At 39.9% G+C, this 223,522-nt stretch overlaps 15 protein-coding genes and 1 long non-coding RNA gene across 22 annotated transcripts in view; 5 read left to right on the top strand and 11 right to left on the bottom strand.

Annotated features, from left to right (window-relative positions):
- Positions 1–14,085: 14,085 nt before the first annotated feature.
- cbx6b (chromobox homolog 6b) lies at positions 14,086–24,424 on the bottom strand. Its single transcript, XM_044330166.1, has 5 exons — positions 23,355–24,424; positions 17,739–18,021; positions 17,010–17,251; positions 15,535–15,714; positions 14,086–14,945 (listed from the first exon to the last, which is right to left on the bottom strand). The coding sequence occupies exons 1-5, from the start codon at positions 24,066–24,068 to the stop codon at positions 14,715–14,717; spliced, it is 1,650 nt and encodes a 549-aa protein (XP_044186101.1). The 5' UTR covers positions 24,069–24,424; the 3' UTR covers positions 14,086–14,714.
- Positions 24,425–36,495: 12,071 nt separating this feature from the next.
- On the top strand, positions 36,496–50,763 carry baiap2l2a (BAR/IMD domain containing adaptor protein 2 like 2a). The gene is made up of 14 exons (XM_044331818.1): positions 36,496–36,713; positions 37,198–37,273; positions 39,255–39,341; positions 40,692–40,753; positions 40,869–40,940; positions 41,306–41,386; positions 41,478–41,609; positions 43,041–43,139; positions 44,449–44,515; positions 45,079–45,292; positions 45,694–45,759; positions 47,260–47,446; positions 49,147–49,187; positions 49,653–50,763. Exons 1-14 carry the CDS (start codon positions 36,660–36,662, stop codon positions 49,729–49,731), a joined length of 1,317 nt encoding a protein of 438 aa, XP_044187753.1. The 5' UTR covers positions 36,496–36,659; the 3' UTR covers positions 49,732–50,763.
- A 764-nt stretch (positions 50,764–51,527) lies between these two features.
- pvalb6 (parvalbumin 6) lies at positions 51,528–92,436 on the bottom strand. Of its 3 annotated transcripts, none has more exons than XM_044330096.1 (5): positions 92,166–92,436; positions 55,003–55,071; positions 53,032–53,164; positions 52,805–52,914; positions 51,528–52,309 (listed from the first exon to the last, which is right to left on the bottom strand). In XM_044330096.1, exons 2-5 carry the CDS (start codon positions 55,061–55,063, stop codon positions 52,284–52,286), a joined length of 330 nt encoding a protein of 109 aa, XP_044186031.1. In that variant the 5' UTR covers positions 55,064–55,071; positions 92,166–92,436; the 3' UTR covers positions 51,528–52,283. The 3 variants fall into 3 exon arrangements, with proteins under 3 accessions (XP_044186031.1, XP_044186032.1, XP_044186030.1); XM_044330097.1 differs by having other exon boundaries at positions 55,003–55,068; XM_044330095.1 differs by lacking the exon at positions 92,166–92,436 and adding an exon at positions 60,858–61,027.
- An 11,219-nt stretch (positions 92,437–103,655) lies between these two features.
- csf2rb (colony stimulating factor 2 receptor subunit beta) lies at positions 103,656–113,370 on the top strand. The gene is made up of 15 exons (XM_044332530.1): positions 103,656–104,112; positions 107,091–107,285; positions 107,568–107,694; positions 107,803–107,978; positions 108,119–108,273; positions 108,550–108,694; positions 108,975–109,107; positions 109,293–109,447; positions 109,871–110,004; positions 110,418–110,595; positions 110,696–110,792; positions 110,987–111,053; positions 111,188–111,267; positions 111,527–111,689; positions 111,852–113,370. The coding sequence occupies exons 2-15, from the start codon at positions 107,099–107,101 to the stop codon at positions 112,269–112,271; spliced, it is 2,217 nt and encodes a 738-aa protein (XP_044188465.1). The 5' UTR covers positions 103,656–104,112; positions 107,091–107,098; the 3' UTR covers positions 112,272–113,370.
- A 4,744-nt stretch (positions 113,371–118,114) lies between these two features.
- pdgfbb (platelet-derived growth factor beta polypeptide b) lies at positions 118,115–130,109 on the bottom strand. Its single transcript, XM_044332054.1, has 8 exons — positions 129,182–130,109; positions 124,772–124,868; positions 123,270–123,326; positions 122,045–122,238; positions 121,723–121,920; positions 120,347–121,157; positions 120,032–120,182; positions 118,115–119,867 (listed from the first exon to the last, which is right to left on the bottom strand). Exons 1-7 carry the CDS (start codon positions 129,245–129,247, stop codon positions 120,049–120,051), a joined length of 1,557 nt encoding a protein of 518 aa, XP_044187989.1. The 5' UTR covers positions 129,248–130,109; the 3' UTR covers positions 118,115–119,867; positions 120,032–120,048.
- A 22,781-nt stretch (positions 130,110–152,890) lies between these two features.
- Positions 152,891–157,094, bottom strand: tmem150b (transmembrane protein 150B). The gene is made up of 7 exons (XM_044332024.1): positions 156,526–157,094; positions 156,291–156,370; positions 155,763–155,822; positions 155,593–155,660; positions 155,073–155,200; positions 154,713–154,890; positions 152,891–153,488 (listed from the first exon to the last, which is right to left on the bottom strand). Exons 2-7 carry the CDS (start codon positions 156,353–156,355, stop codon positions 153,286–153,288), a joined length of 702 nt encoding a protein of 233 aa, XP_044187959.1. The 5' UTR covers positions 156,356–156,370; positions 156,526–157,094; the 3' UTR covers positions 152,891–153,285.
- Positions 157,095–157,496: 402 nt separating this feature from the next.
- adsl (adenylosuccinate lyase) lies at positions 157,497–163,878 on the bottom strand. Of its 3 annotated transcripts, XM_044330345.1 has the most exons (13): positions 163,624–163,878; positions 160,727–160,930; positions 160,306–160,350; positions 159,915–159,994; positions 159,595–159,766; positions 159,427–159,473; positions 159,112–159,202; positions 158,886–158,955; positions 158,622–158,769; positions 158,333–158,513; positions 157,959–158,135; positions 157,624–157,735; positions 157,497–157,589 (listed from the first exon to the last, which is right to left on the bottom strand). In XM_044330345.1, exons 1-12 carry the CDS (start codon positions 163,765–163,767, stop codon positions 157,649–157,651), a joined length of 1,446 nt encoding a protein of 481 aa, XP_044186280.1. In that variant the 5' UTR covers positions 163,768–163,878; the 3' UTR covers positions 157,497–157,589; positions 157,624–157,648. The 3 variants fall into 3 exon arrangements, with proteins under 3 accessions (XP_044186280.1, XP_044186279.1, XP_044186281.1); XM_044330344.1 differs by having other exon boundaries at positions 157,497–157,735; XM_044330346.1 differs by lacking the exons at positions 157,497–157,589; positions 157,624–157,735 and having other exon boundaries at positions 158,029–158,135; positions 158,344–158,513.
- Positions 163,879–164,021: 143 nt separating this feature from the next.
- si:dkey-110g7.8 (GTPase IMAP family member 8) lies at positions 164,022–172,635 on the top strand. Its single transcript, XM_044330343.1, has 6 exons — positions 164,022–165,363; positions 166,227–166,782; positions 166,980–167,077; positions 167,203–167,334; positions 167,579–168,169; positions 168,407–172,635. Exons 1-6 carry the CDS (start codon positions 165,333–165,335, stop codon positions 168,478–168,480), a joined length of 1,482 nt encoding a protein of 493 aa, XP_044186278.1. The 5' UTR covers positions 164,022–165,332; the 3' UTR covers positions 168,481–172,635.
- atf4b (activating transcription factor 4b) lies at positions 172,436–175,405 on the bottom strand. Its single transcript, XM_044330347.1, has 3 exons — positions 175,209–175,405; positions 173,961–174,422; positions 172,436–173,846 (listed from the first exon to the last, which is right to left on the bottom strand). Exons 2-3 carry the CDS (start codon positions 174,316–174,318, stop codon positions 172,837–172,839), a joined length of 1,368 nt encoding a protein of 455 aa, XP_044186282.1. The 5' UTR covers positions 174,319–174,422; positions 175,209–175,405; the 3' UTR covers positions 172,436–172,836.
- A 179-nt stretch (positions 175,406–175,584) lies between these two features.
- LOC122967541 lies at positions 175,585–177,719 on the bottom strand. Its single transcript, XM_044332236.1, has 4 exons — positions 177,375–177,719; positions 177,182–177,221; positions 176,912–176,966; positions 175,585–176,560 (listed from the first exon to the last, which is right to left on the bottom strand). Exons 1-4 carry the CDS (start codon positions 177,471–177,473, stop codon positions 175,816–175,818), a joined length of 939 nt encoding a protein of 312 aa, XP_044188171.1. The 5' UTR covers positions 177,474–177,719; the 3' UTR covers positions 175,585–175,815.
- Positions 177,720–177,773: 54 nt separating this feature from the next.
- On the bottom strand, positions 177,774–179,960 carry LOC122966266. Its single transcript, XR_006398359.1, has 3 exons — positions 179,860–179,960; positions 179,407–179,508; positions 177,774–177,899 (listed from the first exon to the last, which is right to left on the bottom strand). It is a non-coding gene; the product is annotated as an uncharacterized LOC122966266 (long non-coding RNA).
- Positions 179,961–185,149: 5,189 nt separating this feature from the next.
- On the top strand, positions 185,150–192,283 carry napsa (napsin A aspartic peptidase). The gene is made up of 9 exons (XM_044330435.1): positions 185,150–185,373; positions 185,771–185,924; positions 186,503–186,626; positions 186,840–186,958; positions 187,132–187,331; positions 187,458–187,580; positions 187,876–188,020; positions 188,112–188,210; positions 191,503–192,283. The coding sequence occupies exons 1-9, from the start codon at positions 185,306–185,308 to the stop codon at positions 191,662–191,664; spliced, it is 1,194 nt and encodes a 397-aa protein (XP_044186370.1). The 5' UTR covers positions 185,150–185,305; the 3' UTR covers positions 191,665–192,283.
- A 2,358-nt stretch (positions 192,284–194,641) lies between these two features.
- mief1 (mitochondrial elongation factor 1) lies at positions 194,642–197,381 on the bottom strand. Its single transcript, XM_044330434.1, has 4 exons — positions 197,235–197,381; positions 196,934–197,114; positions 196,164–196,435; positions 194,642–196,052 (listed from the first exon to the last, which is right to left on the bottom strand). The coding sequence occupies exons 1-4, from the start codon at positions 197,379–197,381 to the stop codon at positions 195,219–195,221; spliced, it is 1,434 nt and encodes a 477-aa protein (XP_044186369.1). The 3' UTR covers positions 194,642–195,218.
- Positions 197,382–197,778: 397 nt separating this feature from the next.
- Positions 197,779–199,261, bottom strand: LOC122966323 (MIEF1 upstream open reading frame protein-like). 2 transcript variants are annotated; one of them, XM_044330436.1, is made up of 2 exons: positions 199,154–199,261; positions 197,779–198,028 (listed from the first exon to the last, which is right to left on the bottom strand). In XM_044330436.1, the coding sequence occupies exon 2, from the start codon at positions 197,989–197,991 to the stop codon at positions 197,779–197,781; it is 213 nt and encodes a 70-aa protein (XP_044186371.1). In that variant the 5' UTR covers positions 197,992–198,028; positions 199,154–199,261. The 2 variants fall into 2 exon arrangements, with proteins under 2 accessions (XP_044186371.1, XP_044186372.1); XM_044330437.1 differs by having other exon boundaries at positions 199,128–199,222.
- A 2,328-nt stretch (positions 199,262–201,589) lies between these two features.
- si:ch211-256m1.8 lies at positions 201,590–208,423 on the bottom strand. Its single transcript, XM_044330232.1, has 3 exons — positions 207,511–208,423; positions 206,977–207,378; positions 201,590–206,443 (listed from the first exon to the last, which is right to left on the bottom strand). The coding sequence occupies exons 1-3, from the start codon at positions 207,952–207,954 to the stop codon at positions 202,532–202,534; spliced, it is 4,758 nt and encodes a 1,585-aa protein (XP_044186167.1). The 5' UTR covers positions 207,955–208,423; the 3' UTR covers positions 201,590–202,531.
- Positions 208,424–221,544: 13,121 nt separating this feature from the next.
- Positions 221,545–223,522, top strand: part of LOC122966736 (thiosulfate sulfurtransferase-like) — a 5,345-nt gene continuing 3,367 nt past the window's right edge. Inside the window, exon 1 of one of the 2 annotated variants that reach the window (XM_044331054.1) lies at positions 221,545–222,238. In XM_044331054.1, coding sequence (XP_044186989.1) covers positions 221,650–222,238 — 589 coding nt within the window. In that variant the 5' untranslated portion in view covers positions 221,545–221,649. The remainder of the gene's footprint in view (positions 222,239–223,522) is intronic. The other variant, XM_044331053.1, reaches the window with a different exon arrangement.

Below are 223,522 nucleotides of genomic sequence, written 5' to 3'. Positions count from 1 at the left end.
TTGTCAGCAAAAAGCCAAAATTGCAAAGTGCGTGAGTGTATGCGTGTGTGTGTGTGTGTGTAGCACACACACCAGCAGTAAATTGATTTCCAGCAGATGGCATGAAAAGCCCTCAGAGGACACGAGCGTGTGCTCGCTTAGGAAATATTTGGAGGACAAAACACAGAGATGGATACATTTTTAAACAGGTCTATTCACACAAACACACACACACGCACCTAGAAATACAACATGGAGGGTCTCTGAGTGCAGAACACATTTATATTTCAGTTGAGGTAATAAAATAGACTCCACCGCTCCACATTGGCTGCTCGGTGTTATCCTGTACATAAACATGGTTTAATCACTCACATTCTGTTAACAGTAGGAAATACGTGTAAAATCTGACATGACCAACAGATCTGATTTGGTTTTCTGTCCCTAGTTTAAATTTTCTTTTATACTCCTCTTTATTAATTTTCATAATTTGCTTGTATTTATGAAATTGGACAGTTCAACTGTTATGTAGTCACTCTGCATTTCTCACCCTTCATCGTTTCACATTCTCACACTCCACTCATTTTCTCACTCCCCCTCTCATCTTCTGACACTCATTTGTCTTCACACAACAATTTTATTTTTTCTCATCTTTTTTCATTGTTTGCGCAGTATACAGAAACAAGGAAATAAATGCATCTAATGAAGAATAATGAAGGAAATCCATATTGTGAATGCAGACACTAAGATTGATGGATTTTCAAAATGTATCACCACAAAACAAAATACTTGACAGTTTCTTGCCTGGAGACACAAACACTTCAGTCCAAAATCCAAAGAAAAGGACATTGTGAAGGACACAAGTGCTCAAGCAAGTGAACATTTAAAAAAAATACAATGCACAGAGTGAATCATTCAGGATGTGTTTTATAAATAAATGAAGGCACAAAGTGGGTTGTCAGTAACAGGCACGACCAAGAGCCGGGCAAGGTGCCTTCACACACACACACACACACACACACACACACACACAATCTTGACAACTGAGCTCTGAATTGAGTCACAGGCTGCAGTAATTATCATGCATCTGCTCAACCCATCGCAGTGAGACTGGAAGGAGTGAGAGACAAAAGGTTCAGAGAGAGGGGATGTAATTAGACAGAGAGAGAGAGGGAGATTTGAAGGCAAAATGTCAGGGAGGGATTACATTAGTGTGGAAATACCTGATCAATCCTCCAGTATGGAACCAAGAAGTCCCCTGCTGGCTGCTTATGAAACATAAACACATTCTGAATAATGTGAGGAACAGTTGTAGGAAGTCACAAGGCGTGATCAATAGAGCTTTGATCTGTGTAACCCTTGAGATGGTTTTGAAGGTGTATCTTCAAAAGATACACTTTCTTCAAGAGGAGTCTCATGAGGCTGCCAGTATACAACATTTTGCTTGATTATCAGTAAGTAACTCTAAAAACAAAATTAAATACATAAATCCTCATCTCACATGCACTTTAGGATCTTGTAGTAAAACAAGTGAAACTGTGATTTAAGCATGTACGGTAGTGTTAAATGGACTTCATTTATATAGCACCGTTCTAGTCTTCCGACCATTCAAAGTGCTTTACATTATATGCCAACATTCACTGCACTCACAAATACTGATGGCAGAAGCTGCCATGCAAGGTGCCAACCTGCTCATCAGGAGGGGTTTCTAATCATTCCCACACACACTCACACACTGATGGCACAGCCTTCAGGAGCAATTTGGGGTTCAGTATCTTGTCCAAGGACACTTCAATATGCGGCATGTGGAAGAGCCAAAGATTGAACCGCCGTTCTTCCGATTAGTGGAAGACCCGCTCTACCTCCTGAGTCACAGTTAAACTGAAATCACATTTAACTATCTCTTTTTGCAATCAGAAATATCTTTATTTATGAAAAGATAAAAAATATCTTTTGGGAAATATCAGAAATATCTCCTCTTATTGGTCTGTAGGTTACATATTAAATAAACTTGTGCTATAGCAACATGTCATGGTAGACAAGACCATTTACATTAACATTAAAGTAAGGTTAGGGTTATTTTAAATATGAAATTATATATAATATCAAAGTTAAATGACATTAGCCATATAAACTATGTTAACTAACTGTTGTTAATTAGCTAATGTTAACATTACTGTTGGCTAAAAGCTTAACCAATCTTAATTTACCTGACCATGGTCCTCCGTCAGCCTGAGATACATCATGCGCGATGAATCATCTCCATTTTCTCTAATAACTGGTAAAGCAAAACAAAACAAAATAATAATAATGTTAAAATAAAATTTTAAATTCTGGCTGGTTTCTACTAGCTGCGTCTTGATTGTGAACTGCAGCTTTCAAGGTTGCCATGCTTTCTCAGTTGATACTAAATATTATTATTCACTTCTAGTTAATCAGAAATATTACACTGAATGTGAGACCTCTTCCAGGCACAGCGCAGAAAAATACAGGAGAGTCAAGACTACTGAATTATATTTTACCAGCAAATAGCATCAAACCAAACAGGAAACCAGCAGCCGCATTACACTAAGTATTAAGAACCTGTGTGATTTTCAGATTAAACCAATGAGAGATAAAGCAAACCAATGCTGGTTTCTTTATTACTAAATAAGCCGTTTGAAGTATAGTTTTGGTGTGAGTGTCTATTTTTAACATAAGTGGCCTCAGAGGAAACAAAACCAATCCCTTTAGCAGTATAACAGTCATGCTTTGGCAATGGAGTTACACAAGGCCACCTACCTGTATTTGAAAGAATATTGCATTAACAAAGCAGAGGAGAATGAGTGTGGGAGGGAGGAATATGAGATGCAAAGTGGGTGACGAAGACGGAGGAAGTGCAAAGCCTGTTCCTGTCCAGATGGAGACTCGGCAGGGATTTTGGACTGTGTGTGTGTGTGTGTGTGGATGAAGAGTAACGATTCTGGTACTCTGCCATGTGGAGGCTGAGTAGGTGGATTACCTACTCTGGTTCAACAGGGAAAGTGATGAGTAGGTGGATTTAAGGATTTTGATAGAAAGCAGTTACCATGATGGCAGCAAAATGTCAAAATGTTATGTTGAGTGTGAATGCCATTACTCATGTGTTAAAGTTATAATCCTCATGAAATCAGACCCCATTTAAGTACTATTTATGGTCAGCATTTCTTTTTTCTGTAATTATCTCTCCGTATTATAGTTTGAGAGAGTCTGCCAGTCCTGCACAGGATTCAAATACCTCCCAACATGAGATTCACAGGAAACAATGCAGCATCTCATCATTAGCCTCACTGTTTAGTGTTTAGACTCTCAACTCCATGTCAGAGCTGTATCAAGTTACCGCTAATGTTAACTGAACATTTCCTGCTGCTGCTAGTTCAGGAAACACGGGTAGGCGTGTATTGTGAAGCAGTCACAATAAGAATTCTGGGACCTGACGTATTAAACCGTATTGGCTGTTACAACCAGTAACCACAGTTGTCACCAAATCAACCAGTACTGAAATCTTAAGGATTGTAACTTTAACTGTCCCCTTAAGTTTCATCTTTCAGTATTATTTGATTGGCTTTTATGGTGTGTTTTTAGAAATTGTACAGCAATTTAAGCCCTTGCAGTATGAAGTAAAACCCCTAAAAAGAGTTTTGCAGTTGCAATCTCTCCAGCTAAAAAAGGAAATGAGAAGCAAAAAAACATGCTTCTTAATTTCCAGTGGGACAGTTCATTCAATATTTACTAGGGCTATAAATGAATAGTTCCCCCATAAAGTCAAATCCCAGCAGAGCAACACTTCATTTTGTGATCAACAGACACTTCCTGGAGCTGCTCATTTGTCAAGAAGAGAAAATGCTGCTTCTAGGCTGAATATGTGCTTGAGCCTTTAAAGCCCAAATGAGTAACATGTGGGAACAGCACAGCTTTGAATCAGAAAAAGTCCCATCTTCAGAGAAGAGTCAATACATCTGGTCTTTGAAGTCGCCATTGAACTCAAGACAGTCAGAAGAGCACATGCATAGCAAATTGTTCATCTTTTAGCATGAATTGGCTTTTACTGTATAAGTGTACTGTATACTGCGCTGTATAGTCTGAGATAAACCAGGTTAGGGCGGCTGAAAGAGAGTTCATTTAATACACTGCAAACTCTCTGTTTGTTGATCCTCCCATTCCATGGATTACATGGGATTACAATCTGTTTATTCCTCAATGCAACATTATGGATTAGATAGGGGCTGGTAATCCAACAGGGAATATCATCTTCTTGTGGATGATATGAGTTGAATGATGTTTGGCCTCGTGGTCATAGAGGTTTCTGCAGAGCTAGGTCACAGGTTTAATCCAGTATATCCACTCTTCCGTCCACCACGCATGTTGCTGCAGGCTGCCACTCCACTCTGGCTGGCTGTCACTCTGAAGACATTTTTATGTTTCCATAAGAAAAGCAAAGACACAAAGTCCTAAGCTTGATGCTTTTGTTTGAGGTGCTAAAACAAAAGAGAAGAGATCTGAACTGATGTGTAAGACTCACACATTGAATTTGTGTCTCCTCCTACGTCTCTTCCATTCGCTGCCTCTGAGAAATGTTGAGAGCACAGAGAAAGAAATTAACACTCGACAGCCTGCCAACAGCAGTTAGAAACTGGCTGTGACAGGCAGTTTTATTAAAGCTACAGTACCGTGGCAGGTGTGAGACACATGTAGCAAAAATGAAAAATAAGCCCTGGCCTGTTCCAATTTGTCTTTCAAACAGCAAGATACTGTACAGCCGTGACACTCGTAGGGTCTTTGGATCACAGCATCAGGCACCTCTTCAGCTTCCACAGACCCGCTGGTGGGTCCATCATTCAAACAAATGTTTATAGGCACATTTTTCACATTTTATTCAAATTTCTACACATTATTAAGTTTCCAAACATATCACATATTGTTATTATGTTGTTCATCTCATAATTTGAACTACTGGACACTAAAAAGTCCATTCTCAGTGTATGTGCACTGGAGGCTTCAAGTTTGTCTGTGTACATAGTTTGTTTAGGTTGCATACTGGATCACAATTGGCTCAAGGCCACTTGTGATGTCACAAAATCATGCTCGTAGGTACACGAGTTAAACTTGATTTTTGATTCGATTTAACTTTATTGTTAGAATATTTCTCTGAAATTTGTCTTGCATCCCAAGGCTGTTTGACATACATAACAAAACACATTTAACCAAGATTTATGAGAAGAGAAAGTAAGAGAAACTTTTCCTCTTAAGCAGATGGATATGAAAACAGCCTTCTAGTGTCAAACTCCACAAATACATCATTCTGCACAGTGAAGGTCAAACATCCAAGCAACAATATAAACACAATTCCTTGCAGATGGGGACTTTAATATTTCACACAGTGAAACACACAACATAACCTCAAAGTGACATTTTTGTGTACAGCATGGAAAATTTGTTTTTACTTACTTTGAAATGACTTACTGAATGTGAATGTTGAAGTGGCGCATCAATGTTGACGGGGTTAAAGTTATGTTCTAACTCACCAGTCAGTGTAAGCAGTTTCTCACACACAGCAGGCTACACACACACTAACAAGGTTAACAGGATTTTGACTTGGTTTAGATGTAAGTTGTGTGACACTGGCCAGCTGACTGTGAATGTCTGGCACGAGCAGGAGAGTCGTTGATGGGCTTAAGTTGTAAGTCTAATACTTGAAGAGAGGATTGCGTGAACAAACAGTGCTCAGTTTTGTCTTATCTATCAGAGTAGTTGAACAGATTTACTCACACTAATTAGGGATTACAGATATTGCTGTTTTGTTCTGCACCACTCACTGCTGAACAGTGTTTGTTAATTGCTGTATCTAGTGGTTTGGTATTTATTGCCTTTTCACATCAGTCACTTGATGACTTGTCAGATCACCACTATAGAGCGTAAGCACACAGGCTGAAGACAAAAATTAAGATTTAAAAAATCATGTCCTATGACTTGTGTCTTGAAGCAGAGAATCATAAATAAAGGAATTTGCTTTTAAATCCCTACTCATAGCTTTTTGTTTTACACTCTTGCATGCTTGCTCCCTTCAGTTTTTGCCCACAACATCCAAACATATCTATAGAAATGATAGATTCCTGATAGTGACCTTGAAAAAGTCAGTCAAGTCAAGTGTTGAGGGTGTCTTGGCTGGAGAAAAGTGGAAAAATAGGACATAAGGAATGCAGGGATATGAGTAAAGAGCAGGTGACATTTGACAAGGAGCGGAGGAGGATGTGGGGTATGAAGAAGACGTGCCTCTGAGAGGAGGAAGGAGAGGGGAAGTGAGAAGATGAGAGAAGTGTGAGAATAGAGGATGACAGAGGTGGGAAATGAATGCACAGTGAGAATTAAATGTGTCTATTTTTATATGCAAAATGGAGACATGGGAATTACACAGTAATGGCAAACAGGGAAAGACACAATAACATTAACACCTGTACAATTTAATACAATCTAGTAAATTAGACCTGCAATTTTTAGAAAGAAACGGTGCTAAGTCATTCTTTGCTAATATGGGAATTCAATTAGGACATTTTGGGAAGTATGTTTATTCTCTTTCTTGCCAATAGTTAGATGAGAAGATTTATACAACTCTTATGATAGTCCATTAAATATGCTAGGGTTTGACTAGAAGCTGGTTAGCTTAGCTTAGCATAAAGACCAGAAACAGAGGAAAACAGCTTGCCTGGTTCTGTCTGATCAAAATTAGTCAAAATTTATTTTTTGTGGTAGGTGGATTTTGTTACCTTCAGACCAACCAGTGACTACCACGGCTTGAGGCTGAAGCCAGTGCAGAAGTACCAATGCCAATGCCACCAACGGCTGCTACATTCAATTTTTTTCAATTCAATTTAGTTTTATTTATATAGCACCAAATCACAACAGAAGTTATCTCAGGGCACTTTTCACATAGAGCAGGTCTAGACCGTACTCTTTATTTTACGGAGACCCAACATTCCCCCATGAACAAGAAAAACTCCCCTTTAATGGGAAGAAACCTCAAGTAGAACCAAGCTCTAGGTGGGCGGCCATCTGCCTTGACTGGTTGGGTTGAGAGAGAAAGAAGAAGAAAGAGGGAGAGGGGAGAGAGAGACACAGAGAAGCACAATAACAACAACAATAATAACAATAACAACAATTATAATAATAGAAAAATAACTAATAATAATAATAATAGCAGGCGTGGGCATCAAGTAGGACCATGGGAGCACAGGGTCAGCATCCACGACCCAAGGGAAGGTTGAAATCCATAACCTGGCAGTCCATGACAATGATCCACAGGAACTAGTGAGATGAAAAAGCACAAAAACTCCAGGGAAGAAGCCAAGTTATTCACATGCATTAATGGTACATGATGCTGACTCCAATAGACTTCCATTCAAAAAGTGTCAACTTCTCTCTAGAAATACTAAGTCAATAAATTTTTTTTCAATGAGTCATTATGGTATCAATTGCTAAACTTGTGTGCTGGTGGTCATTTTGTAAATTATTGCTTTGTTAATAAGATCTTAAGTCTTAGAATAGGCTTTGATGTCTGCTGTTTGCTCGCCTGCTGCTCTCCCCAGCTCCCGGTACTTGCACTGAGTCAGACTATTGGCGCAATAGTTCATTTTGCCTATGAAATGTCAGAAGTTAGTGAAAAATTATGGTTTTAATTTTCCAAAGTTGAAGGTGACAGCTTCAAATGTTTTGTTTTATCCAACCAACAGTCCAAAAGACAGTTGACTATCATGCATGACCAAAAAAGCATCACATCCTCATATTTGAGATTAGTTGACACCAGCAAATGATTAATTGATTATCAAAAAAGTTCCTGAATAATTTTCTGTCAATCAACTAATTGACTAATTGATGGATAAATAATAGTCTATGTTTCAGATACAGCCAGGATAGCTGTTTTCCAGTCTTTGTGCTGTGCTAAGCTAACTGGCTGCTTGCTGTAGCCTCCCAGATAGATATGAAAGTGGTAGAAATCTTCTCATCTAACTTTTGGCAAAAAAGCAAAAAAGTGCATTTCCCAAATGTCAGCACATGGTAAGAAAACTAGACAGCAACCAGGAAACTGTAAATAAAATGTATCTGTCTTAGCAGGCCTAAATGAATTGCAAGCACAATAAATACACATAGAGCCCATAGGAGACATGGTTTAATATACTGTATACAGTGGTGGAAGAAATATTCAGGTCCTTTACTTAAAGGTATAATATGTAATTATTCCACATTAAAATGTCTAAAAACAACTAGACCTATGTTATATATTTTGTTGAGTTGTGTACTTACATTATCCCAAATGTTTCCAACAATTTTCAAACCCAGAGAAATCTGTAATTTAATCAAAGTAATGGTCCGTTTCATTTGGTCGTATGTAAACATGCACAAGATGCATGCGGCGGTGCTGTGTTTGTCCGCTACAATGGTGTCTACTAAAGAGTAACTTACACACATACAAGATAATACATCGGTGTTGTGGTTGTTCCACAGAAACTGTTATAAATTGACTTTTATTCAGTTTTAAGCCACATTTTCATGATAAATTTAGATCACTTTCAACTATATCTTTTAGTCGAAAGAAGGATTTTAGCCGCTGGGCGTCTGGATCTCAAGTTATCAGAGAAATAAACTGGGCAAACGTTAGCAGCAGCTCGGCTAACAGCCCCTCCAGGAAGTCCAGTGGTCACCAAACATCGTCGGAGAAACACTGATTTTTTAGGTGAAACAGCTTTAATTAGTTAATTTTTTACAAGTTTAATCTGCATGTACGTTTGTTTTTGGAGAGAAGGAGACCTCTGCGGATAATTCGGCTCCCGGGAGAAACCGGCCGAACGTCTGGATCTTACGTTATAAGAGGAATAAACCGAACAAGTGTTAGCAGCAGCTCGGCTAACAGCCCGTACTGGACGTCCGTTGGTCGCTGTACAACGTCGTAGCAGTAACATGTAGTTAAAGTAAAAAGTAAAGTAAAACTAGCAGTTTGGCCAATCTGACTGATAAATGTGAGGGGTTGTGAGATGATTAACAGGAGAGAAAAGAAGAAAAAACAAAGTTCTCAAATCTGTTTTCAATTTTTCTCTAATCTTTGGTTTTTAGTGAAATATTGGATCATTTGAACATTTATAGAAATGAAACCATGTGAGAAGTTTAAAGGGAAAAATCACTAGGCTATTTGGTGGAGCTGTTAACAACTCGTAGACTACACACTGCTTTTTGTAAGATGTCAAAAGCCAAAAAGCTTGGAAACCACTGGTTTCATCTTTAACAATGTGTTGTATTTTAAAAGCTTGTTATATTATCCGTTGTGTCAAATCTTCATCTGGAAAGTAACTAAAGCTGTCAAATAAATGTAGTGGAGTAGAACGTACAATATTTCCCTCTGAAATGTAGTGGAGCGGAAGCAGTACTAAGTACTAAGTGTACTTAGTTACTCTCCACCACTGACTGTATATATAGAATTTGTCTGTTTTATCTACTGTGTGCTTAAAGTGCGAAGCCCTGAACCCTTTGCCTCGAAAACATGAGCTACAGAAATAGAGCATGTTTTTACATAACTAGATCAGCAGCTGAATCAAAGCAGATGACTCACTGGGTCTCCCAAACTCTCAATTAACTCACAACTCACAACTACACCTGCTACACCCGAGGGAGAAGGCTCCAGGCTTTTCTCCTTGAACTCTGTTCTTTCAATTACTTGGAAGGAGAATGAGCAGAGGACTTGGAGAACAAAGAAAGATGCTTTTTTTCTTTCAATGAAAAAAGAAATATTTCTCTTGTGCAGTGTAGAGAGCACTGTTACTGTTGGAGGATTTGTCCTCACAGCAGGTTTTGTTCCTGCCATGGGCATAGATTTCGCTATGGATGATAGGAACTAGGGATGTGCGGAGAGCCCGGTATTTGTATTTGTATCTGTATTTGTTGAGGCAACAAGATTATTTGTATTTGTATTTGAATTAAAGTGGAAAGGGGCTTAAAAATCCTGTTTTTGTTTTTACTACACTTTTAATTTTAGAAAATTAAAGTGTAACAATAAGTGTTCATGAATAAACTACCTTATGAAGGAAGTCCCCACACTGGCTCTCGAACTGGAGTCTCTCGTCATAGATGACTATGACTACTGAGCTAAAACTTTACTCATTGCCTCATTGCAGACAGACCTCTACCTATTAATACACCCATAACACAGAGACAGCACACTGTGTAATGTGTAGGGAAGAACTTCAAAGGGGATTTTTGCTTTGCACTTTTCATTTATTGTCTATTTTTTACAACCTAACTTTGTGGAAAGGAGAAGGGGAACAACAGGTTATGGAGAGTCCCTTGGGATGACTTTGCATGTGTCAGTAGCTCAGCTTTATCTCTGAGGAGATAACTCCAGGAGTGATATAAATAAGGAAATGTGCGATGTAACCAACCTGTGCACTGGTATTTGACATGGATTTTTTTCTTCCCGAAAACAAATAATTTTATAAATATTTGTATGAAACAAATATTTGTAAAAACAAAACAAACAAAAAAAAACACTATTTGTGCTTTGCCGAATAACGTATTTGTATTCAGGCACATCCCTAATAGGAACGTGTCCCTACCAATATCAAGGTGTTGCTGAATTGTCCCTACCAATATTTTTGCCGATCTCTAAACAATCTAGTCATTTTAACTCCACGCAGTGGTAATGGTAAGATCTGGGCAAAGTTGCCAGGTTTGTGCATTTTATGCAAAAGACAACACTAAGATCATTTGATATTATATTTAATTTCAGGCATTAGGTGTTGTTAGCTAATTTGCTCAGACATGCTGTTTAATTAAACAACTTTATTACTGCTGGTGAAATTCCTCCCAAAAGCAAATTAAACATGTGGTCCCTTTTAAAGAAGAACCAAAGTGTCAGTGACAGTTGACCTTAGTTAATAAAAATGTTCTGTAATCAATCCAAATATTAATCTTTGAAATTAGTTGGAGAAATATTTACTATTTAATGCCATCTCTCCCCTTTTCCATGAGTGGATCAAGAGTTATTGAGTTATTATTGCATATGTGTCATTAAAACATGAACATTATTTATAAGCTAAATTAGCCACAGCTTGTCCAACTGATCTGTTTGTGAATGTGTGGCATCATTTTATTATGAAAATCCTGTCAGCAGCAGCCTGAGCAGCACACACACACTCTGATGTCATAGTTAAAGATCTAGCCATGAGTTCAGTAGTTGAATGAAAAATAATACAAATAGAAATTTTGAGATGATTTAGGTTTGAATATTGCTGTGGCTTTGTCAAGGAACAGTTGTGTCACCCAAATCCACAAACTGAAAGAAGGTCAGAATCTCAGCAGCGCATCACCTACAGGTTTTCTATATCCTTATTTTCTTGTAACATTTATTATGACAGTCTATGATATGTTAATTTTAAATGTTAATTTTAGTTTCAGGTTTATAGTTAAGTTGTCTATTAAATAAAATAAAATGTAAAAATCAGAGAAAAATTCATGATACAAGTCCGGTTTCAGGCAAGTCAGCAAATTCATATTCAGTAAAGGAAACATTTAGCAGAGTCAGGCTCTTTATGTGTGTAGGTGTGTGCGTATATGTGCCTATGAAAGAGAAAAGAGTGATAGAGAGCAAGTGCACACAATTATTTTGGCTGTCTGACAAAAAAATGTCCTTACCAAAGTTAAAACCAAACCTTTGCTGTTTGGTTACTGCTGAACTTCAATGACAAGCGTTTGTGTATGTGTGTGTGTGTATCCTTGGATAAAAGACCAGCTGGCACTCTTATAAACGTAATTCATTGCACTTTCTTCCTGATGCTAATACAGTATTAGCTCAGAGATACTATAAAAAGATTCACATTCTGTACATCGAAAAATTAGGAATTTAATTTTAAAGTTTTGACATTTGTCCACGGCACATGTGCAGAACAATACAACACCAAACAAGACATAGACATACAGTATTAATACACACAATAACAAGTAAATAGACAGATACCAATGCATACAGTGAAAAATAAAAACTGAATTGGCATGTAAGAAAAGACAAACATTCCAGATAGTTAAAAGGCTGCTTTCAGTTCCAATAATCGTAAACAGAATAATGCCACACCACTATCAAAAAGCCCAAAAAAGCTCTGACATGAGCTGAGCAGACACCAGGCATAATATTCATAATAACACTGCAGACAAAGAGGCATCATCAAAGACACTATTAGGCACAACAAGATTATTTTGACCTGATTTAGCATCAGTTTAGGCGGCACTGCACAGACGTTTTGAGTCCTGTATTTTCAAATGTTTTATAAAACCTCTTAAAATTCTCTTGAAACCTTTTGAAAATTCACCAGGGACAGAAACACTGATGCTTAATTAGCACAAAATATCTTGCAGTGTGCATTTTCCGTCAGGATAAGTTAGATGATTTGTTTACACGGGTACAAATACCCTGGCAGGCACTTTCCACTTTTATAAGCTGGGGAGAGCCAGTGTTTTGGAAATATTGAAATTAACAATCTGTCTTTAACATCATGTCTCATATAACAGAAAAGAATAATTGTCCAAAGGATTTTGGAGTACAAACATGATCAGAGATTGGTTTTCAGAAACATATTGGATGCAACAAGGCGTGTTACAAACATACAGTACAACTCATGCATGGAATGTAGGAAGGTTGAAAGAGTTGGAGGTTGCAGGTTGTTAGACCACGTTACTGAGTGGTTGAATGTATAAAATTGCAAAGATGAAACAGTTGATATCTAAAAAAAATTGTGAGTGCATTATGTAAATTTAAAATATATGAAGTTTGCTTTAAAAAACTTTAATTTAAAGAACATAATGTATGAATCTGTACTACAACATAAAGCCAAAAGTTTCCTTGATCAGACCACATACTTTGATCTTGATTTCCTAAATTCCCACAAAATTACATATAGGAGCAAAAGCTTATGAAGAAATGTGTAGAATGCATCCAAAAAAGAATAAGATTATGTCAGTGGTGGTGATTTCCTCAGTGAATAAGACTCTTCCTCTCATTTTAGATTTGTTCAGTGACTCTGTTAGGAAACTTAAGTGACCGTCAGGCCTTAATAGACAAAAAAATAAAATGAAATAAAATAAAAAATACACCTACAAGTCTAAGATGCAGGAGGCACTGTCCACTTTTGTGAAACTTGTGAGAAACACATTGCAGTGGCAAGACAGTATATGGATACTGTACATCATGCAGAGGTGAAAACAATGTAGCATCTCTTTATAAAAGCTCCTGAAAATTGAATAATTTCTTTTCCCCTCTCCTCCCTCTTTCCTTTGTCTTTCATCATCTATTCCTTGCTGCTATTAACTACTTAATATTCATCCTACCCCTTTCTCCAACATTTTCATCATCTCACCTTGACTCCCAAACTGCAAAGCTGTCACAGCCCCTAATTAACTCTACTGTGGCCTTGCTTTCAGCTGGCTTGACACAACTTCTGGCAGCCATATAGGAGGTCAACAGCTCTTAAGCTACAATAGCTGTGAACATCTTATTGAATTTCTTACAACTTGGCTGTTTCAGAATAAATAAACAATTTTCATTTATGCACAGATTTTAACTGTGAACTGACAATATCCCCAATAATACCTGATAAACATACTGTAGTTCTTGCAGTTAACCATCACCATGTTGTTGCTAACACATTTGCTCATTGGATAATAGCTAGTAGAGGGTTCAATTGTTGGCTAGTAGTATAATGTTAACATTTACATTAGATGTTTTTCTTAATTAGACTACTTGCTGGTTTTCTAACAAAGCGGAGAGGAGGATCTGGACCAATGACAACATAGTTTACTGTGGACTTAGTCTAGAGACAACTTTATCACACTATTTTATTACTCCTAAAGTGCATGTAACATACAAAATGTGAACTACAGTAAACCCATACTACAGCTATATTAATGAGGAATCTCATCTTGTATTGCACAGTTCTCCAGTGTATGGGTTTAAATTTTGTTATAATAAGTGAACAAATCTCCATCATCAATCAAAAACTTAAATTAAAAGCGAAAAAATAAACTAAAAAAGTGACCTCAAATGCAGAACTTTTGATCAGGATTTTTTCTTTTGTCACCACTTTTTGATGCTTAATGTTTCAGTTTTGCTGTTGAACTTCTCAGTTTCAGCTCAGAATTTTCCATTTTCAATGGTCTGGAAGTGCAACAAGTAGTACAACTTACCATTGACCCTCCTAAAGTAACTGGCTAATGGGCATGCAGCAATGTAACACCCACCCACATGAGAACTTTGTGTCAGAACTGAAACTGAAAAATTAAGCAGAAAAACTGAAAAAAGTGACCATAAAAGTTTCATTGTAAGTTTTGCTTGCGGGGTAACTTTTTTGCTTTCAATTTTTTTCAAATTAACTTGAATTTAATTTTTTTGCTTCATGCTTTGGAGATTTTGTTAAATTATTATGACACAAATTTAATACCAGTGGACCTCCATGATGGCATTGGCTGTGGTTGCTAGAAGTTTGTTGAAGTAACTGCAAAGCCTCTACTCATGTCATATAAATATACCATTCACTTTCATTTTTTTTTACATACTTGTTAGTCCATGCCACACAGAGTTGTTTAAAAAATCCAGTAATACTGGGCTGATGGAACTTCTTAAAAGGGCTACACCTTTCCCCGTCATCGTTGTGTCACTTCTCTTTTCCTCACTGATTTTTCTCTGTCGGTCACTGAGAGCTCCGGCTGTGTTTACTACAAGGCTCCCCAGGGTCCTTGGTGGCTCCACCGTAAACCTCGACTCCACCCTCAGTCCAGGGGGCCACACTGCCCTGGGTTACTCTGCCACAGCGAGCCAAGCTGGCCACCTGGCTAGAGGACAGCACGCGGTCCCAAAGACCCACCTGGGACAACTCTCCTACCAGGGCTTGGGATGAGTCAAAACCTCCACCCACGGAATCCTAGAGAAAAAACAAGACCTGTTAGATGGATAACAGAAAGATGATTGAAGAGGGATGATGAAACAAAAACAAAAACACATATAGACGCAGGGTCAGCTTGGGCTGTTTTGCTGCCTTGGGTAAGACTGTGGACTTGCTTTTGGGAAGATGAAGATGTGATGAAAGGAGACCAGTATAAACATAGGACTACAAATCAAAGGAGGGGTTCTTTTGGTTATGGACGTGGGTCTCAAAGGCTATTACTCTTGTTGCTTATGACCATCGTTTCCTGTGCCTGGATCTATGCAGACATACACCTCATTCACCCACTACCTCAACACTTTGACTAGCAGTGTTCTCCAAACTAAATTGAATTTGCAGATTTACTGTGTCTACACTCTCAGTCTTTAATGGTTTTATTTACAACTCATGGAGAAGCCAGTAAGTGAAAAGACCCAGAGTTGTAGCAGGGTAAACTATTATTTGCTTGCAACACTGTAGTCGGCAATAGCACACCAAATTTAATTTCTTTTGGAGTACCCTACCCACCTTATGCCTGCCTCTAAGCTGTCATTCATTCGGTCTTTTGCTCACTCTTTCATGAATTCACCTGCTCCTGCCCCAGTATGAGCACTCCTCCAGGTCTGATGTGATGTCCAGCTGCCAGTGCCTGGCCCTCGCCCCTCAGCTTTCCCCCCTGGTAAGCCTGCCAGGCTCCTCCTTTCTGGCTCCAGCTCACACAGATGTGCTGCCAGCTGCCCCTGGAGAGGTTCAGAGGCAACTGCGCCACCTACAGTAGGGAAGGGAAGGGGCAGTTCAGACAAAGAAGATGATTGTACTATGCTGTTTCTGAATGATACACATTTTAAGGTAAGACATGTCATCTGGCAACTGGATGTGATATACTGTATCTTTGCATGATAGTGGTGCAGCTGTAGCTACAAAGCAGTATTTTTTGTCATCCATTTAATCTTCTTTTTCTTCAGGGTACAAGTGTTGGCTATTATACAGTATTTTTTCAGTCCCAAAGTCATTCTGCTGCCTCCAAGGACACACAACTTTTCCTCCAGGCATCTATTACCATAATGACTTCACTGAATTATATCTAAAACCACTGCACTACACCATCCTCCAAGGCTGACAAGGTGGTACCTTCATTTGTCATTTAAACACATGCATGAGCCTATTTAGCTTGTCTACTTAATTGGCTATTTCATTTGATGTGTTCTATGTATTTGTATGCTAATACAGTACAGCTTTTCTTCCGTAATAGACATTATAAATTCTAATCAAGATTTTTTTTTTTAATTGAGTACAACTTTAAAAATTCAAACAGTCAGTGAGCCTTGTAGAAAGATATGCACACTGGTTGCCTTCAAGTCTCTCATTCTATATCTATCCCAGATTAAGGCTGCAGACTGTTAGATCCATTCTTTTTTAAAGCCACCAAAAGAAAAGTTTTGAACAGTCCCAAATTTTTGGGAACACATAAAGTCATTTTAACAAGTTCTTAATTTGAAGCTTCCTTTGACACCATTAAATCTAACAAATTCTGCATGTCTTGTGTATTATCACAGTAATACAGACACACTGACATAGATTGAAAAATGACATTTCTGTATTGAAATATATGTTCAAATGGATAGTGGGGCTCCATATTTAAAAAGCATGCCAAAGTTTGTTTCTTCAAGAACACAAACAACGCATACACACTGCTTTTATGTACATCTTTACTAGCAATAATTGACATGTTGAGCAGTATGTTGCCAATATGTTCAATATATTACACAATTATTGTTAATATTCATTTATTAATCGCAAATGTCAATATGTATGTATTCATCTTTACTAGAATTTAAAATAAAGTTCTGATGAACAATGTTGCACAATATGTGTTTCTAATGATGAACTCTCTATACGAGTTGAGTACAGTAATGAAACATTTTAGGAAATGAATCAATAAATAATATGAAATATGGCCCAGAGACCATGATATAAATCTCCTCGGGAAAATCAATTGCACACAAGCAGTTGACAGTTCAGTTGCAGGTATATAGTAGATGCTCAGCCTGACTGAACAAGTACCTTGTCATTGATGAGCAGCTCAGTGGGGGTATGCAGGCCTTGTAGCAGCACCAGTTCATTTGGTTGCTCAGGAACTGCATAAGACAGGGGTGTACCGATGCCTCCTTCTGCAGGCCGTAGCCACAAGCAGATGGTGAAGGCCCGCAGTTTTGGGATGGGGTGTTTCAAAACAGCATACATGTAGTTTGTCCGAGTCGGGAAGGACAGTCTGTAGCCCTCTGGGAAAGAATGCCCTGAGCTACCTGAGAAAACAGAAAGAGAGTATAAATAAGAGAACAAAAGGAGAAAGTGATAGATAATGCAAAGGGAAATCAATGTGATCTGGCAAGAAGATCAAATAGATTTCCTGCTTTTCTCATCTAGCTGCACTTTCCTCACATGACATAATCTGAACTGTTTTTTTTAAGCATCGGCATGCATTTTATAGTCTTTCTGATCTTTTTTGCTTTACATAAGTTAAACATAATTTATTCATCATAAAAAAATTCCATGGCTTGATTTGATTAACAGTAATACAAAAATGAAACATCTGCGGTCATTTTTAGCCATGTTATTGCTCGTGATTAGCGACTTGAGTCATCATGTAAGTCATTAATCACAGTCACTTATCATTTCTCTCATTATTTTGTAAACCTTTTTACAACATTTTAATATGCACATTAAATGTACACACACATACACACACATTCTCTATGACAACTTTCTTTTTTCCTCTCTCATAATACCTACCTCCCTCCAGTACTGAGATTCGGTGGTGTAGTTTATTGATGCCCTGGTCGATTTCCTGTCTGTGTTTCTCTGTTTCTAGCCTCAGGGCTTTTCTCTCTTTCTCAAGCAGCTCCACCTTCCGCTCAAGCTCCCCCTCCAAGTCTTCCATCCTCCAGGGCCTCTCGGCACCAGCTCTGTGCCCAGGATCGGCCAACTTTTCTGGGCCGCCAGATATCCCGCCTTCCTCTGGTGCTCCTGAGGTACTGCCATCCGTCTGGTTGTGAGGAAATGGGCCAATGTCTGACTGCAGAGGAGGAAGACAAAATTGGTTCAAAATGGGTTTTACTGTCTTTGGTAAAATACTGTAAGGTACTTGCTATGGTGTACAGTTAAGGCACTACACTATGGTATGAAAACACCATCAAACTAGCTATAGCAGTGGTTCTCATGATTATACTGTGGTTTCCTGCCTATATGAGAAGCAAAATTCTTCGACCTAGTAAATAATTGATTTCTCGGAAACATTACATTACGCCTGGGGATACATCTAGCAGCTGATTTAATAAGGTTTCAATATGCCTTAGTTAATGTAATGCTTTTTCCTTATACTTGGTGGCTATTCAATTAGTTGGTTTAGTCCAGAATGAAATGTCTCAACAGCTATTGGATGGATTGCTCTGAAAAACAGATATTCATGGTTCCCAGAGGATACATCTTAATGACAATGACTTTTCCTCTATCACCACAAGTAGGTTGATGTTTTTGGTTCAGAGTAAAATGTCTTGATAAATATGTGATGGTTATGAAATGTTGTACAGACTTTCATGTTCCTCACAGGATGAATCCTACTGACTTGGTGATCCCCTGATTTCTCCTTTAGCGCCACCTTGAAGTTGACAGTTATGGTTTTCAGGCAACTAATGGACAGATTTCTGTGAAATTTTCTACAGATAATCAAGATCACTGCAAGGTAAATTTGACTTTGGTGACCCCTTAACTTTTCTACTGTTATCATATCAGATGTCTATGTTAAAAATGGTCAAAGTTCCAAAACTTGATGTTAACATATGTAGAAATGCTCCCTGCAAGTCCAAAAGCCCAGGCTTCAACCTAATCTTAGTGCTTTGTTTGCTACGTTTTTTTTGTACCTTTGCTGACGAGCTGACGTTGGCTTGTCACGCATGCCCGTAAACGGCCGTCGGTCCTTGGCCTTTGTTGCTGAGGTTTTCCATGAGTTGTTTGCATTGTTCACTCTCATATTTTGGATCCGAGTTTGGCTCAAACATGTACATTTTAAGTCAAGAACGAAAAAAGTAGTGAAAGCCTACTACCATAGTTTGTTTCATGGTTTGTTCAAGTTGCCTCCGGGGCTGGCAGAAATCACACGAGGGTTAACTTCCAAGAGCTGGCCAGTGAGAACAGAGTGGGCTCATCAGGAGGGGGGCCTTAAAAAGACAAGCTAAAACAGCCTGTTTCAGACAGAGACTGAACATAGGGGCTGTGTAAAGGGTCAGTATGAGTTAAATAAGGAGATTTTTTAACTGTAAATCATGCAAAGGTATTCCAGCAGGGCCCTTTAAATGTGCATAATATGGCCCCTTTAACATCTGTATGTTAACATTGTCACTGTGAGCATGTTAGCAGGATATTTAGCTCAAAGCATCACTCTGCCTATGTAAGTACAACCTCACAGAGCCACTAGCATGGCTGTAGACTCTTGTTTCCTTCATATTGAAATTCGAAGCTTACCATAGCTGAGCTACTTGATTGAGCATTGGCATGCTTTTGCAACATTGCTTAGAATTGATATACTGGATGATATGTTAGCTAGGTTAAATACACTTTAAAGCACTTGTGACATATAATTCCACTGTATCCACAAGTTAAACAAGTTTTGGGTCTGCGCAAATCAAGCAGAGCCATCTCATATCTAAAGGGATATTTTCTTAATTAGGTATAACACAATAAATAATTGAAAGTCAGAGAGGCTGCCAAGAGTCTGAACTATTTTAGTGAGCAACAATTTGCTAGGCATCGTTGCATAATGGCTCACTGATATTAAAAAAAAACAACACCCAACCACAAGGGAAGGAATGTGGCTTGGACTCTGCAAGATACCTAAAAACCTACGTGGGCCAGTATATTCACCAAGCATATCTTTTCACAGCAACTGAAATACATAGAGACCACAAGGGAATTACTACAAAAAATACACACAGTGCACTCTGAGCAATACAGTGTGCACTGTGCTTACCTATGTTGTATAAGATGTTGGAAAGAAACTAAAGCTAGAGTATGGCAGAAGGGCATTACTTTCTACATTGATAACTACTATGAGAAAAAGTGACACTATGAAATGATAATGAATGATAACAAATGTAGATTTGGAGAGAAGTTCATGTGAGCCCAGCTAGTTTAAGTAAAAGAACACACACGTGTTCACATTTTTATATATTCTAAAAGAATATTGGCAGGTATTGATTTTTGTCCCAAAAGAGATACACAATGGATGGAAACACCAATGTAATCCTTACTCTGTCCTTTGTAACAATGTATGTTTTACTAATATACATATCACTCTATCCATACAAACACGGTTCTTAAGATACATTTTGTGCTAAAGTCAACAAGAAAATTCCCAAACATTCCTGATATTTTATTACTATATTTCAACTGTCAAGTATACTGTGTTGAATGTGTTATTTTCTGAAGCACAAATACATTTGCCGTAGTAGTTAATGTGTCCATTGAAAACTGAACTAAAAATGACAAGTATGCACCTTACTGTGATGCATTTGCTGAAAACATACATATTCTAATGGAGCAGCTAAAATCACAAACACTTCTATGGAGCTTGGCATGATAGGTGATCTATTCTCTAATATTTCAGTTCTGTTATTGAGCCTGCGGTTAGGCTCTGAGGCAGGTATTTACATGTGCAGATGTCAGGCATTTCTAGGGAGAAAACTAATAAAACTGCAATATCCTCAAATGCATAAATGCAAGACTGTGTACAAAATAAATCAAGAGTGGTGTATGTGTGGTACAAGCATTATTACTGTTCTTAAGTCAACAAATATAATGCTACATGTTAAAGGTTTTTCACATTTTTTGTAGCCATAACGCTTCATGCTTTAATTATGCTCTTATTAAAACTTAAGAAAATGTGTGTTTGCCTGTTCAGGTTCTTGATACAAACTATAATTGCCATATCTTACTTTATTTCAGGACAATTACTACACAGAATTACAGATGCATAAATGTCACATTTTCAGTCCATATGAGCACTGAAAATACAACTAAACCAACTGCATAAGAAAAAGAGAATCTTTCCTTTTATCAATCATAAAATTAAAATGATATAGAATATACACTCACTGAGCATTTTATTAGGAACACCTGTGCAATCTAATGCAATCCAATACAACAGCTTCTACTTTCACAAAGCTTGGCCTATACTTTTCAGTTCTTTTTGACATTTTCAGAAAGGCGATAATTCTACTTTATGTCTATAACTGATGTTGTGGTGCATGGTGGTGGTGTACTGGAGTGCATTATATTGAGAAGTGTTTCTCACACTTTTTAATATAATGCACTCCAGTACTCCAATACACCATATGCTTCGTAAAAGTAGAATTTATGGCAGAGCTGTTGTATTGGATTGCATTAGATCGCTCAGGTTTTCTTAATAAAGCTCTCGGTGAGTCTAAGTCATATAGTATAGACTAGAAGACATTGCTCCTCATTTTCACACATTTATTTCAAACACAGCTATCAATAAAATAAAGCACAGTGTGGTGTATCACTGCACTGGAGCTGGATGAGCCTGATATTACAGAGAGCTTACCACCATCGTAACTGCTCAAGCTACGAACAGAAACTGTGGTACCAAATGTACTGCTAGAAATGGAAAACCATTAACTACACATTCACACCATTTGTTTGCATCATGTCAGATCAGATACTACTTGTGAAACATCAGGCAACAGGCAGGAAATATAGTTGTATGTGATTTGGATACTAATAATTGATGTTGCCTGTGAATTTAAATTTTCTGTCTTGCAAGTGAAGAGAGGTGGTGACTGTAAGGGTTCTAGTTGTAGAAAAATATGTGAACATCTAGCGACTGGAGCGACTGGATGATCAGCAAAGCAATCTGAGCAGACCACATCCCAGAGGGAACCTTAGGAGCTAAGGAACTTAACACAGTTATTTGACCTGAGTAATATTCCCAGATGAGTGCTCTTCTTGTAACACATGATCTGATGTAAATACTATACTGTGCTACTGAAATAGACCAAGTATCTAATGTACATAGAAACGTGACTTGGATATTGAAGAAAGATAGAGCGGGTGAGAACAATTGTGTTATAGTGGTGATGGCTCATCACAGAAACTACATGTTATTATACTAAAATTGCACAAAATTACAGATCACCTTGAGACCTGTGAAATGCATCAGATCTTTTTCTGTCAGAGGAAAATGTGCACTGAGAAGTCCAAATTTCTTAATTCTTGAAAAGCCAAAAACACAGACATTACATTCAGCCCTTTTTTCATCTGATGGTAGAATTACGAAAAATAGACGACACAAAGTGCACATAATCCACAAAGAAAATGACCCATACCGGCATGTCCTACATAAACTACCCTTGAGTGAGGAGTAGCTACTATACGGAGGAGAAGCCTGTGCTTTCAACAAATATAGGAAACTCATAAATTATTTATGGAATCCCTCTAGCCAAAAATGAGGTTGTACATCACTGGATTGTGGTCAGATAAGAACATGTTTCATGTTACTCTGCTATATTCTCTCCTCCACCTCCACCTCCACCTCCTGCTGCTGCTGTTGCTGCTGCTTTTTCTCCTCCCCCTTTATCCTTATCCTCATCTCTCTTCACCCTCCTGTTTTTCCCCCTTTGCCTTTCTCTTCATCTCTGTCTTTATTTCTCATTTAAATTTCATTCAGTGTTCTTGGCATGATAGATTATACACCTACTGTATGTTGCCAAAACAATCAATTCATGTATTAGTAAAGACATTTACAAATGACCAACTATAATTACACACAATCACTAAATGCGGATGTCATCAGCAATTAACATTCAATATAATTTTAAATTAAATCACGTGATTCAATTAAATGATTATATTGTAAGTAAGTAATTTCTCTGCTGTGTTGCGTGTGTTTTAAAAAAAAACAACCTATTAATTAGTGATAAGCTTTACTTGGTGTTTACATAGAAAAAAAAAGGAATATCTGACTGCCAGTATCCACAAAGCCTTTTCGACAACTCACTTCTCATTCAAAATGAAGACCTTCACTTAAACCACTCCTACATGCCTAGATATCAGAAGGGACTACAGGGAAAACAGGGACACATTTAGACATTGATTTAATCTTTTTAAAGCAAGCTGTAGAGTTGGAGGTATACTGTAATATTCAAAGCAGTTATCAAACCAGTGAAACACCATTCCGGTTTAATCTAATTAAGAGATCCTTCTTTGCCTTTAAAATGCGTTCATGTGGGATCGAGGACTGCTCCTTGGGATTAATTACGCCTGTGTCGTGTTTTATAGTTTCATGCAGAGGATGATTTATGAGGAAGGGATGTTGTTTTTCCACACTTCACCTACCTCCAGTTTCTCTATACGGTCTTTGAGCTGAGTGATAGCCTGCTCCAGTTCATCCACAGCCCTAACGGTGAGCAAGTGGACACTGTCAGATGTCGACAACGGGCTGTCCCGCACCATGATCCGCTCCAGGTGCGTCTCCTCTGCCGCGCCTTTGCTCCCCCACAGCCCCGCAGCGCTCCCACGTCTATCTGCGATGCTGCTTTGGCCGTCCAGCCCCTTCTCGCACTCTGATAGTTTCCCCGTTAGCTCTCTGATGGTCCGCTGGTCTGTTAATATTTGGTCCTTCTGCTGCAGAACGGTCTGCCGGAGCTCCTCCGCGGTGGTGCGGAGAAAACCCCAATCTTCGCCCGCGTATAGCGACGGGTCGTCCGCTTGTTGCTGAAAGTTTTTCGGGTTGCATTCCCCGGCGGGGATCGGCGTGCAGATGAGTCGACTGACCTTTGGGTCATGTCCGGTGAGTCCGGTGACCCCGTCCAGCCCGCCGAGCCCGATGTTAAAGGTCGGCGCCTCCGATGCGGGCGTTTCAGAACCATGGAGAGCGCCCAAAGATCCGGGCCGGGCTACCGAGCCCCCGGCAGCGGGGGTCTGCACCGCGGCGTCCGGATACAGCGAGTGGTTGTCGGTTGCTGGTTGCTGTTGAGCCGCGGCAGCCTTGGAGGCTCCGGTATGGACGGCCGCGATGATGCAGATTACCGCTCCGATGAAGGCCACCATCCCGGCGGCCAAGATTATAACAATGAACTTCAGGGTGGCGGCGGGGGCGATCGATTATTAGAAAAATCTAATAATAACACTCTGGATCCGCAAGAAACTAAAAAGCTCCAAAACAGACAAAGTATAAAATTACTTGCATAGGATGGAGAAAAAAAAACGGTTTACTTTTCCTCACAAGGACAGGCGATTAGACATTGAGAGTTCCGCACCATAATTGAGTGATCATCGAGTCAACACCAAACATCAGAAGCAGGCAGTCTGTTTCACCTCCTCCTCCTCCTGTGCAGCGCGCATGTCCCTGGTATTCGGCAAAATCCAGCCTGTTAATAGCCTCCATAAGGCAGAGTGAGGGGAGAGAGACGAACATACTGTAGGAGAGAGAGAGAGAGAGACGAAGTTAGACAACACATATGACTTTTTGTCCTCTTCCAGTAGCCTAGAGCTAACTTTTCCAGCAATGTATGAAATTATGTTTTTGTTCTCTTATTGTGAGATAAGAATATTCCACACTGCCCTCAATAACACATCTGATTTTCTATATGTTGCAGTATGAGCTAAAAGCCATGTTCTATGCAGCCTCAGAGGATATGTTAACATTTTCTCACAAATACTGGGTTATTTGTATGAAAAAAGCTGCACAAACATGCCTCTTTGTGACTTTCCTTTTTTTTCTACAGCTTTTATTGAAGATGCAGTCCTGAACTAGAGCTTTCCTGCATTCATAGCCATCTGTATTACATCAGAAAATGATTTTTCCCCTCCCCTTGGATTAATATTTTCTAGCTCAGCAACACATTGCAGGAGTACTGCAATATGATGTGTGTGTGGCTATAAGTCAGCCTCAAAGCTCCCTATGGAACAGCTCTACAGCAGCACAGATGACAGAATGATGGCCTTGGTTGGGGTTTGTGTGTGTGTGTGTGTGTGTTATGCATGATACAGACCTAGTGCTATTAGTGAATGTCATTAAACCACGCTTGCCGGGCTAAGTAATAATACATGTAAATCTCAGTGCAATACACACACACACACACACACACGTGTGAAGGGAGTAGCTGTCGTGTGTTTAAAATTAGTGTGTGATGTGCATTCTCACACAAGTAACAAAGGGGATTTTAAGCTAATACTTCTCAAAGTCACAGCCACTGAAAGCTCTAATTTAAGATGAGTGAGGGTGGGGAAGGAGCATCCAACATGTCTGCAGCAAAAAGTAGCTCTCAGTCTTCACTGGAGCACACACTAGAATAGTAAAAGAGATTGCTAAGCACTCCTTTAGAGATGGGGACAAGAGTGGGGAAGAAAGTACAAAACAATGACTCCTCACAGAGTGATGGCTGAGCTACACACATTTGTATTCAACATAAAAACTAAATGTCACCGGTGGCATTTTCAGCTATGCATACCTTTTTCAGCAATAGTGTGAGTTCTTATTGTAGTTATTTGTCACTGTACTAGTCTTGACGTTTACTGTAGTTATGCTTATAGCTTTCAATGGTTGTTATTTCAGTATTTTAGGATGATGAAAGTGTAAACACGAGCCTGTACATGAATGCATCCAGGGTTTAAAGCATATAAAATTAATATTTTCTTTAGTAGCAGTGGCTTATTTTGGAATTAAATGATTGTTCAACACTGCAGCAAGGTTCATTTTCAGTCCACCAAGCTTTGGTAATATAAAGGGTTCAAGTGCATTGAAAAGGCCAGGCGGGGTGAAGCATTCTGGACTCTACTGCCCAGAATATACTGCTGATCTATTATGTCGATAAAAGCCTCTGTGAGAGACCCTGTGGCCAGCAAGTCTGAGCTCAATTCATCATTCAGGTCACCCTTGACCTTTGTGTTGTGGACTGCTGTGATGTTAGAGCTTTAAAGTTTCCTATGTTGGATTTTTTTTTTTTATTACGTTAGTGCTCATTTTGCATGGCATTTTATGCATAATCTATTCTGGGGATTTGGTCAGAGCACTCAGTTAGTTTTTTGAAAAGTCTAAAAGCATTGCTTCTACTACAAAAAAAGAGCCACTCTTTGTCTATTGACATCTATGACTTTACCTTTTTACAGGCACTGATGATGAGCTGTGAGAACAAAGAATTGGATGCATTATGTAAAGCTTTTCACTGTCATTGTTTTGTGTATTGTCGTATTTCTTCTTTCTTTTGTTTAATCATACGCCTTCTGATGTGTGTGGTGCTTGATTGTTCTGGCAGTTATTAAATAAACAGTTTAAATTGTTTTTTACCGAAGAGTGAAGCATTTACTGTAAGGGATAGGTTCACAATTTTTCAAGTCTATCTTATGGGCACCTGACAACAGTCAACACTGAAAGAGGTTTTCCTTGCTGTACTCATTCCTCCTGTTCAAAGATTTCAATGTAAGTGATTGGAGCCAAAATCCACAGTGTGTTCACATAGTCATTTTGTGCAAAATGCATATAAAAGTTTATCTGAAGCTTATATGAGGCTTCAGCAGTCTGAGTTAGTCATATCAAGTGGATATCTGCCACATTTACAGTCTTTTTAGCATCAAATTCTCTCTTTGTGTTTCTTCAGACAGTGTTTCCCTGTTGAGCTGCGGTGGAAGCATAGTAACAAAAAGAGGGACTTTGGAACTCAAAAGACTGTAACGTTGAAAGATATCTACTTGATTTGACTCATTAGGATGACTGAAGCTTCATATTAACTTCAGATAAACTTTTAAATACATTTTTGCACCCATCACTTACACTGAAAGTGCATCATGTAGGGATCTTCTAATGGTCAGTATGAACAGGACGAATGATTATGGCAAGAAAAACCTATTTCAATGTTCATTTGTGTGCCTGGCTATTGTGTAAAGACCGACTTGAAAAATTGCGAACCTGTCCTTTAAGGTCCCCTGTGGCAGGAGGATGAGTCGTACATCTGTTACTACTAATGGACTGTGATCAGATAATATTTAATATGTTATGCTCAATACTCAATCTGTTACATCAAATCTATATATTTCAGCTTTTGGTGTAATACAGAGAAGAGAAGAGAAGAGAAGAGAAGAGAAGAGAAGAGAAGAGAAGAGAAGAGAAGAGAAGAGAAGAGAAGAGAAGAGAAGAGAAGAGAAGAGAAGAGAAGAGATGAGATGAGATTAAATGAGTGTGTGTGTTATGAAGCTGTTTTAAAATTCCAGTCATGTCTCCAGTTGGTTTCTGGTGCCACCTAGTGTACAAGGCTCTCTCTCTCTCTCTCTCTCTCTCTCTCTCTCTCTCTCTCTCTCTCTCTCTCTCTCTCTCTCTCTCTCTCTCTCTCTCTCTGTCTCTCTCTCTCTCGCTCTCTCTCTTTCTCTCTCTCTCTCTCTCTCTCTCTCTCTGAGTGGATGGTAAGTGTGGAGTGAATGCAGGAGCGAGTGAGTGATTTTTCTATCGTTACATTTTTCTGTCTAAATTAAAATTAAATCTGAATTTGGATTTGTTTTGTAAATTTGTTAAATGTTATGTTGTGTTGTGCTAAATGGAGTTAGAGTTCTGTGCCTGGTGCAGGTGTGTTAGTAGCATGGCTGATGATTTGAGCAATCTGAGTAGGACAGTGGTTCTCAGGGACCTCCATGGGTCCTTGAGGGGTTTCCAGAGGGTCCCCAGAAAAATTTAATTAATTTCACTATTATTTCATTGACTAGAAGTTAGCCCAATGACAGAATGTATAAAAATGACTATTTGGTTCATGGATTTCACACTCTTCAATGTTAATGCCAATCTACAGTATAGACAGTTATGGAATAACTAAATCTTATCAGATGGGGATCCCTGAGACTAAATCTCATGAAATATGGGTCTGCAGCCTGATGTGTTTCAATTTGGGGGTCCTTGACACCAAGAGGGTTGAGAACCACTAGAGTAGAAGACACGGTATCAAGGTTAGCATCCTGTTTCCCTGCTCAGTGGAGGAGGTTAGTTTAACAGTGGAAGAAGTATTTGGCTACAGCAGTGTAAAATCTGCTGCAATGATGAATAGTGCTGTAGTTATCTTTCTGGATCGAGTTGAGAAAGTTAACAATTAATTGAATATGGTATTACTGTTAAGGATCACATTCCTGTTCTGCCATGTTTACAACCATCAACTAAAATCACACTGTCTAATGTCCCTCCATTCATTTCCGATAATTTTCTAAAAAAAAAAAAAAAAGAGCTGTCCAGACATGGTAAGATAGTCTCTCCCATCAAGAAAGTGTTCACAGGGTGTAAGTCGCCTTTGCTGAAACATGTTGTGTCTCATAGATGGCAATCGTAGACTAATGATGATGACCCAGGAGAGGGAACTACAGTAGTGGTCAGGGACAGGTCGGTAAAGCTGCTGGCAGCTATGCAGCTAAAACTAGTGCACAGACAGATGGAGGACGGAAGGAAGGGCAGGCAAGAAAGACCAAAGAAGCACCAAACACTGAGACAGAGGAAACAGATAACAGTGCGTGTGTGTGAGTGAAGAGCAGACAGAAGTGGACAGTGCTGTGGGTGAGAAACAAACAGCAGCAGGCAGTGCTGTGTGTGAGGGTAACACACAGGAGAAAAGTAACGATGATGTGTATGTTAAACAGGACATCGACAACACTGCAGCAGCTGATGGACAGATAAATGATGTGGACATGGTAGAGGAGAATGTGTTTCCGAAACCTCTACCTTGTAAATGTAAAACAAAGAGTAATACTTGGGCAATAACATAAACAAAAAAGGGTCAAAATACCAATGATAGCCAGACAGAGAAAATGGCAGTGGTGGGGAACTTGCAAATTTGAGGACTTGAGACTTACTTGACAAACACTGATAAAAGACTCGACTTGACTTTGACTGGGTATTCATGACTTGAGACCTGACTTAGACTTGAGACAGATGACTTTAAAGGACTTGACTTTTTTAAAATTAAATATTTGCATGTTATGTTTTGTTTTTGAAACATGATTTCTAGTGCAATGTGCGCAAACCTGGCCACGTACTAGGACGTGGCAAACCTGCAGAAGCCAACATACGAGATGGGGGCTAACCCCAAAATAATTAAATTTGGATTCAAGGATTATGTTGTCTATGATGGTAGTAAGAAGAGAATGGTGGTATATGAGGTCTGCAGCTCAAATATCAGTGACACGACCACCACAACATCCAATTTCTTCTGTCACTACAAAACCCACAAAGAAAGGTAGGTGAATGTGTCTTTTTAGATAACTTAACTTCCTATTGGACCAGAAGCCCATAGTCTGACAGCCCATTATCCAGAAAACAAAAGCCCACTGCTCTGAAGGCCTGATGTTCGGGTCATCGGACTATGGGCTTTTGGTCCAATGGGACATTTTTCGAACTATTTGGATTTTGGAATAATGGGCCTTCAGACCAATGGGCAGTCCCCACAGGTGTAATTTCATATGACTTGATTTGACCTGAGCAATGACTTGACTTGGCTTGACTTATAGCAGGGACTCAACTTGACTTGTTTGATTCTCACCACAGTAACTTGGGACTTGCTTAAGACTTGAAGGTTAAGACTTGAGACTTGCTTGTGACTTGCACATGTGTGACTTACTCCCACCTCTGGAAAACTGTACCACAGTCAGGAGTGAAAGTGAGGAGTATGAGTCTGATATCAGTGATGTGCTTCATATTAAAAAAAAAAAAAAGCTCAGGGCAGGCTCGGCCAAAACGACCAAATATTTTGTGCAACAAACAAAATATATGAAGGGCATGAAAATTAAGGATTATTTTTCTGATGAGGCTTTCTACACACCAGCCAGGTTAGATATAAGAAACAAAGATGACTCTGGTCTTACTGATCAGGTGTACAGGTTAAGAAAACTAGTGCTAAAAAGATTACTTAACCATGATGAAGGAAACCATCTTTTTTATTTGTTATTGTTTGCTCTAGTACTCCCTTTTTCCCCATGTAAAATTTCAAAGTTGGAACTTTAAATTTAAATGGGGCAAGAGATGTGAGAAAATATGCAATGCTATATGAATTAAAGCATCTTACTGTATTATTTTTGCAAGAGACACACAGTGACAAGGAAAATGAGGCATAATGGACTCAAGAAATGGGATGGAAATTCATTTTTAAGTCACAATACTACAAATAGAAGTGGAGTGGGGTTTTTTGTTTTCAAAATGTTTTGTTTCTTATTCTTATATTGTAGAACATGATGTAGAGAGTAGATTTATTGTAGTGGAAGCACAATTTGAAAAATTAATGTGGTTTTGTTGAACATTTATGTTCCTTCTAAAGGGGCTGAGAGGAAGGTTTTTCTGGATATCATACAAAGTTGACAGACTTTAAACCAGAAGATTTTTTATTTGTCTATGGTGATTTTAATTGCACAGAGAATAGCAGTTTAGACAGGAATCATAATGATCCCCATCCAGCTTCTCAAAGTGCACTACGACAGCTTGTGCACACACATGGCTTAGTAGATGTGTGGAGGAGCTTTCATGTGATTGAATGTCAATACATCGTCTCATTGTAGGGATAATGTCTCCTTTGCTAGACTTGATTGTTTTTATTGTTTCTAATATAATTTTAATATTTTTGAAATGTGTAATTTATTGCCTGTTGGCTTTACAAATCATTCACTGGTAATGTGCAATGTTTTCATAAGAAATGTGTTGCCTAGAAGTTCATATTGGCATTTTAATTCAGCTTTGCTCCATGAAAAAAACTTTACAAATGCTTTTGGCTATTTTTGGAAAATATTTAGGAGTAGACAAAATTAATTTTCATCTCTTAGACAGTTACTATAGTGGGACTATGGTAAAATGTAAATTAAATTGCTTTGTCAACAGCATACTCTCAATGTTACTTGAGACATCTCTGACTCTATGAACGATCTGGAGACTGAGATAGTGGACCTTGAGAAAATGATTGTGAACACAGGAAATCAAGGACATTTTGAAGTCCTTAATTCTAAAAAGAAAGCAGGTCCTTTGCAGACCTGCTAGGTGTGAAGGCTCAAGGAGCTTTAGTGAGGTCCCATTTCCAGAATGCTACTGAAATGGATGTGCCTTCTAGTGGCCTTCTAATGGACAGAACACATTTATTCACTCTCTTCTTTCAGACACAGGGCAGGAAATCACTGATCCCAGTCAGATCCGAAGGCGAGCTATGCAGTACACCGAAAATGAAGAACTTCTACAAACCTTTTGTGAAGGATTACCTAAGGTGTTAAGTGATTCAAATTTACTGCTTGAAAGACCTTTGGATCTACCAGAGCTCCACTCTGCCTTACAGAGCATGGATGGCAGGAAAACTCCTGGTATCGATGGTTTGACTTTGGAGTTTTATAAAGCCTTTTGGGACATTTTAGAAGTCTTAAATCAAAGCCTAGCTGAGGGTGCTTTACTGCTTTCCTGTCACAGAGCAGTGATTACCTTGCTACCAAAAAAGGGAATTTGAAAGACATCAGAAACCGGAGACCTGTGTCTCTTCTGTGTACAGATTATAAAATTCTATTAAAGGCCTTAGCGATACGGCTGAGAGAGGTGATGGAACAGATCATACATCGGGACCAGACATATTGTGTACCTGGCAGGTCAACTGTAGACAATGTCTACTTAATTTGCAATGTTTTGGGTCTCTCTGGATCATTCAGTTTGAATACTGGTTTTATTTATATAATAGATCAGGAGAAAGCATTTGATTGAGTTGAACACCATTTTCTCTGGAAGGTCATGGAGAGTTTCGGGTTCAGCAATATTCTGATTGCTAAGATTAAAGTGTTGTATCAGAACATTAAGAGTGTGCTAAAGTTAAATGTTGGTTTATGTGCTCCATTTAAAGTGCAACGGGGTATTGGAGAAGTTTGTGCTCTTTCTTGAATACTTTATGCAATCTCTTTAGAACCTATGTTACAAAAAATATAGAATCATATGAGGGGGTTAACCATACCTGGTTTCAAAAATAACTTGAAATAACTAAATTGTTTTATCTGCATATGCTGATGATGTGGCTGTGTTTGTAAATAATCAAAATTATATAACTATATTGGAGAGAACTGCTGACATGAGGCTGTGTCCACTACCACAATAAATTGGAGAAAGAGTGAGGCTTTAGCTGTTGGTAATTGGTGTAACAACTTACCTTTGTTACCTCAGAACCTGACCTGGAAAAGGGATGGCTTTAGATATTTAGGAATGTATCTTGGAAACAACATTTTCTTCAGAAAAATTGGGAAAATGTGGTAGAAAAAGTAGAGTGTAGATTATTTAAGTGGAGACGGCTGTTGCCTCAGATTTCTTACAAAGGCAGAGTCCTGATAATAAACAAAGCTTATAGCTTCTACCTTGTGGCATAGGTTGGCATATGTAGAGCCTCCTTCTGGCATGTTAGGGCAACTGCAGGCAAGTATAGTTCATTTCTGGGATTGTTTACATTCGATTCCTCAGAGTGTATTATTTTTGCTCGAAGAAGAGGGGGGGCAAGGCTTGGTTCACTTAGCCAGTAGGACAGTGACGCTACGATTACAGTTTATGCAGAGATACTTGACATGACCAAAAGATGTAGTTTGGATAGGAATGACTACTTTTATCTTTAGAGGAATTAATAATCTTAGTTCTTAGTTCAAATCTTAGAGTTGACAATCTTAGTCAGATAATAATCGTGGTCTTGATGCATCTTTGTTTCTAAAAGCCCAGTGACCTCAAGACTAAATGCACTACGTCTTTTTCATCATGGAATTTTTAAATCATGGACACTTTTCAAATATTTAAGGACAGCTCATACTAACTCTTTGTACTGGTTGCTGGAGGAGCCTCTTGTTCGCAGTGCAAGAATGGACATAAGTGACAGTGTGGCCCCTGGGCTAACTGCAGTGCTGTGTGGAACAAGAACAGTGTACCTTGGACACAGCAAAACCAGAGTTAAATGATGCTCAGGCTATATGTTCTTTATTGGGCCTGAGGTCACACCGCTGGAGACAGAGGTTGACTATTAAAGAACTGAGGATGCTTGGAGATTACAGCAGTGGAGTTACAACACCAAATCAATAGGATGCATTTCTAGAAATTAAACTGAGGCCTGTGCTGGGCGAGATGTGTAGTCCATTGATTACCATCAGGGACTCTGAAAGCCTAACACTGTACAGATTGAACAGAAAGTGATGGTGCAGAAACTGTAAAATAAATAATGAGAAATGTTTGGGTAACAAAGTGGATACTGTGTGGCAGCCTGGTCGCCAGAATAAAACGTTGACATTGTACATTTCTACAAACCACGTTGAATATGTATGTTTCGACACGTGTAATGCGTAGCATGTTAACATTTCAACAACACACATCATATCAACATTTCTAAGAAATGTATCATATCAACATTGCCAAAATATGTATCATCTCAACATTTCTAAAGTGACGTAGTTTACATGCGATCTATATGAGATGACTTTCTTATTAGGAGGAGGAGGGGTCGGTGGATGGTTAGGAGGTTTCTTGGCAGAAAGTTGAAAGTTGGAAATCAGAGATCACTTGAAAACCAATGCCCACTTCCCATTTCAACCAACAAAAGCGGGTGTTTTTAGCGAGACGTCAGGACATTTGCAGCCGTTTTTATTTTATTTTTTATTTTATTTGAACCCAAACCATGATCTTTCCCTAACCCTAACCAAGTGGTCTTTGTGCCTAAACCTAACCAGACCTTAACCACAGTGTTGTCACATCATAAAACATTATTCAATGGATAATGGCCAACATTGAAACGTAGATATTCAATGTATCCGAGGTTTGCAGGAACGTTCTATGCCAACGTTTTGTTCTTGTGATTGGATTGTGTGTGGAGGACACTGTGCACAAACAGGGCAACTGAACCTGTGTGGAGAGTTCTATACAAGCCTCCTTTAAAGAAAGGGAACAGCAGATCTTGGTGTTATAACAGTGAATGCTTTTATTTTGATTTAGTAGTGATAAACAAATGTCCTTTCTGTGGGTTAACTGAAACAGTTTTTCATGTTTTTTTAGTGTGTAACAGATTTTTAGGTTTATTTTAGCTATTCTAGAGATTTTGCTGAAAAAAATTCTGTTTTAAAATTCTGTTTCTAATTTCATTTTTGGAGCAGGATATAGTACAAATAATAAAACAAAATGGCAACTACTTATTTTTCTGGTGGGAGAAGCCAAACTCTCAGTCTCTCTGTTAACAGAAAAAACAAAGAAGAACATAAGCAAGGATGCAATATCAGTGTGGTGCTGTAATGTGAAGGCTAGAGTCTGGCTAGAATTCAGATTTTATAAAGCTATAGACAATTTTGAGACTTACTCAAGACCGGTGCCATGGAAATGTAATTTACAGTGCAATCGATATATTTAAAGGTGCAGTGTGTAGAATTTAGTGGCATCTAACAGAAGGGGCTTGGTAGAAATGGAATATAATATTCATAAGTATGTTTTATTGAGTGTATAATCACCTGAAAATAACAATCTTTGAAAGTGTTTTCGTTAGCTTAGAATGAGCCCTTTTTTTCTACATAGGGAGCAGGTCCCCTTCCTCAGAGCCTGCCATGTTACTACAGTAGCCCAGAATGGAGAAAACAAACAATGGCTCTCTCACTTGGAAGGGAGGATGAGGGGAGGGTTTTTCAGATGGCTGCAATCTGCAACCTCACCACTAGATGCCACTAAATTACCTACATTGAGGTCCTTTAATATCTGAAATTATTTTTTATAATTGTTCCTTATGAATTGTTTTTCTTGTGTATTGCTTTTTTTTGTAATTAATATAAATTAGATTGAAAAATCAAATCAATCTCTCCCTCTCCCTCTCTCTCTCTCTCTCTGTGTAATTTATTTAACTGTTAAACTGAACTTAGGAACCACAATTTACTTCTTTACTTCCTCTCTGGATTCTCTCACAGATATGTATAGGACAGAACACAATCATCACCCCTACCACACTATCCTATATGCGTTCACAAAAGGGATAGATCATCATGTATGTGGCACCTGCACCTCTCTGCAAGGAGTTCATGGGGAGTTCATTGACTCCGAAATGTCAGAGAAAATAACCACAGTCTGATCAAAATAAATTCATCAGGGCTATAGATCTATTGCAGTGCACAGAGGTGTGTATTTCAGCTCTGCAGCAGGGGGGTTGAGTATAGGGCCTAATGCCAAAAAATGGTGGTTGAAGTAAGTAAGCAAAGAATCATTAACTTTCTCTCCATTCATCTGAGGTTTTGACCAGATATGGCAGAGCACAGTTTCCTGTCTATCTGTGTAATATATTTTTAACTTTTCTCTTAACTTTGGGGTTGTTGAAGAACAAGTCTTCTCTCACTTCTCTCTCTCAGTTGATGTATAACAGTAATCGATATTTCCTATGGCTTAGCGTCCACTGTATATACTATGTGGAACACAAAATTACTGACAAGGGTCAAAACACATTCAATTAACATGTTATTTTAAATTTTTGTAATAAAAAATGTAGGGACATCACTGCTTCATTTTGCCTTGAATACTTTGTGCAAGTAGGATTTTGACATGTAAAGTGATTAAAGTGAAAGGATTATAGGTTTTTTTTAGCACATACAGAATGACCACTGAATCTTGTATCAACCATTAAAAAATGAGGAGTATCAGTGATAGTACTGCATTAAAGGGTTGGTATTAAGTAAATCATGGATGGATTTTTAAATCTGCTTCATTTAAAAGTGCACTTTATGAGGCTCTATAGCAATTCCAATGAATTGCTTGATAAATTAAGTGTTCAAACTCATATTTATGGCAGCTGTTCTTGCTAGCTCAAATATGGTATGGATCTTATTTGTGGATTGGGAATTTTCTCCATCTCTATGTGCTTAATCTTGCTTCTAAATTTTTATTGCCTTATCTATTTCATTTAACCTGACGCACCAGATGGTTGCCGAGATCTTGTGAATCCAGCTGCCTTGCAAGAATCTCACTGATTTTTTTTCACATTTTATTGTATTTTATTGTTGGTTTGTGACATTTGACTTGTAAAGTATCTTGACTGTTTGTTTTTATGAACTCTATGTGATATACCTTGACCTGCATTTCATGTATGTAAGGTATTATATAAATGAAGTTTATTATATTTAATATTTATTATATATTTTTTACGTACATAAGTAACATAACTATACTTTTTATGGACAACAAGTTGTTTAAAAATCAGTTGGACACTGATACTTAAGATTGTGATCCACCTGTGAGTCTTTTGAGTCAATATATTTCTGCATTCTTTGCACTTTCACTACAAAAGCTTTACCACGTATTAAAAGAAGTAAATGATTATTTTTACTATGTGAAAACATATCTGTTTTATATTGTTGAATAAAACATGCAATGTGGCAAACACACACACCCAGACACACTCATACACTCCCAGATGGTCAGGGTTTACAGCACATGTCGGTTTGTTTTATGGCTGGGCCCTGTTTAATTATTTACTCCAGTCTTTCTCAGGCCACAGTGGTGTCAATTACAACACTCTGAGCTGCCTCCTCTCTTCAACTCCACGTCCAGTCTGATACGTTCAACTCCACTCTCACTGCTCAGAAAGGCTGTGGTACATTTGCTAGATGATTTAAGAGCTGCAGACCCTCTCAAGGTTTCATTGACGTTGCACTATTGTGGATATAAACATGTCGGGGGTGAACAGTGATCAGCTGCATCGCGCGACCTTGGGGATTTACTCAGTGAGTAACAGATACTTTGTGTTGGCCAACAGCTCAGATTAGACAACAGATTTACCTGTGAGACAAACAGTAAGTTGTTGTGTGAGTAAGAGCATTTATAACAGTGGTCTGTCTCAGGTTGTGATTTGTTTTCATGTGACTCTTCAGGAAACTGGAACACTGTTCATGGAAAACATGGCATGAAGATCAGATTAACTTTTTTTTAATGTAATGTCTCTCAAGCAGACATGATGTGAATTGACAAAGTCAGTTTCAAATTCAAGGAGTATTTTCTCCATTTGGAACACCAGAGATCAAGAGTTTTAGGTTTTCTGTACACATGTTGAGAGGGAGAGTTTGTGCTCATAAATACAGATTGAATTAAAGATGGATCTTATTGATTCTCCTTTAGGTTGGTCTCAAAGTTTCTCTAAATTTCAAAATTCAACAGAGTCTGTGGTATAATATGTTTGTCTATGTGTATGTGTTTGTTTTTCTCAAACAGGGCTTGATGGATGACTTCAACCCAAGCCTACAGAAACTGGTTTCACTGGGAAACAGCTACGTCCAAGCTTTCCAGGGTAAGACAGAGAGAGAAAGGAAGAAAGAAAAACAATATGTTAATCAGAATTTCTCACTTTAAGATTATCTAAATGTTTTGTACCGTATGGGCGTTCCTGTCTATGAAAACCACACACCTTCCTTTATGCGTCCTTTAAGTGTCATAAATTAAACAAACTAATGGTAGTACACAGTATACAAGAGCTGTTAGGTATCGATTTCACTAGAACTCATTCCAAAGTCCTTCAAAATTATCTGGCCGTGGTTATGAGCCTGTAACCAAGGCCTTTGAGGGTTGTTTTGACAACATTGTCAACAGACAAACAAGGAGCCACAGCTGTATTTAATTTTCCTATATAGAGGAAGTGGTTTAAGATATTGAAAGTAGTTTTAATTGGCCACACTGGTTTGGATTGATTTTTATATCTATACTTCTATATTGGACTATGTTGGCTGTATGTCCCATAAGGTAGAAAATAGATTATTATCATTAAACTCTTAATTTGAAAGTGAATGTACAGTAATTGCATCTATATTTTATGTCTTCATTATCCACATTGTAATCATCTCTAATACCCGTGCAGTGTTTTAAATGTGAAAGGACTCTAAGATGCCGAAATGCAAATGGAATTCAGCTACAGATGCAGTTTTACATGGTGATACGACTTATATCACATTATACTTGTTTGTTTAATGTATGCAGTAGCACTAATGCTACATCATCAGCAATTACTTCATAGTAGAGCCACTGCACCAAATGCCCTGCAGACATAAAATACAGATCATGATGTCTCTCGTTGCCACCTGTACAGAGGCTATAAGTTCCCCCTTCTTTGTGTTCAGGGCAGAGCCATAACTTCTTGACATGTTGATCAGCTTTAGCCAAGAATGAAACTAGAGTCTGTTTAGATCCAACTGACACAGCTCTTATACTTAAAAGATTTTTAAAAAGGTATTGGATGATACTGAAGCATCAGTGTGTAAGCGGCATGTTACTGTTGTAGCTGCTGGAGGTGGAGCTAGTTTGAACTACTTTATATACAGTTAGCTAGTTTAGTCAAGTGGTTCCCAACCTAGGGGTTGGGCCCCTCCAAAGGGTCAACAGATAAATCTGAGGGGTCATGAGATGATTAATGAGAGAGGAAATAAGAAAAAACAAAGTAGTTTATGAGATATTTCAGTCTGGATCAAAGCTCTGAACCAACCGACAGACATTGTCATCCATATAGCCACGCCGCTGACTTTGCTATTAAAGCCTGATCTTTGTTTACATGTGTACAAGTATCCTGGTGATGATCAAGTTTTTGGAGTATCCGGGTTATGTGCTGCACATGTAGACACATTATCTTGGTTTCAGAAACCTGGATAAGCTACTGTACCTGGAGTACTCCAATAGAAACCAGGATACTGTCGCATGTAAACTTCTTATGCAGGTTTCTGAACATTCTCTGTTGGTAGAGAAATGAGTGGCTTAGATGTTGAGAAATCAAGACACAACTGGACACAGATTATCAAAAACCTGGATACTGTTAGAATCATGTAAACAGGAATATAAATACCAGGTTTCTCATGCTACTTTTAAACATCATATCCAGAATATGGTGAAAACCAGGATAAGACTGAAAAATAAAGTTTAATTTTAAAATAATCATTTGTAGTAGAAGCAGTTGCAAGTGGTCAAAATGCAAAGGTAGCAGTGATTTTATGCGATAGACTTGTTTTAATCTTAAGCATATTTCCAAATGACAGCACAGAGATAATTGTGTGTATGGAAATGGATAGCCTATAACCATTTGAATTATTGAATAATTTCCTCTTTTGTAATTAATAGATCTGTTTAGCTGCTTTTGTAACTCCATGCGAAATGGTGAAATGGAAATGATGTGCCAAATAAATTTGCATTTCAAATGACTACATTGTGTGTGTGTGTGTGTGTGTGTGTGTGTGTGTGTGTGTGTGTGTGTGTGTGTGTGTGTGTGTGCGTGTGTGTGTGTGTTTCAGCTCTTGCAGTAACAAGCGAGGCCTACTTCAGTGCACTTTCAAAGATTGGCGAGCAGGCTTTCCAAACCATGTCCTCACGCTCCATAGGTATGTGCATCTATGCATTCATGCACAACTGACTCATGCAATCTCATGATTATTGAGTGGTAATAAAAGGGGGAATTTCTATACCTACAAGCCAGGATGTGAGTGTTTTGTCTTTGATGTGTTTATGGCCATTTATTAAACTAATTAAACAGTGTTCTTCCGTGTCATGAGGACCAAAGTTTACCCTCTGGCAGCACTTTCACAACACAGCTTTCACAATTACTAACACTCTGTGCATGTGTAAAATGTATGTGTGTGTGTGTGTGTGTGCATGTGTGATTAGCATGCGCTTTGATGTGTGAGTGTGTAAGACAAACTGCAAAGTTATTGAATGCAGGTATTTCACAGTATCTATAACAATCATTGCTTATGAAGACTAATAGACTTTTTTACCTGCAGCTCATAATACATTTAATACATTTATAGAGCTTTTATATATGTTTGAGTTTGTTTTTCGTGAGATCTATCTGAGAGACAGAGCGGGTATCACATGCCAGCAGGGGCCATGAATAATAAACGATGACAGGCAGCGGGCCGTGCTCTGCTCACTTAACCCAGCCGATCTAAAATGGACTCATGTTGCTTTTAGCAGTTGGAGTTGATGATACTGTCCAAACTAGATCATTAGTCTACTCTCACTGTAGAGTGATGCAGTTCATATTTACTGAATATAATGTTATGTCATGCTAGAAAGTAATATTAAAACTGCTTTTTAAAAGAATTTGAGCTTTTATCAGGTGTTTAGGTCCCATCTCCAAAATTATTCCGTATCCGTGTCCATGCCACAAAAAATGTTTAGATTTTATTCATAATATTCTGACCTCATAGAAGTCAGAGTTTTTATGTGGCATAAACAGCAGCCACTGTGGCCACAAGAGACAAGCATGGGAAAATGCTTAAATGTAGTGTAACAGTGGCACAAAGTCAGCAAAACTGACTCAGTAATGTCAGTTACACAGCAGTATGTATCTAAAGTGAGTGTATTGAAGAGAACGATGGTGTATTTTATTCCTTATTAACGTAACTTTACATTTGTGAGACAAAGAAAGTGTTATTTCTACTTTCAAAAGTTACATAGTCTCGCTTTAATCTTTTTCACCTGGGAATCACAGTGGCTAAATGTAAGTGTGTGTGTGTGTGTGTCAGCTGGTGTGTGTGAGAGAGTGTGTACTGTATATGGCAGTGTGTTTAAGAGATAAAGCCACAGATTTTGCATTAGTGTGTAGAACAAGGGTTAATGAATAGATAAGAGGTGGACAAAGGAGAAAGATTACACAGTTGCATGATTTTATTTTATTGTTTTCTAATAATATACTGTATATAATGTAGCATGTAATACTTCTCTTCAAGGAGATATTCTGATTCAAATATGTGAGAGCCAAAGCAGACTCACCATGGAGATGAAGGGAGTAGTAAGTTACATCAACACTACACTAATCAGTCCATCACAACTTCTGAGTATGATAAAAACCCTTATGTGCTTCATTTTCTCGCATGTTTAATATGATTTTATGTGTGTCGTTCCAGTTCCGCTGGTTCAGCATGGAGGTTCTTCAGGAGATGGAAAATAACATTAGACTGGACATAGACTACATATCAGTGAGTGAGGGACAAACAAGGGCATAAGAAGGTCAAAAGGGGCTCTCACAGAATGACAAGCTGTTATCTCATAATTATATTCAGAAATTAAAAGTAAAATGAATAACTGCAGGGTATTCTGGGAATAGTAATTGACATAGGAGTAGTTTGTAGAGTGAGTTATCTGATAAATGAATCTAGCAATAAAGCAGTGGCAATTAATTCCACCACGATATTAGCATGAACATTTATCCTGATGAGATTGCCACTGTTAATGGAAAATGTCTTTAATTTCACTGGATTGGTATTGAACTGAGACTATACTGCAGTTTCTGGATGACTGAGATTATATAACAAAGACGTGCCCTGAATTCTCTGCTACACAGGGCAGTAGAAAGCACTATGAGATGGAAGTCCACAATCAGGCAGCAGCTCTGGATAGACAGCTAAGCAGAGGAATTAATCAGGTCTGTGTATTTCTCACTTTTTCTGTATAAGTCTCTCTCTATATATATTTACTGTATATATACATGTAATGTCAATTATGTGTATCCTCAGGATTGTAGTGAGTATGTGCGGTTCCTCAGGGAGAGCCATGGTGAGGCTATGAAAGAGGAGGAGAGGCGATATCGCTTCCTGGCTGAGAAACACTGTGGCCTGGTACAGTCCATCACCCACCTCATGAATAAGGTGTGCATCCTACTTTAAACAGCATTAGTGAATGTAATATTTCATGGTTTGTTTTGGCTTATTGACTACAGGTGCCAAGTGGGCCAGGTTTCTCATGCGACTCATTACAATGAATGTCAGGGAGACAATGACAGGAAGGCACTCAAAAGATAATTCACAATAATGTGTAATGATTACGTGAGATGTTATTGGCCCCTGCAGGGATGAGGCCCCTTTTATAATGAGGGTCAATCGCAGAGCAGTGGCTTTGGAGGTGATAGAAATTCAGTGACTTCAGCAGGACTGATGCCTTATTAACAGGTCGCCTGTTTGAACTTTGGACTCCCTGCTCACCATTTTATCACACCACCATACTGACCCAATTAAACATTTACTGTCTGGCAACTTAAGGTCAGTAAACTTCTAAGAAATATATTTATTACTGCGTCTTGACCCGCAACTTCATACTGTGGTATACACTTATAGAGAATTAGAAGTCTGCTTTTTTAATTTTCCATAATGAGACAGTCACAAAGCCCTTTGAGACTGTGCCAGTGGTTGAGGACTATAATAAACCTGACACACATGTGTCTGATGTGTGTTTAACCCTCTGCAGCTGAAGAACTATTCAGATATTTTACTTAAGTGAAAATACCAGTACTTCTATGAAAAATACTCCATTACAAGTAAAAGTCCTTCATTCAAAATCCTAAGTAAAAGTAGTAGTATTATTAGCAAAAGTACTTAGTACAAAAGTTGTACTTTTATACTATAAAAAGGAGGTGCAGAGAGTTCTGCTACATTATTTTATTTATTTTTCATGTTTCTCAATTATTTTTTCACTTATATTTTGGTAAAATATTAGAAATTTTGGCCTCAGACACTTGATTAAATGAAACCATCTAAAGGGGAAATAGTTTTTGGGTGTGAGCACTGTTAACACATGGATCATAAATAGTGGCAACATCATGTTTCACAGATGATTACCACTCATAAATAGCAGTTAAATTTGCATGCCTTCGGGGTTCTCACATGGTTCATGCAAAGGTCGCAAATATGGTGTTAACTTCAATTAGTGACATGTCAAAATTAGCGAGAGGGAAGTGATCTCATGTTGCTCATGTTGCAATGGGCCCCTAAAATGTAACAAGGTGCTCCAAGATGCAGCTTTTTTGTAAGTGGTCACAAGCCAAAAAATGTATTTATTTTTTATATAAACTTGAAAAGCAACTAACAATAGATGTCAGATAAGTGTGTACTGGAGTAAAACATATTTCCTTCTGAAATGTCATAGAGTAGAAGTATATAGTAGCAGAAAATGGAAATACTGATTGTATAAGTATAGTACTTGAATAAACATGCTTAGTTACTTTCCTGCACTTTCTGTGTGTGTACCTATATTTATTTCTGTTTCTATATTTGTGTGTGTGTGTGTGCCTGCGTGTGCGGCAGACAGGGGGTTCTCTCCAGCAGAGAGCGGATGCCTGGACACAGGATGTGGACGCCACCAGAAGACCTGAGGCCAGGCGGCCCACCACACTTGACAACACTGTGAGTTCATAGAAATCAGTCACTCACAAAGCAACTCCACTGAGTTTATAAAGTGAGTTATTGGAGCAGGGTCTGAGACGGATTGAGAGAAGCTCTATAAGATCTGTCTGATATTATAACTTTTAAAATTTTGTTCTAAAGTTACTGAATGAACTGAATTTATAAGACAAATATTAGATAAGAAGTCATATTTTGATGGAAGTGGGTGTTATCAGCACCAAGACATGGACGATATTCAGACTTAATCTTCTTTTAATTACTACATTACACACAGTCACACAGCATGTTGGAGGGAAACAAGTGAATTTTTGCAAAATATTTTTGTTACCAGGGTGCCCTCTGGTGGTTTGAGCCTGATTGAATTTGAAGCCATCAGTATGACTCACACCTCTGGCATGAGGCATAATTTTGTTACGGCAAAGCTTTCTGAGGAGGATTTCACCTGATGCTTAAATAGAAAGACACAGATTGTCTCGCATGAATAAAAGACTATGTAATAGTGATAAGATTATAAGTATTTTTCTGCACAGACACTTAAATAATTGAAGCTGTCATGCAAACTAAATCTGTAATGTCTTTGAGCATGAATTCAGACAACTTAACATCTCAAAATAATAGGATTATGGATAATTCACAAACTCAAAGTATATTGTTCTTTGAATGAAGGCTGCAATTACTATTCAAGTGAACAACAGAGACGCTCCTGAGATAAACCCTGTCAGTTTCAGTCTGTTCCTCATTGAAAGGTGACATGCCAATGAACCCTGCAGATCCTGCATCCTACTGTAATAACAATCAGAGGATTAACATGGATCCTGTGTTTGTTTTGGTTTGAGGTGGGATTTATTCCTGCCCAGAGAGAAGCCTGTGAGCCAGTTCAGGCAGATATTTTAGTTTCTACAATCACACACAACATGCTCTTCGTATTGCATCATGCATTATATCCAACACACCCTCCACATTATGACGGTTTATTTAAGATAACATGCACTCTCTCAGTCTACTTTAAACATTTTCTATCAATTCCCTCCTATATACTGTGTGATTTCAGTGATGCCACATTACATGATGAAGTCCTCAAATGCAGAAAGGTTGCAGTTGTCATTTGGAGCTGCTTATGTGTGAAATTCCAAACTGACAAAACTGGCTGACTGACCTTTTTTTAAATTCTGATATGAGTTAGCTGTTTTTTCCATTATGACTGTGGTGTTTCCTGGTGTTTATAAGATATATTAACATTACAACTGCAGTGATTAAGTTGTCTGGAACAGTGCATGTAATATAATGTTGTGTATTCTTGGTTGTACAGATGGGGATGAGGGAGGAGATCGGGAAGAGCAGAGAAGAGCAGCCCCTAGGTTTCATACCATCAAGACGTGAGTGCTTCATTTGAACAGAGCTTCAACCTCTTAGTTGTTGAAGTCCTCAAAAAACATTTTTCCATTTTACTTTGTTGCAACATTTTTCATTTTTTGTTTTGAATCACAGTGTTTCTGTAATATTCATTTTCGTCTGTAAGTCATTTGCAGCTCATAATGCCTCTTCCTGTATATCAGAGCTCATTTTGCCTTCACTCTACCAGCCGCTTTATCATTCTTTAAGCCGTTTATCTCTGTTTCTCCCTCTTTCGTCCATCTCTCTCACTCTCCCTCTGCATCGTTTTGCAAATTATGCACTTTCATACCTCCTCATTTGTACTTTCCTCTGCCCAAAGTCATTCTAATTATTAAGTTTGCTAATCTAGAGTAAAAATAGATACAGTGGGGGTGTATCAAAAACAGATATAAAGAATAAATAGAATATTGAATTGTACTTCTCCTTAAATTCCATGTTTCCCCTCTAAAAGATTCTTTGCCATTTAAGTAGGTTCACCAAAGCTGCTGCCTGTGTTGTAAACTGCCCTCTCTGCACCTATGTGTTTCATTTTTCATCTCTACAGCCCCATCTCCCTATGGAGGCATGTCTCGCTCTGGAGATTCAGCTGGAGGTGGTGGTGGTGTTGGTGGAGGAAGATCCATGAGGGCCCTGGTGGCCCACCAGCCTAGCGGCTCCAAACCCACCCTGCTGCCCTTCACCAGGGGAGAGATGATCACTGTGCCAGTCCAACAGCCCAAGAACGGCTGGCTGTTTGGACGTTCTGACAGCAGTTCACGGTGAGAGATGTGTCCCTGTGAGTGTGTGTATCTGCCACTCTCTATCTGTATCCACTGTACATGTCAGATACATTCAATAGTTCAACATATTAAGTTACTTTACAAACATTATTACATTCAGTTTCGTAGACACATGCCCCTTATTCTTGGGAAAAATCAGCTTTTACATTTATAGAAGCAACCATGTTTCGGGGAAAACAGAATATTTTTTAAAAATGAGCATTGTTACAGGCTAGAAGATGAAAAGATGAAACTGAAACATTAATGATAAGGATAAAAACTACTAACAGAACCTTTCTGTACACTTTGTGTACTACAAAGTGTTCTTTTATATATTTGTACTTTTACATTAACATTGAATCCACTATGTCACCTTTAATTTCTGTCCCTTTCATTTTCAGTCAGGGATGGTTCCCAGCTTCCTACGTGGAAGCAGTGGAGGATTTTCCAAAGTCAACTAGCTCCAGGTAAACGTCTATTAAAATGGACCCAATTATGACTGTTGAATAACATTTTGTCATGCTAAGGGCAGAAATGTATAGTCATATCATGCTAACTTTTACTATGCATAACATCATGACAAAAGACAAGAGTTACAATAGAATGCAAGTTAAGTCCTCCATATCTGTAGGTTAATATAAATATTAGCCTCAGTATACTGAGGTTATGTTAAATATTCATGATTATATACAGTAGCAAGAAGGTAGCAGTTGTTAACATCCCAAAGACACTGCCAGTCTTACATTTCTGAACTACAAACAGAACTACAGATGCTGCCAAAGCCACTCTTCCATCTAATTTTATAACAAGACATAGCAGCTCAGTGAGGCTGCACTTTGGCACAGCAAAGTTTTGAGTGAAATGCTAACATCAGCATGCTAAAATGCTGACAGTGTGAACATGCTTATGTGTAGCAGGTAATGTTTACCATGTTCACCTCCTTAGATTAGCATGTAGGCCATGATAACATTTGCCTATTAGCACTGAGCACAAAGTACAGCTGAGGCTGATGGGAATGCCATTAGTTTTGCAGGTATTTGGTCACAAACCAAACTGTACAACTTATAATTTTGATCTGATGATGGCGCTAGATGAAAACTCAGAGCATCACCACAGTACAATTTACCCTGAGGAAGGATTAAAAAAAAGTCGCTAAAAAAAACAAATGATCACTAAATTCAAAGACACCATCATTGCCATCTATCTAAAAATGATCTTTTCCTATTTTCTGTGTGACTTCATTTCTGGTTTTTGAAGTATTTTGAGCCTGTTGGCTCAGTCATTAGCATCACTACCTCACAGCAAGTCAGTCTGAATTTGACCATGGTCCTGGAGTTTGCATGTTTTCTCTCCATGTTTGTGTGTCTCCATCAGTCCAAAGAAATGCAGGTCAATCACAATGAAACCCTAATTGCTAAATGCCTATAGATGTGAGTGTGCCTCCAGCTACACTATGTATTAGTGAGTTCTGTGATAGATTGACAATCCATCCACTGCATGACGTTTGCCTTTCAAACCTGATACATAATACATTTTGCAGTTCCCCTAGGCTGTTCCTACTGTTTTATGGGTTTTAAAAGAGGGTCATCATGAAACTCAGGCCTGGAATAATAACATGAACTATTTAAGATATTTGGGTGACCCATTGCTGTGAGGTGGACCAGTAAGAGCCTCTAAACTAAAGTATTGTTCAGTCACTGGAGACACATGCCATGGCTAAATGCCTAAAATATGAATGTAAATGTAGATCAAATGCACTGAATATATGTATTTGATGTGAAATCTAATGTAGTTCAAACAGCAGAGCATGCTTCATCTCATATTTTTTTATGTTCAAATCTAATATTCTTTAAGTCTGAAGTACAATGGGCATCTCGTGAGGAAAGGAGCTCAAGTGTCCAGTGAGAAAAAACAGATTTCATGCTTCTTCAACAAAGAAAACAAGGTGAATTTTTGTGTATTTTCAGTACTTCCACTCTCCGAAGCAGCAGCAGCATGAGCAACCTGTTCAACCAAGCAGGAAACAGCAGCCAGAACGGAGCCCCGCCCCCTCCGCCTCCACCTCCGCCATATATGTCTTCAAATAAACACTCTGAGATGCAACCAGTCACTCCCACCCTTGACAGAAGGGCAGAGTCACATTCAGAAAACAAGGTATGGCAATCTGACACTGACTGATTATTGATCATGCGTAGCGGAAATCAATCAATTCTCTCTCCTTATTAAAAGAATGAAAATCTCTTCTACAATCTATGTTCAAGACATTTTGTGTTTGTAAAGTCTTTATAAGTTGTAATTAATGGCTTTATTAATGGTTAATAAATCGTTTACTAATGCTTTATTCATCAGTTAAAAACCCAATAATAGGAATAAAATTCTGAGGTAGCCAGGTTGTGAAAAATCCCATCGGTGTGCTGGTGTTTATGCTTTCTTTTTGATAATAATACAGTTGATATTACATTAATAAATTCTCATGAGTTTCTCACTTTCTAATAAGATATCAAGTCTGCAGTTATAGATGTTAATAAGTGATTAATAGTGGGCTCTAATCAATCAAGTTTGCAGTTGTACATGTTCATAAGTTGTTAATAAACAGATGTTTGTCTAGATTGTTCACAGCTGTTTTCCAGAAATAATTAGGCAAACAGTTAAATAGGATTTTCAAAGATAAACCAAAAAGATCTCTTTTTTTTGTTTTTTACTGATCTATAGAATGAGAAAATGATTTATTAGCCATGAATACAGCCAGTAGTTACAACTTCTAACTCATTTATAAAGAGTGCCTTATTAGAACAGTGAGTTTTATTTTGGAATTTTTGGTTACATTGTCTTGATAAACCAAAGCAGAGACAGCTGTTGAACACAGAGCAAATAGGGGAACTGAGTGAATGTGTATAACCATAGACTGAGTACTTTTGTATTTTCCTCAATGAGAACAGAGAGATGATATGGGACAGCTCCAGTGAGATACAATATACTATGTATATCTTTGATGGTATTTTGCGTGTCTGTCCAGCAGGGGCACTGTGGCACAGTGCTGTTCTCAATGACACCTCACCCCTCTTTCTGGTGGATGCAGGGAGGAAGCTCTAGCTGCTGATGGTGGAGGTTGTGTGTGTTGGTGTGTGTGTGTGTGTTTGTGTTTTTCTGTTCTTTCTGATCCTTTGAATGCTGATTTTTTAAGTTAAAGACCTATTTGAAGTTCGTTCCTCTTGACGAAATAGGTCTGGTGTTGTATGCAACCCTTACCGTGCTGCTGTGTGATAATGATTCCTTGGAAATGCTTTTCAGTCACATAATGGTTTGAAAAGCATTTCTGTTTCCATTTCATGCAGAGATATTTTAGCAGGAAGGAGTTTGATGAACGGCCCTCCTCAACTGTGGTATTTCGGTTTTATAAAATGATTGATATTGAAGCAAATCATCACATAATAAAAGGGCAATAAGTAAGATATTTCATAATGGAAAATGGTGCTTTTAGTGACACTGCAAAGCGTTTCAGCTTTGAATCTTGATCTCAAGCCAACAGTGCAAATGACAAAGCAGATTGTGATACTGATACATTTTACAAGATGTCTCTGCATGGTTTCTGCTGTAGTTTGTTCCTTCGTCCATCTCTGTTATAAAAATGTGATTTTGCAGTTTGTGTCAACTGGACACACTATGAAGTGTGTGTGGGGCTGCCTGGCACAGCACATCAGTGAGCAGCTTGTGGGAGGACTGACTGAAAGCACAAGGGTGAAGGGTCAAGGACTGGAGCCTGCTGAGACTCCATTAGCGCATATGTCTACGTTTTGTGGTTTGGATTGGCCCTCGCCTTGCTCACCTTTTACCTTTCTCATATATTTCCGCAGAGATCACAACCTCATGGATCACAACCAGAACTCTTCCCGAGGTAAGAATAATGTACCTGGAACGCATGCAGCTCTGCTTTGAAAGCACAGACGGTTTGTAAAATGTTCAAATGGAGGCCAATCATGTACTCCTCTGGAGAAACTAATGATATTTTTGAAGTATATCATGAACCTATTAAATCAAAGAACAACAGATGAGGGCAGTGATCTAAATGGCACAGAATCGCTTTCCTTCCATTAGAGTTTGAAGTGCAGTTTAGTACTGAAACCATTTTCAGTTATGGCCATTTGGGAACGATGGCTAGCGTTCTCACTTCAAGTGAACAGTTTGTTAGATGATGCTTGTTGGAATGCAGTGCCCATTTCTCTTCCTATAACCTCTACTGTTAGGCTCAAAGACGTTATTTTAGGCCAGAGCATTTTCTTATATAAATTTTCTCCACTTTGTCTCTGTCTTCTTCTGACATTAATTTCCCTCTCTCCTTTCCTCATTCTTTTTTTTGCAGGGGTACCAACCCATTTGCTACAGTTAAGCTGAAGCCCACGTTGACCAATGACAGATCTGGCCCGCGTTTACATCGCTGATTCATTTCTGACCTTGGAAACAGCAGTGCAGTATGTGTGGCCAAAAAGCTAAGCTAAGCAAGTCCACATTGAGTGGAGATTGTTTTGACGTTCTTCCGTTTGCCGTAATGTCCTCCTACACCAAGTAAGAAAAGGGGACATAAAGTTGAATAAATATTCTAGGATTCTTGGGTGTGCAAGCACTGTAGATATACATTTTGTAGATCTCAGTAAACCAACCAACCACCATCTATTCATGTTTTTTGTTGTCCATAATGTCCATGTTGATTTTTACATGATTGATTCTGGTTTTGTGATCAGTAAAATGCTAATAATGAATCACTGTGATACTAATGTGTGCAACATAAACCAATATGTGCATTGATCTCACCTTGTCTTATATGATCATTCCCTCTCTGAGATATATGATATATTGACATTGAAATCTTCTCTGACAAGAAATGACACTTGAATGACTTTATTTGGCAACAAATGATTACTGTCTATGAAATGTATATAATGTACAGCTGATGTTAGGAATTGGTGGCAAAATGTTGTCAGGTAAGATGTTAAAGCTCAGGGAAGGAGCCATGTACTGTATGTAGCTGCTTCAAACATCTTTTTTTACGTCTTTATTGCCATTGTATTGTGTCTCTGCCATTTTTCTCTACGTGGTCTACTAAATTAAGTCCATAACCAAATGTTAATTACATTACAAATGTACTTTGGAAAAATGGCTTGTAGAAATATGATGATGTAACCTCTGGCAGAGAGTGTAATATCTCGTAAAAATAGGATAAAATGTCAGCGGCAGAACTGCAATGAATAATGCAATGCATTCATGGTTAATGTAATATCATCTTAATAGCATCATATTATTCCTTTGTGTATCACTCAATAAGCAAGTGACATATTGAACTGATGGCATAATGATAATATTGCTCTATAATGTGAAATAGTAACTAACAAGAACAATAATGAGTTACTATTACATAATAAACAGTCATACTGTGTTTATTAAAGGGACCTTGTGCAACATTTTGTCACTTTTGTTCTCTGTGTTTGAGTATCACTTTGTCATGTTAAGAGGATGCCATTTCCACACGTGTCCTCTCTCTCTCTCTCTCTCTCTCTCTGTCTCTCCAGTTATGATTTGTTTTTCTTATGAATTGACATTGACCTTTACAGTCTGAACTGAACTTCTGCGCTTGTTGTTTAAGTGGTAGCTTCCAAGTTTGAGATCTGTGTTTATTTGCTCAGGCGGTATAATGGCCTACTAAAGAAAATCAGCAATCCCGCGTTGCCTGTTCTCCGCTGGGTCTTCCGCTGGGGATACTTAACCCAAATTGAACCTCAGTATGAATCCAATTCTGCTAATGGCTTTACAGCATGGTTCTGTTAAACTGGCACAGCACATCTGAATAAAGACTGTTTGGCAAGTGGAATAATACGGCTTCCTCCTCCCTTTTCATATTCATATGTAATATGGAACGCGAAGCAAACGCTGGATAATTGCACCGAGTTTGTTTTAATGCAGTTTCTTCTTCTTCTGTCACTGCTGAGATGAAACAGACAGTGCTAATGAATACTAACAAATGACACTGAGGGATCATTATGACCTCCATAAAGACAAAAAGCTTTTCAAGGAACACTTCTTTATACATTATTAGGTTGCTGTCAAGCTATTTTTCACCTGATAAGAGTAAAAGTGACAGCGAAACAGAGAAAGAGGGAAAGAAGGAGAAAAATCAGATAAGAGAGTCTCATCAAAGCAAGGAATTAAGAGAAGGGTCTTAGTGAGTCACAGTTGTCGAGGCTTTGTTTTCTTATCACTTTATTTTATTCTTTCACAGCTTGACTTCTTTCTTCTTTTGGTATGTTTTACAACAGCTCATTACCAGAGGAAAGAGGGATGAATAGATGGATGTAAGGATGGATGGGGTGGTGGTGTGAGAGGGGTGGATTGGAGGGAAAGGAATGCAAGAGGGGAACAGTGCCAGAAGGGGAATCGATAAAGAAGAGAAAAACAGAAACAGGTACAGAGGGGAAGTGAGGAAAACGAAAAGAAAGAGGGGTACGTCAGAAACGTAGAAGGAAATGAGGGTCTTTCTCTTATAATCTCAGTTTTCTTTACATATCTACTTTATGCTTTAAAATGTGAGGTTTATTCCTGCAGGCATGTTTTATATCTATACATAAACAGAGACAAGAACAGTTTGTATAAAAAGGATAAAATAAATAGGATGAGTGTAGCTGTGGGGGCATTTGATGGGGAGATGTGTGCGTGTGAAGGTATTGGAGCATTTAGGGCTGCAAACCACAGCGTACTTCAGTGCAGCATTGTGCTTAGTGAAGAGAGCAGTGGGGGAGAGGTTGAGGAAGAGGAGTGTGCGTGTGTGTGTGTGTGTGTGTGTGTGTGTGTGGCAGGAATCGGCTGCAGTCTGGTGGGCTGGGAGTTTGGGTGGGGTGGTGAGGTGTAGGTGCTGGGTAGGAAGTGGGGTCAGTGGGTGTCAGGATGTGGCGGGGGTTAGGAGGTGATCTTGGAGCGCTAGTCAGCCATGATAGGTGACTGTTCATTCTTTCACAAGGGCAGCGAACTCTGCAAGAGAGGGAGACAAAACAAAAGTTGTCAGGATGTTTGAGTTTTTCACATTTTACCAAAAGCTTCCATTACCATATCTCAGTAATGTAATGTAATATAAATTTCAAGTTATGCTTCTTTGGTATAGTAATACAAATGATCTACATAAAAATGAGTGTAATGTAAGATTGTCGTGACCATAATGGCACTGATGTTGTAATCTGATAACCATCATTAAATAATTAAAAGCCCAAAATAAAAATAAAAAAAAATAAAAAAAAACTGCAGTGAACTACTGTCTTTTCTTATGGATTATTCATTGAACAAAAGAAGTTAAACTGCACACATCATCACATGTAGACCAAATAATGACCAATAAATAAATGTTTGGTTAATTCCCACACTGACATTCTGCGAGTGTGTGTTTGCATGTGTGACTTTTGCCTGTGTGTATCTGTGTGTGTGTGTGACCTTGTGACACTCCCACTAATGGAATTTGATGTTGGTGTTTACCATCGATTCCAATCTTGCCATCTCCATCCTTGTCGGCTGCTTTTAAAAATGCTTTGGTTTCTTTGTCTGTCAGGTCCCTGCCATCTTTGGCAAAACCCTTCAGGACAAATCTAGACACGGACAGAAAAGCCAAATGGATCTGTGTCACAGAAATATAAAGTGTTGTTTGCAACAAGATCATTCGTTGCCTCTTTTGGGGTTTTTATTTGTGTGTGTGTTTGACTTACTTGAGCTCCTCCTCCTCTATGAAGCCGCTGTTGTCGGCGTCCAGCACCGTGAAGACCTTCTTCACATCATCAGAAGACTTGGCCTTCAGACCGATCATCTCAAAAAACTTCCTATGATCAAAAGAGTCAGCAACTGCGCACATACACACACACACACACACACAGGCATACAAACCCAAAGATGATTAGTAATTTGCATGCACCTCTAAACCAACGTACACATGGGTAAGTGTGCATACTCATAAGCACATAAACAGGAAGGGGATGAAACAAAAAGTTACTTTAAGTTACTGAAAGTTGCTTGTTCTGATCTGGGTGATGAAGCCCAAAGGCAAAAGAATTAATTGTAACAAGGCAGCGTGACAGTTATAGATTGCATGTTTGCCAGAGGACCTGTCAGTTCTGGGTCATGGAGCTCTGTCTTCCTCTTTTGTCTGTCAAGTAAACACTACAACTAACTACAGGTATGCACATGTGTAAAAGAAAGACATGACACTGACACATTTATACAGACATTTATATGACATATTACACAGGCATATAATGTCCAGATAGTAAGTATTTGAACAGTTACACCTCTTCTGTTCTTCAGGTTCTTGTGCTTCAGCACATTCATTTTCAGATAAAGTAATGGATACTACATTAAAGTGCAAAGTCTCAGCTTTGATTTGACTAGGTTTACGTAAATATTGAAAGAACTGTGTGGGAGATGTAGCCCTTTCAACACATAGTGTCCAAAGTTTAGGGGTTCAAACATAATTGGACATTTGGCTACTACATGTTTCTTGGGCAGCTGTGTGTCATTTAAACGTGTAGCTCAAAGGCTATGTTCACTCTACATGCTGAATCCAAAAATCCAATTTTTTTTCTTTGCCTCCAATTTACTCAGACCTTATTTTTTCACAGAGGTGTGAACTAATTAAATCAGATTTCTTCATATCAAATCCGGGCAACTTGCATATATGGACCGATTTGTAACCTATTTCTGGATATGCAACTGCTTTCAGAATGGTCAAGTCAATGGACAGATGAGGAAGTTTCACATTTGTTGGACATTTATGGAGAAGCTTCTATTCAAGCCAAACTGGAAGGAACTTATCCTAAATGAATGCTAGCACAGTCATGTCATCCATGTTTATGATCTGACTGTCGCACGAATTACGTTATTGTTGTTATTCTTGTCCGCATGTGGCTCACATTTCAGTTAAATCTGCACGAGTGGCATATCAGGACCTCAATGGTGTTAACACCGGACCAGAACTTATGTCACTTACAAACATAAATATGAACCGTTACCACAAAAAGATTGGATCTGATGAAAAATCAAGTTGAGCATTAAGGCCTGTAAGGTGAAGGTAGCCAGGGTTGATTGAGAGTTGGGAGATGCCATTCAGATTGAGGTGGAGTTGTCTGTCAGTATGAGGAGTAAAGAGGTGACCATTGAAGTGAAAAAGATAGAGAGAGAGAGATATCCAAGATTTTCCAAAACCAACAGTTGGGTACATTCTAAAAAAGTAAGTGTGCACAGGAAAACTAGAAAATGGCAAACAAGCTGGTAGACGGAGGAGTCTTGTGTCATTACTTTATTTTAAACTGAAAGTGCTGAGAACAAAACATGTGTAACTGTCCAAATACCTACTGTCTGTATTGCAAATCCATTAACATTTGTAGCAGCGTTAATTTTGCCGATAAAAGCTTTAAGCAAAACTATTCATTAGTATCAGATTTTGCATGACAAACTGTTTCAGCCAACGTCAACAGTTATATTCAACACCAGCTCAAGGCTAATCCAAGCTCTGCAACGTGAAGCTGAATCCTATCCCTCATCATCCACCCCCTAAATCCTAATGAAATCTGTGAGGTTATTTGGGCCAGAGCTGGAACGCATTTGCAGCCAAGTGTTGGTACACTCAGCTGCAATCAGCTCTTCACACCAGGCTACCCTGTGATTTATCCGTGGCAAGTTTTTACCTGCAAATGCATCCAGAGCTTTCTTGATGTCATCAGCGTTGAGGATGCTGGTCATTGACATCTTGGCTGCTGGAGAGGAGAGATGAATAAGGGAAAAGAGAAAAAGAGACAGGGACAGGGAAGAAGAAAAGGACAGAGAGGGGACAAGGTTAAAAACAAGGTCGTTAGAGAGCAGAGAGAGAAGTCCTAGACATTCTCGTATTACACTGGTGACACTCTAGAATTGGAGCAGGAAACCAGGACATGTGAGAGGGAGGTGATGAGTGACAGAATGAATTAGTGACAGTCAAGGAGGAGTGACAAAGGGAGAGAGGAGAAGGAGATGTGACGGAGGTGGAGAGAGGACATCGTAGAGGGATGATGTTGAGGGAAACACTTGTGGGGCTGGGGACCTGTTATCAGGCTGCTGTGGAGGTGGGAAAATGTATCAAAAATGTTCAAAACTGAGGGAAAAGATTAAGATATAAAGTAAATTCTAGCATGAAGGAAAGGAGGGGCAGGGCAACCAGTGAAGTGTTCATAACAATGTTTTCCATTTTATGAGTGTGATATCATTGAGCAGTTACAGATGAAAGCAGGGCAGATGGCCAGAAGCCAAGTCAGCAGGGGTTTAACAGACCATCTGAGTCTTCTGCTGTGTCTGAAATACCCGAAGAGGATTCAGTTTGTCAGCCCAGTCCAGACGGAAAATCTTCTTGTACCTCACACTATGAAAGGTGAGCCCAGCACTTAACAGCGCTTTGGCTTTTCACTTAGTGTGTGTGACTGAACCTGATCGCCGCTTATGAAGTTGTCACCTTCTCCCCGACTTTGACTGATGCCCTCCTCTCTTCTGTTGCTATAGCAAGTACACATATACAGCTTGTATAAACTTTGGGCTGAATGCACAGAGGATCTTCAAGCGAGCAGTGGAGGAAGACAAGGAGTCTAGAGAGCTCCAGCATTGAGGAGTGAGTGGGTGATGTGGATTAAAGGATGCTCATTGTGGTCTGACAAACCTTGATAGGGATTTGCTTGTGCCAGACATTATTTCAAGTAGTCTGTGTGACAGATGATTGACACTTCACTCGCACATCCACACAAACTTCCTCAACCAATTGAACACACACACACCTTGAGCTGTCAGTGGTCTTTGCTTCCAGTTTTCAAACCAGAAAAACATGGTTTGTTTTTATTCTTTCAATAACTTTTTATGCGCAACAATCTGACGTCAGCCCATTGACAAGGTAGAAAAAAACGCCACAAACATTCAAAGCAGGTTGAAGCCCTGGCTTTTGACTTGCAGGGAGCATTTCTACATATGTTAACCTCAAGTTTTGGAACTTTGACATGTTTAACATAAATATCTGAAATTATAACAGTATTCAAATAACCACAACCAAGAAAACCACAAAAAACATAATAAGTCCCCTTTAAACTGTGACTTTGATGCAAAGTGAAACATGAAATTAAATGTCTCGAAGAAAGGTGACAGTGCTGAGACTATATCACCATCATCCTTGTACCATCGTCATCACAGTGTTCCCTCTGTGCAGCAGATAATGCTGAGCTGGCTGATATCATCACTCTGTCCTTCTCAGAGTTGGAAATACAGTCTGAGTTGCCTGTACATTTCCACCCATTACAAATCACTCATGCTACAGAATTTTGCTGCATCATGCCTCAAGCAGTCTCACTATTCAAATATAATCCGCTTCATTATTCGTCAAACTGTGCTTTTATTTGGCTGCATTTAAGACTAATATCCACAATAACACTAATGTTATTCATTAAAACATTAGTGGGGAAATCATCATTAATTGAGCAGAGAGCGAACTGATAATAAGAATGATCATATTTGCAATGTTGATACCACACAATTAAAAGAAATTATGACACATTTTAGAAGATGGTATACTGTAGATGTCTAGATCTTTAAGTGTTAAGTGTTTAAGAAATAAACTACTAACAGATAAATGTAGTGTTAACCACAATCTGAAGTAGTTCATGGATGTCTTCCATTGGTGTCACACTCAGCTTCAATGATGTATGAGCTTCTGGAGAGGTACAGTGTTATCTACCTCAGAAACATACTGCTGCGTGCACAAATCAATACTGAACAGTGCTTAACTTGTGTGGCCACACATCCGATCTTTTATCATTATAAAAGCACAGCCTCCTTTTCTGACCTTTAGCACAAAGGTATCCAGGGAGGGGAAAAAAACAATTTACCGTGAAATAAGGAGGATAAGATTGATTTACTGAGATATCTTTGTCAGTGTGCTGCCAGTGGAACTGTATAAAGTCACCCACAATAGGGACCCATTGTGGTTGTGCGGATCTGTTCTCTGTCCCTGCAGATTTTTGGTCTCAGTCAATAAAAGATGTTGAGTTTACACAAACTCTGGATTCTTTAATATGCATTGATTGCTAATCTGTTATTTTATCTGTGGGTGTTTTTATTTTGCAGGCATGTCTTCTGTTATGCTACATAGTCAGTCAAAGACAAATTTTGTTATGCAAACACATGATATCTTCTCATAAAAACCCTTTATGGTTAAATACATAAATTTAAGTTACTCAGAGCAAAAGGCTTTACACTGGCAACAAGGTTTATAGTCAACTGAACATACAGTATATGCTTCATATGAAAGGAGAAGAATAAGTTCCTAATATGTGACATAAAAATGGAGTTTAAAACGTTTCTGCAGGACATCTCCATGGCCTTCCGACATGTGAGGGCTTTGAAGCAGAGCAATAATGTGATACAAGGGTTTCCTTCAGTGGGAAGTCCCATCACCCTGATGGTCACATTAGGTGTGGGAAACCTAACCATACTGCAGGGCTGCCAACTCCCACATCTACTGTAACAGCTGCATGACTGTGTGAATGCAAGTGTGTCTGTATGCACGCAAGTACAGTATTTATGTGTGTTATGGTGCCGAGCAGGCTAGCCTGAAGAGGTGGGAGGCTTAAAGAAGAATGTCCTTGCAATTCATGAAACTTGAGCCCCTTGTGCTCATTTGAGCGGTGTGTCTGCGTTTGTTGGGGAGTCTGTAAAAAGCAGAGAAAATGTGTGTATGTGAATACGTGTTAGCGATATAGAGAGACATACTGCAGAACAAAATATGCAACTTCAATATCATTGCATGCCAGTTGTGAACTGGAATTGAACTTTTGTCCTCTACAGAAATAGCCTCTGAAGGTATTGTTTGAGTTGTTTTTTTGTTTTTTTTTGCCTTCATGCCGCTGTGTCATTGTATTTTAAGACACTGAGCATTGTTTTGTAGAATCATTGTTTTTACATGATTCATCCACCCCTTGAGCTTTATGCTATTTCAAGTTTAACTGAGGTCACCAATATTCAGATTTCTTTTGTTATGACGTACTGAATATGAAAGCACATTCTTCTGTATGTGCCTTTGGCTATTTATATGAACCCCAGTGCTGTAGCCATAATACACACATAAGCTTCTTCACTGGCTGGCAGTGTTCGAACAAAGAAAAGTTTACAGATCTACTAGGACAGATCCAAATTTGAGTGGATAATATTAAAATGCTTTACAAATGACGGCCAATATATTTCTTGCCTTGCCAGTCACAGTAAGAAATTCTTCATATTTATTTGTCTTAAGCATTTTCTTGTCACATGACAAGCTGTACCATGCCCACTGTTGCACCATAAATCTGAGGAACATGAACAACTCTACCAAACCGTTTTCCCGAAACACAGTGGCCCCAGTGATTTTCTTCTCCCATAAAAGCTTTCTATCTGATTTACCACTGATCTGTACAGTTGATCTTCAAATAGGCTTGGTGGTTGAATGTGGTGAGAGCTATCTTTTCAGTGTGCATTACAATGTCTATTGATTTTACAGAGAAGCTGATAGGGAGAGGAAGTACAATGGTGTTTGTTCGAAAACAAAAACAAATGCACACACCCATGTACGCACACAAACCCACAGTAAGGAAAGAATGGATTTGATAAGTAGTGCAGAGGCCTGGGGATCATCTGGCTGTTATCACCGCTGTCCACTGTCTAATCCTCTGGCAGGTACAGGGCAGGATAGCTTAACCAGACAGTTACAGTTTGGCAACAATACCCTGCGTCTATGTGTGTGTGTCCAGCTGTACAGTATATAATTGTCTTTCTGATTGACTAAGTCAGTTTGTAAGTTAGAAATGGTGTATTTATATATGTGGGCACTTCTTGCTTATATGATCATTTTAGTCACTTTGCCGAATTCGATGCAGATAATCTTAAAATCTGTTTAACCGTTTTTGTATTTTGGTATGTGTAAAAACCAGACAAAGAGTCTCCAGCCTCGCTATACTGGCTCTGTGAGGCTGTAGCCGACTTAGGCTGCATTTAGACCGAAATCAGCCTTGTCTTTAAGCAATGCAAAGGACTGGGTTGGTGGAGGCATGCTTTTTAGGTACCGGTAAGACACATCTGATAAAGGTTTATCAGATGTCAAAACACAGCATAGTGGTTGATAATACTCACAGACGACCCTGTATTGTTTTTCTGAGTCCTACGCACCCCCGCTGCATCAACGGAAATTAGCTAAATGACTAATATGTTCACAATGACAATGTTAACATGATGATGAGCAGGTATAATGTTTCCCTGCTCACCATCTCAGTGTGTTAGCATGCTAATATTTGCTTATTAGCACTACAAAGAAAGTACAACTAAGGCTGATGGGAATGTTATTAGTTTTGCAAATGCAAATTGAATGATGATGCTAGATTAAAAATTTATTTAGGTTTCATCCTCCGGAGGCCATGACCGTCTGTATGAAATTTTGTAGTCATGTACATAGTGTCATAGCCTCATAATTGTTATTTCAGTCTGGACCAAATAGGAGGACTGATCAACATTGCCATCTCCATAGTCATGCTACTAGCATGGCTAAAATGTATTTGGGTATATGTGCATGTTCCCCTGGTGATACACTCACACTCACATAGGAACCATTAAGGTTCACAGTCTAATAAAGTACCACACTAATGAGATGACTTTGCAAAACAAACATGTGATGAAAGCAGTCTTAAGCACACAAACTCGATATACATTTGCATAAAATATTAACAAACACATTAAAGATGTAAATTCCATTTAATCATCCATTGAAAGCAACAGCGTGAAGAGTGTTAAAAAGGCACACACATTTAATTCTGACACACAAACAAAATATGTGTCTTCTGCATTAATTAACTGAGATGGCAGCGACTTAAGTATCTTTCCTTCAATTAACATTCATGGTACATAATGCACCTACTTTACATGCAACATTTTTTTACATATCTGTGATCACCCATAGAATTGTAAGTACACAGAAAAAATTCTGAAGAGGAACTTTATGCTTTTTACTACATCAGCATTTTGACAAAGTTACGTTGCCCTGCAGCACAGACGTCAGACTGTAGTCAATCTCATTAGATGTAATTAAAAGTTGACCTTGAAAGATATCACAAGTAAGCACTGCAACAAAGTTACGCCTGTGCCTCTTACTTTGGCAGCAAACCACTGCTATCAGAAAGTAATTACCTTGTTGATATACTGTCTCTGTATCTAAATCTAATCTCTATAGAGGTCTATAGAGGAGCCTGTAAAAGGAGATAAATTACATTTCATCGGACTTTTCTTTAGCTCAGATTCTATCACCTTTCCTATTAGTTTCATCTATCACTGCATTGATTACAGAGCAACATTAAGAACTGTAAAACCACTGTAATTTCAATATCAACCATCTGCTATCCATATTTGTGCCTTGTGACAGGTAACCCTCATCTTAAAACATGTTAATGCTAGTAAACTTAAACATTCATATTTGTTGCCCCATTTTACAACCCTATATAACCTCTCTTACCTGGTAACTGGCTGACAGGTGTTGATTGGGCAGGTAGGTGCAGGAGGGACGTCAAATAAAAGATCAGAGGCTCTGCTTCTGTTTTATATGTGTCCTCTCCAACTATTTTAGGATGAAAAATGGAAACCCAGTTCAGCATGGGGTCAGTGATGTTCGGCTGCTGGGCCCAGGCGTATCGCTTTCCTGACTGCACTCATGCTAATTAAACATTACTATTAATAATCGTCAATCTCCACCTCCTCATTCCAGACTTCTTTTCTTATGATCACCCTTTCTTGGCCCTCCCTTCCTCTAAAGCTCACTCCTTCCTCCCTGCAGCCATTTGATTTCTCCACCTAATTTTCTCACTCCTCCCACCCGAGGGACCTCGCTCTGTCCTCTAATCCCCCTCTGATCTGATCTCTCCCCTTCTCTTTTGCTCTGCCTCTCTCTGTCTCTGTTCTGTTAAACTTTTAATTTTCACTTTCAATTCTCATCTACCGTTTCCTCCTCCAAGGCATTCAGCATCATCAGTGATAAATTATGAGGCCCAGTGCTCCTATACCACTAGTGGTTTTTCTCTTTTGCTAATCTAAAACATCACAGAGAAGAGAGTAATAGAACAAAGCTTCTTTTGGCTAAATCTTCAATCAAACCCATGTTACATGCCCCGGCCTCCTTACTTTTACTACATCTGTCATGGTTTGGTTGAAATGACAACTGTTGCTGGTAGACTTTATCAGCTGTAGCTAGCTAGCTAATTAAGCAAATGTAAGCTCCATGGCTTCTTCATGTTTCCAGCTCATTTTAAAATGATAATCTTGTCAAAGGGGCCTGTTCTTGATGGCTAGATACACAATACCATGCTAAAAGACTGAGGCTGTATGCTGCATGTCTCTGGAATAAAATTAGCATCCTCAACAGTTGATAACTGTGTTTGGCTGCTTAGCTTACATACTTATTCATATTTTCAAACTCATCACTTTTAACATTACAAGAAAGAAGAACTAACTGAAGTGTTTGGCAAATGTACTTCTTGGGTAATGTTGGCTGGTTTTACTGGTATGTAAACTACCCCAAATCTAATAAAGAGTAGAACAGAGTAGGAAATGTTAGCCTAAACTCTGTAGCATTCAGGAAACCAGCTTTTACAAAGTGGAGAAATTCTACACAGTGGATGTGCAAGTCCTGAACAGGGCATTTTTTAACATTAACTGTAACCCCATAAGCTAATCTAACCTAGTTAGTTAATAATGTGCTCATTGACCTATGTTAGAGCAGACAAATAGTGTCTCCATTCACTTTCACTCTTGTGTTTTTGGCTTTTGAAAGCCTAAAAAAAGACATCAGCCCCATGTACACTGGAAAAATCCAAGGCTTGACAGGCTTCCTGTGCCTAGTTACAAAATAACAAAGCTATGATTGGACAATTGCTGTTCAGGGGAGGGGGTTAGCAAACAGTAAATTGATTCTCTCACAGGTTGCATCCATTTGAAGATTGAATTTAACAAAACATTCATGGGCATTGTGGTATTATGTGACAGCAATAGCCAGATGTGCATTGATCTTGAAAACCTGTATGGTCTACTACATCTACAAAGCCACACTGTGACTTTGTAGACAGAAAATGTGAGGGCCCCATTGCTTTTCATCGCTAACCCCAATAGTAAAACACTAAGACACTGGCAGTATATACATCCCTCTGAAACAGCACTCCCTGCCCAGGAATCCTCCCTAAGGCTCACTTGTAGATGTGAAGTGATTATATATCACAGCAAACATCAGCTGTTTCCACCAGTGGTATTACTGAGGACCCTCTCACAGTGACCTTTATGGGGCTTCGGTTGGGAGAGACTGATTCGAGACTCAAAGGCTACTGTCTGTACATGAAAACCATAAACAAGTTTTGTTGGGAGGGACAGGTTTATGTGTGTTAGAGTGTCTGTGTGCGTGATGTGAATGTTTGTGTGTGTTGGAGTGTGGGGAATGGTGCAGAGTGTGTGTGTGAGACATGAAAAAAGGGATCTGTGTTCTCTGCTGTGTGATGCTTTTGACGACAGGTGTCATTATCTTTGTTGCTGTCATGGTATTATATTGATGAGACAGCTATCAAATTTTTGATAGACTTTTTACTGATGTGAGATGTTTCATACCAGAAATTTTGAAAGTGGCGGAGATTTCTTACCTTTGACACTTAATCCTTTTGTAGAGACTGTCCTTACCTGCAAATACTTAATGACCTATGTTTACTGGCAAAAGCCATCTTATGGTCATGTGAATAATCATACAGTAGTGTGTTATACATTGATGAACAGTGTTGTCAGTAATGCATTACTGCGGATGTAATTACTTTTTTCAATAACATGGTGTGTAAGGGATTATGGAGTGCTATGTGCATCACTGAGCCTACGCTAATGCTAGCTGTTGGATGGTCAGTCAGTTCTTCCAAACGGTCTCCTGCCTGCTTGTTAAACCACAAATGTCTCATCTTCTATATCTACATGTGTTAGATACAAAAAAGCAGCATGTGGGTGTGAGGAGGATTTTGAATTGCTTAAAGGCAACTTTGATGGAGCTGACAGCTGAGTAACGAAAGTAAAGTAACGAGTAATATAACATAATATAATATAATATTACTTTTGCTGCTGAGTAATGTGTAAAGTAATGAAATTACCTTTACAATAAGTAATGTGTAAGCAGTAATTGATTACAGTTTTCAAATAATTTGCCCAACACTACTAGTGAACTATCTATTTGTCGTTTTGGTATGAGGACTAGTTGATCCGCCTAGCTCTTTGAAACTTGCCTTTGAGTCTCTTTCGTCTCTTTCTGTCCTCTAATCTGTATTCTCCTCTGCATAACTGCACAGGGACATCACTCCCAATCCAATTCTAACCTTCTTCTCAAAGCCCTAAATCTTTTTAACCAATGCATACCCTTTCACTCATCTCTCTCTAAACCGTGTTTATCTAATTTTGGTGCAATCACGTGACCACTGTTCCTCTCTCGATATCTTACTCTTTTGCTGGTACAAATGTATCACCTTCTCCATCCCCTCACAGCAGCCAAAGGCTGCAGAGGGTGGATTGCTTTGATCCCATGATCTACCAGGGTGCCTCTTGCAGTTCTCTTAGGGCTGACAAGGGGCTCAGCAGGGGAACAGGAGGAATGAAGGAATGAGAGAAGGAGGTGATGGAGTAGTGACAAGTTGGGGAGGGAGGGAGATAGAGGTGGATGATGAAAGGGGAGAGATTAAAAGAGGAGTTCCATCAGAGCAAAAGAGAAAAGCAAAAAGCGAGAGATGAGACCAGTGAAGTGGTAGAGGGATGGAAGTCAACAGGAGATCTTACCAGGGAATAGCAATGTTAGATGAGGCATGGATTGGAGTGTGGGGTGGGGATGAGAAAACAAAATTGTCAAAAATCAGGAAGAGATACTTCCAAAATTGAAAGGTTTTATCTCATCCAAAGCCTGCATGGCTATTGCTTGGAAAGGAAAACCATCTGGTTTGGCTTCTGAAGACTAAAGGGAAACCTCTCGTAGACTGTTTTTCCTCTGTTCCCTTATTAACGGCAACATGACATTCTTAATCAACGCAAACTCCTCATAGCTAAACACCATCAGAATTTCAGTCCCAGTTGTCCTTTCGGCTTCATTAAAAAGGCTTTTGGCTTGTGTGATTACTTATGGGACTCCCATTCATAATGACTTGTTTTGGATTGTTTCAAATGGATATGTGAGTCACATGGGAGCTGACTGGCATATTAATGCAGGAATTTACAACCTTCCACAGTGAAAACGTATGTGGATTTTCCACTGAGGCTTCCTTTGCAGTCAAGCAAACCATCTCCACATCTATTGTTAATCACACAAACAATCACTGTTTATTGTGAAATCCTCCTGAGGGTGTTTCACTTTAGTTTGTTAGTCAAATGATGATCAAAGGTTTGTGATGCAGAACAAACATGTTAGTTCAAATTTTATGACAGAACATTAATTATTATTTTGAATTTGGAGTTAAGCGAGTCTTGTGACTTGATCTTCCCTACTAATTTCCACCTGGTGTTTTCATTGACTTCTTTTGGCATAACATACAAACTTTGCATCTAACTTCCTTCGACACAGGTTTTGAGCACATCATGAGACATTTATATTACTTCCTGAGATTTAGAACAAAGAGAACTTATTCTTGGGTTCAACTAAGAGGATAAAAGGAACGAGTGATGGTGCTAAGAGAAGAGAGATACTGAGAGAGAGATGCCTTTGAACCTGAGTCCAGGTAAGCCAACATAATGCAGACACGATTTGAACCTGTTTAAGGGTAGCAGAGCAAGACAGAGAGAGAGAAACAGAAAGTATACTTCCAGCCAGCTGTTTCTCTTTACATTTTGATTTTGTGCACTAAAACAATATGGATATGGCAGAAATTAAAAAAAGAAAACACTTAAAGATCACAAGACTTTTTTCTCTTCAGCTGAGGTGTATCCAACTCCTGACTATGTTCTTTCCTACAGACTTTCCACCATTCTTATCTTGACATTGTCATCCTGTATTTCCTTCTTTACACCTTTGCAGATCTATATTGAGTCACTTGTATGGTTCTTTTACTGTCTGAGCTATCAAGTTTCACAAGGAAGGTGTCTTTCTTCACTACGTATGCTCTCCATGAGGGGCTCAAACCTTTGATTAACCCATTCTCAATTTACACCCCATCTCTTTGCCTTCTTGTCACATCTAAGTCCATATTGTTGTGATCTGTTGAATATCATATTTGTAGATAACACTCAACACATGATAAGTCACTGTCCCGCTATACAGACGATACTCAACTCTACATCTCCTTCCTGAATCCGACACAAAAGTTCAAGAATGCATATGGGTTTGCCTGACTGAAATATCCTATTCCTATATTGTCCTCCATGATCTCCTTCCTCTTCACCCCACAACATCTCTCTTTCACCACTGAAAAAACGACCTGTAACTATCCCATTCAGCAACATTCTTACATTGTCCTAACAACCAACAAACCACATAAAAAGAAAGAAGTATTATCAATTGGAAAAGATCGTACCACCATTGACTTGTGATTCCCATATCCTCTGGTGGGTGAGGCTGCTCTTTGAGGGCTTCATATTTGAGCTAAATGTCATTAAGCAGAGGACGATCCTTGCAGGCTGCAGATCCATCTTTTATGGTTATGTGATATCAGTTTCGCCATCCTTTAGAAAAAGGTTCTGTCACAGTTTCATGAAATGGAAATTACTCATTTTTTACTTTTTAATGCACTTATGAGAACTCCTTGTGTAAGATGAAAAAAAAAAAACTCTATCCACTTGATTGCCATTTAAAACACTGATATTAGCTTGCAAGGCCTCCACAGTACTCCCATACCTTGCCTTGTGCGTAACTACTATACACACATTACCAAGACACTTATTTGTTATCAGTTGATAGAAGGGTAACGATCACATTATCGTCTTCTATTACAGTGGCACCTATTGTTTACTGTAAATAGCACACCAGACTACTTATGCTGTTCTTTCTGGATAAGAATATCTGCTAAAATCCTAAACTGCATATGATGGGAACTGGGGTCTTTGATTTCAGTTTTCTTCTGAACTGTGCAGGTTGTATCCACAAAGCAAGGAGGCTTTGTCTTACTGTAACATCTGATCAAATTATGCATTTTGAACAGAGTTCTTCAATCAGCATCTTTTTGACAAGGTTTTGCATTTTACATAAAGTCAATCTGTTTGATATATTTAGTTTGGAGCAGTGTGCGAGTGCTGAGGATTGAGCAAAGTGACAGGCTTGATAGATGCTGACATGATAGAGGGAGAAAGACATGATTGCATGGAACAAATGCTGAAGTAGACACTAACTACAGTATAAGTGCATCTCACGGGAAGAATGCTCATAACATTTTATATTATTCTATCAAGAAAGCAACTCATTTTGATTATTAAAAGATTATTAAATGCATAGATAAATACTTTTTCTCTTTTCTCGATAGGTATTATGACACACACACACACACACACAATAGTGTCTGTGAAAGAGACAGAAAGAGAGAACAGAGCTGTTATACAGCATCATCTTCGTCCTCCACGTGCATTATATTACTCTGTCTCAGCAGTTTTTTCCCATCTGTCTGTCTCTCACACTGAAAAGGTGCAGCATTGAAAAAATGAGAAGACTTAGAATGGCAAGGGAAACGTTAAAGGCAGAGATGGATGGAAAAATAAAGAGGCAGAGAATCAGAATAGAAAAGAAATGGAGAAAATGTCATGTGCTGAGCAGGGGGAACGATAGATAGATAGATAGATAGATAGATAGATAGATAGATAGGGGATGAGGGGACATGATATCTGACAGCAAAAATGAGAAAGAGACAGGAGAGGAGAGGAATGATTCGCCTGTTAATAGGAAATCCAATCCAATCTCGTCTGCTGTCTGTTTTTGGGTGTGTGTGTTTGTCCATGTGTGTCCAGGATCCACCTTCTTAATCATGGTTCTTTCAGCATAAATATCAAGGCATCAAGACAACCCCCCCCCCCCCCACCTCTTGCACTGTATAATCAGATTCTGTAAAGATATAAGGCTTAACACATCAGGCTCATTTTGATGCAAAGGAACAGTCCTCGCTGCAGGGCCTGCAGATATTGGACAGAACTCTATCAGAAGAACAGAGATACCAAGAGACCTAGAAGACAGTAAGAATGATTGACCTGTCTGTATACACACAGAGGGATGATGCGTTGACAGAGAGAAGCTGGGATGATGAAGAGCAAAAAGAGGAGGCAAAAGGCTGTGCAGAGGAGGATTTGTTGGCTGTGATTTAGGAAGGAAGATGTATGAGTGTGGTGATGGAAGACTGTCAGGCATTCATCTATGTTTCAGTCTGTTGCTCTGGACAATCTGGAAAATTAGATCTCTCAGGTCAGTGTTGGAACTATCCAAGCCATGAGGTGTCAAGGCTGTTGTTTGTATCAGCCACAGTATCCTCATCATTTATAACTTTATAGGCTATCACATAAAAATAACTTTAACATACATCTTCATTATGCTATGCCACGAGCTGGACATGAGTTTATAAAGATTAAAATGTGGAAGACGTAAGCCTCCTGGAGCTCTTTAGAAAAGACCGGCTCTCTCTACGGCATGAGAGCTAACCATTAGCATACTGATAGGTTCTATCAGAAAGATCCACAAGTATCATAGGCTAGCAACAGCCTTGACACTGTACCTTCCACAGAGCCCATCATATTGCACCGCCATGTTTCTACAGTAGCCCAGAACGGACAAAACAAACACTGGCTCTAGAGAGGGCCTTTCATGTTTTTTGCAAGTTTTGCAGCCACCGTAGGTTCTCCTACATGCTTGGAATGGGAGGGGTATTCGGCTGGTTGCAATCTACAACCTCACTGATAAATGCCACTAAATCCTGCACACTGGTTCTTAAAGTTTATAGTCTTATTTTTATAGATTTTGCCACAGTTACACACAGTTTTACAATAAGCACTATGAGGGCAAATAGCAATTTTTAAAGTCCCCAATTGAACATACTATCTAAATCATGTCCTAATATAAATATTATCCAAAAACAAAAATATCTGCACACATCAAAACACAAGTGTAGAGAGACATACACATAAACAACCACATACACAAACTGGCACACACACTTGCAAGGAATGCAGAGGTGAGCTAAAGCGTGTGAAGTGCAGGGTCTAGATGAGCGATCTGGGGTGGTGGGGTGTGATTCACACAGTATCTGGTGCCGGCCTTGGCTGGCAGAATAGCGTGAACCCAGGCAACAGGTGTCTGGGAATAGTTGTGAGTGACTTGACCAACCGGTCAAGGCAGATGGCCACCCAACTTGAGCCCGGTTCTGTTTGAGGTTTCTTCCCCTTGAAGGGGAGATTTTCCTTGCCACTATCGCCAACTGTTTGCTCATGGGGGAATGTTGGGTCTCTGTAAATTAAAGAGTGCGGTCTAGACCTGCTCAATGTGAAAAGTTCCCTGAGATAACTTCTGTTGTGATTTGGCGCTATATAAATAAAACTGAATTGAAAAAATTGACTTCAGAAGCAATATGAGTCCAATCACCCAGATATGATGGAGAGACAGACTACGAGAGAGAGGACAGGAGACAAAAGGGAGAATGAAGTTTTGGTCAAGTTAAGTATCCAACCAAGTAAAAAATTGTTAGGATGAGGGTTGTGATATATATAATTGGAAAAAGGAATGCTGATCGAAGTTGAAGTGGGGAAGAGGGACCATTTTGTGAGACAGCAAGACAGTAGGTGAATTATATCTATTGGAATAGAAAAGAGATAGAGATAGAGGAAGTAAGATGATACAGAAAAAATAGTAGATAGTATAGACTATTCTACCACAGAGTGAATGGATGTTTAGATCCATGTCTAGAGTATGCGTGGTCACTGGTGTCCCTAGAGGAGGTGTACAGTTTCTACAAAACAGGATTTGAATGTAGTGACAACAAGCAGCAATTACCACGGCTTGAGGCTGAAGCCCATGTGGATTCAGTGCCACCGACGGCCACTAAATTCTGACTCTAAAATATCCCTGGCTCCAATTGACTCCCATTCAAAAAGCATCAATTTCTCTTTAGAAATACTAAGTCAATAATTTTTCTTCTAAATCAGGCCCTCCTAATAGGTGTGCTGGCGGTCATTTTGGAAATTATTGCTCCGTTAACAAGATCTGAGTTGGACTATTGTTGCAATATTTCAGAAAGTTTCATGTTATTTGATTACAATATCTGCCCCGTTAGCACAATTTACTTGCTCACGTACTGTATTTCATGCTGAGTTAATTTATAATGGACAAAGTTTTTTACATTTTTCTCATGAATGGAAACAGAGAATGCCTCCCAAATGTTAGATTTGAAGGTAGAAGTTGGAAGATTGGTAGAAGTTCAGGTGGTCTATAGTTGGCCATCTAGGACATTTATCAAACACTTTCACATGCTGGTGACACCACAGAGACATGCAGTGATCAGAATTATAGTTATGACTGAGAGAAATTTAAGCATATTACATTAAATGACTGTCCAGTGTAGTTATTCTATCTGTATTCAAATGCATGTCACGTACACTCTGTTAAACTGGCTGCAAACTCAATCTAAATCATGTGGAGTTAAAGTGACAGGTGGGCAGAAACAGCGCTGTAAACAAATCACAAAATGGGTATAAAATGTTTGAGTTATGGTTCATACAGCACATCAAACATTTTGTTACAGGGGGATAACATTGATCTGTATTGAAGTCAGACACACACACATGCTTACATGCACATTAATCAGATAGGCAATATGAGCAAATGCATCTTAATTGAAAATTATGTGTTACTGGAAAAATTCCTTTATCTCTACAAGTGAGAGTTTGCCTGATATGAGAGATTTACAGCATTTAAAGAAAAATGGAAGATGAAGGGAAATTAATGAGGAACATTGCTTTACACACACACACGCACAAATGCATCATCATCGCTTACACTTCAACATACAGATACATGTAACCCTCCTCCTACTCTCACAGTTGAACACCTACACAATTTGCTAACATAAGTATGCAGATATACACATATACAGTTGATCTACACATTAACTGCACACATGCATATTCAAAAAAAAATGAACAAAGAAGCAAATGACCTTGAAGTTCAGTGTGTACAGAGAAATGTGGGCAGTATATTGAATTCTAACAGATCACTAGTGTCAAGCAATGAAAAAGAGAAAATCTCTGAAGATTAGTCCACTATTAAATCCCTTCAAGCCTGAATTATATCAGTAGCACATGGCCACATCTGCACATTATGATAATAACCAACAAAGATGTCTGTCACAGACGGCCTGACATTCATGTGTTCCCTTTGTTAATCCAAGGGCAATTTGGTATTACCGCGCTACTAAATGCAGCATATTAGAAAAACATTGGAGGAATAGCAAGGCAGGCATTCATGAAGAAAACAGCACCTGTTCTGCACTCTCATCCTGCAGATGTCTGACTTTATCTGCTCTTTATGGACAGTATACGTTTAAGAGTCATTCCTAAGTGAATGGTCCATTAACACAGATTGTGCTAACTGGCTAGCAGTGTGCTGTGTGCTGAAAAGCCAGCTGCATTGCAGTTAAAATCGAATTTCAGTCAAGGCCTAACTCCCGTGAAGAATTCTTCTGCACACTCTGCCAGTTTGCAAGGTAGAAAGGAAGGACCTATTATCATTACATCATCAATCAATGAAACGTCTAACTGAAACCATTTGTGTATGGCATAAGGTTAGTGTGTGTATCTACAGTTTAATTGTGAGCTCATCTATCTATGTCCATAATGTGTGTGCACCTGTGAATGTATTTATCTTCAGTGTGTCTGTCATGGGCTACTATTGGGGACAAATTTCAGACTAAAGACCAGTTAATTGGGGAGGGCTTGTCCATTTGGAGACAAAAGTTGTGTCTCCAATTTGGAAAAAGCTGATTTTTGGTTCAGTGGTTGGGGTTAGGGTAAGTCTCCAGGAAATTAGTGTAAGTCTATGTAATGTCCCCAAAAGTGATATAAGTAAACGTGTGTGTGTTCATTAAGTACATGCACGTATATCTATGTATCCATGTGTTGCAAGGGGAGAGGAGGTTCACTCTGACACTAGAGAGACTCTATAATTAAGTCAAGTTAATGCACTGGAATCTCGTGTGCATCGATCTACTCCGTGCTAATGTCCCATGGCAGCATGAATGTTAGCCTTATTAAGTGCACACCTACAGCTGCAGTATGATCTGATTAGATAAAAGAGCACTTGCTCAACCTGCACTCTGAGCCATTGGTTCAAACAGCAGTGACTGCAAATATAATTTAATGAAGTAGGCAAATTATGGAAAACTTTTTTTTCCTGTGGAACCCAGAAAAGCAAAGTCCTCTTATCTAATTATAACCAGAAAACATCACACCTACCGTGGTTAATTCTATGCCCTGCAAAAATAGAAATCGGTTTCCTTTTAATTCCTGGATTAAAATGAGTTCACCAGTGCATTTTATGAAGGAGAGTGCAGAGTGTAGTTATAATTGAGCAGTTTGGGTGAGGTGCTGCCAAGCGTTTGAACAAACTCTGCATCATTCATAACTTTTTGGGGAAACAGATGTAATAAATAATTTGAAGAACAGCTTGTTCTTACTGTTCCCTCAGCAGAAATACATAAAAGACTTGATTAAAGAACACAAAAACAGACTCACCTGGGATTTTAGAATATTACTTGGCAAATATGTTAATGTAAAAAATTATGCTAAATTATGAGTGTAGATAGCCATACAAAGTGGTTTTACAGCTAATGCAAAGTTTAAAAAAAGTCCCTGTGGAACAAGTTGGTCAATGGGCACTTGAATTATTAATACTATGAGGTATGGTGTAATTTAAATATAGGTACTTTTGTAATTAAATTTTATGCAGGAGAAAAGAAAAGAAAAGAAAAGAAAAAGAAAGGAGGAACAAAATAGAGGGGAGGAAAGAAGAGAAAAGGAAAGAAGAGAAAAGAGAAGACTTGTTTTAGAAACTGTTCTGTCAGAGCTCCTCTGTGGAAACAATGAGCATCCAACAGCCCCAGGATTCAATTTCAGCTTCAGTTTCTTCTCTCACGCTTTCATGCATAGCTTGCTTTGGATCAAACAGCCTCCTCGAAATGTGACTTTATCTGCTGCTGGCACACCCTTTGGCCTGTTCATCTCTCTCTACACGCACAGACACACACACACACTCTTCACTCTCATCACAATAAGTCAATGATTGTACCTTTACATTAACCTTTCTGACCTGCTACAGAACAATACCACACATAAAGCCTGTACACACACAAATAACAGAAATTACCATCCAGCAACTGTTCCTGTTCTGAGCCTGCAGTGTTAATTAACTCTTCCATCAGCTGTGGGGAAGCATTACGTAATGTGCAATATATACTGTTGTTTATGAGTTTGTGTAGGCATTTATACATGCATGTATAGATGAACATGTGCCTTCGTATATGTGAGTGGGATTTGTTAGTGCTGTGGTTGAACAACGGAGTCATGCCTGCATGTGTGTGTACGCTGCGTCTTTCATGTGTAGGCTGAACAGTGAACCAGTATTGGAATCTGTTATTGTATAGCCTTAAGTGCAACGATAATGTAGGAGTTATTCCATAACATCACACTCCTGTTCTTCCCCTGACCGTCAAGCTTTGTATGTGTGTGTGTGTGTGTGTGTGTGTGTGTGTGTGTGTGTGTGTGTGTGCGCGCGTGTTAGAAAGAAAGAATGGAAGAAAGAACCTCACAGAGCTCACGAAGGGGAATAATGATCAATACTTTGACCTTTGTTGTTACCACCTGAAGGGTAGCTGCTGCACCCAGTGGAGTTACCAGTCTGCAAAACTTACACACTTCACTACCACGTGTCAGCATTTACAGTTTTCTATGTGTGTGCATGCGCGCGTGTGTGTGTGTGTGTGTGTGTGTAGCACACAGAGACCTGCAGGGTGTACAGTTCTTCCTACATACTGCACAGTACTCCAAAGATTTTTCACTTCTGTCATCTCGCAGAACAAACAGATGAGGTGAATATAGAGCTGATAAGGTGGAAGACAGAGCGAGAGAGAGGGGAATACAAAGGGAGTGAATGACAGGAAGAGGAGAGAGAGGAGCAGAAGGAGGTGTGTTTGAGAAAGAGTGATTTCCTCTGATCCACTCGTCCCCCATGGCTTCAGTTTATCATTCATTCAATAACGCTATGCCCGTCTTCCCTGGATGCTTGGCAACATTAATAGAAGCTGCCAGGAGTTAGGACACAGGTCACACATCAGATCACACACATTTTTCCCCTCTTTCCCCTCTGCTCTCAAATCACATCGCGCAAGCCCGCAGAGACAGACACACACACCCGCTCACAGTGGACTCAGTTGTAGTAGTGGTTGAACCGGGCCTGCCAATAAAACGTCCTGACCTGGAATCGGAGGTGACAGGTGAGGCAGGTGAGGAGAGGAGCAGGGAGGTGGGGGAAGGTGGAGCGGGGAGGGAGACAAGGAGACAGACAGGGGGAGTAATTAGGAGAGACATGTGATGCTGGAGAGAGGAGACGGGAGAGATGAGACAGAGGGAGGAGGGGTCGGGTGAGAGAGGAAATGATAACAGGCACGTGTTCACATGAGTGGTGCTGACTCTGCTGTGATGAGTTTGATGAGATCAATGAGGGGCCAAACTGTTTATGGCCCTCTTACATTATCTTTTACTCTTTTTTTAATCATGTAGCTGGACCTTTGTCTCAGAGAAACTATTAATTTTTTTGTCTTTTTTTTTCTTTCCCTCATTTTCCTATCACCTCTCCCCTCTGGTGGATTTTTCTCATTTTGCCCTCCCTCCTCTCCTCTTCATCTTCTTTTCTTCCATGGCATCCCATCTCCACTCCTCTCGCCCTCCCTTCTTCTCTCGTTACAAGGTAACATCTTGTGCCAGGCTGCAAGTTAGGTCTTTCTTTCTTTCTGGAAGGAACGCCTGTCTCTTTCTCTCACTGATCTGGGCGCTGCCAGCTGTCAATTTCATGATGGTTTTCTCATTTCTTTCAATTCATCATCATGCCATTTGCTATTCAGGTGAGATGAGATGAGATCAGTTGCCGTGCCTCGATGGGCAGGTGTCTCTTTGCATCTCAAGTAGCTACTGAATGTTTCATATAAAGCAGATGTAACTAAACATGCAAATGTACTGTATGCGTGTAAGACTGTGCAGTATGCATATATTTTAGGAAAAGTGGGAGAACTTTTGTTCCTTTTCACTGATTTGTCAGCTTTTTGTTCTGTGATTGAGGTGGCAAATGGGTAAATAGATCTTTGTACTCTTTGTACTCCTTGTACTTTGGTGATCTGTATTCAAAACACTCATGACTCATGAAAACACAGTCTGTCCTTCAAGGGTGAGATCAGTTTTACTCTAAAGTAATTTTAGCCACACTATAGCAGCACACCTCTAGGGTTGGTCGGTCCACCACTTTGGTCCAAACTGCAATTGCCGTGAAGTTTGGTACACATACAAATGTCCCCCTCAGAATGAATTGTCATAATTTTGGTGATCCTCTAACTTTTCATCTGGCGCCAACATCAGATCGATTTTTTATTTGTTCAGGTGTTCGGTTTGTGACCAAATACCTTCAGAAATAATGACATTCCCATCGTCCTCAACTGTGGACGATGTGTGGATGTGTTTAGTGCTCATTAGCAAATGTTAGCATGCTAACACGCTAGACTAAGATGGAAATTATGGTGCACATTATACCTGCTAAACATCAGCATGTTAGCATTGTGAGCATGTTAGCATGTTGATGTTAGCATTGTTAACCATTACCATTACTCAACCTTATATCAACCTTGTTTCGGTTCCCGTCAAGGCACCATGTGAAGATCTTACATTCACATTACAAGTTTCATTGTTTATGATACTTCTTATGCACTTGTCTACTTCCAGTTGTTTCTTACTAATTTATAAAAAGAAGGGAAAAAAGAAAAATCTAGTGCTCTTTCTTATTGCACTTATCAGCCACTTGAGAATTTGTAGTTCTTTTTGAGTCTAAAAGCATGTATGATTGTGTATCAAAGTCTGCAATATGACAAAAATGTAATGTAAAATGTAATTATGTGTATCCTTAAGACTTAACAAATGTTGAATGCATTTCCTTGTAGTTCCTAAGTTAAGTCCCATCAGCAGAGTCAAGTAATAACCTAAAGAACAACTTTCTACAAAGGCTCCTCATGGGCTCCATATTACAGATTTATTGCACACTGCGCCGGTCTGTCTCTGCCAGCTACATGATTTAAAAGGTGCTTTGAGTGAGGAGTGAGTGAGTTTGGGGGAGGGTGTGGGTGAAGGGAGGTGTGTCCTTGGATCCAACTTTTATCCATTTAATGTCAGAGTAATGACAGAGTGCATCCAAATAAGTGCTCTGATATCTTAGCCAAACTGGGAGGCAGAGTGAAAATGTTGAAGACTAAATAGCAACACAATTTGCTTCCTCTGTTTTTGCTTGCATGTTTTTCCTATTTCGATGACAGTTTGGCTCCATTCTCGGTTTTTACTTTTTTTCTGTTTTCTTTTTAATTCAATTTCCCTCATTTGGGTATGTGGCTCCTCTCCATCTGCTTGAAGCTGCAGAGACAATGTGTCCCTGCACCCCAAATTAACACTCTCATCTATCTCTGTGCCTCTCCATCCATCTACTGCCTCTCATTTGGCTGTCCTGTCCTATCTCTCTCTCTCTCTCTTTCTTCTTCCCATCTCCTTCCATTAATTTTACGCTTTCATATTCCCTCTTAGCAACACACATCTATGCGGTCTCATCTCATCATCCTCCTCTCCTGGCACATTTTGCATCCCCCATCCTCTCACCCCTAAATCCTTGATTCCCCCACTCCCTCCCTCTCTCCTTTTATCTCTCTCCATCCCTGTGTCCCTCCACCCCTCTGGCAGGATCATTTGGCCGCAGCAGACGGGCTCTTATACTCCAGGTGTGATGCATTGAATGATGACCACAGGAGGACCAGGATGTCTCACACACACACACACACATACACACACACACACAGCAAGCAGCCACTGGCCCCGATCAGCGCACCAACCTTTCTCTACCCGGCATCTCTCCTTTTTTTTCTCTTCTTCTTCCAGGAAAACTATCTGTCATGTTTTGCCAGTCAGCGTCTGCTGTGGCCGCTTTCTATAATACCTGCTTCAGACAATAGCGTTATCACTCTGTGGCTAATAAATGGGTTCGCAAAAACACACTCCGTTCATATATAGCTAGCACACACAAGGAGACAGACACACTAATATATAATGACATTTCACATAAATATACACACACAAACAAGCGTAGTCCAATCCTTTTGAGGCTCCATGTGACAAATGTGTATTTCATGCCATCGCCTCGTCGACTGGGTCCTCTGCCAAGCCATTACTCTGTCCTCTCCTCTTCTTTCTCTTTTTCTCATTCCAAATGGATTAATTCATCTAGCCGATTAAATAGACAGCAGCATCAATAGTTTTCAAGACTGCGCTATCATAATTTTGCCTGGAGGCTCAGTGAGGTGTAAAAATGGCTATTATAAATTGTTGGGGAAGACATAAGAATCACTGTATCTGAATAGGAGTCACTGAATGGAAGTAATCTTTCATGGTAGAAATCAATGCAACGTTTGTGACTGCTGAGGAGAATTTTCTGAATTAATTACTTTTCTTATTGGTATTTTTGCATTTGTGTGAGCCTTACTTGAGGGACAGATTAATGCAGTTTCATCATTTATCACAAAATGAAAATGGCTCCATTGTTAGTAATTTTAATCAGGCAAACTATATAAAAGATTTGGTATTGCAGAGGGACCCAGCAAAACAATGAGGACATAATACATGAAATAGCTCATTTATCCAGTTGCCACCTCAAACACATCAGCTGTCATTGCAAGGACTCATTTTATATTACTGAAAACTAGGCAAGATGGCTCTTTTTCCGTTGCACTTGATTTTTTTCTGGTGAAATGGACACTACTGTAATGAATCTATGTTTCAAATAAATAGAAACATTAAGAAATGACCTGCAGGGTTTCCCTTCAATTACAGTGAACAATGTGCAGCGCATCACTCAGGCCTCTTCTATTGCTCCATCAAGCAGAAAAGGAAATGAGTTTAGGATGTACTGTGTGGGTCAAGCTAAAGACAAGGTTGTGAAACTGTCTTCAAGGGAATATTACAGGGAACACTGTGACACCTCAGAAAACACTTGCTATCATCATGGGAGCCAGTGACACTATGAATAATCTGTGATGACGATCTACCTAAATAAATAAAACTTCAGTATCAAAACTATAACAAGGCTCACTGATTTTTAGCGAGTGACACAGGACAGATCATACTGTGTCTGGACAATTTGTTGCACTTTCTCACCTCCTGTATGTGTTTTAACGATGGAGGTCGATTTATTTCAACTGACATGTCCAAATACATCTTAAACCCTTTTGCTTGTTGGGGCAGCAGGGGAGGCCTGAGTGATGTGCTGCATGTTGGTGGAAGTCAGTCTCTGCAAATCCTGAGGGTAAATCTTTTAGATGGAGGTGTGTTATCCTGGACAGGTTGCTATAGTCAAACACCCACACCTAAAAGCAATTTAGAGCCCCTAATGCATGTTATTGGACTGTGGGAGGAAACCTGAACACCTGGAAAAAACTCAGACACAGGTAGAACATGACACAAAAAGACCACGCATTCAAACCCAAAGACATTTGTTTTCATGACACTGGGCAAAACCAGCAGGACATATACGCTGCTCTTGAAACAGACACACATGCTCTTTACACAATTACACAATTTGCTAAACTGCTGTGTGTGTAATCATCAACCTTGTCTTTTGTTTCCCTGCTGATAAGATATTAACCTGGTCCACTGAATTGCTAATAAGCTTAATAAAAAGCAGATGTGACCATCATGTTAATAGTATTTTTCCAGATTTTTAAATTAAAGATGAGGCAGAGAACAGGGGTGTGACGGCAGCAAAGGCTGCACTTCTGTAGTGTTACTCGTGCTTTGCTTCACTAACAGAATACTTAAATAATATACATGACCTTGACTTTGACTATGAAATGCTAGTTTCTAAGTGTTCACTGTGATTGGTGTCAAAATCCTGCAGGCTGCATGTCAGTCAAGAGTGATCTCCCCTCCTCTGTCTCTTTACTGCACTGCCTCATCTTTTTTGCTGTCTTCTACTCTTGTTTTATTCCTCAGCATTGCAAAACAGGTTCGGACACAAGTGCATAACTTGAAGCCTGACAAGATGGATTCTCGTGTGATCTCATGATGCAGGGATCTCACAAATCCAGCTGCCTCACAAGTTAACCTGAAGGCCAGGTTCCTAGCAAAACACACATTCACAAAAACCCACTATTACACTCATGTATGCATACACTCTTACAGAGCAGGTGCTGCAAATGGAGTGAAGCAGGCTATCAGGAAGGTGCATACAGGTACTCTCTCACACACACATAACACAAAAATATACTCATTCATAAGTGTACACACATATTTCTGAATATCATGACTGCTGGATAAGGCACTGACTGGAAGAGTCAAAGCACTGTCATATACTGTATTACAAAGTTCATTTCAAGCAGGAAGCAGATCTGTCTCACACACACTCACACACACATACGCACTGGAGCTGCTCTATCACACATATAATATTCTATTATCACACAAATGAAATGCTACACGCGTTTGAATTACTCTGACACTGATGGATTCATGTAATGGGAAAAACTAAAAAAGTGGAAAAGCATCAAAGTGGAACTTTGACCTTCACCTGACTGCGACTGCACTGAGAACAAGCTTTACAGAAGAATTTCTAAAGACTGTTACTTGTTACTTTAACTTGAAGGTGCGACATTAGAGAGGGGGTGACTAGTTTACTGTAGTGTCTTAAAAGAGTGTGCGTGTGTGTGTGAGTTTGTGTCTCCCCAGCTGAAAATACTGCAGTCTTCGTCATGCCTGGCTGGCTCACAGCAGTGTGATGTAAGGGCCTATTTTTTTCCTCTGCTGCTTTAAAGTGATGCAGTCCAGTTTGGCTGAGCTTTGTTTAGGGAAAACATTAAATCAGATGAGACAGATATCGATGGTGTCACAAAGAGACAGAGTGTGTGTGTGTGTGTGTGTGTGTGTGCGTGTGTGTGTGTAGTGACAGGGGGACTGGTGTGGCACTCAGGGTAATGCAACACAAAAATTGTTTGAGCCCTGAGTAAATGGGGTCACAGAGTGTCACGAGAGACGTGTATGCTTTCTTACTCATACAGACACACACCTCTTCAGGGTGGTGGTGTACATACACACACACACACAAAATATGCAGCGTTGGCATTCACAGTCACAAAAATCCAAAAACACCCCTAGCCTTTTGGCGCAGATCCTGCCCTCCCTCTCTTCCATTTTCCCCTGTTCCACTTTGTTTCCGCTAATGTTGTCACTCTGTCTCGCTCTCTGCCAGCCGCCCCACGCAGAGTGAAGCATTGACAGTGTTTACCCTTCCATCCAGCGGACAAAAAGGGATCCTATGGGGAGAGTTGCAGACAGGCCCGTTTCTATTGATTTTAATAAGGGTTGATGGACTCTGAGGTCTGACTCACTGCATACTGTCTGTGAGGGGCACAGGACCTTGCCTAGTTAAGCGTCCAACTGTAAAACAGCTTACTTCATCACTGATGAAGTAAGCTGTTACTTGTAAGCTGTTATTTGTACACTGTGAGTTCATCTCAGGTCTTGTTCTTGTCAGGAGGAAACAGCCCATTTTACTCAAGAATTTAGTATCTTGCTCAAAGGCTCTCTCGCAAATGCTTACTCATGCAGTCTTTCTACTCACCATGTCATGATGATGCCTCAGTGGCCTGTAAGACTAACTGAAGGAGGGGTGAGCTTTACACCCAGTACATACACCCACCTTCCCAGTACAATCGCAATTTATACTTTCAAAAGCTCCTTCAAGTTAAATTTGAGTGTTGAATTTGCTTAAAGTCACTGTCACACCAAATTTTAGATCAAGAGTTTGGCTTGTTATGGAGATCAGTGACAAGTCAAATTAGCAATCCTCTGTTGTGAACATGTTAATACAGTTCACTTGTAATACAGTTTGTAATGTGTGATATTAAATTCCTCATCTCTACTCTCAAGGCAGCTATTTGCTACAACAGTCCAAAGAGTTGAACATTTTAACGTTTTGTCCCTGTTTCAGTGAAAGGTAGGACTCAAAAGTATTGAAATAATCAAGTAATAACCAAGTAATGTCATTTTAAGCTTTATGACCTTGGTGACAAATAATACAATTTCTTGCTTATTCATTCTTTCCCATTCACTCCTCTAAGTAGTGCTGCCCATTAAGGTGCAACATTATTTCAACAGCTAACTCACAGCTTAGTTGTGGGTGTGGGTTGTGGTAAGTACCCAGGTGTAATTTTATATAATTGCTCATATTTATCAGCCTGTCTGATCTGTGACTAAGAGTCAACAGCCAATGCTAATGTCAGCATGCTAACAATGACAATGCTAACGTGCTGATGTTTAGCAGGTATACTGTTTACTATGATCATCATCTTAGTTTAGTGAGTTAGAATGCTAACATTTGCTAATTAGCAAGAAAGACAAAGTACGGGTGAGATTGATGGGAATATCATGAGTTTTGCAGGTATTTGGTCACAAACCAAAGTATTGGACGAATTAAAATTCTGGCTTGATGATGGCGCTAGATGAAAAGTTAAAGTTATTGCAATTCATCCTAAGTGAAACATAAATATCTGTACAAAATTCCATGAAAATCCTTCCAATAGTTGTTGAGACATTTCACTCAAAACCACAAATGTGAACCTCATGGTGATGGAAGAGGAAAAGTGAGGATCACTAAAGTCAATAGGATTCATCATATTGTGCCAGTCCATCTCATGGATGTTGAGATATTTTGCTGGATATGTGAAAACTTTGACCTGGTAGTGGTGCTAGAGGAAAATTTAGCGGATCACCAAAGTGATTAGGATTCATATGGGCTCCATGGATATCTGTATCTGTATCATGGCAATCCATGCAATAATTGTCAAGATATTTCACCAAAACCCAAAAATATCTAAGGTGAAAATCAAAATTAACCACCGCACACTGTAATGACTTTACTGTGACTTTATTAAGAGCGTACAACGCGTTTCGCCTGTAGCTTCTTCAGGTTTGCTCAGAATGTTCGGAAGAAGCTACAGGCGAAACGCTTTGTACGCTCTTAATAAAGTCACAGTAAAGTCATTACAGTGTGCGGTGGTTAATTTTGATTTTCACCTTATATGATCCTGCGACCGACCAGCACCTGTCTGAATATACTGGCTGTGCATGGGGAGTTCTGTCAAAGAATATCTAACTTATGGTGGCACCAAAGTCATTAAGATTCATAGAGAATAGTAAAACTTTACTGCAGCTATCTCCTAGAGATAGTTTGACTTTGTCACTGGGCACCACTTCTCGTTGCCCTTCATTCTAAATCAACAACCACAACTGATGTACTGATGAGAGCAGACTCAGGGAAACAGGCAGTACCTGATGTGTCTTATTATCTTACAGGGAAAAGTCAAAGCTCCATTGATCAATATTTGTGATCTGAACATTGAATCAGATGACTCCCTGTAATGTGAAAGGGTCACTCGCGCTGTCGATCCCACTGAGAATCAACACCACCATCTGCACCACAATGCAGCTTTCAGCCACTTTTGGCCCGTTGTCTTTGGTTCGCCTGTCAGCTCTTAACAACCACTGTCGAGGAGAAAGTACACAACGAACCGCATCTTTGAAAACTATCCACCTGCCCATCCTTCATGGAATATAATTCAAGTATCCTTTTTTATTAACATTTTACCTTTTGTCTTTTCTCCCTATCTCTTCCTATTCATGCATCTTCCATTCATCTCCACATATTCTCTGTCTTGCGGTGCGTCTCTATTTCTACGTCTCATTGTCCTCTCGTCTTTTTGTCTGTAGAGCTTCTTTACCACTCTATTGTTGCCTCCCTTTTCTTTTTGGCGGGACGCATTCACTCTCGTCTCCCATTCTCCTCTGGCCTACAGCATTATAGGCTACCCAAATAAAGAAAGGAAAACACGATTTGTATTCTGCACCACGTCTGTGATGTGAGAGGAGAGGGGGAACGAGGAGCGGGGAGAGAAAAGAGGCAGCAAGGAGAGGAGGGGTTATTAAAGTCACAGTTTGAGGAGTGGTTAAATTCATTGGACATAAATGCGGGTGTCTGAGGGCATTCGCCTACATTGTTAGCAGATTTGTTTCTTCTTAAGGAGATTGAATCAGCAATCGTTTGAATGAAAATAACAAGCACAGCAAACACCAAAATACAGTCATGTGAGAGAACGTAGTACACTACAAAACAGTGTTATATCATTGTAAAGATTCATATTTCACTCTCAGGCAGAGTTCTCACTTGTGCTGCTTAGATCTCAGAGAATATTATTCTTCTTTCTACTTTTGTGCATCACTACATGAGTAATTTGTATATTGACACATGACTTGCCTGCAGTGCACTTGAGTTTGCTGGTGGTTGTTTAAGATCGTCTAAATATAGACTCTTGTATGCTCACAGTTGGATAATGATGTGTTTAGCGGAGTAGGAGAATAAGTGGGATGGCTGTCCACACATAACAACTCAAGTGTTCATTAATACACTTTTTTTCTTTTTCTTTTCTTTTTTTTTTTTTTTAGATTTACAGTGCTGGTGGCATGATGTATGCGCATGTGAATCTGTATTCGCATGAATGAGCGATTCTCACCCATGCAAGAGTGCAAGTAGATGCCAATTTGTGCCAGTATGTGTGTGTTGCCCTATCCCTAACCCCAGCAGTGATGCCTGGTCAGCAGCAGCAGCTGACACCCTCTTGTCACTGACAGCAGCTCCTGCAGTGCTGAGCGAGAGAAAGAAAGAGAGAGATGGGGTGGGGTGGAGGGTTTGGGGAGGCTTGCAGCATTGACCTTGCAGCAGAAAACTATAACAGTTACAGCGGTAGTAGCACACTCTTGACTGCTCATACACAAAGACACACACTCTCCCTCTTAGCGTCTCATGTTCACTCTGACCCTCGGTGCACACTCTGGTGCTCAGGACATGCCTCGGGCCTATATGCCGGGGCCAGCCTTCTTATAAAGCAGGAGAAAGAGAGCAGGAAGGAAAATGGGCGGGAGGGAGAGGGTTGAGGACGGAATATGTACATTCACATAAAGGAAACAAATGTGCAGTCATACATGAAGTCACAAAAGACAGAGACAGTGTAACTGAGTTATAGCTGCGGGAGAGCAGTGAATAGAGACACACACACACAGAGTCCGAACACACTTCTAAGTAGGTATATACATGTATAAAGACACATGTGAACTCCAAAAATGATTCACTTCCATCAACATACAGCTTCCTGCACATGTAAGGTAGTGTGTATTACAGTACATAATGCTCCATTTATGCAGGCACAGAAAAATGCACATACATGCGTCCTCAAACCCCCTTGACAAATGTCAGATGCAAGAGTCTTTGTTCCATACCAGTGCAATATGAATGTGAAAATAGCCTCATCAAAGCATCATCTGTTTCCATCCTAATGCCTCTTACTGATGATAACCTCAGCCTGGCGTCGCCAGATTGAATATGACACTGAAGTGGGTCTCATGACAGAGCGCAATATGGGATAAACATTGTCACTGAGGATTGCTTCTGAGACTGCTTTTGTTTATCCTGCTGGCTCTGATCACTGATATGAATTCTGAATGAAAACATCACAGTATTTAAAGCTTGGAAATTTGTTTTGTTGCATTTTGGCGCATTACCCCTCCAAAATAAAACCTGCAGAGAAATATTATAAAAGTTAGATACATTTTCAAACCATTTTCTTTTATAAAGTTCAGGTTTAGAATATGAATCTTTTCGCCCCACTTTTGACTGTGTTTGGAAAAGCTATAAACCCTTTTCTGTTTAAACTTTTAGATGTCATTGGATGGCACATACCCCAGCCTTTAGTGCTCCATATTTATCTGTGAAATGGAGGTACCACAGACCTTTTGACAGGTCCGTTATCACTAATGCATGTTGAGAATCAACACTTTATTTTGATTTCAGGCAGGTATCAAAATATATTAAATATATCATGCAAAATTCCAATGATTCATGAAGGAACATTTGATTTAATGTTAAAGATATAAAAAAGTTATGTCAAACATATTTGTGTTTGTATGAAACTTACCGTGACATGCAGTTTTTTCTGTTATTTGGTCTTGGACTGTCCTTTTCCGTGTTGCCTTTCTCTGTTTATGACATGGTGTATCTGTAAATCTATTGCTCAATTTATAACTTGTTCAACCTGCTGGCCTCAATTTGTGATGCTTTTGCATCCATTCACATCTTTCCATAAACTTTGAATCATGCCACCTTTAAATCTCTTGAGCGCAGTCTGAAGGCACCTTTAGACCAGTCCACCTGTCAGCAATTGTGTGCACAAGAGAGAGAACAAGAAGGACAGAGAGAGAGAGAGAGAGAGAGAGAGAGAGAGAGACGGGACAGGGGAAGTTTTGATGTTAAATCTTCAGGTTCAGGTAATGTGTGGGCCCAGCAGGCTCTGGCTTTAATGAATCAGACTAGCGTTGAAATTTCAGTTGGGAATGGTTGAGTAAAGAACAGAGTAGGCTAGTAAAGCAGGCGATAATAGAGATGGAGGTAGAGGAGAGAGAGGATGGATGATGGGATAAGGATTACAGATTAAATGAAATGTAGAGTCAGGGAATTAGAAATGAAGGTCAGTTGAAAGGGGAGTACAGTAAGAGGAGGAAGCGATAAATGGAAGGAAAACTTCCCTGCAGCTATCCTGGCCTTTTTTCCTCAGAGGCGGGATGTGGCCTGGGATCTGACATTCAAGGGGGATTGATGGATATTGTTCACAACGAATGCTGCTTTGCAAGGCCTCAGCCTCGGCTCATCAAGCCTAATCTCTGCTATTGAAATGAGCTGTCGGTCACTTCATGAGTTGATAGGCTAATGCAATTCCATCTGACCATTAACAGTGCGTTGCTCCACATTATCTTGAGCTGTTTCAAGATAACTGTGCTTTTCAGTGCTAGAGCACTGCTCTTTTCTGTTGCACCGGGAGCCAAGAACTTTTCACTTTATTACTTTGAAAACATTAGATGTCGGACATTCGAGAGCAGGTAACAGGTAAAGAACTAAAATTGATGCTCCACTCCTTTTTGGATTTGAACTTCATTTAATTTTAAGAACCCAAAAGATATTTTGACCTTCTTTAAAGGATTGTTGACCTTTAAGACTATTAAACTCATCTTATGCTGTTGCTCCTGTTCAAATCAAGTAGCAAATTAGCAGTATATGTAATGATAAAGTACTGATAAGTTTGGTAATATTCATATAGCCCTTTACTGTTGTAGCCCCTAGACAAAGTATGCAGTTTATATAAATGATGGGTTGGTTGTTTTGAATGAGGATCATATTTTATGTGAGTTGTGTGTCTGTATTAGCTCTGTCTTTTGTTGTCTTTAACTTTGATGGAGCATTAATATTAAAAATCAACTGATAACTACTTTAAAGTTCAATGAAAGCACCAATGAAAGAGCAGATATTGTATAATTCCGCAGTGCAGAGGGACAGAAACCAAACATGGGACAGAACTGCTTTTGTTGACCGAGTGAACATTTAACCTTAGGGCATTGCTTTAAAAAGGTGCAAATCTATATATAAGACTTTGTTCCCAAAAGGTGGAGGCTTTAAGTGGCTTTGACAAAATAGGTCACATCATCATCCTATTTAATTTTTCTTTCTAAAAAAAAAAAAGACCAAGCTCTAAAATAAGAAATGTCTCAATCCATTTTCACTCGCTCTCTCTCCCTCCTGACCATGGGTTCGTTAATGATCTCATTTAAGAGGTCATGGGTTCTCTAATTGGAAGCGGGCTGACACCTTTTCTGCTGCACTGACCTCTGTGTCAGTCTAAAGTTAGTATCGACTTTTGGACCTTGGTAAAAATACTCACACTTGTGTCGCCGCTGTCCTCAGAAACACATTTAATTCTTCAAATAGCTCAAACAACCTTTGGACCTAAGTCCTCCCTCAAGGAGGAAAAGTGATTTGCTTGAAGAGCACTTGAAAAAATGGTAAGTTATTCTTTGGCCTTGCCTCACATATGCAGCATGAGAGAGAAGGACAGAAAGAAATTGAGATAAGCTGCAGTGATAAAGCACAGAGGAAGCATAAATGAGCTATAACACAGGACATCTTTAAACCAAAGACAATTTAAAGTAATGCAATCAAATGGCAGCATAACACCTGAGACCTTTCCACTCATTGTGATCGTGGGCAGCACCTTTACATGAACTCACAAAGTCCAGCTGAGCACTGTCCGGCAGAACACTATGCACCGCTACAAGCTCATCACTTATGCAAATATTAACCAAACCACAACAGCTGATGTTCCAATAGATGCTGTTCACTTCACGCTCATAATTCCTTCTTAGCAGGTGGCTCATTTCCAGCGCCAATGCCATTCACACACATGCAAACATCTGCACACAATGTTCCAGACACGTGTGATAATAAGCCCCAAAATGAGAGCGTCAGGCACGTTTTTTTCTGATCATCCTGCATATCAGTGAGCTCATCAAGCTCTCTCCAGATGCCATCTGCCTTGCACAACATCTGTCCTTGACCTTGGCAATTGAAGACTCACCAGTGATGGCTCCAGAGAGCATGTCTGCCAATCACAGCCTTCTGTCTGGGCCCATCATGATATCAGGGGCAATTTCAATATATTTATGTTTTGGCAATGTGATTGTGTGGTTGGTGGGAGGGTTGGAGAGGTGGAAAGTGCATGTCATTTTTGACCTGCACTGCACCAGTTTGTGTGTCTGTATGTTGAATAATGTAAATCTTATCTGATAGCCAGCAAAACCCTCAGTTTCCCTTCCTTGCTCAAACCTGTCACCTCAGCGAAAACATGTGATGTCTTTTTCTTCATTCTCTTTTATCAGAATCTGTGTTTTAATTAATGGCTTTTAACAAGGGCCCTGAACACTGGGTTAATTGTGCTTTTCATGACAAAATCAGCGCAAATGCAAATTCTCTCAGAGCGACCTCCATTCCGTAGCTGAGAACAGTGTTTTAATTATCCAGACAACCTCTTAAGTGGTGGTGAAACCTCGGTGGTGAGGTGACCATATGCTCAGCACTCACATCTTATCATGCAGTTATATATCAGCTCACAGGTGGTGGAGGACATGAAGAAATGGGAGAAGAAGATGAACTCTGATAAGAGATTTAAACAATAGTGAAAAAGAGGAAAGAAGAATAGGAAGGAATGGAAGGAGAGCAATGGGTGGGGGGGGGGGAGTATTTTAAAAATGAAGGTCAAGAGGAATGATCAAGAGAAATGCTTTTTTTTTTGCTTTCTTTCTTTTCCATTCATTTTCCTATTTCCCAGGGTGCATCTTTTTACATTGATGTTTGCCCACATAAGCACCGTGCTACTCCCTCGCTACTCACAATTAACCGACCCCTTCCTGACACTCTCTCACCTACTATCACAAGCCCACACAAACAATTGCCCCTCTTTCCCAGTAAAATGACATTTCCCTATCCAGCCCACCCATCGGCATGTTTCCATCCTACTCACTCACATTCACAGTCATGTCTCCACAGAACATTGAACAGCAGAGGAGAGAAAATAAAACAACCAGAGGGCAACTGGCAATGTAGGACAAAGGATAGGCTCCCCAGCAATACACACAAACATACTGTATATACACACACGCATCGATGCCCACACACAATCATCACCTCAACCACTAATGAAGCTTTTTTCATCGTGTTTCACTTTTGTTCTGCAGGTCTGCACAGTGCAGCCAGGGTAGTGACATATAATTAATACATTTGTATATGTGAAGTGTTTAGAAATATTTCATTACAAGTAAAAGTTATGCATTCAAACACCCTACAAAGGTTTACAAGATAAATCTGAAGGGTATTGAGATGATTATTCCTTTTTTCTAAAATATTGGGTAGTTTTACCTTTTCGGGCCTCAAACAGTGTTTAAGTAAAGCCATAGCCAGAAGTTTAGAGGGGAAATCAATATTTGGTGGAGCTGCTTACAACTCATTGACATCTAAAATTTAACAAAGGGCCCCTTTTTTTTAAAAGGGTCACAAGCCAAAAAGGTTGAAAACACCTGCATTTTATAAGCTTATCATAGTTTTATAACTATATCTATGAAATTAATGCAATTGCCATCTGAAATTAGTGGATTAGAAGTGTAACGTATCATACAATGGAAATACTTGGGGAAAGTACCAATACCTCAAAATTATACTTACGTACTGTAAGTACAGTACTTGAGTAAATCTATTTAGCTACTTCTGTCTGTATGCGTCCCTGCTTTGTGCATTTTGTTGCATTAGTCTTGTCACAAAAAGTGTCAGGAATTCAATCTGTAGCACAATTAAAACTCAACTTACATCTGATATTTTAAGCAATTTCACAGTTTTAGACTAATTTTAAATTTGTAGTAAAATCAGGGCAGATACTGTATTTGCATGCACTGGTAATGATGATCACTAATTGTAAGGTCTAAGTCACACTTTTTGCACATTCTTTAAAAGCACACCTTGTCTGGATCATTCACCTCATAGGAAGCTAAATCAGGAGCCATACTGTAGGTGGCGATATACACAAGCGAACAGTTGATAACCCTTACATGTAATGTCAGGGGAGAACAGATTACAGGAGCCTCTCAGATGAAACAACAATACAGCAGCGGAAATCCAGGATTTTCCTCTTCTTACAACATAAAATGCAATGTAATTCCCCATCCCCATTTCTCAATTTGTTGTGACAATGTTCATGTGGAGATGTGTGTTTTTTCACATGAACTGTGACAGGGACTAATATGGAAACACACTAAGGGATACACATTTTCTTTTATTTTGACTGACAGGCCACAAGAGCCACCCCAAACCAGTATTTAGCAGGACTTAGAGCTCCCTGCAGTCAATCAGAGCGCTTAATTTGATCACCTTGCTCACATATTGTTAATATACTGTACACACACAGGAACACACACTCTCACTGAACCCCCAGTCTGGCTGTTATGGTACTTTTCCCAGTTCACCTGTCCCAATACCACTGACACAAGTCCTAAATTTCTCCTTTAATGCTTCTCCACACTTCCCTAACTGACACACCTACTGTATCTCTTTCTTTTTTCCTCTCTCTGTCTCTGTCACACACACACTTGTCCACACTTCCACTTTTCTGTCCCTCTATTTGCCTTCCTTGCCTCGTCTCATACACTGACATCCATAACCATTCTCTCACAAACACACACACCTTCCGTAGCCACATTGTGTGGTCTCCTCCCCGAGGAGCGTTATATCACACCTGGGTATCACTGAATTCCCATGAAATCAGGAGAAAGTATGCTTCCATGCATCACACCTGACTTTTATATCTAATGGGGAAGTGGTGATAAAGCTTATGAGGAGGTATGATGTGTGGGTTTAAAAATGAAGAGGGATAGCACAAGGGCTGGAGGGAAGAATGGTGTGTGGATAGTTATGGTCAAGGCTGTGTGTATTGTATAGTATTCTGCTTTTCATTTAACTGAAAAGAGGATCAAGTTGTTTTTTTTAAATAATAATGACTAATTATGTGCTTCCCTCTGAGGTCAAACTGATTTAATCTTTGCCTGTTCTATGAAATGTGGTGGGAAATTTGGTAGTTTAATTGTCTCGTTTACACAACTTACATGTGGTGTACCTCAGGGGTTGATCCTGGGCCCTATTCTTCTCTCTATTTATGTGCTTTAATTTTTATGCAGATGATGCACGATTATATCTTTCTGTCCACCCTACTGATTCTTTTAGTTTGATTAGCCCTAAAGGACTGCTTTGAGGGTATTAAATGTTGTATTTCTTGTAATTTTCTCCAGCTATTTGCCCCACACAGCCTGACAGTCTCAATTAATGGAAAACCTGGCTTGATGTCAACCAACACCAAATTATCGGTCAGAAATATGGGTGTAACTTTTAATTCAAACCTTAACTTTGACAACCAAGAGAGGCTCTAAATCTATATTCAGCACTCAGTAAAAAAAAAAACAGCACTAAATCGTCTTCAGATGGTCAAAAATGCAGCTGTATGGCTCTTAACTGGAGCTATGTGAAGAGAACACATAACTTCAATTTTAGAAACCTATCATTGACTTCCCATTGCTTCCAGAAAATTCACATCTATAAAATCCTATCAATCACTTATACGGCATTGAACAGATTAGCTCCAAGCTATATCTCTGACCTACAAAGCCCACTAATAAGGGCGCACATCGAGGTCGACAGAAGAAGCTCCTCTTGCAGCTCCTGATATGTACATTTGCAACCAAAGGTGACATTTGCTGCCATGACGTATAAACTGTGGAATTATTTCTAAATTTCCTATCAAATCTCATTCTAATCTTTCTCTTTCTGTCTCTCTCTTTGCTTTGCCACCTGAGCAGGTATCTAAAGTTTCTCTCCTCTTCACCACCTCCCTGCCCTTCAGGTCCAACGCACCAACAGCCATCTTCCCCTTTGCCCCCCTCCCCAAACAAATGTCACTATCTAATTGGCCAGCCCTAGCGAGGCAGGAGAGCATCGCTGTTTGGACAGCTGTTAATCTTGGAGGGTTGGCAGTGGTTGCGAGATTGTGACAGTGGCGGTGGCAGGGAGAGGGATGACAGTCTGGTACAGCATTGAATGACGCAATCAGGGAGAAAGAGTTTAGGGGGAAAAAATGAGTTTAAGGCTGGTGCAAAATCACCACTCATGCTCCAGTCTGTCCCCTCATCTGTCTGTCATTTGTGACGTTGAAAAAAATGGGGAAAAAAAAGTGCCAATATACATCATTCATTGTCTCTACATTTTTGTATAGTGTGGGCTGTGTAATATAGATAGTGTGTATGTACAAGTGCACACCCTGCAGTTTCATTCAAGCTTCTGCTCCAAAGCCTCAGCATCACCCGCACAGGAATGTAATGGGTTTTCTCCCCCTCCTCCCTCTCCCTCTCTTGCTCCATCTCACACACACATACACACACTCAATGAAGCACAGGCAGACACACAGCGCTCAGGGAACCAATCACCATCGCCTGTTTTCAGGTCCTGTTTGTGAATGGGATTTTTTACGGGAGAGGAGGAGGCAGGCACCGCTGCGTTTGTAGGCATGCAGCCGCTACACCGGGGAAACATCAGCATCCCATTCTCTCTTCTTCTCATTTTTTTTCCCTCCTTCACCTGAAATATTTCTCTCGCTCTCTGTTGGCTGCTCTCTAGTTCATTTTTGATGTTTGTTTTTTTCTTATGGCCTCATTTCCATTTTTGCCTCTCTTTCCCTCATATTTTACTCTCTCAGATTCTTTTTTTTAATGCAGCAGTCAATTATGATGCATCAAAAATAGCCTTTCTTTTTCACTTTTCACTTATCACCATCATCTTCATCATCATGGTATACAATACAGCTGTTTGCCTCTTTTTCACTGTCCGGTCATGTCACTTTCCCAAATACTGCAGAACAGCTTGATTCACCTATACATTTTTTTTGGTCTGTCATTCCTTCTCTTTCTCTTCTTCACACCAGTCATCCCATCTGCCTCCTAAAGAAGCAGCCTATGCAAGTAAGGTTAACCAACACACACACACAGAGACACTTACCTCCACTGATAGAGTCTTCGTCCCGTGTGCTTCTGAAACCTCAGTGGTTGAAGGAAGAGCAGCGAGCCTGTGAGCTTCTGGCAGCCAAAGTGGAGGGCAGACAGAGAAGGAAGAGAGAGAAAGAGATAAAAGATGAGAGAAGCAAAGACAGTGAGAGGCAGCAGAGAGAGTGAGAGGTATGAAGAGAGAGAAAGAGAAAGTGGACAAGAACGGACGGCTGCGCGATCCAAGAGGAGGAGGAGGAGGGTGCTCAGGCTGGCTGGAGGTGAGATGAAGGAGAGAAAGAGAGAGGGAGGGAGAGATAAAGGCAGAGGGAGGGAGAGAGAGAGGGTGCGCTGGATTGGGATAGGAGGGGATTGTGTGATGTTTGAGAGGAGGAGGAGGGATTGCAGGGAATAGAGGGAGAGGAAAGTTGGAGAGAGGAGGGAGGAGGGAAGAGGATGGATGCGGAGACAGCGAAGAAAGAGGAGAAAAGGGTAAGACCGAAGTGATGAAAGAGTGAAGGGCGGATGGAGAGAAGTGGTGAAGGTGGAGGAGAGGTGGAGAGAGAGATGGAGTGCAAGTAAGAACATGAAAGAAAACATAGAAGCAGGTACGATCATGCTGTAATCTTTGAAGAAAATAACCATGAGACTTCAGAACACAGCTCCTACTTTACTCCATTACAAGTGTAACCTTTTACAGCTCCCAAAAAATAGAAGTACAATTCATGTCAAGCCGTCACACATGGCCGGTCCCTGGAGACAATCAATTTCTGAGTGGAAAAAAATGACCTTCCATCCATTAAATCACACAGTAATCCAATCCTGTGTTGGTGTGTTGCAGTACGGATCCTGCAATTAACTTTGGAGCAATAACTTACCAGAGCTGGGATGAGAAGAGCTGGGAGAGAAAAAGAAGGGAGGGAGACAAGAGAAGAGGAGGAAAGGGGAGAGCTGACTGAGTTTTATGACAAAAATGGAATCAGGGGAACACGGTGTTACTCTACGAGTGATAATGACAGAAGGAATTTGACATTGGACATGCGGAGAGTAGAGGAAGAGGAGCAGATCAGCCTCTGGCTAAATGCAGTCAGGGGATGAAAAGGGTGGTGAAGAGAGATGCGAAGAAAGAGAAGAAAGAGAAAAGAAGGCTGAATGGAGGATGATGATATTGTGGAAATCCACTGATCTGTCATGCTGCCTTTCAGAAAGTTTCGGAAGGATGTGAATGGTAATGTATGGTGCAGTGTCACTGAATACATGTGACCTAAAAAGAAAAACCTGCGCAGCGTTGTGTGTCCCGCTGTCCGCCTTTGATCGTTTTACAATTGCAATTGAATGAATCTCTTACTGAATGCACTGAAAATGTACAGCCGTGAAATACCTCCTGGACATGGTTCTGAATAAAGGTACCGATCTCAAATTACGGGTCAAGTCTCATTTGTCGCGGTAGCATCCCGAGGCCCAGTGATAATGCAGATGTGATGCATTTGAAAGTCTCTCTTTGTATTCAGTGTCAGAGGGCCGGGTCAGCTGCAGCATTTATTTTGTCAAGGTGAGGATTTGTTTGCTCAAGGACACTCTGGCAGGGTGGATGCTTGCCAAGGCAATAGCTTAATCCTGGGACTTCTTGTCTCCCTATCCAAAAAAAAAGCCTTACTCAGCTGTTTAAACACATTACAGACAGTCAATTTTCTAAAACGCTGCAATACAGCATTTCAAAAAAAAAATCTAAAATGCCCTAGGGCTCACCTGTAATGTGTTGTTTTCCACACATTAATGTGCTGCACCATGGGATTCACTCCTGTGAGACTCTCAGGCAAATCACCACTCAGAATGTGCGAGTGTTGTAAATCTGTTGGCATCACCATAGTCGGCAGAAGAATTGGGAAGTCCCAAATGAAGCTGAGGGATCTGTAAACTGCCAGGACAAGAGATAAATCCTTTAAGCATCCTGACAGACAGTTCACATCTTTTATTTCCTCAGTTTGAGACTCTGAGCTCTGGGAGGCGCTAGATGATGCCTTATATTAATATTTTTAAGAAGTCTTTTATTCCAAGTGCAATCAGAATTAAACTCCAAAGACTGAGTCTAAAATCTTGCTCCACAGATTTATGTTATCATGTTTTATGCCATAGGTTGTTTTTTTTTACTTGTTTTTTACATTTTAACCTTGTGAAGAAGCTGGATTTGCAAGATCACGAGTATCCATCTTGTCAGGCTTCAAGTTATGCGCTTGTGTCTGAACCACCGCTGGTTCAGACCAATCAGGGTCACAAATCCAGCTGCCTTGCAAGGTATGATAGATAGACAGATGGTTCCATGGATGACTTCGCTGAATGTTCTGTGTAACCAACCATCTGGCATTTCAGGTTAGTACTGTAGTATACTTTATAATTAAGTGGGGGGTTCTGTCTCAGCTGTTTCTTATTGTCACATTTCTATCTTCTATATATTATTCATTTTATATATTACATGTTCTGGTGCTACTTCTATTGTTTTGGTGAGAGTTAAGGACAATTTTGTGCTCTGGTGGACAATAAGGTTGCACTCTATTCTGTTCTGTGTGTGCATGGAGTTGTACTGCAAGCAAAACCCTCTTATTTTTGTGTTTGTAACAAAAAAAAGACAGACAGCAACAGAGAGACAGCAAGACATACTGGCACAGTTCCAGCTTTTAGGGATTTCGCCATCCAAGCTGTGTTTCTGTTGACTCCAGAGCTGCTGCTTCGACTTTCCAGACCAGACTTTGACTGCTAGACATGCACAGTAAAAGAAGAAAAGAAGAAGAAAAGAAAGAATAGAAGAAAAGAATAAAAGAGGAAGTGTTTGCACTGCACATCCTGTGTAAAACCAAAGACATTATTTAAAACATCATTGTTTTGATCTTTGACTTTTCTGAACACCATATGGAGGTGAAATTGAGAGAAGTAATTGAAGTGTACTGTGCTATCGTTGCTACCAGACTATTACATGCATTGTTAAGTGAATGCATTTGACTGCACATGTCATTTCAACGAATGCATCCTCCACAGCTGACACCAGCATAAAATTTGATGTGATTTCTAGTCTTGCTTTTGATTTTATTGTTCTCAAGTGATATGCGGAAACAGGCCATAATGGAAAGCAACTGTGCTGTGACGGTAATAACATAGTCATAGTTTGTGTGTGTGTGTGTGTGTGTGTGTGTGTGTGTGTGTGCGTGCGCGCGCGCCCTGTGACAGAAAGAGAAGACACAAAATGAATGAGATAGGATAAAGAGAGAAAGACATCTCTCCTCCAGCTGTTTATCAGCCCAGAGCACTCTGCTCAGATTAGAGCACAACTACTTTATAATTACTATAGTGTATTCCTATTGGACACGTATGCCTTTCTTAATAAAGAGTCCAGTAATTGACTCTCTCCCTTTCTGCTGCTTCTTTAGTGCCCCACCCCTCCCTCAAACACACACACACATACACACTATTGATCTCCTTAATTTGCATTACATTACATTCTCATTAGCCTCGAAGAGTATTTCATTTTTCAACAGCAGGGTGATAGCTGCTCAGTGGTGAGAGCAGCAATATCAGTCAACAACAACAGATTTGTACAGTCATTCGAATCATGTTGTGCATAAATGCTATTAGTACTAATTTGGCAGTTTGGAAAATATTTTTTAAATCTTTGTTAGAATTTTATCGTTCTTATATTGATGATTTTTCATCATCAATACATTTTTTTTTCCTATCGAGAAACTTGGCTAAGCTGCTTTGTTTTCCCTGTGAAAAATTCCCCCCAAAACAATCAAAGATGCAGGATAAATGCTTTCGATCAGCCATCCTGTCTGTAGAAGTCAAACTGATTTCTTCCAATTACATTGCTTGTTTCTGCATGAGAGCTGTGTGTATGGAGGTATTGTTGAAAGCAGAATTTCACTCTAAAACCACATTTCACACATTATGCTATAGATTTTTTTACATGCAAATTAGTCTTACTCAACCGTTGCATAGGTGTCCGCAATCACCAATAGGATTAATATGTTTCAAAGTCACACTCCCATGCACTGTTAAAGCTGCACAAGGCAGAAAAATGAACCAAAACAACTTCTTACCAGGCACCCCCATTTCTGTGCATGAGCCCAAAAATAATGTACACAAAATAAAAAGGTTACCTCTTGTTTACAGTCATAGTTGAGTATAAGTGATCCTGTGAATAGTGCAACCAAAGCTAAAGTATCCCAAGGGTGAGACGACGTCATTTAATAAGGTCCTGTTTTGTTGTTTTTGTTTTTTATTATTTCCTACATTTACCAGCAAGGCAAAATCAGATGCAAAGTGCTACAGCTGTGAGTGGTGAAGAGGAAATAGAAATTTCCTGATGGCCCCCAACTCAAGGTCATGTAAAGCATGCAAACTTGTATTACTGGAATAATCAGGTTACCACATACAGTACACCTTAAAACTGATATTGTTACTTAAACTGGATTCAAGTTAAGCCGTGTATGTAACCTATGTATTATTTCTGGCTATTTAAATTTGAATCTTTCAAAAAATGTATTGTTTTTTTTCACATAAATCAACAATAAACCCATACTCCATAAGACCTTAATAGTTTTGTTTCTTTCTAGTGTGGATTTACATGGTCAGGATTCTGTATGGATTCTCTTTGTGGAGTGTACATTTAATGTATCATCTCTGTGTTAAATCAATTTAATTTGCAATTTGGGGCATTTGGAGATGATGGTCTCCAGGACAGGTGTTTTTTTAGTGTTCACTAAAACAAAAAGATACGGTCATTCAAACCCCCAGAGGTGATACAACAGTTGCATTATTGCATATCATTCAGTCAGGTGTACCAGTGTTGGCTAGTAATGCATCACTTAGTAACACTTTACAGTAATGTTTTACTTTTCCCAGTAAAGAGAAGTATAAGGGATTATTTGAAATTCAGTAATTACATTACAGTTATTAGTCCAAGTAATGCTCCATTACTTCAAAAATTTGGGGGTTGGCTTGTCTTACCTGGAGTTTGATGGACAGTCGATAACAGTTTTGTGTACATTCAATGGAGAAACTGGTGAACATTAGCTTGGTCCAGAGGAAGGAGTTGTGGAGACGCAGCTGGCTTCTACCAAAGAGGAGGCTAACCATGACTCCCTGCGATGAGGAACACACCCCCCAGTAACTTTACAGTTGTCTTGTCTTATGCACGTCATGTTTTCTTAGCTGTAATGCTTAAGTTAGCTACTTGTTAGCCCACAATGAGGGCTCACTTCACTTTTTTGTTAAGAGTTGGAAGGTGAATGAACTATGTAGCTTCAGGACAGAACTTGTGAAGCCATGCTGTGTGCAGTCATGGAAGCTAAGTAAACTGTTGATGGTCAGTAACTGTAGGCTAGATGCTTTTGAACCATAATGTCTCCTTTTCTATTTCTACACTTGTTAAATGCAGAATATGTGACGAATGGGTGTGTAGACTTTGGAAATGTGTAAAGGCACCTTTGACGTACCATTACTTTTGCTGTTGAATAATTAGCAAAGCAATGTAATTCATTTTTCAATGAATTATATGTAATGAGTAACTTGCCCAACACTGCTCAGCAATGCTGAATGTTTTTTCTGTCCTGTGTTCCAAATAAGTCCAGACAGTAGGAATTAGAGACTTTGTTCTTTTTTCCCCCAAGATCAAGAAAAACAACAAAGATTTAAATTAACATATACCTTCTGTTTTCTTCAAAAATGCAACAAGTTTATCAATGTTTTCCTGTTTTAATTATCCAACATCAGTGTGCAGCAGAGGTATTAAGTACACCAAACAACAGTTGTACTTTGTGGCAACTAGGTGCAACAATTGAGAGGGATTGGCATTTCTTAGCGGAAAATTCAAAGTGACATTATAAAAGTTTGTTTTATTTAGTACATTTTCTGTTGTTGTGTACATTATTGTGTAATCATTGTATGATTATGGTTCAATTTCAAGACTGCACAAAAGTGAATTAGAAGTATGAGAGTGACCTATGGGCCCAGTATCTTAAAGTGTAATGAACCATGTGCCACATTTTCATATCTGTAGTTGCTCTCATGTGCTACTTTGAAGCTACAGTCCAACCTTGCCACTACACTCCTTCATGTAGTTTGTTAGCTTATGCTCTATAACCTCATGAATTAATTTAGCTTCCCTTTTTGAAAGACTGTTCTCTGATAAAATCCTGTTCCATCGTTTGACTATATCGACCATATCTTGACGTACGCAAACCTCAAATATCTGATATTTGGAGATCAGTAAGTTGATTGGCGAGTTCCCCATCATTTCTGAGAACGAGAGGAGGGTTTTTTTCCTAAGGCCTCTAGAGAAAGAAACTATTCTGGTCTTCCCTATTTGTCTGGACCAGAGCCAAACCCACTGTGAAGTGCTAATGCTGACAGCTCTGTAGCAACAGTTGCCTGTGGTTGAATATTAGCTTGGGTTTGTATTGCAATGAAAAGGAGTGTCAACCAAACAAGAAACAAGGGACCTTTCGTTGTTTTGAGCCCCTTGTGCATGTGACATCTAAGAATATGTTTTACATCTATTTTAAAGCAATAAATGGTTTCTTTATGACCGTTTCTTGCAGATCGCAACTCCAGGTCATCACAGTATAAACTGTCAACAGCCAAAGCAATGACCTTTCATCTTAAAATTAAAATATAAAGTACTGCAAGTGTGAAATGCGTGAGTGGGTTCTCATCAGTGTGGTAGCAGTTGAAATGAGGAATTGGTCATGCTATCTTCACTCATCATCAACTTTGCTCAGACTGAGGCGTTAAGGACATTTGTTGGCAGGAAGGCAGAGGGCTTGAGAGAGAGAATGAGAGGGTCAGCTGAGCATTTTGAATACTAAGTGGTGCAAATAATGAAGCTGACTTGTTATGTGCAACAATAAACAGCTCACAAGCAGATAACATCAGTGTGGTTTGTGTTCTGTTTTCTTGATCTTTAAACTGTACGCAGAAGCACGTCACAAGTACAGTATTGGAAAGGTGATAATTTATGAACATTTGATGTTGTGCATGCATGTTTCTGGCTTTTTTTACATGGCCTTAAAATGTCCTTTGCATTTTTCATCTTGCTCTCTTTGTCAGGTTGATTTAGCTGTTTTTTTTCTTCCTCATGACTCAAAGCCATCCAACCAAGACTGCTATCAGACTGTGATGTGACTCATGATCCAAGACAAGTAAACTACTGGACGTGTCAGATAACATGCACTGGCATGAAGTCTTTAAAGTCATGTTGAAATGACGAGTGTAACTGTAGCATGCATGTAATGCAGCATGCTGCTACTTAAAGGCAGTGTGGGGATTTTAAAGGCCACACGTCCTCAGGAATAACCTCAAAGAGTATACAGTACTAATTTTGTAAAAGGCGCTTAATGGTTCAGTGAAAACAGATCTGAAAAGCTTGTCTGAGTCAGAATCAAATTTCTGTTTTTTAGGAACTAGTATTTATAGGAAAGTGAAAAGGAACATAAGTACTGATGCATTTAAGTAATAGTCTGAATGTGTAACCACCATGAGTGTGGGCTGGTGGATGAAATGTTCAGAAACAATAAAGGGTGTCAAATAGCTTTAGTGGTGTCTCTCACTAAGAGACTAAGTCACACCAGCACCACTGCCAGTATCAGAACAGGAGAGTAGATACAGTACCCATCTGGTTTTCAGCAACATCGTCAAAATCATAGTTGTGGAAAGGAAAGGTGGGCACTGTTATACAGTATACAGTTGTGGTTTAAGTATGACTTAAACCACAACCGTATATTGTATAACAGTGCCCACCTTTCCAGTTGCCTCTGTTAGCTCCACTAAATTTATGCGAATGTATGCTGTATCTTTACGTTTCTGTTTACGATACTAGTTGTACTTTTTGTGAATAATATTGAACAAGGATAACATGACTACAATTCACTCATCAGGATAGGAAAATGGTCAACTCACCACTTTGTAAACTCTCCTCCTGCTGACTCTGCAAACTGCCAACTTAAGGTTTTCAAATGTAAACATCAGAGTTAACATTAAGGAAAAGGTGGAGGGGACAAACAACTACAATCCCGACAACAAAGACAAGCAAGACCATCTCTGCTTCCATCTCAACATCGGAGGAAACACTGAGGTAAATGTGGAGAGAATAAACACCGGCTGCAATCCTGGTCCCATGCAGGCATCTTGCCAGGCATGCCAGGCATCTTGCTAGCCAATGTACAGGTGTTGGATAAAAGACTGGACAACCTCCATGCTAGCATTAGTTCCCAATGGAATATCAGGAACTGTAATGTCCTATTTTTCACCTAAACTTGGCTAAATCCTGGAATACCAGACAGCGCCATTCAGCGCCGATCTGACAGAACAGAGGACTCTGGCAAGAAAAAAGGAGGAGGCGTATGCTTTATGCTATCCTGTTCATGCTCACCTGATCTGGAGTTACTGGAGATACTGGACTTCCTACCAAGGGAATTTAAATCTGTCATTATCACAGCGGTCTACATCCCACCACAGACGAGTACAGAGGCTGCCCTGTGGGATCTTTGCAAAGACTTGAATTGCTCACAGACCGGTAATCCTGATGGTGCACTCATTGTTGCTGTCAATCAGGCTAACCTTAAGAAGGTTATGCCTGACTTCCATCAACATATTGACTGCACCACAAGGGGAATAAACACTCTGAATCACTGCCGCACACCATTCAAAAACAGCTACAGAGCAGGGTCTCAATCTCGTGGCCCGCGGGTCAATTGCGGCCCGCGGGCTGATATTTTGTGGCCCCCCACCTTGATATGAAAGTTTAACGTTAGTTAGAGTTAGAGTTAGAGTTTTATATGAATGGCACTTTACTGTGTTGCGTGTGGAAGGTCCCTTTATTGCACAAGCTGAAGCTGAACGAACCTGCCAATCACAGGGGTATATGGCTGTTTCATAACAACTATGCTATTTATACAGGAAGAATGTGCGCTGAGAATGTGCGCACCCCACGATAGATTGTGTCGTTATTTTTGCTACACAGCTTTCAGTAGAATTCAAAGGTGAATTATTAAACCTTATTAAAGCATCATTCTGTTTATTTCAGCATCATCTCTCTGTTAACGATCACTTCATTTTGTTTTGAAGCACTTTGTAAAGTCCGTTTCAACACGAGCTCTATCAATAAACCATTTATCATTCTTCTGATGTTTAATAATGATGACTGACAATTGGTGGTACAGTGGTGACGATTTGCAGAAAAAATGTAATGATTAGGGGTAAAGTCATTTCAAATATCCACAGCAGCCGTGCGTAAAGATCAGCTGTTGGAGAGCCTTTGCGTAATTCTCAATGCGGTCTGATGAGCGGAACAGACACAACTGTTGACGTACAAACGGAGGTTCAAAGACCTTTACATCCATTTTTGGCTCACTGTGACAGTAAATGAGGCTCGTGCATTTGATTCCACAGTGTGTGACATTAAAAAAAACAGAACCAAGTGTATCTGCGTCTTTCTAAGTCTGGCACATAATAATGTTTGTGCATATTTCTGTCACATAATGCCACGTTGTGAGGTGAATTAAAAGTTAATATATACGTTTTCATAAACACACACTTATGTTTATCCGACAGAGATCATAAATACAGAGTGTAACAAAACACCGTGCAGCTGATGCTGCTGTGCCACACGTCATATTTGATTTGACAACGCCGCTAGCTTCGCAGCGCCTGCTGCATCCATGGAGTTATTATAGAAAATAAAAGCCAATAAATAACGCCTCCATGGCTGCATCCCATGGTTTGCAGCCATGGAGGTGCAAACCATGGGATAATGGTGTCCTACTGTCCCGGCTTCATATTCTCCACGTTTGCTCTGCAATGATGTGACATTCACGGACAAATTATTTGAAAAAATATTTTGGGTGAATGGAATATACTGAATCATTTGCGGAAAGAGATTTATTCCTCAAAACATTTTACTCCATAGTAATTGCCTTGCACAATAAACATTATAAAGATATTTTTTATGATGCCATTTGTTTCACTCGTTTCTATGACGACGTTTACAACAACAAAAGCATGCGCCTGCTAAGGTTTTTTTGTGGAATACGTAATGCGGCCCAGCCTCACCCAGACTCTGCCTCCAGCGGCCCCCAGGTAATTTGAGTTTGAGACCCCTGGCTACCCGTGTTCGGGAAGAGTGACCGTGTGGCCATCTTGCTGTCGTTAAGGTATGTAAGCAAACTACAACACATGCCCCCAGTGATGCAAGATGGCAATAAATGGTCTGTGGTGGATTTACTGTAATTTGTGAAACAACAGAAGGTATTGTACCCAAAACTACAGTTAAATCATTCCACAACCAGAAACCATGGATTGCCAGAACCATCTGGCATGCCATAAACACACACACTGCAGCCTACAGTTTAGGGCTGGAGTCTGGAAAAATGGACGATTATAAAGTAGCAGCCTACAATGTAAGAAGAGCAGTGAAATAAGCAAAAAGGGACAACGGGAAGAAAGTGGAACTACAATTCCAGGAGGGCAATCCCAGAAGCATGTGGTCTAAGAACTATGATAGATTACAAGCCCCCTCCCTCCCCCCAGGCCATCATGCCCACATGCTTCAAACAGTCCACCATCATTTCAAACAAGACCAGCCGGCCTGAATGACTAGCGCCCAGCATCACTTACCTTTGGAGTGATGAAGTGCTTTGAACGGCTGGTCAAAGATTACATCTGCTTCTCACTACCCAGCATGCTAGACTCACTACAGTTTGCCTATCGTCCCAACCAATCAACAGAAGACAGGAGACACTGAGAAGGGAACTATGTGAGATTACTGTTCATTGAGCACAGTTCAGCATTTAACACCATAGTTCCCTCCATCTCCCATATATATGATCTTTTGAACTTTTGGACTTTTGTCTCCATCACCTTCAGATCACTGACATATTATCTTATATATATATATATATATATATGTTTATAAAATATATATTTTATCTGATATAGTAAATTCTTTGACTACCCTCTCTAGTTTAAAATGAGTTATCTAGTCTAATCTAATCTAATCTAATCACTTGCGTTTTACTCTCAAAATTGTTCACTTCACTGCCACAGAGTTGTGAAACTGTTCCCCCTCAAAAAAGTGGGTGCAGCACGTGCCTCTGCACTAAACCATAACACTCTGAAGTTTTGTTCATTACACCCACCTTTGATTGGCAGCAGTGCAGTCAGGCCAGCTCTGTGAGGCACTTAAAGTCACTTGTCGGAAAATGTAATTAGCAATAGACAAGACAGTTTAAGGGAAAGTATATATATTGTGCAACAATATAAATTAAAACAAACGTATGTACTATCCTGAAAGTGCTATCAGAATGAGCACTAAATAAAGGTTTCAGTTGCAAGTGGCTTAGCAACAGGAAAGGAAAAGTGTAACTGCGCTGTTATCTCAAAGCATGTGGTAGATTAACCACTGATACTTGTATCTAGTTGGCATATCTTGAGGAGACAATGTCATGAAACCAAAATATGTATCCTCAGTGAGACCAGAATACAACATTTAAATAGGAAACACAAAAAGTAATGTGAAAAACTCTTCTGGGGTTACATTTCAGGCTAATCATATATGTGTATTTTTGCATTTTGTAGGCTTTTAGATGATTCCTCATTAGCTGTATTTCCACAATAATATGAGTTTTTAAATTAACTTTGGCAACCAGTAATAACGGCTGCATGATAAGAGCAAGTAATGCTAAGGGATGGTGGCATTTTGGAAGCTGTAAATTAAAACAGCTGAGCATGCATTCAAGAGAAACTGACATAAATTGTCACCATGGACAGAAAGGGGAAATTAAACTCGTCACGGAGGAAACTCCCACAGTTCTCGACAGTGTTCATGAGGAGCTGGTTGACAAGAAGGAAGCAATGGTGACAGACAGGCACACTGACAAAGGAAAATGTGTAAAAATCTTCATGTACCATGTAAGGTAGGTGATCTAGGAGATGTACCTCAAGTGATTTGTGGATGGTTGAGTAAGTGTGGGCTTGTGTGTGCTCTGCTGTGTGTACTTTAACTGTGTTTAATTTGAACTTTTCATTTCCCAGCTTCATAATGACTTTATGCTGTAAAAATAAAGTGATATTCATGTCAGTTCAGCGCTAATTTCCCTTGATGATATCAAGATACAATCATTTTATCTGAAAGTAGTACGTCAAAGGCAACTGGACTTGCTGTTTGGTCTTCATTAGAGTGTGTAAGGCCTTTTGAATCAGTTGTGAAATGTGTTGAGTGACACAAATTCGTTCGTGTTGATCCTGTGACTGATATATGAGCTGGATTACTGTGAATTCTCAGCAACAGACAAGAAGTGTGTAAGTTAGGGAAGTTGACTTGGACAATGCACTGAAAGAAATGTAAAAATGGATGATATAATCCAAACATCACCAAGAAAAAACACACAGCTATATAAGTAAATAGTAATGGATTTGTTCAGTGGCTGTTCAAAAAGTGCCTGTTCGGAGCGGACTGATTGCTTGACCTCTGGTATTGCTGCTTCAGCGCACAAAAAACTTAATGCTGTTGATGTGAGGTGTGAATGAATACGAACAACAGGAAAGAAACTAACATTCTATTATACACAGATTTTAAGTACTGTAATAGTGAATCTTTTCTCATTTCAAGTATAGCTAGGGCTGCATTTAAAAATAAAATACATAACAGTGAGCTGGGTGAAAAAATGTGTATCCTGAAATCAAGTGGATCGATCGCATTGGGCTCTTAGATCATTTATGTTCTGTGGTTTCAGTTCAGATCTTTTGAGTGGGTATGTTTGCTCAAAAGATGTGCACTTATATGAGACATATGAACTGCCTGTGGGAAGTAGCCTAAGAGTCTGTCCATTCTTGATTAAAAGCCATGTTTTCGCTGTCTACTCTTCTCTTTTTAGAGCACATCATGTGAGTAAACTTCTCCGACTTGCTCTACAGCTCTGATCACCAGCTGTGCTCATGCTTATGGTTATTATTATGGTGTACAAAAAAAGAGAAGCATAAATATATTTTTTGGTGAAAATGACTTATGCAGGGATTAGTCATTTCCAATTAGGCCCTATGCAATTTCCAAATCATCAAATTTTATCCCGAATAAGAATATCCACTCATACTAATCCACATTCATTTCCACATTCAGAGAAATGCTCCACCCCAGCGAGGACGGTCACCATTTCAACACCCCGTTCTTTTCCTTACTCTTGCACAGCATAGTCCTTTTATAAATATTAAATGTCTCACATTTCCAAATTGCACCAAATTCGACACTGCACGTCCTTGGGTCCTAAGCAGATCAACCCCTAAGTGTGAAGTCGATTGGATGAACGGTTGTGGAGAAACACGAAGGACATACAGAGGGACAGAGAGAGATACACAGAGTCCTTCCTTTATAGTTAGATTTGCAGGTTGTCTGTGTATGTGCATAGTTTGGGTTAATCTCCATTGTGTCTAATTTTACCCGGCTGACAGTTTCATGTCAGCATCACCATTAAAACTGCCGCTTTGTTCTTTGTGTGACCTGCTGCACTACAGGCAAGAAAAGGTTGAAAAGTTTATTTGGTGTGAAAGTCATTGTTGGATTTGCACATCCTCCTGATGGGGGGATTCCCCAACCTTCTACTGTAAACAGCATCAAGAAACACAGAGGGGGGAGGTCTGTTACACCTGATTGAACCTTAAAATCCCCCCTTTGGTTTATCTTTTTTTAACGGCGCTGAAATTATTACAGCTACCTTTTTATTTTGTTTTCTTTTGTTTTCTTTTCTCCCCTTTCTTTATTCCTCAGTCAATTTGAATATGTTCTAAAAACTGTGAAAAGGGTTAAACACTAAGGTTTACACAAGTTATGCGACAAAAATATTTTAAATTTTATTATTTGTATTTATTTGTCTAAGATCCACATCGTTATATTTGCAATATAAATCAAATATATTAATGTATTATTGTAGGAGGATTATTTTTATGAGGAAGCTGAAATGATTACAATAAATCAGTAATTAAACATGTTACTGACAAATATGTTTCCAACATTTCTTAGGCTTTGCACTGTAGTTATCATTAATTACCCTTCAGAATTGTAGAACTTGTTTAATACATTTTAAAAAGTATTATAGTAAACAAAACTAATAATGATAGTTTGTGAATTTTAGGGTGAATTTTAAGGATTAAAGTCATTGTGTTTAATGTGTGGGCCACTTATGGAGGCTTTTGGGTGCAAACAATCACATTTTAAAGAAAATGAAATACATACAAAAACAACCTAAAAATAAACTAGTCATGTATAACTTCCTGAAAATTGAATTTGCATTATAGTTCAGTAGATAAATGGATTTCTAAATGCTTTGTGGCCCATGAAATTGAGCAAAAGTGAAAGAACTTTCATAGTATGTTTTCATATATGTTACACCGTATCAGCACTCTTTCAGATTTAACCTTTTGTAACTTAGTCTAGTTAGTTTGAGGATCACTCTGTCCCCTGATACACAAATATTTTTGCAACAAAAAATTTCAAAATGCCTTTTTCTTCTTAGATATTCAGCCATTTTAAAGATGTAAACATTTTTTGCAGGTAGTCTGCTTATTAACAGACAAGCGTCAGACTGGAGATTCGAACTGAGTGGTAAAACCATTCATCTGTGTCAACAGTGTTTGCTATTTTACCTTAATGTGTACAATCCCCAGTGGCAGCATGTGTTTTCTTTTTTTATCAGGGTCTATCACATGTGACAGAGAGAGATAAGAGGCAGGCGGATGTGTGGTGACATCCCACAACAAGCATATACTCAAAGCGGAAGTGAGCACTGGCAGTGTGGTCATGACTCATTTCTTCATTATTTCTAGTAAATGAGCTAATCCTCTCTCTCATTCTGTCTCTCTCTCTTCTCTATATACACCCTACTCTTCCTGTCATCTACAGACTTCTTGATGATGTGGATACACAGAGTTAAGAGTTTCCTGAGATCAATTCAGAAAAAGGGGCTCCAATTGCCCTATCTGTCCACAGGAATGATGGCTCTCTTCTGGGTCATGCTTTGGTCAACGCTCCCTCATCTTGCTCTTCTCTCTGATCTGGATCGTTGTACCTTCCCTGAGATAAACAGCCCACAGACCGGTAAGTCTGTGCAGTATTCACCTGACAAATTATACACCAGGTTTTAGAATCTAATTGAATCCTCTACTTTCATTTGTAATATTTTGTTGGCTCAGTTATACAATTTCTAAATAAAAAATGCGGAAAACAACATCAACATGAATGAATGTGGCCATTATGACATTGCATTATTATAAGAGATAGTTAAAGTATAGATTCAGCACAAAATAATAACCATTAAATGCAGTTTAGCACGTAAACTGACCAGTTACCTGAAACCAAAATGTCTCCCTCCCTACCCAGTGTCTTCAGTGCTGGATTCCTTACAGTGCCATAACGACTACATGTCGTACGTCCAGTGCGAGTGGAAGGAAGCACCACACATAAACACGCCACTGCAGCTCTTCTTCGAGACAGAATTGAAAAAAAGGTAAGAACAGTTTAGAAGAGCAAGGTGAAGAGGAGGTTTAGCACAGAGGATTAGTCAATCTGGATCCAAGGTTTTCTGTCCCACCGCTTTGCATCCATGTCCTTGCAGCGGGCCGTGTGAGCCTTACGGTGATGCAGTCCAGGATGCAGATGACCACAGAATTGTCAAGTGCAGATTTGATGCTGAAGTGTATGCTGTCGCCAGCAACCACACCGTCTTCTTCAACAAGACGCTGGCCCCCTGCTCGTCTGCCCCACACGAGCCTCTGCATCTCTCACAGCACTGTGAGTTAACATGACATCTGTCAATAATAACAGTCACATTTGCTGTGATAATTATAGAAATAAATCATGTAATTGAGTACGAATGTATACATTTTGTATGGTAATAATATTAGTTGGATTTTTGTGTTTGTGTTGTACAGTGAGAGCGCGCCCACCAGTGGATCTGTCCATGCACGATTCAGGTGATGGAGGCTGGCGGCTCATATGGTTCAGCCCCTACCCTTCCTCCTCCTCCTTGAGCAAAAACCTCAAATACCAGCTCAGCTACAGGCCAGACAGACATGACTCCTGGACTGTAAGCATCAAACATGCAAAATCTGCTACCCAGCTTTTAGCCAAATGACAATGAAAAATATTGTTTTTGAAATCATGGAGTCAGTTTTGAAAGGTTTTGAGAATCCCAAAGTTTTGCAGGCCTGTTAAGCACTTGTAGCTGGCTGCTAATCCAGTTTGATGTTAAATGAGTGTCTTTAATTCTACATCTATCACCACACACTGAATGCAGATACAATAACTGTACTGTACCAAATATCTCTTTGTAAACCAGGACTCAACCTCTCTCTCTCTGCAGATTAAGGATGTCACAAGTACCAATATGACACTGGAGAAGCAATCATTGCTTCCAGGTTGCAGGTATGAAGCCAGGGTGAGGGCCCAGGCCAGCGTGGGTCAGTGGAGTGACTGGAGTTCCGTGGTGACCTGGCAGACTGAAGAAGGTGAATCAAAAAATGCAACCCACCCACAAAATTGTGAAGCATTTCCAGTATGTGTGGGGGACTGAGCTTTAACTTTGACATTTCTGACTGAGTAAACCATTTGGCTTGCATATTTAATGTCCTGTACTGAAATCCTTCTCTTCTGATAGAGAACCTGCTCCTTATCTTCTCCCCTCACATTTCTAATCTTCTCCCTCCGTCCATTTTCATGGGAGCCCAGAAAATGTCTGGAGCTTTGCTGCTGTTGTTATTAACTCTCTCTCTCTCTCTCTCTCTCTAGCTGTATATGCTGTTTCCAATTTGCATTGTGTGCTGGATGGAGAGAAGGAGGTGATGTGTAGCTGGGAGGTGAGCGAAGAGCTGACTCACTTCATTACCTACCAGCTGGCCTGTCGACACAATCATTCTGCACCGTAAGTCTAGCTGCATATGTGTGTGTGTGTGCGTGTGCGCGCTGGAGGTCATGTTTACATGTACAGTATGTGTGGTGCAAAGCTGTTCTTGACAACACCACCTGGGTGAGGTTTAACAATCTACATCAATTTGTTCAGTCATTTGACCATTCCTCTCCTCTCCTTCTTGTAATCCTTGCCTCCAGGTCTAAGGGATGCTGTGTGAACCAAACAGTAACTCGTGACCTCAGTGGGTCGGTGCTGAGGTACAGCTGCTCACTGAATGTCACAGACCCTGCACATCTGCTGCTGGAGCTTATACCGACACGCAATGCCAAGACTTTTAATACCAGGCAACACAGTGAGTGGACACGAGAGAGAGGACACAACATTAGACAGAGAATGACTGTGGAGAGGTGGAGGGGCGGTGGGGGGGGGGGGGGGGGGGGGGGGGGGGGGGGGGGGGGGGGGTAAGAGATAATGTGTCCCACCAAAAAAAGCACACAATAAAACTGCAGGAGCTATAAAAAGGAGCTGCGCTGAATAGAAGTACTGGGATGTGATTGAGGGCCCCCACCTAGTGTTTGAATGGCACAACTGCACCCTATCCATGTTTGCTTATTAACAGTCCATAAGATAAGATAAGAGAAATTATGGTGATATATCTGCTCAATATATATGGAGTAATATAAAACTTTTTAAAACTTTTTAAAAACTACACAAAAAAGATTAATAAACTTTCTCAGCATGACTAATCTCCTCAATCTAATCTCTTTGTGCACAGTTCATCCCAACCCACCACTGGAGGTAAAGGTGAAGGAGGATGACTGGAACTGGATCGTGGAATGGAAGGAACCGAGCAAATCTGATTATCTCAGTCTGTATTATCAGGTGTGCTATAACATGACACAGCATCAGGTGAGAAACTTTAATACAAATGTTGTTTTTCTGTCCAATTGTGAAATCTTTACAATAACCCTGAAACTTATTTAGTAATTAGTAAAGTAACTTAAAAGTCATATTCGTTTAAAATAGTTTGTGATGTGTATCGTATTTCATTTGTAGCTGTTTAACATACAGGAACTCTATAACATGTTCATATCTTAATGGGCTGTTTCCTTGATGTATTTATGAGCTCATCATTCAAAAGTTTCATCGTAAAAAAGGGACATTAAGCTCTGCAGTCCATCTAAGTTTTGCTGTATACTTTATAAGTCATAAGAGTTGATTCTAACGTTACATTTATACTTGGTGCATCTATGCCTCAAAAAGCAGAAAAATAGACACAAAGTGGCAAAAAATAATGATTTTTATTTGAATTCCTCCATCAGGATTCTTGCATCCCGCTGAACATTACAGATAGATCCCTGACCATCCCTAAGGCGTATCTGGCCTCGTCCCAGCAATACCAGGTCAAGGTCAGGTCTCTGGTCCACCCAGGAAGTGGTTCAACATACGAGGGAACCCCCTCTACCTGGACCGACCCAGTGGACTGGACCACGCATGCAGGTACTGCATAGTAGCAGCATGCACACAAATACAGGCATTGCTTACTCAGTCATCATAAATGTTATCATCATCATTCCTTCTGTCTTGCGTCCCATGACAGCCAGCCAGTCCGTCACCAACTTAATCTATTTCGTCATCGGTGTGTTTGTGATCACAGTCTTCTGCACACTCTACTACACCATTCCAGCTTGTCAAAGGTGCATTATTCACACTCACTTTATTCATTTTTATACACTTGACTACTTCCTTTATGGTTGTCAAGCCAGTAAGTAAAAAACTGGTTAAATGTAAAGATAAATTGTTCATTTGCTTCATTTTCATGTTTTCAAGTGTGTATTTTTCACTTTTACTGTAAATGTAACTCTCTACATGGTGTATTTTGAACAAACAGGAGAGTAGTTGTGTGGGTGGAGTCAGTTCCTTCTCCAGGCAAAAGCAAAATCCTTTCTGAGATCAAGGTGAGACTGGATAATTCTTCTGTTTGTCTGACTGAATTATTTCTTTCTATTTCTGCTGTAAATTATTCAACATATTAGTGTTTTTCTGATTGTAGTTTGTTATGTATAAACCATTACATGTTTTTGTGATCCAGTCTGCCACCAGCCGGAGCCTCATGCAGAGTGAGAACACTTACATCTGCAAAGTGCTGAACTTGGACAGCTTATCTACATGGTAATACGTTGCACACTTGACATTTCCTGACAGATAACAATTCTTCTATCATAGAAGAAAACACATGAGTGATGCTCTACAGCTGCTGCACATCCGACAGAGAATGTGTGGAATACAGCAATAATAATTCAAGATAGACTCATTTGTGGCCAATCACCTGGCATATCTCCTGTGACATGGATATAAAATGACAAGGGTTGATGCATGAATCAATAAATTACTGACACAAACACTTTCTGCTCTCTCTCTCTCCTTGCAGCTCCTCAGACACTTCGCTGTGGCCAATCAAGGACACTGACAAAAAGCATTTGGAGCAGTACAGGGACTGCTGGAACTGTGATAACCTGCTCTCCCCTGCTGAGAAGGTTAATGGATCTGACACATCTTCCATGAGCTTCAGCGGGCCATATATCTTCTGTCAGGTCAGTTATAGTCATTTGTCAGGTATCCAGGTGCAGAGTATTTCTCAGGCACTCAGCATAAATCAAAAGACAAGGAAAGACATTAATCTCTACATTTAAATGAATAAGAACAAAAACCATTAAATGTCATACTGAGTAACATTGTATCTATCTGACATGCAGACACCAGAGTCAAAGTGCAACTCAGTGGAGGACAAGTGTGAAGAGAAATGGGAGAAAAAGGAAGAAATCTCATCACATGACACTGCATCTGCTTCCCCTGAGAATTTTACTCTTTATGGCGAAGGTTATGTGTGTCTGCCCAACCGCAGCGCCTCCAGGTCCACACAGGATCTGGTATCTCACAGCGATGCCAACACAAGCACACACAGGCATGACAACGCTGAGCAGGACCAACAGTGTCCAGATAACACACCAAAGTTGGATAAGGTGGACATCCAGCCGGGCCTCAATGAGCCCACCAGCTGCCACCAGCCTCCAGCCTACACCTCAGGACCTTTCACCCTCTGGCCTCAAGGGGGTACAGTACAGGCCTCAGGGTACTGCCTGCTCCCCACAGACCTCAAGAAAGCAGCACAGTAACCTGCAATATGCAAGGGAAGAGCATATCAAAGAGGACCCATGGAGCTTTTTCTTTTTTTTCACAACCATTCTACTTTATCTCAAACTATTTATGCTTTCTTGTTACATACATATATACATATATTAATCAATGGGTTGTTACACGCTAGAGATGACTTTTTCAGAATCCCTTTATCGTGTCTGACCTAACACCAGGTCAGACGTCTGACCAATGGAGGGCAATAGTGAGCTGAGCCTGTGAATACCACTGTCTCTGGTGCCACTGTAGATGGGCTGGTGGAGATGGAGATAGATTTCAGTGCAGCACACAAAACAGTTCTTTCTGTCTGAACTTCCTTATGCATACTGGGTCAGGATGAAATAACAGGATCACCTTACAGTCTAATATAATCCAACACAACAGCCCAGCAAAAAATATTTTTCATAAATGTTTCATTTTTTTTTGTTGAAACTGTGTCAGAGACATTAATTCAAAACTTTCCAGAAAATGAGGATCATGTACAGAATTTCTACATTTCCCTACTATGTAAGTTGTTTCACATTTACTGCACCCAACCACACACTCTCAAGAACTGTTTTGAAATCTTGTATTTTTTTTATCACTTCCTTAGAATTTCCCTTCTCTGTCTTGCACAGCCGAGGCAAAAATTACGTTAACTGCATTTCATGGGAAAAGCTTGTATGTTTGCTGACTGCCATGTTCACTGCAGTCATGTAGCTATGCGTGTTTGCACAACGGTGTGTGAATTTGGACCTTGTTGCCAATGTTGTAGCCTAAGTGTTGCTGAATGTATATATACAGTATGTTATCTACTTTGTGATGTGCTGTTATTGCTGTGTTCAGTGGCACCAGTAATGTAACTGCATACAAGTTCTTAGCCAACAACTGAGGCCTGCAGAGACACTTGAAATGGAATAAGAAAGTACTAGAAATATGTTAAGGATAATTTTATATGAAACATGCCGCCTTCTTCAGGTGTATTTTAGGCCTATTTTTATGTCAGTAAAAGATCATTAATTAGTAAGCTTGGTTCTCAATGTTTGCTGCACTTTTGTATTGTGATAGTGATTTAATAGTAAAATATATCCTATGTTTTAAGACCTTTGTTTCGTTTGGATTTTTTACAGTCCATAACTTACTAAATTCAGTGTTACAGTTTTGCTATGTGTCTGTCTATCAAAATACTTTTTAAAAAAAACGAAACTACTTGTTAATTTACATTACATTTTATATTGAAATCAATATAACAAATGAATGTACAATTTGATACATTATAAGTATGTTAAAAATTGCAAGAATTCAATATGAGTCAAAGCTGAGATGGCAGCTACTGAAATTTGTTGAGCTTGCTCCATTTAACAGGAGTTTAGCTGGGTTAGTTTCTCCATCATTATTGAATTTAGTTAGTTTAGTTTTTTAGTTTTAGCTAGGGCTAGCCGTGGCTACCCTGCCAGCTAGATGGCCTACTTCTCTTGGTTTAGCTCTGTAGTTGTCTTCAGGGATTAACGTTCTCAGGCACCATTCCTGATTTCAGGCATAGAGCAGTTTTAAATTCATATACTTCATTCAATACGTTGTACACATTTCCTCCTGGACAACTTTTCAGGCTCACAAATATTTTCTTGCTTTAATCTCTGTGTCTTTCTATCTCAGACAATGCAGCAAAGTGACAGCAGTTAACTACAGATCCAATTACTGTGATGTGGCTTGGTTTTTATCTATATTTTGTTCTTACTGCATATTTAAAAAGAAATTTCTGTTGCATAATATTTCTTCATGAAACAGACCTTAATCCAATTTTGGCCAAATGCGTGGTTACTGAATTTTGCGTTTGCAGGGCAAAACTGTCACTTCTGTCTTTGGACATGACAACATATTAGCACATTGGCACATTAACTCTGTCTTTCTGTCTCTTTCTCTAATACACAAAAATCTACACAAATACTGGGAGGTACAGGAGAAAGATCTATAACAAACTCACAACTTACAAAATGGTGCTTGAGTCTCACTTCCTTATCTTCTGCTAAATCAGTTTTTGTCCACATGGATAGATTCTTTGTGTCTGACCGACATTTTTTGTTCTTAACCTCACACATTCTTGTTAACCTGGTGTTTTCAGATTGGATATTTATATAGTCATTTTGCAGCTGAATTCCAGATCAGAAGGTGGATATCACTGTGTCTGCAGCACAATGTATAACCAGAGTAGCTCTCACTTTCTCTAACCTACTCACACACACACACATACAGAAATTCACATTGTTATCTAATTTATTGCTCTGTTTATCTGAACATCTGTTTAGCCTGACTGGATTATGCAGAGTATTCAGGGTCTCTTAGTTTCTGGAAGCACATGTGAGTGTGCATATGCATACGTACAGCTTGCATGTATGAGATTGCACCACAATATATTTTTAACATATTTATTATCATGAACATATTGTGCTTTAGCAATGCATATGTCTTTCTTGTCTCTGCAAACAGAACACAATGCTGGAATTCCAGGCATGCTGATATCGACTTCCTGTGTTTTCAGCCCATCGCTAGGTACAACTTCCTGTCTGATGAGGTTTGAGGAGCAGTTTGACACACACCAACTGAGTCATGATGCCCGCTAAGACACTAACGGGCTCATTTACTTGGCCTTGACCATGGTGGTGGAGGGGAAGGGGAAGGTGATTTGAGGTGTTTTCCCAGCATTCCAGGCTTTTTCAGATGCTCAGACCCCCAAAAAACAGTGACATTCCTCAGTCTCACAGTCACCGTTAGAGGACTATTGTTCCCCCCGACTGACTGACTGACTGATACCTATACTCATCAGCAGGGTGAATAAAGGGGATAGGTAAAGGACAAAGGTGGGTGTTGATGGAAAGACCAGCGTTAGTGTGCATGTGCTGGATGAGGGGTGGTCATCCGTGTACAGCATGTCCCTGTCCTTTGTCGTACATAAAAACAGGAAAATAAAAGTGCTGGAAGGTGTAGGGAGTGCGTGGCGCCACACGGATGCTTGTGTAACCTCCTGTTCAAAGGCCTCCTGTTTCCTTACGAATATACATCAGGGAATCCAGGCCACACTGAAACCCAGACGATCATAGCAAAGACATGTCTTCTCCGGAGTAGATAGAGAGATAGAAGCGTTATGTCAGGGCAAAACAATATCACACTGTTGTTGTGTGGTTTTTTGTCTTTGTCTTTTTTGTTTCTGTTGGTGCATTTTTTTTATCACTGACCCAGTTGTGTAGTGGAGGGTATACACAGGTATACAGAACATACCCACCTCTTTTTCTGACAATTTATAGTATATCCATCTACCAGCCAAAGAGCCATTGAAATATAAAGGAGAGTATATCCGCTTTCTCCTTCGTGATCTACCCATCTACCTAATAGTATACCCACCTCATCAACTGTAACTAAAGCCCTGCACTGACCGTAAGATGAAAGACTAAATGAAAGTGATTATGATACAAAGTTGGGAAGACACAGGTGAAAACAACCTTACTGCATGATGCCTCTATGTGCCAACACATGTTAACACATCATTTTTTAATTTGGTGGTTTATCCTCTAAAAGCTTGAAATGCGCCGTGAAAACCATGAAATTTTTATTAATAAATGCAACAATGAATGCATCAAAACTCTTTCTTGCCTCGGCTGTGGTGTCTTTAATTCCTACTTGTCGACCAAAGCCTGTTTTTAATACCACAGATGAATGAAAACCATCCCACGATCCACTAGATGAGATAGGAGGAAAGAATACAACTTGAACAGGCTTTTAGTTAAGTAACACTGAAGCTGCCCCTGTTCTGCATGGATGCACATTCCCAGAGGTCCACCACATGTTTAAGTGCCTTTACATACACACAAACACACACACACACACACATACACACACTAAAATGTGTTTCCATCACTTAGGAGGACACTTCATTGTCTTACATTCTTTCCCAGGAGACTTAACCATTACCTACTACATGCCTCACCCATATATTATTATATATAATATAACATATAATAATATATCAATCACATGAACCATTTTAGTATTTTTACTTTGATATTTTAAGTACATTCTGCTGATAATACTTCAGTACTTCTACTTTTTGAATACAGGACATTAATACTACTTTTACTTTGCAAAAAGCTGCATTAATGCTGGACAGGTCACATGTAGAGACAGACAAACACTATCACAATCACTGTTATAGGCAACTTGATCACCCAAGTTCACCTAACCTGCATTTTTTTGAAGCAGATATGGGCTAAACATGCAAGCTCAACAGAGAAAGGCTTCTATCAGCAAGGTCGGGTTCAGCCCCTGGATCCTCTTGTTATGAGGTGACAGTGCTGACCAATTGTGTCACCTTTACAAGCACCACATTACTGAGTACTTAGTGAGTTTTCTCTGGGCCATAGCTAGAATTAACTCTCAGTTCTTAGGGTTTTAAAATGTCTTATTAAAACCATTGAATATGCAAGTAGCCTATGTCGCAGAGTGGATTCAGTGATTGCATTGCAGGTCGTCATGTTGGGTCATTATATTTTTCCAATGGTCATTCACTGGTTAGGTAATAGTGTTGTTGAGACCCAACAAACCATATCGCCCTTTAAGGTCAATCAGTCAGCTATGAACCATCCTGTGTCTTTAGTCACAGTCTCCGGTCCTTCAGAGACACTCCCACACTGTCATGGTGATTGACCCCTGTGTGCGTTTGAATGAGCGTGAGCATGCCTGTGTGTGTTTGTCACAGTCAACAAGCATCCACGCACCTCTCTTCCCCGCTCTTGTTTGATGTCCACTGGGGGTGGGGAGCTGCTCAGACACCCACGGAAAGCAGGCATCCCACCTCGATGATGAATTTGGAGACAGTGTGCTGTTTAGAAGTAGAACGTCTGTGTGAGATTGACAGTGGGGCAATGGGAAGTATTGCATGAGTACACATTGAGTCTAAGAGGTCACATTCTGGAGAATTAAGGATGAGATGTGGATGCTAGAGAGCTGTATGAAAGGTGTTTTTTGGGTAAAGACACATTCATTTGAGATCAAACCGAGTGATTTATGCAAAATATGTTGAATAAAGACCAAGAACAAGGCTCTTAAAGCCAAAAATATACAAGTATGAGAAATATGAAGTCTCTATATGGATTACATCTGAGGACATAAGCAAATAATTTGTCTCAAGGCCATTTCTCATATGATTCCGTTAGGACAGATGACTTCCTGACTCGATAATAAGCACACATAGCTGTGCAGCTGGCTGCTGAGTTGGGTTTTTTTTGCAGCCAAGAGTCAAGTGGGTAAATGTGAAAAATAAGCCACAAAGAGAGTGTGTGCCAGAGTTCACTGACTGTACATTTTGTCAGATTGGAACAAAACTCACGGTGCATCACTGAAACTCACTACAAGGCACTGCTGCACTTGTGTGAATTAAAAGAGTCAATATGATGTCTCTGGAGAACTGAAGATGTACTGTATAGACACAACATGCCAAACAGGCTCAGTAAATAAATCCACCTGTGCTCATAAGTCCTTGTAACTTCTAATGTGTCAGGTTAAAAAGCCCTACCTGCTCTCTGATTATAAGATTAGCTTAAACCGCTAACCTCTCAATGGTCAAGAACACTTCAGCCTTCAAATCTCATGCGGACTGTCAGGTGAATTGGGCACACTATTAGCCAAGGTTTGTTTTTAAAATCAGTTTTGCTTGTTCATTGTTGGTCATGTGATAGTTTCTTTAAATTGCAAATGCATCTTATATAGCAAAATTTAGGCCTTTTGGAATAAAAGATCATGAGCATACTGTAGAAGGGAAATTGGTAAAAAGGAATAAAAACACAAAACAAAGCAGATTTAAGCACATTAGCTTCTTATACCCATATGAAAATAGCATTAGGTGGCAAAGTTATCACAAACATTCCTTATTTTTGTCATAACTCAAAATAAAACAGACAGAATCAGTAACAGTTGTAAGTTGGCACGAAAAACGTACATGTCTTTCAATAACTTAAGGTGTTTTTGGCTGGTTATACGTTATTGGACACAGAATAGCATCACCACTGTGGTTCTACTTGTTGTCACTAATGGAAATGAAGGACACAAAACAATATCTACATTTGCAAAGTTTGACATTTTGCTGTCCCTTTAAGTGATCTGTTCCCTCTTTCATTTCCTGTGAGTGAAATGTCAGAATCATGATGTAGATAAATTAAAGAAATACAGTGGGGGCGCTTAAAGAGAAATATGTTGCAGTAAAGTGTTTCTTTCTCTTCCTCACAGAGTTTGAAAGGAATGTGATTATTTCTACCAAAAAGTAATCAGTGGAAGAGAGACATCTCTCTATCAAAGAGAGAAAGAGACATAGAGGAACAGATATACTTCTACATGAGTACTGAGATGCATGACAGAAGTGTAGGTGTGGCCACAAGCCCATACACACACTACACAATGTACAAAACAAACACATATGCACACACTTTTGGTCATAGACGTTAAACACTGCATGATACTGGGAGGTCACAGAAGGTTTGATCTTCTGTCTTTCTTTCTTTAACTCCCCAGACTGAATCATTGTTACATTGTGTTTGATGCATGTGTAAATAAAGTTAATCCACAGTAATGGTAGAGATAAATAAATAGGAAACATACTGTAGCACACAGTAATGTCACAGGTGTAACACTATCGCCTATCACTATTCATAAAGCTCCTTACTCTTTTTTTCTGCACACGTGTGATTTGATTGTGAAACAGAAAACCTCACTGAAGCAAGATTTTATGTTTTCGTTCACTAATCACGTGTCTGCTTAATTCCAGTGTTTGCAATGAGTTGAATAGAATTAAATATGATTAAAGAAAGACCATCACTGTTTTAATTAGCTAATAAATGATATCAGGACTTGGTACTGTACGGTAAATTTACACAGATTTGTCTTCCCAACAGAGACAACACTGAACCCTCAAGATGTGGGTTCTATCACACATGGAAATACTGCTCATTTTGGTCAACATTTGTTGCAGTCTACTGGTGATTGTCTCTACGATTATCCAATTACAATACAACAAATTCTTCAACGACACAAAGGAGTTATGTCCTTTTTTTTCCACCAAATGCACTTGGTAGTTGTGATGAGTCTTATCACAAAATCAAGTCTTTCAGCAACAACTCTCTAATTTAAACCCCGTATAGACTTCGTTCTGTTGACGTATAAGTGCAATTTCTCTCTGTTGATATCAAAACAAGGTTCCAAGGAGAGTTTTGAAATTGCACTATTTTCCGCAGTTCTACAGCCATGCAGTTTCAGTCCCCCACAGGTTCTGTGCTTGCACACAGTTTGTCAGTCTTTGGGTGCCACTCGTTACTTCATACCAGCAACTGTCGTTGTAGAGGTCCACCTTTTATTTATATTCCACTTTCTTCTCACCCTCCTCTTATTCCATCCAGGTGTAGTTACAGGTTCATCAGACAGGCATTAGTAGTGTTACTGAGGAGATCTCACAGGACGAGCAGGTTACTGACAAGTGAATAAATACTTATATGAAGGGAGTCACTCTGCCGCACCTCTGGATTATCCACAAAATACTCCAAGTTCACTTTGTGTCCCTGGAAATAAAGGAAAACACACTTTAAACCACATACTGGCACAGTTTTCCTTAATGAAAAAGAAACACTGAAATAAATATAAAATTAATATTCAGTAAATACAAAATTGATTTGTTCATAAATGTATTAATTCATCCATTTTTCTAGACATTCTTTAAACCCACCTGGGATTGTTTTAGTTCTACATTAGCATTGCTCTCATAGCTGCCTTGCTGATTCGCTTGCGATTCTTCCTCATCCTTTTCTTTGGACGGGCTGGGGGCCTGGGGCCTGCTGGAGCTGATGGCTGCTGTGTAGTAGTCGTGGATGTTGTCTCTGTAAGAACAGGATTTACATATTAATAGGGAATTAACAAAAATCTATTACTTTTACGCTTGCGGCTCTGCAATATTGTGAACATCAACAGGCAATTAATTTCACTTAACCACATCATTTTCTTAATTCCATTGTGTTTTTAAGTATTATGTAACGTCTATTACCTGGTTTCTGTGTTGTTGTTGTTTGCAGATGATGATGGTGTTTATTGTGCAGGTGGTGTTGACTATCTGTCTCCTTTTCTTTCTGCCGCTCCTCCTCTTCTCGCTTCATTTGTTGCTGTCTCAGTATCTCCTTCTCTTGGTCCAACCTCTTGTGGAGGAGAAGCAGCTCTGTTCTCTCCTCCTCCAGTTTTTCCTTCTCAATCTGTAATATCCTCTCCTCCTCTGGAGTCTCGTTCCCTCTCCGTCTCACCTGCTCTCGAGGATCTGGATTTGGTTCTTTGGTAGGCCTGAACCTGCTTCCAACCTGCTCGGCGGTTGCCTCAGTGGGACTGAACTTGGCTTGAGGATTGTGAGTTGCAGGCTTTGAAAATTTGGATTTGTCATCACGCCATGATGGGCTGTGTGTTTGTGTTTCCCTGTTTCCCTCATTAATCTTCCCCTCAGTACTGTTGAGCAGTAACCCATCCCCAACTTCTGCCAACTTTTGGTCAACGCCAGCATTGTCTGCTGCGGACAGAGTCTTGTTTCCTTCTGAGATCCTACCATTCTTTCTCTCAACATGTTCCTGATTCTCTGTTTGGTCTTTACTCCCAAGGAGCCCTGTGGAGTTATGTGCCCAGTGTGGACCGTAGAGAATAGCCTCTTCAGACCGAGATGTGTCGTCCCCAGCTAGACTGTACCCTTCCCCATGCTGAGTGAAAGTGTCTCCTCTGGGGCTCCAGTGCTGCTCCAGGAGATCCTCCAAATGGGCTCTCTGGTTCTGTTTCAGGTCATCCCACTGATGGAGCTCATCCTTGGAGTGCACCTTGACCTTGAGGGTAAAATTCAACAAAATTCAGTTCAGCTGAAAACAAGGAGTTGATGATCAATAGATGGGCAGTCTACATACAGTTTACTAGGCATTTGTATGACATTCACACAAAATTATAAATTAAATTTGAATTCTAGAGTCAGTTTAGTCAGTTAAAATGAACCCCTGCATTATTTGTGCCTTAAACAAAAATAAAAGCTTTTGAACCACACTGTACAAACTCATCTCTTTGGGCAGGCGCTTCTCAGAAAAAAATATCTACAGAGAGAAAACTGATTATGAGTTTTTATCGTAAATTAGTAAAAGTTTATAAAGTTTGGGGCAAACCTGGTAGTGGAGTTAAGTGCTGTTGCTCTCACACCCTCTTAACCTCATAGCCTCATGCTGAGCCATGAACAAAATTCTTAGAGATTATATAAACTTAATATTGCCATAAAGTGTGTGAATTTCAATGTTTGATACATCAAACAGGGGTAGGTTTTGGCATACACACCCATCATTTAGTGTGGTTAAAGCATCCACAACAGCACACAGCATGCACAATAGTGTAGCATGTGTATTGTACCTGTCCATGTCCGTGTCCTTGGCTGAGTGTCTGGTTTCGATGCTGGTCTTTATTGTGGCTGTGCTGTCTGCGAGATGATTTTCTCTTGAGCACTGGGGGCCGTGGAACTGGCTGACATCGACACTCCACATGATCAACCACTGACACCACTGTTTTAGTGTACGTGGGTCTTTTGTTCATGTACTCGATCTTCATGACCTGGAAAGGTTGAGAAGAAGAGGGTAGTCACAGGAAATAATTCACACTTTATAACCAAATTGTCTTCTTGGGAAGTTGTAGATGTGTGTGTTTAGTGTGTATATCTCTGTGTGCAGTTGCTTACCTGCAGGTATCTGGTGTGCGTGACAACAGGGACACATTGCAGGCTCTTTGTGTTGCAGCAGCCAGAGCAGCGCTGCACCTCAACGCAGGGTGGCCATGGCAGGAAGTTAGCGTTGCTGCGGTCCAACATCGCCCTGGTGACCTCAGCCACCTCTGTACGAACTTTACATAGAGCCTGCTGGGCTGGCTGGGCATCTGAAGGATGAGATATGAGTGAATATGTAAGTATGAATGGTAATACTGGGATTAGTATTAGTATTCGTACTCACAACTTACTGCATTTTAAAAATGACCATTAAGACCACTAGCTGGTTTTAGAAAATCCATCTTGTTTTTTTGTGTTTCAGCCAATAAGTAAAAAACAACAAAATGCACATGGGACTCCTCATGATTACAGAAATCTTGCTTGAGTGCATGTGTATTTGTGTGATACAAGCTGCTTGCTATTTTATACAGTAGTGGCTGTTATATATGCTGCTCACCTACAACTCTCCTGCATTAGTACTGCAGCATCCACTATAGCCTGTTATTAGCTGTAGCAGAGCGGAAGCGAGCAGATGGATTATGAAACTCATGCATTTCAAATGAGTTGATATGCAACAACTTCTTCTAATCACACTTTATAGGTTATTGCATTGCACTGCTCTGAAACATGAGTGAAATCCAGTCCGCTTTACTTCACAAACGTTTAAGACTCTTCAGTTTCTCTGGGATTACGGAAGCATATAAAATATTCAGCATAGTTTACATCTGGATTGATGTAGGGCCATTAGTATCTCCTCATGCTAGAGGGAGTCCTGCAAAGTCACCCAGACTGTTGTAGATGGATATCAGGTGATTCAGACATCTGCTTTATCATGATAGCACAGAAAAGGTTAATGGGAAGGATTTTTCTGTGCCAATAAAGCCATACTTGTCACATTAATCAGCTCACAGGAAGGCTGACTAATGGGAATGGAGCACTTCTACATTCATGAGGAAAATCAGGAATCCTCCATTCCAGCACTACAACCTTCTATTCAGCTTTTTGTGTGGGAGAGAAGTGTATATTCATCATGACATCACCGATGCCATGACAGAGATTTTTTTTCACGATATGAGAGCCACATAACAGCAGTGATGTCTCTCTATGTTATGATTAAATTCTTGTCTTGAGCGCAACAAGAAAACAGTCCTTCAAAAGACACTCTAGAGGAATAAAAAGGAAGGGGGGGGGGGTTTCTCACCAAGACTCCTTGGTAGTCTGTGACCTCCGTTGGCTGCTGAATTTCCCTCCTCCTCATCTGAGACAAAACAATAAACAAATACAACATTTGACTTATGTAAACATGGCAACTGTTTTGTGAATGTTTTGTTTTCGGCATGTGACATACAGTATATTTTATTCTAAGGCCTTCTAAGCGCCCTCTGCATGTACACAGATAAAAAAAATGAGTTCAGGTCCTTGCATGTGGGTGTGTAAATGTGAGCGTGCACAAGAAGATAGAAAGAGAGAGGGAGAGACAAAGAGGGTGTGGGGGTAGTAAATGTCACATGTGAGCATGCAGGCAGAGAGAGAAAAAAGGAGAGCTAGTTTAAATAAGTGCACTCTTATAATTCAAACTTAATTGCATGTATGTTTTGCATGCATGTGTTCCTCAGATCGGCTGCTTTTTTCTGCGTTTGTTTGCTTGACTTGCTTTTATTGCTCGAAATGTTTACTGGTCACAATTAGGGTAGAAAAGTAAAGACTTACTGTTGTTATGTTAGATTTCAGTTCATCTTTGCTTTGCTCACACACATAGTACAACATGCACAGCAGACAGCATGCACAATTCTTGATTACAATTCTCTGCCAGTTATAAAGTTATAAAGCTTGATTTATTGGGCTGTTGTTGAGTGAAAACAGCACATGTCTAAACCTACATTTTAAAGAACTAAGAAAATGTCTTGTCTTATGTGAAAACAGCAATATGTATGGGGCTGCAAACAACAGTCATTTTGATTAATGATTAATCCATCAATTATGTTCTCAAATTAGTCATTTGGGCTATGAAATGGTTAAAAATTTTGATCACTGTTTCCAACAGACAATCTAAAATGACTTGTTTTGCCCCGACCAACAGTCCACAACCCAAAGATATTGAGTTTACTAAAGAAACTAAAAAATATTCACATTTCAGATGTTGGAACCAGAGAATTTCAGCATTTTTTTTCTTAAAAAATTACTCAAAACGATTAATTGATTATCAAAATAATTGGAGATTAATTTTCTGTCTATCGACTGATTGTTGCAGCTCAAAATATGTAATCTTTCAACTGAGTTAAAACATGAAAATTGCCTCAGTTGAAGTTCACTGTAATGCACAATATACATCAAAACCAAAAAACTGTGTTTTCATGAAATTGTTGTTTACATATTTGATGCTTTCTGCCTTCATATTTGAAAATAACCACATTCTAAACAATCAGGAAATATTTCTAAAAAAAATTCATTAGTGAAGTTTTGATCTTAGAATATACAGAAAATGTGGATCCCATACAGACTGTAATCAGCCTTCCAAACTACATGATTGGTTTTAGGCATAAAATTACAAGTCATTTAGTGTTGATTTAGTTGGTTACATTTAGTGATAAAACTGAATATTGTTATAATCATGTTAAGATTAAAGATAGTTTGGGTTGAATGTTCAGATTAGTTAGTGTTGCGTATGTATGAACGGTAATATTTGAATGCTCTGTTCTTTACCTACGGAGTCAGAGAGCAGCAGCAGCTGAAGGTCCTCTATGGAGGAGATGGGGCTGTTTCTAACCAGCTCCACCAGGGCTGCAGGCAGAGGGTCCTCCTGAAACACACACATATACACACACAGAAGTATATATGAATGAACGTATGAGATTTAATAAATAAGGGCAGATATATCAGTGTGGAACGTCTTGGAACATGGATGATTATGGTAAAAAACACCCTGTGATAACTTCATATATGCAACAGTAATTTAGGCTCTTTTATATGTTGTTAATAGTTTTTGGACAACAAAAACTATTTTCTAGTATGCAGGCGTAAACACGATAGATTGTGGCTCCATAGGCGATACTTGAATTCATTTTTGTTTCTTTTGGTCATATCCTTTAACAACATGCATTTGACCTAATATTATCATACCACCACAGCAAAAGCAAAGCAACAGCACTACACTGTGATCCTATGGACTGACTGTGGGTTTAACCCCCCTGGTCATTAATGGGCAAGAGAGTTGGGAGGGGGTGAGTATTAACCAAAGCAGACACACAATGGTCACTAAGAGCAGGGTGAATGACTATTGGCGTTGTGTCTTCTCATCTGCTAACATTTAGGGGTCAAAGGAGCCAGGAAGGAGTCAGGAAGTGGGGGAAGGAGTGATATAGAGAGGAGGAGAGAAGGCATCTGAAAAAAGAGGGATAATAGATAGAATAAAAGACGGGTTAAAATGGACAAGGATCAGACATGGGTCGAGACACTTCCTCACATTGGTTTAAATGGTGTGGATGTGCTTCATTTGCTTTTGTGTCTCATATGCAACCAGTGAAAATGATCTCGAAAGAGCTAATGTGGTCTAGCTAGTGCAACAGTAAACAAAATCGAGTAATAAACATACATCAGCATTATATGAACGCACCATAAATAGAAACTAGAAGCTAATGTGGTCTGGCTAGTGCAACAGTAAGCAAAATCGAGTAATAAACATACATCAGCATTATATGAACGCATCATAAATAGAAACTGCTACACGTCTTTCAAATAACTTTTTAATGAAATGTTGCACATTTAACTTTAAAAAAATACAGATTCATTTTATAGTGTCCACTAAGTCCAGTTAGGTAAAAAAAAAAAAAAAAAAAAACTTTTAAAGATTTCATTCAGGTTATGGAGAACATAATAAATCCCTGTGGGAAGCATGTTTCAGCCAAAGGAAGCAGCCATCCATGCATGAGCATGTATTCTCACCCTGCCCATACTGTATGCCATTGATTGTCCCCTATTGTTGGCTGGCTTTTCAGAGAGTCAAATAATACAGCAGGGAAATGCCTGCTGTATTACACTTACATCTCTGTTGCAGAGCTGCAGATGCCCCTGAGGAGTCATCATGATTATTTCCTCTCTTTGCCAACGGAGCAAACCTGCCCACTTGGCTAATTGTGTCTGATGTTAATTATAGGATGTGTGCCTTTGTTCACAGTGGTGCCTGCTGTCATGACGATTTGTGTCTAAGCAGGAAATATTAAATAAACACTTTTGGTCTGATAAACAAAACGGATGTGAGCAGATTCAGACTGTGCAGACTGAATATGTAAACACTTATTGATAACGTGCAACTATGAGGGTTAAGGATTCATATATGTTCAATATATCAATGTACTAAAATAAAAGAGTGGAATTTCATTGAGAAAAAAGTGTGTCCTGTACTCAAGAACTATACTCAAAGGATCATAAATGGGAGGGATATTGTTAAGTCTTATGTCCAATGTCATTCTTCCCTTGAAGAAGTGAAGCACTCCCTTGGATTTATAAAGAGATGGTAAATTGCCCGTAAAATGGTAAATGGCAAAAGGTTAAGTCAGTGAGTCTAATGCTAATATTCCCCTCAGTGGGAGTCTGAGTAAACTGTATCTCAACATCCAGCTGAGCTGCATCTGGAGCAGTTAGCCTGTTTCAAATAATGGGCTTCTGCTGATGAAGCAGGGACAGCTGTTACATTAGACATTATCATGCTACAGCAATACATACAGTTGGGATTTTTTCAGTACCACGTCTTACAAACTGCATTGTAAAACTGAACTGCCCCCACAAGTGCAGTGACGTACACTGACTTCCATCCTCTCACATCATGAGAACGTACAGCGTCTGTTATACTTTTTCACATGACCCAAAAACCCAAATTTTGGCATATTCCAGTGCTTAGCCCAATTTACGTATCACCTGAAGCAAGCTCCCATCCCCTGAGGGTCTGTTGGACATATTGAGGAATGCCAGGTACAGGCTGCAGTGGGCAGGGGAGGAGAGGGAACATCTAATCGTACATAATTAGGGGGTCAGGTTTGCTGCCGGCACAGAAGCAGCAGCCACAGCACACGTGTGAAGTTTCACGTTTAGTCACTGAAACTATGCCTACACGTGCACAATACTGGAATGCGTGAATAAATGTGACTTTAATTAATTCCTTTTTCAAAATTTACGTCTAAGTTGGAAAGGCGCCTGATGCGATAAAGGATAATGATGAGTTTGTGTTAGCTAAAAGTAAATGTCTGAGACCTCTTTGGTGGTCTCTAGTTGAATGTATATTTTCATTATAAGTGGCACTTTGTATATTAGCAGACTGGCTGTGAGTTAAAACCTTTTATGATAATGTTCTTTTTTATACAAAGCATGACTGAACCTCGTATACAGGCTCCATGATTTCACAGCTGCTATACTATAACTTTAAAATTAGACATGGGGAAATTCCTGGTTGTATACCTCAAAGCCTCTGTAACTTTCTCCCTCTAAAACACTTGGCCTGTCAAATTTGAGTTTTCTTTTACATGTGGTGCCTACAGAAGCCATAAAATGAAAAGAGGGGTTTATGACAGGAATTTAAAGTCATCCATCATAGCTGTGTTTCACTCAAAATCTACCTTCATGTGAAGTAGCCATGCTGACGGTACGTATACTGCAGTGTATAGGTTCAGTGAATGAAAGGTGGAATGAAACTATTCTGATGTTTGACGATTCAGAAGCAGAAGTATTAAGCTAATAGTTCACCTCCTGTGTTTATTTTTCCCTCTTCTTTTTTTAAATTATTTTTACCTAAATTGACAGTTAATAGTTTCAATCCTGAGAGCAAACCATGGCACCCTTTCTCACTGGATGAAAAAACAAAGGCAAACCCACAGTTGGGGCCTCTTTTTTTGACTTGTTTAAATGTCCACTTCCCATGACTGACTTGTGTGTGTTGACACTAGTGACTCATTATGGAGATGAATGACCAGGGTCAGAAATACATATAAAGTCTGAATGAAGGCAGAAATACTGATAAAATCTGATTCGATGTGCATCTGAACCTACTTCTATAGAATTCATATCTACAGCGATCAGCAAGAGGCAAAGATTTTTTTTTTTTCTAAAATGAACATAATGTCAGTTATTGTCAAGCCTCACTTGACCTAGATAGGACCCTCAGTTAAGTTTTGTCTTCCTGTTTGACCTCAGCAGACAGTCAGACTCTGTCCATCTGTCCTGCATCCATAATTCATCAGTAGCCTACTGCTCATTCATTTTTACAATATTTAAAATACATTTTATTCAGACATACACTATGTATTTTAACCTAAAATAAAGCAGAGCAGTAGAGCATGCATGTCTACAGGGCAGTATCTCTATTTTCAGCTGAAAATGTAAAGGGCTTCTGCCTACTTGTCTTCATTCAAGGTCAGTACTGCAAAAATAATGTGTTTTTCAGACATTAACACACACTGCCAGTGTGGTCTCTCCTGGTCATCTACTGTAACAAACATGGCCTCTACGGCACGATGTTACTGTATGATGTTGCTTGCTGAGTGATTTATAGTCGCGCTCAACATCTGGAACAGCATCCATGAATGCACCACTAAACCACGTGGAGCATCCAGCTGCAAAAGGAGCCTATCATGCAGGCAAGCCTCTGTTTCCTGGCTCATCACCCACAGAGGACGACCTCTGTATGTGTCTGCCCCTGGGCATCCATTCATAACGCCAGTTAATGGGAGGAATAACAGTTATTTTCTGCGAGGATCCCACCCCTCTCAGAAGCAATAAGAGGAAAAATGGCTTTTATGATGAGACTAGAATGAAGCAGGTGCACTAATTCCAAAGTTATAAATCATCACCTGGATTATAAAGATTAATGTTTTAAGTAATTATTATGAAATGGCTGCAGCAATAATTTAAATATGACTTCATATTAAGTTTATATTGGCATTATGGGTATTTTTTCATCCTGTCAGAGCTCGTGTCAGTTTCTCAATGAAACTAAACTGAGGTTAAAACTTTTGCTATGATTATATATAGCTTAATAATAATTTACCCTTTACTTTGGGCTACTGTATAGTAAAAGTGAAGCACCTCTAAAAGTTTGTCCAACTGTGATTGATGCTAACTCACCTCGGCTACGCCAAACCGCAGACACGCCGCCAGCAACGCGAGCAGCAGCTGTACCCACGAGCTCATCTTGCTGCCCAGCCTCGAGCCTCTTCGACGGACCGGGCATTTATGGAAGCGCGAGAGTCCCTCTCTCCTCAGCACTGCGCGCGTGGGGACAGCGGCTCGCCCTGAGGAACTGCGCGCGCGTAGACGGCCTGTCCACACTGTTGTCTCTCCAGGAGAGATATCCGAAGAAGAAGAAGATCGTGGTCGTTCAGCGGTGGCAACCAACTTTTAAGTCCCCCTTGTTTAAAAAAAAAGAAAAAGAAAAAAGCTCCAACGTGCTGGATAACAAAAAACTTCCAAGTTTTAACTCAGCTGCTTTTTCTTCAGTCGTCTCTATTGAGCGCACAAATTGCGTTTTAAAGCTCAAATTGAGTGCGGTGGGTGTTTGAGGAGCGCTAAACTTAATAAACACTTAACGATATTAAAGGTCCAAACACCACAACAAAAAACTATCCAACTGGAGTCAGACTGTGAAAAAGTGATAAGAAGTAAAGTTATAATTATCCAAAGCAGACATTAAATTTTAAAAAAATCCATTTCTTCTTCTCTCTCTCCAGTAGTCCTCCTCAAGAGTCTCTTTTTCTTTAACCGTGATGCGTCTCAAAGTCCAGCTCACTGGCTGAACATCTGACATAAAGTCGTAGGTCAGGACGGTAGTTTGCGGTCCTCTTCTTCCAAGGAGTCTTATCAATAAGAAAAGCGCTGTGTGGCTCGGTGCGCCTCAGCCCTGGACCGGCCTGATTACGCAGCGGTGGTGGTGGTGGCGGTGGTGAGGGGAAGAGCAGATTTCCAAGAGTCTGCTGCGGGTCTGCTCAACAGTATCTCTCTCCCGCCCCCTGCCTGAAGAATGGGTGATAATCTGCGTACAAAGACCCGACATAGTCCACAAACGACCGCCTCACAGCAGCCAGTCTGAGCAATATTTCCTCTGTCGAGAACCATTTATGCAGATATTCCTGAGGCTGTGCCAAGTCTTGTGGGTTTTTCTGTTGATCTGAATTTTGTTTTTGCTGCATGATCTGGTTTGCAACACGCAGCAAAGTCATCAGTATTATTAACTTTGTTTTTGTTTTTTAAAAAATCAACCTGGTGTTAGTTATGAGTGCACACAGGTACACACCCATTTTACACTTTCATTTTAAAGTTTTGAACAGGTGTCCACAGTAATCAACAGTTGCCAACTCCCAGTAAATGTCTCAAAAAGAATAACATTTATGAGCAGTGACTTTTCAACCTTTACATACTGTTCATATTCTGACCCTTCACAGTATGGAGCAGGTCATTTTTGACCTGGCTTAAGTGTCCCTTTATAATTACTCCCTATACCAAATTTTGAACCACAAATGTATTTTGCATCCATAAATATCTTATCAGTCATTAATAAATAGGTCATTAATCCTTCATTAATGTTTAAGAGAACAGATGGAGCGTTTTCTCTAGGTTTGACACTATTCATTTAGAGAAAATACATTTACAATTACACTATATTATGATTTCATGTTATCTAAAACAAGAGAACATCAGTCATATTTATTCTATTAATTTACTGAAAGTGAGGGATATAGCAGCATTTGAATGGTAGGTTTCATTATAACCATTAAAACCATCAATCAACACTGATCCAGAACACCCTCTATGTGCAAAAATGTACACCAGTTGCAGAAGAATACATTTTGAAATATTTCCATTTTTGTATATTCTGGGCCTCTTTAGGAAAAGTTATAAAATTTCAGGCTTGAAGAATGTCATTTAGGGTGTTTTTATCTTTTTAAATGTCAAAATGGGTCAACGTGACTCGAACAGTACGTGAGGGTTAAGACCGAAGTCAGGCTATGTTCTCACATTCACTTTCATTCAAGGAGTTTATGTTAAACAAAATATGCTTTAAGCAATGTCAACACTTATGAATAACCCATAACCCTAAATTCATCCTATTGCATAACAGGCCTTTATGCACCTACTATTGCTGGAGAGGTCACAGGGATAGTTGCCATGCCAACTGACTCCTCTTATTACCTCAGCATCACTGCTAGCTAGGCTATCAGGAAAGAAAAGATGTTTCTAAATATCACAGGAGTTATTTTCAGAGTCCTGACCTTTGACGGTCACTCATGTTTAGGGAACATTTTTGAACAATGGCCGACGGTGACTCTGCAATGTCGAAACTCAGCCGACCCAGGCCCAAAAATAGTATATCAGCCAGCCAACCTTGTGGACTTTATATTACTTAGAATAATACGTGACAGGCGCAAAAGAGAGAGAAAGTTTAAACCATGGAGAATACATCTTAAAGATGAAGTTCATAAAATAACAAAACTCCTCTCAGTTCTTCCATAGTTTCTGAATGAAGACATTTTATAATAGATGCTTGCAGTTTCTTAACCACTGTATGTAGTAAAGTCTTTTCTTCCAGTTCAGTCACGGCTCACTGAATAATAGGATGCCATTGTTTTTCTAACAAGAGCCAATGGAGGAAACAGCATGAGCTATGGAGCTATATTTACACTGCATTTCATATTCACACGTTTGGCCAAGGCCACTGGCAGCACGGGGTAACAATTGTGACTTAAGATACCAGTGCAATGCAACACAAATTGCATGTCAAACCTTTTTGTGTATAAATGTTTAAAAAAAAAAGTTACATATGATGCCATTTCTTTAACAACTTTAAAGTAATTTAAGCACGCCTCATCTTTGATATTCTTACTTGTAAATATTTTTAAATTATACTGCATATGGTTTTTTCAAAGGGAATGAATAAGTCTGTAGATATGACTGGGACAAGTAAAATGTCTTGAATGGTGCATGATTCAAGAAAAGACAACAAGTAAATAAATGTGAGTATGTTTTTTCCTCTTTCCTACTCTGAAAGTGTTGCCAATTTTATACAAGTCAAAACATATTTTATTTTATGCTCAGGTTGTGGCTCCCAAAACATGTGTGAGTGTGTGGTGTGTTTAGTTTCCAAGGAGAAAGGGGAAAAGGAGGAGGAGAAGGAAGAGGAGGATGAGGAGGGGGGGAGCAGGTTCTTGACTAGAGGTAGGGATTTTCCCACCAGGACCTGCATTCATATCAAACTATAGCAGACTTTCTCACTCTTTCACACACACACACACACACACACACACACACTCAGTCACACCTGTGACTGTAACATCTTACCACAATCCCACAGAAAGAAGGCCATCCATCATTATATACACAGGTGACAACTTAATAAGAAGAATACTGTCTGTGCACCCATAGCTAAAGTTCAATAGTGTGTGTGTGTGTGTGTGTGTGTGTGTGTGCATGTGTGTGTGTGTGTGTGTGTGTGTGTGTGTGTGTGTGTGTGTGTGTGTGTGTGTGTGTGTGTGTGTGTGTGTGTGTGTGTGCAAAAACACACATTTCATCCTGGTATATGTATGCTAGGGGTGTGCCCGAATACAATTATGTTATTTGGCAAAGCACAAATAGTGGGGGGGGTTTTTAACAAATATTTGTTTAGTACAAATATTTTAAAAAGCATTTGTTTTCGGAAAGAAAAAAAAAACATGTTAAATACCAGCGCACAGGTTGGTTACATCACTATCTCAGTCTCTCTCCTCTGCTCCGCTGTTACATCTATCAGCAAGTCTCAACAAGGGGAGTCACATCCACCTGCTACATGACGCACATTTCCTAATTTGGACATCAGTCCTGGAGTTGAGGGTGTTCCCCAGAGATAAAGCTGAACTACTGACACACACAAAGTGCTCCCAAGGGACTCTCCGTAACCTGTTGTTCCCCTTCTCCTTTCCACAAAGTTAGGTTGTAAAAATTAGGTAATAAATGAAAAGTGCAAAGTAATAATCGCCTTCGAAGTTCTTCACTACACATTACATGGTGTTCTGTCTCTGTGTTATTGGTGTGTAAAAAGGTAAAGGTCTGTCTGCAATGAGGCGATGAGTAAAGTTTTAGGTCAGTAGTCAGCGCAGTCGTCTGTGAGCTGGAAGACTCCAGCTCGAGACCTGGTGTGGGGACCTCCTTCGTAAGGTAGTTTATTCATGAACACTTATTGTAACACTTTAATTTTCTAAAATTAAAAGCATAATGCAAACAAAAACAGGATTTTTAAGCCTCTCGCCACTTTTATTCAAATACAAATATAAACAAACAATTTTGCTGCCTCAACAAATACAGATACAAATAGAGATACTGGGCTCTCTGCACATCACTAATGTATACACACAGACACACACAACAACAACAACAACAACAACAACAACAGTAACTGTATAATGATTTTTAAGAAAATTACATTTTCATACAGTACATGATTGCAAAATGCACTCTTGCATGTGCGCACACACACACAAATGTTCACACAGAGACAAACAGACTCAATGAAAGCGCACACGAAAGGCTTGTTGTGTGTAACAAATCACACCCCTTCACATATTGGCTCATTCACACACACACACACACACACACACACACACACACACACACACACTGTCCCAAGCTGACAACCATTTCTACCATGAGCGGAGGACAGAGGGCCTTCTATGCTTAACAACTGAGTGAGAAATGACAGCACTCGCTCAAATATTTAAGAGCTTTTCAGAAGATCCGGAGAAGGTCGCGGCACCCTGAACTAATCTTCAATTGAACAATGATGGCATTTGATTTCATGCGTTTTTCCGTCGTCGGCTGAAAAGCTTCAGTGGTTAATTTGACGCAGTCATCGCATAGTTGAGTCCCCCCCACGGACAGCTTTTCTAGATGAAAAACATGAATCTACTGTATTTGTGTTGCACAAAGGACTCTGGGTTTGTGTATGTGCACGTGTGTGCTGGAGCCTGCATGTGTCTGTTTGTGTGTATAGGTGCACTTTTTTGCCGCTGTCACATGCATGGAAGCTTAATGGGAGTCAAGAGGGGAGACAATTGACCCTCGATTAGTCGTGGGGATAGACTCTCTCCAGCGCGTGTCTCTGAGATAATAGAGGATCATGTAGACCAAATGGACTAATGGGAAGTCATTAGTTGGCCCCTCGAGCCTCGAGTATGACCACTCACCCCGGCTCTCAGGTTTCCCAATCCCCGAAGGAGGAATGTGGCTGTATCAGATCAAAAGACAAAACAGGGGTGAATTAAGGTGCAGAGACCGGTAGTTGATTTATTCATATTCAGAAAACACACAGAAATAACTATGCAACATGCACTCCTTCTGGCCTTATTCATCCAATTAGCTCTCTTTGTATAGTTACATCCAATCATAAAATCCTAATAATGCAGCTTAGATGTGAGACTCTTGTAATTGATTCTAAATTAACATGATTATACAATAATATGCTCTTTCGTTATTGTGCCTCTAACCCAAGAGGAATGAGCTCAGTGTGGCTGCGACCTGTTTGACAGAGTCATGGCAGCACAAAGTCTTCATGTCTCAGCAAGGATCTGTCAACAGCAGCTAACGAATGAGTCTGAATGAGAGAGCGAGAGACTGACAGTGAAGAATTGTTGGAATGCGCTCTATTGAAACATGGACAGAGAGAGAGAGGAAGATATAGAAAAGGAAAGACAGAGAGACACATTGAATTACGCAAAGCGACAGAATAGATTGAAACCAAGAGAAAAAGCTGATGAAAGAATAGGGGTAGAAAGATATTGCACTACATGTCTGAGAGAAGAGAAAGAGCTCACCTACATTATGTTGAGGAGAAAACACAATCAGTCGGTTTCTCTCCCTTCAAACACTCAGAGTGCTTCTGGACCGGTGCCAACAGCAGACCCTCTGATGTTTCTAGCCCTGCTGTTGCAAGTGAGGCTAATTTACAGGCGTATCACTCTCACAGCTGATATGGACTCTTTTATTTCACATCCTCTCCTCTAATGCCAGTCTGTACTCTTTGTGCACTAGTTTGAGTTTATCGTCAGACATGTGACCCCACATAACTGTACCATTGTGTTCTAAGTGGTACAGTAAACATAGTTTGTGTCAAGTGCAAAGGGAACATCTAAACTTCTGCAACTCATTCCGCTATATACACGCATATGGAAAGTATCTTATCACATATATCACAGTCCTGTATTAGACCACTAAGCTTGTCAGTGCAGGGTCAGTGCCTCTTATAACAAAACTGATACAGTATCAATGTGACAATTTAGCCAAAGATTTAGCATTAGTCAGGAGATGTTTTCTGGTTTTACAGTTCAAAGAAAATAGCCAAGTCTTACCAGTTATGTAATATAAGGGAAAAGATATTGTGGTTATTGTGGAAAAGGAACCTGAATCCTGCATTGCACATTCATGAAAGCCCACACTATTATTTTTATTGTTGGCACATCACCTGTGCAAAGAATGCTTTATGTCAGGATTTTTTTTAAACAATTGGTATTATATTTCTTCCCCCCAGTGGCAAACATTGGTCTTAAATTTTACAGGCCATGCTAGCAGCTTTGTGAGACTGTATATAGCACAGTGGTGCCTTGAGCTAAATCCTAATGTCAGCCTGCTACTGTAACATGCTCACACTGACAATGCTAACAATGGCAGGCAAATTCAGTGTCATCTTTTAAATCTCTTCTTAAGACTCACTTTTATCGTATGGCTTTTTCTTAACTGATGGTAATTGTTGTACTATTTAATTTATTGTATTTTCTCTATATCTTTGTTTTGGATCTTATTTACTTGCATTATCTGGCTTTATTGTAAAGCACTTTGTAACTTTGTTTTTGAAAGGTACTATATAAATAAAGTTATTATTATTATGTTCACCTTCTGAGTTCAGCATGTTAGCCTGCTAACATTTGATAATTAGCATTAAACTCAAAGTACAGTTTGATGGGAATGTGACTCATTTTGCAAGTATTTGGAGTAAGTAATTTTAATTTTGACCTGATGATGACACTAGATGAAAAGTTAGGGGAACCACCAAAGTCTGAGAGATTCATCCTCATGGGACCATCCATGTCTGTACAAAATTTCATGGCAATCCACCAAACAGATAGCGTAGACTGACATTGCCATGCCTAGCCATGCCGCTAGCATGGCTAAAAATGGATGTAGAAAAGATAGATTGTCATCAATCAAAAGAGACAACTTGCGATTGTTATCTTGTATCTTGTCTTCTATATCTGCTTCAAATGTATTTCTTCACAAACTGGCCCAAAAAACAATTCACTATGTGTGAATAGTTGTTTCCAAATTTGCAGGCTATTATGTCTGTGGGATGAGCATGCTGCTGACAATGACATTTTGAAGACACTAACAGATCCAGTGAGGATGGACCACACCACGCTGCAGAGTATAAACACCTCCGTGAGGAATGCCTGGTTTTGTTCAGCTCTAAGAGGCTGTACACAGTAGCATTCCTCCGCCATCCTCCCCTCCCTATCCTGGTTCACAGGGACTTCCCTGCTCTCTACTGTACTGAAACTATTCTAATGAATACTATGTAGGCCTTGTATACTGTAAACTGCTGTATAATTAGTATCGCTGTGCAAAGGGCACTAATGAATTATCTCTCTTTTTTATAAGCTGGACTCACTCTCTCATTTATTCTCACTCTGACAACTTCTACTCTCATAAAAAATCAAGTATTATAGTAATGAATACTGGAGTAGGATTTACAATATCATTCAAGTGTACACAAGTCTGAGCATTTGTTCTCAAACATGTTAGCTAGCTACTAGCTAGCTCGTGTGACTATATTTACATACTTAAGATATTTATCAATGCGTTAAAATCTTAAGTTACTTAAATTTTGACTTAATTTTTCTCATAGGCAATATAACATGATTCACAGTTCATGACTACTTCTACAACTTGGATCGGCATCAAAGTCTCTCAGTTAAATCATCAGTCCCAACGATTAACAACTGCGTTTGAAAATATGTGGTTCTTTGATAAAAAGTCAAAGGTACAAGTTGCTGTACATAAAAATTTGGGGGAAGAAGTATTATTATAGTAATGAATACATCAAGGATACATTTTGGCAAAAAAAAACATCCAATCACTGAGCCTAAAATTCTGTCATGTGCACCAGTAACGAGGGGCAGAAGCCAAAGATTAAACCATTGATTTTTTTTAATGGATTTTACAATCTACAGCATAAATCAGTACACTTATCATTTCTGGGTCACTGTTGCGTGAGTTTGGACATTGTAGCACAGTGTTTTATTAACTAAGAAGCATTTTGATTTCACTACCACTCTGACTGACTCCATCCCCATAGCTACAGCAACCAAGGCTCATGGGTAATGCAGTTTTTTGAGTTTTTTTATACCTTTCTTTTTTCAGGGAAATTTCACTGAGAGGATGCCTCTTTGGCCGGAACACCCTGATCATATTCACACAGTTACATACATTCACACCGAAAAGCTGCTCCACAGTCTAATCTGCCAGCCACTGAGCAGCTCCACTGCAGTTGGGGTTAAGGGCCTTGCCCAAAGGTAAAGGCTAACAAGCAAACATGGATGTAAACAATGTATTATTTTAAATATAATAAAAATCAGCTTCACAAATATTTCATGAGGAGGGAAATGCATTCAACACATTTGTTTGGCCTCAAGGACAGACATAATGCATTTTGATTGAGTTCCATCCCATAGGTACAGACACCTGGTACACAAGAAAATAAAGATATCTAGTCAAAAAAGAGAACTGAAATGTATTGTATGTTATTTAATTTTACTTAATCATCATAGTGTATCTGTATTTAGTGATTTGTATCTAATCTGAGTTTAGTTCATTATTTATTATACGGTATTTAATTGAATTTTGCATCAAAATGGAAAAAACATGGTGTATTCTACGCTACACAGCTGGGTCAACACGTCAGTCTCACAGAGCAACGACAGTTTAAAGAGAGAAGATGAGAGAGTCAAGCATGTGAGACAGACAAGAGGGCTCCCGAGATTCTTCACATAACAGAAATAGAAAGGGAAGTTGAATCAGAGAGGGAGGAGGGGGAACAGGATTACAGGTGTATTTGTAACGGTCAATCTAAAAATGAATACATGAACTCTGTCTCTCTCTCCGTTTTAACTGCAAAGTGGCTGAGCCTCCTCCCAGTCATTCCTGTTTACAAGGTTGCTTCCTGATGACTTTGTGCTGAGTGTGTCATGGTCCGTCATCTGGTATTCCTCTCAGAAATCAGGATGTATGTATGCTGAATGTGTGCGACTTTATTTATTGTTCCTGTCCTTATAAATCAGTCCACACAATCTTTTAATGTACATTTCAGGTACATTTCCATTTACTTCCCTCTGATTTAGGATCCTATCAAGCAGTCATCTAGTGATGAGTCCACTTTTCTAAACGCAGCTGTCAGCTATCCTGTCTGTACATTACACATGTTGACATCCTGGTACAGAGGACATGACATTGTTCTCTGACTTTCTGAGATGACAAATCTGAAATAGTTGACTTAGTGGTCATAACCTGGCCCATGGGGCCGTGACAAAAATGGGAAATTGGCACGCAAATGCCAGCACAATTAAAGTTTTTATTTTGATAAAGGATATAGACTAATCTAAGGAAATTAACTAGTGAGATGTGTTAGTCACTTGCATTAGTAATGTGAAAGTGCGTGTGCGCGAAAACCTGAATGTGACGTGTTGTGAAGTGTGGAAATAAAGCTACGAAGCCAAACAAAACCCAAAAGAGGTTTGTACCTATATACGCAAATGAAGACTAAAGCAATGTTGTATTGAATAAACAATAAGTCCAGGGATCAACAGAGCAAAAGTACTAAGTAAAAAAAAAAAAAAAACACATGCAACAATATATCTGCTATGACATTAGTTATTCAAGATCATACAGTCAATTTGACACCCATCTTGACACTTATAGTCACACAATAAGTCAGTATTAATTCAGCAGGAGGGTCAGGGAGTAATGCTCTTTTTCAGTAACTATCACCTGCAAGCACCTTAGTGTGCCATTATGACTCTGTGTTAGGTCCATTAAGTGGAGAATGAAGACCCTAAAAATCCACTGAAAAAGACATATATGCCAGGTCAGGGGGAAATTAATGTGACACACCCTGGTTTGACACCTTTGTAATTTGGTAGCGTTTGTCTTTGTTGCTTTGCCATGCAGCTGCTCACCGAACTTTGAAAATCCTTAGAGTGCCATAAATTACACAGATGTCAAGTCCTCCACACAGATTCTTGGAAGGCTTTTATACGGAGAGAGTGTGCACACCTGTATTCACAGCCACACATACTGTATAATGTACTGCACAAACATGCATGTGTACTCATACAGTACACACCCATATACTGTACATGCACAGACACACACACACATACAGACACTCAACCGTCAGTGCATCTGTTCCACACACACACACACAAACACACACACACAGACTCTACACTTTGTCCTTCTGTACAGTATCTCACACATGCTTAGTAGGAAGTTTTAATACGTCGGTTGAGCCGAAGACCCTGTAATCAAAGTGAACAATCAGACAGGTTCAGACAGCACCGACGTTGTGCAGAGGGAACACGGAGCGAATACCAAACTGCATCCGAAAATGCCTTAAATATCTCTGCCGTACCTGCTTATTACATTATGGAGGTAATTACTTATCAGATGGATTTGCGGACGGCAGGGGAGAGAAGAGAAAGAAAAGAGCAAACAAAGTTGGCACTTTCTATCGAGGTGGTGATGGTAGAAAAACGGGTACTCGAGGCAAGCAAAGAGACAGAGAGAAAAGAAGACATCTTCTCACATTACACGTTTATATATGAAAATGTTACTTAGACCACAATTGTAAAGCTAAAGCTGTCATTTTTTCACAGGACCAGGACAGTAGTGAGATTTTGATGATGAGATTTCAGTCAGAACTAACTGGTGCAATGAAAAACAAAGGGAAAATAGGCTGTTGTAAGTATCCAATATATGGGGACAGGTTCAGTGATCAGGGCACAGGTAGGTACGGAGGGAAGGGGGAGGAGGAAGCTTGTTGAATAAAAGGACATAATGGTTTAACAGGGGAGGGGAGGAAATGAGAGGAGTGGTGCTAAATGAGAGGGTGAGAGCCAGGCGTTAGTTGTTAAAGAGGTAGGGAGAGTGGAAACGGGGAAATCCAGGCTTTACCTCCCAGAAGACAGGGGCGGGGGCGAAGAGGGGGGGTTGCGAGAGGGAGGTATAGGCAAGAAGAACTGCCACTGACTCTCGACTGCTGATGAGGGTCGTTGAGTACAAAACGGCTTGGCGTCTGCTGTAGCAGTGATTTCCATCCCCTCCTACTCCAGATACAATGAAAATTGTGTCTGAAAACAATGCCATCTGCAGAGACAGAGTGGGAAGAAACTTTGGAGTGGCCCAGTTCAGCTGCATGGCAGCCAGGGAACTGTGTCAAGGATGTGATGTCTGGACAACTACAACAGACCAGACTTTATGTGTGCAAGGCCTTGTTTCTTGGTAAGGGCCACTCTGTGCCTGACTGTGTTTTCTTTGTAACAAAGTAAATAACAATCAATAAATCCGCGTTCCTTTTTTTTTTTCATCTTGAGCCACACAGTGACACTGGATGTCACCCTGTGTTTTCAAATCATTTTGGGGAGGGGGCATTTTATACCTTTACTAGATAGTAGATAGTAGAGAGCTGACAGGAAACAAGAGAGGAAGGCTGTCAGGGATGTTGCAGTTCATGGTTGGCATCTTAACCCCTGGGCTTTCAGGCCATAAAGGCATCAGTATGCCTCAACCGAAGTGCTTGTCAGACAGTAAAACAGCATCTGAAATGCTCTTCCCTCACACCTTTACGACATCAGACAATTCTGCATCTGACAATTTCTGTAATTGTTTGATGCAGGGTTTGAACTTCTTTCTCAAGCTCTCTTTTTCCATTCTTCACACAACTTCTGTCACTTTTTGTGAGTGAATGCCTTCAAGGAAAGACTGTCTGAAAAGTGTATGCCCCCACCCTAAATGTCTGACCCCTCACTATGACCGCCAGCTTTTAACCTAAACTTTGTGTTTTATCAATTTAGAACAGTTATTAATACTTTTGCCTTCAGACGTGGTCAACACAATAAGTCGTATTGTGTTCCTTTCGAGTATACCCCCCACGTTAAGACCCAAAGCTGAGGTCTTCCACTCTTTGAAAATAGTGGCCTTGGACACTCTTCTGATGCTAAGCTAAGCTAACCAGCTGCTGGCTGTAGCCTTATATTTAACATACAAATTTGAGATCTATTGCTTAACTTAGTTAGCTTAGCATCAAGACGTGAAACTAGCTTGGAAATTAGTCATTCTCAACACTCCTAAGATGGGTTTTGAAACCACTTTGGTCACCAATGAACAGACTTACGGTAAGGCAGCTCAATCACAATGATGCTACACTGACGTATAACCGGAAATCTCTCTTACCCGGCCTTCTTCCTGGACTCCACATGGCTTCAACAGCAGCTGCTCTACCTCTCTCTCTCTCTCTCTTTCTCTGTTTAATTCCCCTCCTCATCCTGCCTCTCCTCTCGCTCTTCTTCCTCTTCCCTCCTCTGGGTTTGTTTGTTCTCCCTCAGCTCCCAGGTGTTTTCCTGCATGGCTTCATGGCCGCTTAAGCTCCTCTTCCGTTCTGACTCAGGTACAGAACCGATGGCTTCCACTGGCCACAATACACACCACACTTATCAATATACACACCTACGGTTACACTGTGCACATATGATAATCAAATCAATACACAGACATACAGTAAATCATACTCCCACACGCAACAAAGAGATACACACATACCAACACATGATACATTCACACACACACATAGTACGTCACACACTCATGCACACACACGCCGCCTTATTCCAGCTCCCTCACTCTTTCTCCCTCATCCAACAATAACACAACAAACCTTGCTTCCTGTGCGTGGGGGAACAATAGTAGGATAGCTTTGATGGCCAGAGGTAGTTTGTTGTAGATAGTCCCTTATCAGCTCCAACATCACCAGATCAGCTATAGATCCTGGCAGTATGGAACAGCTTTATCCTTGGCCAGTGTCAGGATGTCAGGCTGTATGGACATGCAATTAAACTGCATTAACAGACAGCACGGAAATACAGCTTGTTTTTGCAAGTGATCCCTTATCAGCATTGGGTGATTTTACGAGTGTTTGAGTATTGTTATGAATATCTTAGTTGGTTATAGTGATTTTACAGAAAGTTAACAACCCATTCTGTACTAAACACTGACTGTACAGTCATAGAATCATTAGACGGTGCTACTGTTTAGTTTTATTCTATACTTTAAACTTTTATCATGTTTTTTTTTCTTGTCGTTTACAGTTATCTTTATTATCTGTTTGTAGCAGCACATAGCTGCAAACAGCATCAGATTTCTTGTGTGAGGTACCAGAATCTCTTTTACTTTGTTCATTTTAAACATTATCAATTGCCAGTGTTGACCTACAGTTTACATTAACAATTCTTCCAGGAAACAACCAACCTGGCTTTGTATTGATGCTACCAATTATGTACTGGTGAACTAAACTACTTTACGTCCCCCTATTTAGCATTCATAAGCTGTATATAAATAGGTAATAAATGGTTTATAACACCCTATAATATAGTTTTAAGCAGATATAAGTGTTTATTCATATATTTGTCTACAACTACTGTATAACTCCTGCTGTGTGGAGGCTGCTGTATTAACAGGTAATAAATGACAGTAAATTAAAACAGTTCCAATTATATAAAATATGCCTTCATAAGAAACGTTATTAATGATGGCAAATACTGTACATTAATACATACCTAGAAAATATCTTTATGTCTGCTAATAACTGCATTATAGTGTGTTATATATTATCTATTAAATATGTTCTGCTTATAAATCATTAAAGCTGCAATAATCACTATTTTTGACCAACAGAGAATTAGTACCCACTCTCCTCAACTCTATGAACTTTACTTTGCACAACTTTACTATGCAGCCACAGCAGGCAGCTGTTTTCAGGGGTTCTGATAAATTCACTGTACACTACGTGCAAACAGCTAACAGACAGTGAGCACCTAGCTGGTGAACATAGTTGAGCATTTAGCAGATAAAGAGCCAAATATTATTTCTCCAGAGTTGATAGAGAATAAATATGGGGCAAAAATTTGCTGCATGGCCAGAAACATGACTCCAAATGAATAGTGTTTGCTGGATTGGTAATTAGTGAATAGTTCTCAAAAAACCCAGTTATGCTGCTTTCAAGGATTTGTTCTCCTTTTTGAATTTGTAAACCACGTATTGTTTTACAACTTAAACAATACGTGGTTCATCATGTCAACAGGCTTGGTTTAGGTCATTTTGTAACCTCCTCAACTCTGGACTCAACTGCGGTTTCATCATTACAAACACATGTTGCAACAAGCAAATGCAACACAATCTTAAACAGTATCTCAGAGTTTCCAAAACTGTAAAGCTTGTCAGGATGAATTTTGGGCAAATGTGTATAAAATGAAGCACAAGACACTAGAATCTAGAATATTTCCAGTTCATGTAAAGATGCATAGAGCATGGTATCTTGAGTTTAAATATTTTATACAGTAAGCACTTTACAGCTGTAATAACATTTGGACTTCACAGTCACATGCAGAAATAATAAAAATACACCAACATTTGTGCACACAGCAGCACATAAAGCACACAAACTCAGTGACCAATCACTCACACACACACACACACACACACACACACACACACACATACACACACAGTCCTTCTCTTATTTCTCTCCTCTGTTGTCTCACTCTCTCCATGTGTATCAATACTGCCATTGATTCAATAAGCCACAGGCGTTACCAGGGTCAGAGCTGTGTTGGGATATCAGTTGCCCCTGGCAACATCTCCATTGGTCCGCCCCCACATCCTACACGCAGCCCCTGTCCCTTTTGTCCATGCACTGCACTGTGTACCCAATGATGCACCCTGTGTTTTTGTGTGTCTGTCTGTGCATCACTATGGAGCTCTGGCTCACAGCAGCTGTGTACGGCTGTTTAATGTGTGTCTCTGTACGACTGCGTGTGTGTCCTGCGTGGGAGAAAGGAGGCGATGAGTCATAGCACACATACCACCAGGACACAACAGCACCCCCTGTTGCTGGGGCAGGGGAAGCCCCGGCGGTGTGGGTGTATTGTCTGGAAGAACAGAGCTGACCGTGACATCATAGGACGTTTCTCTCCTACACCAGTCAGTCGAGAAGGTCGGGGAGGAGGGGAGAGGGCAACAGGTGGAGGCAGTGGTTCTTTTCTTTTGGACAATTTTCCTTTTCTTTCTCTCTTTGTGTAAGCAAGCATGGACAACTACTGGCAAGGACTCACCGTTCACTCATTCCTGAGTTGTGATAATACTTTGATAACTGCAGCTATCATCAGCTATTAACTTTTTTGAATGAACTTCACTGTTAAAAGTCTCCTTTTTCCCTGTGGGATTTAGCAAGAGCATTGATTGAGCTGTGATGCCAAAGGAAGAAAACTCCTACTGTTGGATTTTCCAACACAACTACTGTGTGTGTGTGTGTGTGTGAGAGAGAGAGAGAGAGAGAGAGAGAGAGAGAGAGAGAGAGAGAGCGCTTGTATGCTCTTATGTTGCTATGACACAATGTTGACATATGTGTGAGATCATATTCATTGTTCGATGAAATAATGTCTTACCAGCCATCTGCTCTCCTCTATAATGTAGTTGCATCAGGCACTGATGATATCATCTTTGATAATGCATTATCACAGTAATAAAGCAGCAACTACCAAGCTTGTGACTGGAACCAATGTAGAAGTACCTTAAAGTGCAATGCCACTGATGGCCACCAGATGCTGGCTCCAAATTGGCTCAAATTGACTCAAAAGCTTCACACTTCCCTCTGAGTCGATAATATGTTTAACAAGTCATTATGGTCTCAATCATTAAATTTGTGTGCTGTTGGTCATTTAGGAAATTATTGTTCCGTTAATAAGATTTGAAGAATTATAGTAGCTTTGATGTCTGCTGTGTGGGCGTTGATTGACAGTTTGCTCCCCTGCTGCTCTTTCCAGTCCTGGGATACACTGTGTCAGACTATTGTCACAATATTTTGGTAAATTTAATATTACTTGAATGTGATAGCCGCACAATTTAGCTAAAGTGGCTAATGTTAGCTAGCATTCGCTTCAGTCTGAGGTGGCATGAAAGGCAACACCCCACACTCCTTATTTGGAAGTTCCTGGCTCCAACTCCAACTCAGGGCTTCAAACCAGCACCAATGCAAACCAATGAGTGAAGTCACAGCTCACTATGTCTGTCTTTATATACAGTCTATAAGCGGAACACGGAAAATTAAATAAAATGAAGGCCATTAAAAAAATAAATTTAAAGAGGCCCAATCAATACCGCTGCATTTTATATGCATGCATCTGTTTTTTGCATTAATGATGTCATCACATGGTGTCATTGTGTGTGTTCTTGTCCAGGAAACTTTTAGTTTATTAAGCAAGAGATGTCCTGTCGACAGGTAAACCTTTGATCCAAAAGCGTGAGGTGGGGAGAAGGGTCCAGTGAGTGTGAAACAGCCAGTATTACTGTTCAAGCGTCTGTACCTTTGTAGTACGCCGACCTGGTTCACTTAAACACACACTAACACACATTTACACAAGGACAGGACACACGCACACACATCAGCTCATACGCTCACTCTCATACATGCACATGTGCACACACGCAGCAGGGAGAGGAAACTGCAACACAATGATAAGGTCTGGGAACACAATGGGCTCAGCAGTGCACAGACAGAAGCCAGGACCAGTTTAGCTCTGAAAGGTCAACAAGCCTCTCCAGGCTTTCATTCAGTTCCCCCAGTTATTATTGTTCAACATTATAATGATTACTCTGATGGCCTTTATTTTGCAAATGTGGGAGCCATCCGGAAATACCAATGAAATATGAAAATGCGGGCCAGACCGGAGAGGAGAGGGGAAAAAAGGTTACTTATTTTGGAGGGTGAACTTCTTTGACGTCAAGTTTCCCATGGCCAGGCCCAGCCTTGGATCGGACATGCAGGTTCATCAGAGATTTCTGGTGAGGTGCCAAAGTAATGGACATCTGCTTATGTCCACACAACAAATGAACAATTCTTATCATGATAATAGTGAATGTACTATTAGACAAAATATTCTGAGAGAGCTGCACACTATCTGGTTTGTGTTCAATTTAAAACAATATGTTGAACAAGCGGACAAATAGTGCACATTCAACCTACAGCAAAAAAAACCCCAAAAAACCCAGAATAGTTATTTACTGAAATGATGAAGTTAGACAGCAGGAGAGATCATACACACGATTTTTCTCAAGGAGTATGTAGAGCAGTGTTTTTCATCCATTATAAAGATAAAATAATGATATATCAATCAATAAATATTACTAATTTCTGCCTTGTTGTCACATTCCCCATTACCTTGCAACCTAAAAACTGTACAATCATTCCTCCCTATCAACTGTATAGTTCTCATTATAACTCAAAAATGCATCCTGGGGGTAAATACAGATTATAGATAAAGTTACAGGGAGACAAACGCATGCTTCCTGCATGCTTTATAACAATGCAATTTGATGGTCATCCTCTCTAAACCTTAACCTTCAAAGTGCCAGTTTGCCATTAGGTATTGTGTGGCTTTGATTATGATTGTTTTTGTTGTCTAATGTCACATAGAATAAGCCCATGATGAGCCTTCATACTGCAACTCTACTGATGCATCAAGACATCAATTCAGCCCACGAGTGGCGCCAACCCCAGGAGCATGTCTGAGCGAATGTCTGACAGATCCTCAAAGCGGTGAAGGAGCAGAGCAGGTCACAGCCCACCCCAAAATGTCACGGCCCTTACATAATCTGTGCATGTATTTTCTGTGGTGACACACCAGCTGAACCCTCTACCCGCTCTGATGTCTTCCACCGACACAAAAAGGTCATGCATTAGAGAGGAGAGAATGGTCCTGGCAAGCGAGTCTTGCATCATGCAAAAGGTTAGCATCGGGGTGCCAACCTCGCATGAGTGCAAATTTTGGACAATTGGAGACTTAGTTTTCTTTCCCCGTTTCTCTGACCTTGATGCTGATGTATTGTATATGTCATAGTTTGTCTGTAGGTGACCTATGAAGCTGTGCAGTCGAATCTTAGTCTGGCTTTGTTAGACTGGTTTGGTGAGTGGGCAACTGGACATTTGGAGCATAAGCCTGTGACCTCAGAGGGTGACACAGCTTGTGTCAGTGACAGTGACTAATCTGTCAATTAAGTCATTTTATATCGCATCTGTCATCATTAATGGTAACACCAAACACAAATCATGGATTTGATAAATTAGAAATTAGAAACATGACATGCCATGAAAGGACTGTTTTATTTTAATTCATGTTCCATGCCAACAAACTTGACCTCTGCCCAATTACTCTTTTTTCCCCTGGAAAATGTTTACTAAAGTTCCAAAGCAATACAAACCTCTGGGGACAGACAAAACTTAAGAAATTGCTGCCAACATCTAAAAACAGCATGATTAAAAACAGAGAGCCATGGTAATGGCAGCCAATTTCTATTTAGACAGTAGTTTCTCACCATCCCAAAAACTTCCAAAGCCCAAATATAGTTCCTCAGCAGAGGGTTACATGAGAATCTGTAATTGAGGAGTTGTGCTTTTGTTGCTATGAGAGTGATACTTTCTACTGTATGATCTGTTTTCCACATGTTCGCAAGCAGTAATCTCACCAAAGAGACAGACAATTGGAGCCTCGTAAGTGCTAATGACTATTTGCTGATGTTATACGCAAACACTCACCTGTGGTTATGAGAGACAGAGATTCTTTCTAGTTTCTCATTTGCGTTCTCACGACAGAATCTTTCTTTTCTCTAAATATGTGCCAGAGAAAATGCATTAGTACATTTACACATGAGTGTTATGATCATGTACTAAACAAAGAGAAGACGAAAAAACAGAAATACTGTTGTTAATGGAATGTAGAGGATCATACTGTATACTGGCTCTGCATGTTTTAGCTCATTAGCTATAAATGACATACACTTAACATCACGATTCAAAAACACACTATACGTTTCTGAATACATATTAGATGAAAAACAAGCCTTTCTGTTGCAGAATCATGCTGCATTTTATATCTGTAACACTACTAAGAATTTACAGCAGCAAGTCAAATTGCATTTGTCCATATTTACTAAAAGGCCTCACCAAGGTTTTGTGTAAAATGCAAGAAAAGCAGCACTGCTAAAAAAAAAATTACATGTTCAGTATATGAGTAATAGTATGGTCAACCATCCCATGGGATCCTTTTGTATAGTGACATATTGGACACGTGTGGATTTTTCTTAATGTGCCCGTTCTAGATAATATTTCTATAGACACTACTAAACAAAGTCAAGAAAGCTTTCACCAGCTTGTAACATTACTGAACCTTTATGGAAGCAGATTTTCACTGTTGTCCATTAAAAGAAAGGTTGAAGAATGGATTATCCCAATACCTACAGTTTGAGTTGTATGACCTTATTCACTTTTTTGCTGAAAGCTAGATGTGAAGTCACCACTCTCATGTCTGTATGGTAAATTTGAAGCTACCACCAATAGCCAATTAGCTTAGCTTAGCACAAAGACTGGAAACAGGGAATGAAACAAAGAAGCTAGGCTAACTGTATCAACCTGTTTCCAGTTTTTGTTCTAGGCTAAGCTAACGCTGGTTGTAGCTTCATATTTATGGTACAGACATGACGTGAGAAGATTTATGCAACGCTACTTTGATGTGTATTGTTGGGCAACACTATATAGACATCATTGTGAACATGATAGCTCTCCAGCTTTAAACAAGTTTTACATGTCTCATATTAGCTTCTAGTGCTATGTGCTTTGAATGAAGTACCAATTCTGTGCTCTGTGTTTATCTGAAGCAAACACCAAATTACCAGTCAAAAGTTTGGACTAACCTTCCCATTCCCTTGAAAGTGAAAGTGTGTTCAAACTTTTGACTGGTACAGTATATGTACCTGGAAATATTGAAGGACTAAAGAGTGTATATGAGTGTTTGAATAAGTGTCCAGTGGCTCTACATTGGTGCACACGCATGGAAGTAGGAGGGGAGTCACGCTTCATTGTCCATGTGCTTTTCGCTCGCTCGTTAAAAGCTAATTCTCCCCACCACCACCATCTCCAGTCCCCACCACCACCACCACCACCACCCCTCCTTCTTCCCCTGGCTCTCTGTCTTGTGCGATCAACAATAGTCTATTCTGTGCTGTCCCATGCGAGTGGAGACACACCCAAAGCCAAGGCCACGGTGCGAGGGGAGATTGTTGGGTGGTGGCCAACTGAGAGGGACACTGGCTCAATTCTCGTCTGGGAGCGTGGATCTTGCCTCAACAAGAGGCCAGAGGTGGTCTTTATCTGTTTGGCTGTAAATTCTAGTGGTCAGCCAGTGTGTGTGTGTGCATGTTTCCTTGAGCTGCATGAACTTGTATCTTGGCACAGCTTTTTTTCTCTCTCTGTTTAAATGTAATCTGTGTTTCTCACCTCCTGTCAGATCATATCATTTGGTTGTTGGAGCCCCCAAAAAGTCCCCACCTCCTCACGTATCACACACACATACACACTAAAGCTCGGCCACAATACAGGCCCAGATCTCTGCCAGGCCGCAGGCTGAAGGTCAGTCTATCGACCCGTTATTCTCTATCATGACAATCTGTTCCTAAGTGCCACAGCTGGAGCCCCCCACACACACACACACACACACTCTGCTGCCTCCCTCTGATAAGGCCAGACTCTCTTCATTGTCTGATAACATAAATATGACACACCAACACACCATCTGAGGGTCCCTGTCTGCACCAGCCAGCCTAATTATATAATTATCCCTTGTCTGATTGTGCCTGTGCAGCTGAGACGAGGGAGGGCCTTTGTGTGGCCGGTGGAATGCAGTGCGCTTGGCATTTTTCAGCGAAAGGGCAGCTTTCTGGAAGCCGCTGCCAAAGGAGAGGAGAGGAGGGTGAGAGGGTGAGATCACGGCTGCTGGTGCCCACTCTTCTTTTTTCCCTCTTTTCTGGCTCTATCACTCTGTCCATCTTTCTGGGACTCTTTTAATCTGTCAGCCTGTCTCTATAGGTCTCTCTATCTGTCTCTCTATCTAGCACTCTCACTTCTGGACAATCCCATCTCTCTTCTGTGTGTGTCATTCTCCATCTCCCCAGCACTCCCATTTAAATCCCCGTTGTCCCCTCTAAGCCTTCAAATTTGGCATATTCAGCTGTCTTGCAGATAAAGTGGCCTTTTGAGGTGGAATGCACAGGATTTGGCTCTCCAACGATAAGAGCCGACAGGTTGCGCTGTTACAGAGAAGCCGAGCGGTTGAGGGCTACCGCTCCGATGCCTGATAGTGGACTTGGAGGCGATTGCTCTGCCGCATGATAGGAGAGCATTGCTATTGTTTCTGGTCAAGAGCATGGAGGGGATAAGAGAGACTTGAGCACGAGCAGGTGTTAGGAGAGATTACAGTATAGGCCTAGAAAGTATGCCTGCTATTACCGCCTTTTTGAATCAAAGTCAAAACCAACAAGGCAGGCGTCACATAAACCATGTTCTCCTACACTACAATAGTGGATTCAGATCTTTTTCTGACATTTACATCGAGGGCCTCACAGTCTTTTCATGGCGCTACTGGTGATTTTATGAGTTTCATTACTTTATCAGAAGCCTTTTATACTCACTAATGAAAACAGCAGGGTTAAGGGTATTTTGGCGCCAAAGCTCTCCCTCTGAATTCCTGTGTATGAGCTGCTGTATAATGCAAGAACTTGTTGTCAGTTCAACAGGCCTTGAGAATGATTTAAAATATTCACACCATCTGAGGTGAACTTATATCATTCAAGTGGTTCAAAAGTTTGCTTGTAACAGAGGACAAACTAAGTTCTGGTTTTGAAATATTCAAAACGTTGTCATCTTTTTTGCCAGCGCATGTCTATATTTTGGAGTAAAGTCAGTCAGCACAGCAAGTAAAAAAAGAGAGCAACATGAAGTTCATGTTGCCAGTCAGCTGCAGTAAACAAGTTTATCAGAGACCCAAGACAGCATTGTTTAACCACAAATGTAAGTAGAAAATCTGCATGCTGTCTGCAGCAGAACATTGCTAACTGCTTGAGAAATTCCCATAGAATTCCAAGCTGTCCGTCTGATCCATGCGCCCGCTCGTCAAAGCCCCCCCTCTAGTGATCACACAGCATGGAGTATGTGAAAGAATGCTGCCAGGACATAGCAGGACACTGGGGGCCCAGTATTCCCATCTCGAGCTTCCCTACATGACCCAAGTGATTTTTAAATGACATCAATAAAAGATACAAACAAAAGTGAAAATTTGATCACAGTGCTACTGAAGGCAGTGCCAATAGACCCCAAGACAATATGTTCAAATAAACAGGGAACTTGGATGTGAGTTTTGAGTGAGGAGCCAAGAGTGGGACCTCTCCCACTATCGGCATGGCTGTGAGAGCTCCATTGTTTTGCCCGTCTCAAATAGCCCTGACAAATTGCGCTGAATGTAGAACCTCTGTCTAAACTACAGGCATCTTCCAAAAGACATGCTGGCACGGCACCAGCTCTGCGTTTTCCCATCAGTAAATTTATCATCAGCCAGCATCACTCCACAGCGTTGTTGCTGGCCAGTGCTGTTTCTGAGAATTCGAAGGGCATCTCCAATGTCCAGACAAAATAATCTATAGTGTTGTAGAGAGAAAAGTTTTAAGATTAAAACCTCAGTTTAGCTAGAATAACATAAATAAGTCTTCCAGAGCTTTCATAGGGGATTTCTGCAAATGCTTCAAAAGAAATTCATCTGTATTACATAGATTCATGTATGCGGGTAACAGTTCTCATTATGTCATGAGGAAACTTTTTTGTCTCATGCTCACAAACCCTTTCTTTCATACCTCCATCCTCCTTTTCTGTTCCCCTTCCTCTATTGTGTTATCCAGCTGACAGGTGGAGAGTGAGGGAGAAAAAGACCAGACTTTTCCTGGTATTCACCATCTATGCGCTAATAATGAGTTCATTTCACATTCTAAAGATAAAGACTGTTACAGTATAAAAAAGTAAGAGTATAAAAAAATGGTGAGAGAGGAATAAGGAGGTTATAATTGGAAAAATATCAATAAACAATAAAGTATGAATGATTTAACAAGTAATTGAAGCATGAATAAATTGTTCATATTTAAAGGTTAATTTTTGAAAGAATTCAAAACACTGTGCAGAGTGAATGATAGTTAAATGGTGCCACCATGTGTTAGTAAGTATGTACTGCTGTATGGGTCCAAGTTTATAACTGTCCAATTACATGTGCCATCTACTATGTTTTAAGGATGAAACGATAAATCGAGTTATTTTTCAAGCAAAAATATCAAAACAATCAAATTCCCATATGTCCATTGTGAGGATTTGTTTTTTTCAAAAACAAAATATATTTAATTTATTTCTCGAGTGCTGGTCAGACAAAATAAGAAACTTTTTGGCATTACCTTACCTTGCACCATTATCTTTTTGAATTATGTTATTGTGTGTTGTGTTGTATTGTGATGTATTTTTTACTTTTACTGAGATTTTATGGGGCAAATAATGAATCAATTCATCATGAAAATAATAGTCAATAGATTCATCAGTAATTGTTTATTTGTTTAAATGCAGTTAATTTTAAAGAAATGAAAGCTAATGTGTTCTTTACTATTCTACTACTCTAAATTTTATAAACAGACAGAGACAAAATATGAGATAATAATGTTCAAAAACGTTCAAATACAGCATTTGCTAAAAGATTCAAATATACAGCTTTCAAATAAATCTGTCATTGCATATTTCAAAAGGGTAAATACAAAAACATGTTAAATAGCAATATGGGAAATTCCCCGCTGAGTGTGTCAAATGGACTAAAGCGGCAAAATCTTCTATACAGTACAGACATGTATGTTATGAATCTAGTGCACAGACATTATACCTACAATAAGAAAATATGGCAACTGCAGGGAGTCTACATGAAGGTTGATTTTGAACCATGTGCACTTTGTACATGCGTGTATTCAGATGGGTGTGTTCAGGCTACCATGCGACCGTTCATTTCTCTTGAGGATGGGCCGCGTTCATTTTTCAGAGCCTGTTTCTGTACAGTGAGGTGATGACAGTCAATGTGTCTGAACTCAGCTGCAAACAGGCCAAACAGGCAGAAGAACACCATGACCAAAGCCCATTCACACACTGCAGCCCCAGAGGTATAGCCTGTATTGTGGAGAATGGACACTGGAGGAGGGGAGAGCAGTCAAGGATAAAAAGTAGATAGATAGATAAAATAAAGGAAACTAAAAGTCATGAAAACTACTTCATTTTTTTCGGGGTCTATGAGTTCTCAAAATTAATTCTATTGCACTCAAAAATACAGTGTGTTAACACAATACCTGTCCAATATATCCGTGTACAAATCTCAAAACACAACAATGGAAAGTTGATTAAGATCCAGTGAGAATATCTGTCGAATGAGGATTATATTGAATTTATTGTGGCAACAACATTTTGCACCCAAACAATGTAAACAATAATTTAGTGCAGGGGTACTTTACAGTCACCAGGGATTAGCCAAGATTGTGGAGAAGCTCAAATACAAAATAGAAATTATAATTTGATTTAAAAATATATCCATTTATTGAATTAGCTGTAACACGCACCACGTGTTCAGACTACATGAAGACTAGTCTACAGTTAGCTAAAAGTAGTGTATAATGGTTCACTAAAAGTCATGGGCAAATGGTTAAAAGAGATAGCTCAAAGAAGTGGATAGACAGTTAAAATTGTTAGTTAAAAGAAATGATAAATTGTTGAAATAGTTAGCTAAAAGTAATGAATAAATTGTTGACATAGCTGGCTAAAAGTAATGATAAATTGTTTAAATAGTTAGCTAAACAAATTGTTGACATAGCTAAAGGTAACAGAAAAATAGTTAGCTAAAAGTAATGGATAAATTGTTGAAATAGTTAGCTAAAGTTAACAGATAATTTGTTGATATAGTTAGCTACACGTAATGGATTGTTGAAATAGTTAGCTAAAATTAATTGATAAATAGTTGACATAAAAATAATGGATACATTTTTGCGATACTTAGCTAAAGGTAATGGATAACTTGTTGACATAATATGGATAAATTATTGACAAAGTTAGGGATAAATTGTTGAAATAGTTAGCTAAAGGTAATCGATACATTTTGACAAAGTTATCTGAAATTATGGATAAATTGCATAGATAAAAGTAATAATTAAGTGACCTTCTACCACTCCAAATGGTAGTAGCACAAATGCAAAACTTGACCAAAATGAACTAAACAAATATATGTATATGTATATATGTATATACATATACATATATGTATTGTAACAGTGCCCATCTTTAATTTTGTTAAATAACATCCAATCCATTCTTGGATTTTAGATTTTCTTATTATCATTTTTTAATGTGTTCAGATAGGAAGGATACTAATGATGACCAGGACGGTACAGAGGGTGCAGCAGGTTGCCCTGACAGCCCCCACCCAACATTGGTCCTGACATGGCTTCGCCCGATAGGTTAGAAACAGCTGTACCCAGAAGTATCCCAGGCCAACGAAGAACGCCAGGAATGCTCCCAAAAGGTGAACTCCCATTAACACTGATTGCTAAGGAGTGTAAGCAGAGAGACAGGAGATTGTGAGTGATGGATTATAAAAAAGGAAAAAAAAACCTACCCAGAGTGGAACTCATGGGGGATAGGAGAATGCAACAAATGGAGCAAGGGAGACAGGGGAGTTGAAGAACGTGGTCAAAATATAGCTGGAGCATAGGAACACAGAGCCTTTACCTGGAAGTTGCCAATGATAGAAATGCCTACAGAGGAGATGAATCCTAAAACAATGCTGGCGATGTTGACCTTTCCGTGGTTACCATAGTCTCTAACCTGCTGAAAACGGATTACCACAATCCACAGGGCTGAGAGAGACAGACAGGGAGAGAGAAGAGGGATGATGAGATAGCCTAAAAGTTACTAGAAAACAATTATGATTAAAGTCAAATTTAAAGGACGATCTTAAGTTTTAAACATGTCTTTTCAGATGCAAAAATGTTTATCTAGGATCAGAGAACAGAGGAGGAACAGTGATCTGGATCAATCTGCAAATACCAACATCCAATTTATAAAACAAACTGACATTTTGACTTAAATTTGAGGACTTCTACATATACAAATTCACTAAAAGCAATTCCTCAATCTGTCAATAGTATAATATGAGAGAAAATAAACCGTACATCATTAAGAACTGAATGAAAAACAGGCACATGCAAGTCCAAGCCACCATAAATGGAGTAAACATATATTTTATTACCTAACACAGAGCAGATATTGCAGACCTGGGAGAAGAGACAGCTCTGCGGGCTGTAAGTGCCACAGTGACTAAAGGGAGAACGTAACAACAGAAATATTATAATTCATTTTAGTTTAGTTTAATTTCTTTAATTTTCATCATGTCTCAGGAAAGAAAGCAATCATACCAACCTGATAAAAGGCATTCCCTCTGTTATGTTGACTGATCCATTTGTTACAGCTATAGCAAACCTAATGGGAAGAAAACAACTGTATTGTGACAGGGGGAGATACAATGTTCAGTAGTGAGTCTGCTGATAAATTATATTTTTTGAACATTTGTACAGAAACATTTAAGATTTTGGGTGATTAATTATCAGAGTTTTCGAAGAAGGAAACGAGACACCTGTTGTCTCTGCTTTAAAACAACCACGTGGTCAGGTATTAGTCATAAATCAGGTTTGTTATATAATTAAGAAAGCAGTATTTCTATAAAACTGTATTTTTAATAAACAGCCTTAAATGGCACAGACCCCCATAAACTAGCTTAAATGCTGTTTGTTGTGGACACATTTGCAATGTTCAGTTTAACTACGACCACTGCTAAACAGAGACCACTTCCTCTGTGGTTCGGTTTTAAGAACTGAAATCAGATTTGTAAAACAGGAAGTCTATTAAAAAAAGCAAGAGTGTTAATAAAGGAGGAGGACAAATACTCACACAGTCCAAATGCCCACAGTGCCAAAGACAGCCAGGAAGACGGGAAGCAATGCCCACAGTGCCATGTTTAAGTATAGGTGCTGCTCAGTTCATTTGGAAGCAAACACACACAGGTGAAACATTTATGATTGAATAAATGAATCTCAGTTTTGAAGATATTCAAAGTCTTCAGGAGAAAATACATACAAAAGTTAAAGTGACAGTGTAAAAATACAATATTAAAAGACTAACTTACGGAGGTTCAATAACACAAAAGTTCAGATGAACAGTGTGTGTGAGAGAGAAGAGGACCTGCTCTGTGGTAAGGAACAGTTTGCAAGTGGAGAAATACTTATCTGTTACACCTTCAAACTAACTCAGTTCATCTACACCATTACCGTAATAACGCTAGCTTAGTCATGACATTGCACGGGTGGAGTGATAAGTCACATGATCACAACAGTTATGTATGTGGTGTCAATGTATGTGTATGTGGTAGATGGTAGGAGTGTAGAATAATGATGAGTAATGATATTTGAAAAGTTTAGATTCTAAACAGCCTGTCAAAAAACAGCTAATTTCTTCATTCTCTGCACTGAGAACTACAAAATGCGCAGCTAGACTGAAGGTTACGGTAAGCTGACAGTTTCTATTCAAAGGGCTGGACTGAACTTTGAGCCTGTGTTTTTTTTTTTTTTTGATTTACAACCTCATGTATATGTTCCTCTCAATTCTAACAGTGGGTTTCCTGTCCTCTACAGTTTACATTTTCCTTTCCCTTGACTGAAAAGAAACACCTGAGCTTAAACACTCTAAACAGGAGAATTTCAAAGCGGTTTCAACTTAAATGAGTGAAATGTTTGGAGTTTCGATGACCACATTCACGCCTTGATGCCTGCAAATGACTGTAGGATTTATTAATATTAAGTCATAAAAAGGTGGATCATAAATTTACATAAGCATATAATCAGCATTTTATTATGACTAAGCATGTTGTAAAAGCCCTGGATACACATGACCTTTGGTTCCTGTCACTAGATGTTCATGTTCATAAAGATGATGAGGAACATGACTAAGATCATATTACAGGTTATTAGATTTATATGTTATATTTCATTTTAAAAAGTAACACTCTTAATGATTTTGAGTATGAACACAAAACAGTTATATATTTTTCATCCTTATTCAAATGCAGCATGCAGAAATGAAAGATACCGTAAAGAGAAATTCATTCAACCATTGTTCTTTATTGAGGTACAACGTAGCATTCACCATGGACACACATCATGATGAAGTCTCTTTCTCTTGGTTTGTGTGTACGTGTGTGTGTGTGTGTGTGTGTGTGTGTGTGTGTGTGTGTGTGTGTGTGTGTCTGTGTTTCAGAGCTCAAGCTCAATCTTGATATCCATCTTAGCCTTGTAGGGCTCCAGCAGGGGGCGTACTTCCTCGGACAGGAACCTGGCCACCTAAAGTAGAAGAAAAAATACTTTACACACCATCAATTTTTGTCTATAGAGTCTAAAATTGGATCCTAAATGACATTTTGGATGGACTTTTGGGCACTTTGCTGCAGCTTTCATGTCCAGAAAAGCTAAAATACAAGGTGCTATGTATACAGTTACTCAAAAATAGACACACGTAATAGCAGAGGAGCCCTCAGATTAAAGCTGAGGACTGTTCATGTTGTACCTGTTGAGGAGCACGACCAATAAAGGTCTTGGGGTCAAGTAGGGCGTCCAGCTGCCCCAAGATGGGGGCGAAGTAGGGGTCAGCCTGGACTCTGGCCAGCAGGTCGTTATCACCACCCTCCTGTTTGACCACAGCTGCTGCTTCCTGGGACAGGACACGGATCTTCTCATGGCAGTCCTGAAGGAGAGAAGCAGTAGGAAGATGGAGACCCGTGTTGAAAGTTAATTTTCTGTCAAATATATCATCTCTTCTAGGACAAAGAGATTATTGCTTTAAGTTCAGATCTTGATTTAATATGTCAGGGTTTATTTTGCAAGGCTGACTTGCTCACTGAGCAGTATCTCTCATATATCAGTAGTGTTGGCTCCCTGTACCTGTCTGTTACCTCCGGCCTTCACCATGGCCATGATGATGTTCTCTGTCGCCATGAAGGGCAGCTCATGACGGATGTGTCTCTCAATGACTTTGGGGTACACCACCAGTCCTTCTGTGACATTCTGCAGCGTGCTGAGGATGATGTCCGCAGTCAGGAAAGACTCGGGCAGGGAGATCCTCCTACACATGAGAGAGAGAAGGTGAAATTAGTTAAGTATGCAGAGAAGCAACAGGTGCTGACTAAAAATAGCACTGCATCAGAATATTTCATATATTCTGATGTCTGACCTGTTGGCGCTGTCATCCAGTGTCCTTTCCAGCCACTGGACTGAGGCCGTCTGCAGCGGGTCAGCCATCAGTGCCACCAGATGTCGGGCCAGGCTACAGCAGCGCTCGGCACGCATGGGGTTCCTCTTGTAGGGCATGGCACTAGAACCTGGAGGAGGAAAAGAACTTCATGCTGACATATGCTCTGTACCGGTACCTGCATCACAGGATAATGTGTGTTTGAGTTTTGTGAAACTGTACAAGGCAAATAATGAGTGAACATACCAATCTGTTCTTTCTCAAAAGGCTCCTCGATCTCCTTCAGGTTGGCGAGCAGACGGATGTCAGTACAGATCTGCAGCAGACAGAAAGATCAAAAATGAGCTTCAACAAGTTAATGCATATATTTAATGCTAATGTAAAGTCCACTTAACAGTCACTGTGTAAATGACACAACTTACACCACTAGATGGCAACGTTTCTCTATGTGTCTGCAGATTCTGCAGCTTACCTTATGAACAGTAGCTCCCAAACTGGCCAAGCTGGACAGACTGTCTATGTCCACTTTACGACTGTAAGTCTGTCCAGTCACCAGGTAGGCTCTGGGTAGCAGAGGAACAATATCATGAGGGTTAATGACAAAGCAAGTCTCCACCACCCTGATTTTGGTGGTGACATTTAATTGTTTACACAATAACAATTTCATCTCCATTCCTGCTTCTCTTGTGTTATTAATGATCACATTTTTTTCTTTTTCACTTAAGACATATATGACTCTACTGAATATTGGAGGCAGTAGGAGCCATCCTCTTAAGTTCACACTTACTTTTTGAAGCCAGCCATATCAGTCACCATCCTGTCAAGCTCTTCTACCTGGTGGAGGAAAGATAATTGATGATAATTCATTATTCATTACGACTGACACAATTTAATGTACCAGAATACAAAATGTCCTAAGTAACAAATGATTTATTTAAATCAAGTCGATTCATACCTTGTCATGGTCGCCCTGAAAGAGCTGCAAGAAGCTGGCTTGGGTGCCAGTGGTCCCCTTAACACCCCGGAAACGCAGGTCGTCGCGGGCTCGCTGAAGGTTCCGCATGTCCATGGACAAGTCCTGCAGCCACAGACATGCTCGCTTTCCTACAGTGGTCAACTGGGCAGGCCTTAGCAGGAAAGAGACAAAATGAATGATATGAGGAAGAGAGGAAACATATTAAACACTGTACAGTTTCTGTACACAGTAAAGACATATGAAAACACTGGATGACTGGATGCATCTGATTAGAGAGAAGCAGCTGTATTCAGACTCACTGGTAGTGTGTGAAGCCAAGCGTTGGGAGGTCAGCGTATTTCTCTGCAAAGTTTGCCAGTCTGTCAATGACTCTCGCCAGCTGTGGAAATAAGAACAAAGGGTTTTGTCTCTGAATAATTACATAATACACTTCCATTACTCATACAACCTTCACATCTAGACTGACTATTTTTGGTGCTTTGTGACTCTGCAAAACGCTACAAAAAAAAAAAACCCATCAAATATAAGCTGAGGTGATTATTTCTACATTGTTGACTTCTTACTAAACAGCTGAGGCCTACAACAACAACAACAACAAAAAAAACAGCTACTATGCCCCTATTACCACCGATTTTACGCATGCACAACTGGATGGGTGTGCATGTTTCCTGGCAAACAGCTGAGCCTCACCTTAGGCAACAGAATGTCAAATCCATCACGCAGCATAATTAGGTCCTGAGGAGGATGCACAAAACAACTTTAGGAACACGGAAACTTTTAAAGAGAAGCACTTTGCAGCAGAGAGCTGTGAAACAATATATTATAGCTCATTTAACACCAACACATGGTGCTCTGTGAGATAAACGGTAATGTCATCTAAAATTAAGGCTGATAATGTCTTCTCATCTTATTTTTTTTTTTTAAAAAAGTGCATAATCACAAAGGAGTATTATATATTATAGTAGGAAATAGTGTTTAAAGGCCAATCAGTTGTGTCATGAGACAAGACAAGTATGGAGGACAATATTGGATAATTGATCCTGTATTGTATATATAAAGTGATCCAATCAAAACAATCTATAGCGAAACATATGAAATGAATCATCATTACAGTATTGTCTCCCACGTAGCAGGAGGTGGCTCCGAGGTGGATGATTGGAGCAGCAGCGGGGCAGCAGTGTGCGAAGGTGTGGACGTGAGCCATGACATCATGCCTGAGCTTACGTTCTTCTTCAGCTGCCATGGCAAAGTCGATGTCTTCTGCGTGGCTCTCCATCTCCAGAACCTGAGCGTCCGTGATGGGCAGACCTAAAGCCTGAGAAGGAGGACGATAAGGTGAGAAAGAGGAAGAGTGTCCACAGGTACATTTATGAAGTTACAATTTTATTTATTGGCATTTTTATTGTTGCAACTACTTATCGGTGGCTTTTCTGTAAATGGTGCAGTAGCCCAGAACAGACAAACAAAACACTCACTCTAGAGAGGGCCTTTTGTGTTTTTTGTGAGTTTCACGCCCACTGTAGGTTCTCCTCCACATTAGAAAGGAAAGGTTGAGGGCGAGGGATGCAATCTGCAATCTCACCAATAGATGCCACTAAATCTTACACACTGGTCCTTCAAGAGGCAGGTATTCTGGTCAAAGGTAACGTTATTTTAACACAATGCATTTGATTAGGACTGTTACCTTCATTGACTTTCTCAAAAAGATAAAAAACAATCACATATCAGTCTTTAAGATGCTTGAACAAAAGGCAAACTGTCTACTGATTGACTTTTCTGTCTTTTCCACAGTCATGACAGACATGTGCTCTCCTCGTGAGAAGATTCTCAATATCCTGATTAGATTGGACTTTTTTCTATTAAGTTAGAGCAACCATGAGGAGAATACAGAATGGCTTATTTGAGAAATTGGGCCCCTGAAAGTACCTCTCTCCCTATGTTGAAACACTGTTCACAACTAAACAAAGTCAAACCCTGTCATGTCAAAGGTCAGGCTGCAGGCAGGCCCACATCAAGCAAATAATGGCTCAAACAGATACATTTCACTGTAAAAAATAGGTTTACAGAGAATAAGCTGGGGAGTACACTGTAGTATAGTTATTGTACCAGCATTTGGAGGAAGAAAAAATGCAGCCTCTCGGGGGGCTGTCTCCTGTTACCGTGACATTCTCTGTATGCTATTTTCACACACAAACCACACAGTGGCAGCGACAGACCAAGCTAACTCTGCACAGGCAAACTGTAGCAGAGCTAAGCCCCTGAAGAACACCTCAAAGTAAAAGAAGAGAAAATTGGACTCTGACCAGTTCTGATTAGTGTGTGGTCATGTGAGATGATACATGTGAGAGAGGGTCTGTCACCAGTTTACCTCCTGACTTCTTTAATATTACAAATGCAGAAGTCACTCTGAGAATTAGCGTTTGGGCTGTTGTAGCACTTGTGACGTCTACAGAGTAACAGGGCAGTAAAACACATTAAAATATTTCTACAGTCGGCAACAGTGAAGGAGAAAAATTTCAGATTGTTGAGACTGCTGCATTAATTGATTAAATTATAGCCTGACGATATAGGATATTACTAATTTTGATATTTGAGAGTTTTAAAAATCTGATAATGATATACTGGTTGGTATAAATTTTCTTCACACAACCCATATATATACTGTTGCCTTAATTTTGATTTATTTTTTTAACATTTATGACCAAGAAATGCACTGGCCAGGACATTTTACAGTTGAATAATATAATAATAAACATGTCTCTACTCTGTGGTGGACAAACTATAGAAAGGAAACACTGTTTCAAAACACATCTTTGCCATTTCAGTACATCAGTTTCTTGTCATTTAATAGCTGACATATACGCTCTTATCGATATATCTGCAATGAGCTAATATCAACCCATTTATCACCCTGGCCGATTTATCTGTCAGGCTCTAGTTCAAATCATCAGCAAATGCAAACTTTTTGTTTAGCTAAACATACCTTGTATCTTTTTGATAAACACTATGAGACTACAAAGTCGTGCTGTGCAGCCAGATATTGTTCAAACCCAATTTACCCACACCAATTCATATTACATTCTAGTGATGATCCCAAAATTTAGATACCAAACATGTCAGACTGTATGTGGAGAAAACATGTTTAAAATTTGATAGAGTCTTGGGTTGTAAACCTCATACAGCTTCAATAATGAGCTGGAACTAGCTGACACAAGCTCAACACCCATATATATATATATATATATATATATGTATATGTATATGTATATGTGTGTGTGTGTGTGTTTAAGTCTGATATTGTTAGATAGTGTGGAATAAAATGTTTTTATCAACCATGAAGCAATTTAAGGGAAAACAAAAGTGGGAGCAGAAAAAGGTTGAGTTTACTGCACTGATGCTGTTGAATTTTGACCAACATTTTCTATCTTTGGTTATCTTAGTATAGACAAAACACACAGTATTTAGTAAAGAGCAGCACTGATGGAAAGGGCAATATAACCTTTGTGCTCTTATCATAAGTCTTATTATTGATTTCTTTTTTTTTGGGGGGGGGGCGACAAATTCTATTTGTTATACTGGAAAATTAAATAACATTTTAATTGCTGAACGTCTTATTCATTAATGCATATTTACATAAAAAGCCTAATTTCATTGTGTGTTAGTAAGATACATACAAACATACATACAAGCTGTTAAAATAAAATACATTTTTTAAATGTAAGTGCAGCCTAAAACTGCTTAGTGTTTTTATCTATACTCTATCATATGTAGCTTTTCTGCTTGTTGTATGTTACAATAAGTATACATAGCTGTGCATAGCTCTCACAGAGCTGTATGGCCCTCCTTAAAACTATATTTAGAGCAGGGAACTTGATATGTCTCTCTGAAGGTCGAAACTTTACTTCATAAGACGTATAAAGCTTGGCAAAAGTGTGCATATAAACACACACTTTAAATAGCCAGGGCACATGCTGTGGTTGCTATGGTCTAGCTAACAATGTGTCAAACCTTCTCAGCCTTAGCCAGGTATATCCACAGCTTCCTCCAGGTTGTGAATTTCTTCCTGTCACTGAAGTTGTAGGCCATTTCCTTGCTGGCATATCTCGACACCAGCGGGGAACGGTACTTCATGAACTCGTCTGCTCCTGCCATGGTTGTCAGACGTGGTGGTGTCCGCTAAAACAGAGAGGTACTACCCTGCACCTTCACCCACACACACACAAACACACACTAGCTGCCGAAGTAGCCGGCCACTTCAGATTTGCATCACATGGACAAGGCGGCGCGGTTTTTACGACACTCGAAGACGGCGTACGGCGTGAGGTCTAAATATGACCATGGGTAACGGTATACGGCAGCGTGGTGGAAGCATGTCACTTAATTGTTTGCCAATATCTTGTTCAAATACAGATACGACGGTAAACTGCTGAAACAAAATTTTGTCCTGCGCAGTAATACGCCTAGTATCCTCCACAGTGCCAAAATCATACAAAAAGAAGCGTGAAAACGGTGCTCCAATACATCAAATTATGTCAACAAACGTTACAAAATTGTCTTTTTTTAAAATGTACACAGCAAATGTACATTTTTAATCCTCTTTCATACGTCAGTTCCTTGGGTCCGTGAACGTATCTCGCCTTGTAACACACATAATTAACCTCTAAGGGAGTAAAGGATGAGTTAAGGCATGTGGGGTGATTTTTTTTTCTGCTCCACATGACATAATCGTTATGCATCCCGCAGATATTATTCACACTAAGGTGACAGTGCTTTGAATTCCGATACCATTTGAATTTGCTATTTATGGGAGCTTTTATTTATTATTTAAGCTGTGGCTGCATGTCTCATATCAATATTTAAATATGTTCATGCAGTATGCATCCCTTCCCTGACTCACAATATTTATGTGTCTGCAGGCATCAAATAAATAGTTGTGTTTGTGCATGATGCAGCAGCTGGGGAATACATCTAGAGAACAGAGTGCTCTCTCTCTCTCTCTCTCTCTCTCTCTCTCTCTCTCTCTCTCTCTCTCTCTCTCTCTCTCTCTCTCTCTCACTCCCACATTCTCTCTCTCTCTCTATCTCTCTGTCTATCTATCTTTCTATCTGTCCTCCTGACTGCAGTCTGCATACAGTGCCACACTGCTGCTGCTGCTGCTGCTGCTGCTGTGTGATATGAGCGTGGGAGGAACAGTTTCCTCTCCTCTTCAGAAAATGAACACACATCTTCCCGTAACTGCTGCTGCAGGGGTGGATTTGGCTTCCTGTCTCCTGCATTGCACAATCTTTCAGCTCTGCTCGGACAGATAAGTAAGACAAAAGAAGGAGCGCTGGAAGACGAGGAGAAAGGGTGGGAGAAGAGACAAGAGGAAAGGACGGTAAAGAGCCACAGTGGGGTGTGGGGGTGTGGGGGATAATAGATTGCAAAAAAAAAGAGGGGGAGAGGTTGAATGGCAGAGGAGGAGTGAGGAGAGGAAGGGAGGCAGGGGTGGACACGGGGAACAGAAGATAGAGTGAGTTACACTGCAGTAGAATGAGGGTTAGAGTGAAAGAGAGAGCCAAGAAGCATTTGAGCTGCCAGCCTTTTGCACGCCACTCAGGATCTGTCGCCGCGCACTCCTCTTTCTGAAGAGGCAAGAAGACGAATCCACCGTGGAGGCTAGAAGGAGAAGGAGGAGGGGGGCTGAGGAGGAGGAAGCCAGAGGTTCTACACACAAGATGGCTGCTGTGTCCTCTGCCTCTGACACTGGTAAGTGAGTTTTCCTCCTTTGCCGCACACCTCCAGTTCAGTCATCATCATTGGTTCAGTCGCAACATCCGGGGAGTCGGGGGGTGAGGGTGTGGGGGGGGGGGGGACTCTCAACACCATTTCATGCTTGGACCAAACATCCACAATTCTGGAAAACTGTTGCTGGAGTCAACTTCCTGTGTTTAGCAGCTCACATGGAAAGTGTCAGCAGCGGTGAGTAACAGGGGTAAATCAATAAACTTCCCTCTCCTCTCCATCGTCTCCCCTCTTGTCATCCTTGCAGAGCAGGAATTTTTCCTCTCGCCATCCGCTGAATATTCATACTCATCTGTGCTGCCATTTTATCAAAACATCTATCCTCTCCGTGTAACTTTTACTCAAAGTAAATCATATTCTGTCCACATGCCATTCTCTCTGGAAGGAGTCCAAGGTTCCTCCTCTCTGACCCATTTTTTTCCAAAGGCCAAGGACAGAGGGAAACAAAAAGGAGGCATGCTGAGAAGGGGGGTTAAGGGGAGAGAAGAGGATAAGGGCAGGAATGAAAGAGGAGGCAATAAAGGAGAAAGTACCAAGAAGCAAGAAGGGCACAGAGGGGGAAAGTAAGGAGTGAGGACAGAAATTAGGGTGAGTGCATGAGTAGGAGCAGGAGAGGGATGTGTTGCAGTGGAAAGAATACATTAGTTTCCCTATATCCAAAAAGCACTTTGGGGACAAGCCAGGAGACAATACTTAAGAGACAGAACAGGGATAAAGGTTAAGAATAATCTCCTCTGAGAGCCAACTGCTGTAATAATAAACACACTCATCCATGTGGAAGAAGAGCCAAAAGGAACCTCCAGTCTGACCTTTCTGTATTACAACAGGAGACCCCAGGGGCCGACACCCCCCTGAGCGCAGACTACTGATCCTGGGGGGGCCACAGTCTGGCAAGACCTGCACCGCCAACACCATCCTGGGGGACGAGGTCTTCGACGCAGGGACGGAGACCACTCACAGCAACGTGGGCCAGACGGAGATCTACGGCCGACGGGTTACCGTGGTTGACACCCCGCCATGGACCATCCCCAGCGACCCGGAGGACGACACCGAAGCTGACAACAACGACAATGCTGGTGCTGAGTCGGACAGCCCACCACGGGCCCCGCCTAGCCTGGACAGCGAGGGGCCGTGCATGGGGGCCATTCTCTGTCCTCCTGGACCCCATGCAATCCTGCTGGTGGTGTCTGTCACGCAGCCTTTCACTGACACACAGAGGAGGGCCGCAGAGGAGCAGTTAGGGGCCCTGGGTGGAGGGACCTGGAGGTACTCGATGGTGCTCTTTACTGGGGTGGACAAACTTCCAAAAGGTGTCTTCATCGAGGAGCACATAGCGAACACTGGAGAGGCCCTGCAGTGGCTGGTGGAGAGGTGTGGAAGCAGGTACAATGTCCTCTCTTTCCCTTTTTTTTTGATTTTACAAAAGCCTGCCTCTAAACACAATCAAATCCCTTCACTCTTGTCCTTGTTAGTCTTACTACAGTGGTTCAGTAGATGGCTTAAGAGGGTGACTCCTGTATGATCTTCTAAACCATCAAATCTTATCTGCATCAATTAAAATGATGTTTTTCTACCTGCAGGTACCATCCTTTTGATAACACTCGGAAAGAAACAGAGGACAACACACAGGTACCCGAGCTGATGGAGAAGGTAGAGGAAATGATCACTGACAACCAAGGTTTGGCTGGATTTCATAGTTACAGTAAATGATACTGTATGACATTGTTAATGAATGTACCAATTGTGTTATAAAAGCTGATTGGAAACAGTTTAATGGATAATTAATTGTTGCTGTTTATGTAGGCTGGTACTTTGAGGTGAATGAGCTGATTTTGCTGGAGGAAGAGCAGGCCAGGAGAGCTTTGGAGGAAGAGAGGATGAGGATGGAGGAGCACGCAAGGCAGAGGGAGCAGATGATCGGAGGACCTCCCAGAGGTATGTTGTGTGTGTCTGTGTGGGTGTGTAGTTGAGTGAGTCATACAGTAAGGGAGAGAGATGAAAACAATTCTCCAGAATTGATGTTCTAAGAAATAGCCTATTCATTACTGGTGAATCAATATTACCTTTACCCTTTTTCTTTCTTTTTATTTCTAATGGTTTCTCTTATGGCCATCTTTCTCCATCTTTCTTTGTCTGTCTTTCTCTCCCTGTTTATCTCTCCGGATTCCTGTGTGTGCAGAGTTGAGGCTGCTATTGTTGGGCTGGAAGGGTGTTGGAAAGAGCTCAGTGGGGAACTCCATCCTTGGCCGTCGGTACTTTGAGTCGGGCCAGGAGACGGAGCTGTGCCTTAGGAGGCAGGCACTTGTGTCTGGTCGCCGGGTCACTATAGTCGACACCCCGGGGTGGGACTGGTTCTCAGTGAGGCGAACCCCCAAGCGCATCCGCCAGGAGTCACAGCGTGGCGCTGCCCTCCTGAGACCTGGACCCCACACCCTGCTGTTGGTCCTCCCAGTCGTCTCATCCCTCACTGCCAGGAAGAGGCGAACACTTCTGGCTCACATAGAGACTCTGTTTGGTGACAGCGCGTGCCTCCACACTATGATACTGTTCAGCTGTGGCGACTGGCTGGGCCGCACCCCCATAGAGGAGCACATTCTCAGAGGGGGGCGCGAGCTGCAAAGACTGCTTGAGTACTGTGGGAACTATTATCACGTCCTGGACAGTAAGACTCCTGGAAAGGACAGGAGTGTCTCTGTCCTGCTGGATAAGATCGAGGAGATGATCAGGGAAAACGGTGACAAGGCCTTCCTCCCCATACAGACCGAGTGGTGTAAGTAACACTTAATTATTTCCAAATATATTTTGCAAAGATAATTAGTGGTCAGTGGTTTTGTCTTGTGTTGCAGTTGAAACACACATATATGAACACATAACAACACACACACAAAATCAGGCTCCCTTGTTTTTGATGCATTTCACTGTCTGCTGTTTGTGTGTCTTATCATCAACATTCCATATATTAAATTTGTTTAAATCAGGTCTAATATAATTGTGTTGCATTTGACAGTGAGCGAGGAGAGCTCTTACTCTTCAGACAACACCGAGCCTGAGGATGACTGTAGGGGATGCCAGCTACAGTGACACGATCGTAGCAAAAGGAAAGTGGTCCGGCCCTTGTTCTGAGTCTTCAATAGGCCCAAACATCACCTCATGTAACTTAAACCTCATCTAGATTTCCCTCTCAGACTCTGAGGAGTTCTGAGGAGAAAACTGAGATAAAACAAAAGGTTTGGAACAGGAGTCTTGTAATGATTAGCTCTTTGTTGGAAAAGTACCTGAACTCACTGATCACTGAGCAAAGCTCTCCCTGGACTTAAAGTGAATGAATAACCACGTCTGAGACTAAATGTTCTCCTCAAACCAGAGAGGAGAAATATTCTGCTTCTGCTTCAAGGGACCAGAGCTCGATCCCTGTTCATGAGCATGTTCACAGAAGTCAACTGCTGCTAAAGAGACCCTGTTTCAACACTGCAGAGTAAAGAATTACTCGTCATTATAACTCTTTGTTCAGACTGCACTGACCACCTTTGTATCACAAGTTGAGAGTTAGTGGTTTGTCATTTTGCTTTCAGCTAACATCAAAACCAAGAAGAAATATGTTTGAGAAGAGAATATTATCATGAGCAGTCAGATTTGGCGGTAGCACTCACATCTGCTGTAAGTTTATCACTCTCTTTGTTAATGCAAGACTAAGAGGAATGTCTCCATGTAATTCTTGTGCCATACATACATTTTGACTAGATTTTACAAAATAGTCATCCCCTTCTGCATCACGTGCCATTTGAGTTTCATTTGAATCAAAGGATTCAAAGGAAAGGGTTTGAGTGAACGCAACCCTTTGAACACCAAACCAAAACATGAGCAGTGTGGCAAAAGATGATAATATGTACTGAAATGTGTGCACATCAATGTACAAAAAATGTTTTTAAAAAGTGAGGATAGCCTTGAGTTGTTTGTGTACCTTCAGACATGAAACATGCTCTCTGATCTCTCACGAATGATATTAAAGTGAGTTTTCTTCATTAACATTTGATTAGCTTCTGCTCCATGAGTCAAGGTTGAATTGATCCCTCCAGGGCATATTCTGCAACATTTACAGGAACGCTGATTAATGCTGACTACAACATGTAAGATGGGAGTCGCATATTAATTGAAATTGGAGTTACTCTGAGTATTTGCTTAAGTTTGCTGGAACTAAAAGAGAATCAGTCTTTGCACTTTGGTTGTTCTTTTGGTCGTCTTGTGCTAAAATAACCAGTTTAGCCCATGAAATCAGTTGAATCAGTAAATATAGTCATTATTAGCCCATTTCTGCTTTAGCATTTGTGCTAAAAACAGTTTGGAAAAGGCTATATTGAAACTATGTGCAGTCTTAAGGTCCCTGTGGAGAAGCTTGGGCTGGCTCCGCTTCACTGTTTGTGGTCATGCATCCAGTGCATTTATCGACAAGGTAGATTCAGCTACGTGCCTCAGCATCAAAGCGTGAGAGTGGGAGTACAGCCCTGCAGCAGGGCAGTATCCTATAGACTACATCAAGCTTTCGCATGCTACAGAAACAACATAACCTCATGAATCATTGGAGCTCACATAGGGCTTTTACTACCTGTTAACTTTTTCTACATCATTGAGACATCTGCTCCTGGCATCAATAGTGATGTTGTGAAAAAAAATTATATATATATATACATATATATATATATATATATATGTATGTATGTATGTACTCAGCTCTCAGAGGCATGTTAAGACAACGCATGCAGATAAATGAGTGCCTAAAGAGTTGATGGCAACCTCACTTCTTACTCCTCTGAATCTTGCTTGAGCAAGTCCATGTGAATTTCTGATATGACATCACATCCCGCCTTTACAGCTGCAAAAAAATTAAAGTGGATAAAAAGAAACTCTGAAAGATACTAAACCGGTAATATGTGACCAATACCACTGCCATGCTGTACATTTTTTATACAAATGATGTAGCCTATAAAAGAAACCCTGACACTGCTTCCTCTATGCTTTACTGACTCTGTGCTTCATCTAGTGATGTAGGCTACCGCAGCACTTAGTGTGATAAGCATGACTTTACAATTTGATATGAGGATGTTTCCAACATTCATTTGAATCCTAGAGTCCCACTTCCACATGTGAATATATTGTATAAGCAGTGTATATTTACAGTGTGAGATACATTACATTGTAGCTTTTAACAGAGTATTTTGCACTGTGTAACTTCTACCACTTTACTGTAGCCAAAGTGATGTTACTTCCTTTGTGGTCCTTCCTAAATGGTGATTGCATCATCAGTACTTTGTTCGTTCTCAGACAACAATAAAAGATGTGTATATATTGTTGTGTATTTCTGGCTTTCATATTATTATTATGTCATATTAATACAAACTTATTCAGACAAGTAAACTGCTCTGTGGAGGAAGTAGTAATTGTGTAGTATCGTCACTAGGTGGCACTGTAACAAGCAGATTTGTTAGCCACCATACCCCCAGAATACTGACTGTGTGGATAATTACACTAAGAAAAAACATCTTTTAATCAATGTGAAATTATACATCTTTATCTCCAATATGACTGTGTTTGTTAGTATTACCTTCTCCACTGAAGAAAGGGTTTAAAGTGTTTATTGAAAATGCATAAAAGAAGTCCATGGCTGTCATGGGGGTTCACACAAAAAAGTTTCATTATATTGTTTCATCTTTTTAACAAATTACTTTGAGGTGTATCTTACCAAAATCTGTTGTTAGTACATACAGTAAGTGCACTGTATACTGTTAAAGCGTCTGTACTTGTACTTTTGAAATCCAGTTGTGGTCATGATCTTTGATTCTTTAAAACAGAAGAAAGTACAGTTTGCTTTTTGTAGGTTTCTATTCTATTGCTTAATCTGGTCAAGTAACAATTTATACTGTCTGTCACTATGTCTAGAATTATGTGAAAAAAATGCAGGGTTAATCTACATAAACTCAGTTTGCCCTCATCTTTCAACCCAATATAAACCAGTGATTTATTTTGAGTTTACTACACTCTTATTGTGCATGGTTAGTATTGTTGTTAAAGTTTAATGAATGTTCTAAATCTAACATCTTATGTTACTCTTTTAAAATGAAGGCATTTACATAAGGAGGATCAATGCCAAGTTTTTTTGTCTGGAGGAAATGTTTCTCCTATTGTAAATAGTTCTACACCATTTTGAGTTTGGCGTACCTCCAAATATAGACCATCTTTAAACTATCTGGAAGAAAGCCTGGACCAATTACAGCGTGCTCACCTAGGACCAGTTGTAGGCTGAATGCACACATTTTTCTTGGTAATATTACTCAAGCTGTGCCTAGGTCAGCACCAGTCAGCACTTTTCCCCCCCTCTCGCAAGCTTTTCCATCCTCCCTCAGACTGTGACAAATACAAATGTGTTCTTTTAAGTACACAGACACTTCAGAAAGTGTCTTCAGTGGACAGCAGAGAAACAATACACCAATATAAGGCAGTTTCGTATCCCAAACTTTGTATTTAGAAAAGGCATCTGTAACTTCACATGACTGTCAGTTAATCTAATACCCGTGTGTCTGCAGCACGCTGCCAGTCAGGCGGGCTCCATTATCCTTATCTAGTTTGTTTGAAAAGAGGCTCCACTCAAACAGACGCCCACAAGCTTATTGTAACGAATAATCAGACAGGGAACAAAGACTCTTTGTTAGAGAAAAGGTTACATTGCAAACAGGCTGTAAAGTCTATTGTACATGTTATACACAATTCATCTGCACTGCAGTATCTCTTTTGTTTTGATTCAAACCTGTGGTGTGGTCTTCCACACTAACCACACTTGCTATGCTGTAGGGTAAATTTTCCATATGAACAGGCATTCATGACCTCACATGCCAATTCATGCTATATATACCCTCAGTGATGTGTATTTATCAGTATGCAACAGTTATATTGAATCTTCTGAAGTACTAAGAGAAAAATTAAAGCACTACCCTCCCAATCTACATCATTAACTCCCAGAGGAAATCACACCACATGCCTGAAATTAGTTTTTAAGACTCTTTATTAAGAGATTAATAATACAGATGGTCTGGTTATACTATACTATGCACATTTTAAAACTTTAAAAAAGGACATCTCACTATCACATTACTGTGGACCAGAGATATGAGAAGTTTATATACATCATAAAGAACACAGGTTTATATACTGAATGGAAAATACTTGTTTCAATAAAAACTACTCTGAATGTGACAAAAAAGGTATTCTATATTTAATACCAGTGTTAGATATTTAAAAAGGAGATATGCTGACAAACATCGGTTTTACTGGATTGTGCATCCATGACAAGCTGTGTAGACAGAACACATACTATACTGATGAGCCCCCTTTTGCAATCATCCACTTCTTGTTACACACATTATCTGTCATTGTTAGGTCCAACCACTAGGGGTCAGCACTGAGACCTTTTTTGATCCTGGCCATGCGGACCTCTGCCATCAGCTCTTTGAGGTATTCAATCTCCCTGGCCATGGATTCAGCCTTCTCAGTCAGCTCCATGTTCTTCCTCTCCAGCACTTCATGCTCTGCCAGAAGCGATTCCTGCTCAGCTCTCTTCTTCTGACGGTAGCGAGTGGCAGCCGTCTTATTCTGCTCCATCTTCTTTAGTTTCTTGTTCTTTACCGCCTTCAAAGATGTCCTTTCCTCTCCACTTGCACCCGGGAGTGACTTTACTTTGACATTGGTGGCACTGGAGGAGGCTGGGCTGGCTTTATGTTTGGGTTCAGGGTATGGTCTGCTTCTGGAGGACCTTGGTTGAGGGGAGGCTGGAGGAGAGGAATGAATGACCTCTGAAGTGGTGGTTACAGTGGTGGTGGTGGTGATCCCAACTTCATCTTTGGGAGTCAGAACCAGGACGATGCGGGTTGGTGAAAGGGAGAGTACGAGTCTCGGGACTTGAGGGACCACAGAAGCTACAACTGGCTTCACCTCACTCTCTGAGACATCCACTTCACTGCCCAGGTCCAAGGTGTAGACTGGAGAGGAGGGAGAGTCAATCAAGGGGGAAGATGGGTCAGGGGAGGCAGGCTCAGATTTGATTTCCAACTCTTCTTGTGGCTCTGGGACACACAGAGAAGGGGAGGGGACCTCCTGCCTGTCGATGAGGACTTCAGGCTCAACTGCTGGAATGATAGGAGGATCTGAACAGACTGAGGGAAGAGTGGTGGGAGGAATACTTGGAGGAGAAGCAGTGGGAAGACTTGGGAGAGCAGGAGTTGAGAGAGCAGGTATTGGCAGGGAGTCAAGCTCCATGGGGCAATCCAGGGAGGCCAGGAGGTCTTCTGGAGAGCTGGGGGACTCTTCAGCAGGACTGCACGAGCCAATCAGAGAGTCCAGGTCAAATTCGCTCAGATCCACCCTTTCAGCCATCCAGTCCAGGTCACCGAACGCATCCTCTGTGGGGACAAATGAGGCACGATATTAATGAGCTATCGGCTTTTTCACTGTTACACTGGCACTGTGCTTAAAAGGCTACTTTCTGTTAATGAATATTAATTAACAGTCATTACCTTTGCCATAATCTGAGACTGTCTCGGTACATCTCAGCTGACCAGGGTGGCCCAACCAGGGGAGGGAGAGCAGGTCAGACTCAGTCCCGGCTTTGTCCCCATGGAGGAGGATGGCCGGCGGTGAGGGAGGAGGTGAGTAGAAGGGAGGAGGAGAGGAGGAAGACAGCGATGAGGAGGTGAGGGGTGACACAGGTGATGTGGCCCCCTCCATTGAGGTTCCTCCTCCTTCGTGTTGTTCTTCTTGGTCAGGGTGAAATAACAGGGAGCCCACGGCGTCAGCCATGGGAGAGGAAGGCTCCCAGAGAAGGGCCTCCATGTCTTCCAGGCCAAACTGTGAGTTTGTCATCATCATGGTCATAGTGGCTGTTGTTGGTCACAAATGGAGTGTGTGACGATGCTAGGAAAGCGTCGAACTCTTTTATGCTGTCGAATGCAGCAGTGCTGAGGGTTTCCACGTAGGACCTGAGGACAGGGGGAAAAGAAAACATTTGTGTTAAAAATTTGATCATCAATACTAAGAAAAATCTATTGTAGTAGATAAAACCCTAAAAAAGTTGATAAAGATGAAAAAGGCTGGAAGATGTAGACTTCAAACTGTCAACACTAGTGATGTCACCGCACAAAACAGTAGTGTGGGTATGAAAATAATGATTCTGATGTCACACGGTAAAACCGCTCACATTTTAGCGCAACACTGCCCCCATCACTGCAATGCACCTGCAACACATCATGTGTTTCAACCCAGCTACGAGTCTTGTGACTCTGACGTCAGTGTGTTTGCCAATGGGGTCATACGGTCCACCGCCCTCCCTCACTAAAACACAGCCACATTTTTGTTCTCCATCCGCCCACAGTAAGCCGCCATTTTGACACAAAAGAGGAAACGAGCCATTTTCTTCACTGCCACGTTGGCACTTGATCGCGTTAGCAACTGAGTTTGATACAAATGTAGCAAATCTGTTCTCGACGATTAGACTGATACAATGTAGCGAGGACATTAGAGCCAATAAGAAAGCGTAACATTTCACTTTAGTGTCTGATGTTGCGTCATCTAGATGGTTAATCCTTTTTATACAAACTACCGCTAAAAAGCTTAATTGTATTAAATTATAACTATTCCACTCTGTGTTTTTAAAATGAACTGTAAACGGTAAAACTAAATAACTGGAATTTATTTAAGGTCTGGTTTAACTACCGCTATAGGCCGGGCAGCTGTCATTGACCATATGTTACAAAAATAATACTTACGACATGTTGCTGAAGTAGAAGTGACTCAGTGCACTGGTTGGATGCACTGTTTTGTTGGCTGCTGCTAGGTCGCTGCACGCGTCTACACTGCCATTTCGGCAAAAAGTGCGATCTCCGACAATGCTGTTCCTTCGTTTCCTTGGGATGGAAAATGGCGTGTGGTGTGGCGCGGTGCTATTATAGAGCCAAAGATAGAACAGGAGGTATCCTTCCGCAGTGGTCATAATATCACTCCGCCTAGGTTTGCGACTATGCCACTTTCCACGCATGTTTACTGTCATCCTAAAAAGTAATCACTGATACTAGACTTTACAAAGTGACGCAGTATTGTTTTTATTATTAATACAAGATTATTTGACTTATGAGAATAATTTCCATTAGTTCTCTTTATTACAATAATGACTGAACTACCCTTAAATACTGGCTTTAGTCAATCAGACATAGACAACAGAATAGGTTTTACAGTTATAGAATTTCTTTTAAATCAGAACACATGTTAAATAAAGCTTTTAATTCTGATGCATCTCTCTCTCACACACACACACACACACACACACACACACACACACACATAGGATACACACACACAAACACAGAGTTGTCTCTCTCAAGAAAACATTTCCCACATACAATTCAGGTGATCTAGTTCATCCTGCAGATTTTGAGCCAGCAGGCGAACTCTACCTGAAAACTTGCTCTTATTGGACTGCCTCAGCTTTTGATCATCCTTTACTTTAAAATACAGATCCATTTCCTTAGCAAATGCCTGAAGCAGTCTCTGAGATGACATCCCAGCTGTGTGTGCAACAGAAGTCCTCCCACCATTGTTCATGCTACTCCTAAACACAGACTGTGACAGATGTGCTATCTTCAGTGCGTCAGGCTGGGCTCCTGCCCTCTGTAACCTGGCAAGGTCATGCCTTCGCAGCTCATTCATCCCAGAGAGGATAAAATCCAGACAGCGTTCCATGTCAACAATATTTGCCATGTAGTCATTGACTAGTTTCTCAACTGTTGTCCTATTCGCAGTGTTGTTGTTGGCCTTGGCAGCGTGGGCGCCCATGCCCCCAGCGGACGCCACCATACCTGCACCAACAGCTGTGGCAATCAGTGAGGCACCCATGGTCACAGGAGCTAAGGCAATACCCACCACTGCAGTCACCCCTCCCACAGCACCTGTGGTGCCTCCAGCAATACCCATGGTTTTGCTCTTCTTCTGCACCTTGTCCAGGTTGTCTGAGATGGAAGTAAACTCTGAGATCTTGACCCGCAGGATTTCATTGCGTTTCATCATGAGGAGGTTGTAGAGATGCAGGGCCTGTTTCACATTCATGGCTCTCTGATTAAATGACCTGCATAGGAAAGTAACAGAAAAGGCTTAATAAAAGTCTGTTTCTTGATCTAGCGCTAAATCTAGCTTTTGTTCAACTTCATATTAATTCTGAAATAGTTTAACCCATTAACTTCTATTGTCACATTTAAGCTGTTACACAGAAGTTCATGTTGTAATTATGTATTTAGAAGTGTTCACCAGAAAATCACGCATCTAGTTCCACATCTAACCTGCATATTCTTAGGTATATTTGCTATGAAAAGGTATGAATTACACTTTAAAAAGAAATAGAGATATAATAACACAAAACTAATGGAGCCAAAATGACGTTGCCAGTTCCCAAGTAGGAATTCACATGACAGTTTGTTACCTGATTTCCTCCTCTATACTGAGACCAAACAATGATGGAGCCATGTAATCAGATTCTGTTGAAATGTCAGCACAGAGACAGATTAGATATTGTACACTTTGATCTTCTTTGTTATTGAGGACACTGACATGTTTTTTTCACATTTCTTTTAAAATGAATTAATACACAAAATTGGCAGTCAGTATAATAAGAATGAAAAAGGAAAAGTTTGATGCTTCTTTCCTTGTTTAGTTTTCAATATCTATCTAGCAGAAGACATTTAATACTTACTTGACACTTTTTTCAACCATCTCAACATCCCATTCATCTCCTGAGAAAAAGAGAGGAGAGTAGATTTTATTTATGACGGTTTTGATATCACTCTCTGACTTCTAGCTGGTTGGTACTAAATCAAATGGTGCTCAATGGTGTTTGTTGGTAAAGGAGCAGGGCAAGTGAACCATTTAGTTCAGGTAAGGTTTACCTCTGTGTCCTCTGTGGTCTGTTGACGTGAAGAGGAACAGCGTCTTTGGTATTCTTCAGAGCGAAGTGTTGACCTCCCTCGTTTCTGGTACTGTTTCATAGAAATAGATCATGATAGATATCAGAAATCAAATAATGCACCCTATTGCCTAAATCTACAGAAATATAATCTACTCAGTTTTTAAACTCCTTATCTCTAAAATCTAAACCACATATGCCTGGAAGTATTCTAATAATTAAATAATTATACCAACTAGTCAACATGTGAAGTTTATTCAGTATATTCTGAATATGTGTGTGTGTGTGTGTGTGTGTGTGTGTGTGTGTGTGTGTGTGTGTGTGTGTGTGTGTGTGTGTGTGTGTGCGTGTGTGCTTTTGTATCTGTCTCTCTCACCGTCTTATCATCATCCTCTGGCAGAATGTCCAGGTAGGAAGGATACTCTATCTCACTGTACACTGACTCCGATGGTGTCCTGATAATGACAGGTGGGGGTGGTGGGTTGAATGAGGGTGGTGGTGGTCTGGTCTGTTATAGACAAACAAGATGAATTTGTTGCTTCACTTTATTGCTCAATACATTTGCTTTTCTCTACAAGATACTAATATTGACACCAATGGTTTCTGATGAATGAGCAGTAAATTAATGGTTTGTTGGATGTTTCTTCCTGACAATAAACCAAAAAACAGTCATTTTCATTTAATCTAGATGTTATTCTCTGGTATGATCATTTACATTGTCTGTAAATTTTCAGTGCAACTCCCGTCAAAAATGTTTTTCTTCTTGTTCCTACAGTTAGATGTTTGAGCTTCACAACAGAATGATGTGTGTGCAAAGTTTGACACTAGAAGGCTGTTTTTACATTCATCTGCTAAAGGCAGAAAGTTCCTCTGTGCTCTCCTTAAATCTGATTTTAAGGCCTATGAGAATGATTTGTGACATCACAACTACTTTGAAGCTGGTTGTGGTCCAGTATGAAACTTATACAATTGTGATGTGGGAATTTGAAGCCTCCAGTGAACAAACACTGACAATTAAGGAGGCAGCTTGTGTCTAGCAGTTGAACTTTAAAAATGAGCAATTTTATGTATTAATTGATACACAACACATCATTTTAAGATTTTTTTTAACAAGTTAATTTAACTTTTTGTGGAAAAACCATGTCAGACAAATTAAAAAAAAAACATTTAAAAACATGGAGGTGATCTTTAATACTGTGTGTCTAGAAAAACAATCATATCATCATTTTTCAAAAGGTCATGAATTATAAGTCATACAATGTCATGCAAATGCAATAGAGATAAGTAAACTGCTGTGCAGAATAAGGTGCTATGTGCTAAAAGGCTGAACTTTTCACAGTATTGGTGCATAGGAGACTTGGGCATTCTAGGAACACGGCGGACCTGTTTATCAAGTTGATAATCAGAGCAAATCATTCTTTCTAATGACTTGCCTGAAAACCTTCAGATGAGAATATAGGGGCCACATATGATTCTTTTCAAACAAATTGTGAATTGCCAGTGATAGTTTGACAGCTACAACATCACACATACTCATGTGAGGCATGTCATGTTAGACTCAATTTCCTCAATTTCTCTGCTTCACACACACACACACACACACACACACACGTACTAGTCTGCCCTCTAATAGGTTGATCGAAGCTGGTGCCATTTCTCATGTGATGTTGTGACATTTCACCAGTAAATAAACTGAACATGAATGTGTTGTGGCTGCTTGCAGTTTCTTCAGATCCTCCAGACTGTTCAGGTTATTAAAGCTCCTCTAGCCTCACTTGATAGTGGAGAAATTTGGGGTAGGGGTGATTGGTCAAAGTCTGTTTATGGCTCCAAAAACTCATGGGCGGGCCCTGCCAAAATCTGCGCTCCCTGTTGACTTAACTGTATTAAATGCATGAAAAAAGAGTGAAGTCTTACATATATGATTTTCCATGACGGCATGACAAACACACATGATACAGACGTTTTGTTGCTATTTTGGTACCTGTCCAAGCACGATTCATCATCTGTCATACCTGTGTAGGCGATGTTTCACAAGCTGAGGCAGAGGAAGGGAGGGTGGACTGCCTGAGTTGAGAAAGGTGAGGCGGTACTGCAGGTCTGTCAGTGTCTGCGGACTGAAAATCATAGACATTCACTTTGTGACACTATGGTTGAGTAATGCAATTGAGCATATCAAAACAATGAGTGTATATGTTATAGTCTATTTCCTATAACAGGTTGCTGAGCATTCATGCTGTTGATTGATGAGTTGGACCGATAATAGAAATAACAACCAAAGGTTTGACTAAAACTCTAATGTAATTTAGAGGTAATTTACCATTGCACCATAAGTCCCCTATTGTATAAGGTTTCTGATTCAACTCAGAAATGACTGTCATTCACATTCAGATGTGTCTCATAGGAGTCTGACATGTGTTGGAGAAATCTTAAGAGGAAGTGAAAAAATGAAACACATCAGCCCTTACCTTGGATTTTACCAGGATTGCAGAAGTTTTTCTATCACCATAGATGGAGGGAGGAGGGGGGCGTTCAGGCCGAGGGCGAGTGGGAGGAGGAGGAGGAGGAAGTTGTATTTTCTCAGTAACCGCTGAAGGCTAGAGAAATTAAGGAGGAAGTAAGTATCATTAATGTTGATAATCAACACATTAAGTTGGAAAAAGTTAAAAAATATTCTATGTAAATTTTGTACGTCATTGGCCATTATTTCATAAAACATATTTCTATTGTTAAAAAACATTATGATGCAAGCAAAGGTTTTAAAGGAATAGTTTGAGATTTGGTGAAATATGCTTATTTGCTTTCTTGCATGGTTAGATGAGAAGATCAATTCTGCTTTCATATGTTAAATATGAAGCTTCAGCCAGGCTGGTTAGTTTAGCTTACAGCTCACCTGACTTACTCCAAAGATAACAAAATCCCACACCTCTAAAGCTCTGATCAACATGTTATACATTGTTTGTTTAACTTCCTGTATCTGCTGGTTGCCTGGCAACCCCACAGTGATGACAAGACTTCAAGACATAAAATTGTATCAATCTTCTCATCCAGCTCTTGGCAAGAAAGCGAATAGCTATATTTCCCAAAATGTCAAACTATGCCTTTAAGAGGTGTAATATTCATAATAATAACACACATAGCAATCATTAAAAGAATAAAATTAAGCTCATTATTTTGATTAAAATATCGTATACCATCAGAGTTGGCTCAGTATTTGAAGTTGTATAATATGAACTACTTCTGTTGACTGCTGCTGTGGGTTTACTGGAGGTCACACATTTGTTGATTGGTGGCTTAGGAGGAGGACGAACAGGACGAGGCCTCTTACTGTCTGCAGGGTGTTCATTATTTTGGGAACTCTGATCATAAATGGACATGGAAATTGCTTATTAATACATGCTATCATGAGTTAACCAGGTTTCAAAATCTTGTCAAACAACTGTTCAACTCACCGCTGCATTGCTAGATTCATCTACAGAGTCAGCAGTCTTGTTGTTGTTGTTACTCTGGACATTTGGTTTTAACGTAGACCTGGGACGAGGTACAGGCTTAACTTTAACCTCTGACTGGCTTCCATCTGTGAGAGCAAGCTGGGGAAAAAAACAGAGGTTGAATGAACATTGTTAATAATGCATGTGACCTGCAACTATTGTATAAGAAGCATATGTAAACAGCTCAATAACAGCAATAAAGGGTTTAAAGGGAGCCCGTCAACTCTATGCCAAAAAGCACTGAAAGAGGAAAAACATCAGGTAAATTACAGGTAAGTCTCAGGATTCCCGTTGGCCCCTCTGAATGTCTTTAGTTCCTCTAAAGATGGTAAAACATGATGGCATGCAAATACCAAAGTCTATTATTAGTTTTTACCGCCACATCCGGGTCTTCATAGATGGACTGTGGGATGTCACAGGAGCTGATAGCAGACGTCATCATGTGCTTTGTCCTCGGGGGTTTGGGCAGCTGTGGTGTTAAATAATGACAGAAATGAATTCTCTACTATTAGAACTATCAGTCTAACAGGTATTGCTACAATTGCACTGCAGCCTGTTACCACTATTCCCATAATCATAATAACTTTGTGCTGTCCTTTACATTGTATATGGTTACATAAAGACATGTTACCAGAAACGTTTTTGTTATCTGTGATCTACCTGCAACCTTTCAGGTTTTTTTCTTGTCTGACTGACAGTTTGGTTCCTGTATCTCCAAACAGGAATGCAGGGGTGTAGTGGAGAAGTGTGTGTTATCATTCATGAAAATCTGCTGTATGTCTGCCTCATCCACAACTCAAAAATCAGACAGACAAACAGATTTTGAGACAGGGGCCTCAAGATTAGAAATTAAAGCAGAACCCACCTTAAAGCCTGAATCATATCAGTTGATATAGTGTTTTAATGGTGCATGTTACCACTCTTGTGAAGCTGTACCTTTCTGGCTCTGTTAGTAATCTAGACTGGCTTACCTTACTTTTAGTGGTAAACACATGTGCAAATTTGTGTATGGACAAGTTTAGCACCATGTGTCAATAAATAACAACAAGGCCTTTTTCAGTGAAGACATTTTGACATGTCACAGCAGGAAAAGCACAGATGTAAATAATCAAATTAATTCAATTAGCTGCTTTCTGGTATTGTGCATGCTGGCTCGCTGTCACACTGTTATGGCTGACTGGGACACTCAAATAGAAATAGAGTAATCCATGTGCTTTACCAGTTTGCATTACAGTTTACCTCAGATAATGCAAAAGTGCAGTTCTCATTAGTTTAAACTATTCTGTAAAGCCAGGGCAATGCAAAACTAAAGCATAAAATAATAAAAAAAAATATGCACTACCGGCTAAGTTTATAACCAGTAAATCATGACTTTGAAGGGAATAGATGAATGCATGTCAACAGTGACTTACTGCAAGACAGTAAATCAAATTTTTTTTCATCTGCTGTTGGAAGACAAGTTAAACTGGTGTTGCAACACGCAATTAAATTATCAAATCCAAAAAAGAAATATAATTGAAATGTATTGAGAAAATTGAATGAGAAACCAGTTGAGGAGAGATCAGCATTGTTTGCAAAAATCTTCCTCATGCACGTGCATGAACTGGTAAAACCCCGCGCAATAATAATTCAGAACTCCTCAGCATAATTCATTAGACACAAATTGTGTTTATAACATATGTTTATAGTCAATTATAGGCTAAAATATTTTATCAGAACAATATTTGAACAGTTGTTGGAGTATGATAGCAAGACATTTTAAGCTTTTCAAGCAAACTCATTATCACTGGACTCTCCCATTAAACTGTATGTCTGCTTAGAGTCTTCTGAGGTGTTCTGATTGTACCCACTTGCTGCTATTTAAGCTTACTTAGCTTACTGGATGATTTATTGTGTAATCTAATAACATAGAGTTTCAGTTGTAATATGAAATGTGTTCAGGTCATCTTTTCAGTGAATTGGTGGTACATGTAAATCACATGTGAGGTTCCACACTAGCATGTGCCTGAATCTCTGAATGAGACTGGTGGAAGAACGTACAAGAAGGTGACAAAACCAGAATCATCCAACCTTTGGCCCAGCTCTCTTCTAAAACATATATTTGAGTATTCATATACAATGGAAAGAGTTGGCTCTTACCGTCATGGTCCAGTTTAGTCCACTCTATGTAACTGTAATGTTTTATCTTCGATTATGGATCCAATAAAAGAAATAGCTCAAGATTTCTCCCATGCATGTACTCCTGGCCTGTACTCCTGTCGGGCCAGGATGCCATAGATGCCTGCTCCTCCCTCTCTGTGCTTGTTCTCTCTGTCCCTTTCTCTGTCATCAAGTCTAAACAGACCTAAAGGTGTGTGATTTCCTCACAACGTCACAACAACGAAAAAATGTGTGGGTGGACTTTCTTTTTTTGCCATATACACATAAACAGAGGAGTGGAAAGAACGCCAATATATGTCAACATGGTCATTCAGACAAATACACACACACAAAGGCGTTTTTGTCACTGAAGAGGACATTGCATCCACTTGCATTAATTAACTGGAGACTTACCCTAACTTTAACCATAACCTCTACATGCCAAACATCCACCCTGACCGTAAACTCAAACTAAACTTAACCTATAAACTTGACCATAAATCAAGTCTCATCTCTAAAGTTTAATGGTTTTCATTGTGGGGACCAGCTTTTCTTGTTGTCAACAGCCTGAAGTCTGATTGATGATGATGGATGACGTTTTGTGAATGTGAACTTTTTGTACGTAAGTCAGAGTGTTGGTTTTCCTATGTGTTTTTTTTTTCTTTTCTGAAACTTGTCCGACAGGCCAGGTGAGTGTCTGTTTTGTAATCTTATCTGCCCTCATGCTTTGTCATGATCAGAAGAAGCAGTTTGTTGGATAGTGTTTTGATTTAAAGCTCTTATATTGTCACTTATACTTGCATGTTATTACTGAGGCCTTGAGAAAGTAATTCCACCAGCTCATAAGCTATAATGTCTTAATTCAAAGGTGATTTTATGATTTTTTTTTGTTTGATGCCTTCATTTCAGTAGTGGATGGTGACAGGGAATGTGGAGAGACGGAGGAGGTATGACATGTAGCAATGGTCCCACATCAGGCTCAAGCACCCTTGAGGAACTTTGTAAAGTCTGAGAAAATAACCCTTGTGATGTCATCAGGCTTATCTCAGTTTGGGATTGGAGATAACTTTTTTTAACAGAAAGTCTTTGTCAGTGAGCTGCATTATGGGAAGTGTAGGGTCCAGTACTTTTACAGCTTGACTACGATGGGACTTAAAATAAAGACATCTTGGCCTCTATTGCATCGATATTGAACTTTTTTTTTTTTTTTTTTTAAATGATCTGTTTCTTTCAAGGCCCAATAACATGCAATTTTAATATCAAAGGAAAGGTTCACAATTTTTCATGTCTGTCTTAAAACAACAGTCAGGTGCCGAAATAAACACTGGCATGTTTTTCTTGCTGTAATCCTGTTCATACTGGCCTTTATCATGCACTTTCAATGCAAGTGATAGCAGACAAAATCCACAGCCCTCCCTCTTGTTCAAAAATGTATTTAAAAGTTTATTTGAAGCTAATATATGGCTTCAGTCTTCCAAATTAGTGAAATTAAGTCAATATCTGTTAGCCAAGTTCACTCTTTTTGTTATGATCCTTCTACTGCATTTGAACAGGAAAACACTGTTGAGACATAAAGAGGGATTTTTATACTAAAAAGACTGTAACTGTGTAAGATATCTACTTTATTTGACAAACTCAGATGGCTAAAACCTCATATTATCTTCAGATCAACTTTTAAATGCATTTTTGCTTAAAATATGATCTGTGGATTTCGTCCTCCATCACTTGCATTGAAAGTGCATTATGAAGAGATCTTTTAATGGTCACTATGAAGAGCAGGAATAATTACAGCAAACGAAACCTGTGTCAATTTTCTAATGGGCAGCTGAATATCAAGACCAAGTGGAATGAAAAGTTGCATTTTCTTTCCTCTGGCTGCAAGAATTTCATATAGACATATAACATCTGGCATTCAACAAACTGTTTAAAGTATGTTTTCTATTATGAGAAACCTTTTCTCAGCTGGGTTTGCAAACATTTACACAGCGTGTCAGTATGCGATTTATCATTCATTTCACTCCCACATCACAACTCGTGACCCTTCAGAGATCTAGTGCACTGGTTTATAATGACGGATGATGGCCATTGGCTTCGACCAATGACAACACCTGACTGATTATTTTCCTCCAATCGGAGGCGCCCACAGCGGGGGGAAACCGAGTGAATACGGACATTGCCGAAGCACATTTAACCTCCTGCGTCAGTTGAAATAGTGGTTTGTGTTTGAGCGCCTGCTAGAATCGGAAACACTTTAAAAGTGTCGTTTTACTCTTCGAGGACAGAGATGACACGGCCGGAGATATTTTATATCCTCGGGGCGTTGCTGGTAACACAGAGCGTTGCCATCATAAGGTAAATACAGTTTGTCAGCTGCCAACTTAAGGCAAAACATAATATGACAATGTGTGCTTATATTACACTTTAGACAATATCACACTTCTGGGGAAAGAAAGGCATCATTGAGTGCAGATGAATGTATACGTGTGTGTTAAATCCTCATGCTGTTCTCTTGCACAGTTAATTAGCTTCAGGTGTGTCCAATTCATGTGCGAATTATTCACAGGTAATAATAACACCGGTGCGTTTTACATGTTTGCCGATAACTGTAAACTTTGTGCAGTTGCAAGATTTGCATTCGAGTCCGATAGCTCTGTTTCAGGAAGTAGCCGTTTTGCGCGTATGCATGGAACACGCGCGCATTGTTGTGACAGTGACATTTAATCTAATATGTTATTCCCCTAACTAACAGAGTTCCCCTTCATAAGACAAGAAGCCTACGCCGCCTAATGAGCGACAATGGGATGTCTCTGGAGCAACTTCGGGCTTTGGCAAAGACTGGTGATGCACCAGACAGCTCTCCCTCCCCCAACGTTCCTGTAGAGAGACTCACTAATTTCATGGATGTATGTATACCACACAGTCTATGACGTATACCCACTACTTCAATTAGTAGTTAAACTCAAAATGGCCATTGAGTCATCATCCAGTGAGGATGCCCATTTTGTTGCATCCTCATAGGAGGGAGTTCCAAATGCGTAAAATGTCAACACACTTCTCCACTAGTGCAGCATAATTCAAGAGTTTTGTAGTCAAACAATGTACTGTGAGTCAACGAAGTTCCAAAAGTTCAATATTTGAGCATTCCCAGTGAGAAAAGGGAGGGAATGACAAAGTAAATATTAGACATTGGCATAGGTTCAACATCATGGGTTTATTTTTATTTTACCTTCCTTATATTTTGTTTGTTATTTTAAATGACTTGTAAGAAGGTTGAGACAGAACCAGAAAGACTAGATTATTAGTTGTGATTTCACATAGAGGACATGCTGCACAGTGGTGTGTCTTAATGGGTAAATGAGACAGAGATGTGAATGTTGTTAATTACACGTCTGCTTTCCTGCTGTAGTTTCAAACATCTGTTGTGAAAATTGCCTGTATTTGTTGTTAAATGTTAAAATCTTTGTTCTGATTGTCTCCTCAGGCCCAGTACTATGGGGCGATCAGTATTGGCACCCCTCCACAGGAATTCACTGTGCTGTTTGACACCGGCTCCTCCAACCTCTGGGTCCCCTCCATTCACTGCTCTTTCATCGATTTGGCCTGCTGTGAGTTTGCTTTTTAGGAAACTGACTCCTTCAACATGTTATATACTGTGTGTGTGCGCAGTTTCATGGAACATCCTGCTGTTTTTCTCAAATGGTAGTGACTAAAATATCTCACTTTTCTTTTTTTTTTTTTTTGCATTTTTAACCACAGGGAGGTCAGCATTCCTACAGTCCATGACATCTGTATGTTTTCATTTTGTCATCTCTCATTAGGGCTTCATCATCGTTACAACTCAAAGAAGTCAAGCACGTATGTTCAGAATGGCACAAAGTTTGCCATCCGGTACGGCAGAGGCAGCTTGTCTGGCTTCATCAGCGGAGACACTGTCTCTGTGAGTTTGAGAAACGCTCACTCGCATTCCCTCCCTCACTCTGTCACATAGCCCGTTTTGTTCAACTGCATTCCACGATTTTGCTGGTCATGCCGTTCCTATCATTTCATTAGAAGACTTTTTTCCTATTTGTGTTGACTTCTCGCCCCACTTTCTTTGCCCTGTGCTCGCAGGTTGCAGGCCTGGCTGTACCTGGCCAGCAGTTTGGTGAAGCAGTGAAACAGCCTGGCATCACATTCGCAGTCGCACGGTTCGATGGGGTCTTGGGCATGGCATACCCCTCCATATCAGTAGCTGGTGTCACCCCAGTGTTTGACACAGCCATGGCTGCCAAGCTGCTGCCCCAGAACATCTTCTCTTTTTACATAAACAGGTTGGTTTCTGAGGTATTTATAATAAAAAAATTTCATTGTATTCAGCCAGCTGTTGGATCACTGCCCTCTGTACTGGCGTGTTTGTTGAGATACAGAATTATGCTTCTCCGTACCTTCATTCTTAGAGACCCGACAGCAGCGGTAGGAGGGGAGCTGATGCTGGGTGGGACAGATCCTCAGTACTACACCGGAGACCTGCACTATGTCAATGTTACACGCAAGGCCTACTGGCAGATTAAGATGAACGGGTGAGGAAAAACCCTGTGTGGCACATGAGAACTATGAATGTACATGTACACATTAAATTAGACGTTATTACCAAATTTATTAGGATTTCCCCTCAAAAGAACTTGGTAAATATGCAAATAAAGGGGGTTTTATTTTTTCCATTAAAATTTTCAGTTCTGCATTACAGTAACTTGATGACGTGTTTCTGAGCAGGTGCACCAATTGCCTGCCAAGCTGCCCTGTGATGAAAGTGAACTGAGGATTCCTGTGTCTCTTGTCTCACCCTGCTACTCCCTCTCTAACCTGCCCCCACAGAGTTGAAGTTGGCAACCAACTGACTCTCTGCAAAGCCGGTTGCCAGGCGATTGTTGACACGGGAACGTCCCTAATCGTAGGTCCCGTGGAGGAAGTCAGAGCACTGCAGAAAGCCATTGGAGCTCTGCCCCTGCTGATGGGAGAGGTAGATATATTTTGTAAACTGTGCAGTATCTTGACAAAGCTCATTTTAGTTTTGAGAGATCATTTCAGTATATTCTCCTCTCCCTCTGTAGTACTTGATTGACTGTAAGAAGATCCCATCTCTCCCTGTCATCTCCTTCAACATTGGAGGGAAGATGCTTAACCTGACTGGAGAGGATTATGTCATGAAGGTAGAGACACTTACGTCACATGGTTGACTTTCACTTTAGTTTTGTCACTGTCAACTTTTAACCAACATTTGAAAACCTTTCCTTCCATGATCATGAAATGTACATGTAAAAGTTTTCAAATTATTTGATGGGCTGATGATGATGTACAATATACACTGTTATATAACATCTAATTTGTGAGGCCAATTAATGGTTGCATATTGGACCTCATTTTACTGGCATGTTTCAAATATTCTGTCTCCCTGATGTATGTAGCTATAGGTGGACAAAACATTGCAGCAGACTGCATTAGAGTGCACAGGTGTATCTAATAAACTGAATTTTAACTGATATTCTACCTTAATACAACATTAACTTGTCCCTATGTACATAAAGAAGTTATCAGTCTCTGTATTAGTCATGTTTTAACATGATTACTATTTAAAGGGGACCTATTATCCTCATTACCAGCTCTATATTTTTATTCTGGGACTCCACTAGAGTAGCTTTGCATGATTCACAGTTTTAAAAAAAAATCCTTATTTATCTTATACTGGCCCTTTTATGCAGCCCCTCAGTTCAGCCTCTGTCCGAAACAGGCTGCTCTAGCTCCTGTCTCTTTAAGGCCCCCCTCCTAATGAGTCCACTCTGTTCTGATTGGTTAGCTTCTGGAAGCTGTATCACAGCCTACTTCTACTGGCTACGTAAGGCTATGTAAACAAACTATTGTAGCAGGATTTCATTTCTTTTTCTCCTTCTTTACTCGAAATGTCAACTTCTCAAATCCATCCATACTTGTTTGAGCCCAAATCCGATCCGGAATATGAGGGTGGACAGCACAAACATCTGTAGCAACAAAGATTACAGCAAGACGTCTCTGTTTGGTAAATCTTATGCTCATTACCTGCTTATTGTGTGATATAACAGTATAAGTTACGTGTGGGAAATGTGCTAAAATGCAGACTAAAGAGGAAAACGTCCTCAGTGAGGAAATAACAAAGGTAACGTAGCTAGTAAAATGTTAGCCTGTTGTTGCCAAATGACTGTATAGCATCTCCCTGCACCGTTCGTGCTGTGCCTGGAGCAAATAACCATATAAAGAAATCTGTTACGAGTTGACGTCAGCTCATCTCAAAAGTAGAAAACACTGTTGGAAACCGAGCATTCAGAGCAGTCTGAAGCCTGAGCTTTCTGCTCACAGGGATTACTTGTACGTACGTTTACCTCTTTATTTGAAACTTTGGCCACATTGAACATGAACATCCGACATTTTAACACACACATTTTAACAAAATGCATAAAAATAATGCACTTCAAAGTTATCTGAAGCTAATATGAGGTTTCAACAGTCTAAATTAGTCCAATTAAGTGGAAATCTTCAAAAGTCACTTATTTTAATGCAAAATTCCCTCTTCATTTCCACAGAATGTGTTTCTTTGCTGAGTCGCAGTGGAGGCAAAATAACAAAAAGATGATATACGCACGGCTGCTCATATTAGCTTTATTAAACTTTAACCCTGTGAACCCCAAACCATCAAATAATTGCCAGAAAATTCTAATTCTTTGAAAATGGAGAGTTTATTGGACCTTCTGACAAATTAAAAACACATAAGAAATTAACTAACTCTTTGCATAGATGAGCTTTGTTTTGTATCATATTTGATACATATTTAACAAACCCACCAACAGGGCCAAAAGGAAAAGAACTTTTCAGTTAGTTTGGTTCATTGTTTGTTTCACAACCTCTTTATTTTGCATTGTGGCAGGCAAGAAAACAGTTTCTGTTCTTGTTCGGGCAAAGATGGACTTCACATTTCCCACTGTAGACATTGGAGAAGTGCAGTGCTTGCATTTCTGTCAGGTTTCCCATGTAGGGAAATGATCAGTGTCGTCCTTTCTCACATCAGGGGTCACACTAGAGGTTGGCCTTTTGCGGGGAGGTGTTCCTACTGCTTCTGGAGAGGATAGTTGTCTGCCACACTTAATTTTTGCCCTTTCCTGCACTTGTGAGTGATTTGTCAACAGTAGCCTGAAACCTTTACAGGGCCATGGGTTTCTGCTTGGGCTTCAGTTTCTTCTTGTCTCTTCTGTAGAGGGTCCATGTATTGATTACTGGCACCAACTGTACATATACTGTCTTCAGGATCTGAAGTTGAACGTGTAAAGTTCGATAGCATATCAAGGAGTCCATTCCTCTTCATCATCATCATCTTCCCCTAACTGCTCCATTTCACTTGAATCACCGTCCATAATCATCTTCAGGACATCTTCAACATCGTGCTTCTTTGCCATCTCAAAATAGACACCAAAAACAAATTGTTGTGTATTTCTTCTCTGAATTGGTCAGTTTTTAGTGAATATCAATGAGTAAAGGACAATTATTAGCAAGTGAGCCATGGCAACATCCAACTAGTCATTGATCATCAAGATACAGCAGGTTGCATATATTAAAAAAATAAGATATCCCCCCCAATGGAGTCTAGACACTGGTGGTGGTGATGAATATTTGGATCTGGATGATGAGGAGAGGAGCGGCTTCTGGTGATCTCGGAACTGGCGCTAATGTGATGAAGCGGAGGTGAATGGGGTGGCAGAGGGTCGCAATGATTCGTACTGAAATGACAGCTGACAACAACAGAGAGAAGAACAGATTTAAAGTTGGGCAACTAAGGCGTGATTGGCTGATGTAAATTGTGGCAGAATCTTATTTGTTAACTAAAAGTAACGACCCTAATCAGCGGTAGGAGAAAGGGAGAGAAATAAGAATGAATGAGTGATAGTCTTCCTGCTTGAACTTATTCTAAGCTCCATTTTACTATAAAACAAGTTACAAAACATTAAGTAATTATATGTTGCACTTAGAACAATTAGAATATTTTTCTTACCTTTTTCAAAATTGGCAAAAATATTCATGGAAACCACATGTGTGTCACTAATTGACGATGTCTCAATTGTCGTTGAAACTGTATCATTTCATCATCATCAGAGAGTATTGAGTTAGTTAGTTTTTAGTTTTCCAACTGTAAAATGTCCAGCTTGGTAAGTATCTTGGTGACAAAGGTCACAAAAACAAATCTGTGGGACCTGTATCAAGAGTGTTTGTTAAACTATCGGCCAATATATTATGTTTGCTTGTTTGTTTTGTTTTTTTAACTCCCAAATATCCATCAGTATATGCCTCACAAATACAGTATCTGTCGGGGTATAGTACATATACCTAGAAAAAAAGTGTGAACCCGTCCTTTAAACATCCTTGCTAAACTGATAGTATTTTGCTTTTGCTGACAATGAGAATCTTTCTCATCTAATGCAGGAGTCTCAGATGGGTATGTCAATCTGTCTGTCGGGCTTCATGGCCATGGATATCCCGCCTCCTGCAGGCCCCCTGTGGATCCTGGGAGACGTATTCATCGGGAAGTACTACACTGTGTTCGACAGGAACGCCGATCGTGTGGGGTTTGCTCCTGCCAAGTAGTTACTGAACACTGTTTGTTGATATTGGTTGCACGTCTTGACTTTAAATATCAAACCCAGCAAAGCAAAATTTTGTCAAACTTGCATCATTTGATTTGCTGGAGTCAAACGCATCCTATGGTCGTTGTATGTTACTGCAAGGCCTAGCATGCCACCTAAATGTCTCATATCTGCTCACAATATACATGAGAAACTGGCTCACTGGAAAGTTTCTCAAGTATGAATTGTATATTTAATGGTCATTATCACACATTGAGAAAGTAGTGCAAATGTGTTCTGCCAATGAACAAAGGGACAGCTTCAGTTTGTTGCACTTCTGTGAAGCTGCTTATGATTTTTTGAGCTTTAAAATGACATTTTATATTCAATCAGAATTATGCATTTGAGCTATTTATGCTGTTTAATATAAGTAATTTTGTTACAAATACACCTCAAATTTTTGAATGTAACCTTTCTTTTCAAGCATCTGAACCACACTTCTAGTTTCCGATGTCTAATAATTTCATCATTAAAGCCTCATTTACACTTTACATGAAAATTCCAAGTATCTCAGGATATTTCTTTTTAATATTGCAATGTTAATTTTATTATCTCACAAAATAAAAGTTTCGACTGTCAAATGGTGGAAAGATTGAGTTTATTGAAGTGGAATCTGCCTCACAGTGAAATCAGTCATTTGAGATTTATTGGATCTTTGATCTCTATTTCAAGGAAGAAAAGACAACCATACAGAAAGTAATTTGTAACATTTAATGAAGTATACAAAGTGCTGCAGTGTTCAGCTCCAGAGCCAAACTTAAAAAAAAAAAAAAAAAAAAAAGCTTGGGGGCAAAATACACAGCATGCAACACAGCATATGGCTAGTATGAACTCCACAAGGTAGAGGTAGTGATCTACTTTGGGTTTTGTTTTACAATAACTTAACAAATGTGGCACAGTGACTCCCCTCACTTCACACAGTAGTCATTTGTAGCATAAAGTAGGTCTGCAAAGGAAGACTCTTAATATGCACACAAAGATCTATTAAGACCCACTGCGGATTCATTTTCTATCAGTACATCCAGAACAAAGCACTTAATGAAGCACAACAAGTGGTACATTACATGTTGAATTGAATCATTGCAAATAAATAATCTCTTTTTGGTTACAAATGTACAATAAATACAAAAATATTCACCTGTTTCTCAGTCATTATATGGATGATTATTTAACTGGATGCACAACAGAACTATAAACAACCCAAATCCCTCCATACTGTACACTAAACAAACAGTGGGCTGAGGACTGAGGGGACACTTGCTCCTTATCACTGCATTTCTCCATTCTAAGGCTAAAAGTGAGAACAAAAAGCAGCCATGTGATTATTTTGGTCATCATATTTTGAGTAGTAATTTAGAGAGAATATGTAATAAAATCCACTTGACAGTCTGGCAGCTATTGTATTGTTGTCAGTCCACCTATTGTCACTTGCAATGCAATGACAGTGAACTGACATGACTTCATAAATTGTGCAGCTAAATTCTGGGTTGTAAATGTATGAAGCTACACTGAATGCTAGGCTAATCTAACACCAGAAACTTTGACTATCAAAGCTGCTGTTATAACGGAACATCTATGACCCCCTTGATCAGATCACGATCTAAAAGAGAATAGCACCTGTAATCTATTAATATACAAGCAGACCTGACAGGCAGAAGCAGTCTGGTAGTAGTGTTCGTCACCACAGGTCTTGTGTTGGTACTGTAAAGGTTCATGTACAGCGCCAGAGCTGAGCACTAATATGACCTGTGTGACATGGTCTGTTACTGCACTAATCCACGTCTGGCTACCTACGCAAGACAGACCGGGCCAGATCTGCACATCTAAGTTAATCAGGGTTGAACATGGAGTCAACTCGTGCACAAGTGTGCGCACAGATATACACATAAGGTCCTACAGAGGTAACGGGCTGCGCACACTAAATGAAATCAGGCCAGAAGCTGATTGCCAAGTTAATACTGAGACTAATACACCAAATGACAAACTCACAAAACCTGCTTATGCAGGGCAGTACCAACCATGTTTACAGCAGTGTGCTGTTGGTAATTCTGATACTGCAGTGGGACAGTAGCTGAAGAACTATAATCCAGCCAAAAGTATTCCCTTGCTACAAAGATCTACCCACCCAGTACCAACAAGTGTATGCAACCCATATTGAAAACTGTTGAATTCATCTAGAGGAAAGAGGATCTGAATTACTTATGATACTTAAGACAACAAAGTTTACACTGCTGCACGCCAAGATTGCATATTACTGATTTGATGACAAGTAACAAGCAAAAACCAGCAGACAACAGACACTTGAAGTCAAACAGCTTCACTTTTGACCAACTTTCATTGCAAATCTACTGAGGGAAAAATGAACATTTTAACAGTGCAAAATAACCCGTGATGGAGGTTGTACAAGACAATAATAATTGGTTAATAAAGCGCATCAGACCTGTGCAACAAATGTTGGACTGGAGGAAAAACCTCTTTTTCTTAAGAGCAAACAAAGAGCAGCTCTGTGTCAGACAGATTACCATCCAGTCACAAGGAAATATTTTCTGTTCAGGCCAAAATAGTTGTATGACAAAATGATGATGGTGCTGTGATTTTGTTCAATGCATATTTCCACAAATGGGTAGGGTATTCTATTTGTGAATGTATATTCAATTTTATATCAGATTCGTGGCTGAATGGCATGGAATTAGAAATATCAGAGGCAGACATCAACAAGTGTATATTCACCTTGATTTGGTAGCTAACACATGCAAGCCGCAAACACTCCAAACACAGCCTAATGTTTGTTTTCACATATATCTGGAAACATGTAAAGCATTCATCTTGAACACAGCCACTGTATTAATGAAGTTTTTCTTACAAAACCTTGATAAATAAAAATTGAACTCTATCAAAGCTCATCTCTTAACTCAAGAATGTTGAGTCCTTCAGGCTGATCAATTTGTCAACAATTTATTAGCTTTTGGGTTGGCATACACACAGTCAACATTACATTCTATCTCTTGACACAGTGGTACGGACCCATCTCACCACAGAGTAAACACTGTAACCATGGTTACCTTAATCTGTCCCCCAACCAGTTTAAAAGAGGTCAGATATAATGCAGAGGTACATACTGCATCTCAATCTCCCCAATTGAATCCCTCCATCCTGATTCATTTGGTCCTGACAGCATTCCTGCTCTTAACTTCATTAATACAATGGCTTTAGTGAGAGCCATGAACTCAAATTGGCCTTCACTTTCATCTGAGATTAAAATTAGATATTTGGATGATTACATCTCACATCACATACAGCTTTCATGTCAAGAGTCAACTGCTACTGCACATGTTCTCACAGATGTTTGCGAGGACGCATTTAAGAATGAAGAGAGCATGTGTTTTAGGAGAGAGGATGATTCCATGCAGCTGTTTTGTTTTTGTTTTTTTTTAAGGAACATCGTTATGGCTCGAGGTCACCATTGACCACAAAAGCAGTGGTTGACTTTTCGTTGACAGTTCATATACGAGGTTGTCAGGGATCAGGTGCCACAGCAGTTCTCAGAAGCCCCTCAGGATCTGAGAGTGCACAGTAGAGCGTATATCCAAGCTCATCCACTTCCAGTTCAGTCAACTCACAGAATAAGTTAACTTTTGGGCTGAGGGCACAGGGCAGCCTCCCGGCCTCTAGGTGCCCCACTAGCGCTCGTAGCAGCTGAAGGAAGCGGTCGGCCAGCGCTTCCTGGGTCCAGTCACCTTCTTTTTCGCTCAGCAGCAAGATGGCGTTGGTGAGCTGGCTGGCGTTGAGCCGGTTAAGGGCAGGGTTGAGCTTGCACATGGCCTTCGCCACCTTCAGGCAAGCGCATCGACAGCCTCCGTCCTCCTGATCCAAGGCCCTGAGCCGCGCCGTCTCCGCCACACGGAAGCTCTGCCGCCAGAGGTTTTCATGGCGCTCTGCAGCGAGCCGATGCGGTTTGGCGATCAGCGAGGTTCCATCCTCCATCACAAGTAATGGTAGAAAGTCCACATACAGCTTCCGGTTCGTCTCGTACTGCACCTCCAGGGTCAGTGTTTCTGAGGGAACCACAGGACGGATGACGTAGTCGAGGACGCTCCCTATAGCTGGCCAGTTGATAGAGCCAGCCACAAGCTTATCAAAGACCTCGAGGACTGATTTAGGGGAGAGGTAACCTCCAACCATGCAACGGTCCCAGTAGCTGCTGTTCCGTGGGAAATATTCCAAATTCTCCCTGCGGACCAACCAGAAACCTGGGACATTCATGATGGTATCCTCCCCAGGGATGGACGACCACAGGTTCTTCTCCAAGATTAGAGGCACCATCAGCTGGGCGTGGTCTGCTGTCACCACCTATGAGAAGGAGGAAGGGGGAATAAAAAAAAAAAGTTTTAATCAAATCAATATGTTTGAAGAAACCTCCTATATCTTAAAATGTGGGACCAAATATGTGTAACCTCTTACCTGCAGGTCATCATACAGACTGCCACTCAGGTACATCTCCCTGAGCGGCATGTCAGGCAGTTTGGCATGAAGGAACACTCTGAGCTCAGCACAGATGTCCAGCGCTGCCCTCCTGGCCGTAGCCTGCTCTTCAGTAGGGATGTTCACGTTATTCTGATAGAAGTCCCACAGATGTTCTTGCAGGGACAGACGCATCCGGGCCCGCAGCAGGTCTGACTCAGTGGCTCCACTGCCTCCCACAGCAGCTCGACCCATAGCCCTCCGCAGACAGTCTGGGGAGCAAATGAAAGTTAAAAATGCGGCTCTATTATATGCTGTTGCATAGAAGTAAGTTTTGTGATTTTTTTTCTTCTCCAATGTTTAAGAGAATGACTTTTGAAGGGGAGGCAATGGGTAAAGTTGCAAAAGATCTAAGAGGGAAATCTAAAAACTGACTAAATTTAATCTACAAAGACTAATTCGAGGAGTGTTCTACAGTACCTGAGAGACCAGCAATTATTAAAAACAGCAGCAAAAACATATCAAACTAATTAAAAAAAATAAATAGCTGGGTGACTAACTACAGCGCTTTAGAGAGACAACACCCACTGTAAAGGAAGAGCAAGAATCCTCCAAATAGGCTGTCTGTCAACGGATAAAAAAAACTTAACAGCAGCAGACTGAAGTCTAAACCAAAAATGTAGCTGGTCAACATAACTTGAAAAGACACTTGAAACCATTATGTAGAAATAATTTAACGTAATATAACTTTTAGAATTGGTTTTCCTCACCTGGTTCAAAAGAATGTGAGGAGGTGGGCAGAGACTGCAGCGACCTGCTAACTGTGGACTTCATGTCATGGTTCAGTACCCGAGGTGACGAACCCATCCAGGTGGGCTCCTCCCAGCTCCTCTTTCCTGTCTGCTCCATCTTGGTGGGGCTAGTGGGAGCACTTATGGCACGGTCGTACATCTGCACAACAAAGTGTGCACATTGTATGTGTTGGAATGGATGCTTAAGTAAGAGCGTTTTTTTCCCCCTTAATCACACATGAGAGTGTGGGGTACGGGGATAAATACTGACAACACTTACTCTTTTGACAGCCAGTGTTGCAATCCCAAGCATGGCTGCTCCCCCCACCCCCAGCACAAGCTTGGCATTGGAAAGCATGAAGTCGATGGCTGTGCCAATCCCATTGTCATCTTTCTTCCCTTTACGGTCTCCATTCACCCCTGCCATCCTGCTGCTGAAAACAGAGGAAGTAAAGAAGGAGAGTAAGACACATGAGGACATTGGCAGGAAGAGGAACTTAACTCAGAGGCTGCAACATACAGTATGTTGGTAACCTCTTCTTCTCAAGTTTAGCAATGTTGCGCAAACAGCTGTGACATCACTTCAACCTCTCAATCAGCACTGATCTCACACCAGCAGATGGAAGATCAATGAACAGCCACATGAGCCATGATCTTTGCCCCATCCTACGAATCTAAATTGGCCACCATCCCCCATAAAGAGTGTCCCAGGTCTAAAAATGTTCACAACTGACATAAATATTGTCTTAATTGTAGACCCACCTGGGAGATACACCTCCAGATGACCTTTAACCCACCTCCAGATGACCTGTAACCCCTTCCCCCTACATAAGCCCACCCAATCGGCTGTTGAGGAAGAACTGGCCCCTCTTCAGTGCGTCCTCCTTATCTTCAGCTACCGTCAGGGCTTGGCAGCGGCGAAATTCGCGAGCCACAGCGCGACGGTAGTAATTACGGTCAGTGTACTGAAGATGACGCCCTGCACGGAGCAGCGCCCGGTACAGCTCCAGCACGGCACTGCGAGACCAGCCGCCCATTAGGGACCACACATGGAGAGGGGGGACACCCTGGCACCTGGGCAGAGGAAAGCAGAAGTTATGTGATGAAGGAACTAAAGTTTAAAGATATGGCAGTTGCATCACTTTTTGTGGAAATGAGCAACTCAGGGTGACACAATCGCAATATCCTAGAGCTCAGTGACACCCTAAGGCCAAAAAAGAATGATCACAGTGGTTCAATGGACATCAATAGATGTGGAAGTGATGGATGATCATGTGTACAACTGCAACAATTGGTCGATTAATCGAATAGATGATTTTTCGACTAATTGTTAAATATTGACAAATATTTTGAAAACTGATTTATCGTTAAAGTAATTTTACAGCAAAAAAAGTATTTGATGGTTTGAGGTTCTTAAATGTAAGAATTTGGTGTATTTCTGGGTCTTCCATTATAATGAATTCAATAATTTTGGACTGTTGGTCAGACAAATAAGACCTCTTATATACAGTTAGGCCTAATGCTTTGCACTTAGAAAGTAATGTTATGCAAGATACCGCCGGTTTTAGCTACCTGTTTTCACTCTTGGTTTATAATCATCCTGAAGTGAAATCTAATTGCAGTATTGATTATGGACGTAAACAGTAATTCCAGATCTCCTGTCAACATGTCTAACCTAGCTATCTTTGCTTAGTAGAAATTGTGCTAAACATTTAATTAACATATAAGAGCACATAATATGAAACCACAAAGTATTACACCTGCTGCTTTTCTGTTGTATCATGGCAGAAATGGTTAAATTAGCTTACAAAAACGCGTAGCTGCAGTTTCAGCTCGTAGAGACTCAAAGTTAGCTTACGTTAGCAACCCTGCAAATGTGACAACTTAGCCACCGTGACTCACTGTCTACCTGATTTACATCGACTGTTATGTGACCATTGCCACTACAGAATATAAAATATAGGCATAGTGAGCTACCGAGGTTCATGAGTCTTTAGAAAATGGCTGGCTCGACGGAAAGTCACACATCTCTTGACTAGCTTGTGTTAGCTTATCACGCTTACTAGCTGTTCGGCTCGGCAGGCGCTGACCTTACCTTTAGCCAACCTTATTGACAAGACACAGACAAAAAACATGCAGAGGACAATGTAGAAGCAGAAACACAAGTACACACAGCGTTGAAAACACGGGTCAACCTACGCTTCAGAAACTAGACCAAGGATTTTGTCTTCAGTCAGAGGAACAGCCCTCCTCAAGCCGGGGGTCAGACTCGATAGTCACAACCGGAATCAAATAGTTGACTACTCACATAACACTTCCGGGTTATGATGGGTTGTTTTGTATTTCATTTACAATGGCATTTTTATATTTTATATTTTTATACTAATTATTTATTTTCCAAATCTGAATGTCAGTCCGGAAATAAGATACATTTTATTGATCTCCAGAGGAGAAATTCGCATGTTGCAGCAGTGCAGGAAACAACAGATAAGAAAATGAGAGTAATGCAAACAAAATAAGAAGTCAAGTAAATGGAATTCAATCCATATACATTATATACATTATAAACAGTACACTACTTAGGCTATATATATGACCTGACTTATGAAAAAAAAAGTGCGGAAGTAATAGTTCTGGTAGATGTAGCTATAGATGTAGATCACAATTACAATTTACAATTTACAATTTCATTTAGCAGACGCTTTTATCAGAAGCGACGTACATCTGAGAGCTAATATAACACAAGCAGGGATCTAGTTAGGAGAGAACAACGCGAGTAAGTACCATAAAGCTAAGTTTGAGTCTGATAGGACGTAGATGCCAACAGACGGTGCACAGAGGCAATGCATAGAGTGCATAGAAGCAGATTTTTATTTTTAATTTTTATTTTTTTATTTATTTTGTATTTTTGTTTTCTCTCTACCTTCAGTTCATCAAGTGCAGAGGTGTTTGCGAGATGTAGATGTATCCTTCACAGATGTTTTATCCTTTTATCACAGTTCTTGTTGTATAGTCTGATGACAGTGGACACAAATGAGCGCCTGAAGTCTTGCTCTTTGGTGGAATTACTCTGTGACTGAATGAGCTGCTCATTTGCCACAGTTCACCATAGATTGAGTGAGAGGGGTTGTCAAGGATGTTACTGATCTTGTCCCTCATCCTCTTATGTTATAAGCCTCCTTTAATGTTATAGTGTGTATTTATCATTTACTTTTTATTGTTTTATTATCTTCTAGTTTTTGCTATGAATCAGGATAAAGTGATTAATTCTATACTGAGAGCAGAAATGTCAAAATTAGTCTGAAAAACCATGAGTGGGATTACAAACCTGAGTTAGGTTGTCTAAATGCAGTTTATGAGCTTGCATAGTCATAATAATTGTCTTATGAACCCCTCTAATCATCTTTTATGGTGTTTTATTGTAGATGTTTCAGATAGAGGTAGCTCCAGATAATAGAGTGGTATTTGTGATATTTGTGGTATTTGTGATTCACATGAAATGTCTAATATATCCTACTGGAAAACAGGATCATTACAACAGATTGCAAGCTGTAAGAGATACATTACTGAGCTTCTTTAACTGGATTCTTTTTTAACCACACAAATGCTGTCAGATGGTGTTACTGTAGATGTCATATCAGGTAGTGTCTGTTTTAAATAACTTAAAATAAATGCAGTACAAAGTAGTACTGTAGCATCGATGTGTCAATGATGTAAATGACTTACAGGATAAAGGGCGTGTGGTATAATTGTGCACATCGCAAATAGTAAATGAAATGCCACTATGCTGGGATTGTCTGATACAACTACTGAATACCCATCCTTTAATACACAGTATTAACGTCTATCTTGAAACAACTGTCAGGTATGAACACTGAAGCAGGTTTTGCTTGCTGTAATCATTCCTCCTGTCCATACCGGCCATTAAGAGAGAGGGAATTTTGTACTAAATAGACTTGAAAATGTGAACCTATCCTTTAATAGTAACCATAGCAAATCAATTTATTTGCAATGTTGGCCCTCATAGTATCAGTATCCATTTTGTATCAAATGGCCATGTGAAAATCACAGGCCAGACAGATTCAAAGAGATTCAAACCTTAAGTGCACATACTGTTGGACTTGCTGTTTTGTATTTTATTCATAAACACTGTATTAATAAACTTTGAATAGAAAATAGGTAACATCCCTCTTGCAGAAGTTGAATTTGAAGTGCAATTGAGGCCTTTGACAGATGTGTTTGGGTGGAGGGGACATCAAAGGTTCTTGCATTCTTATCTTCATGGATACATTTCACTTAATATATTTGGGGGTAGTTTTGAATCAAAACCCATTCTACAAGGTTCTGTCTGTGTTTGTCTGTGTGTACTTAGATTTGCATGTGTGCGCACTAATATGTGTGCGAGAGTGCGTGGGCTGTGTGTGTGTGTGTGTGTGTGTGTGTGTGTGTGTGTCACCACACATATATATGTGCACAAACAATAAACGTGAACACTTGTATACATGCACACTATTCTCGCACTCAACATTCTCAACTGCTATTCCTATTTACTGGGAAAAATTGGCACAGAACAATGTATTGGTATGCAAATTATGTATTTTATGAAAACTTCAAAATGGTCATCTTTTAAGTTACATCAAGAAATATTTATTATCTGAACATCATATCAACTGACTTTGTGTAATGTGAGCACATTGCTAGTACTTTGCAGATCAATGCAGAGTTTAGCCACTTTCAGATTATTACTTAGGTATGCTCATATGACAAACTGATGAGTTGTTGCAGTCTGTCTAGTAGACTAAGATTGAGACAGTCAGTTCTGTTGTCATTTTAAATAGTTGATATACCATGTAAAATTAGCTTGCTGTCTTACACATCTGGTGAACAGAGACAGCAATAGATTTCCTTACCAATCTCACACCGTGATATATATCATTATGTCAAATTAAAATGCTACATTTACACACAAATTTTAGCTTTGTGATATCTGTCCCTGTGCCCAGGGTCTGCCATGCTCAGAAGCACCTGGGAACAGGTCCCATTGGCCTTGTAAGTAATCTATCCAGCTCTGATCTCAGATCTATTTATTTGGTGTCTGATATCTGTGTAAAGATTAAATAAAAACATTATTACTTAATAAAAAAAAAGAAACCGTACATTATCCATACAGCCTTCACAAAAAGTATACACATACAAAGACAATGTGAGAAAAACAAAACATTATGTTATAGACCAATATAAAGAATTTGTTCATGGCGAAGAATTAGTACTAAAATATTTGTTCCTTTATGCTGTCATTACATAGTCTGAACAAGCTGTAACTCAGTCTTACACCAGCACATTGTTCGTTCAGAGGTGCAAGGGTAAGGTGGGGCTAAGAGCTATAGGAAGTTTCTTCTTAACAGGGACACAGCAAGGTAAATCATTGGTGAAGTGTATAAGAAACTCAAATCTCCCAAAGTCTGGATTATTGAGACATTTTATGGTTAAAATCCATAATGTGTATTCCTCTTAGGCCCGGTTATTACAAATAACATATCACATCTAAGGGCCTGAAAATCTGTGGAGTGCTTATGATCAGGGCATGTACTTCATTCCTTTCATCCTAGGAATGATGTGTATATCTCTGATGTCATCATGCTGAAGCAGCCAACACAAGTAGCGCTCCGTCCCCATGCCCCATCCACTGGTGAGGAGTGGTTTCACCTGGCGTATGTTAATGTACCACTTGTAGGGCTGCTCTGGCACTGTATGGTGTTTGAGGGCCTCCTGTACCATCTCAGGGGTGGAATGACGTTCACCAAGACCCACAGTCTCACCCAGCCCCAGCAGAAGGTCAGCAGCTTTGGCTTTGCAACGCCCAGTGCCCTCCACATATGCCTGGTAGAAGGGAACCCCTAAATGGTCCATCTCAGTCAGCCAAACAGCGCCACCATATTTCTCTATCAACACCCGCTCTCCTTTGCGTGTTAGCTTTCTGCCAAACTGGGGCTGGCCATCTTGTACCCACTCTAAGCAGTCAGCAGAGGGCATCATGGGAATGGCCTCGTCCAGAGGGACTCTTGGAAGTGGGGTTTTTCCATCCAGCTTACTAAGCATGGCTGTAACATGTGTCAGGGTCCCAGCAGTGTTGAGGATTATATCAGCGTGTTTCTTCAACATGGACTTTGTGAGGTGAGCCAGGTATCCCTCTGCTATGGAAATGGCATTGTCCATGTCACCCAACAGTTCACACTCCACATGGTAGAACTGGTTCAAATGTGTGGCATCAGGATCTTCCCCTCTAAAGCTGGGAGATATGTAGTAGGTCCCTGGAAGGTTCTCCTGGAAGCGAAGGAAATATTCAAGAACAAACTGCATTGAGTCAGCCAGGTAGATGTCCTGGCCCAGCAGGTTAACAGAAACTGGCTCAGAGTCAGATCCCAGGCCCATTGGTGAGGAGATGGTGTCTGTGGTGAGAGGGGTGAGAGCATAGGAGTACCGGCAGGAGCTGTGGAAATATTCCACTGTGCTGTGGAAAAGAGTGTTTTGAATCTGGAACAAGTTGCAGTACCATTGGCTCTTGATGGCAAGTGTGGAGTGGGACTGAGGGTCTTCCCATGAATGTGGAGGCCTGCACTGGGTGATTTTTGTGTGGATCTTTTTGAGGGCCTCAGGGTCAGCAGCTGGACCACTCAGCGACGACACATATCCAGGGTAGCTTTGGAAGCATTCTGGTTGTGGTTTGGCAGTCTTAACGCCATCTGGTGAAGGTAACAAAGGAATCAGCTTGGCATGAGCATAGTCGATCTCAAAGCCCTCAAAGATCAGGGCAACACCTCGAGCTCTCATTCCCTCATCCAGTAGTCGGGCAACTTTATAAGTGGCCAGGATCAGTGCTTTATAGTCACTCTCCCCCAGTTTGAAGATGTCACTGGGCAGTGGTTTGCGTGGCACCACAACAGTTAGTCCAGGACTGTTTGGGTACGGTGTTAGGAAGGCAACATGCTCATTGTCTTCCCACACTCTCCACTGTTGCTGATCTCCACGTACAATACGACTAAACAGGTTATCGTCGGAAGGGTCCCCAAAAAAGTCAAAGCAAGAAGGTGCATTTGATGTTGGCAGTCCATTTCTAATCTTGGCTTGAACCTGGGTCAGTGCTTCATCATCCCAGCGTGGGCCACTTTTTGAGGTGCAGTAGCCGGGGTCATAAGTGTGAAATTCCTCTTCATTGGCAAGATGGGGCTGCCACTTTGCCTCTAGACCATGAAGTGGGAGCAGTCTGATTTGTGCTGGCTGATCAGGGGTTGGATTGAAAACCAAGGCACATCGCTGCACTCCCAGTCGCTCACATAGCAAGCTTGACACAGCTTTTGCTCCTTGTAGCATAGTCACAAAGTCAGGTGCAGCCATCTGGAAGATGCTGCTTTTTCCGCTTAGAGTTTTTCGAGTCAAAATGGTTGACCCAGGGATCCAGGGGCTAGGATCCAGGTAGGCAACCAGCTCATCTGTTTCCCAGATCACATCAGAGAAACTCTTTAGGGGCCTTAGGACCTCTACTCTTGAAATGCCACTTCTCATTGAGGCCACAAACATCACACCAGCATTTGTTTCAATGATGGCATCACCTTTAGTGTCCACAGCAATGATTCCTGCACAGATCCCCTCCAGATTTTCAGTCATCACTTCTCTACATGCCTGCCTAAGGCTATAGCCTTTGTGATGGTATAGACCGGCTATTTTCTGTGCAACTGTGTGCCTCAGAAATATATCTCCATCTCCAGAGCAGGTAATAGCTACCATGTCATCAGCATATATTCCTGCCCCCACTACTGCTGTATCCCCAACTCTCCCTTTCAGCTTTCCCACTAACCCACCAGTGGATGATGCAGCAGCCAATCCATGCCAACGATCCAAGGCCACAGCTCCAACTGTCTGAGGGTGATTGTTTTTTGAGATATTTCCACCACTGAGCTTTGCATTTAACTCTCTGTGACGTATATCGGTGTAGAAATACTCAGGCCCGACAGGCTTCTCCTTGTCCTCCAACCCTTGCAGAAACTCCTCAGCCCCATCTCCCACAATGAGTGAATGTGAGCTTTTCTCCATGACACATCTGGCTGCTTTTATTGGGTTCTTCACACTTTGCACACAAGCAACAGATCCTGACCTCATTGCATTGCCATCTACAATGGTTGCTTCCATTTCATTTTTGCCATCTTTATTGAATACTGATCCTTTACCTGCATTGAACAGGAAGCAGTCTTCCAGAGCTTCCACTGACCTCTGAACTGCATCCAAACTCCTGCCACCTTGTTGAAGCACTTGAGATCCAAGGGTTAAGGCTGTCTGTAGAGCAAACTCAATAACCCAAATCACTTGGGTGTTCAGCATCATCTCCTCTCCCGCACCACCATGAATCACCAGAATATGGTCTGGGCTCATGCCTGTGGTAGATTCAGCAGTAGTTTTGTGGTTGTTTGGGCTCTCTGGACAGGGATATATCTCTCCATTCATTTTTCCAGTTTGATCTTGTTTAAGTAGACACTCCAGGGCTCCCATTTGGCATGCAATGGCATATCTGACTGCTAGAAGCATCACTAACTTCAAGTTTACCTTCAAGTTTTCTTTAAGCTTTTCCAGTGTCAGAGCAAAGCTCCCTTTGCCATTAAGCACAATGCGAACCTTGTCTCTCTTGCCAAGGTAGGTTACAGCCAGCTGATCTTGGGCATACACATTTCCTACTCCACACTCCACACCCTCCTTCAGATCTGTACCTGTGAGGTACACAGATGGACATCCAAAGGGGTCCAGAAACTTCTTCAATGGATTGTCAGACGGCAAAGATCGACGCAGGGCAGCTAGGTGGGGACCTACACCTTGACCACTTTTGGTGTTTCTGATGAGGCTTTTGTGTTCCAAAAATGCAACATGGAACAAGCGTAGGAGGTCAGTAGTGTATTGCATTCTGTTATCTGGGCTAATGCAGGATGCCAAGGCACCTACTAACTTACGAGACTGCATGGTGAGTGAGTATGTAGGATCACAACGGCCATGTTTGTAGTGGCGCATATGAGTAGGTGTGACAAGTATGTGATTGGCAGCAGATTCCCCAAGAGTCTGCATCAGGGAAAGCTGCAAAGAGAAGTTGATCCAAGCATCATAGAGGCCTCTCTGCCCTCTTAGAGTAGAAAAGACATCAGGATAGGAGGACACATCAAAAGTGAGAACTGGATTTGTTGCTTTCAAGTCAGGGCTCAGCTTGGGGGCATGCACCCCTTGCAAGGGTAATGTTAGGGGATTGGGGAAAACAGAATTAGCATTAGCAATGTTTACTTTGACAGACCCATTCACATTTTCTGTGTCAGTATGGACTAGGTTTAGGTCAGCAGTCTCAGATAGATGATACACATGCTCAGTCACAAGCCCTGCAACCATCCCGTCCACAGCACTGTGCTCAAACACCATCCCAGCTGTGCTGTCCTTGAACACCACCAGATTCACCACCTGTAAAAAAACAGGAAAACAAAGATTGGTATACCATTAGTCCACTGAAATTCAGTGAGCACTGAACACCTCTAGCACTGATGACAGGATGATGGGTTGAAACTTGTGAGTGGATTTTTTTCTGTTACTGTTCAAAGATTTTACACATATCAAAATCCAAATACTTCACTAGCTGGGCTTCTCAATGTCATCATTTAGGCTGGGTGCCCTAAGTGGAAAATGTGCTGACCCTTATTGTTTTTTGATGAGCCAATGTAAAATTGCAGTTCAAGATATGTTCGTTATAAATCTAATGAATTAAGCTATGCTCTGAAAGTGTAACTGAATTACTTTGTCATATAGAAAATTACAATGTTCATTTAAACCCTGTTATAAATCATGCCATAATGCGGTTTGCCTGATTTGACTGTGGAATTAGCTGCAATAGCAATGTGGAGCAGATGTTACATGAATGTTAAAATGCAAATTGAACCAATGTCCAATATCCTCCATCTAATCTGTTTTAAAATCCTTATCCATATACTATCCAATACCTTGTCATAGTATCTCAGACATGGACTGTCTCCTCCTCCTCCCAGCCTCACTGCATTGAGGATATCAGCCAGTTCAGAGGGTGCGTTGCAGTCTTCCAGACATAGTGCCAGCACAGCGCTCTCCATCAGCCCCAGTGATGTTGCTGCTGCCCCTTCTTGCCCCAGGATCTCTTCCCTGATGGCAGCCCAGGTTTTGCGCTCCAGAGCTGAGAGGCTGCAAATGGCAGAGGGATCATTCTGTTTTCCTGAACTAGGTTGGTCCACCACCTTAGCCAGATGGTTGTAGATGTCAATGAACGATCGAGCAGAAATTGGCCCACCAGTGCTGGGACGCCACAATATGTCAACAGGGAACACTCCTGCAGCACACGTGATGATGGCATGGAGGCTATCTGGGTAGACCTGGAAATGCCAAAGCCATAGATTAGAAATTGCTCACTAATTTAAGATTCAACTTGACACATTTTAATTTACTGCCTGAGAATTAAAAAAACCCAAGTTTTCACTCCAGTTGTGTTCTGCCAGTAATCTCACCTTTATTTCATCTCGACTCCTGCCAGGAATCCGACTGGCAGCGAATACCTCAGACTGCTGGGTGCGCTCCATTGGCACATCACCCTCCAATAACAAGGGCTCACTGTACAGCTTTGCTGCTGCCCAGAGCAGAGCAGCTGCCCTTGTCAGCTGGGTACATCTCTTTGCTTTGGATGGAAGTAGAACAACAGGGAGGGCTGTGGAAGTAGGCAGGGGATCAGTACAAGATAACAGACTTCTCTTGAACTGCTCCGTCACCCAATTCTCTTGGCCTGCAGCACTGGTTGCTACTTTCTGCTGGGCCTCCTGAAGGAGCTGCCTCTGCTGTTCCAGCGTACTTTTGAACTCGGGGTAAAGATCAGGACTTAAGGTGAGCTGTAGGACACGGCCCACTTCTTGCAAGGTAACATCTAACTCTGGAACAGGGTAGTTGAGAAGAGTCATCCTGTTAAAATTGCGGAGGCTTGAGAGAAGGAGAGAAAGAGAGAAAGAATCAATGATGATGCCAGGTACTTTGTTTACAGTACTTTGCACTGAAGGCACAACAGCATTAGAAGCATTTGAAGAACACAGCAAAATAAAACTATGATATGCATGTGAAGTTCAGTCCTAACAGTCATGAGTTTAGCTATACTAAAGATGCCAGTATGCTTGATCAGAACTGCTTGTCGGATGGTTGAATCGAAACCGACAATCAAACATTCAGACACTATACACACTATTTTTTTATTATTTACACAACTATTTCTGTAAACTTTCATGTGTACAACTGTGTAACACTATGAATGCTTTGCAGGAGAGACTGTCTGAAAATATGTGCCCTTATCCCCATATTTACAACCATCATGTCTCCTCTCCATAACAATCCACATTTCACCTCACCTTTGAGGCCATCCTATAAACACTTTGACAACATGTTGTATGAACTAGTTGTTTTCAAGCTTCACCCAACCCTCAGTGTAACCAGTATGATTTATTAGCCAAAGTCAAGAAGACGAACTCCAACACTAAATTGTTCTTGAATGTTTATATAACAATTACTGTACAGGGGTCAGGAGTAGGGAGGGAGTGATACAAATTTTAACTGTCTTCATTGACTTAAACTTTGTTTTAGCAAAGCTATAGCATGTGGTTCTAGGTATGAGACAATATCAGCTGGCCAGTCTGTCGGCCATTTGGTCCACTACCTTTGTGAAATATCTCTAGCCACAATGAGGTTGACATTTTTGTTTTTTTATGAAATGTCTCAACAACTATTGGCTGGATTGCCATGAAATTTGGTACAGACATTCCTGTTCTCCTCAAGATGAATTGTAACGACTTTGGTGATCCTCTGACTTTTCATCTAGCACCATCATCAGTTCAACTTTGGTATGTGCCCAATACTTTGGTTTATGACCAAATATTTTCAAAACTAATGACATTTCCACTCTGCATCCCCAGCCCTAGCTGTTTTGTGCTCAGTGCTAACTAGCAAATGTAAAAATGCTAACACACTAAGGTGGTGAATACACCTGCTAAACATCATCATGCTAACATTGTCATTGTGAGCATGCTAACACTGTGCCTACATACAGCCTCACAGAACTGCTAGCATGGCTGTGTGGACTCTTAGTCTTGTTCTACAAGTGTCAGTTTTTATTTACAAATTACACCTCAGGCCTTGGATAGACACACAAACACTGATACACAAACTGCTCACACTGACAAGCTGACAGAATGCAATACATAACATCACAAAACACGTGCCCCTTCTCATCTCCCCTTTCGTTTCCTTCACATGATGTCCAACCTTTCTCACATTAGTGGAGCCAGTAAGTCAATTATCTGATTTATGGTTAAAGGGCTGTTGAGTCTAACACAGGTCTCTTTGTATATCAACATGGTGAACATGAATGGAATGCATCCAGATTTTACTTCTGTGTGAGACAATACCCCCTGAGCTCAGCAGCAATTCAGAATCTAGTAATGACTGATAACTAAACCCATCTGCTCACATGTGAGAGCAGTTACTCCATTTCCACCCACCCACCCCACCCCCCACACTAAACTAATGCTTGGCATTTTTTATTTTGTTGCTGGTTGTCAAGGGAATGAGTTGCTCTCTGTATGACTGTTGCAAAATCAGATTTCTCCTGATTTGTCCCATCAGCTATCCACACAATGGTGGCCGTCTGTGTTCTATCTAAGGACACAGAGAGCAAGGATACTAGTCTTGTGATTCCAATAGCTTAATTACTGAATATAAGCAGTACTATTAGTACTAACTACTCTTTATCACATACAAATATCTTAAGTGTAAAACTACTGGACATTTGGCTTATATCGCCTAAGATTCAAATTGAACCTGTCAAACTAGTCAAAATGAACAAAGCATAAAAAATTCTGCATTTTCAATTATCTCTAATTCTCTTACTTTAAAGCATCAGTTCACCCAAATTAAAGCTTTTTTTTCTAATATAGCCCCACTGGTATGTAGACATGCAGGTAATTTAATTTTTAACTGCTAAGGGTTTAAGATTTTCAGCATTGACATTTCTGCTGTTGCCTTAATACAATCAGAGTGAATGGAATTTAGTTCAGCTCAAAGCTTAGAAAAATTTAAAAAATATATATACAACATTTATATACAACATTTCTTTCCAGAAACAATATCCCAGTTACTGGACATGACTGTTAATGTTTGAAGACTTTAAACTTGTCTCAAACTATTTCTAACTAAAGACAAAGTATTTGTCTTTAAACTATTCTCAATACAAGAAAAATCCTCTGAAAAAACGGCCAAAAAGCAAACACAGTGACAGAGGACTACTTCTTTTTTTACTTTAGTCTTTAATTTATATCCCAGTAAGGTACCCTATAAACATTTTTTTTACTTTTACATTACAAAAAACTCTTGAGTACAGATACACTTCACATGTGATTATATCATTATAAATGTTAATCCATCATCTCTTTTCTAAAATATTCATACATTTGTTTTATCGCAGAAAAAAGTGAACTCACCTCAATGTTGAAATTTCTCTAAGGTCTGGCCAGTTGGTAGGATGGAATGACTGTCAGAGTGAGGAAAACTTGGTTGGACCACAAAAACAAGGGTTTGTCTTTAATATAGTAGCAGTGACTCCAATTAAGCAATTCAGTTGCCTCTCCTCTGTCTCCCCCCTTTACACAGTCCGCCTCTCTCTCTCTGCCAATCTCTCTCTCTGTCTCTGTTTCCTCCGTTTTCTTTTTACATGTTCTTGTGTTTAATTTACATATCTGTTACACTGTCTAACTCCACTAAAGCACCATGAAGAAAGGACCAGGTATCCAAATGACAACAACAAAATTAAAGTTTGTGGACTAAAAAAAAGAACCAATCAAAATTTAGTTTGAAATAATAGCAAAAGATATAAACTCAACTAAAATGTTCTGACTGTTGACCGATGGAGCCAGAACAAATGGTACATAATATGACATTTTGATGAAAATGTGTCATTTGAACACTAAAATGTACTGAAAATTATTAAATGATTAACTGTGGAACTCAAGTTGCTGAAACGTATAATTATAGCTGGTTTTTGAGCCAATAGTGGTCCAGTATGCACCTTTAAACTTGAAGCCTTGGGTTTTTCAATGAGGGAGAAGGAGTAGATGTAATTTCAAAGATTTTAAAGAGGTAATTAAACTTTTTTTGTGGAAAAAACAAGTTAGACACAAATTATTACTCAAAGCAGAGTATTTTTATATAGCTTAAAACATGTCTGCAGGGGATCTTTAAGATATCTTTGGATACCAATGCAAGAAGTGCAGCACATTGTAGCTCCCATGTTTCTATCTATGTTTCTATCTATCTCAGGGAGGGGTGCAGGACTAAGAATGGGTTGATTTATGGGAAATCATGAGTTTCAGAGGTCACACTTTCCCTTCAAGTTTCAGTTTGAGTGTTGGGATGATGGGGCAGATAATAGAGATAGGCAATATATAAACACTGACATTAGGAAAATACACAAGACACCCCATCTACCGGGCATCAGGCCAACCTCCCACTCTAAGGCTCCCTTCACAGGAAAATGTGATTATTGATACAGCTCAGTGTGAAACTGTTTGTAAAGTTTAGTCTTTTTTGTGACTTTTTTACATTACAGCTTAAGTGGGAAGTATTGTTAACGTGATATTACTATCGTGTTTCCTTAGAGAAGTGTCACAGGTCACTGACTCATCTGTTTCCCAATAATGTATGTAAGTTTGTTCAGTCAGCAGTGATTTATATACTGACATAGGGAGCAAGGAGACAATGAGACAGCGAAAAAAGACTAAATCAAAATATAAAAACCACAAATGCCTCCAAATTGAATGTCAAGTAAGCCTTAAGACCTTTCAAATGGTACTGCAGATGTTTCCACTTCAATCAAAGACAGCTGCAAAGTACATAATTTTATTTATTTATTTCATTTATACATAACCATTTGTTCCTAATTCACATGAATACAATGTGATGACCAACAACACACACTAACAGTTTTAAGTGTCTTTGTAGTATGAATTTGTAGTATGAATTTGACTATTAACATACTATATTGTCAAATATATCGTAGGTGAGATATTTTAACACAAAAATTAGATCAGAGTATAAACAGCAACCCAACCCAACAGTGAGAGCTGTGTTTCAGTTGTGGAGATATTCAGAAAGGAGATGGACAGCTCTTGCAGAGTCAGAACTGTTCAGGGAGGGGTGCAGGACTAAGAGTGGATTCATTTACAATACAATTTCTGGGAAATCATGACATTCAGAGGTCACACCTTCACTTCTAGTTTCCATTTGAGTTTTAGGATTAAGGGGCAGATAATAGGGGCAGGCAATATATAAAGGTTGGCATTAGGAGAATACACAAGAGGCCCCATCTACCAGGCACCAGGCAAACCTACACAGACATGAAAAAAAGTAAGTTTATTTCTATGGTTTTTTTTTTTTTCATTCCTTTTTTTCCTGTGTTTTGAAATATAAATACAGTACTGTGCAAAAGTTTTAGGCATGAAAAGTAAAATGAGGATGCTTTCAAAAATAATGCAATGAATAGTTTTTACTTATCAAACTTCATACAAACTTCATACAATACATGGTGTGAGCAGCTTTGCCTTTAAAACAGCAGCAGTTCTCCTCAGTACACCCACTCACAGTTTTTCAGGTACTTTCAGGTTGGTTGTTCCTGCATCTTGGGGAAGTTCCCACAGTTCTTCTGTGGATTTAGGGGTTTCTTCATGTAATCCCAGAGTGACTCCATGACATTGACATCAGGGTTCTGTGAGGGAGATTTGTTGCAGGACTCCTTGTTCCTCTTGTTGATAAAGATAGTTCTTTATGACTCTCTGGCTGTATGTTTAGGGTCATTGTCATGCTGCAGAATATGGATGATAATCTAAACATCTAAAGTGCCTAAAACTTTTGCAGAGTACTGTATATATAAAATTTCCCCCTAAGTCACTGTCACAACATGTACATAAATTCTTATCAGTAAATTTTAAAATCAGTTTATGTCCTGATCTCTCTTATCATCCGATCTAAAATTTGAACTAGCACAAATGCCAGTTCAAAATCTACCCCAGTCAACTGTAAACTGCAAAGACAAAAATAGTAAATATGAAAAAGCAAAAAACCTGAAATCCTGTTAGGAGGCTGAAGTTTGTTTCTTATATGCTAAATCATGCATTTTGCCTCTTTATATTTTTTTTCCATTTTCAAAATGAGTTTATACATTTTTTCCGGGATATATAAAAATATATCCTGAAGTCTCATCAATATTCTAATGTCCTGTCCTTTATTGTAACGTAGATCATGTCACATTGCCTCATTTCTTACGCACAATTAAAAAACAAGCCACTATGGAAAAGCAATACAATTGATTAAATGAAATCTACTTAATTTTCTGACTGGTTTTATAAATTCATACTCAAAAATATTCTAACATGGAAAACTGCGGCTGCATTGAGTTACTATTAATTAGGGGCTGTGCGAGCCGCAGATCCGGGAATTTCCTCATGAGTTTGGTCCCCAACCTTAACCATGCTTAATCCACAGTTTACAGACTATGTAGAGTAAATGGCGTGTATACATCTCTATGTAAGAGAACTACAACACGTTATTCTACTTTGCGGATAAGTGTCGTAAAACAGCGACGTCATACTCTCTCCTTGGAGTCTTTCTCCTGAGAATAAGAGTCGGACGCTTCATAAATGGGTCTTAAGTCCTACTCTGAGGTGGGAGTATTTTTAGTCCAACTTAACTTTCAACGCGATTAATAGGAGAAGTTTGATAAATAGGCTACAGGCCCAGATCTTTATTTTTCCGCAAGAAGAAAGTATTTTAGCAGCAAGCAAGCAGCATGATGAATTAAGAGGCAGTTTATAATGTACTCAGGGAATGAATGAAAACTACATGTTGCATGTAATTGTTGGAAACCTGGAATGAATTTAGCTTTCCGTGTAATTTGGCTGTTAATCGGGAGTGCATATTGTCTCCTGCTGTAATAAAGATTCAAGTCTGTCAGAGGATCAGCCTGCGGTCACTGCGTAACAACCGCTGTCCAAGGTCCTTACTATCCGGGGACCTGAGGGAGCTGTCCGGAGTACTCCGCATTGTGTAAACTGACAGGCAGAATTCCTGGTGGTAACACTGCGGGACTGAAAGGGATTTGCCAAACAGCAGGCCTATATTCCAGAAAAAATAGCAACAACATTAGTTAACAGGTCACATGCTCTGCTCGTGGTGTGAGTGTTAAAAATACAACAAAACTATTTCATTTTTATTATATCTCTTTAATTTATCTAAAATCATCAGTCATTATCCATAAGGGATACAGTATGTATATCACAAACACATTAAAAGATTATACAGTATTATTTTATAAACTCATTTTATATCCCTGCATGCACAAAAATGTGATATATTTTACATTGTTGTCATAAACGCCAGTTTCTCCTTAAAATGGAGAACCACATCTGTAAATCAAATCAGAATAGTCATCTGTTACTAACAATCATTTGAGTTTAATTTCTGAATTGTATTTTTGTATATCTTTTTCTAACATTATTTTCTGTATTGATATGAACCGTATTATTGATTGATTAATGTCTGCTTCCCCGAATGACTAGAAATAAGTTCCGGAAAAGAGTTACAAAAACTCAGTGTGTACATACATACATACACACACACACACACACACACACACACACACACACACACACACACACACACACACACACACACACACACACACACACACACGATTTACATTAAGGGGACTTGCTTTTTGTCCCCATAAGGGAGACAAGTTTCCACATCATGACTGTGTTAACAGATTTAACATGGGGAATACTTGGTAAACACACATATGAACATATGCGCGCACACTCACGCACACACACACACACACACACACACACACACACACACACACACTAAGAGGCAGGCAGACAGACAGTGAGTCTGAAGAATGAGTGTCTTAAGTACAGAAAGGAAATTGGAGTCACTGACTCTGCATTATGGCCAAACTGCTTGCACTAAAACCAAATTTTCTTTCTGCTGACTCTTCCCCCATCCTTCCAACTGGATAGATTTCAGAAATTTACAAATTAAGGTAACGTCATTTTTATGCACATCCTAATGTCTACAATAAATTGTTAATTATGCCGCAACAAATAAATGTAATAAATAAAATGTGTACCAGCACTTGTGCAGTGATATTTGAACAGTATGTTTGATTAAGCAGAATTAAAATTTTAATGTCAAATTTAAAAAAAAAACAACAACTTTGGAAATATCTAAGTAAAAAAGGAAATACCCATAACATAATTATACCAGTAATTTGAAACACTTGAGATAAATTTACAATCTATCATCTGCACTTTTGGACATCCTCCTCCATGTCAGGTCATTTTTGTCCCTTGTCAAGTCCACACAGCAAAAGTGGTATTAATAGGCTAAAGACAAAATTAGAAATATACTGTGTATGGTTAAATAATCATTACTACTGTCAGAGTCAGTACAGTTCAGGGTAAGGTCTGACACAGAGGGAAAATCTGGATGCTTTCCATCCATGTTCACCTTATTAATACACAAAGAGACCTGTGTTACAGCCTTCAGGCCCTTGAGCATGAATCAGATAATTTACTTACTGGCTCAACTTATCATTTGTTAGAAGATTGGACATCATGTCAATAATTTAAAAGGAAATGTAGACAGTGACATGGTGCTGAAATGTTTTATATGATATACTGCAGTGGGGTGCTCCTGATAAAGATACCCCAGAAGTTGATAGAACCTCACCAAGACACTTTGTCAATAATTATTTGTGACATACCACATTGTTTGAGGGAATGTTTGAAATTATTTAAATTATTTTCTTTTTATGTTGATTTATTCCTGCATTTATTGGTTTCTGTATTTTTTGTGCCTGTCTTCCTAGGTGGTATCAGACCTTCTAGGTATCCGTATATTTTACAGATAACACTGAAATTACTAAACACAAAACTTAAAATGTAATGTTATACTAGTCTGACAGTCTTGAGAGACAATCTTTGTTGCTGTGTTTATTTTGGTCTGGGCAAGGGTGCTCAGACAATAGCAAACAGCAGGGCCTGTGATTCAATGTCAGAATGTTTTCATACTGCTTGCACTGAAGTGCAACAATATGGTTTAAACTCAGGCAACTGTAGGTGATGATTGTATGCTATTCCATTACAGTCTATTACAGTGTACACACCAACAATCTTTCCTCTCTCTTCTCCAAGCCTCCACCATATCAACAGCATGAACCCTCTCGACTACCCTGTTCCAGAGTTCGATGTTACCTTGCAAGAAGTGGGCCATGTCCTACAGCTCACTTTACTTCCTGACTTTTACGCTGAGTTCATAAGCACACTGGAGCAGCAGGGGGAGCTCCTTCAAGAGGCCCACCAGAAAATAGCAACCAGTGCTGTGGGCCGAGAGAATGGGGTGACGGAGCAGTTCAAGAGGGGATTGCTGTCTTGCGCTGAACTTGTGCCCATCTCCACAGCCCTCCCCATTGTGCTGCCCTTGTCTAAGCAGAGGAGATGTTTCCAGTTAGAGAGGGCAGCTGCTCTGCTCTGGGCAGCAGCAAAGCTGTACAGTGAGCCTTTGTTGCTGGAGGGTGATGTGCCAATGGAGCGCACCCAGCAGTCTGAGGTATTTGGGCTAGCCGGATTCCTGGCAGGAGTCAAGATGAGATTAAGGTAAGATTACTGGCAGGACATAACTAGGGGTTTTCAATTTCAAACATGTCAGGGTGAATCCTGAATTAGTTCCTCTCCTGCCCTAATCTCATATTAATTTCCCTTTGGGATTAATAAAGTTATCTATCTATCTATCTATATATCTATATATCAACCTATACTAATAATCTGAAGCTTTGGCATTTCCAGGTCTACCCAGATAGCCTCCATGCCATCATCACGTGTGCTGCAGGAGTGTTCCCTGTTGACATATTGTGGCGTCCCAGCACTGGTGGGCCAATTTCTGCTCGATCGTTCATTGACATCTACAACCATCTGGCTAAGGTGGTGGACCAACCTAGTTCAGGAAAACAGAATGATCCCTCTGCCATTTGCAGCCTTCCAGCTCTGGAGCGCAAAACCTGGGCTGCCATCAGGGAATAGGTCCTGGGGCAAGAAGAGGCAGCAGCAGCATCACTGGGGCTGATGGAGAGCGCTGTGCTGGCACTATGTCTGGAAGACTGCAACGCACCCTCTGAACTGGCTGATATCCTCAATGCAATGAGGCTGGAAGGAGGAGGAGACAGTCCATGTCTGAGATACTATGACAAGGTATGACTGCACATACATTACACAATACAAAAATTGTCCACCCTCTGTTCCATTTTCACCCTCTGCATGCAGCATTAAATTGTAGTGTGGCCTAATTTCACTTCTGTTGTTCTAAAACACTATGAGATAGGTTCAAAAGAGTTTAAACACAACATCAGAGGGGAAGAAGACAACACAACAGGAAGTAAGAACATTAAGGTTCAAAGCAGAACATAAACAAGCTGACCTAGTAAAATATTTAAAATTTTAATTTTTTTGTAAAATATAAAGTGATGACAATAATGGTTAAATGATCGACAGTGGTTGTACTATTCATTTAGAAAAAAAACATAGAGATACGAAGCAGAAAAAATAATAAAATATTAATAATAAAATCAATTTTGTAAGTAAAGATGAATGGGTTATTTAATTGATAACATGTTTACAAAATTAGAATAGCACTGAATGTTTTGAAGGGTAAAGGTAAATACAGATTACTTGTTTTCTGATCATACTATTTTAAAGTCTTTTTGTGTTGATCTTATTGATTATTACTAATCAAGTTATGAATTAAGATTAATAAATATTATTACTGTATTTGCTCAAATAATTTGATCAAATCAAAACCAGTCACTGGCATTGGCTATAGCTTTACAACTGAGAATATATATTTTTGTATGCCTTGATACATTTTGAGATCGTGCTATAATTACATCAAATATATGAGTAGTGTGTGGATTTGAAAATGCCAGTTTTTTGTGCAAAACCTTATTGATCCAAAATATTGACACCTGTTAATGGATAGTGATGTACACTATGCATCTGCTGTGTGGGTAGTATTGTAATTAAATCATCAATAAAGTCAGTCAATTAATCTAACTTTTGTCATTTCCATATATATCCAGTTTTGACTAGATGTCTATATAAAACTTTAACTTTGTGAAACAGTTCTTAATATACAAATTAAAATGTTACTGACTACAGTTTATTTTCTTATAAGCTTTTGAAATTATTTAGAGCAGTAGACAGTATACTTGTAGACTTAACTCAATCTAACTCTTTAATTGTAATTGTAAAGGTCACGGGGACATTGTAAGTGCTCTTATTAAGGCTCTGATGATTGCATTCCTTATCTACCTTGTAATTCCCTGTCTCATGTGAAGCCCAACAACATTAAAAAATGTCAAATTTAGTTAACTGTATAGCAGAGGGAAATGACTAGATGCCAATCTGATTCCTGCAACTGAACAAGTAAAACAGCAGAAACAGAAATTTGTATATGCATACTCAGAACTGGTCATGTTCATATTTTAATGCTGACTCTTTTGTGAAAACCTCGGTGTGGTTTTTGATTTTCACTTTTATGAAGGTTACAATGTTCAGTTTTTATTGAAACTGTTTAAGAGAGGTGTTTATTCAACTATACAGTCCTTTTGGAGGCTACACTGAGAGGAGTTTCCAAAATTTTGCCCACCCCATTTATATCAGTGAGGGTATTTTATATTACCCAACTCTAAATCAAAATACACAGTAGATTAAATTTTACCAAGCTATTTCCAAATGTTAAAAATAAAAATTCAGGGATTAGACATAAGTTTAAAGTCTTTCATTTGAGTGATGGAGACCATTTTTGGAGAACTGAAAAAAAAGTGTGTATATTGCTAGCATAACCCAGGCTCTTTCCATTTCCTATTCTATTGTGGGAAGGTGAACTTTGGGCTTCTGTATATACTGAACACTGTTTAAATCTCTTGAATATTAACAGTAATATTAAAAATAACAATAACATCTATTGCCTCGATAAAACACCTACTTGTAGCCCCTCTCTGTAGGTTTAAAGGGGCACTCCACCAATTTCTCAGATTTTTTTACTCAACCTTAAGACTACTACTGTTGAAGAAATCATGTGCTTGATCAATGTCTAACCAATAACACTTTGATGAAGAATAAAGATGATGAAGAAACTCCACAGGCTCCAGTTGATTCTTAATTGAGTATATGACATTCATTGAAAACAAACATCTGATGTCAGAGAAGCCCTTGACACAGTGTAAACATGGATACAGTCATACCTAAAATTTAAAGGAGTACACACTCAGTTCTTATAGAGTAGCACAGCTCATGCAACCAGAGAGGGAGGGTGAAGAGGGCCCACAGTGTCAGAGTGAACTCAGATTGTAAATAAAGAAAATGGCTGTTGTTGTCCACCCAAGGCTACCTTATCTCTCCCCCTGGTGTCCTGGGCAGATAACATCTGTCCTGAGAGATCATGAGGGTCAGACTGACAGAAGCCTTGTAGATTAAATCATCTTGGCAAGGCTCAGATTACAACATTCCTTTGTAACCTATACCCTATAAATTGAACATTGAAAACCTCTCTTCACAAATTTACACAATTCTCTCACAACTACTTAGGTAGTGAAAACAGTTGTATAATTTCTTCTATGGCTCTGGAGGACTTTTGTCAAGTCTGTGGAAATAACCCTGATGAAGTCATCCTGATGTCATCAGCAGTATCTCCACTTGGATTTGGAGACTACATTTTTATAATAGGAAGCCAGTGTTACAAACTGGAGGTGTGGAATTAGTAAAACAGGCAAAAGGGGCCTTTGAAAGAAACTACCCCGTTGCATTATGGGAAGTGTAGGATCCAGTGTTTTTGGAGCTTGACCCATACTAGGGAATAAAATATATTTCAGCCTTTGCTGCTTTGATTTTGCCCATTCTTCATTCAATCTTTCTTTCACAAGTCAAACAACTATATGGAAGGTACACACTAAATTGCTGGAGTACCCTTTAACATCAGCTCACTTCCTCAATTTTTGTTTCCTCAGAGAGTTCCCCTGGAGCATGATGGACAGATCCTTGTCTGAAAGTACTCATTGTCACCATGTCACACTCCTTAAAAGGTCTCCCCATACAAATTAGATTCACCCCAAATGAGTCCTACTAGACAATGTTGTTACAATAGTGAAGAAATTAAAATTAAGTTTCACCCACAAATTACTATTTCAGTATAGGAAAACAGGAGGACTGAACTGAATCCTGGCTCTCTTATAATGAGATGTGTCCAATGTCAAAAAAACAGTAATTCCAGGAGTTAGTCCATTCCATTTCATAAGTTAAAAGTTAAAAATTAAGTTTAAATCGTAAATTCCACAGGCCTTTTTCACTTGACATAGCAGGAAAAGCACAGGTGTTACTAATGACATTAATGATGGCTCCATTCTTTTCAGGTGTCCCAGTAAGTCATGACAGTGTGACAGTGAGTCAGCATGCACAAGACCAGGACCCTGAAACTGAAGCAGCTAAATGGAATACAGCCATCATTCATTTTATCTTTTACACTTTTGCTTTTCCTGCTGTGAAATGTCAAAAGGTCAATCAAAGTGGTACAGTCACCATTTTTACTACTTTAATACAAATCCCCCTTAAAGGCATTTCCTGACAAAATTATAAAATAAAAAACATGATCCTGTGTTGCAGTAAGAGAGACTTTATGTGCTTGTCCTTACTGTGTCCAGCTTCATCATCCTCCTCTTTCGTCCTTGAGCGGTGCTGTCTGGTCTTGTGCATGGATCAAAAGTTGTACTGAGAGGCTTGAACTGGCCTCTGCTGCCTCTGCTGGACTCTTCTCCACACTGATAGAACTGCTGAGGAGCTCAAAAGATATTCTGGTTGTCTGTCGACACTGTTTGAAAAAATATATATTCTATTTTTATTATACGTTTGGTCAGTTGCTGTTACAGAGGCCCTCAAAGGGTATCTCTTTAGCTGTTTAGTTTATGCCTGAATCACTGAATCTATTAGGGTAGTGGCAGTTGGCCTACTTTAGTAAGATATAGATGAGGAGTATAATTAAGCATACATTGGAGGAAAGGTGGCAAAAGCAGACGGAGCAAAGTGCTGTCCCATTCCTATTTAAACCATTTCCAGCCCTCGCAGTCTCTCACACTCAAGCACTTACCAAGTGACGTCAATTAAGTCCATAAGGGTTCAGGGTTTAGGGTTAAGGGGGGACATTGGGATTGGGCCATAGAAATCATTCCACAGGCTGTTACAGACAACCGAAAAAGTAGGGGAAGGTCTCATAATTTTACATTACATTACTACCCGCTCACTCATTTCAATAAGAAAACATTAATACTTGTAAATTACTTCACAATTCTACATATAGAAACTTTACGCCTATTATTATTATGAATTTAGATTTAGATTCCTCATCTCCACGCCAGCTGGTGGAGATAAAGCAGCGACCCCTTGTTTGCCATCCACCAAAGAACATCAAGAGACCGAGGTTAGTTTGGGATAGTTGCAGTTCATCCTAGTGTAAACATGGGAGTGCGAACTCAGGCACTTGTCTCTGCAAAATGGCTTGTAAACATGGTCAATCGCAATGTTGTCGGTCCCCGTCTGCGGGTCCTGGACACGTCCTGGTACATACCGATGATGAAAAGAGACGGCAAGAAGGAATTTACACAATCTCATATCCCGGGAGCGTCTTTTTTCGACATTGACGAGTGCTCTGACAGGACCTCGCAGTTCGACCATATGCTGCCTACCGAGGAGTTTTTTGCCGACTATGTTGGGAATCTGGGCATTGGAAATGACAGTCATGTGGTTGTTTACGACGCCAGTGACTTAGGGGCATTCTCGTGCACAAGGGTTTGGTGGATGTTCCGATTGTTTGGTCATCCGCAGGTGTCGGTGCTGGACGGGGGTTTTAGGAACTGGGTCAGAGAGGGTCATCCAGTCACAGGCGCGCACACCAAGCCTGAACCAGCGCACTTCACCGCAACTATGAACCGCTCCTGGGTGAAGTCATTTGGGGACATTACAGATAACATTACAACACAGCAGTTCCAGGTGGTTGATGTGAGACCCTATGCACGGTTCCATGGGAAAGAACCAGAACCAAGAGAGGGTAAGTTTAGTTTATTTAATATTATTCCAGTCTGGGCACTGCATGATGTTGTGTGTTAAAAGCACAATGACTAATGGACATTGCAGTGTTGAATATAGGTGAGCCTGCATGCGACTGTATGCAAAAACAACCACAATGCAATCCAATAGCCCTGATAATATATTTTTTGTTGTCTCATTTAGAGAGAAGTTTATACATAAATATACTCAGTCAGTGTTAGTATTGGTCAACTGATATTTATCTTGATTACGGCAATTTTCCTCCATCTGACAGTATAGTAGTCAGTATTTTTAGGATTGGGAACTAATGGGAGGTTTTTTTTCTCACAAATTAGATCTCATTTTTGTCCTTTGGGTCAACCATTAAGAATCCTATTTGAACATTTTCTCACCAACTCAATTCTCAACTCAAATATAATTGCAATTACCAGGGCAGCTGCACCAGTAAGTTATTCATCAAATACCAATGACTTACATAAAAGCCTGACTCCATTTCAAAAGATTAAAACTTTTTGAGACAAAATATGGCAGAGACATTAAGAAGTCACACAACTTCCTCATGAATCACTGGTGCATCCAAATCACAGCAAAATTATGCCATGCACCAAGTGGAGATCTCATAAATGATGGCAGCAGTTAATGCGAAACACAAGAAAACTACTCAGTTGTAAAAAAAAAAAAAAAAAAAAATGAATGAAAGACACTTTACATCTTATAGCAACATTAAAACAGAGTTGAATCAACAGATCTGACAGACTCACAGAGTTTTCCCTGCCTATCTAAGTCAAAGGTGGGCTGACTTTGTATTACTGGTCGCTTCCTTTGTTGAAAATTGTGGCATGTGATGTTGATGGAATGAAAAAGGTGGAACTCAACTGCGAGGGAAGTGCAGCACCCAGACAGTGCAAAAATGGCAGCGGGAAGCTTAGCACTTGCTGGAGGAGGAGGTGATGTCAGATGCTGAGAGAAGTGGTTTGGAGGGAATCTGGAAGTTTTGTGTATTCAGTGGTGGTTTCTAAAATTAAATTTTGGTTAGCTAATTTTTTCTTTTCTTTGCTATTAAATTTAGAAGTAGTGTAAGGAAAGGAGTACTTTTGTAGCCTATGGCTACAGGAAGGGGAGCTGGGGTTGAGGGAGGTGGGTGGCAAATGGTGGCTAAGGGAAGCCAGAAGAGGGGAGCATCAAGTGAAAGACCTGAGATGTCAGAAGTAGCTGGGGAAAATAAATTGAGGAAAATTAGTAATACTGAAAACTTTGTTGTGTTTTTTAAAGTCAAAGACCAGAA

Source organism: Thunnus albacares, chromosome 17 (genome assembly GCF_914725855.1).
Source record: "Thunnus albacares chromosome 17, fThuAlb1.1, whole genome shotgun sequence".
NCBI lineage: Eukaryota > Metazoa > Chordata > Actinopteri > Scombriformes > Scombridae > Thunnus > Thunnus albacares.
This window is presented reverse-complemented; position numbering and strand designations above follow the sequence as displayed.

Coding starts and splice junctions, on each gene's coding strand:
- cbx6b (XM_044330166.1), bottom strand. CDS start 24,068: ATGGTGGCCTTCATCGGAGCGGTAATCTGCATCATCGCGGCCGTCCAT. Junction 18,022..23,354: donor ACCGTATAGAGAAACTGGAG/GTAGGTGAAGTG, acceptor CCTCCTCTGCAG/TCAGACATTGGCCCATTTCC. Junction 17,252..17,738: donor AATCTCAGTACTGGAGGGAG/GTAGGTATTATG, acceptor CTGTTTTCTCAG/GTAGCTCAGGGCATTCTTTC.
- baiap2l2a (XM_044331818.1), top strand. CDS start 36,660: ATGTCGGGGGTGAACAGTGATCAGCTGCATCGCGCGACCTTGGGGATT. Junction 39,342..40,691: donor CATGTCCTCACGCTCCATAG/GTATGTGCATCT, acceptor CTTCTCTTCAAG/GAGATATTCTGATTCAAATA. Junction 40,941..41,305: donor TGGACATAGACTACATATCA/GTGAGTGAGGGA, acceptor TCTGCTACACAG/GGCAGTAGAAAGCACTATGA.
- pvalb6 (XM_044330095.1), bottom strand. CDS start 60,996: ATGCTGAACTGGGTTTCCATTTTTCATCCTAAAATAGTTGGAGAGGAC. Junction 53,165..55,002: donor AGCTCTGGATGCATTTGCAG/GTAAAAACTTGC, acceptor GTATGTGCGCAG/TTGCTGACTCTTTTGATCAT. Junction 52,310..52,804: donor TGGCAAGATTGGAATCGATG/GTAAACACCAAC, acceptor CCTCTCTTGCAG/AGTTCGCTGCCCTTGTGAAA.
- csf2rb (XM_044332530.1), top strand. CDS start 107,099: ATGATGTGGATACACAGAGTTAAGAGTTTCCTGAGATCAATTCAGAAA. Junction 107,979..108,118: donor TCTGCATCTCTCACAGCACT/GTGAGTTAACAT, acceptor TGTGTTGTACAG/TGAGAGCGCGCCCACCAGTG. Junction 110,793..110,986: donor ACCATTCCAGCTTGTCAAAG/GTGCATTATTCA, acceptor TTGAACAAACAG/GAGAGTAGTTGTGTGGGTGG.
- pdgfbb (XM_044332054.1), bottom strand. CDS start 129,247: ATGAGCTCGTGGGTACAGCTGCTGCTCGCGTTGCTGGCGGCGTGTCTG. Junction 121,158..121,722: donor AAGGACACGGACATGGACAG/GTACAATACACA, acceptor TTTACCCTCAAG/GTCAAGGTGCACTCCAAGGA. Junction 120,183..120,346: donor AACAACAACACAGAAACCAG/GTAATAGACGTT, acceptor CTGTTCTTACAG/AGACAACATCCACGACTACT.
- tmem150b (XM_044332024.1), bottom strand. CDS start 156,355: ATGGCACTGTGGGCATTGCTTCCCGTCTTCCTGGCTGTCTTTGGCACT. Junction 155,201..155,592: donor CAATATCTGCTCTGTGTTAG/GTAATAAAATAT, acceptor TGTCTCTCTCAG/CCCTGTGGATTGTGGTAATC. Junction 153,489..154,712: donor TACCGTCCTGGTCATCATTA/GTATCCTTCCTA, acceptor CCCCTCCTCCAG/TGTCCATTCTCCACAATACA.
- adsl (XM_044330344.1), bottom strand. CDS start 163,767: ATGGCAGGAGCAGACGAGTTCATGAAGTACCGTTCCCCGCTGGTGTCG. Junction 159,995..160,305: donor TTGACATTCTGTTGCCTAAG/GTGAGGCTCAGC, acceptor TTATTTCCACAG/CTGGCGAGAGTCATTGACAG. Junction 158,136..158,332: donor AGGCCGGAGGTAACAGACAG/GTACAGGGAGCC, acceptor TCTCTCCTTCAG/GACTGCCATGAGAAGATCCG.
- si:dkey-110g7.8 (XM_044330343.1), top strand. CDS start 165,333: ATGGCTGCTGTGTCCTCTGCCTCTGACACTG. Junction 165,364..166,226: donor GTCCTCTGCCTCTGACACTG/GTAAGTGAGTTT, acceptor GTATTACAACAG/GAGACCCCAGGGGCCGACAC. Junction 167,078..167,202: donor AATGATCACTGACAACCAAG/GTTTGGCTGGAT, acceptor CTGTTTATGTAG/GCTGGTACTTTGAGGTGAAT.
- atf4b (XM_044330347.1), bottom strand. CDS start 174,318: ATGACCATGATGATGACAAACTCACAGTTTGGCCTGGAAGACATGGAG. Junction 173,847..173,960: donor AGTCTCAGATTATGGCAAAG/GTAATGACTGTT, acceptor TTGTCCCCACAG/AGGATGCGTTCGGTGACCTG.
- LOC122967541 (XM_044332236.1), bottom strand. CDS start 177,473: ATGAAACAGTACCAGAAACGAGGGAGGTCAACACTTCGCTCTGAAGAA. Junction 177,222..177,374: donor AGACCACAGAGGACACAGAG/GTAAACCTTACC, acceptor TCTTTTTCTCAG/GAGATGAATGGGATGTTGAG. Junction 176,967..177,181: donor ATGGTTGAAAAAAGTGTCAA/GTAAGTATTAAA, acceptor ACATTTCAACAG/AATCTGATTACATGGCTCCA.
- napsa (XM_044330435.1), top strand. CDS start 185,306: ATGACACGGCCGGAGATATTTTATATCCTCGGGGCGTTGCTGGTAACA. Junction 185,374..185,770: donor CAGAGCGTTGCCATCATAAG/GTAAATACAGTT, acceptor CCTAACTAACAG/AGTTCCCCTTCATAAGACAA. Junction 186,627..186,839: donor TTTCATCGATTTGGCCTGCT/GTGAGTTTGCTT, acceptor ATCTCTCATTAG/GGCTTCATCATCGTTACAAC.
- mief1 (XM_044330434.1), bottom strand. CDS start 197,381: ATGGCAGGGGTGAATGGAGACCGTAAAGGGAAGAAAGATGACAATGGG. Junction 197,115..197,234: donor CAACACTGGCTGTCAAAAGA/GTAAGTGTTGTC, acceptor TTTGTTGTGCAG/ATGTACGACCGTGCCATAAG. Junction 196,053..196,163: donor GTCTGTATGATGACCTGCAG/GTAAGAGGTTAC, acceptor TCCTTCTCATAG/GTGGTGACAGCAGACCACGC.
- LOC122966323 (XM_044330436.1), bottom strand. CDS start 197,991: ATGGGCGGCTGGTCTCGCAGTGCCGTGCTGGAGCTGTACCGGGCGCTG.
- si:ch211-256m1.8 (XM_044330232.1), bottom strand. CDS start 207,954: ATGACTCTTCTCAACTACCCTGTTCCAGAGTTAGATGTTACCTTGCAA. Junction 207,379..207,510: donor GGAGTCGAGATGAAATAAAG/GTGAGATTACTG, acceptor TGGCATTTCCAG/GTCTACCCAGATAGCCTCCA. Junction 206,444..206,976: donor GTCTGAGATACTATGACAAG/GTATTGGATAGT, acceptor GTTTTTTTACAG/GTGGTGAATCTGGTGGTGTT.